Source organism: Rhinolophus sinicus, linkage group LG01 (assembly GCF_036562045.2).
Source record: "Rhinolophus sinicus isolate RSC01 linkage group LG01, ASM3656204v1, whole genome shotgun sequence".
Classification (NCBI taxonomy): Eukaryota; Metazoa; Chordata; class Mammalia; order Chiroptera; family Rhinolophidae; genus Rhinolophus; species Rhinolophus sinicus.
The window spans coordinates 62,039,187-62,280,904 of NC_133751.1; the positions used below are offsets into that span (position 1 = coordinate 62,039,187).

General features: G+C 37.2%; 5 protein-coding genes across 17 annotated transcripts; 3 read left to right on the top strand and 2 right to left on the bottom strand.

Moving 5' to 3' along the window:
* Positions 1 to 5,501: 5,501 nt before the first annotated feature.
* GOLGB1 (golgin B1) lies at positions 5,502 to 79,081 on the top strand. Of its 9 annotated transcripts, XM_019729616.2 has the most exons (23): positions 5,520 to 5,647; positions 11,433 to 11,562; positions 18,410 to 18,504; positions 19,309 to 19,461; positions 19,670 to 19,822; positions 22,046 to 22,174; positions 26,154 to 26,279; positions 28,614 to 28,736; positions 29,852 to 29,965; positions 31,395 to 31,797; positions 32,823 to 32,938; positions 42,796 to 42,913; positions 45,765 to 45,838; positions 48,763 to 53,957; positions 54,872 to 56,780; positions 63,508 to 63,686; positions 70,764 to 70,929; positions 71,114 to 71,251; positions 73,230 to 73,373; positions 74,166 to 74,263; positions 74,742 to 74,876; positions 77,272 to 77,377; positions 77,662 to 79,081. In XM_019729616.2, the coding sequence occupies exons 3-23, from the start codon at positions 18,412 to 18,414 to the stop codon at positions 77,794 to 77,796; spliced, it is 9,807 nt and encodes a 3,268-aa protein (XP_019585175.2). In that variant the 5' UTR covers positions 5,520 to 5,647; positions 11,433 to 11,562; positions 18,410 to 18,411; the 3' UTR covers positions 77,797 to 79,081. The 9 variants fall into 9 exon arrangements, 8 of the variants coding, with proteins under 8 accessions (XP_019585179.2, XP_019585176.2, XP_074187309.1 ...); XM_019729620.2 differs by lacking the exon at positions 22,046 to 22,174 and having other exon boundaries at positions 5,502 to 5,647; XM_019729617.2 differs by lacking the exon at positions 11,433 to 11,562 and having other exon boundaries at positions 5,513 to 5,647.
* A 1,876-nt stretch (positions 79,082 to 80,957) lies between these two features.
* On the top strand, positions 80,958 to 105,406 carry HCLS1 (hematopoietic cell-specific Lyn substrate 1). The gene is made up of 14 exons (XM_019729622.2): positions 80,958 to 81,106; positions 83,541 to 83,624; positions 84,148 to 84,221; positions 90,402 to 90,531; positions 92,192 to 92,302; positions 93,806 to 93,860; positions 100,895 to 101,005; positions 101,662 to 101,717; positions 102,219 to 102,288; positions 102,911 to 103,122; positions 103,549 to 103,653; positions 104,180 to 104,420; positions 104,565 to 104,633; positions 104,827 to 105,406. Exons 2-14 carry the CDS (start codon positions 83,541 to 83,543, stop codon positions 104,961 to 104,963), a joined length of 1,455 nt encoding a protein of 484 aa, XP_019585181.2. The 5' UTR covers positions 80,958 to 81,106; the 3' UTR covers positions 104,964 to 105,406.
* A 1,634-nt stretch (positions 105,407 to 107,040) lies between these two features.
* Positions 107,041 to 125,422, bottom strand: FBXO40 (F-box protein 40). 3 transcript variants are annotated; one of them, XM_074331267.1, is made up of 5 exons: positions 125,215 to 125,422; positions 124,993 to 125,087; positions 115,211 to 115,243; positions 112,398 to 114,308; positions 107,041 to 110,407 (listed from the first exon to the last, which is right to left on the bottom strand). In XM_074331267.1, the coding sequence occupies exons 3-5, from the start codon at positions 115,211 to 115,213 to the stop codon at positions 110,192 to 110,194; spliced, it is 2,130 nt and encodes a 709-aa protein (XP_074187368.1). In that variant the 5' UTR covers positions 115,214 to 115,243; positions 124,993 to 125,087; positions 125,215 to 125,422; the 3' UTR covers positions 107,041 to 110,191. The 3 variants fall into 3 exon arrangements, with proteins under 3 accessions (XP_074187368.1, XP_074187379.1, XP_074187390.1); XM_074331278.1 differs by lacking the exon at positions 125,215 to 125,422 and having other exon boundaries at positions 112,398 to 114,432; positions 124,993 to 125,202; XM_074331289.1 differs by lacking the exons at positions 115,211 to 115,243; positions 125,215 to 125,422 and having other exon boundaries at positions 124,993 to 125,202.
* On the top strand, positions 125,417 to 241,393 carry POLQ (DNA polymerase theta). Of its 3 annotated transcripts, XM_019729623.2 has the most exons (31): positions 125,417 to 125,554; positions 151,666 to 152,113; positions 152,587 to 152,766; positions 154,694 to 154,824; positions 156,411 to 156,567; positions 158,202 to 158,310; positions 161,913 to 162,132; positions 164,095 to 164,242; positions 167,200 to 167,346; positions 171,188 to 171,400; positions 174,847 to 174,989; positions 176,344 to 176,548; positions 176,888 to 177,030; positions 185,978 to 186,171; positions 187,083 to 187,207; positions 188,483 to 188,726; positions 195,498 to 198,604; positions 200,441 to 200,584; positions 201,615 to 201,811; positions 205,958 to 206,198; positions 210,767 to 210,960; positions 213,021 to 213,155; positions 214,416 to 214,590; positions 217,036 to 217,162; positions 217,764 to 217,885; positions 223,093 to 223,277; positions 225,668 to 225,779; positions 229,106 to 229,230; positions 237,975 to 238,128; positions 239,857 to 239,972; positions 240,413 to 241,393. In XM_019729623.2, the coding sequence occupies exons 2-31, from the start codon at positions 151,936 to 151,938 to the stop codon at positions 240,524 to 240,526; spliced, it is 7,785 nt and encodes a 2,594-aa protein (XP_019585182.2). In that variant the 5' UTR covers positions 125,417 to 125,554; positions 151,666 to 151,935; the 3' UTR covers positions 240,527 to 241,393. The 3 variants fall into 3 exon arrangements, with proteins under 3 accessions (XP_019585182.2, XP_019585183.2, XP_074187350.1); XM_074331249.1 differs by lacking the exons at positions 125,417 to 125,554; positions 151,666 to 152,113; positions 152,587 to 152,766; positions 154,694 to 154,824 and adding an exon at positions 155,320 to 155,741; XM_019729624.2 differs by lacking the exons at positions 210,767 to 210,960; positions 217,036 to 217,162; positions 217,764 to 217,885; ... (4 more) ...; positions 239,857 to 239,972; positions 240,413 to 241,393 and having other exon boundaries at positions 214,416 to 214,552.
* On the bottom strand, positions 130,343 to 138,828 carry ARGFX (arginine-fifty homeobox). Its single transcript, XM_074339377.1, is given in 4 exon segments — positions 130,343 to 130,897; positions 131,670 to 131,818; positions 136,878 to 137,003; positions 138,744 to 138,828. Coding segments are annotated over 4 exon segments (915 nt in total).
* Positions 241,394 to 241,718: the final 325 nt, after the last annotated feature.

Here is a 241,718-nt window from a genome sequence, read left to right on the forward strand (position 1 = left end):
AATGTAGAAAGCTATGTGAGAATCTTATTCCTACTGGTACCTTAACAAAAAAAATGCCAGGTAATCTACAAAAATAGTTTTTCCTGAGCCTATCAGATATTTGAAGCCTCAAGAGGCCCAAGTAAATTGAGATAGGCCTCAATATCTGTGAAATGAACTATTTCATCTTTAGTAGAGCATAGGACACAAAGGTAGCTGGATAAGAAATCAGCTAAAATTTTAACAAATACTTAAAGGCCAAGGGTGAGATAGCCTGTCATTTCAGCATACCTAGTAGCCTCAGACAGGAGAATTTAGACCTCTACCAAATAAAAGAAAGTTGTGGGAGCAGGGCAGGAGGCCTGAAGAGATGTACTTAGTATCAAAGGCACATATAAAGTGATAGGCCACTACTGGGTGACATGCCCAAAGCCCCACCCACTTTCCTAAACCCTTCCTTTAAAACCTTACAGCTGCCAGAGCTGTGGCAGCAAGCCTTCTGACCTCCAAGGCTCAAAATTCCAGTGTTTGTTTAAGGAAGGAATAGAAACAAAGCCTATTTGTCCCTGCGGGCATGATAGGAAACACTCCATCCAGACACAAATAGAGATCCAGTGTTGCTAAGGGAGGAATAGAAACTCCACTCCTGGGAGAGTGTCAAGAAATCATCTTGGGCCCAGAAATCCTACACCAACAGAAAGCAGAGGTCTTCTAATACTGGTCTTTCTGCTAAAGACCAACCGTAGATATGAGGCAGTTTGACTGCCCTGGGGTAGATGGTTAGGAACCCTGAGAAAGCCCCACCCCAACCCCAGGAAGAAGAGACTGGGCCCAAAATTTAGGCTGGATCAGGACAACAGACCACACAGCGCAATGACTGGCCTAGCACCAAGCAAGCAACAGCAGTTTACTGCTAGGGAAAAGTACATGGAGAGAGACCCTCTCTGTGGTAAAAGCATACAAGATGGCTAAACGTGGAAGGTAGACCAGAAACACTGAGAAAAGCTTTCTAGACTCCACTCTGAGCACAAGGTAACAGCAGATAAAAAAGGAATTGCAGCCTATGGTGCATTGAAAGTAAGAAAAACCAAACCCAGCTAAACTAACTAGTTTAACTCAACCCTCCTGCAATACTGAAACACATTTTTTTCTTTTAATTTGACTTAAATGTATCATATTTTCTGACTTATAATGCTTATATTTACTATATTAACGTAACAACAATTCTGCATTACAGAGGTAATAGTGAAAATTATCTAAGACGTGAAAAAAGTGATTTTATCAATCTATTTGTCACAATTTTATTGGATGACTTGCTCACATTATCAGCTCTTTCTATAGAGAATACATTTATATGTACTTTATAATACAAATATGAGAAATACAAGAAACATAATTATTAACATTTCATTTTTATGAACTTATATAGAGTGCCTGAAAATAGAAAATTCTATAGTTAATACAAATTCTGTAGAACAGCCACTCTGAATCATATTTTTCAGGAATATTCATATCCATTTAGGTCAATTTCAAATTATGGCAAAAGAGAATCCAAATGCATGATTGCTAGGCTGAATTTTTTTTTTATTGCAGAAAATACATTATATCTCATACATATTCCATGGCTAAAAATTCCAACCCGTTTCCATATTCTCTCATTAGAAATGTTTTCCTTTTTTCAAACCACCAATGAGAGGCATTAGATAATGCATTATTATCTGGCAGATTCCCTAGTTGTGAAGTAAATATGATTTCATCACAGTAAAAATTGTCCTAGTATGACTCAAGAGGTAAAGTTGCTAACAAGTTCAAGAAGGAACTCATGATGTCCAATGACAAAAGAAAAAGGAAACCCCATTTGGTTGTTGAACAACTACATTAGAATTCATTTCTGCTCCATAAGACTATTGAAATTGGTAAGCCTGCTACTTTGAAGACAATGGTATGTGATAAAACAAGTATATTACTTTGTTATGAAAGACCATGCTAGTAATATTTCTATCATATGTGTTTAAGAGTGTCTGGGGAGATCAATACAAACCAATATTTACCTTGGTGATCATAGAAGACTAATTCATGGCTGCATCTGCTATTTGAAGCTGAATTTGCTATTTTGCCAGGTACAATCCCAAAACAGCTTTTTCCATTATTCAGAATGGTCTTAGAATACCTCTCTTGCTAAGGAATTCCCTGAAGGTTTTAAGTAAAAACAGTAAGTAGTACAACTGTAATACATCCCCAGCAGAGTCAACCTTGATTCCTTTCCATGAAACATAGTTTATATCCCTGAATTTTCCACTGATGAAAAATTCTTCATGCTTCATCATTTTTCAGTTTTTTATAAACTTTAGGGTCAAGCTCCATTTGGTAAATTTGTTCAGACTTAAGACACTGGACAAGCTCCTGCATGTTCATTCTTGTGACAATCCAGAAGTTTCAGCAGTTCTTGTCTCCAGGTTAAAAGTTTCTCTCTTCACTGGAAAACATGTGTGCCATTTCCCCACCCTGTGCATATCACCATGACTCTCTTTGCCTGTTTTCTGGGGAACATTCACTCTGCCATTTTTTGATACTGTTTCCTGGTGCTTGTATTTCTAAGTTAGAAAGGCAGATAAGCTGCTTTCTATGTCATGTTTGTGTGTTAACCACATAGGCCAAATTCATAGGCAGCTCTTCGGGTCTGTGCTTGAACTCCATGGATCCTTGGACTCCTGGCTCTTCCCCTTGCTCTAGACAAGAGGTCACTTTAGGTTTGCAGAGCACAAATACAGTTAGAGAGATTGGCAGTCTCAGTTTTCCCGCGTCACATCATTATAGAGGGCCCTCTGACTGGGATCCAGTAACTTCCACTCTTCCTGGAAAAATACATGGCCACTTCCTCAAATGCCAACAAGCTCTGGGACTCAGGCAAGATGAGCTCAGATGCCACTGTCAAGTCTTTAGTGTTCAGGAAAGGCAAGATCTGAGCAGGCATAGCTCTCACATACACAGGCTGTTTATGAGTATTTCTGCTCAGCTGTTGTAGACCCTGGTATGTATTCCAAAATTCTTTATCCTGGAACCTGCCCACTGGATGGGACACTGCTGGCTTCAGCTTGAAGCCTAGGGCCTCTGCTGTTTCTCCCAAGAGCACTGCCTCCTTTCCCAGCTCATGGACTGCAACTGGCATCATTCTGTCTTGGAACAGTTTGCTCCTGTGTTGGACACCTCTCAGAAGCCTGGATACCTCTCAGAAGCCTGCTCATTCCACACCTACGTCCCTCCTAAGACCCACCCTGTCATCCTCCCTTCTCATCCCAAAGCTTATCCAGCAGAAGGCAAGGAGATACCACAGACAGAATAGGTCCCCAAATCTCAATCTCTTCCATCCTCAAAGGGAGTCTATATACAGAGACCTGTGGAAACCAGTGGCCTGGAGGCAGGCAGAATAATACACATCAAGAGGATGAAACAAAAGTCATCTGGTCTGGTCTGAGTTTTCCTAAAGGAAGCCCAGTCTCTTCATGGTTATAGTGCCTAATCGGGAGTACCAATGTTCCCAGGAGAAAAGTCAGGAGGACAGAAGTCCTGATTCCTGGAGGAAGCCTCCTGACATGTTTCTAGAAGTCAATTGGTATGAAGGATGACTACCAACTGTGACATGGAGACAAAGGTCTGAAAATTTACCCCATGTCATACTGGCTTCCTAGGGACACCAGAACAGAGGTCCCAAAATTCCCAGAGCAGCAATCCCTCTGTCCTCAGCATAGGTGGGACACAAGTTCCCATCTGCTACACCAATATTCTGTAGGCAGGCCCTAGTCAAGAAATGGGTACCAAAATACCTGCACTTCCAGCGGAAACACCCATGACTCACTATGAGGGCTAGGGATATCAGAGGAATGATCTTTTCTTAGGCTTTGAGTATGGGGTGTTTGGTACACTCTGGATTCTTCTGGGATTTTTGCTGATGTAGGGAAATATAACTGATAAGGACTTAGAGCTCTGCCGGGCAAGTATATAGATATTTTCATACAAAATCCAAATCTCATAATTTAGACTTTTCTTCAGCCTTAGAGATCCCTGATTAATGAGGATTTTAGTTAATGACTATTAAATATAACTGAGAGACCAGCTGCATGAGAAGTCTGCACATCATCAGGAAGCAGGTTCAGTTGTTGATGAAGTCAGCCGGATGCCTCAGTCCTAAACAGCTGCGGTTCATATTCAGCAACATTCCCTTGTTTACTGACCTCAACTAGAAGTTCTTGGAGAGCCTGCAGAAGACCTTCCAAGCCCTAACTCGGGCTTGGAAGGGCTGCCCTGTACATACCAGGTTTTAAGGAGTGCAAGAGGATGAAACGAGTCATCAGGCATAGGCTGTTTTTCTAAAATTGCAGTACCCTGCACACACTGTACCTCTTCTCTGATTGTTTTTTTCCCTAAGCATTTTGCCATCTACCATATTATTTAACTTTATTTTATCTCTCCTTACTAAATTATTATTCCAAAAAGGCAAGCATTTTTGTCTCATTTGATCTCAGCTATATCTCCAGGTCCAAGAACAGTATATTGTAATTGCAGTAATTGCAACAGTAATTGCAGGGGACTGCAATTTTAGATGTAGCCAGCAAAGGCCTTACTGAGCTTGTTTGAACCTCAAAGGGTGGTGAGGATGCATAGAGTGGCCTGACTAGCTGAGTGCCTGGCACACACTAAGACTCAATAAATTCAAACTAATACTCTTACTGTCAAGAGTGCCTGATCACGGGAGCTGGTTACTTTTACCCCCCTTTCCTTAGGGGCTTACGGAGAGCATGCATGATTTCGGTGACTTTTACTGGAGTTCCTCATTGACTCCCATTCCAGAACCCGAGCTTTCAAATCTCATCGTTTGCCTCAGGCCCAGATGAAGCGCCACTTCCTAGCAGGCACTTTTCTAGTATTCACTATTCTCTCTCTCTCACTTAGATCCTTAGACTTCTCCGATCTAGTCCGAGTTCCATTACTAAATCGCTATTTGTCTTTGGGCGAGTCACTTTAATCTGGTTCTCATTTTTTATCAGTAAAATTAAGAGGTTGGATGAGATCTACTTTCCGTCTCTAATATTCATGACTCTAAGAGCAAATCCCAAATTCCCATTCTTCTCACAGCTCATTCAACAATCCCAATGGCGGCTGGTGCCCGCTGTACGGGGGTCTCCGCAAATGCCCAAGCCTTAACCTGGGTCAGTCAAGACCAACGCTACCGAGGAACTGCAGGTAGCCGGCCGACCCACCTTACAATGGAAACACCTGACCTTTCCCAGAACGCCCGCCCTTCTAGCATTTCCGGCTCTCCCCAGATCTTCTTCCGGAACACTAGCTCCCGTTGGACTCCGCCCCTCCTCCACTCTTTAGAGTCCATTGGCTGTTTCTTTGAGGAAGCAGAGCATTTCCTGACGTTGATTGGTTTCCGTCGTTGTTGAGGGGTTAGTTACAAACAAGGCGTGTCTGGTCTCCCTGGAAACGCTCTGCCGATAGCCCTGATTGGTCCAAGTCCTAACCATCTTCCGTCCCAACTGGGAGTGGTTGAGTCCCTTCGCGGGGCGCGGCAGTGGTAGGTGTCGCGTTCGGGATTCCTGAGCTGACGTGGCTTAAATTTGGGAGGAGGGGGGCAACTGGAGCCTCTTACCGTAGCCTCTTCCAGGTGAGTGGGGGACGATCCCCAACTGCTCCCCGCTCCTTGAGTGTTTTAACGATCACCCCAGTCACAGGGCCCGCGGAGCTGCCGAAGCAGCCACACTCTGGTCCTTTTCTCCGCCGCGCCTCTCCTCTCCCTGATTCAGTCCGGGATCCGACCCTTCACCCGTCTCCCTTCATTTACCAGGCCTAGTTCTAGTCGTCCACGTATTTGCTGGCCGCGCCAAAGGGCTTCGGGGTCGCCCTGCGCGGCCTCGGGGCACATATGCGCGGTCTGCCTCCTCCATAGGACGTTTCTCCTCCGGGAGCGACAGAGAAAAGCGCTGGGGTCAGTCCTGCCCGCAAGGCCTTGTTCCCTGAGCGGCCTGCTTTGGCCGCCCTGGATACGCAGCAGCTGACCTCGGAAAGAACCTGCTGGGCCCCTGCACTCAGTCCCTAAACAAACTTACTGTCCGGAAGGGGAGGCGGGACCCAAACAAATCAAAGATCTTGAGGGCGGAGACCACAGAAACATTGGCGATATTAACATAAACTGGAGCCTGTCGAAAGATCCTGCTAAGGCGTTGCTGGGATGATACGGAGAGAGGGATGATCCTTGCGACTCCATCGGTATTAAAGTTCAGGAATCAGAGGTGGGCAGGCTGTTGGAGGAAAGGTACTCCTGAAGAGAGTTCTGGAGGGAAAAGAACTTGATTTGGTGGTATGAAGGGTGTTTATTCTGCATAACGCGAATAGTATTCAGGAGGTGAAGGGGAGGGTGAGCCTCTTGACAAAAGGAATATATTTGTCTGACTTATTTAAAGAGTTCCAGTTGGTCTGTGGGGAGAGGACAATTTAAGAGTGGGACAGAAGTACTTTCATTTTAGGAAATAGTTGGAAGCTTTCTGAGCTTTTATAGAATCTTACAGTTTCTCTCCTCACAGAGAGCCTGGAGGCCTTTCCCGAAGCATGAAGTAATTAAATTTGGATGGTCAGATGATTATGAATGGTCAAAACCAGAAAATGATCGTTTGGAAAATGGCAGGATTTGGTTATAGAATAGATATACAAAAAAGTTGAAGAGAACTCAAATTGCAGGCATTGTACACTGTGTCACAGCTTACTTTTCATCCCTTGACCATGGAATGACCATTAAATGCTTTCCTCTTTACTACATTAAATTTGACTTTTAAAGTAGTTCCAAACATTTTTAATTGCGCTCCCTATCAGTAAAACATTTTGAGTAAGCCACCTCCAAATACTGTATATTTTATGGATAATGTATAAATGGCACTGTAAACATATTACTTAGATTATAAAATATGCAAAAGCATATTTTAAAATGGATGAAAAAAAATCTTGCCCACTTTCTGGATGCTCCCAACCCAATTAGGAGTACATATAAAGGTGTTTCCTTATTTTTCAAGAAGGCTGCTTGCATCTCTGAGGACTTCCAGACTGGGTTTAAAACTTTTTTTTTTTTTGAGAACTTCCATTCTTCTGGGATGCACCCTCTCCTAAAAATAATCATCTGTAGGGGATAATTCTTTTTTCCTTCTGCTTGACTCTTAAAGATTCCCTTCTTTTTTTCCCCTTTGCATTAATGGATTATTTAAAGGAATGTTGGTTTTACTCTTGTTTGTAAAAAATAAATCATAAACTTCTCTAGGTTAACTACTGTTAGGAATATATTATTTGGGAAACATCTCACTACTAATCATTACATACCAGTCTGTTGTTAGGAACCACTATATAAGTGAAGCTTAGGTTCTATAATACTCTACTTTTAATTAAGCTATTTTAAAATAAGCAGCATGTGCTTTCAGTAGAATGAAATTTAATACAGATACAATATAAAACAAAAATATCTCCTGACCCATTTCCTCATTCCCCACATTTTGGAAGTAAGCACTATAAATAATTTCTTGGGGTTTTTTTCTTCAGAAACTTTTTTTATATGCTAAACACTATGGGAAAAAGAAATATTTTTTTAAATAATTTTTTTATTTTTCAATTACAGTTGACATACAATATTAGTTTCAGGTGTACAACATAGTGATTAGACATTTATATAACTTAGTGATTAGACAAAGTGATCACCCCAATAAATCTAGTACCCATCTGACACCATACATAGTTATTACAATATTATTGACTCTATTTCCTATGCTGTACTTTACATCGCCAAGACTACTGTGTAACCACCAATTAATCCCTTCCCCATTTTCACCCATCTCCCCAACCCCTCTCCCAGCTGGCAACCATCAAAATATTCTGTATCTCTGTGTCTGTTTGTGTTTTGTTTGTTCATTTATTTTTGTTCTTTAGATTCTACATGTAAGTGAAATCATGGCATTTGTCTTTCTCTGTCTAACTTACCCTTAGCATGTGTTTTGTGATCCCACTTAAGAGAGAGGACAAACACATGCTGTTGTGTCCCTTTCTTTTGCCTCTTAATACTATATTTATTTTTCCAAATCCTTAAGTATAAAACTACCTCATTTTTTAAAAAAGGGCTATACAGCATTCCCTTATAGAAATATCAATGTATTTAGCCTGTTCCCTCTTGGTGGGCATTTAGATCACTTCCAGTTATTGGCCATCACAAACACTGCTACAGTGAACATCTGTGTACGCATATCCTTGTGTCTTGCGTGAGCCTGGCTGTGATATATACACAATATGGAACTCTTTGGGGCCATACTGTTCTGAATCATTTCATTTTAGTGCATACAGTCCTCAAAAAAGTGCTTATGGAACTATAAATATATGTAAGTATATGAGCGCTCTCATGCATCCAGCCCTATTTTCAGCCTTAGTGACAAATGTTGGGTGATGAGGTGATTCAGAACACACATTGTCTCTTGTGTATCTCCACCAGCCAAGATGCTTTGTTGAGCTTTGTGACTGGGAAAATTACTTAACCTCAGTATGCCTTAGTTTACTCGCCTTAAAACGGGATATTGATAGTGCCTCCTCTTTCAAGACATAATAGAAAAATAATAGAAAATAATAGAAAAAGTGAAATAATGAGGGTAAATAAGTTATATGTGAAGTAATTAGAACAGTACTTATAGTACTATGTATATAAATTATAGGTATCATTTACTTCTACATTTAATGAAAATAGTAGTTTTTTGTGTCATGAAAAATAGTTTTCATTTTCTAATTGTAATTTATATCATAATATTGGATATGCTTTTTCCAGCTATATAGCACCACTTCCTATCAGCTCCTCAAACTGGTTTAGAATTACTTTGAGAGTTAAGGAATTAAGAAACACTACTGAGGCGCCACCAAATATGCATTAAATAAGTTTGAGGAGGGACCTGGAAATCGCATCATCTTCTGTGTTATTTCTTTAGGAAGTGTAATTTAAATTCCAAAGCAAATGGATGTCCACCCAGGCCCGAACTCACTATCTTCAGTTATGGTTTTCCTGTGCATTTTGTACTAAGCTCTCTGTGGTTAGGGACATGCTTTAGATTTCCTTTTATATTTTTGTGGCTCCTGGCATTATGCTCTACACCAGGTAGTTATTTTGAAAATAATTATGGCAGACAATAATTTATAGCAGTGAAGACTTTAAGAAAATAAGACTTACTGAATTTTAAGTACTACCTCAGCATTCAAGTGTCAAGATCCTGTGCAGGGTTTGTGGAAGGTAGGGCCAGCATTGACTTTGAGGGATTGTTTTATTTGCTCAGTGTTTTATTGAAGCTTTGCCTTGGCATGTAGCTCTTCTTTTTTTTATTTTCCCAAGTCGCTAGTCATAATTCTGGTGCTTTATAAAACAATAGCAAGAGCGTTGTTTGTCCAACAGTGACACATACTGCATACATGAGTTTATTACTGTGAGCATAAATATTTTCCCCTTTACTTATTTTTATATATGCATCTGCCCATTTCTGTCCTACAGTGAGCCTGACAGAGGGGGGAGATCTATCTTTCTTCATTTAGCTTTAGCATGGCAGCTTAGTGGCTCTTTTGCTCTTAAATTCCCACCCTTTGAGCAGCCTAAAGCGCTTAACTGCCTGAGATGCCCTTTCCATTCCATTTCCTTTTCCATGTTATTACTTGCATATCAATCACTATAGAAATTTCTCTTGAATCTTAGAGTCGTAATGCTGGGCATTAGAATGCTCCTTGTCAGTCTTCTTCATTTTAAGGTGAGGAAACTGTAAAGTGACTTAGCCGGTATAATACAACCTCTTGGTGTTGGAGCCAGGACTAAAAGTTCAGTTCCTGGCTGCCAATTTGGTACTCTTTCCAATATGCCGTCTGTTTTCTCATTGCTCTCTGAGATTGTTGAATCAGGCTGAGAAACTCCTCTTACTTTGACCTGAAATGGTACATCCCTGATACTGATCTTTTCTTTCTTCAAATATACATATTTTTAAATGGTTATGTAAGAAAAGTAACATATTTTCTATTTAAAGAGCTTTTTCTTCTTATTCAATAATGCTTAGTTAGCTGAGGGACTTTGAAATGTCTTAACTTCTCTGAGTGTCAGTTTTCCTCATCTATAAAATGGGGATGAAGACAATACCTACCTTGCAGATTTTGTGAGGATTAGAGAGAAATATATATAAAGTGGTACATATTGCTCAATAAGTATTACCATTAGTAGTATCGTCCTATGTTCATCTGCATGTGTCCTTTATGTACAATAATTTTTAGTAGGATGCTGATGGAGACACACTCTTTGAGGGAGGATGAATCAATGTCGTGTGGTAGTGGTGGATTGGGGTGGGGGTGGTTTTAGTTTGAAAAAAATATTGTTGGTCATTCTGGGTTGATAATCTCAGGTACATGGTGGTCTCTTTTAGTATGTAGCTTCAAGTCTTTAAATTGCAGATAAGCGCTCTTGGATTTTGGTTTTTTATATTTGTTCTGTACCTTTGCTTTGGTTTTCTTCAGGAAATTCATATTGCTCTATACCTACAATGTTTCTTATTTTGTCTTGATTCCTTTTTTTATTGCTTTTTCTTAAAAAATTTTTAAATAAACAAATTGTTAGTAGTAATTTTAGATTTACTACAGAAAATGTGCAAAGATAGTTCACAGTTCAGTATACCTCTCACCCAGTATTCCCTAATGTTAATATGTTACATTAGTAAAGTGCATTTGTCAAAACTAAGAAACCAACATTGATTCATTACTATTAACTAAACTTCATACTTTGTTCGAATTTCACTATTTCTCCATTAATTAATGCCCTTTTTCTGTTCCAGAATCAAATTGTAGAATATCACATTGCGTTTATTTCATTTCTTTTTTGCTTTTTTTTTGGTTTGAGATAATTGTAAAGTCACACTTGTAATAAATAATACTGAAAGATCCCTGTAAACTTTTTCCACTTTCCCTCAGGGTATCATTTTACAAAACTACTGTGTAATACCACAACCAGGATACTGACATTAATACATTCCTCAGTTTTATTTGTATCCTCGTGTGTGTGTGTGTGTGTGTGTGTGTGTGTGTGAATGTATAATAAGTGCTATACAATTTTATCACCTGTGTTGGTTCCATATCTACCACCATAGTTAAGATATTGTAGGGTTCCAGCACCACATTTATATTACCTTTTTTATAACTAAAACTACCTTCTACCCTCCGACTTCTGACCCCTCCCTAAGCACTGGCAACCAGTAATCTGTCCTCCATTTCTAAAATTTTGTCATTTCAAAAATATGTACATATGTAATTATGTAGAATGTAACCCTTTGGAATTTGCTTTTTTTTTTTTCATTCATAAATTCCTGAAGATTAAATTGTTGCGTGTATCAATAGTTTGTTCCCTTTAATTGCAGCACAGTATTCCACGGAATGTATATACCCTCATTTGTTTAACCATGTTGAAGGTTACTTGTTGAAGGACATCTTTTCTGAATCCAGTTTGGGACTCTTACAACTGAAGCGGCTATCAACATTCATATACAGGTTTTGTGTGAATTTAAGTTTTTATTTCTCTGTAATAAATGCTTAGGAGTAAAATTACTGGGTCATAAGGTAGTCGTATGTTTAGTTTATAGTTAATTTCCTTTTGATTTTTAAAATTATCCTTCATTTCAACTTTCTTTTTTTCTGAAGGCATGATTTGTTGTGGTTATTCATTTTCCTGTTTCTTGTAGTTTCATCTTCATTTCCAAAATGATTAAGATTATTTTCAATTATTTCGTGTGTTTCTTCTTCTGGGTTTTTCTATTTAGGGGTAAATTATAATTTTATTTCTTTTAATTCATTTGAAGTCAAAGAAAGCATCTTCTATGTATATGTTCAGCAAAGTTTGCAGTATAGAAAATGTTGAAAGTATCAGACGTAATTTTTCTTTAGTGAAAGTAAATGACACATATTTCCTTTCCCAGTGTTTGTGCTCTGCTGTTCATACATTCAGCAGTTAATACTTAACTCTTAATTTTTGTTAAGTAGGTATTAATATTGGAAGTAGATACTATTGTTTTAAGCTTTATTGAGATATAATTGACAAATAAAAATGTATTTATTTAAGTTGTATAATGTTTTGATATACATATACATTATTAAATGATTATTACAATCAAGCTAATTAATATATCCATCACTTCACATAGTTACTTTTTTATTGTGATGAGAACATTCAAGATTTACCCTCTTAGCAAATTGCAAGTACAATATATTAGGTTGGTGCAAAAGTAATTGCAGTTTAAAAGGTTAAAAATTACAATTGCAAAAACCCAATTACTTTTGTACCAACCTAATGGTATTATTAACTATAGTTACCTTGCTGTACATTAGATCCCCAGAACTTATTCATCCTATATAAGTAAAACTTTGTGCCTTTTGACAAACATCTCCCCATTTTCCTTGGCCCCTGGCAACCACTATTCCACTCTGCTTCTATAAGTTTTATTTTTCGTATATAAGTGAAATCTTGCAGTATTTGTCTTTCTGTACCTGGTTTATTTCACTTAGCATAATGCCCTTCAGGTTCATCCGCATTCTCTCAAATGACAGGATTTCCTTACATTTTTTAGGGCTGAATAATATTCCACTGTGTGTATAGACCACATTTCTTAATCCATTCATCTCTTGATGGACACTTAGGCTGATTCTATAATTTAGTCATTGTGAATGATGCTGCAATGAACATGGGAGTAGAGATATCGCTTCAAGATACAGATTTTATTTCCTTTGGCTATATACCCGGAAGTGGAATTGCTGTATCATATGGTAGTTCTATTTTTCGTTTTTTGAGGAAACTTCACACTGTTTTCCATAATAGCTATACCAATTTATATTCCCAACTACAGTGTACCAAGGATTCTCTTTTTTCCATGTCCACCACTTGTTACCATTTCTATTTTTAAGAATAGCCATTCTGATAGATATAAGGTGATATTATGATTTTGATTTGCATTTCCCTGAAGATTGGGGATGTTGAGCATTTTTCATTTACCTGTTGACCATTTGTGTATATTCTTTTAAGAAATGTCTGTCCAGATCCTTGACCATTTTTAAATTAGGTTGTTTTCTTGCTACTGAATTGTTTGAGTTCCTTATATATTTTAGATACTAATCCTTCATCAGATATATGGTTTACAGGTATTTTTTCAGTAGGTTGTCTGTTCATTCTGTTATTTCCTTTGCTGTGCCAGGAGCATTTCATTTTTTCAATTTTAAATAGGGATTAAATAGTCATGGAGATGTGAAGTACAGTGCCATAAGCACTTTAGTTGGATGCAGTCTTTGCTTTTGTTGTCTGTGCTTTTAGGATCATATCCAAGAAATGTTTGTTCAGACCAATGTCAAGAAGGTTTTTTCCTATGTTTTCTTCTACTTATTTTACAGTATTTTTCTTCTACTTAAATACAGTCAGGTCTTAACGTTTAAGTCTTTAATCCAGTTTGAGTTGATTTTTGTACATGGTGTGGAATGAAGGTCCAATTTCATTCTGCATGTGGATATCCAGTTTTCCCATCACCATTTATTGCAGGGACTGTGTTTTCCCTATTGTGTGTTCTTGGCAACTTTTTGAAGATTAATTGATGGTTATCATGTGGGTTTCTATCTATGCTTTCTATTCTGTTTCTTTGATCTATATGTCTATGTTACTGTCGCACAATTTTGATACTGCTGCCTCCAGCTTTGTTCATACTCAAGACTGCTTTGGCAATTTGGAGTCTTTTGTAGTTCCATATAGTTTTAGGATTTGTTTTCCTGTGGCAAAAGGCATTGTCCTAATAAACTTTAATTTTTAAAAAAAGGCATTGTAATTATAATTCGGACTGCACTTAATCTGTTGATTGCTTTAAGGGGAATATGAGGTAGGACAATTAAGTTCACAAACTCATCCTAGAAAAAGTGCTACATACCTCATTGCTGAATATCATTATCGTCACCCTTGAAGTACTCCCCTTGGGAAGCTATGCACTGTTGGCAGTGCCTAGTCCACCCTTCAAAGCAATTTTGAAACTCTTTCTGGAATGGCCATCAGAGCTGTTGTCGTATTACTCTTGATGCTCTGAATGTCATCAAAATGTCTTCCTTTCAATCTTTCCTTTATTTTCGGGTAAAGAAAGAAGTCATTGGGGGCCAGATCAGGTGAGTAGGGAGAGTATTGCAATACAGTTATTTGTTTACTGGCTAAAAACTCCCTCACAGACAGTGCCCTGTGAGCTGGCGCACTGTCGTGATGCAAGAGCCATGAATTGTTGGCAAAAAGTTCAGGGTGTCTTAACTTTTTCATGCAGCCTTTTCAGCACTTCCAAATAGTCAACTTGGTTAACTGTTTGTCCAGTTGGTACAAATTCGTAATGAATAATCCCTCTGATATCAAAAAAAGTTTAGCGACAACAGCAACAAGTTCTTGAACTTAATTGTCGGTCCTCATATATGTTTTAACAGTATTAATTCTTCAAATCCACGAACATGGATATATTTCTATTTATTTGTGTCTTCTTCAATTTCTTTATAATTTCAGTGTACAGGTCTTTCATCCCGGTGGTTAAATTTATTCCTATTTATTTTTTGATGCAATTATAAGTGGGATTGTTTTCTTTAAATTTTTTGATAGTTTGTTAGTATATAGAAATGCAATAGTTTTTGTGTACTGATTTTGTATCCTGCAACTTTACTGAATTTGTTTATTCTAACAGTTTTTGATAGAGGGTTTTCTCTATATAAGATCATTTCATCTAAAAACACTTCTTCCTTTCTGATTTGGATGCCTTGTTTCTTTTCCTTGCATAATTGCTCTGGCTAGGATTTCCAGTACTATATTGAATAGAAGTGCCTAGAATGAACATTATTGTCTTATTTCTGATTTTAAAGGAAAAGCTTTCAGCTTTTCACTGTTGAGTATGTTAGCTGTGGGCTTACCACATATGGGCTTTATTATTTTGAGGTACATCCCTTCTGTACCTAATTTGTTGAGAGTTTTTATCATAAGAGGATGTTGAATTTTGTCAAATGCTTTTTCTACATCTGTTGAAATGATTGTATGATATTTATCCTTCATTTTGTTGATATGGTTTATCACACTGATTGATTTCTAGATGTTGTACCATTCTTACATCCCAGGAATAAATCCTATTTGGTTATGGTGTACGATCCTTTTAATGTGCTGTTGAATTTAGTCTGCTAGTATTTTATTGAGGATTTTTGCATCTATGTTTATCAGGGATATTGGCCTAAAATTACCTTGCAGTGTTCTTGTCTGGATTCCATGTCAGGGTAATGCTGACATTGTAAAATGAATTAGAAAGTGTCCCTTCCTCTTCACTCTCTTGGACAAGTTTGAGAAGGATTAACATTAATTCTTCCTTAAATTTTGCTGGAAGTTATCACCAGTGAGGTCATCAAGTCCTGGGCATTTTTTTGTTGAGAGGTTTTTGATTACTAATTTAATCACCTTACTCATTATTGGTCTGGTCAGACTTTCTATTTCTTTATAATTCAGTCTTGGTTGTATATTCTAAGAATTTATCTGTTTCAGGTTGTACAATTTGTTGGTATATAATTGTTCAGCATAGTTTCTTACGATCCTTTGTATTTCTGTGGTATCTTTTTGAAGTCCCATCACTTGGTTATTTTATTTTATTTTTTTTGCTTGTTCTCAGTGTTATGTGAAAAATCTGAACATAAAGTGATTCCGTTTGGTAAGTTACGTTCCACTATGACTTTCTTTGATGAGTACAAATCTCTGTGCCTAATAAAGACTTTAGTTATGGTGTTCATTTCCTTCATTAATGGTTACTATAGAAAATTGACTCCAGCGTTGTAAAGAAAGTCAGTGTACTGATGAGTTCTGATTTTTACTGATTGTAGTTATGAGTCTCATAGCTTGAATGAGTGGTTATATATGGTCCCATGTACTTGTATATGACCCTTTGTTGCCCTTCCAATAGTTACATATGTAGGTATGTGTGGTCCTGTGTTACCCTCCTAGCAGTGGTTCTCTTTTTCCTTTCGTGTTTCACACATCTTTTCCAAATGCTGTGTGCTAGTTAAGTAATTATACAATATGGAGGTTCCTCAAAAAATTAAAAATAGAACTATCATGTGACCCAGTGATCCCACTTCTGGGTATTTGTGCGAAGAAATCCAAAACACTAATTTGAAAAGATGTATGTACCCCTATGTTCATTGCAGCTATTTACAATAGCCAAGATACGGAAACAACCTAGGTGTCCATCGATAGTTGAACAGGTAAAGAAGATTTCGCACATATATACAATGGAAAATTACTCAGCCATAAAGAAAGAATGAAATTTTGCCATTTGAACACCATGGCTGAACATAGAGGGTATTATGCTAAGTGAAATAAGTCAGACAGAGAATCACAAACATTTCACTTATATGTGAAATCTAAAAATATAGAACAAGTAAACAAAACAAAGCAAAAACAGACTTACAGATACAGAGGACGAATTGATGGCCACCAGTTTGGAGGGAGGTTTGAGGGATGGACGAAAGGAATTAAGAAGTACAAATTGCCAGTTATAAAAATAGTGACGGGGATTTGTAAAGTACAACATAGAGAGTATAGTCGATAATATAATAACTGTATTTATACTATATTCCAGAAGGGTACTCGCAGGGTGATCACTTCATAAGGTATATAAACGTCTAATTATTATGTTGTACATGTGAAACTAATATAATATTGTATGTCAACTGTAATGGAACAATTTAAAAACAAACAAACAAACAAACAAACAAAAAAAACCTTTATATCCTTTAGAGGGCTGACCAAAAAAAAAGAAGACAGCCTGTTATGGAAACAAAGGACTGAATACTTCTTTCTTAATTAAGGATCACAGCTGCCCTAAACACTATTACTACTCTGAGTAGAAGAAAACTAGGAGAGACTAGTTTTATTCAAATTCTTATTTTGTACAGCAGCTTTTTATAGTTCTCCCTGCTAAGGGTTTAAAAGCCAAATAAATAACTTTGTTTTCACAAAACATAAAATTTAGAATAGTCACTTATGCTAGTGCTATGCGCAGTCCAGTTCTGTTTTGATTTTTTCTATCAAAACATTAATATTCTCACTTTCGAGGAGTTTATGGAATGACAGTTGACACTGATATGAATGAATGAATGAATGAATGAATGAATGAATACATAACATACATACATACATACATACATACATATATACATACGTACGTACGTACATAAAGGATGTGTTGGTGTATGTGTCTATATTTTTAGGTTGCCTATTTCTTGAGTGATTTTTGTAGCTTGTATCTTTCAAGGAATTGGCCCATTTCATCTATCTTAATGAATTTATAGGCATAGGATTTATTTGTAGTTCCTTTTTCATGTATGTTAGAGCAATAGTTATGTCTCCTTTTTCATTTCTGATGTTGATAATTTTTGTCTTCTCTTTCTTGGTCAGCTTGACTGGAGCTTTATCAATTTTATCGATCATTTTAAAGAACCAACTTTTGGTTTTTCTGATTTTTCTCTACTTTTCTATTTTCAGTTTTATTAATTTGTTCCTCTAATCTTGATTTCTTTTTTTTCTGCTTACATTTTTTATTAAATTTATTGGGGTGACATTGGTTAATAAAATTATATAGGTTTCAAGTTGTACAGTTGTATAATACATCATCTATATATTGATTGCATTGTGTGTTCACCACCCAAAGTCAAATCTCCTTCTGTCACCATATATTTGACCTCCTTTACCCTCTTCTACTTACCCCCTCCATTTTAATTTGCTCTTCTTTTTCTAATATCCTACAAAAGCAGTATAAGTTGCTGATTTCAATCCTTCTTCCTTCTTTTCTACTATATGCATTTAATGTTATACATTTTGAACAATGGTAATAATTCAATTTTAATGAAACAACATAGTTTTTCAGGAAAGCTTCCTGAAAGATAGCACACACAAAGGAAAATTTTGGGGTTTATTTGACAAAGTAGGAGAGAATAGCAGTCTGGCAGAGAAAGGAATAGTTAGAATTTTATATTTGTGAATGAAAGTATGATGAAAGAAAAGGCATTAAAGATAACTTGTAAGGTACATTATTTCCCACTAAACAATTAGGTATTTGTGTTTTGTTTAAAAAATATTAGTGATAGTGATTAAAATCTCTGTGCCATTGCTACTGAAAAGTGTGTGACTACACTGTACATACTCAAATGCCTTTTCAAAGACATTGTCATGCTACAGTGTGTTTCTAATATATACTCATATCACCTGTACAGTTTTCTTACTTCACTTATAGATGATAGTTACTAATATAGGAAAAGCCTATATCCGGTATTTTACTGATTTTTATGTTTTCTTTTCCTGCAGAAATGCTGAGCCGATTATCAGGGTTAGCAAACGTTGTTTTGCATGAATTATCAGGAGATGATACTGATCAGAATATGAGGGCTTCCTTAGACCCTGTGAGTAGTTCTGTTCTGAATTAAACTGCTGAGACTTATGTCCCGTGTTCCTCTGAGGAAAAGAATTTAAAATAGAGGGGTGTGAGCAGCCTCCCTTGTGCTGGGTAGAAGAGAAGATTAAGAAAAATATTGAGACTTTATAAATGAACTTTCACCTCTAAGGTTGTAGCATAAGAGCCCTAGTGATAGGAATCAAGTCGTAGGTGAGATTGAAAAGATTTTTCTCATTTGTCCCCCTGAGCCTTGTGTTAACCTGTTTTAACTCCTCTTTGGGTATATATTCCGTTTCCATAGGAAAATTTCAAGGACAGATGGTGGAACTGGAGCACCTTTCCAGTTTGAGAGTATCAGTTCACTATTATAAATTCACCCACAGTTTCTCGTATAGATTGTGTTTTATGTTCTGAGGGCCACATTAAGAATCAAAAGAAGCACTTTAGTTTTCTGAAAAGGCAAACAGTACTGCCTAGTGGTTAGGAGAATTTTATTCATCTACTCTCAATTTTAAATTTTAAGTTTGGGACTTTTCCACTTAATGGTTTGTGATCTTTGCTTCCCTTTATTTTCCTCCTTGATAAAATTAGAATAATGAGACTGTAAATCAGATCATGTTTGTAAAATACTTAACATTTACAAAATACTCATTGTAATGGCTATGGTAATAATTATTATTGGATCAGAGTTGGAAAGATTTCCTGAGTAAGGATATGAGTTGGGATAAGATAAAGTTGAAATGAAGGAACTCCTGTTTGGAAGCAAATACCTTTTCTCTGGTGCATTGGCAACTTTTTATCTAAATACTAGGAATTACCTCAAGAGTCTGACATGGAATTTAATGATAAAACACAAGAGGATGTTTTGGAGCGCCTGGCTTATGCAGAGCAGTTGGTGGTGGAGCTAAAAGAAATCATTCGCCAGAAGGATATTGAACTGAAGCAGAAGGATGAAGTTCTACAGGTACCATTGTTTTCATCTTTTCTTGCCGAGTATTTGATTAAAGACAGACATAAAATTCACTTAGATTTTTTCTCTTCACTTAGATATTAAAGAATCTGATTCTTATTTCCCTGATACCGTAAGATGATGCCTGCTGAGAATAACTTGTTATGTTCCAGATTAGTGATGAGTAAACATTTATGTATTTATCGTCATTGTTCTCTGACAGGAAGAAAGACAAGCTGCCGATAACAAAATAAAAAAACTAAAACTTCATGCTAAGGCCAAATTAACTTCTCTGAATAAACACATAGAAGAAATGAAGGCACAAGGAGGGACTGCTTTGCCTGTGGAACCTCAGTCAGAGGAGCAACTCTCCAAGGTGTGGTGACTGGGTATAATGCATGTTTTCTGAGTGTGAGAGTCTTCCAATATAGATCTTCACTAATCACAAACATTTACGAAGCTGAAGTAATACAGCATTAAATGCTGTCCTTTCTTACTGAACTTGCAGTCTAGCTGGTCTGTGGGCCACAGGGAGAATAAAAGGCCAACAGGAAATGTGGAAATGAAATGCCAGTTGTGACTCAGACGTTCAGAGAATTAAAAAGGCTAATGGGAAGAAGTCAGTACTGAAACAAGGCATTTAGATAGGAGAGGCACATACCTTTCCAAGGAATTTCATCATTGGTTAGTAGATTAAACTAGATGGTCTCTAGCTTTCTTCCAGCTCTGAAATCTTAATTCAGTTACTTGATATAGAATATTCTGTGTCCTCATGTGACCACATGAGTAGTAGTGGTAGATTAAATTTTCATGCCCTGTAGGCTGAATCAGTTAGATTGCCTTGACCTCCTTGTAAGATGTGCTCTCTAGGTTTATGAGCACCACCAATAAAACGGTTGGAGGTTGGAGATAGAGAGGAGTAAGGCACGTGGTGCCTTTTGAGGAATAGAGCATTGTCCCAGTACTCATCCTTATTATCTTTCCTATGGTTCAACCCCAAATATTCACATTCAGCCAGCCATTAAGAGAACAACATTGGTGAATCTGGTATAGAATATATGGAGGCTGGTATATCACATGTGCACACTACAGCAGGCTTAGACTTCACGCTGCATAAGAAATATTTTTCTTTTTTTCTTTTTCACGTGATAATATTTATTTTTTAAATTAGTTTCAGGTGTACAAAACAATGTAATAACATTTATCATTTATATCCCTCACACAGTGACAACTCCCCTCCCTCCATCTACTGCCCCTCTAACATCGCACACAGCCATTACATTTCCACTGTCTCTATTCCTAATGCTGTACTCCACTTCTTGTAACTATATATATAAAATTATAGTTTTATTTCTTTAATTGCACCTTATTTTACCCTTGACCCACTGGTATTCTTATTCTCAATACTTTTAGTTCTTGGGAAATGAGGTTTTAATCGATTTTCTAGGGGTCACTAGTTAGCTCGCTAGTACCCTGGTTAGTCTTTCCTTTCTGGGTCTAATGCTCTGAAAACATTACTTTTCTGCATCGATAGTCTTATTTTACTTCTCAAAGGTTATTTTAGAAACTTCTCTCATTCTTCTGAAATAATTTCACCTTATGATTATTTTTTCTTACTTTTTTTGTTTCTCCTCTGGTAATTCTTCTTCACCTGGTTGTGGTAGCACCAACTTCTCTCACCCTTGTGTAGCTTTGTTTCTTCTAACTTTCCCTCTGCTATGTTGTTAGATTTTTAAATTATCCATTTTATACCCTGCCTTTTTTTTTTTTAAGTCCTGAGACTGTGAACAAATCAACATTTTATGGTGTCATTTCCTTCCTCTGTTAAATGAAAGGGTTAGATTAAATGATTTCTAAGTTCCAGCAGTCCTTTAACTATTGTGTAAACCCATTAAAGAGTTAGATAGTCTGTAGAAAATATCATTGAAGAAATGATGGCAATCTTCAGATGCTTGACCATGTGGAAGAAAGTGTGAAATTTTTCTAAAGTTCCAATAAGCAGACAAGGTTTGTTTGGGGGAGGGGTTGTGAATTCAATAGGGAGGCAGAATCTATTCAGTATGAAGAAAAGCTTTTGGGAAAAAAACAGACTGTTGAAAGATTTGGATTTCCTCTGACAGGTTCTTTTATAATGTTTTGCCCCTCAGTTAGCAGTTATGGCCTCTGGTTCTTCAAGGCAGTGAGACTATGCGTTTTCTATTAAGTTTGAGTGCTGGCGTGGTTCTGACTGGTTTTACCCTCAGACCAAAAACTATAACAATGGGAAACTTGGTGCTGTTTCTTCCAAGGATCAACTCCCCTCCAGTGTCATCCTGCTTTTGGTTGCTCTCCTCATTTTTAGATAGCTGTTTTTATTTCTTATCCAGAGTTCATAGCTGTGGTCTGAGCAAGGATGGGTGTGATAGGAGCTACTTGACCCTACTGAAACTGGAAAACCCTAAGATTTCTTCCTTGTTGTTAGGTCAGTTGTTATTTCTTGCTCCCATCACTTCGATAAAACTATAATCAAGTGGTTGTATAGGGCAAATTAGAGCAAAATATCAAATATATATTCATTGCAATTCTTCTAAATAAATGACTTTATCTCCTGCATTTTCAGCATGACAAGAGTTCTACAGAGGAAGAAGTAGAAGTAGAAAAGATAAAACATAAACTCCAGGAGAAGGAGGAACTAATTAGCAGTCTGCAAGCCCAACTTACCCAGGCACAGGCAGAGCAAGCTACACAGGTAGGGGTGTATGTCACCTCTCATGAAGTTAGCAAATCACTAAAGACCATTGGATTACTGTATGACAAATACAGTTTTTAGATGCCTCTATCAATTTCCTTCTTTCCTTCTTCCCTTTCTTACCTTCTCTTCCTTCCATTCCTTCTTTCCTAAGTCTAGTAATTTTACTAGACTATGCATTGGTGTTTGTCATTCTTGGTTGATGTTTGTAGATACCCATTATGCTCTTTCAATATATAGTTTCACATATTTTTATTTCACAAGAATTTCCTTGAATTATGTAGCTTGTAGTATTTTTGTCTGTTTTCTTTCTTAGGGACTTCTTTTATCCATATGTTCCATCTTTGATTTATCTTTAATATTTGTCACTTTAAATTCCTTTTTATCTCATTTTTTTAAAGTTTCTTCTTTTTTTAATTTCACTTAAGGTGTTCTATTTTGTGCGTTTTTTTATTTTTACTTTTGTGTTCCTTCTTGTTTTGTCTTCTTTTCCAAAATGATATTTCCTTGTACATCAAATTGTTCTTGAGTTCTGTTACCTCATTTCTGAGTTTTTCCAATTTTGATTTATATTGTTCTTTTATGTCTTGTATAATTTTCTTAATTTTTTAACACGCTTGAAGTAGATTGTAATTTTGATTTGTTTTTTGAGCATACCTCTGGTATGCTTTTATCACCTGTAAGTATAGTATTCTTATTCTATATCTTAGTTGTTGTTGTTTTTTTAATTAATTTTCCTTTCCTTTTGAAATGAGGCTTGGTTCAGGAAAGCTTTTTTGACTTAACAGACCTCTTTCTTCTGTTGGTTTTTGTGTTGTGTTCAAAGATATGGCAGCTAGATTTCTAAGATTTCCTGGCTTTCCTCCCCATACCCTTCACTTTGGTCTATGCCAGTATTGTCCAATAGTAATATAATGTAAGTCACATGTATAATTTAAAATTTTTTAATAACTACATTACAAAAGTTAAAGGAGAAACACATGAAATTAATTTAAATAGTATATTTCATTTAGCCCAATATTACACTTTCAAAATATTACCCTTTCAGTATTACTATAAAGAATAATTTTTCCCACCCCACAATGAAATTTTGGGGAAGTAGGCAAAGAATAGGGAGGGCCAGAGAGATTTGGGGAATCCTGGAGCAAGGGGGCTTATTGTTTCTCAGGGCATAGCCTGGGGAAACTGCAGCCCCTTTAGAGAAGTCAGACAGTCACTGTATTCAGTATGTAGAGCAGCCAGCTGTGGTTCATTGGAAGTGTCCGAAGGAGATGTCTCGGTAAATGAGCCTGTGCTAGCACCTCTGGTTTCCATGGCATGTGTGTGTCACCTAGGGAGTCAAGAATTTCTCATAGCAATGTGGAGGATGCACACATGCTCAGAGGACGGGAAGAGACATGGGGTCAGGACAAGGAGGCTGCAGAATATGGGGACTGTGTGACTGGAGCCCATTTCAAAAGTGGGTTCAAGTTGGAAACAGGTGGGGTCAGCCTCACTGCAGCAGGCTGCCCAGCCAGTGGGGACAAGCTAGACCAGAGCATGTAAATAGCAAAACATCTCTGCCTCAAATCTGCAAAAACTTAGAAAGCCTCAGGAGAGAGAAAAAAGATGTAAGTTATTGAGATTAGATCCTGAAGGAACTGAAATAATACCTGAGAAGCATTGGCTAAAACTGAAAGAGACTGAGTTATGTTCATTGATAAGTTGAAGACAGATGTTGTTTCTGTTGAGCGGACTCAAAAGCAAGATAAGATTCCTTGTAGAAAATAATTACCCTTTTTTGCAACTTTGAATTGCATGTGTCATCAGCCTTACTATATTTTTAATAATTTTTTCAGTCATTCAACTACTGTTTAATGATCATCTGCTATATACTAGTTATTCTGCTTATAACTCTTGCTGATGTTTTCAAAACCCTATTTGAAACACTCTCCCTGTGACCATATACTCTCTTGGAGACTCATGTAGGGCTCTTAAAGCCCAGTTTCTGAAAACCCAACTCTGTCTTTCCTTACAGCAGAGGATCCTTAGCCTTCATAATACCCACTTTAATATTTTCTGGGGATTTTTCAAGCAACTGACTTAAATAGAAGGTGTGGTAAGCCTATATATGTAAAAGTATATGATACAAGTTTGAAATTTGTATTAAGTCACATACACTTGGTTTCCCTTGCATTAGCTCTGTGGATCCCACCTCCTTTTCTGAATGTTAAGGCTAAAGCACTGGATAGAGCTTTCTTTGTAATGAAACTCAAAGATGGAAAGAAAAAAAAAATCATTGTGTATTATTTTACACTTTTTTCTGCACTAAGTCTGAAATTTGATATAGATTTTATGTTATGTCTCAATTTGGATGCTGTGTTTTCATTGCAAATAATTCATCTGTGTTTATTTCCAGTTGAGAAAATAGATTCATTTAATCATGTTGTTCCCAACATACCTAAAAACTTTCCAGTAACTGATAAGGGGTAAAACATCATTTTCCTTTAATATTTGCATCTACATTGAGAAACTGTTTCATGTTTCATTATTTTAGGAGAACAATTTGCATTTGAAAAGCGTATCAACTCCAAAGTTACATCTGTGAGAAATGAAAACATATGTTCATACAAAGACTTGTGTAAAATGTTCATAGATAGCATCTTTATTTGTCATAAGCAAAAACTTGAAACAACTCATGTCTATTGACAGATGAATACTTAAACAAACTATGGTATATCCATAGAATGGAATACTAAGAAATAAAATGGAATGAACTATGCATCAGTACTATGCCTTCATTTGCAACTTAAAAATGTGTCTAGATTTATTTTGAACTAAAAAAAAATTCAATTTTAAAGTAAGTATTTATATGTCAGTTTAATTACCAGCTATGATTTACATAGGTATTAACTGTTACTCATCCTGTCTGCATAGAGCATTAGAATAAACACATTGTTACAATGGTATTATACATAGATGTGTAGAAAGAAGGATCATTCAAACTGAATCAATCCATTGACACTGACTAGATAGGTGATGTGTTTATTATAATACTAGAAACCACATGCATACTTGTTACTTACAAGAGAATTCAACAGTATCTTACATGATGCAATAACGTGAAATGTAGCCATACCAAAACATAGTTGTATTTAGTGGGGAAAAAAATTATATTTCTTCAGTTTTTAAATACAAATTAATTAGAATTAAATAATGTTTATTAAACTCCTTATTAACATTAGGCATATTTCAAACCCTCTGTAGCCGCATGTGGATAGTTGATAATGAGTTAAATAGCACATGTATAGACATTCTTTTTCTTCTGTTTTGATTATCCCTATTCTGCTTAATTTTTATTTCATTCCTAGACATTTCTTAATGCAGGTCCATATCTAGGAAGGCAGCCCTCCTAAGTTAGTTTTGAGAGTTCAGAGGGGCTAGATTGTTTTAGCCTTTTATTCCTTCTTACTGGTGACCCTTGCATTTACCCAATATTGGGGAATGGGAAAGTCCTGCCAATTTAAGCTGCTGTTCTAAGATTGGGCAACTGTGCTTTCCGGTAAGTGCTTATTGGCTATTTTGGGGTTTTCCTGTTCTCAAGGCCAACAGACACTGCTCTGTTGTTTCCTCTGACACAGACTCTAATACCATTGCAGGTCTTGTGCCTTTTGGTGAGTTGTCCCTACCTGCTTGTATTTTTAGGGTTGGGGACTACCTTCCTAATACTGTAAATATTGTCCATGGGTTTGGTTTTGCTGTGTAGTTATACTGTCTCTATGTGAGAGACATTAAAGAACAGCTGCTATTGTTTCTGTCTTCCTCTGAAAAATACTTTGATAATTATTGTTTTAAAACTACAGTGCATGCAGTTCCCTTTTGTGTTAAGTGGAGAGTAGAAGGATATTGGTAGGTATTAGGTCAAACGAGAAAGGGAAGTGAAAGAATAGAGTGCTAATTCTTTTGATTAAATAATTTTTTTTTCCTTCTGTGTCTTCAGTTTGATAAGAGTTCAACAGAGATAGAAGAATTTTCAATGATGAAGCAACGGCTCCAAGAGAAGGAGGAACTCATTAGCTCTTTGCAAGCCCAGCTCAGCCAGACACAGGCAGAGCAAGCTGCTCAGGTAGGGTGCAAGGTACCTCATAATCATTAGAATAAAGAATCACAAAAGTCTAATGGGTTATTATTACATGACAAGTCAATTAGGAAAGTCACTTTTTAAAACCTTAGTAGATGAAAGTATGCTAGCTAGAATGTTGCAGTAGACATTAAAAGGGTTTGGTAGTAGAAGAAATTAGAAGTGTTATTTACCTTGATAAATTTGCCATATCCTAATTGATGATTGCTTCTTAGTTCTACAGGCCCAGAAATTTGATTTTACTTAGCACACAGAGATTCAGTCTCTTAGGAATGGACTCATGCTAATTCAAAAGACACTGATAGGTAAATTAAAAGAAATACAAATGATTAGGTCCATTCTTTCCCTATAATAAAATCTTTATAGGAAGTTACATTATAATCAGTAGATTACTTAGTATGTAATGAGAAAGTGGAATAGGTTATTTAATTCAATGTTAAATGGCACCAGTATGAGACATTCTTCATATTTTTTTCCTGCTACCAGGACCAGACTGTTTGGACTGGTTTAACTCTTCCTTTCTGACTATTTTTCTAGGTTTCCAGTTTGACCACCCACCCCTATGTTTTTCCTTTGGGGATGTTTTTCACTCATGAAACACTTTTTTTCCCTAAAGTGCCTTTGCACAATAGCTAATCTTACCCATCAGGTGTTTACTTTATTGATAACTTACAGTGTTACTAGTGCCTTCTGTCTGTGGATGGTCTGCGGCTAACATTACAATTAAAATTGTATGTCCTGAAATCCTTACTTTATTAGCTTTTATTGTGTTTTTTTAATGTACAAGCACTATATACAATGCAGGATAGAGAAATACAAAATACGAATTTATCCAAAAGTGGTTTAAAACATGGAAAACCAAGATATTTAAATGTTTTAACAGATCCATTATAATATAAGCCATTCAGAGTAAATGCACAGCAAACAAAGTATTTTGAGAAATGAAAGAGGTTACTGTGAATGTGACAACCAAGGAAGATTACATGGAAAAATTAGAGTTTAGGCAAAACTGTGATGGATAGATAATATTCTAGACAAGGTGAGGGAAGGTATTCTATTTGTGGAGAAGGATGTGAGCAGAGTCTCAGGAAAAAGAACATGGTACATTTATGTGAAAGGATGTATATATGTGTTTGACTAATGAAGGACTCCAGTGCCTGTATACTTGAAACAGGATTACAAGTTCTTAGTGATGTCAGAATTCAGATAACCAAAAATTTTTGAGATTTTTGTCCTACCTAGAAGGAAAGCCAAGGTTAATTCAAGGCATCATAAATTGAGAAATCAGCAATAGTTAAGGTCGGGTGTAAAAAGGGATTCCTAAGAGCTGGTAGTCATGCTTTACTAGAGATCTTAAGGAAATGAATAAACAGGCACTCACATACAAAATCTCAAAACAAAGCAACAGTGCTGATGCTGAGCAGCTCACAGTCACTCATTTTATTTCCATTTCATCCTGTTAAGAGCTGGTTACAAATGAGGGTGATCTAAAATCCTTCAAATAATGACAGCTGAACATAGCTGTCTGGGAAGGTGGTATGGGGTGGGAAGTACACCATGTTCTTTGGTAGAAGCAATTCTTTGAAAGTAAGTCTAGAAAGAAAGACTTGTATTTCCACTTGCAGAGAATGTTGAATAAGAGATCCATTAGTTTGAAGTTTGGCCTATAGGGCATGAGAAGTTCATTGAAAATTTTTAACCATGAGTATGAAATTGAAAGAAGTGTCTAGGGCTTAACGGAAATCTATCTTCACTTCATATATTTAAATATTCTAATCTCCTTAGAACTTAAAAAATATACCATGTTTCCCTGAAAATAAGACCGGGTCTTATATTAATTTTTGCTCCATGAGGGTTTATTTTCAGGGGATGTCTTATTTTTTCATGTACAACAGTCTACATTTATTCAAATATATACATTTCATCTTCTTGAGCATCGTCATAACGTACTAAATGCGTCTGTCTGGCGGAGATCTTAACTGGGGCTTATTTTCAGGGTAGGTCTTATTTTCAGGGAAACACGGTATGTACCAATTGTATATTTAAACATTTCTGTAACCGTGCAAATATAATTTTCAATCAAAATTTATATTTAGGCTGACTTCTGAATTTGATAATAGGCTTTCTGTCACATTTGGAAGTTACTGTCAGGCCTGTCTCTCTTCTAACATTCTCATCCTTGACATTCAAAATTTAATTTAAAAAGCCTATTGTCTGTCAGTTCTCAGTGTCTATCTTTTTGGAGAATAGTCTTTGAGTTTTGTTTGTGTGATATTTGGGGAGTGTAACTTGTATAGTTTCTCTGGTGTGTGTCTTTAGTTGAGTTCCATGCAGCAGGTGGTCCGAGAGAAAGATGCCCGCTTTGAAACACAGGTTCGTCTTCATGAAGATGAGCTTCTTCAGTTAGTAACCCAGGCAGATGTGGAAACAGAGATGCAACAGGTGTGTTGCTAAAACTTAGTAGAATGACTGTCATTTTGTTTAACATTTAATTAAATTGTCATAGCCACTTTTCTACCTTTACCCACTGCTCTTCACATGGTCTTAGCGTGCTCTTTAATTGGCTTCTTTTTGGTGGACTTGTTTCCTGTTGCATATTAATTTTTTATTTGTTCATGTCCTTACCTTGTCTCTTACCCCTTTAACCAGGTTGTTGGTACTCAAAAGCTGGGTTTAATTGGCAAATGTATGTATGTGGTAGTCAGAAATTGGCTTCTCTTTGGTTTGCTGATCATAGCTACTTTGTTCATTAAAAACCTGATCCAAAGCTTCAAATCAATGAAGCCAGTTTTAAACTTTCAAAAGATTAAAGATGAGGAGTGATTTTGAAGCCATAAAGTCTTTTATTAAATCAATAATTCTTTTTAAAAAAATTCGTTGAGTATATCTTGAAAATTGGCTTCACTGTTTTTGAGCTTATCATCTACGTACTAACAAAGGTATTTGTTTCTACTTAGTGTGTAGTGCAGTGTGGTACCTAAAGGCACGCCAGTGGTATTTCATGATTGATCTATCTAATTGTTTTGAGTAAAAACTTCAAAGTTCTAAGCAGTCCTTCAGAATACACCGCGAAATAAGGTTACGTTCAGAATACAGCACGTTTTAAAGTAGAATATTGATGTGCACATGTGTCATTGATTTAGTCATTCAACAAATGTTTATTGAGTGCATGTCACGTGCATGACACGAGAAGAGCAATGGTTCTTGCCTGCAGAGAATGTCCTCTGGTGAGTGAGATATACATGTACCTATGTATGTAGGTATAGGACATTGTATAACTTGCAAAATCAATGTGTCATTTCTTACTAAAAAGGCTCCCTAATTCAGAGACTTGCTGTGTCTCAGTTTGGTGGTTGTCAGTGCTCTGCAGGAGACATTTTTGGAGATGCTTTCTTGCTGCTGGATGGGGAGCATGGCATGCTGGTGTCCCACTCCTTAATCTGTCATCTTCCATATCCAGAAATCTTAAATGCACACAGCTCCATGACAGTTTGAAAGGTAAGCAGATAATGGTGCTCATTTGTTAGGACATTATATCTAAAACGTTTTCTTCTCAGAAATTGAGGGTGCTGCAGAGGAAGCTTGAAGAGCATGAAGAAGCCTTGCTGGGCCGGGCTCAGGTCGTGGACTTGCTGCAACAGGAGCTGACTGCTGCCGAACAGAGAAACCAGGTACCGCACTGTGATCTTTGCCGCCTGCCTTGGGAGTATTCATTTCTACTGTAGTTGGCCAGGCAGCAGCCAGAACATCCTACTATAAATCTTCAGATAATTGATGCCATTTATTCATTCTTTCAACACATTCCCTGTGCTTAAGTGGTAATGATACAGCGATGAGCAAAACAGATCCAAGTCTGTTATTGCTGCTCTTTTCCTTTGTTATTTTAGGCTAAGGTCCTCAAATCATCCTAGTTTCTCTAGAATTGTCATAGTTCTCTCTAGTGAGTTTCTTTTCTATTGGTTTTTCCCCTCTCTGTCTTGAATGGTCCTGTGCTTTATGTACTGTCCCTTCTTTCCTTGTTTTTGTTAGTTGACTTCCTGTTGGATTGAAATAATCCCATCATGCAATATTCCCTTGAATCTAAAGGTGATCAAGGATGCTGGTGTTCTGAAATCTTGAACTCTGTATCCCATTCCCTGACTGTAACCCATCATGTCATTCCCTTTCTTACACTGACCTTTATTCTCATTGAGTTCCTTTATCCTTTCGCTTTGTTCCTCTAGTATTTTTAGTTCCATTTTTTGGCTTCTCTCCTTTCCCGGTCTGCTACACCTGTGTTTGACCATTTGGACTACTCTTGTACCAGCCATGGATTCCCTGCCCTATCACATCCAAAAAGCCAAATCATAATATGGAATTGGTGCTACAGTTCACATTCTCTGCTTGTTCACCTGAGTGCAGCCTGCTGCTGGAGAAACTTCTTCCTAATTTTCAACTCTTCTTGAGAAACACGTTCTTTCTTGCATAGAAACATATCCCCATGTCTCCAATCCTAACAACACCCATACCCTATCTCTGAGGCCCCTCTCTGGCTCTCATTAGATCATCAGGTTCAAATCCCAGTTGTGCCACTTACTACATAGGTCCTGTATAGATAGGTACATATGTGTGACTTTTGATAAATTTCCCTTCTTCTGTGCTCTTTTTAATATCTTATAAGTATCACTTTCGTGGCCTCTATCATTTTACATTATAATGATCTGTTTAAGTGTGACTCTCCCACTGAACTCTGAGTTCCTTGGAGGCAGGAACTGGATTCATTCATTCATTCCTTCATTATTTATCAAGTGCCAGGTACTCAAGATAACCATATACTGTACTATGTGCTGGAAAGTAATGATGATAAAACAGACACAGTCCCTTTTCTTATTGAATTTATTTTGTATTGGGAAAGAGAGAAGTTCAAAGATAATGACACAAATAAATATATATGAATACAAACTGTCAAAAGTGTCAAGCAAAAATAGAGGGTCTTATGCAATTGTAGGTTTGGTCCTGAGTGTCTAACCCCATGCTTCACCTAGAAGAGGCACTTCACTATGCTTATTGAAATGAAAGAATGAATTTATAGTTTATGAGGCTTTGTCTTTTTTTTCTTAGATTCTCTCTCAACAGTTACAGCAGATGGAAGCTGAGCATAATACTTTAAGGAACACTGTGGAAACAGAAAGACAGGAGTCCAAGATTCTGATGGAAAAGATGGAACTTGAAGTGGCAGAGAGAAAATTATCCTTCCATAAACTGCAGGAAGAAATGCATCATCTACTGGGCCAGCTGGAGCAAGCAGGTCAAGCTCAGGCTGAACTACAGTCCCGGTGCAGTGCTTTGGAGCAGAAGCACAAAGCGGAAATGGAAGAGAAGACCTCTCACATTTTGAGTCTTCAAAAGACTGAGCAAGAACTGCACTCTGCCTGTGATGCTCTAAAGGATGAAAATTCAAAGCTTCTCCAAGATAAGAGCGAACAGGCCGTTCATTCAGCCCGGACGATTCAGCAGCTGGAAGGTCAGTCAGTGTTTGATTGCTTTTGAAGCCCACTTATCCAGCACCTGAGTGCTGCTTTTTCAGAATTTCAGAGCTCTATTAATGGCATCATTTGCTCAAACCAGTTGACTCAAAAGAAGGATTAAGAAAGGCATCTCTTTTGAACTCTTTGTTGCATTTCTCCTGTCTCTGACTAAAGTTATACTCTTGCTTATTACTATAATTGCCATTACAGTTCTAAAAACCATTGATAATGATGTGTCAGATATTTAAAAGAATGCTGTGTGAGACATGACTGTGGTCTGAGGGGTTCAGTAACAGAAATGAATAGGAGTTGAATTAATTGGTGGAAAACTGAGGCCAGATGTAGGTGCACAGTTAGGGAGACTGAATTGCACAGCGTCATCCTTTCTTCTAAAGATGGATCGGAATGCTTTTCTTAAAATTGAAAATTTCTTTTTAATGAAAACTTTTATCGTTTACGAAGGTTTAAAGAAACCTTATTTTTTTACAAAATGTGTTATTATTGAAGCAATACATGCTGCAAATTTAGTTTAATTCTAGTAGATTGACTTATATCTAAAGGAAAGATTTTGGAAAGATTAAGTTGAAGATCTGTACTGAACACCTGAACGTTAACCAGAAAGCCTGGAGGGGCATTCCATGGGAACAGTGTGTTACTGTCCTCTTAATAGGACCATGTTCTTAAACCGTGCTATAGAATCTCAATGGGATTCTAATACTTTATGTGAAGAGTGAAGGGGAAAAAAACGCTAAAGGTATTTTCAAGGGGGAAAGGAAAAATGACTTTTTACAAAATGCCCAAGCCTGTTTTATTTTACCTTTGAAGTAAGTAAGTGGCTTATGAGATGCCCTTTGGTCCTTGAGAGCATTTAAACGGTTAACAATATGTTGTCATTGTTTCATAGTTTTAATTAAGATTATGAAACTGGAGTAAACAGCATATGGTGTATCCCTAGAATAGCTCACTAAGTTTCGGACTTGAGGCAGAGATCATTTCTATTTACTTATTTTCTTTTCCTTAGATCAACTCCAGCAAAAATCCGAAGAAATTAACCAATTGCTAAATAAACCAACCTTGCAAAAAGATGAAACAGCATCACAGACTTCTTTCCCAGATGTTTCTAATGAAAGTGTGCAGGTAAATAAATGTACACTTCTTATGAATATGATCTGTTTGTCTTTGCTGTATTTATACTTGAGTGTTCTATTAACAATTTATTCCAGAAAGCAATGTAAGCCTTCTGTCTTTTATGCCTGATGAAGTGCTTTTTTGGAAGGAATCATGAAAGACATTAATGTAGTTTCTCAACAAGGAATCGTGAGAGAAAATTATTAATAGGTAACAAGCACCATGATCTCAAGAGCCTTTCTGATTCTAAGGTTTTATCAGTCTTTACTGGAGATGAATCTTTTTTTTTTTTAAATCTTATAATCAGTTTTCTCAGTTGAGAAGTCAGTGTTCTTTTTGGTAGACTGAGATTTGATAAGGTTTAATGTATACAACTCAGCCTAACCAAACTTGTAAGTTTATTATAGAAATCATAATGCTCCCATTGATTAATTAACGGTAAAAAATTTAGTTGCCAAGTGGCTATTGATTGGCCAGTATAGTGTCTCTTCCTTCTATAAAAATCTCCAGAAGGTTGCTGATTGAACATGAATATCAGAACAAGAGAAGTTAGTTTGATGAGCTTAATTTACCTAGTGTCAAAATGGGGTAACTGGATTCATTCATCTCCATTATAAGATAATACCTTCCCAAACTGACAAGCATATTGACCAGCAGAATCCAAAAATTCCTGGGCAGTACCGTGCACTGATAAAAATGTTTGCTTCCTGGTTTATAGCATCTCGGCTTTCCAGGCTCTTCTCCCATTCTCAACTTTATCCTCCAATGTTTTAAGACATTTTCAACAATGCAAAAAAATTGGAAGAATTTTATAGTGAACACCTGTATACACACCATTTAGATTCTGTCATTAGCATTTTACTATATTTGCTTTATCAAATATCCATTTATCCATCCATCAATTCATCTCAATTTTTTATACATTTTGTAGTAAGTTGTAGACACCAGTACTTTCGTCGCTAAGTATTTCAACAAGTGTATCATTGGCTGGGTTTTAGTATTTGTTTATAGTTCTTTTTCTTTTGAAGTAAAATTTACAAAACATGAAATGAACAAATACTAAGCGGATAATTTATTGAGTTTTATCAAATTCATTAGTTTTACCCAAATCCTCATCAAGATATGTTACTAGCATCACCCCACAAAGTATCTTCATACCCTTTTGCAGTCAACTCTATTCTTCCCCTCTAGAGATGACTAGTATTCGAGTTTTTCACTGTCGATTAATTTTGCCTGTTTTATATCATATAAATGTAATCATACATATGTGCTCTTTTGTGTAAAGCTTCTTTCACTCAGCATATTTTGAGATTCATCCATATTGTTGCATATATCATAATTCTTTTATATTACTGAGTTCCATTTTATGACTATGTTGCATTTTATTTTTGCATGATTATGCTGTAATTTCCTTTTGATAGATATCTGAGCTTTTTCATGTTCTTGCAATTATGAATTAAGGTGTTATGAACGAACATTCTTATACAAGTATTTATAAGGACATATGTTTTCATTTATCTTAAGTAAATACTAGTTGAGGAATTTCTGGGCCATTGAGTTAAGTATGTACCTATTTAGCTTTATAAGTAACGGCCCGATCTTTTCCCAAAGTGGTTGTATTATTTTATATTCCCATCTAAAATACATGAGAGTTCTAGTTGCTCCACATCTTCTCCAAGATTTGGTAGTGTGAGTTTTTAAAATTTTAGCTATTCTAATGGGTGTGTTAGTGGTATCTCCTTGTGGTTTCAATTTGCATTTTGAAACCTGACTACAAATGGTGTTGAACATTTTGTGGTGAGATTCTTGGCCACTGGTATATCTTCTTTTAGTGAAGTGTGTTCAAGTCCTTTCCCCTTTTTAAGATTGAGCTCTTTGCCTTTTTATTATCAGGTTGTAGGAATTCTTTACATGTCCTAAGTGCCAATCTATGATCAGATATGTTTGATGAATATTTTTCTCCCTCATGCTGTGGCTTGCCTCCTATTAATTTTTTTCATGATGTCTTTTAATTAACAGATATTTTAAATTTTGTTAAAGTCTATTGTTTATCATTTGTTATGGTTATAATTTTCTGTCTTTGAAAACTTTGCTTAACACCAACTTGAAGATATTCTCTTATATTTTCTTCCACAGCTTTATGATTTTAGCTTTCAAAGTTAAATCTGTGAACCTCAATGAATTTTTTACATGTAGTGTAAGATAAGGATCAACAATGAAAATTATTTATTTGTTTTTCACATATGGCTAGCCAGTTGTCTCAGCACTATTTCTTGTTAAGACTTTGCGTTCCTCATTGGATTGCTTTCGTGCCTTTGTTGAGAGTCAGATAATTAATAGGTCCATTTCTGAGCATTCTATTCTGTTGTGTTGATCTATTTGACAATCCTTCTGCCAGTATCACACTGTCTTCATTACTATAGTTTGTAGTTCGTCTTGAAATCAGGTAGTATAAGCGTTCTGACTTTGTTCTCCTTTTCCAGATTACTTTAATTATTCTAGGTCCTTTGCCTTTTCATAGAAATTATACAATCAGCTTTCTCAAATTCTATTTTTTAAAAAAAGCTGGATAGGATTTTGAATTGGCATTGTGTTGAATCTGTAGACTGATTTAAAGAGAATGGCTGTCTTAACACTACTGAACTTTTCAATCCATGAGTATAGTCTATCTCTCCACATATTTAGATCTTCTTTAATTTCATTCAGCAATGTTTTATAGTTTTCATTGAAGGAGTTATGCACGTTTTAAAATTTATTCCCAAATAGTTTATATTTTTGATGCTATTGTAGATGGAATTATTCTAATTTCACTTTCCAGCTATTTGCTACTAATATGTAAATGTACAATTGAATTTTGCTTATGAACCTTATATTATGTGAATTTGGTAAATATTCATTAGTTCTAGTCTCTTTTCGTAGATTCCTTAGGCTCTTCTATATAAATAATCATTAATCTGCAAATAAAGACAAGTTTTATTTACATCTTTCTAATCTTTATGCCTTTATTTCTTTTTTATTCAATGGCTAGGACCTTCATTATACTATTTAACAGAAATGGTGAGACGGGGCCTTCTTTTCCTATTTTGTATTATTCCCCTTGATCTTAGGGGAAAGGGTTCCATATTTACCATAAGCTGTGCCACTAGTTTTAAGTTTTCCATCAATGTTGTTTATAAGATTGAGGACATTCCCCTCTTCTATTTCTAGTTTGCTAAGGCTTAGTATTGAATTTTGTCAAATGCGTCTTCTACGTTTATTGAAATTACCATATGGGTTTTCTTCTTTATTCTGTTAATATGGTTCAGTACTTTAATTTTTGAATATTTAAACCAGCTTTGCATTGTTAGGATAAACCCCACTTGGTCATAAAGTATTATCCTTTTTATATATTACTGAATTTGATTTCCTGCTATTTTGTGAAGGATTTTTGTATCTATATTCATGAAGGATATTGGTCTATAATTTCCTATTTTGTATTATCTTTGTCAGATTTTGGTGTTAGGGTTATAAAAAGTTATTTTGATATTAGGGTCATAAAATAAGTTGGGAAGTGTTTATTTCTATTTTCTGAGTTTATATAAGATTATTATTTCTTTCTTAAGTGTTTGAAAGAATTCTGTGAAACGACTTGCGTCTGGAGTTGATAATGCATTGAATTTCTTTTTCAGATATAAAGCTAATAAGATTTCATTTTTATCTTATGTCAGTTTGGATTTTTTCTTTTGAGGTTTTGTCCATTTCATTGAAGATGTCAAATTTTTGTCATAATTTTGGTTATAAGTACTCCCTTTTTATCCTTTTAATGCTTATAAACTCGGTAGTGGTACCCACCCCTCTCCAATCCGTATTTTTAAAAAATAATTGACATAACATTGTGTAACCTTAAGGTGTACAATGATGTTGATTTTTTTTTTAAGTTTATTGGGGTGACAATTGTTAGTAAAATTACATAGATTTCAGGTGTCCAATTCTGTATTACATCATCTATAAATCCCATTGTGTGTTCACCACCCAGAATCAGTTCTCCTTCCATCACCATATATTTGATCCCCCTTACCCTCATCTCCCACCCCTCACCCCGATGTTGATTTTATACACTTATATATTACAGTATGATTATGTTAGCTAATACCTCCATCATGTGACTGAATTCTTTATTGTGCTGAGAACATTTAAAACCTAATCTCTTAGCAACTATGAATTTCCTAATACAGTATTGTTAACTATTATCACAATGTTGGGTATTAGATCTCCAGAACATGTCATCTTCTAACGATAAGTGTGTACCCTTTGACCAACATCTCCCCAATTTGTGGTTCATTTTCTTACTCAGTCTTAACTAGAAATTATTCAACTTTTTTTTTCAATCTTTTAAAAAAGCCAACTTTGGGCCTTATTGATTTTCTCTATTGCTGGTATATTTTCACTTTCATTCATTTCTGCTCTTGTAATTTCTATCATTTGGTCTTACTTTGCTCTTCTTTTTCTAGCTTCTTTATTTACTTATGTATTTTTGTTTCTTTTTAAAAAACTTTTTATTAAATTTATTGTGGTGACATTGGTTAGTAAAATTATATAGGTTTCAAGTGTGCATTTCTATAATACATCATCTGTATGTTGCATTGTATGTTCACCACCCAGAGTCAGTTCTCCTTCTATCACCATCTATTTGACCCCCTTTACCTTCTTCTACCTCCCTTACCCTCTGGTAACCACTAAACTGTTGTCTGTGTCTGTGAGTTTTTGTTTATTTGTCTTATTCGTTTGTTGCATTCCATTTTATCTCCCACATAGGAGTGAAGTCATATGGTTGTCAACTTTTTCTGTCTGACGTATTTCGCTTAGCATGATAATCTCATATCCATCCATGTTGTCGCAAATGGCAGCATTTCATCTTTTCTTGTGGCCAAGTAATATTCCATTGTATATATGTACCACATCTTTTTTATTCAATTATGGGTAGAAGGCCACTTTGTTGTTTCCATGTCTTGGCCACCATGAAATGCTGCAGTGAACATAGTGGTACATATATCTTTACGGATAAATGTTTTCAGATTTTTTGGTCAGATACCTAGAAGAGGGATTGTTGGGTCCTGTGATAATTCTGTTCTTAATTTTTTAAGGAATCTCCATACTGTTTTCCATAATGGCTGCACATTTTTTAGTTTTTTCTATCTTAAGGCTTCAGATGTTCTTTTCTCACATATACATTTGAGGTTACACAATTCCCTCTAAGCACACAGTTTGTGGTATGTTGTATTTTTTATCTTTTATTGTTTGAAGAGTTTTCTAATTTTCCTTGTGATTTTTTTCATGGTCATGTATTATTTAGAAGTGTGTTGTTTTATATGTTTCTGTGTTTTTTAAATATTTGGTTGTTTAAGTATGTGTTGTTTAAATATTTGGTTTTATTTCTGGATTTCTTACTATTATTAATTTTTAATTTAATTGCATTATGATCAGATACCATACTTTATATTCTGTCAATCCCTTGAAGACACAGCATATGGACTATCTTGGTGAACAAACACAGCTTGTGCACTTATAGGGAATGTATATGCCATAGTTATTGGTTGTAATGTTCTACAAATATCACTGAGATCATAGTGTTGTTCAGATAGTCTTTATTTTGACTGATTTTTGTGTAGTGTTGAAACAGTTACTAGAGGCGATTAAAATCTTCAACTAATTTTGAAATTGTCTGTTTTTCCTTTTAACTGTCACTTTTTGCTCTTTGTAATATGAATCTGTTATTAAGTACAAACACATTATGTCTTCTGATGAGATGTTCCTTTTTGCATTTATGAAATGTTACTCTATCTGTAGTAATATTTCTTTAACTTGAAGTTCTGTTGTATCTGATATTAATAAAAGAACTTTAGTCTTCTTATGTTTACTGTTTGCATGGTATATTCCTTTCTATCCTTTACTTTTAACTTATCTTTATTTACAATGAATGTCTGAAAGGCAGCATATAGTTAGGCTATTTTTTTTTATTTCTTCTCATAATCTCTGCTTTGTAATTGGAGTTAATCGGTTTATTGTAATTAGTGATAAGATTGGATTTAGGTCTACCATTTTTGCTTTCTCTCTGTTTTATCTTCCTTTCTTCTTCTACTTGATAATTTGTAGTTTTTTGAATTTTCTTTTCATTTATCTAGTGACTTACTTTCCTTTTAAACAGCTCAATTAGAGGTATAATTGACATACAATAATCTGCACTCTTTTAAAGTATGCAGTTCGATAAATTTTGACATATGCACGAAACCATCACCAATATAAAGTGAATATTCATCATCTTCAGTAGTTTTCTCATTCCCCCTTTTAATTTCTCCCTCACAGCTCCCCCACCCAGGCCATAATGGATCTTCTTTTTGTCATTTTAGATTAGTATGTAATTTTTAGGATTTTATGTAAATTGTATGTACTCTTTTATCCCCCCCTGGCTTTTTTCACTCAGCATCCTTACTTTGAGACTCATCCTCTTGTTGTACGTAGCAATAATTCATTCCTGTGTATGGTTGAGGCTGTTGTACATACCACAATTTGTTTATCCATTTACTTGTTGGACAAATTTGGGTTGTTCACAGTTTGGGGCTATTACAAATAAAGTTTCTATGAATATTCTTTTACAAATCTTGGTTTGGACCTATGTTGTCTTTATTCTCAGTAATACCTAGAAGTGGAATGCCTGGATCATATGGGAGGTTTTAGTACACCACCAGACTGTTTTCCAAAGTGATTGTATTAGTTTACATTCCCACCAGCAGTGCATGAGAGTTACAGGAGTAAACCTCACCTGGTTAATGATACATTATCCTTCTATTTTGTTGGATTCAATTTGGTGAAATTTTGTTTTAAAGTTTTGCATTTATGTTCATGCCTGTAGTTTTCTGTAATATCTTTTTCTGTTTTTGCTATATGAGTAATGCTAACCTTTTAGAATTAATTGGGAAGTATTCCTTTCTCTTTTAGTTTTTAAAAAGATTTTGTGTATACTTGGTATTATTTCTTCCTTAAACGTTTTGTGAAAATTTACCAGTGAAGCCTTCTAGTCCTGGAGTTTTCTTTGTGGGAACATTTTTCTGTACAATTACCATGTGTTTAGTAGCTAGATGGCGATTCATGTTATCTGTTTGAGCTTTGGTATTTTATCTTTTAGGGAATTTGTCCATTTTATCTAAAGTCTCAAATTTATAGGCATAAAGTTACTCATGATAGTACCCTATGATCCTTCTAATATCAGTAGAATATGTAGTGATGTTACGTCTCCCATTCTTGATATTGGTAATTTGTGTTTTCTCTCTTATACAGGTTAGATTGCCCAGAGATTTACTGACTACTGATCTCAGAAAACTAGCGTTGGCTTCACTGATTCTCTGCTGTTTTCTGTTTTCTATTTTATTGATTTATACTTTGATCTTTGTTATTTCCTTCCTTCTCTTTACTTTGGATTTGATTTCTTCTGAGCTTCTTAAGGTGGAATCTGAGGCCATTAGTTTGAGACCTTTCTTATTTATGGTATGTGCATTTTGTACTACACGTGTAAATTTCCCCGTAAAATCTCCTTTAGTAGCATCTCACAGATTCTGTTGTGTCTTCATTTTCACTCAGTTCAAAATACAAATTTCCCTTTTGATTTCTTCTTTGTCTCTTGGGTTATTAAATTTCCAAATATTTGGGGGTGATGATACGTCTAGAGGTATTTCTGATTGTGGTCCAGAGCACCTATTTTATATGACTTGAATCTTATAATTGATTGAGATTTTTCTTATGGCCAAGAATATTATCTATTTTGGTAAATATTCCATATGTACTTGAAAATAATTTGTAGTCTGCTGTTGTTGGCTAGAATGTTCTATAAGTGTCAGTCATGTCAGATTGGTTGATAAGGTTATTCAGGTATACTATATACTTGCTGCTTTTCTGTCTACTTGTCTAAATTATTAAGATGAGTATTCAAATCTCACGTTACCATTGTAGGTTTATCTTTTTGTCCTTATAGTTCTATCAGTTTTTGCATGATATATTTTCAAGCTATATTATTAAGGGTTTTAACATTTAGGATTTTTATGTCTTCTTGTTTAAGTGACCCACTTATCATTATGAAATGACTTTCTTTATCCATGATGACATTCTTTGGTCTGAGATGTACATTTGTCTGATACCAATATAGCTACTCTATTTTTGTTTTGACTGGTGCTAGCACGATGTATCTTTTTTACAGTATATGTTCTTAACCATTGAGCCTTCTTAGAGTTAATACTGTACCACTCCATTTAAAATGTATAAACCCTTGCACTATTATTTATGCTGTAGGTGCTGTATGTGTTATATTAACAAAAGTTGGAAGCCCCAGACCACAATTTTAACCTAAGACTTTCCTCTTTATCTGTGTTTGTGAACTACTTAGTTGTGGTTTCTTTCTCATTTTCTCACCTAGCTTTTGTTAAGTTTCTTAGGAAAATTTTGGCCATTATTTTTTGAAATAATTTTTCTACCCATTTTGCCCTTTGTCATCTATGGAAGTCTCTACTAAGACTTTCCATCTTTTCATTCATTATAAGCATATTTTTCTTTATGTCCTGAGCGTAATTATAATAGTGTCTTTAAAATCGTTGTTTGCTAATCAAGAATCTGCATCATTTTGTGCTTGGTCTCTGTTGATTATGTTTGTATTTGTTTGTTTGTTTGACAGTGGGTCATGTTTCCCTATTTCTTTGTGTGATTAGTGATTTTGCATTGAATCCTGAATATTATGAATGTTTTGTTCTCAAGACTCTGCTCAGTATTTCTAAACTCTGAAGAGTTTTGATTACTTTTTGTTAGCCAGTAATTTGGACTCAAACCACATACTCTGGCCTATGATAGGCAGCCACTCAAAACTCAGTTGAATTATTTTTCCTTAGCGGGACTGCTTCAAGTCAGCCCTGCACATGCATAGTTCATTGTTTGTAATATTATATGGAGAATTCAGGGCTCCCCCTTACTGAAATTTTTGTCTCCCTCTTTGATTTCCCCCCTCACATTCTGGTAGCTATGTTTGTCCCAGAGTCTGTCTTCCTATTCTTCAAGCCAGAAAAACCTCTGGCTTTTCTGTGTTTTACTTGCCCTGTGTAATGCAAACTAGGAACTTCCCTCAGTATAAAAGCCATAAAATCCTTAAACTTATTCCTTGCCATTTCTTTAAATATCAAAAGAAGGTTTGGGGCTGAGTGAGCTGTAAAGACCCTCAAGGCTCAAAAATTTTATAATCCTATGAAAAGTTATATAGAATAATCCCCTTGGAGAAGAAAAATATATAAAAAGACATAAAACTAAAGATGTGGTATAATTTGATTATTTGCCCATCATTAGGAAAACCAAACATTATGTATGCATAAAGGAAGCGTGAGAATTTTTACTATACCTGGAAAAAACAAAATAATTATGGCTCTTCTTCCTTTCTTAAGGAGTACATATTACTTTTGCCTTTGTTCTCCTTTGAAAGCCTCTCTTTATGTTCAGTCTCCTTTAAGAGAGTGACCTTGTTATCAGGTGACAGTAATCTAATTTTATAATGTTATTTATTTGTGGACCTGAAAATGTTCTTTCTTATACAATAGAGTTGGAATTTCTGTCTTTGTAATCTAGGCTTCAGTTTTAAATTCAAAACCTAATGAACTGAAAGTTTGTGTGAAATATTTTCTCTTTCTACAAAAAAACATTTCTTCAAAGATTATCTAGGCAGATAAGTAGATGCTATTTTTAAAGTATTTTCATGGCTGGAGAACTTTTAGAAGATGAAAGTGCTGGAGGCTATCTGGGCATTAGTATGAGAGTTTTTCACTGGAGAATCATTAATTTGTTGTCTTTCTACAATTTAGGCAGTCACTGAGGACAATATTGCGTTTTTGCAGAAGAGAGTGGTAGAGCTAGAGAATGAAAAGGGAGCCTTACTCCTTAGTTCTTCTGTAGAACTGGAAGAACTGAAAGCTGAGAATGGTATGTATAAATGAAAACCATAATTCTCTGTCTTCTTAACCTACAAGTGCCTCTACCTTTATCACTATATGTGTATAACATGTAGATTCTCTGATTGTTTGACTATAAAGATCTTACTTAGATAGCTGAGCTGCTAGTTATCGAAGATAGGATTAATGCACATTAAATAATTCAAGCACAGTACCAATGTTTGCATAAGTATAACATTTTGCAGTCTGGGCTATCAATGCTGCAGGATGTCTGTATTATATTCATTTTGGAGGAGTCAGGGAATCTTTTAGGAAGCATGGCTTGAATCGGACCTTAATAAGATGATGAATTTTTAAATAGGCAAAAAGAAAGGACATACCTGGTAATAAATTTTGAGATGAAGTAATAGAGATAGTGTAAATAAAGGTGCAAAGGTAGAAACTATTTTGGGTTTTGCTCATGCTGTACACTGCTTAGCACCTTATCCCTTTCCTTTAGCATGGCTAATTCTTAACTCATTTTTCTGGCCTCAACTAGGGCATATCTTTTTCAGAAAATCGACTCTGATTCCCCATAGTTGAGTTAAATGCATTCTTGTGCTTCTGAAACATCCTTGCATTCCCTTAACATTATATTCAAATAATCTGTTTATATGTTTTTATTTCATATAATATGCTCTTTAAAGATAAAGTATAAGCTCTTCAAGGGCAGGGGCCATTTTTTTTCATCTTTGCTTTACCTTTTACCTAGAACTAGTATAGTACCTGGCAAATAGTAGCTGTCGAATAAACATTTGTTGTGTTGAATTAAACTTAGCATTTTATTTTGTCGGACTGTGTGTGAACAGTTAGTAAAAATGAAGACATACCTCCTTCTATTTATCACCTGCTTGACAAGGACCTTGACAAGGTTTTAGTGGTATGTAGTTAATAATGCTTTACTGATCTATTTTATCCTGAATTAACTGACTACTACGCTTTACCTTCTAAGAATGAAAATGAGTGCCAAGTAAAGTTTGTGCTTTTTTTTAGACCCTAAAGCCAATATTTCCACCTTAACCATTTTATAGTTCCACTTAGCTCTAAACTAGGGATTATACCTTTATTAGATTCTTCCCACCATTACTAATACATTAAGAACACCACACGTTCAGCTCACTATTCAACTCACTCAAAGCACTTCTTTGAGACCTTTTATCCATGATGCTTATTTTGCAGTTTTGCCAACAGTGCCTGTCACTGTCACGTAGCTCATTAAGGTTTAGAGGTGTTAAAAATGTGAGTTCCGTTCTCCTTGCTCTTTCCTGCAGAGATAACTGGCCTTAAGATTTTTTGTATTAGTTTTAGTGTCTGGTCTTATAGGTTACCTTTGTTTTATGTGTCATGTTCTATTCAACTTCACCCTTTGTATTTTCATTTCTACTATTGTACCCATTCCCCAAATAATCTTGTGAGGTGTCTGAACACATTATATACTGTTCTGAATTCATTTGTTTCATGAATGTTCATTCATTCAGCAAAATTTTATGATGCCTTTCCTATGTGCCAGGCACTAATCTAGTTGCTAAGGATACTGCTCTGAACATATCAGAGGGGAAGACAGGCCATAAACATGTATATAAATAAGAAAATTTCAGAGAGTGATAAGTATTAGGATAAAAATTAAACAGGTTACTGCAGGTGTGCCTGGAGGAAGAGGAAAGGAGCATTGGAGTGGTCAGCGTAGGCCTTCTGAGAACTTGAAACCAGAATGATGAAAAAGGGGCAGCCATGAAGCGAGGCTGAGCAAAGAGCAGAGGAAAAGCAGTACAAATACCCTGAGGAATGAAAACCTTTGATTATGTTTGCAGACAGAAAGAAGGCCAGTGTTTTGAGAGTAGAGTGAACAGAAAAGGGAAGTGCAAGAAGAGGAGGTTGGAAAATAAGTAGGGTCAAATCATGAAGGCCCATGTACCATGTTTCCCCGAAAATAAGACCTAGCTGGACAGTAAGCTCTAATGTGTCTTTTGGTACAAAAATTAACGTAGGACCTGGTATTTATTATGTTATGTTATGTTATGTTATGTTATGTTATGTTATGTTATACCCGGTCTTATATTATAGTAAAATAAGACCTGAGTGTCCAGCTAGGTCTTATTTTCAGGAAAACACAGTAGATCATGTTAAGACACTGATGCAGTATAAACAATATGCTTTATTTTTTCTTTACTGTTTGACTTAGCTTCTCAGAAAGAATATAAGCTCCCTAGGGAAATATTAGTTCCTAATATTTTTATCCTCCAAGATACTACTACCCTTTTTAGATATACGCAATGTAATAAAACGTGGGCTAGAACTCAGAAGACTGGATTCTGATCCCAACTTTCTTATGAACTAGCTGTAGGTCATGTCATTCTTTGTTTCCTCATATGGTCATTGAGAAAATTTGATCGTTTCTTTCTAGTGCTAAAATTTGATGTCTTTATGCACATATGTGAAAGAACATTGAGGACATTATAAGTGCTATATTAATACAAGATGTATACTTTGAACCAAGTAGGATTATGGATAAATTTGGGCAAATTTATTGTCTTAGAAGTTCCAAATTATGTAACAAAAATAGCTGCTTCTTGTCACGTGCTCTGGTATCCTTCTACTTTACAGTCCTCCACTATTTATTTCATAATTAACTCAGGTTAATTATCATCACTTAATAGTATCATTCTATTTTATATCCTCTCGACATTTCCTTTTAATGAAAAAAAATCCTTTTATCTCCCTCAAACTCTTTTGTATTAATTCTTTCCTCATGATTATTTTATGCATCTCAACTAGCTTCATGCCTCTTTTTTTTCTAACTCTCTACATATATCTTCTAAAGATCTTTATTTTGTGACTTTCAGAAAAACTATCTTCTAAGATTACTCTCCTGGAGGCTCAGAATAGAACTGGAGAGGCAGATAGAGACATCAGTGAGGTAAGTGATATGTTCTTAAAATAACCAGAATGTGAACTAGATCAAGAGGAATTAGCCTCAAACTAAACGTTTCTGCAACTTTCTAATGTTGATACAGAATTACATTACCTAGAAGGTGATATCTATTTAAGATCCATTTATTCTCATTTGTTTCTGAATATTTGGATTCTTTAAAGATAAAATCTCTAGTTCCCCTCCGTCAGTTGGTAGAGTTTCATTTAGGATTATATTAAAAAGGGTATTTTTGAACAATGGTGCTTTTTATAACCTGAAAGTTACTATAAAAAATGTGTAGTTCCTTAATATTCTGTTGATATAAAATTATTGTTAGCTTTCTTGTGTTTAATTAGCTATGTTCTTCCAGTCAAGAAGTCAGTGATAGATAGTATCACAAATGACCTTGAGAAATAATGTAAGTTCTTAACAAAAGTATCTGCTTACTTAGAGCTCTCCAGAGAAACAGAACTAATAGGAAATGCACATATAAAGTAAGATTTTAAGGAATTGGCTCACACAATTGTAGAAGCAGGCAAATCCAAAATATACAGGGTAGGCCAGCAGGTTGGAGACCCAGGAAAGAATTGCAGATCAAGTCCGAAGGCAATCTGTTGGCAGAATTCCCTCATTTTGGAGGTCAGTCGGTCATTTGGTTAAGGCCTTCAACTGATGGGATGAGGGCACCCACATTATGGAGGACAATCTCCTTTACTCAAAGTTTATGATTTAAATGTTAATCTCATCTCAAAAATACTTTCACAGAAACATCTAGAGTAATGTTTGACCCAGTGTCTAGGTAGTATGGCCTAGCCAAGTAGACAATAAAATTAGCCACCATACTTATATTCAATAACTTTGATGGGGCCACTGATGCTCGGTTCACAAAATTGTCAAAAGCAACTAACTTTTTAAAATTGTAGCATTATAAGGACACTGACAGAGTAAAAATTAATCTTATTTGACCAAGGGAACGCTTAATGTCTTAAGATGCTTAGCAGTCGTGACTAGAGAGAACAAGATAACTTAGCTCAGAAAAGAACAGATAAGAAATATGGAAATCTGTTAAGAAAAAGAATAAAAAATAACTAGAAGGGAGAACAAGTAAACAGGGAACAATAGAAAAGAAAGGGAAAAACCAAATAGAAATTGCAAAAGGAAGGGTCAATAAGATACTCCTTTAGGGTAAGAAAGTAAGAGAGGTTCATAGAAAGTATAAGCTCAGCTGAAAGAGGCCGACTAGTATGAAGAGAAAAAAATAATGAACTAAGTTCTTCTAGAAAGAACTAAGTTCTCTGGTTCTCTGCCCTCTCCTTGTGGGATGACATTGATTTTTTTTCTTTTTTCACTCGAACCAGAAAGGTAATTAAACTCTGTAGCTATCATGGGGAGCAGCAGAGGGCATGGCTAAAGGAAGGAAGTGAGTGAAGTGCCATGACTGATAGTTAGAAAAGAGGAAATAAGAATACTTAGGGTAAGAGAGAACAAAAAAGGAGTTAGTTACATTGAAGTCATCAGGCAGAAGTGAGGCCTCGACTATATCAGGTCTTTCATGTGTATAGGGCTAGATAAATAGGCATGTGACAGGAACAAATTATAAAGGAACTTTTTCCTTGTGCTAAAAACTCTTTCGAGTTTTGGTCTCTTGAAATATATGAGTATGAATAACACAGAGAGTAAAGAATTTGAAATGAGTAGCATCACAAAAAATAAAATAATGCTTATAAAAACAGATGAAATAACGTTTCTTAAAATAATAAATAATTCTAAACTGATTCTTTTGTTTTTCTTACTTAGTAGTGCCTGGGAATGATAATAGCTGGTATACATTGAATATTTACTCTGTGCCAGCATCAGCTAGTAAATAGCAGAGCTACAAACTCAGGCAGTCAGGCTGCAGAGCTTGTACTCTTGGCCACTACATTATTTGATAATCTTATGGGGTTATTTTCTTCTGTCAAATAGAATTTTTTTCTGGGAAAAAGAAAAAGAAGATGCTGTTAGCAGAAGTGGTGATTTTATTGTATACACTGTCCTCAAACTCATTTAATAAAATACTATTTACTATGAGATTCACTGATTTTATTTCCCTAGAAAACAATTATGGAAATAATTTATATGGATTGAGCAATTTAATACAGTAATCTTTGTAATAGTAACTTGGTTAGTATTTTGTCAAACAAGTCCATAGTTTCATCCCCAAACCCCATCAGAACTCCTTTTTGATTATTTGATCCTGGTTAGTTTATCTCAGTCTACAGCAGGTCTTCCAATGTGGTTTCACTCAGTCATTTCATTATAATGTTGATGAGATGCCATAGGAATGTAACTCTTGTTCATATCAATTAGCATATGATTTCTATTCCAATTAGCATACGATTTCTATTTATGTGTCTTCTCACCCCAGTTCCAAGAACCTATCCATGACGTTGTGAGGACTTATTGTATTTGTTTGATAATCTACTTGTTTGTTAATGGCTATCTTATCTAATATTTCTCATTTCAATGGCTAGTTTAAAAGAATGAATCCCATAACTTCCTCCTTGGTATAGTATGAAACAAAAATTTAACTCATTTCCTGCTTCCCATTTCATTTTTAAGCAGTTCTTGGGAGAAACAAGTAGGTATTTTAATCTGAAGAAGTAAAGTTTCCCAAGTAAGGAATATCTAGTAAACAGTTCCAGGTTTCCTTAGGTCTTATGAATATGGCTTGACCTCAGTGCAGGACTGACAGGGTGCTCTCAGAGGTCCAATTTGGAAAATAAAAACTGATTTTAAAAGTATTTAGTAGTTTTATGATAGGAAGCAGGTTTGGACTAAAAAGTATTAGATTTTGGGAAATGCACAAAATACCATTTTTTAGTTTGGCTATTTCTTATAATATATTTGATTGAGGCCTTTTCTTTCTTTCTTTCTTATTTTAAAAACAGAGCAGCATGGTTGATACTACCAGGCTCAACAAGAGCAGCTCTTCTGCTGAGGAAAGTGGACAAGATGTTCTAGAGAACACACTTTTTAAGAAACATGAAGAACTGTCAGTTTTATTGTTGGAAATGAAAGAAGCTCAAGAGGAGATTGCATTTCTTAAGTTGCAGCTCCAGGGCAAAAGGGCTGAGGGGGACCCTGATGTCCTTGACGAGAAAGAAGTGAAACAGATAGAGAGTGAAGGAATAGCTCCAGTCAGGATGAAAAAATTGCATGAAGATATAGGGCAGCATTTCCCCCCAATGTCAAATGAAGAGAGCAGTCTTCCAATAACTGAAAAAGAAGAGCAGGTGAGCACTGAACATCCAAGTAGAACATCCGAGGAAATATCTTTAAATGACACTGGAATGGAATTGAAATCAACAAAGCAGAATGATGCTGATAAATCCCCTTCTGCTGTGTCAGCTGTTTGTCAGTGTCACCAGGAAGAATTGGAAAGGCTAAAAAGTCAAATTTCAGAGCTTGAGATTAGCTTTCATAAAGCAGAAGAAACCTATGAGAATAATTTAGATGAGAAAGCTAAGGAAATAAGCAGCCTAACCCAGTTGATTGAAGATTTTAAGAAAAATGCTGAAGACACCAACAGTGCATTCACTGCTTTGTCCGAAGAAAGAGACCAGCTTCTCTCTCAGGTGAAGGAACTTAGTGTAGTAACGGAACTAAGGGCTCAGGTACAGCAACTGGAAGTGAACCTTGCAGAAGCAGAAAGGCAAAGAAGACTTGACTATGAAAGTCAGACTACTCAACACGACTTGCTTACTGAACAGATCCACAGTCTCAGCATAGAAGCCAAATCGAAAGATGTGAAAATTGAAGTTTTACAGAACGAACTGGACGATGTACAGCTTCAGTTTTCTGAACACAGTACACTGATGAAAAGCCTGCAAAGCCAGCTGCAGAAGAAGGAAAGTGAAGTGCTTGAGGGAGCAGAACGTGTGAGGGATATCTCAAATCGGATGGAAGAACTTAAGCAGACTCTTTCACAGAAGGAACTGGAAATAGCAAAAATGGATCAACTCTTACTAGAGAAAAAGAGAGATGTGGAAACCCTTCAACAAACCATCGAGGACAAGGATCAGCAAGTGACAGAAATCAGCTTGAGTATGACTGAGAAAATGGTGCAGCTTAATGAAGAGAAGTTTTCTCTTGGGGTTGAAATTAAGACTCTTAAAGAACAGCTGAATTTATTATCCAGAGCTGCAGAGGCAAAAAAAGAGCAAGTGGAAGAAGACAAAGAAGTTGTTTCTGGCCTTAAACAGACTTACGATGAATTGAGCCCAGCAGGGCTAATAAATAAAGAACTTCAGCATGAATTAGACGTTGTAAAGAAAGAAAGTGAGCAGCGAAAGAGAAAGCTCCAGGCAGCTCTTATTAACAGAAAGGAACTTCTACAGAGAGTCAGTAGATTAGAAGAGGAATTGGCCAAAGTGAAAGATGAATCCGGAAAAGAGATCCCATTCAATGAGAATGAGAGGAGAGAAATGGAGGAAGCTAAAGAAAGTAAAGAAGACTCAGAAAAATGTATGACTTCTAAGTGCCAAGAAATAGAAATTTCTTTAAAACAGACAATATCTGAGAAAGAAGTGGAACTAGAGCATTTAAGGAAGGATTTGGAAGAAAAGGCAGCAGCTGAAGAAGAGTTACAGGCTGTGCTCAAAGAGATGAATCAGAACTTGCAAGAGAAGGCAAACCAGATAGGTTTGCTCCAAGCAGAAATCATTGAAAACCAAGCAATTATCCAACAGTTAACCACAGGTAACAGGGAAGCAGGTGGTGGAGACTCCGCAGCACCTGGAAAGGAAACAGTGGTGAGCAGTCCACCTGATGGAGGTGCAGTAGAACACTGGAAAGCAGAGCTGGAAGAAAAGATACTGGACCTTGAAAAAGAAAAGGAGCAACTTCAAAAGAAGTTACAGGAAGTGGTAACCTCTCGCAAGGGGATTCTAAAAAAGGCACAGGAAAAAGAAAGACATCTTAGGGAGGAGCTAAAGCAACAGAAAGATGACTATAATCGCTTGCAAGACCAGTTTGATGAGCAAAGCAAGGAAAATGAAAACATTGGAGACCAGCTAAGGCAACTCCAGATACAAATAAGGGAGCGTGTAGACAGAAAATTTCCAGGTACTGACCAGCAAGAACGAGGCTCTCCCACTCAAGAGTTAGAAGACCCTTTATTGAAAGCCACAGAGCAGCAACCTGCCCAACCTATTTCAGAGTCTAGCTTGTGCCCAGACTGGCCTTCGCATTCTGAAGAGGCACGTGCTCTGCAGGGTAATACTTCTATTGCCCAGATTAAGGCTCAGCTCCAAGAAATAGAGGCTGAGAAAGAGGAGTTAGAATTGAGGGTCAGTTGTACAAGAAGTGAGCTCACTAAAAAATCGGAAGAGGTATTTCAATTACAAGAGCAGATAAATAAACAGGGTTTTGAAATCCAAAGTCTAAAGACAGCATCCCATGAAGCCGAAGCCCGCGCAGAAAGCCTGAGGCAGAAATTGGAAAGCAGTCAATTAGAAATCGCTGGATTAGAACATTTAAGAAACTTCCAGCCTGAACTAGATGAACTGCAAAAACTCATAAGCCAAAAGGAAGAAGAAGTTAGATACCTTTCTGGACAGCTGAGCAAGAAAGAAGAAGCCCTTACTAAAGTACAAACAGAGATAATAGAACAAGAGGATTTAATTAAGGCCCTGCATACACAGCTGGAAATGCAAGCCAAAGAACAGGATGAGAAGGTAAAGCAGTTACAGGCGGAACTTTGTGAGGTGAAGCAAAAACCAGAAGAGATAGGAGAAGAAAGTAAAGCAAAGCAACAAATACAGAGGAAACTGCAAGCTGCCCTCATTTCCCGAAAAGAAGCACTAAAAGAAAACAAAGGTCTCCAAGAGGAGTTGTCTTTGGCCAGAGATACCATTGAGCATCTCACTAAGTCTCTGGCAGATGTGGAAAGCCAAGTTTCTGCTCAAAATAAAGAAAAAGATACATTCTTAGGAAAGTTATCTCTTCTTCAGGAAGAAAGAGACAAACTCATTACAGAAATGGACAGATCTTTAGTGGAAAATCAAAGTCTCACTGGCTCTTGTGAAAGTCTAAAATTAGCTCTGGAGGGTCTTACTGAAGACAAAGAAAAGTTAGTGAAGGAAATCGAATCTTTGAAATGTTCTAAGATTGCAGAAAGCACTGAGTGGCAGGAGAAACACAAAGAGTTACAAAAAGAGTATGAAATTCTTCTGCAGTCCTATGAGAATGTTAGTAATGAGGCAGAAAGGATTCAGCACGTGGTGGAAAATGTGAGGCAAGAGAAGCAAGAACTGTATGGCAAGCTAAGAAGCACAGAAGCAAACAAGAAAGAAGTGGAAAAGCAGTTGCAGGAAGCTCAACAGGAAATGGAGGAAATGAAAGAAAAGATGAGAAAGTTTGCTAAATCTAAACAGCAGAAAATCCTCGAGTTGGAAGAAGAGAATGACCGGCTTAGAGCAGAGATACACCCTGCAGAAGGTACATCTAAAGATTGTATGGAAGAACTTCTTTCTTCCAATTCCAACATGAAGGAGGAACTGGAAAGGGTCAAAACAGAGTATAAAACCCTTTCTAAGGCATTTGAGTCCTTAATGACTGAAAAAGACTCTCTAAGTGAAGAAGTTCAAAGTTTAAAACGTGAGATAGAAGGTGGTGTATCTAAACAAGCTAGCCTAGAGGCCACTGAGAAACATGATAACCAGAGGCATATCACTGAAGAGGCAGCACAATCTGTCCCAGATGACGCTAAGGAGCAGGATTCTTCGAGTGTGAGCACAAAGCATGAATGTTCAGAATCCATTCTGCCAGAGACCAGTGCCAAGCCTGATATAAGTGAAAATGTCAGCTCACATGATGAAATTAATAACTATCTACAGCAGATTGATCAGCTCAAAGAAAGAATTGCTGAATTAGAGGAGGAGAAACAGAAAGAAAAGGAATTGAACCAGATTTCAGAAGACGAGAGAAATGCTTTACTGAGTCAAATATCAGCAAAGGATGGTGAACTAAAAATGCTTCAGGAAGAAGTAACCAAACTAAACCTGTTAAATCAGCAAATCCAAGAAGAACTTGCCAGAGTAACCAAGCTCAAAGAGACAGCAGAGGAAGAGAAAGATGATTTGGAAGAGAGGCTTATGAATCAATTAGCAGAACTTAATGGAAGCATCGGGAATTATTATCAGGATGTTACAGATGCCCAAATGAAAAATGAGCTACTGGAATCTGAAATGCAGAACCTTAAAAAGTGTGTGAGTGAATTGGAAGAAGAAAAGCAGCAGTTGGTCAAGGAGAAAACTCAGGTGGAATCAGAAATACGAAAGGAATATTTGGAGAAAATACAAGGTGCCCAGAAGGGACCTAGTAATAAGAGCCATGCGAAAGAACTTCAGGAGCTGTTAAAAGAAAAACAACAAGAAGTAAAGCAGCTGCAGAAAGACTGCATCAGGTACCAAGAGAAAATTAGTGCACTGGAGAGAACTGTTAAGGCCCTAGAATTTGTTCAAAGTGAGTCCCAAAAAGATTTGGAAATAACCAAAGAAAATCTAGCTCAAGCCAATGAACACCGCAAGAAAGCAGAAACAGAATTAGCTAGCTTCAAAGTACTGCTGGATGACACCCAAAGTGAAGCAGCAAGGGTCCTCGCAGACAATCTCAAATTAAAAAAGGAACTTCAGTCAAATAAAGAATCCGTTAAAAGCCAAATGAAACAAAAGGATGAAGATCTTGAGCGAAGACTGGAGCAAGTAGAAGAGAAACACCTGAAAGAGAAGAAGAATATGCAGGAGAAGCTGGATGCTTTGCGTAGAGAAAAGGGCCACTTGGAAGAGACATTTGGAGAGATTCAGATTACTCTAAACAAGAAAGATAAGGAAGTTAAGCAACTTCAGGAAAACTTGGACAGTACTGTGGCCCAGCTTGCAGCTTTCACTAAGAGCATGTCTTCCCTCCAGGATGATCGGGACAGGGTGATGGATGAAGCCAAGAAATGGGAGAGAAAGTTCAGTGATGCCATTCAAACCAAAGAAGAAGAAACTAGACTCAAAGAGGAGAACTGCAGTGTTCTAAAGGATCAGCTTAGGCAGATGTCCATCCATATGGAGGAAATGAAGATCAAGATTTCCAGGTAAATGCATAATAATTGTTTTGCTCTTCCAAAGGTAATTGAAGGAAAAGAAAGTCTCTATTTAAACTGTCACTGTTACTTTTAATATTATGGGACTGATTTTGGCTTAAATTCCCCTAGAAGATATATTCTCTCTCACCTCCATCTGTCTCTCTCTCTCTCTCTCTCTCTCTCTCTCTCTCTCTCTCTCCCTCTCTGCCTGTCTGTCTTTCTCTCTCTCTCTCTGCAAATGACTTTCAGCTACAACTGCATTAACATGAAAAATTCATGTGCCTCTCTTCCCATCTTTCTGCTGAGAGATCCAGATTTTTCCCTTTCTTTTCATTTCCATTTCCACCACTCTTGTCTGAATTTGTACCACAGTGCCACCAAATCACTGCCTTAGCCTCCTAAACGATATCCTCTTTTCTCTTCCTCATGTTCCACGTCAATTCATACTGCATATGTCTGAGTTACTTTCCTCAAACTCCAATTTTATGTAACTATTCAAGGTCCCCCACACTAGTATCTTTCTGCTCTGAGGCGGGTTTCCTTATTGTCTCTCACACCAAGATTGTTCCTTTAAGGGGCAGACATTTACTTTGCTCCAGCTTGCCTGGAGCAAACTAAAGCAAAATAGGAGAAAGTAATACTTTCTAGAGTATCCAAAACCATGTCACTAAAATAAGCAATATACTTTGAAGTTTATAATTTAAATAAATAAATGATTCATTTCAATGAATCATAGGTACAATATACCTTTAATACAGAGCATTGCATAGAACTAATATTAATATCTCTTCATTAAAGAGATGAGCCCTTTCAATTATGAATATTCATCTGTAGACCTGAGTACACATTGTAGTATGTGTCTCTTAGGCAGACATCAAGTCGTTTTTTTCTTGAACTCTAATGTATGACCTCTCGTTTTCTAGACTTGAACATGATAAGCAGATTTGGGAATCCAAGGCCCAGACAGAGGTCCAGCTTCAACAGAAGGTCTGTGATACTCTGCAGGGGGAAAACAGAGAACTTCTGTCCCAGCTAGAAGAAACTCGACATCTCTACCATAATTCTCAGAATGAATTAGCTAAATTAGAATCGGAACTTAAGAATCTCAGAGACCAGTTGATTGATTTAAATAACTCTTTAGAAAAATGTAAGGAAAGTAAAGAACATTTGGAAGGGATCATAAAGCAGCAAGAGGCTGATATCCAAAATTGGAAGTTCAGTTATGAGCAGCTAGAGACTGATCTTCAGGCCGCCAGAGAACTGACCAGTAGGCTGCATGAAGAAATAAACATGAAAGAGCAGAAAATTATAAGCCTGCTCTCTGCCAAGGAACAGGCAATCCAAGTAGCTGTTGCTGAACTCCATCAGCAACATGATAAAGAAATTAAAGAACTGGAAAACTTGCTGTCCCAGGAGGAAGAGAATATTGTCTTAGAAGAGGAGAACAAAAAAGCTGTTGACAAAACCAATCGGCTCATAGAAACACTGAAATCCATCAAAAAGGAAAACATGCAGCAGAAGGCTCAGTTGAATTCCTTCGTTAAATCCATGTCTTCTCTCCAGGATGACCGAGACCGCATAGTAAGTGACTACCAACAGCTGGAAGAAAGACATCTCTCTGTAATCTTGGAAAAAGATCAACTCATCCAAGAGGCCGCTGCTGAGAATAATAGGCTTAAGGAAGAAATTCGATGCTTGAGAAGCCATATGGATGATCTTAATTCTGAGAATGCCAAGCTTGATGCAGAACTGATCCAGTATAGAGAAGACCTGAACCAAGTGATAACAAGAAAGGACTGTCAGCAAAAGCAACTCCTTGAAGTTCAACTTAAGCAGAATAAGGAGCTAAAAAGTGAATATGCAAAATTAGAAGAAAAGCTGAAGGAGTCCGAAGAAGCAAAGGAGGATCTGCAGAGGTCCTCTGCTGCCCTGCAGGAGGAGAAACAAGGTTTAGCTAAAGAGATCGAGAGCTTGAAAGGATCTGTATCTCAACTAACGAGACAATTGGCAGCCTTGCAAGAAGAAGGTACTGTAGGACTACTTCAGGCCCAATTAAAAGTAAAAGAAGAAGAGGTACAAAGATTAAGTACGACTCTTTCTTCCTCTCAGAAGAGAATTACAGAACTGGAAGAGGAATTGGCTCATGTTGAGATGGAAGCTGCCAAGAAGGTAGGTGAAATTGAAGATAAAATGAAGAAAGAATTAAAGCATCTTCATCATGATGCAGGGATAATGCGGAATGAAACGGAAACAGCAGAAGAGAGGGTGGCAGAGCTAGCAAGAGATCTGGTGGAGATGGAACAGAAATTACTCATGGTCACCAAAGAAAATAAAGATCTCACAGCACAAATCCAGTCTTTTGGAAAGTCTATGAGTTCCCTACAAAATAGTAGAGATCGTGCCAATGAGGAGCTTGATGAACTGCAAAGGAAATATGATGCCAGTCTGAAGCAGTTGTCACAGCTGAAAGAGCAGGGGCCGTTAATCACAGAGAGAGAGGTTCTTGTTTCTAAAGCTGCCTTTCCAGTGAATTCCACTGAGGATAACAGCTCGCCTCCCCTTGAGAAACTTAACCAACAGCTTCTATCCAAAGATAAGCAACTGCTTCACTTGTCTTCACAACTAGAAGATTCTTACAAACAAGTGCAGTCTTTTTCCAAGGCTATGGCCAGTCTACAGAATGAGAGAGATCACCTGTTGAATGAACTGGAAAAATTCCGCAAGTCCGAGGAAGGGAAGCAGAGGTCTGCAGCCCAGTCTGCAACCAGTCCAGCTGAAGTACAGAGTTTAAAAAAAGCTATGTCATCACTCCAAAATGACAGAGACCGACTAGTGAGTGTCTGGTTTTCTCTTTCTGATCTTCGTTTGAGAGTTTTTGAACCTTTATTTAAATTGATTTTTAGTTCTATAGAAATGGATAAACAAATTATTATATATATATATTAATATATATATATATATTATCTGGGCACTCAGGGACAGTATTATATATCCCACAGGTTCTGTTTGGTCTTAGAAAAACACAGAAGCGATACTTAAATTATTTTAAAGCTGCCATTACCATTTTTAAAAAATTACGAATTTCCTCTGCATGAAACTCCATTGGTTATAAAAAAGACTAAGAAATGAAAAGCTATTTAATAGGTTTTTACACACAACCCACATGTAAATGTTTCCAGAATTCGTCTTAGTTTAACTGAAAATATAGGGATCACTCACTGCCTTCCTATAGTGACAATTCAGCAATAGATCATCTCATAGAATTAGGGGTAGAGAGGACTCAGCTCATCTCATTCTTACGTCTCAACCCTAATTTGTCAAAAGAAGTTAAATGTAAGGATTAATTTAAGTAAGTTTAAATGACTGTTTAGTAAAGTTTTATTTGCATGCTGAATCATTTACTCACTTTCCTTTAATACCCAATTTTTTTTCATTCAGAGAGAAAGATAAGGAGGACCTCCAATGCTAAATTTTGCTGCTGTTAGTAAGATCTAGTAGTTTTATCCAGGTCTCATTCTGAAAACTTCCAGGTCATCAAGATTCAGAGGCAAAATTGGAACTATGTGAGCCAAGCCAGGTTGTCAGGGGATTCTGTTTTGTGACATTACTTTTTACTTTCTTCACAGTCTCTTAACTCTGTCAAGCCCATGTACTTAGGCCAAGTAGGAAATAAACTGAGCTTCAAAAGGCTGGATTTTTTCACTTTAAAAAGTGACCCATATCCAGAATCAGAAAATTCTGCTTTTTAAGATTAACCCTAGTGAAAAGATCGTTTCCCCCTCATTATAAAGTCTAAAGTCTTATGCGAACTTTTCTTTTCCTTTGTAGGTAATGTGTTCATTCATATTGCACTTAATATCCAATATTTGTAGACAATCTTGCCTTTTGTATTCTGTACCTCCTCCCCCTTTCAGCCATGGCTTTGAAATCAACACAATTTATATATTTCTTTATATTTTTTAAATAGTTTGAGTTCAGCTAACTTTGTTCTAGGAGCTTGACCTTTTGTCATTGCTTTCAGAATGTAAAGGCAAAAGGTTTTTATCGGGGCAGTGTATACCTCAAAACTGTAATTTAAAGCACCCAGATGTTGATTACCTTCTAAGTCAAAATCTTTTTCCTGGATAGAATCTTAATTAACAATGTTTCGATCAGTGAATTGCTCTACTATTCTTAAGTATTATAAACACTAGGGACTAAACTTTGTATCTTTCAACCCCAGTTCCACATTTTTGTCTGTTGGATATGTACAAGCCATGCCAGCTTTTTAAAAATTTCCATATTTCTATAACTCATAATAATATTCTTCTGTTTCCTAAGGCTCATAACTGTCTATGATTTTATTTCGTTTAACCATCAAGGTCTATCATTTCTTTATTCATAATGTGCCTCAAATATGTTTTTCCTTTTCATCATCAACATCTTAGGATAAGTCCTTAACACCTTACCCTTAAACTGTTCCAATATTGTTGTTCCCAGTTTGTCACCGCTCCAGTACATTTTATATACCATCGCTGAATATGTCTTTCTGAAACTACTTTCTTATTACTGCACTACTCAAAAACCTTTAAAAATTGTAATAGCTCTAAATGAGGCTTAGGATTCAAACCTTTCTGTCTGGCATGTAAGACCCTATAATTTATACTTAGCTTTCTTTTCAGCCTTCCCTATTTCTGCTCCCCCACTTGTACTCTTCATTCCAGCCAAACTGATCTACTCATTATGCAATAATCCTATCTAGTGCTTCCTACTTACCCCTATTACCATTCTATCAACCAAAATGTCCTCTCAATTTTCCTTTTTTAGGGCAAATATTTCCCACTCTTTAAAAGTCATCCCAGAAATCAAATCCTCTGGTTACATTTCCAGATCACTTAATTGTCTATTACCTTCTGTTTGTACTTCTGTAGTACTTTTCTATTGTCCCATAATGCCTTTATTGTGTGTGTGTCTATGTGTGTTTAATTTCTATACTCTTATTTTTTATTAACCCAACTAGATTGCAAGCTCTTGATAATAAGTGTCATGTCTGAATACTTGTTTGTATTTCCCATGGTCTTTTAGCATAGTGGAAATTAGTTAAGCATATGGTAGGTAATCAACAATTGGCAGTCATTTGCTGTATTTTAGGGTATTACTGAAAACACCGTTTTCTCCATTTTGTAAAATTGTCATGTAGGGGAGTCACGGAAACTTTTGAGCCTGAGGCTTTTACATCTGCCATGAAAGGATTATAAAGCCTAGGTAAGGTTATAAATCACATGAAGGCCCGACAGTATGGCTCGGTGGTACTACGTACATGATTCACTGCAATCTGCTGAGGCCCTTCTGCATACTTTCTAATGTATTGTTATCTGTCCATCAGCTCTTCCTTTCCGCATATCTTGTTCTCAGTTTGTCTCATGTGCATTGAAGTTTCTGGTCTCTCAATTATTGGCCGCATGTGTGATAAATATGGGAGATGTATTTCAACCTCTATCAGTTTAAACATTCAGCCTAGACCAGCAGTTTATCACCTTTTGCCAACAGTACTTTCCCTTCCCGTCACAACCACCCCAGAGATGATTTAGATCTGAAAGGGACTTAGGCTACTTTGGTTCTCTTCTTTACTTAGTTAGTCAAGGGGAAGTTTCCCAAAATAAGTCTGAGGGCCCAAGTGGCAGGATTTAGCCCAAGGCATGCTACGAGGCCATAACATTTTCATATCTGTCTAAACTTCCTTAGGACTTCCCCAAAAGCACATGAAGCACTTACACAATCCCTGCTTAAGGAGTGGAGAGCAAATCTCTAGTGGTGCCTGTATTTGTTTATCAATACTCATTTCACACTGAAAATGACTTGAGGTAGCATATTAAGATATGAACAGTTTTTCAAGATAATATAAAAGAACTGAGCAGGAAGAGAAAATGAGGATAGAAGAGAAAAAGATGAAGCCAGGAATAAGTTTAGTGTCTCAAGGGGATGTCACGCTATCCTGTACTCTTAGAACAATGGGCCACTAATTGCTCTGAGCTTTCTGGCAACCATCAGAAATAGGGAATTAAAAAAATTATGTGCATGAATTACAGTGACCATATTTTAGGAAAGGGGAAGAAAGATAAACTACTTGCTCAAGATGAGAATAGTTATTCTTTTAAGTATTGAGGCCTCCAAAAAATTTCTTCTGTTTCTATAGAGAAGGCACTATGAAGTTGTGAAACATCATTTACTTCTCTACAGTAAATATAGTTATATAAAGAATGTTTTACATTTTCTCATCTGGTCTATTACAAAGATAACATTTAGGGTATCTGGACTGGAGAAATGAGGGGATTACATAAAGAATATATTTTTGCGTTCAAATAAAACTAAAACATGTTTTTATTTTAGTTTCTGGGTTAAAAAAGTTATATACACATATTAATGAGTCACTAAATTCTACAGTGTTTGGTAAGAAAAACAAACAGTAGCACCCCAGTCCTGTTTCTCCTGAGGCAGTTTGCTTTTAGCGTATTATTTGGGTGTTTCCTCAGTATCTAAATATGCTTATAGTCTTGGCTTTTCATTCTTTGCATTAGCTATCAATTTTATTTTATTCTAACAGAGTTTAGTTGTCTTTACTCCCTCTGCTTACACAGTACATACACACATTTAATAAACAACCCTTTCTCCATTTTCTTGATGTAATTTAATTTTAATTTTGGTTAAATCAATATTCAGTGTTTATATTTTTATGACTACAAATGGTATTGGAGCTGAGATATGTTCGTTTTCCTCAATATCTTTGTTTTTCCTAGAGTTAATAACTTTTTTTGTTGTTGTTTTTTAGTTTTCTTTGTATTTATCAATGTAATTTAAACCGAGATTTACTGCCACTTTCCCCATCTCCTCTCAAGATGTTTATTCCTATCAATTTCATCTTCATGAAGAAAATTCTCCTGGAGTCTCTGATTTGCTCTTATATGAACCAGTTTCCCTGTAGTCCTAGGACAGTTTTCATCCTTTTATCTTTCTCCATTATTAGATCTGTTTCTTAAATTCCCTGTCTCTCTTGCCTTGGTTTTGTACCATAATTTTGATGGAATGAATCATTCATTAGCTCGCTAAGAAAAAATATGTGTGAGGAAAATTTATTGAAAATGTCTTTTCATCTCTCATACGTTATTGATAGTTTGGCTGGGTATAGAATTCTAGGCTGAAAATAATTTCTTTTCAAAATTGTGAAGACACTGGTCTATTGCTTTTTAGCTTACATTGTGGTTCAGAATTCTAAAACTACTGGTTCCTGATCCTTTGTATGTGAGTGCTCTCTCTCTCTCTCTCTCTCTCTCTCTCTCTCTCTTTCTGTCTCTCTCATTTGTCTCCGGAAATATATAGAATCTTTTAGTCTGTGTGTTCCAAAATTTCATGATAATGTACTTTGGTTTGAGTCTATTTTCATTCATAATTCTGTCTAGTCCTTTGAACCTAAGAATTCATACTCATCAAATTTGGGGAATCTTTTGATATATGTCTTACTTACCATTTCCCTTCCACTCCCATCCTTTTTCTTGATTATCTTTTTTTTTTTTTTTTTCTTCCTGATATTTAGATGTAGGACCTTCTGGATTAGCTCTGTAATTTTCTTACCTTTTCTATTCTTTTGCTATACTTTGGGAAGATTTTCTCACCTTCATCTTTTGAACCCTATACAAAGGTTTTCATTTTTGCTATCATGTTCCTAATTTCTAAGGATTTGTGTGTTTTTTCCCTTGTGTCACAGATGTATGTTCTTATCTCTCCAAGAATAGTGGTGGTAGTTTTGTTCTTTGAAGTTTTCTCATAAGGAGTTTTTCTGTATAATTTTTTATTTCTGCTCTCATGTTTCTAATTTCCAATATTCTCTCGTAAATCTTTGAGTATATTACATTTTCCCCCTGCTAATCTTCAAATTACTCTTTTAGTTTCTTTTCATCTCTGCCTTAATATTAGCCATTCTTCAGGTGAGAGTTAATCCTTGGTTTACTCTTCCTGTTTAAGGGTAGGGTCTAAAAAGCTTATGGGTGGGGCTTACCGACTCTGAGTTTCATTGCAGTGTGATCATGATGAGCGCTTTGTGGGTAGTCCCCATGTTGTTGTCTTTAGTTACTCTTGGATCAGTCAGATTTTCTAGTGGAGACTTCTCATTTAAGGCATGGAAGGTAAAGGTCTGTATGCCAGCACTCTCCAAACTGAGTAGGGGAAAGGCCTCAAGCATTCAGAAAGCATACATTCACTTGATCACCCTAGCTTTAACGCAGTACCCTTACCTTCAGCCGTGTCTGGTGTCTCATAGCCCAGAGACTTTCTTTTACCTATTCCATAGAATAAAACTCTAGTTGTCTGTTGGGGTAACAAAAAAATGTGGAACTGAAGAGAGTATCTAGGGATGCATTTGTTAAGCAGCTTTCATCTAATCCTCCTTATTTCAGCCATCACCTCTTCCCTACCCTCATCATCATCTTTTCCAGAGGTACCTGGTGCTGTTAATTCCTAAGACTTTTGAAGATTCTGCTGAGTAAGTTCTATTGGTCCTTGGCTTTCCCTATTGCCAGCTTAAAGTTTGGCTTTCCCACATCCGTTAAGTCATTTACCACTTATGCATCTGCTTTACAGCTTCCAAAATTAATTTTGTTGCTGCTGACTCCTCTCTTGTTCTTTCTGTTCTTGTGTTTCGTGCTTTAAAAAAATAACGCCTTTATTGTAGTTTTAGTGATGTTTCCAGAGTGGGTGAAAGAGAGGTGTATTCAAGGCCCCCCCGCCCCCTTTACCCAGATGACCTGACATTTTTTTACTACCAAGATTTTAATGAGTATTGAGGATAAAGAGTTAGAAGCTATACCTGGAATGTAATAAGCAGGTTTGCTAATTAAAGGCAAGTGCATCATCATCATCATCATCATCATCATCACTAACAATGTGTGTAACACATTCATTTTTTATTTCTCATACTCTTAGGAGAGGTACTGTGATTATCTTCATTTTATAGGTGAGGGAAATTAAGGCTTAGAGGGTGTGAGAAACATACAACCTGTGTAGGCAGGATAACTGACTCCAAAGCCTACGTGCTCTTCACTGCTGGGCCTGGTCATCACTGCCTTTTTCATAATCAGCATCAGCTAAGTTGCTGTTAAGGCTGACATGCATATAACAAAGTTTAGAAGCCTAACCAGGGCACATGCCTAAATAGGAAGCCAGTCTGTGTTTATACTTTTTGTTCTAGGGGGTTTCTACCCACAAAGAAGCTGTAGGTCCCTTACATCTATTCCATGTCGGTTATAGCTTGAGAGTTAACTTAAGACGTTGGGAGCAGGGGGCAGGGGTAGACATTGCAGGAATGGCCACACCCTGCAGCCTTGATGGCAGCTCCGTGGGGTGATTCCCACCAGCCTGGCTGTATGTATTTCCCCGTTTTAGAGATTCAGGCTGCAGTGATATGTCAGTAGACTGTTAGGTGCCCGTAGTCTGTTGTGCTGTCTGGCTTCTTAGGGAGCTGCTGATGACTTAGAGCTGAGTGAATAAGATGTGACGAGTCACCCTTTTACTTTCTTCTTGGTGAAAGCTGAAGGAATTGAAGAATTTGCAGCAGCAATACCTACAGATTAACCAAGAAAACACTGAGTTACGTCCACTGAAGGCTCAACTTCAGGAGTATCAAGATAAGACAAAAACATTTCAGATTATGCAAGAAGAGCTCAGGCAGGAAAACCTCTCCTGGCAGCATGAGCTGCATCAGCTCAGGTATGATAATCCCTGCTTTTCGACCCTTTTACTTTTCTCTTTTTAATTTTTTATTATGAAATAATTATAGATGTATAGAAAGATGCAAAAATACTACAAAGAGCTGTCATGCACCCTTTACCCGATTTCTTCCAGTGGTAACATCCTCCATAACTCGAGTACCGTATCAAAACCAGGAAATTGACACTGGTATGATTCAAAGACCTTATTCAGATTTCACCAATTTTACATTCACTCGAGGATGTGTGTGTGTACAGTTCTGTACAATTTTGTCATATGTACAGATTCATGTAACTACCACCAGAACCCAGATGTACAACTGCTCCATCACCACAAGTATGTCCTTTGTGCCACTGGTTTATAGTCACACTCTTCCCCTCTCCCACCCCCTCATGCCTAACCTCTGCCAACCACTAATCTGTTCTCCATCTCTATAATTTTGTTGTCTGAGGATGCTTTATAAGTGTAATCATATGGCATGTAACCTTTTGAAATTAGCTTTTTTCACTCATCATAATGCCCTTGAGATCCATCAACTTAGTTGCGTGTATCAATAGTTTATTCTTTTTATGGACAAATAGTATTCCATGGTGTGAATGTACTGTTTTTTACCATTCACCCATTGAAGGACATGCATGTTGTTTCTAATTTTTAGCTATTATAAACAAAGCTGCTATGAACATTTGTGTGTAGGTTTTTATGTGGACAATAAGTTTTCATTTCTCTGACCTAATTGCCCAAGAGTGCAAATGCTAGGTCGTATGATAAGTGTAGTATTTAGTTTTTATAAAAACTGCAAAAGTATATTCAAGGATGACTGTACTATTTTGTATTCCTACCAGCAATATATGAGTGATCCAGTTTCAATATCAAATACTACATCCTCATCAGCATTTGATATTGTAATTATGTTTTAGTTGCTTTTAATAGGTATATAATGTGTTTTTAATTTACATAATGGTTTTAATAATGTTGAACATCTTTTTATGTGTTTATTTGACATCTATGTCCTTTTTGATGAAATGTTTGTTCATGTATTTTGTCCATTTTCTAATTGGGATGTTAATTTTTTTTTACTGTTAAGTTTTGAGAGTTCTTTATATATTCTAGATTAAGTTCTTTGTCAGATATGTAGTTTGCAAATATTTTCCCTAGTCTGCATCTTTCATCCTTTCCAACAAGTTCTTTTTAATTTTGATGAAATCCAATTTATTTATTATTTTTCTCTTTATTCAGATTCAGTAATTTCTGTTGTCCTTTCTTCAAGTTTACTGATTTCTTTCCTCCATCACCTCTATTCTGCTATTCAGCCCATTGAGTTAGCTTTTATTTTGGATATTGTATTTTTCAGTTCAAAATGTCCATTCAGCTCTTCTTTATATCTTTTATTTTTTTGCTGAGGCTTTCTCAATTTTCATCAGTTTCCAGTATGTTAGTAATAGCTTGTTGAAAAATTTCTATGATGACTGCTTTAAAATTCTTGTCATACAATTCCCCCAACATTTGTGTCATCTCAGTGCTGTACTCTGTTGATTTATTTTCAATCAAGCTCTGATTTCCTTGGTTCTTAGAATGCTACGTCCTTAGTTTGTAGTATGATGAGTTCAGTTGTATCCTGAACATTTTGGAAATTATGTTATAAAACTCTCAATCAATTTTATTTAAATCTTCTGCTTTAATGAACTTCCACTGACACCACACCAGCAGGCGAAGGGGAACCCTGCCATTTTACTGCCAATGGAGGGTGAAATCCAGTGGGCACCCCACTCAGCCTCCATTGATACCCCTAGAGGGAAGGGGTGCCCTGATACTGCCAGGAACAGGTGGAAGTCCTGGATTCCCACATACTGCATTGACAGCACAGTTAGTGGGAAAGGTTGCCTCTACTGTTAGATGAGGATAGAAGTCGTGCTCCACACATGGCCTCCATTGATACCACCGAGGGTGTAGAGGGGGACCATGTTACCACTGGGTAATGCCCAAAGTCCAGACTTCCCTTTGGGCCTCTTCAGGTACTGCCTCTGTAGGGACAGGGAGGAGCCTTCATTACCTTGTTCTGGGTGGAGGTGCGTGTCAAGGTCTCACTTTTTTTCTCCACTGACACCACGTTAGGGGTGGAGACAGTCAGAGAGAGGTCCCTCTTTACCACTGGGTGGTAGTGACAGTCCGAGGTACACACTTGGCTTCTTCTGACACCACCCAGCAGGGAGTGTGAGGTGCTCCTAGTTACCGTAGGGCAAGGATGTAGCTCTAGCCAGTCCACTAGGATTTTCTTAATGGGGATGGGAAGATACTGTGGTTTTTCCATGGTGTTCACCTGGTGTAGAGTGGCCATTGTCATTATTTCTGTCTCACTAGGCTGTTCCTTCCAGGTCCTTTGACAAGAGAGAGCAAACTTTTTTTGACCCTCAGTGTTTCCAGATTGGAGGATCCTTCAGCACCCAGTTTGGGTGATATGGAATTTAAAAAGAAAAACCAGCAAATTTACCTCTATGTCATTCTTCAAGTACTGGGGTCCCTAGCTAGTCTGTCTTCTTCTCTCCATCTTTACAAATATCCTTATGTTTGTTTTTCTGTATAATTCCCAGGGTTTTAAATCTATACTTAGTGGGAGGAATAGGAAAAATGCATCTACTCTATCTCATCTGTATCAAGAAATCCAAGCCCTATTCTTTTGAAAAAATAGGTACTTTTTTTTTTAAGGAGGGCACAACTCACAATGGCCCATGCAGGAATCGATCCAGCAACCTTGGTGTTATCAGCACCACGCTCTAACCAACTGAGCTAACCAGCCACCCCTTGAAGAAACAGGTGAATAACGAGATTGTATGAAACTATCAGGGCAGAAAAAATTAAGATATGAGCAGTAACTGTAATTCTGGTTGGTTTTTTAATTCAGTGTTTCTAACAAATTCGACCCAAATAGAAAAGTTAAAGAATAAACACTTACCGGTATATAAAAATGGGTCCTGTTGTCGCAATCTCATTGTTGGGACTTTATTACTGTTTATCTTAAGACAGTGCATGCCACCTTATTAAAATCAACCCAGAGCTTTCAAGATTTACTAGTGAAAGGAGAATCTCCAATTTGGAAAGTGCTCATCAAGCAGCATCTGCTTTGGCTCACCAGCTACTACAGGAAAACCACAGGCAAGTGAATCTAGAGAATACTGAGGTGGAATACTGGATAGGTTCCTATCCAGCTTACAAAGGATGACCAGATGATAGATGTCAACACAGTAAAATGATTGTAACAACCATAAGGGAGCTCTTAATGCACACGAGATTTGTTCCTTCACAGATCCTATGTGCATATGCACTCTAATAATGTGAATTTCAAAATAAACCTTAAGCAAAGTTTATAGAGCAAATACTTTTTAGAATTTGGTGATATAAATTGTATGGAGTGAAGTTACCTCCAGAAGATTTTCATGCTTAACATCATTATGGACTTTCTTATAAGTGAACATACATCAGACTCGTTCCATGAATTTGGCAACTTCCCAGATAATACAAGAACACATTATTTCTTTACCAAATGATCGTGACTGCAGAGAAGGTAAAATCTATGAATTTCTGCTCTCTGGGAATACAAATTTCTTTCTGAAATCGAACCTCGAGAGAAAAGATAAGTTGCTCCATTTCAACCACAGCTGTACCCCCACCCCCAGGGAATAGCTGCCCCAGCTTTATTCTGTTAGAATCTCAGTTTATCATAAAGAGATCAGGCTCTCAGTGTGTGTCTTCCTTCAGATGCACATTAATGCTGACCATCGAATTTAGGTCCCTTCAAAGGTGATTGGGATCACGTTGAGGTCTCCCATATCCTATCCAGATCACCTGGAAGTACAAAAAAATAAGTGTCCAGTTACCACTGTAAACCTAAGAAGAACTTCAAACCTTTAAAGACTGATTTTCTGCAGCCACCTGTTCCTCTTTAAATTTCCTCAAAGGGCATTCCTAAAGAATGATTTCCTTATAAAATTGATCCTTAGGAAAGAGAAAAAGAGGGAGGAAAAAAATGATTTCTGGTCTGTTGATTCTTTTTGCCCCTCATTTACTCCCTTTCCATCTTGGTCTTAGCCTTTCTTTACCTTCCATCTTTGAGCAACTTTGAAGAAAAGTAAAATTATATATCAAGTAAATGTGAGTAAAATTGAAGAAGGAAAGGAAGACATTTTACTTCACTGTTAGACGGAAGAAGAAAATGAGAACACAGAGTTGATTGACTGACTTTAGGACCAACTTCTTTAGCTGAATATGTGCAAGACTCCCTGTCTTTTGTTTTTTGAAATATATGGGAGAAATGAGCTTTTCAACCATGAGAAAGTTGGAATATCTTGTTCAAGATTCTACTGGCCTTGGGGTTGGCTTATCAGGAGAGCCTAGAGTTATACCATAACCTTTCTCTTCCACTTGTGGCTACTGGTTTGCTTATTCTACTCTGGTTCCTGTGCTGTCTTAAGGAGTAAGTGAGGTTTAGCCCTTTTTTATGGCTGAGTTCTATCAGGTAATCAGGGTTGTTACTTAGTCCTCATTCTCTGTTGAGGATCTTTTCACACCATAACCACTTGTCCATATTCTAAAATAATGGCAACTTGACGCATTTTAATGGAAGACTTTGATCTTTCTCATGCATTCTCACTCTTACATTCCTTTCTTGTTTTTTCTCACTTTCCACAGGAAAATATTAGAGAAAGTATTTTAGAAATTTTTTTTTGCATATTTGTATTCCCAGAGAACAAAAATTTGTATTCGCAGAAAACAAAAATATCTTTTGCATATAGTGTCCTTATGATAAAAATGTATTTTAGTTTATAAATTTTAGTTCTGCCTTTTTGAAAAAATTTTAACTGTAATCCAAGTTACCTCTTACCCAAACAGGATTACTTCATAACAGGCATATATCAATTTAAAAATTACCTTATTTCTGGAGAGAAAGAAAAAAGTCAGGTGCAGTTCAAACAAAACTTTCTATTATTGAAAAAAAATAGAGACATTGGTGCTACAGAAGGTGAAGAGACATTGCAGAAAGTTGTTTTCAATCCTAACGGGTTTTTTACAGGCATAGTATGGGGAGAAGTAGAGCTAAAGGATATGGCAGAGCGACAGTTTTTGTTACTACTAAAAAAAATTAGCTGGGGTCAGGCATACAAAAGCCTGCCTTTTGGTCAAATTCAGGGAATAAATAAATACGTAGGAATATCAGCAACTAATATTTATTGAGTGGTTACGATTTGCCAGGCTCTGTGTTGGTTCATGACGTACAGTATCTCATTTAATCCCCGTCAGACTCCTAAGGAGTAGAGCGTTTATCCCTATTTTACCAACACGGCTCAGGGAGATTAAGTAACTGTTACTCAGAGTGTATGACAGAGGCAGTGTTTGAACCCAGGTCCTTCAGACACTACAGCTACTTTCTCATAGCCCTGCTGTTATATTGCATCATGGATGGGACTGCCTTTCTGAAGAAATTCAGTGGTTTCCCTTTGCTTACATGGTAAGCTTTATGTATTGTGCTATTCAGTACCCTACGTGATCTGACCTCCTTCCTCTCCATCCTCATTTCCTACCCTGTTCACTCTCCACACCACCTACTATAACAGTTCCAAAATTCACTGTATTTATTCATTCTTGTGCCTTTTACTCAGTTTGTTCCCTGAATCTGGAATGCTTTTCCCATTATGGAAATCTGACTCATTGTTCAGGATTCAGACCACATGCTTACTTTTATGTGAAGTCTCCCCCTGTCCTTCCAGTTAATATTTGTTTATCTTTTTTTTTTTTGCACTTTTAAAGCAAACTTTCTATTGAAGTATAACATACATATAAAACATTGTACAAATCTTAACCGTACAGCTTGATAAACTTTCATAAATTGAACACCCTATGTATATAATGAGCCTACATCAGGAACTTTATTAACATTATCTATCAATTATACTTCAGTAAAACTGAAAAAATATAAAATTAAAATTCAAAAGAAACATTATTAACACTTCAGAAATAACCCTTCATGTTCCCTCACAGTCACTATTTACCCAATAACCACTATCCTGATTTCTAACACCAAATACTTGTTTTGTTTTAAATATCATTGGTGTACAATATTGTCCTACTTTCAGGTGTATAGTATAGTGATTTGACATTTATATACCTTACAATGTGATCACCACACTGGGTCTAGTAATCATCTGTCACCATGCAAACTTATCACAATATTATTGACTATATTCCCCTTCACCTTTCTCACCTATCCCTCCACTCTTCTCCCCTTTGGCAACAGTCAGTTTGATCTCTGTTTCTATGAGTCTGTTTTGCTGTGTTTTGTTCATTTGTTTTTTTGTTTTGTTTTGTTTTTTTTAGATCCCACATATAAGTGAAACCATACAGTATTTGTCTTTTTCTGTCTGACTTATTTTGCATAGCATAATATCCTCTAGGTCCATCCATGTTGCACATGGCAATATTTCATTTTTTATGGCTGAGTAATATTCCATTGTATATATGTACCACATCTTCTTTATCCATTCATCTTTTGATGGACACTTGGCTTGCTTCCATATCTTGGCTATTGTAAATAATGCTGCAATGAAAACGGTTCATATATATTTTCAAATTAGTGTTTCTGTTTTCTTTGGGTAAATACCCAGAAGTGAAATTGCTGGGTCATATGGTAGATCTGTTTTTAGTTTTTTGAGAAATCTCCATACTGTTTTCCACAGTGGCTGCACCAATTTGCAGTCCCACCAACAGTGCAGAGGGTGGTCTTTTCGCCACATCTTTGGCAACACATGTTAGTTGTTGACATTTTGATAAAAACCATTCGGACTGGTGTGAGGTGGTGTTTCATTGTGGTTTTGATTTGCATTTCTCTGATGATTAGTGATGTTGAAATTCCTTTTTTAGTGCCACTTCATCATCAGGCTACACAATTCTGTTTGTAATACAAATTTCACTCTGTTTATGTATTTTCTTTACATCTGTACAGCCCATGATGCTGTTTTGAATATGGAATTAATTCATCTTTGTCTCACAAGTATACTTTTGCTTGTGATTATTTCACGTTTTTTCTAGGATGGAGAAGAGTTCCTGGGAAATTCATGAGAGGAGAATGAAGGAGCAGTACCTTATGGCTCTCTCAGATAAAGAACAGCAGCTCAGTCATCTGCAGAATCTTATGAGGGAATTGAGATCTTCTTCCTCCCAGACTGAGACCCTCAAAGGACAGTACCAAAGACAGGTGAGTAATTTCAATGCTAATTGCTACTCAGAGGTAATCACTACCCAGGAAGCACCAGCTTCTATAAGCTAAGCACCCATCAGTTACTATTAGGCATGCCATCTTATGACTTCCTATGAGGTGGACAGGAATTAAGTATGAACAATCCTAGTAGAGAATTTCATCAGTGTTTGTATCCCGGCAGGCGTCCCCAGAGACTTCAGCTTCCCTAGATGGGTCACAAAACCTGTCTTACGAAACAGAACTTCTTAGGACTCAGCTCAATGACAGCTTAAAGGAAATTCACCAAAAGGAATTAAGAATTCAGCAACTAAACAGCAAGGTAAGTGTTTTCCTGCTAGACTGGTATTTAATTCTTGTTTCCACCACTGGAAGCAACAGGTAGAAGCTGATTAAGCCTAGGTGCCAGCTATAGCATATCCCAGAGTGCAGACGTGTCACCTTTCTCAGAGCCTGGGATTGCTGACCCCAATCACCTAACACAGGGACATTTCTTTTTTCTCGCCCTTGGAGAGTCCGTGGAAATGATTTGGAGAAATCCATTCAGTAAGAGATCAAAATCCAACTACTTTAGGAAACCTTCCTCTCCACCATCGTCTCCCTATCTGTTTCACTGAGGTCACTCCCCACACATCCTTCAACAGGTTCTTCTATGTTACCTTCTAGTGCACAACTGGGAAGAGTCGGGAAAGAGGAGGGAGGCTTTTCAGATGTGATTGTAGCAGATGGGCTGTCAGCACAAACTGGCTCTACTCCCAGCTCTGCCCTGATTCTTTTCATGGAAGCTCAGACAATATGTATTTGTACCAGCATGGTTGGATGTTTGTATGTAATGCAAACTTGAAAACATGAGAGGAATGATTATTGGTATAATGTAGTCTGGATTGTTCCTTCCTATTCCCTTCTCACTGTGTAAATATGATGAAATACATTCGCTGATGAGCTAGAGCAGAGGTAGCACAAAAGCAGCCATAGATAATATGTAAACAAATAGGGTGGTTATATCCTAATAAAACCTCTAATTTACAAAAGGCAGTAGGCCCTGGGTCATAGTTTTCCACCCCCCACCCCCTCCAAATTACACAGGAATCTATGTCTATCCTAGGGGACAGAAATCCTTCCTCTGTCTCTCTCAAATAAAGTAATACTTTTGAATGTGCTTTGTAAACTGAAAATTGCTCTTCAGCAGTAAGATTGTATTTTTCATTCTGGCTATGCAGTTATTTTTGTTATACAATATGGATTTCCTGTTCTAATTTTCCATATGCATGAAATCTCCTTCCCATGCCGTCAGTGTAGCTCTAGAAAGTGTTCTCTTCTCTTCTCTGAAAATTGATTCAACTTTTTTACACAAGCATTAACCCAGAGTACTTACAGAAAGGAATACTCAGAAAAAGATTGAACCTACAGCCAGGTACACCAGTTTGCTTTCATATCATGTCGTAGTCTTCCAGTGGCTACTTAGTAGAGCTGTCTCTGTGGTGTATCTGGGTGTTCATCATAACTAAACTTAAAACTTGACAGCCTGCAAGTGAATTGAAGAATTAGAATTATATTCCTGAATTCAAATCAGTGGGTAAAAGCCAAAGCATAAATTTTTCATTCGATACAAAAAACTAATTTTCTGTCTCTGATATGAGAAGTGGCTTGGGCTGCTTTGTCAAGTAGTGAGTACCTCCAACACTGGCCTTGTTCGAGGAAAGACCTGTTGCTCATACAGCAGAGGAGAGTCCTGCTTTGAGCAACTGAAATGTTTCCACCTGTGAGAGTCCTATTCCCAATATAGTTTCTTACAGGTACATAAGCATAGGATTTATTGTTTCCCCCTCCTACCACATACTATCATTTATTTGTACTTTCTTGATGACTTGTAACTCTCTACAGCATTGAAGAATCTGCCCAGTGATGTTATTACCTGAATTTTTAGGTGACAGCTCTGTCTCCAGCCATCTAGAGCTCTGGGGATTGTAGTCATTTCTTAGTAACTTCAACTTGGACGCAAGCTACTGTCATTCTCTCACATACCTGGGATAGCCTATCCTATTAGGTCGCCTGTGGGCTACTGCTTCCTGGTACTAGGGCACCTTAAATAAAGTTTTCTGCTACTTCCCCCAAATTATTTTCCTCTCTTGGTCGAAAACTTCTGAGTTTTCTCACTTTGAAGGAATACACAGTGCTGCTATTGAAGTAAAGGCTTGGTGTAAAACAATTAGATCCTTCAAACTCAGGACAGTTAGCCTAAGCACTACTCAGAGTGAAACAGTCCTGTGGGATGGTGCTTATCCTGTCCTCTATTTCAGTTTTCTCAACTGCTCGAAGAGAAAAATACGCTTTCAGTTCAGCTCTGCGATACGAGTCAGAGCCTTCGGGAGAACCAGCAGCACTACAGCGAGCTTTTCAATCACTGTGCAGTCTTGGAGAAGCAGGTTCAAGAGCTGCAAGTGGTGAGTGAAAGGAAACTGAGAGGCCGGGAAAAGTGCTACGTGAAACTGAGTAGAAATGAGAAAGCATAAGGAACAGCACTGAAGGGGCTGATCTGTTCAGGCTGAAGATTAATTTGGTGTGAGGGGAGAAAGTGAGAGAGGAGAGGAGAGTTAACGTGGGAATAAGATCTGGGAAAAACTACAGAAGGGATTAGAAGAACAAAGATCGGTGAGATGGTGGGAGAGAAATGAAAAAGTGAATGGAAAACAGTGATGCTTGAGGCTTTTGGAATTCTTAAACTAGGAAACTTTTGATGTTTGCTTTCACAAAGGAAAGCTGTGGCGAGATTTGGACCCGAGAAACAAAACAGGCAGAGCTGTTGATGGCAGTAGAGAGGAGTGCATTGTTGAAGTTGGAGGAAACTGGAAATTAATATGGAGATAAATAGGACATGGAAGGAAGAGTACAGGTTTGGGGGTGGGGGATTGAGCAAAGGAAGGATCAGAGTTGCTTCCGGAAAATCCGTGAGCCTACACTAGACGACAGCAGGTTTTAATGGTAAGCCTTTAACTTTGCAGAGGAGAGATTCAAGAATGAGAATCTGGAATAAAATGTAATCAAGAGTTTTATGTAGGAGATGATTAGAGCAGAAGATTCTCACTTCTAAATCTGTACTTGAAGAGAATTATAACTGGAGGCATTCCTCTCCAAGATTTCTCATTCTCTTTGATGTTAAGCGAGTTTGCCTTTTGCCCAAATGCAGTTTCTTAAGCACTTTCATCACTGAATTGCTAAGCTTATTCTTCTTCTAGGGGCCACTGAATATAGATGTTGCTCCCGGAGCTCCCCAGGAAAAGAATGGAGCTCACAGGAAGTCTGACCCTGAAGAACTCAGGCAGCCACAGCGGAGGTAGGGGAGCAGCCCGCAACCCAGGAGCATGCATCATATACAGAAATTGGACGGTCACCTAGATTTCAGCTGGAGTCCATTGTGTAGACCTAACATGTCTTATTATCTTATTAGCCTCACAGAATTGATGAGAGGATTAAATGGTAACAATTATAACTCACAAATTGAGTGTGAAAAGTTTGCAAAGCAAAAACAGCAGCACCAGCGTACACACATACCCATGGCCCTAATCCAGTGAACAACATTCACTTGAACGGTATTCAAGTGAATGACATTCAGTGAGTCCCTAAGATCTTTTAAGGCATTTTCTACAGCTGTATTTCATCGCTGTACAGCTTAGCTTTTAAAATATTCTTTGTGTTTGTACAAGCTTCCATACATTTTCCTGCTGTATAACCTGATGAAGACTTGGAATCCCTTGCAATAGCAGTTGTGTTCTGCATCTAGTGACGCTGTTTGTTTTCCTTTTGTCCTGAAGCTTTGCACAAGCCCAGCAGCAGCTGTGCAACACTAAACAGGAGGTGAACGAGTTGAGGAAGCTGCTGGAAGAAGAACGAGACCAAAGAGTGGCTGCCGAGACTGCGCTCTCCGTGGCCGAGGAACAGATCCGGCGGTAAGCGCTGAGGGAGGCAGCCTGTGTTCACCTCGGGTCCTTTCTGATCACACTTGTGTGCATTTCAGTGGCCAAACGTGGGAATAATTAGGCTCTAATTCTCATCTTGAGATGGGTGAGTTTAGGATCATTTATAGTCACTCAAGAGAACACTGTGCTTTTGGAGTCTGGGAGAATCACAAAGCAGTTGTCCTGAGAGAATAATGACAATTCCTACCATGTGTTGACAGCTTATTTCATGTGGGATGAGATAAGCTATGTTTCATATCCCAACAATAACTATATGAGGTAGGTGTAGGATTCTTTAGAGGGCCAAATAAACGTCAACCCCATTCCCTATATGAGATCTGAACCAACGGAAATTTCTGTAAAAGATTAAAACATGGAAACATGGACGATTAAAGGACCACTTTATAAAGCTGATATAAAAGAATCTAGCTATGATTTGTTAGCAAATGCACTTCCTAATCCTGAACTTCCCTTCTCAGTCATAGGCAATGCTGGGCCAGGGTAGGCTTTCCTTGGAGAAGAACCCGCTCTTGTAAAATTACAGCATTAGAGCAAATTGTGCTTCTTATGGGAAGTTTGCTTAAAGTGTGATTTGGAAGCACAGAGCTATACAGCCCCAGTTCCTTTTTCCAACTCAAGCATAGTGAGTCAAGAGAATCATTATGCTTGAGAGAGGAGAGAGTGGCTACGTATGTTTTGCTGCTGGATGTCCTTTTCCACGGAAAGAAACATCAAAAGCAGGCACCTTTATTAGATCTGAGTGGGGGGAACCGCCTACATACATTGCCTCTTCCCTCAGAGAATGGCACGTGTGATATTAATACTTTCTTGTAAAATTTAGGTGGCAGAGGTGGCAGCCCTGCTGAGCAGATCTTATTTGAGATACCTTTCTTTCCCATCCAGTATATTCACGACTTTTTAATTTTCCTCACCCACTGGGGCCTTGGTCTGCAGCCTTGACCGTGGGCTCTGTAGGGACACCACACTGCCTTACGTCTGCTGAGCATTCTCTGGCTTGTGTGCCCGTGGCTGTTGCCCTGCCACTTGCTGTGGGCTTGCTTAGACCTATGAAAGCCCGCCCTTTGGGGGAGATCTCAGCCTCACGCGTAATTAGCCTGCCCCGAGCCAACTTGAGAAAATGTGGGTTGACTCTCGAGTGTGTGGACAAGCCACACTAATCCGAGCTTAGCCTCTCCACAGTTCGCTCTTTGACCTGGATGCGGAATGCACATTGAGGTAGCTAAGCCAGTGCTGCTCACTCAGGCCTGGCAGTGCCATTCTAGTGTTAGAACTTCACCTGCATTCATTCTGTGGTGCGTGCAGAACTCCGTGGACTGGGAGTACCTACAGACAATCTCACCCTTTCTCAGCCTAGCCTGCAGAAGTGGACAGGCTGACCTACACAGGGCCAGACCATGCTGTTCCAGATCGAGCCTGCCCCCAAAACACTTACCACATGAAGGAACAGGCACAGAAAGCGGACTCTACAGTCAGCCTGGCTCTCAAGAGGAAAACAGGCAGGATGGACCCAGGCTGTGCTTTCCAGTTTCTCTTTCTAGACTCAAATCAGATTAAAGTGTTCCTTTTCTCTCCGGGAGAAAAGGGTGTGTGACCTACAAAGAGAGGCCAGGAGTATTATGCTAATGGTATCCCTTTGTATGGAGGAAACATCCAGAGTAAAGCATTCCATTCTCCCCACCACAATTGAAAAGTGTATCCCTCTAGGCAAATGCTGGATCAGATGTATTGTGTTACCTGCAGTCCCTTTGATCCAGTTCTTGTGTTTGTGAGAAACCATTGAGTAAAGTCACCTTCTTCGTTAAATGGAGAAGTTCCATAATTAAATAAATAAGCAAATCAGCAAAAAACAAACAAACAGAAAGCAGTAGAGGCTGCCAGTTCAGTTCAATGCTTGGATGCTTTTGCCAATTAGCCTTTAATAAATGAAAAAAAGAAAATATCGAGTTTCTCTGAGTCAGGTATGGGGTAATGGAAAAAAAAAACCATGATATATAGAGACAGCATGGCTTTTTAATTCTGGCCCTACCTCTTACTGGCGGTGCCACCATGGACAAGTAATTTTACCTCTTCAAGCCTTACTTTGAAGATAGCACCAACTTCAAATCTAAAGATTAGATACATGGGAAGCACCCAGTCCCACATCTGATAGATAGTAGGCAGTCGGTCGATTCCTGGTAGTTTTGACCGCCTGTTACTGCTCCTGAAAGAAAGCTGTCTGTACCCTCCTCATATGGGGACGGATGGATGTGAGAGCAGCCTTTGCTGCAAGGCCCTGTGCTGTGTCCCATGGCAAGATGACTGGGAAGACGTCACCTGACCCACGTCTCGTGCTCTGACCAATGTCCTGCCTCTTTTTCTCACCCAGGTTGGAGCACAGTGACTGGGACGCTGCCCGGACCCCTATCATTGGCTCCTGTGGCGCGCAGGAGCAGGCGCTGCTCATAGACCTTCCAGGCAGCAGTTGTCGACGGGTAAGAAGGGAAGGCGGATAAAGAGAGGGAACTATATTATACACCCGACAGGGCCGGCTGTGTGGAAGCAAGGGGTCGAGGAGAAGGAAAGTGGAAGTCCAGGCACTGAGCAGCTGATGGGGCTAAGACGGGAAGGATTTGGAAGGTTGGAGGGAACTGGTGGAATTTGCCAAGTTGTTGACCCTCAGGGGACTTTCGGGGTACCTGTTTTCTGCAGTGGTAGGGAAGGAAAAGGGACATATCCCCACAGCATAAACCCTCTGACTTTCACATTTTTCTTTCAGTCACGGAGTGGTGCTGGATGGAAGCGGGTACTGCGTTCGCTCTGTTATTCCCGGACCCGAGTGCCACTGCTAGCAGCCATCTACTTTCTGATGGTTCATGTCCTACTCATTCTCTGTTTCACGGGCCATCTATAAACTCAGTTCTTACCTTTTGGACCACTTCTCTCGGGAACTTGGAATTCTCTCACCTCTAAAAGCAAAACCATCAAGTCCAACACAACAGTCTTCCCACTTACAGGTCCTCTCTCCAACTCTACACGGAAAGTGCCTGCAAAACAGAGTGGATGTGAGCACAGGTTAGAGCCGCAAGGACCAGCAAGTCTGCTTTCTTCTACTGCCCAGCACCTGAACACTTTCGCATAATCTGAAAAGACCCCACAGTTGGTCTTTTCAACCAACTGAGATTGAGATTGTGGAGCTCAAGATTTGTTCAGATTTTATGGGGCCCTGATCTCTTGTGGTCCTCAGAAAGATGCTGAGAAATGTTTTTCAGCCTGGACGGCAGTTCCAATAAACCTAATAATCCGAAGTCCAGTATCATTTTGATTGATACTTTGCTTCATTTACGTTATATTTTCTCCTGCTTCAGGGGGAAGGTGGACCCGCCATAAACAAAGTTCTGGGGAACATTATCTCATAAGATATCTGATTAGCTGTTCTGTGGAAAAGGGTGGGAGCTGAAGAACTCCCTGGGGTTTTTAGCCACCGGATCACAGGTGAGGACAGCATCCCTGGCTGTTCAGATCTCATTAGAGTGAGATTTGTGGTCCTGGACTGTAAGGCTAGGATCCCATTGCTTATGTCCTTGGTCACGTGTGCTAAGGTCCTGAGTGGCCGTGCCTTTTTTTTTCACTGAAAGGCAGGAAGATCTGGCTAGACAGTGGGATTCAGATTCTTACTATTGTGTGTTCCCTGGATGTGCTGGGAATGTGGGCCCTAAGGCAGCACACCAGGAGCCAGTCCTAGGGGAAGCGTTGCCTCCCTGACAGGGAGGGCTGACTGGTCTGAGGCCCACTCCTAGCCTCTTGAAGTACTGAGCTACTTCGCTGTTGGTGACAGTTATTCCGCTTTCTCAGCGCCATACTCATCTGCCCACTGTGGTAACGGAGCTGAGAAAAATGGAGGGAGAGCACAGAAAAGACACAGTGTTTAAATATAGGCCTGGGAATGATAGCAGGATAGAATTCCATGTGTGCCTATTCCCTGCCTCCCCTCCCCCTCAGTGCGTACCCGTTGGTTGTTTTCTCATTATGCACATGATGTCTTCACAGCCTGTTCTCACCATCCAAAGAAGAGAGAAAACTGGTGCACTGACTGATCTGCTCTAATCCTTTGTTCTGTGGTGACTAAATCTTGGTCACAGCAACCCGGGAACTTTCCTGAATAACTGTAAAATAATAAAATTATTTTCAGAATGAAATATTGTTGTGGTGTGTGTGCGTGTGTGTGTATACACAGGTGCTTACTTACATGTAAGCATGTTTTCATGCTGAGGGAAAGAAGGTAGATAGGGGATGTAGGGATAGGGTAGCCAGGAATAGATACAGGGGTAGAAAACTATGTATTCGGGCTTCCTTCCCACTGGCCAACACCAGTAATGGCTACATTCATCCTAGCTTAGCTGCCAGACCCAGGGTGATGAAGTGCAGTGAGGAAATTTCATCCGAATGCTGAACCAAACAAGCAGGGGCGTAGGGCAAGAAATTCACGCAAGTTTATTCCTGGGCCTGGGAGAACTCATCTGGTGCATACTGAAAACATTAGGCCCCTAAGGATCCTAAATAAGGTTTAAGGTCTGGCAGGATAGGTAGGCATTATGTTTTTATATTAAGTCATTGAGAAAAGCTAACTCACTTGCTCAAGGTACAATAAGTGAATTGAATCACGTGTATCTGGCTTCAAAGTCCACGCTATTTCTATGTGTTATATAGCTCACTGCCTCTCATCAGGAATGAACTTGGGACATTTGCTAAGGAGAGATGAGGTTTCTTGGTGTCATCTCTAAATTCTAAGGTTTCCCTAAAGGATTGTACCTGGATGCTGTGTCATGACATCTGCTCTGATCACTCCTATTTTCATCACTGAATTCGGATTTGAAATGATCTCAAAGCTTTTTTTCCCCTTACACAAATTTACTTTTCCATAAAATAATTTCGCTACTGCCACAATAAATAGGTTATGATGTGGGAGAGATCAGTAAATAAAACTCCCTCCCTCCAGGCATAGACTCCTTAGATTTGGAAGTGACCAAAGTCACTTAAAGTTCACTTATTCCTAATGCAGAAACCCCCTCCTCTGTATCTTAGACCAATTTCATCCAGTGTCTGCTTGAATCCACTGGGGAGCTCACGGCTGAGCAAATCAGGTCAAAACTCCAGGTCAATCAACTTGAGGAGAGCTAGGTCAGATACAGTGACAAACACCCCCAAGTTCTCCATAGCTAAACAACAAAGGATTATTTTTCTAGTCAAAGACTCCCAAGTCCCTCACAATAGATTACATGTCATTCTCGGTTGAGGACTCTCGTTCCCCAGCTGAAAATGGGCCCACTTTGGAGAATTGCAGATGGCACTGGGCTAACGGATGGTACAGCTCGTTCTGGTCGTCAAGTCTCCACCAGAAAGTGATGTATTTCAGTTCTCATATTTCATTGGCCAAAACAAATCACCTGGGAAGTCTGACTTTAAGAAGGAAGGGAAGGGCAGTAAATCTTGATGAACAGTAATACAGAATACCACAACGACCTTCCATCATCTGGTACCGCCTAGTTCTCTCAGACTTCTTCCTGTTATCAGGACCCAAATCTTCCACTTAGCTCACACTCACTGTCCTCTGCACTATCTCTGAACATTTTTTCCCTCCATGTCTTGCCTTTCCCCTGTGATTTGTAAATGTTTATTTGAACACTGCTATATGCAAACCCCAGTGTTAAGTGCTGTGGATAATGTAAATGTGATTTTAAATCTTAACTTGCCAGATCCACATAGAAATCATTTTCCCCATTAACCCTTTTTAGCTTATTCAACCCATACCAAACTGTCTACATTCCTTTATTATAACAGAGGCAATTGCCTACCTATTTAGGAAACAAATGCTGTTCCTAACAGAATTGTTATGTGTTTTCTTGTTGAATGTTTTGCTTTCCTGACCAGACTTTAAACTCAGAGTAAAAGTAGCATTTTGTTTTTACTTCTCCATGTCCCTCAGGGCTTTGCAAAAGACTAGGCATAGAAGCATTTAATCCTTTTTTATTTAAGTGCCTAAGCAGAAGGAACTGACTCAAACTTCAGGAAGTAACTGTGAGGACACTGTGGCAGGAAATGACAGAAAACCTGAATACGGAACTGAAGCAGAAGCTTCTTTTCTTGATGAGAAGTGGCAGCAGCTAGAGAGTGTTGACAACGTGAGGAGCAGGGAGCTCAGAGCAGACATCGCACTATTGGAGGTGGGTACCCTGAGTGGTGGGAAAGGAGGGGAGCCTACCTGGCTTAGTCCTTGCTGAAAGATGAAGTCACTGCTGGTGTGCTTTAACTTTTTATGGCCCGAAGGCTTGGGTGGGAGTGGTTGTAGGTAATGAGCATCTGGGGGTGGAAACAGACATGAGGGGCTGGAAGCCAGGGAATATGATTCAGCAGCCATCCAGGATCCCGGGTTCTGCTGACAGTCTACCACCTGTTCTAAGGTCTGTTGCTCTAAGGCACTGAGTTGGGAGGAGGACCCCAGGAGGTGAAGACAACGTCTCTGGTCTAGCAGGAGAGACAAACCACATAAAAGACATTGTCACAGATCAGGAAGTCGTTGCTAATGTGCGCCAGTGCTGAGAGCCAAGAGCTGATGGAGGCCGGATGACTCCGATGGTTCCACTAGGGCTAGCTTCTGGGTTTGTAGGACCACAGAATCCCAGATTGTCAGAAATGGGGGGGCCTTTATAGATGAGCTAAGTTAACCTCTTCATTTATTTTTCCATTGGGGAAAACTGAGTATCTGAAATGTTCAATGGTTTACCACATTAGTTAAGTTAATGTTTCTAAATTGCCTAGGCTGGTACATGGCAAATAAGTACATGCTCTGTGTCGATTCCCTTACCCATGTTCCCACAGGAGCTTAGTAACAGAGCTGACGTGATCTTCTGACTCCCAGTCTTACTTTCCTGATGCTATAAGGCAGCCTCATGAGGAGGCCCTGGTTGGTGCTGATAACCTGGGTACTGTGCCTCACCAGGTTACTCTCTGATCTCCCATCTCTAGACATTACCTCTTGGCTTCCCTATTCCTGGCCAGTAACTCAGGATACTATGTTGTCTCTATGTCAGAAACGTTTTGTTTCAAAAATATCTGAGGATGGGAGGTTTATGGGAGAGTCAGGCTGACACCAGGAGGAAGAGCAAGAAAGAGGACAGGACCATTGGTCCTCCTTGCTTCCTTATTACTCATGAATATTTCAGAAACTTCTCCCTTCCAGTTTCCTGTGTGAAGTCCTTTTGTTGCAGAGCAGCCCAGAAAGTAGGACCGTGAATCTCTTCTACCTGCCAACCCCAATCCATAATTGTTGCTCCACAAGGGAAGGCAGAGCTGGTCTTGGCAGTGACTCATCCCTCTGTGCAGCTGACTTAGTCAATACTTTAGTGTCCTCTTTGCATCTCTTTAACCAACCTTCCCCCAAACTTCCCTTGGGCTGGTTTCCAAGGGGTTTTTCAAAGAGCATGAAGGAGTTTTCAAGTGAAGAGGAAAATTAGAGAGTCTGAAGGCCTAGGTGGAAACACTGCAGAGTCCTAGGAGTGGTTGGAAGACGGACTCTCAAGAGACAGTGAAAAGCACAGGGAAAGACACCAATGGGATGGGGAGTGAGTAGGGAAGGATGGGCGGGGGAGTTGCCAGCTAGTAAGTGATGTCAGGGTCCAGAAGTCTCAGCTGCCACCAGAGCAGATGAGCCTTGGCCGTTGTTTCCTCTTCACACCAAGATCCAGGATTCCACAGATGCAGAGCAACTGCAGCTCTTCCCCACGCACGACTGGCAGGGCAAGTGGAAACACGGGGGATGTCCCAGGAGAATACTAATTTGGTAGTCCTTCAACTGGTGTTCTCTACATAGTTCTTTGTCATTTATTTAGTTAGTAAAAATCTAATCGCTCTTAACGTTCAAGATGAAGGATTTATTATACTACATGCTGTTTTTGAGTCAGTTATTTTCTTTAGAAATATAATTGAATGGTTTTTAAAAATTGAAGAATAAGTGACTTATTCCCAGCACACAATGCTTCCCCAAGCTTTCTCCAGTGAAGGCATCAGCTGACTGCCCTACTGACCTCAGGTAGCAGCAGGTCTGAGTGGAGATGAGACAGCACTTGCCCTTGGAGTTGGAAAATTTCTCAGTAGAGTTAAGCAGGTTGTAGAGAGGAGTACAGATGTTCACTTTATCAGGAACGGGACTGATATATATTTTGACAGCTACAAAAGGAGTCATACATAGAAGAGTGAATGAAATGGTGCTATAATTCTAGGGCTGTTCTAGCACCCCTCGTTGATTACCACTTCAAGCCACTGTCTGGCTGGCCTCTTGTCACGAATGATCCCAGCAGTTTTGAGACCCAGGTTTTTTAGTGTTACCTACAGCCATAATGACCGCTCTCCAGAGTCAGGTATACCCAGGCCGTGTCAGTTTGTCTCAAATAAGTCCCCATCCTCCCCTGCCCCCCCATATAACTGAGCAGAGGTACTTTCCTAAAACTCCCATCTGCTTTGCCTCAGCTTCTATTATCTTCTAAGAAAAAAATGGCAAGAAACATTGAGCTATATCATTGACTTTGGCATTCTGGTTTTCCCTCCTCTTGATTTTTTGCCCCTAATTATTCAATTGTTCCCATCTTCTGTTACTGTCAGATGTGGAAGTCGGTAGTAGGCCATGATGTATCTGTTTCCGTGGAGACGCAGGGTGACGACTGGGACACAGACCCTGACTTTGTGGTGAGTTTGGAAATAGCTTTGCTTGGACAATGAAAAGGGGGGTGGAGGCATCTAGGCCATTCTGTAACCTTTGAGGTGACTTCGAAAATGACAGTCTGGGACTGAGATAGCCCTCATGATGAAACTGATGGGACATGCATGATATCTGGTGTTGAGGACGGAAGGAGACAGGTGCAGAGTAGTTTGACATTGTGGTTGATAGGCTATGACAGGCTATGCTGAAGGAGCAAGTTAGTCTGGGTCTCCTTTGGCCTATGGGCTGGGATTTGGGCTGGACGTGTAATTTGGGGTAATTCAGGAGTTACAGGAGACCTGAAGGGGAAAGTATAGGGATGCAGTAGGAAGGGCCGTTTCAGAGCCCACCAATTATAATTTTAACGTGGGAGTGAGGGTGGTGTAAACAGAGAGGCATCTGAAGGAGGAAGCAGAGGCAGGGGACATTGGGGGCATGTGCGTCAGTTGCACCGCCTCTCTCAGTGTGATACATCTTCCATCACTTACTGCTGAGTGCTGTCTTTTGCAGAATGACATCTCTGAGAAGGAGCAACGATGGGGAGCCAAGACCATTGAGGGCTCTGGACGCCCAGAGCATATCAAGTAGGTGCCAAGGGGAATGGGAAAGGGGTGTGGGAAGAGCCCAGGGAAAACTCAGAGACTTAGGAGAAGGTGAGGGTGGAAGGAAAGAGATAAGGTAGTTCCTGTCTATATATCTTTGTATTTTTTGCTTGAGTCTCTGTCTCTGTGTGTTCCTGTATGTGTCGTTGTTTATTTGTTTCATGTCTCTCCTCTTATTCCCCCAACCTTATTATCTCTCTTTTATTTCTAACATCTATGCTGTTTCCCCAAGTGGGTCTATTATAAGGGATTCAGAGAGGAAGGAGTTCAAATGCTGAGGTTGTATCACTTTATCTATCTATCTATCTATCTATCTATCTATTATCATCTATCTATCTATCTATCTATCTATCTATCTATCTATCTATCTATCTATCTATCATCTATTTCTGTCTATCTAACTTCTCTTCCATGGATTATTCAGGATCATCTAACCAGGGCTGTGTGCTTTGGACAGTATAGAATGTCAAATATTAATAACAAGGTACACACAATAAACAGTATAACAAAAGCAGGAATAAAAAAGCAAAAATCGACAACTGCACACAAATTGGCAAAATTAATACAGCTTTAAGCTCCATTTTAACTCCCCCTCACACACACTGTAACAGCAATGTTTTTACCTCTTACACCCCTAGATTTAAAAACTGTCTGTGGATGACCACATTGCACAAACAACATACTATGAAAACTTGGCACATGTTTATATAATTTGATAATATTTAGAACTATGCATTGTTTAATCAGACATAAATATTAGGTTGGTGCAAAAGTAATTGTGATTTAAAAGGTTAAAAATAATTGCAAAAAACCACAGTTACTTTTGCACCAACCTGATAGCTTATCTTAAGTAACCATAATGAATATTATTCTTAAACAAACCAAGCAATATGGGACACATTTGTAGAGATGACAAAAATGGAACAGGGTCATGCAGGAAGCTTCTTGATACCCTCTGTAGGCTCAAAAATCACTCCCCCCCCCCCCAAATTAAGATCCCTTTTCTTTTCTGAGTAAAATTCACTCAGAACTAATATTCTGAGAACTGTTAGGATGAGGATACAAACTCTGCTTCTACCCTTGCCCTCCCAGTGCCAGTGTCATGAATAGTAAGAGTAGAACATTTTAAGGGAGACTCCTACATCCCTGCCATGATCTTATGGATATCAGAGAGATTTAGATTCAATTCACAGCTCTGCCAGTACTGGCAATGTGCATTTAGACATCTCCCCTCTCTGAATCTCAGCTTCTTTATTTATCAGACGAGCATAGTACTAGTGCCCCTGCAGAATTCATTGGACTAACATATCAATGTCTACTGTAGTACATAGCACCTCTCAGCAGCTCAGTAATGTTATTTCTCTTTTCTGATATAGTTAATCAGATTTTCTTCCTAAAAACCTAACATAAACATGAAAAGAGGTGACAATTTTCCTTATTCCTAAGGTGTGTTTATGTGGACTGGTTGTGTTGCATAATCCAGTACATACATTACTCTGACTGGTGACCAATGGAGCTGGTGACTCTGGATGTTTATTAGCCTAACTGGATCTATATATAATAGAATAAATGGTGAGGACATTTACATAAAACCCACTCCCCTCCCATTTACCCAGGCTGCCGACATGTAAAAGCCCCATCTCTGCTAGTGACTAGCCAAGTGACCTTGACAAGTCACTTTACTTCTCTGATTCTCAGTATTTTCATTGGGATCAAAAAGACCTCTAGAGGACCTTCCGGTAGTAAGTCCTCTAGGATTCTCTCTGGCTAGGGTGGGTGGGCTAAGCCGATCTTTAAGGTCAGATGGGAATCAATAAGGCCCTTGGGAAAGAGGGGAAGTTGAAGAGGAGAACAGAGCTAAGATGACTCAAAGCAGGAAAAGGAAGTGATTGTGGTTCACTCTAACCTCACTACCTTCCCCCACACCATGATCTTTTTTTGTTTAGGTCGGCCTAAAATAAATTTAGCTTGGGGAGTGGTTTGGTAATTTGGTGAATGGTTCAAATGATCTTATCCATTCCTCATCTGTTGTATAGAGGAGTCCTGGCCCAGGCAGCCTAGTGTTTCCTAGGAACTGCCTGGTTTTCAAGGGCTGCTGCCCTTTCCTCCATCTTCTTTTTGCCACTCTTGCTCACTCTTACTCGTCTGCTTCTTTACAGTCAATGTACCCCATCTCCACTCCTGGCTAGATATAGACCCTGGTCTGCTTCTTGTCACTACAGATTATTTTTGCCTGTCTTAGAATTTCTTGTAAGTGAAATAATATAGAATGTATTCTTTTGTGTCTGTCTTCTTTCGTTCAGCATAATGTTTTTGAGATCTATCCATGGTCTTGTGTGTATCAGTCTGTTGTCCCTTTTTATTGTCAAATAGTATCCCATTGTATGTATATCCCATTGTGTGGTTTCCCATTACCCTGTGGATGGACATTTTGAGTTGTTGACAATTTAGGGCTATGGCAGACAAAGCTGTCATGAACAGTTGGGTTCAAATCTTTTTGTTGACACATATTTTTATTTCCCTTGGGAAATATCTAGGAGCAGAATTGCTGAGTCATAGAATAATTGTGTGTTTAACTCTTTAAGAAACTGCCAAATTATTTTCTGATAGAAAGTTACCATTTTTCATTCCTACCAATAACGTATGGGTTTTAATTTCTCCACATACTTGTCTATACTTGGCATTGTCAGTATTTTTTATTTTAACCACTCTTGTGGGTATGTGGTGATATTAAATGGTATTTTTCTGATGACTAATTTTATTGAGTCTCTTTTCATGTGTCATTCATGTATCTTCACATATTTTTGTTTCAAGTGTCAGTTAAATTCTTTTTCTCACTTTTAAACTGGGTTGTTTGTATTTGTATATAGTTTTAAGAGTTCTTTGTATATTCTGATACAAGTCTTTTGTTAGATGTTTTACAAATATTTAATCCAGAGTGTAACTTGCCTTTTCATTTTATTAATGGCACCTTATGATCAGAAGATATTAATTCTGATGTAGTCTAATTTATCAAAATTTTTTATGGTTAGTGCTTTATGTGTCTTAAGAAATTTTTGCTTACCTCAAAATTGTGAAAATTTTCTGTTTTGTTCTAAAAGATTTATAATTTTACATTTACATTTAAGTTTATGATCAAATTAGCTTTTGTGTGCATTGTGAAACAAAAATTCAGTTTCGTTTTTTTTCCATATAAATATTTCACAATTCCAACTTCATTAAAAGACTATTCTTTCCACCTGGCATACATGAGTGTCTATTTCTAGATAATTTTATTGATCTATATGTCTGCCCTGACCCATCTCACACTGCATAGATTATTGTAGGTTAATGATAAGTCATGAAATCAAATAGTCCTCCAACTTTGTTCTCCTTTAAAAAGAACATACTTTTATTATCCCAGGACTTTACACTTCCACATACATTTTAGAATAAGCTTGCCAATTTCTACAAATATACTTGTTGGTATTTTGATTGGGATGACATTAAATCTATCAATCATTTTGAAGAGAACTGACATCTTAATGATCTTGAGTTTTCCAATTCATGAATATGGGATATATCTGCATTTATTTAGGTTTTCTTTAATTTTTTCAGAAATGTGTTCAAGTCTGTGTTCAAGTGTGGCACAACTTTTGCTAAATTTATGCTAAACTATTTCATGTTATTTCATTTGATGTGTCATTTATTTTTAACTTTCAATTTCCAATGTCTATGACTACTAGTATGTATAAATAGAAGTGAGTTTGATAGTGACCTTGCATTCTGTGACCTTGTCAAATGTACTTGATAGTTCTAGCAGTGCTTTTTTTGTAAGCTCGTTGGGATTTTCTACATATATGATCATATCACTTGTGAATAAAATTTTATAGTCTGAGTTACGTCTGTGTGTTTACTCTTGTAGTAAAAACAGCAAGATCTGTTCCTTTGCTTAGCTCATCCTTGAGGTTCTGGATTTCACTTGGGTCCCATAAACTGCACTGCTTTATCAATACCAAGGTATTTTAAAACTTAAAATAGACAACTGAGAGTTAGTGAGTCAAAATTTTCTTTGGTGTGCTGCAAAGCACATTGAAGTGTAATTTTTTGTTTCCTTCTATCTCTTCCACCTGACCACTATCTCCATATATTAATCATCTTTGTGCCCTCAGGGCCTAGCAGTACCTCACACTTAAAAGTTTAATACTTAATATTTATTGAATGAAGGAATGATATAACTAAGATCTACTTAGAGTAGCTTCAGCTGTTTTCTAAAGAATTTGATAAAAAATTGTTCTTTGGCCCCAACATTTTTATTGAAATTATGCTGGCTATTGGCGTGATCCTCTGACTAGCCTTGCTGTCATCCATTAGGTGGGTATCCCTGAATCTCATTTTCTAATCCCTTTTAAAAACTTTTTTCAACTGTAATATAGTTATGACCCATGTAGCAATTATTTAATTGACCCATGTAGGACTCACTGAAAATGTGCAGACTTTTCCCATTTAAAAGTAATGTTTAGGGGGCGGCCGGTTAGCTCAGTTGGTTAGGGCGCGAGCTCTGAACAACAAGGTTGCCAGTTTAATCCCCACATGGGCCAGTGAGCTGCGCCCTCCACAACTCAATTGAAACAACTACTTGACTTGGAGCTGGTGGGTCCTGGAAAAACACACTTAAATAAAAAATAGTTTAAAAAAAATTAAAAAGTAATGTTTAGACTCATTTTCTTCATTTGTCACCTGAGTACTTTGATTGGGAACTATCAATCATTTACATGTTCTTGGAACCAATAGTTTTTTTTGACACAGACAGCTCTAAAGTGCTGGTGTTGATGAACTAGCAACACAGGTTCTCTGCCTTCACTGCTGCCAGAGGGTTTAGAACAGGCACGGGGACAGAGGGTTCTTCCAGCACTTAGCTTAATATCATCTGGTTCCAATCCAGCTTTCTAAAATTAACTGTGACTGAAGCTGAGAAAGCTTTTTAAAAAGACCTTTGGTGGGCTTATACTACAAGGCCACCAGACAGATCTGTTCTTCCATGAAAGAGGAGAATTTCTGCTGTAAGATGGCCTTTCCACCTGTAACCAATGTATCTAGTTTTCCTGAGCCAGTGAAATTCAGTAACATCACTGTCTCAATTCCCTAAACCTCCATTTCTTGCTATAGGAAGACAAAATTTTAATTTATGGTTCTCTTGCCTACATGTTCCTAAGAAGCCCCAGGGATGCCCATATGTGTCTAAGTATCAGTCCTGATTGTCACTGATTCATGCTGTTGCTGAGCTATCACTTCATTTCCTCAGGCCAAACAGATATGCAGAGGTTCCTTCATGATAAAGATGGAAGTGAAGTAAGGAGAATGACTCCTTTTAGTGTGACATTCTCTTAGGAATAGAGGTGTCCCTAACCAAGGTTATTTGAGCCTCAAAGTGTTGCAACAATTAGTGATGAGTGAACTGTATTAGTTTTTAGTTCTTTCAGGAATTATCAGATGTGGGGTGGGGGTGAAGGGCATTCATTTTTGACAAGAAAATACTACATATGTAGATAAATTTCCCAAAGCTACATTTTTATAACCATCATTTTTAATGACATCCTAGTATCCCATTGAAAGTAATATTGCAACTTACTTAGCTATTCTCTAGTTATTAGCCATATAAATTGTTTCTTCGTTCTTGCCATTACCATATACAATGTTTCAGTGAATATCATTAGACATTAAACTTTGCCATATTTAAAATTATTTCCTTAAGGTAGACTCCCAGGACTAGAACGTGGGTAAAAGGGTATATGAATATTTGTTGTGCTTCTTGGGTAGAGTACCTAATTGCTAGAAAGCAAATCCATTCAGAGAGGAAAATAACTTCTCGGTTACTAGAATATAGGTATTGTCCTCTGATATTTAAGAACGTGACAAATGGGACTAAATACCCACAGGTTTTTTAGTAAGCAAAATAGCAGATTAGAAGAAATATTATTGGCTTATGGAAAGTTTAAATCAGGCTATGGTATGCAGGCCACACTGATCTCTTACTCCCAGACCCAGCACTGGTATAATTTGGGGGCTCAGGTTATTGCTACAAATAAATAGAACACACCTCAAAGTTTCTGTTTTTTCTGAGAAAGAGGATTTGTTGACTTCCCCATGTATGATGAGTCTCTGACATGTGGTTCCTTCCAGCATCCACCAGCTGAGGAACAAAGTGTCAGAGGAGCATGATAGTCTCAAGAAGAAGGAGATGGAATCAATGCCCAAAGCATCCCATGGCTACGGAGGTCGCTTTGGGGTGGAAAGAGACCGAATGGACAAGGTGAGTTGAAAGGGAGATATTTGCTTTAAAAAAAGATTGATTCATTTGTTGGTTTCATGGTTTAAAACTTGTTCAAAAGTACAATATTCATTTGGGCTTTAAAATCAAATGTCCATCTATTATTTGTGTATTTCCCCTCCCCCTGCTCAATATCAGCATATAAAATATAGATGGTAGAAAATGGGAGCCAAGAATTGAGAAGGGCTGGCCTATAGTAGGTCCAGCCATACTGTTAAATCCTAGACTGGGGATACAGGGAGCACCAGGCGAGAAGGGAAAAACATGTTTTAAAATCCTTTAGTGCTTTATGTGTTTGTGTATTATGTCTATGTTGTAACTTCTTTACTATATATTTTGTGTTCTTTTTGTATATATTATGCATTATTTACATGATATGCACGTACGTATGAAAAATATTGATGTGAATTTATCCATTAGAAGCCCTCAAATATGAATATTGTTGTTCTTTTTCTATTATATACTATAAAAACATAAGAAAAAAATGCTTGTATATTGAATCATATTTTCCATTGACTTTCCTAAACTCAAAGACAGAGAAATATTCCTATAAGAAAAAAACTTTTACCATCAAGGAGAAAAAAAATCCAAGGAAAGTCTTTAATTCGGCCTTAAGAAGTATTTTGTTTCATCCTTGTGTAAAGTGTATTTGTAGGCATTATATTCTTCCACAAAATTCCTAGGAAAAAAGTAAAATAGAAACAGTCATTCATTCTTAAATTCAACAAGCAGAGTTGACCTACACAGACCCCAAAATACTGCAAAACCAGTTCCCAGGAGCTCATATAGCACAGCGTTTCATATCAACCTCTGTGTTAATCTTGTTTATCCCATCATGGGATTAGAAATATAGGAGGAAGGGAAAGAAATTTCTAATTTCTTATTAGTGGAGACTCTGTAAGGCTCTGTAAGACTCTCACTATTTGGTTGGAAGTATTGTTCAGTATCTAGATTATGAAGCATCCATATCTAAATATTACAAGAGACATATATTTCAAAACAAAATAGAAAATAAAACAGTAGGTGGAGTTAAAAGTGGAGGGGAATAGAAAAGATTTAAGTTACCCTCATATGCCATCCTATAGTAGCAGACAATACTCTGAGTATTGCCTACTAAACCCCTTTGGTATAAAGAGTCAATCATTGTTAAATATCAGGACTCAGATGGCGCTTCTGAACTTTGATGGCCATATAGGAGCAAAGATCTAAAACAAAAGTACCTGGCTGTTTTTGTGAAATATTTCATTCCGGCTGTGGCATCCAGTCAGTCCCCTGTGGTCTCTCTGTAGTAACTACACTCATTTCTATTTTGATACACAAAGCCCTTGGTTTAGCTCTCTTTTTGTTCCTGGTTTAGCCACTGCTCTGTCTTCCTAATCCCTATCCTTCCGGCTCCTAGCCCATCCTGTGGAAGTTTCCTGAATGATGAGTTCTTAATTAAAAAAGAATCAGGGTGTGCAAGGCTCCAGAAAAAGTCACCTTGCTCTCTCTTCACCTATTCCTTTGCACCACTGTCAGAGGCTAGGATTCTGACCCAGAATGGAATTTCTTGTAGTCTTACATCCCATCCCATCTCTAGATCATTTTATTTTTTAATGGTGATTTTTGTCTTGTCACTCATTCCATCCTTGATTTTCCTCAGAGTGCTGTGGGCCATGAGTATGTTGCTGAGCTGGAGAAGCACTCTTCTCAGACTGATGCTGCCAGAGGATTTGGGGGCAAATACGGAGTTGAGAAGGACAGGGCAGACAAGGTACGTGGCAACTATCTCCCCGTGTCACTCAAATCGTGTGGGACTTATGAACACTCCCCTTTGAATGTGGGTTTGTGCTTCTCCTGTGGAAAGACGGGCCATGGACTCAAAGAGGGTCCATCACGAGGACAGGTCCTGTGACCTCACTCAGCAAGGTCCTTGGTGCCACTGTGAGAGGCCACACGCTGAGCTGAAAGGTATTAATTTAAATGAGGCAAAGACTCTCAAACTCTTAATAAGAAATTCCTCAAACCTTTGGTTTTTGTTATACCTGTACCGTGAAGAGAGAAGAGGGAAAGTCCAAAGTTCCTCTTTTGGTCAAACATCAAAACCTTACAAATATTTATGCCTTTCAGGAAAACAGAGATGTCAGCTTAAATGTGATTACCATGGCAGCAAATAATCAAGGAAAACAATTAATTAGGGTTACCATGTTTCTAGAAGGTAAAGGTTACCTTTCACAGGATTTAGCACCAAATCTCTGAAGTCCAGGTATTTTAAAGGCTTGTGTGTGTGTGTGTGTGTGTGTGTGTGTGTGTGTGTGTGTGTCATTTTAAAGAGAGAAAAAGAGGACAGTATGATTACAGATGACAGAGTCAGGAGAATACATGTGGTAACTCACTGGTGTTCTCAGTATCACACCTCAGGTTCTTTGATCTTGTCTCTCTTTTGTGGTACAGAAGAGTGTCTCTTGCCCCGCAGCCGCACACAGAGGACATCTCCTTCACAGCGAGCTGAGATTTCTGTTTTTAACCTTTAGTTGTTTGTTAGGGTCTGAATCCTTAAAGCTAAATATTAGATGTTATTTCATTGGGGGCAGGAAAAAAACTCAGAAAAGTTAAAAACACACTATAAGGGAAAAGGAAATATATCCAGTCCCAGAGCAGCTAGGATCCAGACTCTCCTGGGCGCCTTCCACCTCACCCAAATCCACATCTCTGGGTTTCTGCTGCTGTGTAAGGGAAGAGAAGAGGCACAGTATCATCAGTTAGGAATCGGATACTATCTCTTACATGTGCATAGTACGTTGCAGTTTAAAGGCACTTTTCTCGTTATTATCTTCTTTTAGTTTCATGAGAGTGAGGAAGAAAGGCACTAATTTATTGAATGACCCAGTGCAGACACTTTATATACCTTGCTCCTATTTAGTTCTGACAATATCCCAAATGAAGAAGGAACATTTTTCTCATTTATAATTGAGGTTAAGAAGGCAGTTATACCTATTTTCATTTTATATTGGAAGAGACTGAGGCTCAAATATTAAAGGACATGCCTAAAGTGAAACAAGTAGGGGGTGGGGTTTGAATCTAGAGCTTTCTGTGTTCATTGCTCTATAGCACATTGCCTCTACACCAGCCTGGCAAGGTACTATCATTAACCCCCCATACTCAGCCCTGAGCCCCTATAAACAAGCCTCTGGGCTGAGCTGGAGGTAAGGGTAAGTGAGAGAGGGGGAAAATTATCAGCTCACCTCTAAGCAATTGTCTCTCATTTTCGTTGTAGTCAGCAGTTGGCTTTGATTACAAAGGGGAAGTGGAGAAACACACATCTCAGAAAGGCAAGTACCCTGCACTTCAGCTTTAGTAACATGACTGCCCTGCTGTGTTGTCATCTCCCAACAGCTGTCATCAACTCCGTTTAGTTCCATGACCCATTTCCCCACTCGTTTATTTATTTTTAAATCCAAGTGTGTGCTTTCTTCTTTCTCCTTTCTCCCTTTCTATGAGCTTGATCAAGTTTTCTGTAGTCCCCCTTTTTCCTCTAATGGATTAAAAATAAGGTAGTCTACTCCCTTATATTAGGAGGTTATCCTTAAGTTTCAGTATGCATCTTTGACTTAAATTTAAAATTAATCTTTATCTCTTCCTGAATAATACAGGAAATATAGAATTATTTAATTACATTCCTTCTATAGTCTACATTCTTTATACCAACTGGACAATTATTATTGTCCGGTATATATTGGTTCTATGGGTTTATGAACCCCACAAAATTTAATAATTATTATTATCTAGTAAATTCTTATTTAAACTGACCTACCTATTTACCAACTTTCTACTTCATCAGTTGTTGTGTTTCATTGTTTCTTCAATGCTAATTCTGTTTCCTCCTTGCTTTTTCTATTTTCTTCTTGCTAAAATATATCCTTTGATAAATCTTTCAGTGAGAGTCTGTGAAAGAACTCCCTTGCTTTGTTTAAAAATTATCTTTATTTTCTTCCACTGTTCATTGTTCATTCATCACTTTGAAGATATTGTTTTATTGTCTCTGGCATCTGTCTTGTGTCATCATCATTCCTTTGTAAGTACTATGTCCTATCTATCTTGTTTTTTTTCATGAAAGGTTTTCTTTTTGTCTCTGATATTCTGAAATATCATCAGAATATGTCTGGGTGTTGGATTTATTTTTATTATTCTACATGAGACTTATCACTCCTCTTCAACCTGAGAAGTGACTTTCATTATGGAAAGTTCTCAGGCATTTTCTCTTTGGATAGTGGCTTTCCTCTCTTCTCTTTAATTCTTTCTCATGGAACTTATATTAAATGTGTGTTTCATTCTCTTCTTGATGTGTCTTTTTTTAAGACAGTTTTTTTTTTTTTTTAAGAGCAGTTTTAAGTTTACAACAAAATTGAGAGGAAGATTCAGAGATTTACCATATACTCCCATCTGCACACATGCATAGCCTTCCCATTGTCAACATCACTCACTATAATGGTATATGTATATATATATTTTTAACCAAGAATCAATCTACATTGACGCATCATAATCACCAAAAGTCCATAGTTTACCTTAGGATTCAATCTTGGTGTGCATTCTATGGATTTGAACAAATGTATAGTGACATATATCCATCAATATAATATTATACAGAGTATTTTCACTGTCCCCAAATCCTCGGTGCTCTGCCTGTTCATTCATCCCTCATCCCCAACCCCTCACAACTCCTAGAAGCCACTGACCTTTTCACTGTCTCCATAGTCTTTCCTTTTCCAGAATGTCATATAGTTGGGATCATATAGTATATAGCCTTTACAAATTAGCTTCTTTCACTTAGTAATATGCATTTAATGTTCCTTCATGTCTTTTCATAACTTGATAGCTCATTTCCTTTTAGCACTGAATAATAGTCTATTGTCTGGGTGTACCACAGTTTATCCATTCACCTACTAAAGGACATCTTGGTTGCTTTCAAGTTTTGGCAGTTATGAGTAAAGCTGCTATAAACATTCATGTGCAGGTTTTTGTGTGGACATAAGTTTTCAACTCCTTTGGGTAGGAGTGCAACTGCTGGATCCTATGCTAAGAGTATGTTTAGTTTTGTAAGCCACTACCACACTATCTTCCAAAGTGGCTGTGCCATTTCCACCAGCAATGTATGTATAAGAGTTCCTGTTGCTCCACATCCTCACCGGCATTTGGTGTTGTGAGTGTTCTGGATTTTGGCTATTGAAATAGGTGTATAATGGTATCTCATTGTTTTAATTTGCATTTCTCTGATGACATATGATGTAAAGCATCTTTTCATATGCATATTTGCCATCTGTATATCTCCTTTGGTGAGATGTCTGTTAAGGTCTTTGGCCCATTTTTTAATCAGGTTGTTTTCTTATTGTTGAGATTTGAGCTCTTTGTGTATTTTGGATAACAGTTCTTTATCACATGTGCCTTTTGCAAATATTTTCTCCCAGTCTATGGCTTGTCTTCTCATTTCCTTGACATTGTCTTTCACAGAGCAGAAGTTTTTAGTTTTAATGACACCCAGATTTTCAATTCTTTCTTTCATGGATTATGTCTTTGGTGTTGTATCTATAAAGGTATCACCATGCCTAAGGTCATTTAGTTTTTCTCCTGTGATGCCTTCTAGGAGGTTTATAGTTTTGCATTTTACATTAAGGTCTATGATCTTTGAGTTAATTTTTGTGAAGGGTATAATATTTGTATCTAGAGTCATTTTTATTTTTATTTATTTTTTTTGCATGTGGATGTCCAGTTGTTCCAGTGCCATTTGTTGAAAAGACTATCTTCTCTCCATTGCATTGCCTTTGCTTCTTTGTCAAAGATCAGTTGACTGTTTATGGGAGTCTATTTCTGGGCTCTCTATTCTGTTCCACTGATCTATTTGTTTATTCTTTCACTTACACCACACTGTCTTGATTATTGTAGCTTTATAGTAAGTTTTAAAGGTGGGTAGCATCAGTCTTTCAACTTTGTGTTGGCTATCCCTTCAATATTGTGTTGCCTATTGGGTCTTTTGCCTCTCCATATACTTTAGAATCAGATGTCAGTATCCAAAAAAAAAAAATAACTTGATGGGATTTTTGATTGGGATTGCATTGAGTCTACATATCAAGTTAGGAAGAACTGACATCTTGACAATCTTGAGTCTTCCTATTCATGAACATGGAATATCTCTCCATTTATTTAGTTGTTCTTTGATTTCATTCATCAGATTTCTTTAGTTTTCCTGTTATAGATCTCTTAAATATTGATTTTTAAATATCGATACCTAAGTAATCCTTGTTGAGGGTGCTAATGTAAATGGTATTGTATTTTTAATTTGAAATTTTACTTGTTCTTTTTTGGTATATAGGAAAGAAATTGACTTTTGTATATGAACTTTATATCCTGCAACCTTGCTGTAATTGCTTATTAGTTTCAGGAGTTTGTCAGTTCTTTTGGGTTTTCTACACAATCATGTCATCTGTGAACAGAGACAATTTCATGTCTTCCTTCCCAGTCTGTATACCTTTCATTTCTTTTCTTGCCTTATTGCATTATCAAGGACTTGCTGTACGATGTTAAAAAGGAGTGATGAGAGGGAACATCCTTATCTTGTACCAGATTTTAGTGGGAAAGTTTCAAGTTTCTTACCATTGACAGGGGTCAAGTATATGGTGATGGAAGGAGAACTGACTCTGGGTGGTGAGCACGCAATGTGATATATAGATTATGAATTATAGAATTGTACACTTGAAACCTATGTAATTTTACTAACCATTGTCACCCAATAAATTTAATTTTTTAAAAATTTATGTTACCTGTAGGGCTTTTATAGATAATCTTTTTCAAGTTAAGAAAGTTCTCCTCTACTCCTAGTATACTGAGAGTTTTTATCATGAATAGGCATTGGATTTTGTCAAATGCTTTTTCTGTACCTATTGATATGATCATGTGATTTTTCTTTTTCAACTTGTTAATGTGATGGATTACATTGATTGATTTCAACTCTTGAGCTAGCCTTGCACTTAGATAAATCCTACTTGGTCCTGCTGTATAATTCTTTTTATACATTGTTGAATTCAATTTGCTAATATTTTGTGAGGATTTTTGAATCTATGTTTATGAGAGATATTGGTCTGTAGTTTCTTTCTTATGTCTTTGTCTGGTTTTAGCATTAGAGTAATGCTGTTCTCATAGAATGAGTTAGAAAGTATTCTTCTTTTATCCTCTGAAGGATATTGTAGAGAATTGGTATATTTTCCTTAAACGTTTGGTGGAATTCACCAATGAACACATGTGGGCCTGATACTTTGTGTTTTGGAAGATTATTAATTATGGATTCAATTTCTTTAATAGATGTAGACCTATTCAAATCATACATTCTTGTGTGAATTTTGGCAGATTGTGTCTTTCATGGAATTTGCTCATTTCATCTAGGTTATCAAATGTGTTGGCCTAGAGTTATTCATAGTATTCTCTTATTATCCTTTTAATTTCCATGTGATCTGGAGTAGTGTCGCCTCTTTCATTTACGATATTGTTAATTTGTCCTCACTTAGTTTTTCTTAGCATGGCTAGAGGCTTATTGATTTTATTGATCTTTTCAAAGACAGCTTTTAGTTTCATTGATTTTTCTCTGTTGATTTGCTGATTTAAATTTCATTAATTTTGCTCTAATTCTTATTTCATTTCTTCTGCTTACTTTGGATTTAATTTACTCTTCTTTTTCTAGTTTTCTAAGGTGGAAGCTTAGATTATTATCTTACTCTTTATTTCTTTTCCAATATATTCATTTACTGCTATAAAATTTTCCCTAAGCTCTGCTTTTACTGCATCCTGAAAATTTTGATAACTTATGTTCTTCATGTCTCTTAATTTTGCTTCTCTATTTCCATCTCTTTATCTCCTTCCATGCATTATGAGTAACTCCCTTGGATCTATGTTGAGTTCACCAATTCTCCCTTCAGCTGTATTTGATTATTGTCTATTACGTTTTTAACTTTCTTGCAGATATTTTCATTTCTGGAAGTCCCCTTTGGTTCTATTGCAAATCTGCTGATTCTTTTTCTATAATGTCCTATTGCTTTCATTACGTTTTTCCCCTTTTTTAAGCTCTTGAATTATTATTTTTTTAAATTTTAAGTTGCTTTCATATTGTTATATTATTTGCTATTGTTGGGGATGCCAACTCTTCTTTTTGATTAATCTGCTTTCCCTATGGTTATTTATTTCTTTGATGGTTGTAATTTCTGTTTGTGAATTTATTTCAGTAAGGTAGATGGATATTTGTTTTATGGGAGTTTCATATGCACTGGGTTGAGTAAATTTCCCAGATAAATTTTACATTTACTTCTGACTGAGTTTCAGAGGTCTTAATAGTAATGCGCTGTTTTCTTCTTTATTTTTTCTCATTATTAATTAAATTCTTAAATAAAGATAGGTCTATTTAGTCTTTAAAATTTTTTTGAGTCAGTTATGATATGTTGTGTTTCCAAGGAATTTTACCATTTTCTCTATTTTGTCAAATTTATTGACATAAATTTATTTATAGTATTCCCTAATTTTCTTTTTAACCTCTGTAAGATCTGTAGTGATATGCTCACTTTCATTTTTGATGTTGTTAATCTGTTTTTTCTCTTTTTTATTGATTATTCTTACTAGAAGTTTACCAATTTTATTACCATTTTTAAAGAACTAATTTTTCACTTTGCTCATTTTCTTTATTGTTTACTGGCTTTTAAAATTCTATCAATTTCTACTATTATTTTTATTATTTTTCCTTCATTTTAGTGTGAACTTAGTTTTTCTTTTTCTAGTTTTTGAAGGTAGAAACTTAGATAATTGATTTTAAGCCTTTATTTCCTGTATGGGTATTTAAAACTATATATTTCCCTCTAAACACTGCTTTTGCTACATCCTACAATATCATGTGTGTTTTAACTTTTATTCAGTTTAAAATATTTTCAAATTTTCCTTATGATCTCTTCTTTCACCCATGGTTTATTTAGAAGTACATTATTTATTTTCGAAGTATTGGGGGAATTTTCTAGATAATTTTGTTATTAACATCTAACTTAATTCTATTGTGATCAGAGAATATGATGTCTAATATTTCAATCTTTTGAACTGTTTTAAAACTTATTATACAGACCAGCATATGGGCTACCTTGGTGTATGTTTTATGTCCATTAAAAAGAAAATGTGTATTCTTCAGTTTTGGGATACAGTGTTCTACAAATGTCAATTAGGTCCTGTTAGTTGATAATATTTGGACCCTCTATAATCTTAGATTCTTTTGTCTAAACTTTTTGTCAATTAATGCTCATAAATTTGTCTATGTTTTTCTGCTTCGGTCAGCTTTTGCTTCATGAATTTTAATTCTTTTAATAGGTTTATACCACCATACGTATTCCTGATGAATGATGAATTGTTGTCTTATCATTGTATTATGTCTCTCTTATCTCTCTATCCCATTTTGTCTTGAGGTCTACTTTATCTCATATTCATGCCATCTGTCTGATGCTCGCTCTTTCTGTGGTATATGTTTTCCTAGATCAGTATTTAAATTAATTTCTCAGCTTAGAATTCCTGTATAATGTAAGTAGTATAAAATTGTATATTTGTATTCTACACTCTCATGTGTAGGCCTGGCGATTCCAAGTCTCACAGCTGCCAAGTGCTGAATAAACTATAAGCCCCCCAACCATTCCCCTGGCTGAGTACAATTTTTTGAGAGCTCTTTTATAGGGGTGGACAGAGACTTATTTCCTGCTCTCTAGTCCCCTGTTCTTATATAGAAATTAGAACCCCATAACTACATCCTAACCCTAGTGCTCACTTAAAACATCCTTGTTTTTCCTGTGGTGTCAGCTTATAATTACCCTTATATATACTGATTCGATTCTATTTGTTTCGATCTATTTGTCTTTGAAGCCAGGGATTTTTCTTTTCTTTTCTTTTGATCTCCACTATTAAAAAAAAAAAGATTGTTATATTTTAGCTGACATTTCTAAGTGTTTATATGGGAGTAAGGAAAGGCATACATTTCATATGGATGTGGCTTTTCTTTTTCAGTTTTTGGAAGTCTCTCCTTACACCCTCTATACTTTTCCCTTCCTTAAAGAAAGAAAATTGAAATGATCTTCTCACCTTGGGAGAGGGGAAAAGAGAAAAAGAGTGAACAGTGTTAAATAAAAGCTAGCAAAAGCTGACTTAGAACACCATTTCTCTTTAATTCACCTATATTCAAGCTCCGCTCTCTTCCCTGGCCCCAGTCACCTTGCAGCCATTCCTCCCGACTTCTCTCTTCAACAGCACTTTCCTGTGGGCTGAAAATGGGCTCTTATGACTGCTCCTTTCATCATAGATTACTCCCGTGGCTTTGGTGGTCGTTATGGGATAGAGAAGGATAAACGGGACAAGGCAGCTCTGGGATATGACTACAAAGGAGAAACAGAGAAACACGAGTCCCAGAGAGGTAAGTTGGTGTTGGAGAGGAGGGAGATCACAGAATGGCATAGAGCCCTTCCTCTATCCTTTCTGGAAGCTGATGCTGAGGACCCAGAATACAGACGGGCAGATGTGCAGTGGAAGTGGTGGGGTAAAGAGTAAGTGTATGTGTGTGGAAGTCAGTAGGGGGAGACCAAGAGGGGTAGAGAGGAAAACAACAAGATTAGGAGCAGGACAAAAGGGAAGAGAAGGGGTCATTGAGACAGGGATGAAGGCAGACAGGCTGGTGATTTGGCTATGAGTCTTAAAGGGCCCTCTACCTCACAAAGGACAGATAGGTCTCATTCCTCCCTGGGACATGTAGTGGATGTTTGGATGGTTCTTATTTTTCCCTGTTTCTCCCTTTACATTTTTTCCTTTCCTTCTTCCTTTCCATTTTTTCTTTTTATGTTTCCCTCTTGCCACCTCTCTCCCCTTCATTCTCTCCCAAGTTTTATCGTCCCCATCGTTTTCCCTATCTTCCCATCCATGCCTCTCTCTATCCTCTGATTCTCACAGTTTCTCATCCATCTCTCTGTTTTCCACATTCCTGTCTTCTGGTTTTTTCTTCCCACTACTCCCTCTTCCCACCACTTTCCAGCAATTTAACTCCTGTTTTGACTCTCAGATCTTTCTGTCCTGCAGATTATGCCAAGGGCTTTGGTGGTCAGTATGGAATCCAGAAGGACCGAGTGGATAAGGTAAAGTACCAGAATACCAATTTCCTGAGAATAGTTTCTTAAACTGTACTGGAAGTGCATGGACAAGAGTGAGAGGCAAAAATGGAAAAAGCACAGGAAACGCTAGGTGTACTGAGCTGTCCTCCTGGTGTCCTGCATTCCCCATTAATTGCCCTCAGCATCTAATAGGCATGTTTTCTATAGCCTGAGCTTTAAGGAAACTTAAGGGAGGCAGCGACAGATGGAGAGATACAAAAACTCTAGGGAAAGGTGGTATTTAAAATTTCATTGATTGCTTGGCATTGGTTAACCCTATCTTTAATCTCTTCCCATGACACCTCACTGCCCTCCTCTAAACCAATTTCTCTTCATGCATTGCCCAGGGGCCCAATTGAAGATCAAATGGTTAGGGATACTTTCTACAGTGTCCGCAATCCCTGATATTGCTTTCTGAGTTACTACCACTCCCTTACCACCACCACCTCCCCCTCTCGCCCCCACACACCTACTGTTCTCCTGCAGAGCGCTGTTGGCTTCAATGAAATGGAGGCCCCAACCACAGCTTATAAGAAGACGACACCCGTAGAGGCTGGTGAGTCTTAATGATTTCCTCTCTCTATGCTCTTTAACTGCCTCTCTCTTCTCATTCTTTCTTCTCCCCAGACTACTTCCTCCATGCCATTAGTTACCTAGATTAGCTGAGGTAGACTTGACCTTTGTTCTCATATTCCTGGATTCTCTCTCCTAGAAATATTAGGTTAAGTGGATAAACAGACAGAGTGACATTGGGAAAGAAACTGTGAGCAGAGGACACAGGGAAGGAGAGATGGGGAGCCATTTGGGAAAAATACATAGGGATAAGGTCTTGGGGTGAAAGGCAGATGGAGGGTGGTGGTCAGAGGGCATACATATTTAAGGAATGTGTACAGGGAAGGATGCAGGTTAGAGGACCAAGACTTATGATTTAGAAAGGACAAGAGTCTGAGATTGCATGTCCTGGCTATGTGGAAATCTAGACTTCAAGACTATACAATCCTCCTATAATCCCCTTGTTCCTGCATCAATATCTCTTTATCTTCACTTTCATGAGTTCCATTTCCATCTGCTCTTCTCCTGGATATTTAACTGAGTCTTCTTCTTCCATCCTGTGCCACCCAATCTTGCCCCCTTCCTGGACCCCAGAGAAACATAATTCTTCTTGCCTGTGTCTATAGCTTCTAGTGGTGCCCGTGGGCTAAAGGCAAAATTTGAATCCATGGCTGAGGAGAAGAAGAAGCGGGAGGAAGAAGAGAAGGCACAGCAGATGGCCAGGCAGCAACAAGAGAGAAAGGCCCTGGTAAAAGTGCGCCATGAGGCTTCGCAACCAGCAGTCACTGTGGAAGAGCCAATGGTGCCGACCCCATTGCCTAAGAAAATCTCCTCAGAGGTGAGTGCTTGGAGCCTTGGAATCCACATACAACATTTCTACCCAGACAGGGGCCTAAATTGTTCAAATCATTAGTAGAAAATAAGGCACAGGCTTTCCTGTGTTAAGCAAAATCTATATGAGTGCTGTCCCTGTCTTCAGTAAGATTTCAGTTTGAGTATGTAGGTTGAGTATGGGCCTCATATATACCAGAATGTTAGGGGAAAAAAGAGATTTACACAGTACAACAAAAGACAGGTCACCAGCCCTGCAGCTGATTATTGCTGCAGGATTGACCAAGACGAAGGAGCCGTCACTTCAGGTTGGTACCCATCTTGAGGGATGAGTTTGGTTTGGATTGGCAGAGGTAGAGGGGGTGTTCCAGGTCATTATAAGAGATAAGATGGAGGCTTGCTTGCTTATAGAGTGATGCTTCATTTTCCACAGGCCTGGCCTCCAGCAGGAAGTTGTCCATCATCAGCGCCTGAGCCTGTGAGAACCAGCAGGCAACAACAAATACCCTCCCTGCCCTCGAGGCAGAACCCCCCAGAGGTAAGCAGAGCCCCCCAAATTCTGTGCCCCTTCCCCATCTCCTCATGTCCTAGGAAGTTGGGCCACACAGTGTGATCAACCATTCTGGTTTGTCTGGGACTGTCCCGGTCTTAACACTGAAAGTCCTACATTCTGGGAAACCACCCAGTCCTGGCCAGACTAGGAGAATTGGTCATCCTAGCTGTGGTATTCCCAACAACGTGCTTTTGCTTCACAAATGTGCTTTTGTTTTCTTGGTCTTCCAAGGAATCTGACTTGCCTTCCACTTCCCTTTCCTCACGCTTTTTACATTCCCTTCCTATCATCTCTTGGTAGGTATTTTGAGTGGGTAGGTGTGGGAGGAGATTGAAGAATGGAGATGGATGAAAGACTGTGTTCCCTAGGAGAGGCTGTTAGATGGAAGCAAGGATGGAGGGTAGAGTGGTAGGAGGGTGATGGATGGGGTGTTAGCAGTCCTCCATTGGGAGGTTTTGGAGAGAGAGCTCCTGGTGAGTGCAAGCCCCCCTGCTCCATACTCTCTTCCCAGGATGATGAGGAGCCCCCAGCGCTGCCCCCCAGGACTCTGGAAGGCCTCCAACTGGAGGAAGAGCCAGTGTATGAAGCAGAGCCAGAGCCAGAGCCAGAGCCTGAGCCAGAGCCTGAGCCTGAGCCTGAGCCTGAGAATGAGTATGAGGACGTTGGGGAGATGGACAGATACGGGCAGGACGATGAACCAGAGGGAGACTATGAGGATGTGCTCGAGCCTGAGAATCCCTCCACGCTGGCTGGTGAGTGGTGGGGGCCGGGGAGAAGCAGCTCCTGAATTTGGTCAGGTCTAGAGGAGGGTAAGAGGGAGAGGAATTACCCAGAAGAACCTGTTTGTTTTCCTTCTCTGTGTTGGTGAAGCCATGTTTATGTTTCCCATAATGCAGGCTCGTCAGGCTGCCCGGCTAAGACGGAGGCTGGGATCTCAGCTGTAGCCCTGTATGATTATCAAGGAGGTAGGTTGGGAGTGACCTGAGGGGTCTGGTGTCCTTGATGCAAAAGAGGGGAATGGATTCTGGGGCTCAGGGAAGGGTCCAAGCTTGGCATCAAGAAAACCAGGCCTATATCTCTTCCTGAGGTTTAGAGTGGGCACAGGGCTGGAGGGATTCCTGTCTGACCATCCTAATATCCTGTTAATTTTCTCTCCAGAGGGAAGTGACGAGCTTTCCTTTGATCCAGATGACATCATCACTGACATTGAGATGGTTGATGAGGGCTGGTGGCGGGGACGTTGCCACGACCGCTTTGGACTCTTTCCTGCAAATTATGTCAACCTTATCCAGTAAATGGCCCTCAGTGTATTCTGCACTGTGACTTCCCATGTCCAAAGAGGCTCTGTCTCCACGCCCCTCCCCATCCTGCTGCAAGTTTCCAATAGGATGTCATGAGTTGCCTGAGGTTCTAGACAGATTTCCCTCTCCCTCTCCATTAGAGCTTGGGGCAGATACATCATAAGGAAGGAGCTTTCCTTCCGTGTCCTCTCTATCCTGTAAGAGCTCATAGACATTATCTTGTGGTCCTGCCTCCTCCTCCATGAATGCTCCCTCTAACACCCCAAGTTCTGCCTTCTGTTTTTTTGAGCTCTGAGCTTCTTGATTTGCTTACCTGGAAAAGTATGTCTACATTGCCTGGTTTACCTGGTGGTACTGTTTGCCCACTTTCCTTCCCTGCAGATATATCTTTTCTCTACCCAGTCTTAAAATTGGAAATAAAGTGGGATTATTTTTCACGTCTAGACTGAGGTCTAGTGCTTTTGGTGCAGCCCCCAAGGGCCCTGCCTCTCATGGCGCCAATTCTCCTCCCCTCTTTCAGGCAAAGCCAGAAGACTCCCTCCTACCGCTACCCACCCCCCTGTGCCCTGGATCTCAAGGGCTGGACCTTGTCCTTAGGCTGTATTTCAACCCAGTCCAAAACACATCAGCCTGGGGAATGGTGGTAAGGTGGGGGAACAGGCCAGACAGTGTCAACTTCTACTGGCTTCAGCAGCTGTGAGACGCCAGCTACCTCCTGCCTCGTAATGACTATATTCTTTTAGGACATGTTGATTTTTGAGGAAGAAGCAAGGTTTAGGAAGGAGGAAAGGGAAAATTTGGCAACAGAAAAAGGTGAAAGCTAAAGGAACACAGGCTCCAATGAGGTGGTAAAAGGATTTAGTCAGAGACAGTGGTCACTACTCAGTCAAGTCCAGGCTTCTTTGTAGCTGGACGACTGAAATCAATGGCCAAGTAAGAGGGTAGATGGTAGGAGCTCATGAAGATTCTGTATGGTCCAGGACCAAGGCTGATAGGAAACATGGTGAGGACATTTGGACAGTCAGTGATGGACAAAAAGCGAATCACCAAGCAAAGTATGGGGTTGAAGGACAATGTGAGGCCAGGGTATGGTGAGTTTATCCTAGTCCATTGGGCTTCCTGAGGCCAGAGATGGGAGATCCTAGGCAAAATCAAAATAAAATCTAAATCAAAGTCAGTGATTTTTTTTGGTGTAGGGAATTTTTGGTTGGTAAGACATAGACATCTATGAGGTCTGACAATTAAGTTGGTGAACTCATCGTAGAAAATAGTGCTACATACCTAGTCACTGAATAGCACTACCATCACCTTAGAAGTGCTCCCCTTGGGAAGCTATGCACCAATGCCAGCACCTAGTCCTCCCTTTAAAGAAATTTTGGAACTCTTTTTCTGGAATGGCCATCAGAGCTGTCATCGTATTACTCTTTGATGTCCTGAATGTCATCAAAATGTCTTCCTTTTAATATTCCCTTTATCTTTGGGTAAAGAAAGAAGTCATTGGGGGCCATATCAGGTGAGTAGGGAGGGTGTTCCAATACAATTATTTGTTTACTGGCTAAAAACTCCCTCACTGACAGTGCCGTGTGAGTTGGTGCATTGTCATGTTGCAAGAGTCATGAATTGTTGGCAAAAAATTCAGGTCGTCTAACTTTTTCATGCAGCCTTTTCAGCACTTCCAAATAGTAAACGTGATTGATTGTTTGTCCAGTTGGTACAAATTCATAATGAAAAATCCCTCTGATATCAAAAAAGTTTAGCGACATCATTGCAACAAGTTCGCAAATGTGATTGTCCAACCTCGTATGCTGAAGTTGGGTCCAGCTTTCAAAGATGGAGAAGACAGAGATGGGCTCGAGGAGCTAGGATTAGTGGCTGAGATCCGTAGAAGTTCCAGGACTGCATAAAGTTGTGAGCTGCCCACCCACTTGCCTAGAGCACTGTGTCCCACAGGCCTGTTCCTTGGCTTTTCTTCAAGACTCACACTCCTTCTTTTTCCACAATGACTTCTATGCCAGTGAATCAATTACAAATCTGTCTCTGGACCTAACTTACAAGATTCACCCAGTTAGCCTTTTAGAGTGCAAAGGAGCTTTTATTTCTGCTTATAGAGACATTGGGATTTCCAGTATACAGAGGTAAGTCGTCATAGATATACACAATCTCATTCTTCAATTTTATTTGACATCACACATGGATCAGAATTTTACACTGGTTTTCCAGTTACATCTCCAAGTCCAACTTTACTTTTGACTTTTCCCTTTATTATAAGACAGAAACTTCTTTTCCAGATTCTTATGCTAGTAAGGCAACAAGATCCTTTTCTGCCTCAGTTCTGTAGACCTTACCCTCCAAGTCTGGCTGACTTCTACTCTGCACCAACTATCTTGGTGGTGATACTCATCAAGGGCTCTGCTCATAGAAAACTCTCCATCCAGGCTCCTCCTTCTGGATACAGTCCCTCTTCACTCCCCTCAGCTCCTTCTTAATCTGAAGCCCTGTCTAGCTGTCTTGCCACTGTCAGATAATGCTTGTTACTCATACTGCTCACTATAGCCTTATCTCACTAACCAAACTCTGTCTAATCCAGTCTTTATACATGTTTCACTTTTGCTCCAACTGCCCTCTCACCATAAAAATGTGCTTCTCTGTGTAGACCAGTGGGATAAGTTGCAGTACACAGCTTTTCTGCAACATATACAATTAGATATCTTATCAAATGTGTTTGATGATGTTGCTCAATTCAGTATTGCTCTGAAGGCAGCACCTGGGAAAGTAGAGTGTGACTAGAAGTGTGCAGCCCACAGAGCAGTGTGGCCCTCCCCTGACTGCTCTACTGAACGCTGGCCTGCCCCCTGCCACCCAGATTGTGAAGGGAAAGCCCTCTGCTCTCTCACTTTCTCTATAGTTCTCGCCTATCTTACAGTAGCCCCTGATTTTCATCACCCTTGGCCTATGGCTCCCCTTCTCTCTTTTTCTAGTAAAATAAGAAACCTAGTGTGGACTTGAGGAGCTTTCTTTCTCCCTACAAGAAGGGCCAGATTCAAAACACATGGAATTGATAGATACCTGGAGGACTCTCCCCTTTCTCCCACTTCAGTGTTTAGTTGTTTCCAGTCACTCATCTTCACTGAATAAAATCTTCGCTCATACTCTAGTGATAGGTTTAGAAAATGGTGCCTTATATACAAATGTGAAATATGAACCAAACAATGAGGATGCGGAAAAATAGAGTTACAGTACGAAGTGGCACATTATAATGAAAAAATGAGCATGCTTCTATTCTGGGATTTGCTCTCATGCCTTCTTCTCAGAGGTGTCATCTCCTTCATCTACACCAGCTCCAGACCAAGTTCAGAGAGAGGTCCAGGTGATAACAAGCATTCAGATCAACTACATTCTTTTTTTTTTTTTTTTGAGGGGTGGGGAGCTCAATTCTTTGTTTTCATCTACCCCACAATGCCTGTCTTCCTTTTCTCTTCTTTCTCACTTGCTTGAGGACTGCTAGGATTGCTGGGAAAATGGCACCAATTAAGGTGAGAGGGCTGCAAACACAAGATAAATAGCTCAAATTTCCATGCTTTAGCTACTCCTGGAGAAAGCTGAAGGGATATGTTTTTGCAGATGACCCAAGGGCCTGAAGGCACAACAAGCAAATCAGCTCCATCTGGTTCCCAACCTAAAATCACCATATGTCTAAAATCTATGTACTCAATAAAGAATTGCTGATGAAATCATAACCATTGTAGGTAACTATGTGAGCTAAGAGTTTGCTGCATAAAAAGCTTATCCTAACTTACTGCCACTAGTATGTCTACCTTTAGGGCAGTGGTTCTCAACCAGGGATGATTCTGCTTTCAGAGGATATTTAGCAATGTCTGGAGACATTTTTGGTTGTTGCAGCTATGGGGGTGCTACTGGCATCTATGGATAGAGGCTAAGGATGCTGCAAAATATCCTATAACACACAGGACTGTCCTTTATGACAAAAAATTATTCAGTGCACAATGTCACAGTTCTGAGAAACCCTGCTTTAGGGGAAGTAGGTTCCTATTTTGTATTTTTCTTTCACTTTTGTTCTCATGAGTATTCACTGTTACCAAAAACCAGAAGTATCACCCACTTTTGACAGTCTGGACTCACGAGCAGGAATAGATACAAGCAATTATAGGGAACCACTATGCGCATGTGTCTTTCTTCCCAAGATCACCCATGAGATACTCAAGTGGGGTCTTGGGCCTGTGACTGATGCCCCCGAGCCTGCAGTGGGCCTTGTCTGCACTTTGCCAAACGTGTGGTCTCCTGGGGCTACTCTGTGTATTCTGCACAACACTGAAGTTGTTAGTGTCCTGAGGTCATTTCAGGTAGCCCAGGTGGTGCTGGGCTGTGCCTGTGCTCTCCCCAATCTAGACCGAGAATACAATTTTCAGAAGAAAAGAACCTTGACTCTTAAGTCTTTACTAAAATGTTTAAATATAGGCTTAAGGCCTTTTGTCCTAATTTTCTCCATAAATATAGTATCTCCTTTAGACCCTTCTTCATTTGTGAAGCTTATCCTATGTGTTGCTAAGATTCTTCACAACAAACTCCATCACCTAATTTCTGTCTCTCATCCTTTGGTTTGTGGCGTCTTCAAGGGCGCTGTGCTCAGCCAAGGTCTCTACCCGGTCGGGCTGTGTTCAGACTGTCTGGACTTAGAGGCAGTGGGGCAACTGAGAACAAGCCCTGGCCTTGACTGTCAAGACAACGCCTGTTCCAGAATGCTCAGACTCTGTGCTCTTCACCCTGGGTGTCCTGGGAGGCACCTCAGGCTGCATCCCTGCATTGCCTGCCCCACAAATCTGAATGTACTTGTAAACTAAAAAGCACCCCCACAAAAGCATAGACTTATGCTGGTTATAGAATTCATTGCTCTCTCATCTCCTAAGGGTTTGGGTTCATCTTCCAGATGGCCTCAAATTACCTATTTTCTCCACAGACTGATTTATTTTAGAAAAAAAAGGAAATGAAATAAGTCATCAATATGGCACTATAGCAACTGTACAAGCAAGGGCATAGGAAATTCTTAGACCTTGTGCAACTGCTAAGGTTTTGAAGGACACTACACGTTCCAATACACCCAGATAAGCATGTATGCAGGTTACAGAGGGAAGTCCTCAAAACCACACTCTGTCCTACTTCCAGTAACTCTGAGGGGGAATCCAAGAATGCTTGCGTCTGAATCTTTAGTTGGCATGTCTTCCTCGTGGACTGGCTCTAAAGGTGGTGACTAAGCTCTCTCGGGCCTGCTCACGGGGCTGACACATGCTGGTCAAAAGAATTGGGTCAGTCTTGTGCTCTACAACATTGAAAGGACAGACCTTCAAGTGCTCAGACATGGAGGTGACTTCATTAAACTCCCAGCTCTTGATTTTGGAGAATAGGCTGCTGAATTGCCAGATCTGTTGGGAAAGAAAGAAGCTCAAAAGTGAACATTGGGGCAATATCCTCAGGCTGGCTTTATTTGAACAATATAAGAAAATACCTTTCTGTTCTTCCTGTTCTTAGCTTCCAGAGAGTGTTTAGTGGCTGCTGCAGAGATATTGTTAGTTCCTTCTCCAGCACCCAATTCCTAGTTCCCCTTCCAGTTGATAACCTTCTCAGCCAGCCATGCAGTTGGAATGACTAACACCTGTCTGCATATTGACACTAATTAGAGTCTCACTAGAACAGAAATCTTAGGAGAAATCTAGGCGTCTGTTACTCAAATACCCTTTGGCCTTTACCCTAGTTTTAAAATCTGGCTACAAGGGTAGACAAAACCTGATACCTTTCCAATATGACCACTTCACCCTGTTTCTTGTCGTTGTTCCTGTGTAAGAAAAGTGCTTCCTGGGATCTTAGAACTATTTCCCCTTTTACATTAAAAAGCCATTTTAATATGAGCACCCTTTAGCTCCAACTAAATTCACTTTCTTTCTGCAGGGAATTAGTTTGTCCCAAATGATATTCAAGAGTGGTCAGCAATCATTGAATCGGAGACAAATATGAGTCAAAAATTAATGGGATTTCTAGTATGTAAATTAAATTATTTGCATCTGAGTTTACAGAGGAAGATATCAGGCAGTGCTAAACTATATAATTGCCAAAGAACAAGGTCTTAGTCTCACACATGTTTATCCCTAACACGTGGTTGGTTGGTAGTCAGTATTTATTTAACACATGGATACAGATATGGATAAATGAGGGAGAATCTTATAATTATTTTTTGAAGACTGCTCAGGGAATAATGGAAAATATGCAGGATATTTTAGATAAAATCAATAAAAATAGATGTAAACAACTCTAACTTCCCAATGCCAGTTTGTATACAGCTACATATTGGGAAAAAACTCAACTGTGAGATTATGGAATTATTGACCTAAATGGGCACATAAATTTGTGGTTCATATTACCAACATATTTACCATGAGAAAGGATGCTAAAGCACCTTGGAACAATGAATGAGGAGCTTCACTTCTGTATGGTACAAAGTGATAGAAATTATAATGCAGTTAAGCAAGTATAAACTAACTGGGAAAAAAGAATAAGATTTTTCCAAAGGGAGAGATTCTTTGATTTATACAGCAGTTTTTTGAAAAATGTAATAGGCATTAGAACCAGGGGAAATCAACTTTAGAATTTAAAAATGCCTTCAACAAAGGCAAAAAATTAGTTGACATGGGACTGAGGGGAATTTGTTGGCATACTGTATCAATCAGTCTAGGCAGGAAACAGATGGCACACTCAAAGTGGGTAATTTGAAGAGAATTTAAAAAAGGAATGATATACAAATCGTGAGCAATTTGCATAGGAAAGTCACGAGACACAGTGCTGTAACGGCTAGTAACAATCTGGAATATTACTACCCTAGGCCTGAAAGGGAAGAAGGAGAGAGGCCATTGGAACCTGGAATGTGGAGAGAGCCACATGATATAGCCACCTTCTGTGGAGGGACATAGTCAGTGCAAAGTGTCATGGAGGGAAAATGCTTACAGGGAAGAATCCAGAAGAACAGAAATGTCAAGCCCACTCTTCTCCCTCCTGCTGATATACCCCCCTTAGGTTAGCTCAACTGGAAGCTGGAGGGCAAGGGAGATAGTCAAGGCAGTCTGTAGAGATCAACCTCTTGGGAGACAGATCTTGGAGGAGAAGGTTTGAGAATGGATCATGTGAGCAAACAGAAGATATCCAGACACGTATGTAGAGATAAACATGTGCTAACATCTGTATTCCCATTTATATGTTTATAGATCTGTCTTCCCTACTAGACTGACCTCTTTGAGCTCGGGAATTATGTCTTATTCCCAGTAACCTAGTACAAGCCCAGTGCCTAGTACAGTGCTAGGCATATAAAAGGCCCTTGATACATATCTGTTGAGGGAATGAATAAATGAATGAGTGTTTACTTGCCTCTCTGTGGACTCTCCAGGCAGTGCCTCCATGGGAATACCTCTTCTTCTTCCATTGCAGGAGGACCATCCCTCTCTCTTGTAACAAAGTGGCACAGATATTCCTCATGAGCACAGACACCTGGGAAAGCTGGGACAGGCTGATGCTGTCCAAGAAGCCAGCAATGTACTGCAGAACCTCCAAGGGCAGGCTGGTTAGAGAATTCTGGCTTTTCCCTCCACAGCCTGAGACATGGTTGTTTTTCCTTCCCTCACTGAGCTCCAGAGCAACCTCCGGCTTGATGGCAAAGGTCTTAAGCTCCTGACTATAGATCACTTTTGCCTTTTGCCCTGGGGGACGGAAATGGCTTTGAATAAATGTACATCCCAAGTAGGCAAGGGGGCATCGGTGCTGGAACCAGCCGTTAAGACATGACTGAATGTCTGTGTGGACATTCTTGAAATGCAGGGGGAATTCGTCCCTCCTGAAGAATTTGTTGCAAGTGAAAGTGAAGGCAGAGCTGCTCTTGTTGTGTCTCCTGGTCACACACTCACTGTGGAGCTCCACGTGGAGCCCCTCTGGGCTGGCGCTCGTTAGGTCAGCCAGCACCGTCCCAGGGGAAAACTGTTCTGGCTCAAAATTGTACGTCTGTGTAGCAAAATCCATGAACAGCCCATCAATGCTCCTGGATTCAGAGATGCCGTGGCCTTTGAGTTCTCTTTCCAAAGCACACAGGAGGGTGGTCTTGATGAGATCTGATTTGGGCAGGTCCTCCACAGTGATCCCCAAATCTGAAGTGTCTACTGCCTTGTGTTCGCTGGGCTTACAACTCAACATAGCATCTCCAAGGCGAGCCCGCTTCCCACAGTAGCTCACAGGAACTTTGAAGGTATAAACAGTCTTCACTTCCTGAGCTTCAAGGTTGCCATAAACAAAGTCCCTCTCCTTAGGCGTACAAGCGGGCATCTGACCAAAGTGAATAAGCATCCTCCCGTTGTGCACCAGGTACATGTTATAGTCCTTGGCATCCACGGCGGTTTTCAGTCTTTCCAGGACACCATCCTGCCAAGGGGCAAGCCCTGTTGTTTCCACAGCTGCATGAAAGTCCTGCTGCTTCTGGTTTTCTTGGGCTTCTTTCCCTTGGGCAGCACCCTCTACTACCATGTTATTGCTGTCGGAAATCTGTTCTTTGCCCGGGCCATTCCTGCTCTTGTTCTCACAGCTCGCTGATGAGTTTCTTAAAGCAGAGGCTGCATGCTCTTTGCTGAAAATATTTTCCCACTGGTCAAACTTAGCCAGGTCCATCCCTTCTTTGGTTTTGGCTAACACCTCGCGTTCTTCTTGACTCAGTTCTGCCATCTCTTCCTTGGTGGCCGATAGACAGCTATGTGGTACCAAACTGGCATCCGCTCCACCTACTGCTCCTCCCATTTCCTCCCAGCTGGCTTCTCCATTCCCAGTAGGTCCCTCCTCAGTGGGCTCTCGACTTTCCGGAAAAAGTTCTACCATTTTCAAAGATCTGAAAAGGACCTTCTGGTCCTGGAGAGCCAGCGCTGTGTCCAAACACTCCTCACTGGGATTCTCTTTCATGATGTTCTCATGTAGGGTTGTTTCAGAGTCCACGTTTGGCCAGCGGTTCCACTCCATGGAGCAGCAGACCACACTGGCAGGGCACACCTGCAGGTGTTTGGCCAGCTTGTGGCGGGACATGGAAAGCGGGCAGCCATATTCGGAGTTGAGGCACGGAACCTGCTCCAAGGGGCAGAGGAGCTCGTGCTCTGCCTCTTTGCACATGTGGAAGGTAGCACCACAGGACAGGCGGCAGTTTATCACCAGGCAGGAGACATTGGGCTCCACAGGAATGTGACAGTGACGGTTAAAACATCTCTCACAATGCCTGTGCTGCCCAGGCGGAGGCCTGCGTGCCCTGCCCTGGACACACCAAAGGCAAGGGGAAAGAGAAAACAAATGACTGCTGGGAGAGAAACTCTTAAGTGTGTCTGTGACTGTGTTTTAATGGCCTTATTTCCAGTTTATACATGCTTATCATAGGAACCTTGGAAAATATAGAAAATCATAGAGAAAAAAGGAAAAATCACTCATAATCCCACAACTCAGAAGTAACAACTATCAACACTCTCTTGTTTATTTTCCAATAGTTTATTCTATGTACTACATAGTGGATGTGTTTAGACTAGAATAAGACAAAGCTGAATGTCATGCAGTACAATGTTAACAATTGTTATTTGTGAGTTGTGGATTACGGATAATTTATATTACACAGTTAATATTATAATACACTTTTGTATCCAGCTTTTCATCTTGCTATTGTAACATGAGCTAAGCTGTTTTATTCATTATTCTCTACAAACTTTCTTCATAATGGCCAAGTAATACTCCAGAATGAGAATGCTGTCATTCGTTTAACCAACTACCACCAGGGGGTGTGCTGGGGGGGACAGGGTCCATGTCTGGTTTTGTTCATATCTGCATCCCCTAGGCACCTGTCACTGGGCCTGGACCATTGTAGGTACTCAATAATATTTGCTGAATGAAGGAATTGTTAGCCATTTAGGTTACTGCTGTATTTCTTTTCCTTTTTAACATTTTACTAAAAATCTTTGCTCCCAAATCTGTCTCAGCTCAGCTCTCTGCTTTCCCCCTACCCTGTGTCAATTGCTACTAGCATCTGCACTAACATCACTGGTTTGGCAATAAGCCAATAAATATCAACAACCATAAGGACAACTTTGCCAGCTGCTTGGGCTGCAGGCTAAATGAAGCCAGACCTGGGCCCCTGAAATGTGAAGATCCAATAAGCACCTGCTACTTACCATAACTTCCTAGTTTCTTCTTGCTTTGTAATGCTAGAAGAAATATGAAAATATGTATATGAATTATTAGTATAGGTATTTTGGTTACCTACAAGGTCAAAGAGAATTCACATACACTCTCATTTAATTCCTTCCACCACCCTGGAGGTGTCACTGACCCTATTTTATAGTCAAGGAAATGGAAACTGGAGAAGTTAGATAGCCTGTCCAAGGGTATACAGCAGCTAAGTGATGGAATCAGGTTCCAATCCAGGCCATGCTAGTCCGTGCTCTTTTTACTAACCCACACTGCCCTCTGATGGGGCATCTTACCAACCATGGGGTGTGTAACTTATGTTTCTTGTAACTTTTCTCCATTATCTACCAACAATTATCCTGACATTCCATCCCCCAACACTCCCCCCCCACACACACACAAACACACATCTGGTCCCAGTTAATCTTCTAGCCTTTTCTCCCACTGGGGCTTCAAGTCCACTTCGAGGACATGCTGATATCCAGCTCGGTCTGGGGCAGTGTACAAGTGTCTGTGAAATATCTATCATGTGTCTTTTATTCTGGTGTATTCACATGTGCTGTGGCTAAAACAGGGGTCAAACCCCCAAGATTCCAGAAGCAGGCTCAGTGGAGACTCTGGTAAGCAGAAGACATGGTGCCCTGCCTCCAGGGGAACACAGCTTCTTGGCTCTGGTCAGTTAGTCCCATGTGGGAATGTTTTGCCAGATCTTCTGATTTTTCCCTGAGAAATGGGGGGGGGGGGCGGGGAGGTGCAGAAATTTGTGAGTGGTGGTATAGTGTAGTGGTTAAGAGGCAGACAGCAAGGGATTCCACCTTAGCACTACAAGTCAGAAGTTGTGAGACTCTGGGAAAATTACTTAACCTCTTTGTTCATCAGTTTCCCCATCTGTGAGGGAGTATAATAACAGCACCTGTCTCATAGTGCTGATGTGAGGAGCAAATGAGTTAAATACAGTACCTGCAACTCTTAGAATAGCACTTGTCTTGTAGGAAGTCATCTATTCATGTTTGCTAGGTGGATTCCTGCTATACTCCAGATCACTCCTGGGGGAAGAAAGTCCATTGTGGACTTGTGGAAATTCATAAATACCGTGTTTCTCCAAAACTAAGACCTAGCCAGACAATCGGCTCTAATGTGTCTTCTGGAGCAAAAATTAATATAAGACCCGGTATTATATTATATTATATTATATTATATTATATTATATTATATTAATCATATTATATTATTATATTATATTATATTGACCCAGTCTTACATTATAGTAAAATAAGACTGGGTCTTATATTAATTTTTGCTTCAAAAGATGCATTAGAGCTGATTGTCCGGTTGGATTTTATTTTCAGGGAAACACGATATTAGGCTAAAGCATCTGGAATTATTTGGTATTCAATAAGGAGCCATTTAACATTGCAACTGGGGTGTCAACTAGTAATAGTGGAGTGGGAGGACCTAGAGTCAGAAACTGCTATGTAGAGAATGTGATGGAGGCTTGGATGGGTAAGACTGATGACAATAGAAATAAGTAAAATGAGACAGGAGATCATACAAGGGAAAATCAACTAACATTTTTGTTTCTGGCTGGAGATGGAGAAAGAAGGGGAATCAAAGTTGATGCCAAGATTTTGAACCAAGAAGATAGAATATTGGGCATAATTCTGAGAAAAAAATAGAAGTCTGAAGAGGAAATTGTTTTGGGAAGAAAGATGGCTCCAGCAAGGTTTAATACAAGTTGCTTGAGGTGATGATAGATCATTTGAATGGGAAGATGAGGGGTTAGACTGGAGCAAGGCAGATTTGAGAATTATCACTTAAAAGTGAGAGAGGAAGCCATAACTCGGGAAGTAAGAACATAGAATAGAAATCTGAGCCATGAAATTCATAGCTAAGTATGACCACTTTGGGGATGTTAGGAAGAAATAGAGCCAGAGAATGAGAGACCAGAGAGCTAAAAGAGTCAACACTATGTGATCCAGATATAAAGGAAAGGGTGAGTGATAGCTTCGAATGCTGCCATAAGGTCAATTAAGAACAATGGTGATAATACAGAGTTCTGGCCAGAGCAAATGTGGCATTTCAGCTGTGATGTGGGACACTTAGCCATTCAAAATATAGTGTTTGCTTGGAGGGAAGGGGAAAGCTATTAAGCACACACTCCAATGTTGGCAGGGCCTGTGCCCTGGCTGGGAGAATGAGACCATCTGCTTTCTATTCATAAAAGATATTTATCAGTAAAGATGGAGTCTGACCAAGTTAAAGTCCCCTGCTGGTTTTTACGTGGGAAAGAAGAGGCAGATCATAAGATGGAATAAACCTATGTGAAAAAAAGTACTGGCACCAGGAATGTCCTGTTTCATATTTGCCTGCCTAGTTCTGTCACCAAGTTGAGCCCAGTTCCTGGAAAGTAAAAAGCAGGCCTGGCTAGTCTGTGCTCCATGTGTGTAGTGAGAACTCTGCTCCAGCAGGGATGTGTCTGGCTGGAGCAACAGTGGTGATGAACTTTCAGCCCACTCATTTCTTACCCTTCAGCATTATAAAGTATGGTTCTTAGGAACAGCGTTATTGAAGCTGGAAACATTTATTGTGGAGCCTTATTGCTCTCAATCTCTTTGAATTTATTTGAAAATACCCCTTTAAGAGGAAAGAAAAATAATGAATGCAGGCAACAAAGATGCTTTTTTTTTTTTTTTTTTTTTTAATGCTGCTATTTAAAGATCTCTGTCAGGCTCTGGAGCTACACCAGATAAGTGACTTTGAGAGAGGACATGTACTGAGCAGAAAGACAGTGAGCAGAGACCACACTTTGGGAAAGTTAGACAGTAGAGGGAAGGAGAAAGATAAATACAGCATAAGCGCATAAAAAAAATCACATATGAACTTTGTGTTGTATGTCTGGGGGAAATGGTTCCCACTGAGATAAAGGACAGTCCAAAATTCTGGATAATCTGTTGCTGGGTAAGCAGGGTGACCAGTGGTCCTGGTTTGCCTGGGACTCTCCTGGGTTTAGCACTGTACATCCCAAGTCCCAGGAGACCTGCTAGTCCCAGGCATATTGGGACAACTAATTGATGTATCACCTTATTTGGAGCCAATTGATGTTGCCCCAACTTGATCAAATTAGATATATCATTGATTGTCTTGTGAGATAAGATACCATTCTCCTAATCTCTGTTCCAGGGCAGTGATTGGATTCTTATCCTCCATGGAGTTTATCTGACTTTCCTAGAGTGAGTGATTTCTCTGTATTTTGGATGTCATGGAGGAAGAGAAACAAGATTTTAGTGCCTAACATGTGCTTTTACATAACATCTCATTTAATCCTCACAGTGAACAGGTGAGGTGGGTATTACCATTTCCAGTTTACAGACAAGGATTCTGAGACACAAAAAGGCCCACATTTATCTGGCTTCAAACTCTGTCCTCTTTGCTAGATCACACTGTGCCCCTCAGAGACGCACAGAGACATGTGGTGCATGCCATGATTTGAGAAGAAAGCAAGCCCATGACTAGAGCCTATCGGGGGCAGGGGGAGTCTTTCCTCCTTCAGTTGGGGCACAGAAAGGGGTCTATATGTATAATTTTCCCCGATTGTAGAGGAGCCGGACACTCTTCATTAAGGAGCACCTCCATCTCTATGATGACTTTTTTTTTTTGGTCCTCTGTCCCATGTCCCATACTGTTCCCCAACTAAATAGAGGAATAAGAAGAGTACCCAGGTCTCATGGCTTTACATTTCAGGGAATATACATGTAAAACTTTTCAGGGTTAAAAATCTACACTACAATATGGATTCTGAGATTTAAAATGAAACACCTACTAAATCAAAACACATAGATTAACTCTTCAGTGTAAGAAAGTTGATAAAATTCTATGCCTGACACAATATATGGTTATCCAGGTGCCATTTCACCCTTTAGTTTCTATGCTTCTCTGTTCCCCCTTTAAATTCTTGCTTCCAATCTGAAAAGTCAATACATTCCCTCCTCTTAAAAATAAACTTCAATGAAGTCTACGGGCAAAACACTGTCTCCGAGATATGTTTTAAAGTTCCCATGTCTAGAGGAGATAGCAGTCAAAATAATATAATTTAGACTTAAGCAGTTCAAAGATCTACACAGAACTAGATTTTACTCGTTGTACCGGATGCATTTTAAGTGGAATATGAGTAGGTGGAAGGGCTAGGTTCATGCGTTTTGAGGGATGGATATTTCTTTAAAGAAATAGGGGCAAAATAAGTCAGAAAAAGTCAAGAATCATATGATTTAACTGATATAAAACTGAAAACAACAAAAGAACGAGACAAGCAAATGAAGAAACTAAAACTCATAGACACAGACAGTAGTTTAGTGGTTACCAGAGGGTAAGGGGATGGGGGGTGGGAGATGAGGATAAACGGGGTCAAATATATGGTGATGGAAAGAGAACTGATTCCGGATGGTGAACACACAATGTGATATATAGATGATGTATTACAGAATTGTGCACTTGAAATCTATGTAACTTTACTAACCATTGTCCCCCCAATAAACTTTAAGAAATAAATAAAGGTATATTTCCAACCTGGTGGGGGAGCAGGAACTTTGATGCAGGTTGTGGTGCTGTGTGGACCGTTCAGAAAGCAGTACGTTAATAAGCAGCAAGAGCAAGTCAGTTAGAATCGCGGTCCTTTAAGTGTGGGACCCAGACCAGTGGCATCAGCATTCACGTGGCCACTGGTTAGAAATGTAAATTCCTGGGCCATACCGAATCAGATATACAGAATTAGACTGACTCAATCCAGCTGATTCTGTTGTAAGCTCCATCTAAGAACCACTGAGCTAGAAAAAGCTTGATACTGTGCGCCCAATCACAAAGGAACTACTGCCCTTTTAGGTAGGAAGGCCTTGGAGAATGATTGGGCCATTCTACCCATTTCTTTCCATCTCCACCTTTTAGATGCCCAGTCCAAGAATCATCATGTCTCCTCTACTTTTAACATTAGGTCATTACTCCCCACTTAAAGTCTCCAGTGTGTCTCCATCACAAGGAATAAACTCTGACAGCCTTATCTTGGCCCGCAAAACCCTGCACAAGTGTCCCCTGCTTGCCTTTTTATCTCTTCTCTCTCCCTGAGCATGAAGCTCCAGCCTTGTCGCTTATTCCTGTGAAGGGCCTTTCTACATGTTCTTTCTATGCAAACTCTCCCCTTGCTCTTTATTTGTACTATGGCCTTATGGGCTCCTTCTTGCCATTTAGATTTCAGTTTAAATGTTACCTCCATAAAGAGGCCTTGTCTGAAAACCCCCACTATAATTAGTGAGCACTCTAATGTATTAGCTAAGTCGTTTTGACAAGCAATTTTATCTCCCTAAAGCTAATTTATTCATCCATAAAATGGGACTTATACTAACCCATAGGATTGTGTGAGGATCAAATGTGATAAAGTAGGGAAAGTGGCTAATATATAAGATTCACTCAACTGTTAGTCATTCCTCTATTAGGAAGGTCATTCTCATGGTCATCTCCCTGTCCAGGCCCCTATTTCTTCCCGCTGTATCACTCCCACAGCTCTTGGCTGGCCTTTCAATGTTCAGTTCTTCCTTTCTCCAATGTATATACCATTTCCAGCTCAATAATCTTCAAAGCACGTTTAAAAAAAGAATGTAAGATTCCCCTAAGTTCCTCCCACTTTTGGCCCATTGTAATCACCACAAAGCCTTTACTTCATAAGTACTTAGGAATTCAAATAGTAAGGCATCAGGCCTGGAAGACCTGTTAGATGCCTGGGGGGCCAGAGCCCCAGAGAACAGTTTCCAGGCTCTCGGCCTCACGTGGAAAGGTGCTGGCTCAGGTAGTAAATGGCTATCAACTGTGATTGGATGGCCATCAGCTGTGGCTAGTTGGCTGTCAGCTGTTACCAGTGAGCCATTGGCCACTAATACAACTGCTGTGGCTACACTAGCAGGAAAATGGGGGCTAGCAAGAAGATGGTGGCTGAGCCTGCAAGCGGCGCAGTGAGGGTTGAGAATTGTGTGGCTCCTGCTTCCTGTGTCTCCAACCCAGCTGCCAGCGAGACTATAGTGGTATGACTCCCCTATCTATGGCTCCGTGGCTGTTCCTTTTTGGCCTCACCATATCCTGCGTTCTTGTGCAGGGAGCGGGAGCAGAGACCCCACATGACACCCTGCACGACAATGCCACAAAGGCAACTTGCAGGCATGTGTTTTTTTTCTAGGCTGGAGTTTGTAATTTAATTGTTTACCTACATTATTCTGCTCATTAAGAAAAAAGAAGGAAGGTGCCAATTGAGAGTCAGCTTCTCTCTTGCGATTGGCTGCGGGAGTCTAAACAACCTGAGAGAAGTTAACAGTGATGGTGTGAGTGGGGAAGAGATTCTGATAAAGGCCACAAATGGAGCAGAAGTGCTGTGACCGGGAGAGCAGTTTTTGGGTAGCAAAAGGAGCTCTGGCTGGAATGTCAACTAAGATCTAAGAGAAGCGCCGGCAGAACAATTGCCAATGTCCTCAAGGAACGTAGGAGGTGGTTTTTGAGGGCCTGAGCAAAGTAAGTTCGGCTAACACTGCTCCCAGCACTCAAACAACATTTACTGAATAGGGTTGAATTGCATGAAATTGAGTAGAACCCTAAAGAAGGCAGCATTTTGAAGAGCTACCTCTTTCAATGGTAGTAATTTGAAATGAATTTAGGAGGAAAGTGTAATGATGTCAGAGGTATGCTAATTTAGAGCTTTTTTTTTTAAGTAAGAAATTTTTTCTACTTTCTTTGGTTTAATGTAGCCTTCACTGAATGGAAAACACTTACTTCCTTGGGCTTGAGTTATAACAGAAACTCTGGAATGCTGCCAGAACTGTTTTCAGGGGTTGTGGTACTTGTTCTAAATCCTTGCAGGCATAAATCAGAAATCTGGATCAGGCCATAACCAGAAAGCATCTGTATGTGTAGGAATCACGTGGGAAATGTTTTTAAAATGCAGATTCTGATATGATAGGACTGGGATGAGGCCTGAGAGTCTTCCCCGTGTAATAAGCTACCGACAGTGCTGATGGTCCAAGAACCTCACTTTGAAAGAAGAGGGTTGCTGGGAAAGGGCCAGGAAAGCAGTTTCCAGGCTGTCAGCCTCACGTGGAAAGGTGTTGGCTCAGTTATTAGTTGGTCACCAGCTGTAACCAGTTGGCCATTAGCCACTGTTGTCTTGTATATAACTGCCATGGCTACATTAGCAGCGTGGATGGTGCGGATCGTGTGGATCCTACTTTCTGTGTCTCACCCGGCCACCAGCAAGACTGGGGTGCAGGAAGACCCCTTGTTGGGGTACTGGCGGATGTTGGCTTCCTGTGTCTTGACCAGCAGCCACTGAGAACATAGTGGTATGACCCCCCTATCCATGGCTCTGTGGATGTTCCTTTTGGGCCTCAACATCTCCTGCGTTCACCTGCTGGGAGCTGAGACCCAGCATTACAAGGGTCTAGTTTAACCTCTTCATTTCCCACAAGAGAAACTGAGGCCCAGAGAAGTGTGCCCACCCACCCTCCTCATCTTGATGTTTTGTTGAGAGATTCTGTAGAAACCACAGTACCACAGAGCTTCCTGTGTGGTGGTGGCCAGCGGTGCGTGGGCAACGTAGATGGCACCAGGGGCAAAATAGAACAGAACTTGGAAGAATGAGTAAGAGGTGGTGACCAAGCTTCGCTGGCCAAGAAAGTCATGAGAAGGCATATGATAGGTATATTTAAATCATTGACTCAAGCAAAAGAGAATGGAATTAACAGATAATAGTTTTAACATTCTTTACTATAATTTTAAAGTTAGTTGGCAAACAGGGCTGATGTCAGGGAGATATTTTTAGGCAAGGGGCCATCTCAGCACCCCTCACATGATGTCAGTGCCTAACTATTTTGCTGCCTCATGTGGCAATAATTATTTATTCCTGAGCTTTAACTTAAGTGGAAGTGACAAGGGCAAAGTTAAAGGTCAAAGATACTCTTTAACTCTTAACCAATTAACCGGCCAGTTAATGAATTATACATTGTTAACCTGTTTCCCTGCTATGGAGATATTTAATTTTAGGGGGGGAAATGTATAAAGTTAAATATTAAAGTAATCCCTTTGCCTCTTGAGATTTTAACACAACCCTTTGGCTGAGGATAATTCCCACATCTGGTTCCATGATCCTGGGCTTCTGGGCTATGATTCCAGCATTTTCACTATACCTTAAAAATATAACCATCCTCCTCCAAATCTATTCAACTTCACCATCTGCAGTTGTCTACTTACTCTAGAAGTCTCTCTATTTTTAAACTTTCTGGTTATTTAATTAGCTAGTTCATTTTCATATCTAGTGCTTACATTACTACTATTAGTACTTTAAATTACTGTTTGTTTTGTATTGGCCAAGAAAGTGCTAAATAGCTGGACTATTTAGGGGCAACTGGAAGTCAGCCTGTCTGCTTGATGACTCCTGAACTAACACTCTCCAGTCTTGCGAGGACAGCACCTCAGCACACACCTTAAAGACCTTGGTGCCATGGAAGCCCTGACAAAATTAAATGAAGTTAGAGAGTTATACATCGTGCATTTAATTGTGCCTAGCAAGCAGGCATAATTATAACCCAAACATCTATAGCAGAGTTACGGGATGTGCCTGGAGGTTATGGAGGCAGACAGGAAGGAATCGGGATTTAGGGTATCTGGGCAGATTAGATCTCCTTTTATTTGGCATTGGTGGCGCTAGCCCTTACACTGCAAAGTTCAGGGTGTACAGAATCCCTTTTGCTACATAAGCCACTTCCCACAATGTCCTTAGCTGAACTCTGAACTATATAACACCAAAGCAAAGCTTAGAGGAAAACAAGAAAATAAACACGGCTCCCTTATCCCTGCCAATTTCTATGCAGTTATTCCAAAAGCTAGGAATAATCTATCTGTGTTTTAAAGCTTTCGATACATCAATTATCATTAATCCTTTTACATTGGCCCCTCTGGATGTGCAAGTTACATGCCTGTAATAATTTTTGGGTTGTGTGCAAAAGCCTGTATAAGATTTTCAACTTGTGAAATACTTCTAGTCCAAGGATGCATTTTGGATTCAAGAGCCCAGGGGTGGAGAGAGCCATATCTATTATTAGGGAATATTGTTAGGGAAAACAGGTTCTAAACTCTGCAGGCAGAGTTTAAATAGTGCATGCAGTAAATACAATTGTGCTGCATTAACTGGTAGTGTGACACAGAGGATGCATTTTTCATTAGTTTCAGGTGTACAAAACAATGTAATAATTAGACATTTACACCCCTTTCGGGGGGATGGAATTTAAACCACATGAGAATGACTTGCAATTAAAGCAAATACTGATTGGTGAAAAGATCGCAGCATTTGGACTTTAAAAAAATAGAAATTTTGGGTCCTGGGCCTTCCACCTATTTCCTCCCCACTTCCTCCCCCCAAGCTTGTGACACCCCTATCACCACTGTGTAACTTTAGAGGTACCTCATAACCACTCTGGTTGAGTGTAGAAGAAAGACCCTAAGCTGACAGAAAGCAGGTAATCTCTCCTTTCCAAAATTTTCAGATTCAAAACAGAAGTTTACACATGGCTGGGTCTCATTCCGAGCACCAACCTTCTCCCCAGTCCCTACCATGGGTAACTAATTTGCATAACAACCCTCTTACTCAGAGCAAAAAGGTGATGTGCAGCTCAGCCTCAGTCCCCATGTTCACCATTCCAACTGGCCCCTTGATGTACCTGCTCACCTCTGAAAAGCTCACCTGAATGGCCCTGGCTGACTCAGCATCCACGGCGCCCGCCTCCCCTGATTGCGAGCAAGCAATGGATGGCAGGAGGCGGCTTGAAGGCACTTCAGCTGCACAGAAGACAGAATTTTGTTGAGGCAGGGAAAGAAGAGAAAACTTCAGCAGAGATAGTTCAAGTGTCTCGAAGTTAAAAATAAAATGATATCACAAGGGGCAATGTGACCAGGCTCAGCTTACGATTTTTTCTTTCCCCTGTATTTATCAACAGTCGGTCTCTACGGCAGTGGCATTTATCAGGGGAAGCCGGAAGGGAAGTGAGGTTTTATATCAATGGGTTTTCTTTCCCTCGAGGAAGGTAGAAAATCCTTTTAAGAAGGATCATTTTCAAGGCCTCTCAGACTCCTGCGCGCGGTCGGCTGATCCAGCTGTGCTCGCCGTGGCTGGTGGAGCATTTGGGACGGGCTGCTGCGCTAATTATAACTATGCTTTTCACCTAAACCCTTCGCTGGCTGAAGCCCCAACTTGTGCAAGTGGCATGCAGTCCTGTTTCAGTTTCTCCTATTTCTTGTCTTGACAAGTAAGTGGCTGTCCTCTCCTGGCCCTCTTCTTTCCCGGGTGGTTGGAAAAGGGAGAGTTTGTAACTCATAAATCAGGCATAGAGTAAGTCCAATGTGAGAGAATTAGAGGTGGTAGGAGGCCTAGCTATGGCTTAGTCCAACTCCCCCTTTTTACAGATGAGAAGACTGAGGTTTAGAGAAAGTAAATTGTTTATCCAAGGTCACACAGCTTGCCATTCGGAGAGCCAGAGGAAAGACTCAGTTGTTCTCACTCTCTGTCTGGTGCTGTTCTGTATCTCATCCTCTTCAAAGGAACTCATTCAGCTATCTTCTGGGGAAAGGAAATATAAAATCCTGGCTTTGCTAATTTCTAGGTACAGTAGACCCCCTTATCCATGGTTTCTCTTTCCGCAGTTTCAGTTCCCTGTGGTCAACTGTAGTCCAAAATAGTAAATGGAAAATTCCAGAAATAAACATTTTACACATTTTAAATGACTGCCATTCTGAGTACCATGTTGAAATCTTGTGCTATCTCGATCCACCCTCCAACCTGGAATGTGACTCATCCTTGTCCAGCATATGGATGCTGCATATACCACCCACCAGTCACTTTGTAACCATCTAAATTATCAGGTCCACCCTTATTTTACTTAATAATGGCCCCAAAGTGCAACAGCAGTGATGCTGGCAATTTGGAGATGCCAAAGAGAAGCTGTAAAGTGCTTCCTTTAGTGAAAAGTGCTTCCTTTAGTGAGTACAGTACAATAAAATATTTTGAGAGAGACCACATTCACATAACTTTTATTGTAACATATTCTTATAATTGTTCTATTTTATTATTATTGTTGCTAATCTCTCACTGTGCCTTATATATAAACCAAACTTTACCATAGGTATGTATATGAACACACGTAGTATATAGAGGTTTGTATTGTTATAGTAGATATTGGTACTATCTGCCATATCAGGCATCCACTGGGGTTCTTAGAACATATTCCCCGAGGAGAAGAGAGGACTTTGACCAAGTATATAACCACTCTTTCCCTCAATTTTCCCAAATGTGAAATGGGGCTGATTATACTCAACGTGACCCTGTGTTGAAAACCTAACACATTAATACATCAATATATGTAAAGCACATGAATGGTGTCTAGCACATACCAAGTTCTCAACAATGCTGTTATTTGAATGTATGGACTAACAATATATGTGCGAAATTCTACTGCAATTAACAGACACAGAATTTCACTTTCCCTTGGATTCTTCCATGCAGATGTGACTGTGCAAGTAAAATTACTTGGGGTGAGTAACTAGCAGCTGGAAATTATAAAAATTTTGTGCATTGATCTTGCATCCTGAAATTTTGCTGAACTTATTAGTTCTAATAGTTTTCTTACGGATTCTTCAGGATTTTCTCTTATAAGATTATGTCATATGTGAACAGAGATATTTTTACTTCTTCCTTTTCAATTTAGACATCTATTACCTTTTCTTGCCTTATTTCCTTTACTGCCTAGAGTAGAGCTTCCAGCACTATGTTGGACAAGAGTGGTGAGAATGACCATCCTTAATTTGTATTCCTGCTATTGGAAGGAAAGCATTCGGTCTTTCACCATTAAGTATGATTTTACCTGTGCATGTTTTGTAGATGTCTTTTATCAAGTTGAAGGACTTTGACAGTTTATCCTTGTTTGTTGAGTGCCTTTATCATGAAAGGGTGTGGGATTGTGTCAAATGCTGTTTCTGTGCCTATTGAGATGATCATGTGGTTTCTGTCCTTTATTAATATGGTTTTTGGTTTTGTATGTTGAACTAACCTTGCATTCCTGGATAAACCCCTCTTGGTCTGGTATATAATGTTTTTTATATGTTTCTGGATTCAGTATTTTAGCATTTTGCTGAGGATTTTTGCATCTATACTCATAAGAGATACTAGTCTGTAATTTTCCTGATGTCTGTTCAGTTTTGGTATCAGGGTAATATTGGTCTTATGGAATGAGGCAGTAAATGTTCTCTTCTGTTTTATGGAAGAGTTTGTGAAGGATTGATGTTAATTCTTTAAATATTTGGTAAACTTTAGTAGTGATGCCATCTGGCCCTGGGCTTTTCTTTGTGTGATGTTTTTTATTACTAACTCAATCTCTTTACTTATTAAAGCTCTGTTCACAACTTCTATTTCTTGTTGAGTAAGATTTGATATTTTGAGTCTTCCTAAGATTTTTTTCCATTTCACCTAAGTCATCTAATTTGTTAAATAAATTATAAATGTTATGCAATCTTTCAGTATTCCTTTACAATGCTTTTTTATTTCTGTAAGGTTGGTATTTATATCCCATCTTTCATTTCTGATTTTAGTAATTTTTGTCTTTTTTATTGTCAGTCTAGCAAAAGATTTATCATTTTGTTGATCTTTTCAAAGAAGTAGCTTTTGGTTTCATTGATATTCCCTATTGTTCTTCTATTCTCTCTTTTTTTCTGCTGCTCGTCTTTCCTTCTGCTTGCTTTGGACTTAGTTTGTCTTCTTTTTCTAATTTCTTAAGGTGAAAGGTTATTGATTTAAAGGCAAACCAATGGAAACAGTAAAAGGATCAGTGGTTTCCTGGGGCTAGGGGGCATGAAGGGAAAAATAGGTGGAGCACAGAGGATTTTTATGGCAGTGAAACTATTCTGTAGGGTACTATGATAGTCATAGTGACAATACATGTCATTATACATTTATAAAAATTCATAATGACCTGAATTATCATTATATATTTATAAAAATTCATGTAATGTACAACATCAAGAGTGAAGCTTAATGTAAACTATGGGCTTTAGGTGACATTGATATATCAATGTAGGTTCATCTATTGTAACAATGTACCACTCTTGTGTGTATCACTGCTAATGAGAGAGGCTGTGTGGATGTAGGAGCAGAGAATATATGGGAAATTTCTGTACCTCTGCTCAGTTTTGCTGTGGACCTAAAACTGCTCTAAAAAATAAAGACTATTTAAAAATCAAAAGTGAAAAATAAAAACAATAAACAAAAACCTCACAACCTAAGGGCCAGTGTCTGTCTCCGAGGTTTGCAGTCATGTCCTGCTGGATCCCTCTGCATTGACCCAGAATGTGATAGGTTCTAGAGACCTGCACATTTGTGACTGCTACTGTTTCTGTTAGTAAACTGCTACTGTCAGTAAATACTGATTCAGTTATTATTATTCACATTATCATTTCTTCCATGATCGATTAATTACTTAGAAATACACTTTTAAATTTCTCTGTGGAAGGAGAGGTTGGGGCTTCTTCTCATTAAATTTCCTTGTGATCAAAGAATGATGTCTGTTATTGATTCATCTGAGTTTGAGATTTGCTTTGTGGTCTAGTATGTGAATATTGTGTGCTTGAAAAGAATGTGTATTATTTTCCAGTTGGATGCAGAAATCTACATACATCTATTAGATCAAGCTTATTAACTGTATAGTTAAAATCTTTTCTACCCATGCTAAATTTTTATCCATTTGACCTATCAATTACTGAGTGTTATATTAAAATCTTCCATTATAATTATATATTTAAGTTTCCCCAAGAATTTTGTTAATTTTTACTTTATATATTTTTGGAATATGCTGTTAAATGTATATAAATTCAGAATTATTGTATCTTTCAGGTAAATTGTTCCTTGTGTCCTTGTCTAATATACGTTTACTTCCAAAAGAGTGTTTTGCCTTAAAGTTTAATTTGATAGATATTAATATAACTATGCCAGCTTCTTTTCTATTTAAAAAAAGTTATTGATTTGAGATCTTATTTTTGAAATACAGTGATTTCAAAGATCTTTTGCAGCGATAAATTTCCTTCTAAGCACTGATTTAGCTTCATCCCTTAAGTTTGGTATGTTATAGTTTTGTTTTCATTCATATCTGGGTATTTCCTAATTTTCCTGATTTCTTTTTTACCCATTGGTTATTTAGTAGTGTGCTTTTAAATATCCATATATTTGTGAATTTCATGAATTTTCTTCTGATATTGACTTCTAATTTCACTCCATTATGCTTGAAACATACTTTATATGATTTCAGCCCTTTAAAATTTATTATTTTATGGCCTTAAATGCCTTTTATCCAAAACATTTTTATGTCCTCTAAGTTTTAAAGTTTTCTCCACGGAGGTCTTTTCTTAGTTAATTCCTAGACACTTTATCGAGAGGTACTTATTCTGTGTTTATTATTGGTTTTGAGAAATGGTATTAATTTTGTAGATTGACTATGTAGCTGGAAAATTTGCTTAATGGTCAATCTAAAAGTTTGGCTGTTGATTTTGCTGGTTTTCCTAGATGATCATCTCCTCTTCAAAAATCTGTTTTGTCTCTTCCTATACTAGTTCTTACATTTCTTACTACGTATAGACTCCTACTATATTAAAATTAATGATGGTGATTTCCCCTTAAATTTTGGCTGAAACTACCCTAGAGAAAACCTAGACCTAAATATTGGAAATAAAAAAATATGAGTTTATAACCTGCTCCCATAAAAAGACTGCTGACCCCTCTTTAAAAAGTCTAAGATAGTTTGCGTAAGAGGAGTTTTTGGAGTCTAATTGGCCATCTTAGGGATTAGTCAGGCCTCTTCCCAGGCAGAGTTGTGGAGTTGATTGTGTAGTATTGAGCTATACTTGGAAAAAACTAGTTTCTACAACATTTCCATGGAAATGAAAGTGACACCAACCCAGATATTTGGGTTAAGAAACAAAGAAAAGAAGAGAGGCATGTACAAGATACAAGAAGATCCTTTTTCTGTACAGTCTGGTATTTATTAGTATTTTGATCAGAAGAATCCAAACTCCATCATACTGGAGGGGTTCTGGAATTCCAGGCTGTCTCTTCGACTGTAGGCTGAAAAGCCTCACCTTGTCATACTAGACGAGATTTGCCATGAGATGGACCTACAGCTGGACGAGTAAAGTTTCTAGCTGGGACCTGTAGGTGAGAGATACTGATATAGACAGTGGAAAGAAGAGTCAGATAGCTCATCCTCACCAGGAAAACTGTACAGTTCCATGATTTGGGCTATGTCATAGGCATCAGCATACAAAGCAGGAACTGAGGCCACTAGCCTCTCCAACTGAGGACCTTGCATTTGGACGTCACTTATGGGATTCTCAGTGATGATAGAGTCCCATGCCCAATTGGAAAGGCCTAAGGGCTGAGGTGGAAGGGAGCTGTAGAAATCTGAAAGTACAGGAAAAGAAGAAAAAGGACTGGTGGATGTTGTGAGTGAGGTGGGTCCGTTCTGGACTGGACGAACCCGGCTTGGTTGCTTTAGTGATAGCTGTTGCTGCTGCTGCTTCCTCAGTTTGACTCGCCGGTTCCTGAACCAAGTCTAGGAGTTGAGAAAGAGGGGAGATTATGGTCTTTAGTGGATGAGTTTGAGGCATCTCCTGGGTGAAAAAAGCCAGGTTATAACCCTTATATCCTTTTCAAGTCACAATAACACTGAGTTCTGAGACAGCAGAGGTGGGCATGAGTGGAGCCAACAGGGGGAATAGTGAGGAGTCAGGACTGGGACCCCAGAGAGGGAAGAAGGAAAGAAAGAGGATTGTGTTAGGGATTCAGAGAAAGGGTCTTGAACTCTAGAGAAAGTAGTTCAGGGACCTATGGGGAGGTAGAGAATTTGAACTGAAGGATTTTTAAGGATAATTTAGAAGGCCTCTACAGTAAGAATACTCCAAAAAACTTTGGGGCCTCAGCAGACTCAGAGGTTGAGGGAGTTATTTGTTTGTTGGTAGGGTTGTGAACAGATTATAGGGTTTTGCTTGAGAAGATCCAGAGTGAGGAGTGTGTCAGGATGAGAGTCCTTCCTCTATTTGAGCTCTATAGTATAATACCTCTGGGGCTCTAATTCCAGTTATACTACTTATTAACTCTGTGACTTGTTGACTCAGTCGCTTTGCCCCTGAACCTCAATTTTCTTCTTTTAAACTGGATGATAGTGAGGCCAACATATCTGATGTGCCTCATTCAGTACTAGCACATAGTAGGCACTCAATAAATGAAATACAATCATTACTGTGTTATAGAGGGAATTTCCAGGATGAATAATAGAGTGTGGTTTGGATGGGGGTATTAAGCACACTTCAGAGGATCAGACAGACCTTTATGGTTGACTCTGGTAGGTTGAGTTTCAAAGCAAGTTCCTTCTGGAGAGTTTTATCTGGAAACATGGTGTGGCTAAACAGAGCCTCCAACTCTTCATACTGTGTGTGCATGAATGAGGTGCGTTTTTGGTGCTTCTTCCATTTTGCTGTAGAGAAAAGATGGAGAGGGCATGGTTACACTAACACAACCCCCTCTCCCCAAAACTCCCCCAAACCATAGCGGTGAATTTCCCATTACTTTCCTCCAATCAAGCTTGAAATCCAAGAGATATAGATCCCAGGTCTTGACTCTGGGAGCCTGAGCCTGATGTGACAGTGCTCTGCTCTCTGTTGTCTGAGATTAGTTTGTCCCGGAAATGTAACCTCTTCAATTTTCTCTGTATCCAGTCTGTTTGCTCAGGAAACTGCCTCCCTTGACTTTCAGTTTTCCATGGCCTCCTTTTTCATAGGTACTCAGTCTGTCTATCCTACCTTAACCTCCAGACTGCGGACGGTGGCTTCACTATTCTTCTTTTTCACACTTTGTTTCTTTTAGAAACTGGGAAGAAACCTCATGTCCCTGCACCTAAATATAACATACTCTTAAAAATTCAGGAAACCAGTCTATCTCTTCTGGTGATTTTTTTTTCTTTCCAGGCTTTCTGATGTTCTGTGGGAAAATGTTCATAAGAAATGAGACATAACTGAACAAGTGGAGATGATTAAATTATAAACTTTTTAAAAAAATGGCAATGGAGAGAAAACAGAAAATTCCTAGGAAAATACAATTACCAAAATTTGCTAAAAGGACTCCAGACCCTGACTAAAAAAAAAACCACAGAAAAACATAGGTTAAATTATAGAATTCAAGTCAATACTATATTCTCTTGTTATATGCCCATTTAATAAAAGGAGGAAGGATCTTCACTAGGTCCCCACTTTTTATATTTGAAGTCTATAACATCAATACTAAAATCAGGCAAAAATAAACACTATAAACAAAACCATAAAGTAATGCCACTTATGAACATGTGAGCTGTGATCAAAGAATACGGTGAATGTTTAAATAAAAAAATTTATTACAATAAAAGACATATTGCTATTAATCGCTCTCAACATACTCCTCTTCACTTTGAACACACTTATCCCATGATTCTTGCCACTTTATGAAGTAGTTCTGGAACTCCTCTTTCATGAATGTCTTTAGTTGCACTGTTGTTGCTGCCTCGATGTCCTGAATTGATTCAAAACGTTTACCTTTCATAGTCGTTTTGACTTTGGGGAAGAGCCAGAAGTCTCACGATGCCAGACCTAGTGAATAAGGTGGTTGAGGACACACTGTAATGTTTTTATTTGACAGTAATTGCTGTCAGAAGTGATGTGTGACATGGAACCCTTCCAATGTGATCACAAAATATGGTGAATGCTGCTGCCAAGTGCCATCCAATGGAAAGGCAGGGATCTTCTATATGGGAAGCAGTGCATCAAACCTTAGTAACAGTGTTTGACAAATTTCAACTTGTTCACTGCAGACTGGGTGTGAGCAATGGTTGAGAGAAAGTATGTTTTATACTGTTCTGTAAATCATCCTCCATCACGACAACACGGTGTCACACATCGCTTCTGGTATATGGCCATTTCTGTCAAATAAAAACATTATGGTATGTCCTCATTCACCTTATTCACCAGATCTGGCTCTTCTCCAGAGTCAAAATGACCATGAAAGGTAAAGATTTTGAATCGATTCAGGACATCGAGGCAGCCACAACTACGCAATTAAAGGCACTCACAAAAGAGGACTTCCAGAACTGCTCCAGAAAGTGGCAAGAACAATGGGATAAGTCTGTTTGAAGCAAGGGGGAGTATTTTGAGGGGGATTAATGGCAATGTGTCCTTTACTGTAATAAAATTTTTAAATTTAAACGTTCACTGTATTGTTAGATCACACCTTGTATATGAAAATAACCTATATAAAATATACGAGGTATGACAATTAAGTTTGTGAACTCATCCTAGAAAAAGTGCTACATACCTCATTGTTAAATATCACTTCCATCACCTTCGAAGTACTCCCCTTGGGAAACTATGCCCTGACGCCTGTGCCTACTTCACCCCTCAGAGCAATTTTGGAACTCTTTTCTGGAATGGCCATCAGAGCTGTCATCGTATTACACTTGATGTCCTGAATGTCATCAAACTGTCTTCCTTTCAATATTTCCTTTATCTTTGGGTAAAGAAAGAAGTCATTGGGGGCCAGATCAGATGAGTAGGGAGGGTGTTCCAATACAGTTATTTGTTCACTGGCTAAAAACTCCCTCACAGGTGGTGCTGTGTGAGCTGGTGCATTGTCGTAATGCAAGAGCCATGAATTGTTGGTGAAAAGTTCAGGTCATTTTCGTCTTTTTCACGCAGCCTTTTCAGCACTTCCAAATAGTAAACTTGGTTAACTATTTGTGCAGTTGATACAAATTCATATGAATAATCACTCTGATAATCAAAAAAGGTTACCAACACTGTTTTGACTCTTGATTTGGACTGACAGAACACTTTTGGTCGTGGAGAGTTGGCTGACTTCCATTGTGCACTTTGACGCTTTGTTTCAAGGTTGTATTAGTACATCCATGTTTCATCACCAGTGACAACATGACCCAAAACATCATCTTGCCTCTCCAAAAGGGCTTGGCAAACTTCGAATTTTCTTTGCTTTTGTTCATTGGTGAGCTCCTTTGGGACCGTTTTTGCACACATCTTTCTCATGCCAAGATTGTCAGTTAAAATTTTCCAAACTATTTCTCTATTGATGTTTACTTGGTCTGCTATGCTTCTCACAGTCAGTCAATGATTTTGATGCACAATTTGACAAATTTTTGCAATGTTTTCATCAGTTCTGCTTGCTACTGGCTGCCCTGACTTCTCTTCATCAGTGACTGTTCTCTTCCCTCAGAAAAATGTTTAATCCATTTGTACAGTGCTGTTTTCTTCATGGCATTATCCCCATAAACTTGGAATAACATGTCCCTGATTTCACTTCCACTCTTGCCAGGTATAACAAGAAATTTAATGTTTGTTCGTTGCTTTAATTCAAGCTCAAACATTCTTGTGAGGGCACACAAAAACTCAAAACAATAATGAACGCCTCTCAGCAAGACACCGCCACATGTCGACACAAACACAGCTGTGAGACACTGATATACCAAGGTGATAAAACCTTACCGAGCTGTTTGTACAGTGCTGCCAATGTAAGCACATTGGTGTATTTAATATAATCACATATATAAATATACATAGCCTATACTTATAGTTTCCAATTTTTTGAAATTCACATATATATGTGTTTAAAATCAAATATATAAAATATTAATTTATAATTATTTTTTTATTCACATTTTATAAAGTCATTCTATTCAAACTGTTTACATTTACCTTAGGTAGCCACATCTTTATCAACAGTTTGAGCCTAATTCATGCTAATTAGATGAACCAGAGGACTAAATTAGCAGTTTGGAAGACAAGGTATCAGAAAACACCAAATCATAACAGCAAAAAGAAAAAAATAATCCCCCCCAAAATGAGAGTTTAAGGAGCCTCTGAAACAACATTAAGCACAACAACATTCACATTATAGGGGTACCAGAAAAAGAAGAGAGAGAGCAAGGCATTGAAAACTTATTTGAAGAAATAGTGATAGAAAACTTCCATATACAATAGACACACAAGTCTGGGAAGTGCAGAGAGTACCAAACAAAGTGAACCCAAATAGGCCCACACCAAGACGCATCATAACGTGTTTCCCCGAAAATAAGACCTAGCCGGACAATCAGCTCTAATGCGTGTCTTATATTGATTTTTGCTCCAAAAGACGCATTACAGCTGATTGTCCAGCTAGGTCTTATTTTCCAGGAAACACGGTAATTAAAATGCCAACAGTTAAAGACAAAGAGAATTTTTATTTTTAATTAAAATGTATTGGGGTCACAATGATTAGTAAAATTACATAGGTTTCAGGTGTACAATTCTGTATTACATCATCTATATATCGCATTGAGTGTTCATCACCCAAAGTCAGTTCTCCTTCCATCACCATATAGTTGACCCCATTTACCCTCATCTATCACCTCCCTCCCCCCTTACCCTCTGGTAACCACTAAACGATTGTCTGTGTCTATGAGTTTTTGTATCTTTATTTGTTTGTCTTTTTCCTTTGTTTTCAGTTTTACATCCCACATATCAGTGGAATCATATGGTTCTTGACTTTTTCTGTCTGACTTATTTTTCTTAGCATGATAATCTCAAGATCCACACATGTTGTCACAAATGGCAGGATTTCATCTTTTTTTTATGGCTGAGTAATATGCCATTGTATATACAGAGGGTGCCAAATATATATATAAAAACTGTTAAAATTTTAATACTCAATATATTTAATACCCAATAACAAAAGATGAATACAAATTTTGCAATTACAAGAGGTACTCAAAGTGGTTACCATCAACGTCCAGACACTTCTGATTATGGCGAAGTTCTGCTTGAGCAACGTTGACCAAAGTGTCCATATATATATTATATATATATATATATATATGTGTGTGTGTGTGTATTTTGGTACCTACAGTATATATAAATATATTTATAGCCAGTTGGTCAGAAGCACAGGTAATAACCAGGACTTGTTATTGGCATCAGAAATGGTGGCAGTCTTATGGCACTGAGCCCTTAACCTGTGGGATCTGACACTGTCTCTTGGTAGATAGTGTCAGAATTGGGCTGCTTTGTAGGACATCCAGCTAGTGTCAAGAGTATTGCTTGGTATAGGGAAAAAACACACACACATCGGAATTGGTGTCAGAATCATATCCTGCCTTGAATAAGGGGTTTTCTGTATTTCTATCTATGCTTCCGTCCTTCTCTCCTAGAAAAACATTCTCACTTGCTCTGTATCTTGTATTCTCAAGTTATCTATCATAATTTGGTCAAGCATGGGCCAAATTTACTTGACCTTGATATGAAATTTATAACTTCCCCTTTAACAACAGGAACATTTTTTTGAATTTATTTTTGAAAAGATAATAACTTTACTAACAATTGTAACCCCAACAAACTTTAATTTAAAAAAGAGAAGAAATAACAATAAATAGCAGTTTTAAAATAGATGCAAAATACAATTATAGAGTCCCATGTGAGGAGGGCAACAGTGGAGGAAGGAGGACGAAGGACAGTTGTACTCACTGGGACCAGTTGGATTTTGTGGTATCAAATTCATGCTGGAATTATCCATGTGGATAAGAGGGTCTGGCTGAGGATTCTCTGGGGCCATTCTGTTCATCAGGGATGCTGACATATGGGATGAAAAGCCTATATGAGAAAGGAGACAATGATTAAATCAATCATTCATTGGAAAGCAATGTTTTCAAGGGGCCTGGAATTGCTGTAATAATCTCAGACAAATGAGTTTAATCCCCACGACCTCCACTTCACCTCAAAAATGATTTTCATTTTAAACCATAGAAAAATAATATAGATGTATCAGTCAAAAATGAAACTTTGGAAATACTAAAAGAAATTGCATATCAATATCTTTGTGACTTAGAATAGAGGGATATTTTCTTTAATGAGATTATTCAAACACAGACTGTATATAAAAAGATGGATAAATTAGACAATTAGACTAGGTCAAATGACCAAAGATTTCTCATCAGAAACCAAGAAAGATAGACAGTGGAACAAAATCTTTAAAGTGCTAAAAGTGAAAAACTGGCAACTCAGAATTCTATATCCAGGGAAAATATTCTTCAAGAAGAAAGGTGAAGTGATGATATTCTCAGACTAAGGGAAAGTATGAGAATCTGTGACCAGTAGTCCTAGTCTATAGAAATGTCAAAGGCAGTTCCTCAGGCTGAAGGGAATGATATAAGAGGGGAAACTGAGACTTCTGGAATGCAGAGCCACAAAAAATGGCAAATAATTGGTTAAATATAACAGACTTTCTCTTCTTACATTATTTGATATATATGAGTACTGAAACCAAAAATTATCACATTTTCTAGTGTTTTTTTATTTTTAATTTTGAAATAATTACAGATTCACAGAAATTGAAAATAAAATATACAGGGAGGTCCTATGCACCCTTCATCCAGCTTCTCCCAATGGTGACATCTTGCGTAACTATATTATCTATCAAAACCAGGAAAATGACATTGGTACAATCCATAAAGCTTAGACTGCATGGTGGGTGGTCTAAGATGCTTCTACCCAACCTCTCTTTTCCTTCATCAGGGGTCAAATTTGTATTGTGGCCTAATAGCTCTCCCAACCTCCCCTGACTCCTTTCCCGTTTTCTCCACAAGCGTTTCCCCTAATAAAATCTTTGCGGGTTTAATCCTATCTTGACATCTGATACTTAAAGCACTCAGACTAACCCATCCAATCTTTTGTTCCCAGTTATTAATAATTTATCTTGGAAAAAGGGATTCAGCCTGTCCCAGAGGCACTTGGGATTCATTTGACTGTTGAAACTGTCCCTCCTTTGTGGAAGTCTCTGGGCCCCTAGGAGATTGGGGTGAGACTGGAGGGAAGGTAGAGGGTTGTTGTCCTCACTGTGATCAACTTTGTATTGACGTATCATGTCAATGCTGTGATCACTCATATAGATAAAAGAGTAGATCTGGGGAGTCCCAGGAACTCCTCTGTTCATCTGGGCACCAGAGGGCTGCATTGGTAGGTCTGTGGAATGGAGTAGGGGGGGTGGAGAGTGACGAGCTCTTTCATTTCTTGGAATGCAATGTACTCAAGACCACTGGGTTTGAGTCCCAGGTCACTCACATAGTACCTCTGTGAATTAAAAAAAAAAAAAAAATGACTTCACCTTCCCAAGACTGTTACCTAAGTTGAGAAAATAATTATAACCCCTATCTTACAAAGCTATGGTATTTACTGAGTGCCTAACTGTAAGTCACAAAGCTTGTTCCAATATAATGTGCAAGGGGTGGGGCCTGCTGTTATTTGACAAAGTGATTCAGACCATGTAACTCTCCTGCCTAGAGCCTTTCCATGACTCCCCAGTGCAGGTGGGGCAAATCCCACATCCTCACTGACCCTGGCCGAGGGAGCCTTCCAGGAACAGGCAGTACTGCTGCCCATATACCTGGGCAAAAGCAGCCCTTGTCTTGAATCCCTTCATTGAGTTCCACAACTCTCAAAGTTTACTAGGTATACAGATCACCTAGGGATCTTGTTGAAATACAGATTCTGATTCAATAGGTCTGGGGTAGGACTGGAGATCCTATATTTCTAAGAAGTTCCCAGATATGCCAATATTACTGGTCTGCAAATAAGACTTAGAGCAGCAAAGATTTCAAAGGGTTCTCTCCAGCTCTTTCTGTATGTGCCCTCCCTACTGGTCATGGAGTCTGTAAGTAAAAGTGTCATGGCCACCTGGGATACTTGTTCACTTCTAATTCATACTCCATGTACCAGGGACCTGTGGGGACAGAGCCAGGAGTGCAGTTTCCAGGCTCTCGCCCTCACATGGAAAGGTACTGGCTCAAGTAGTAAATGGTCATCAACTGTGATTGTATGGCCATCAGCTGTGGCTAGTTGGCCATCAGCTGTAACCAGTGAGCCATTGGCCACTAATATTACTGTCGTGGCTACGCTGGCAGGAAATTGGGGCTAGCAAGAAGATGGTGGCTGAGCTAGCAAGAGTGGATTGCAGTTAGCATGGCGGACTGCAGCTAGCAAGTGAGGTTGGCTGGCAGAGAGAAGCGGACAGCAGGTTGTGGATAGTGTGGCTCCTGCTTCCTGTGTCTCCAACCCATCCGCCAGTGAGACTATAGCGGTATGACTCCCCTATCTATGGCTCCGTGGGTGTTCCTTGTTGGCCTCACCATGTCCTGCGTTCTTTTTTGGGGAGCAGGAGCTGAGACCCCGCATGACACCCTGCATGACAGACTACAGGATTTTTTGCCAAATGGCCCCAAGCCTACACAGCCTCTTCCCTGAATGCATGCCCCTGAGGCGAGACCATGCTGTCAATGTGTACCCCCACCCTGGCCTGAGGGAGCCTGTTGGTCAAGGGGTGTCAACAGAGACTGAACCTTGGGCATGCAGGCAGGGGTTGAGAATGACAGCCCAGGAGCTGGGACTAGCTCTCCCTCCATTGCCATGTTCTGATAGGGAACTTCAAAGAACCCAAGAATTCAAAGTTTGAATCTCAACTTCCAGGAACATATATTTGCCAAGGTGAGCTGGTAGAATATATTTTACTTAACAGTTTGATAGCTGGATTTACAATTTGTAAATACTTATGATATATAGTATGTGAGCCTTCATTTGTATTCTTGTCTTGGCCTCAGAAAATGGTACCTGTTGAACTCTCCCCTCTTGGCTTTCGGTGTTCTGGCCACACTGAATTTCCTTCAGTTTGAACAAGTTATGAGCTGCCTCTTTCCAGGCGTTTGTTCCCATTATTCTCTCCTAGTTAACACCTACTGAATACCCACTCACCTGGCTTTTCTCAGTTTAAACATCAACTTATAGAAGCTATCCTCTCTTCCCAAACTGCTTCACATGGTTCTCTTAGCTCTTTCCTAGCACCACGTGCTTTTCTTTCTAAAAGCAATTATACAATTTTATTTACCCATTTATTTTTCTGCTCTTTATTGTCCCTTTCTTTCACCTTTGGAAACAATTTTCTATGTGAAGGTGATTTGTCAGTGGGATAATATAGATTTGTTTTGCTTTTGCTTGAAAATAATTTACAAAAGAGAGGAGGAGAGGGAGGGAGGAAAATAGAGACACAGAGAGAGGCAATTACAATGAAAGGTTGGATAACCTTGAGCAGCAGTTCTCAAAATGTGCTCTGAAGGCCCGTGTGGGGTCCCTAAGGCCTTTTCAAGGGGTTCCTGAGGTTAAAGTTGTTTTCATAAAATTGAGATGCTTGCTTTTTAACTCTCATTCTGTCATGGACGGACAGTGGAATACATTTAGAATAACTCATTAAACCAACATTTTGCAAGTAACCAACGTGTGATGTTACAAAATCATGCATAGGTAAAAGAGCCACTCAAAATGCAATGTAGACCAGTAGATTTTAATGTGATAGATTATGAAAAGTTCATTGATATAATTTCAAATTTCACATAGCAACTAATCTTTAAGACGTTACCACTTGTTGAGATTGTTTTGTAGTTTTGAAGAATACGTGTAATTATCACAAAGGCCATTAGAATACTCTTTTCTTTTCTAAAACCATATCTGCATAAAGCCAGATTTCAACAAAAAATGTATCACAAAAAATGAATGCAAAAGCAGAAGAGAATTCTGTCTTCTATTAAGCAAAAGTTACCATAATGTAAACCAATGACATTCTTCTATTTGTGTGTGTGTGTGTAAAACATAGTTAATATGTAATGCATTTATTATTTTATTTTGAAATGAATAAGTATTTTTTTAATTTCTCAATTTTAATTTGTAATGTGGTAAATGACTTTAGATATAACATATAGGAACAAAAGTTCTTTGGAGTTGTCAATAATTTTCAAGAATGTAAAGAGGTTGAGAACAAAAAGTTTGAAAAGCAATAATGGAGGATAGGCCAGGGCCTGGCATTTAATTGAAGAGAAAAGAAACTCAGCTAAGCATCTGTTCTTCAATATAATTCTCAGAGTAAATGCAGTAATGCAATGATGCAGTAACATACAAAACATTAGAATGCTATACGATATAATAATAATAACAACATTTGGAGATGTTTTCCATATGTCAGACATCTAAGTGTTTTGTGTACATAGGGTAAAGTAAAATTGTTATCATCCTCTTATAGATGAAGGAAGTAAAGTCTTAGAATAGCATAACTGGGAATGAATTTGGTCTTACTGACACCTATATACACTAAACCCCTACCCACTTTCCCAGGAAGAGCAGTGAGAGTCTACAGCTTAAACTAGCATATTAAACAAACAAAGCACATGTTTCAAATGGACTCCGGTGTTTTCCTGGATTGGGATTATGGAGAGCGCAAGACAGAATTGCTAGTAGGGGCACTGCATTTACTCAGGGAGTGTGTATTGCCTGCCTCCAACAAGTGGGCATTTATCTAGGTCTGGTGATTCTGCAGTGAATAAAACACATTGCTGCTACAATGGAGCTTCTCATGATGGATATTCTTTTTTTTTCAATTAAAGTTTATTGGGGTGACAATGGTTAGTAAAGTTACATAGGTTTCAAGTGTACAATACATCATCTATATATCACATTGTGTGATGAGGATATTGCAAGGCCAGGCTAGCCCAGATTGGGAAGTATGGGAGCCCTACAAAGCGGATACTGACCCTCAGTAACAGAAGTCTCACATTCACCTCCTGACTTTCATGAGGCAATCAGTCTTTCCTCCCCCAGTTCACAACTCTCTGTCATCTCCCTCCAATGGGAATCGAGCTGAGTAATTTGCATCCTTTAATCTAGTTTCTTTTAGTTTTGGAATCCTTTTTGACCACTAAAATCTCATATTCTGAACCCTTATTCTTCCTCCCTCCCTTCCTCCTGCTTACCTGTCATGAATCCCCCTGGAATGCCCATTTTCAAGTCTGCTGGATGTGTCTCTTTGAAAATGCAGATTCTTTAGTGTCTCCTCTGCTGAAACATTGTGTATTTAAGTGTGATTTTTGATATCATCAGACCCTTGCACCACCCAGACCCACCTCTTATGTCCCACCCTTCATTCATCCATTTAATAGCTTATTCATTCAATAAAAGTATGCTTAGAGACTAATATAACTGTTGCTGGAAATACAGTCATTATTCTTTCTATACTCAAACTCCCTACTTTTGACTAACCCTTTAAGCTGGCTCCTGCATCCTTTTGATACCACAACTTCTTTATTTTATTTTTACATTTACCAGTTGTTTAAGGTTATAGGTGTGTCTCTTTAAAACAGAAATCCAATTTGAGAATTTTAAATGTGGATTATGTCTTTATGTTTGATAGGATAATGATTAGTAATATATTTAGACTGATTTCTACTTATCTTTGTGAGTTTTTCTTTCACTTTTCCAGCATTCTATTGGAATGGTTGTACTTTATTCCCTTCTCCTCTCCCACAATGGTATGTTATAGTCAAGATTTAAAGTTACCATTAAGTTTTTCACATACATACTCAATTTCAAAAATCCAAAAATTAATCAGTTTCTCTATACTTCTCTATAATCATTCTCACTGATGCTTTTCGTTGGCCTCTAATTTTGTTTTCACTGTGGTGCTTTGCCCCCCCCCCACCATTTTCCTCAAACCAACTGAAGTCTTACTTATTCATGTTCATTCATTTATTCATCCATCACTTATTTTTTTCCTCCAAATAAATTTATTTGTTGTATAATTGACATATAACATTATATTAGCTTTAGGTGCACAACATAATGATTTGATGTTTGTATTTTCAGTATTGTGAAATGATCACCACAATACGTCTAGTTAACATTCATCACTGTACATAATTACAAAAAATTATGTTTTTCTGTGATGAGATCTTTGAAGATTTACTCTGTTAGGAACTTCCAAATAGCAATATAATATTATTAACTATAGTCACCATGCTGCACATTATTCATCATTTATTTATTGAGTGCCTACTGGGTGACAAGCACTATTCTGGCATTGAAGAGAGGGGAGTCAGTTATGACTAGAATAGACTTGTCTCGTCCTTCAAACTATAGTAGCAACCATCGTCTTGTTGGACTAGCTTCTGTGGATTGGGAAGGGGACTCTGACCCTGGCTCTTCCCGCTCCTCTTGTCAGCTAGCACAGAGGGTGTGTGAGTCTTAGAATAAGCCATTGATCTAGAAACAAAAGACTAGGCTCACACTCTGCAGCCTACCAAAGAAAGCAAAGCAAAAATGTAAAGCAATAGACAATAGAAAAGAAAAATTTTAAGGATTAAAGAATCAACCTAGGGAATGGGAAAATACTGGCTAGTGTTCCAGAAAGAGAGAACACAGTACAGAGAAATCTTACAATTTATCCCAACATCTCTCTCAAACTCTCTCTTATTCCCTCTCAGTATCTTACTCTCTTTTGTAATGGCTCTCAGTTACCTATGTCTAACCAATTCCTGTCATTCCTGTCAATCTCCTGCACTCCTCCTTACCTATCAGCCTCTTCCTTTTTCCTTCCCTTCTCCTCTACTCCTCTTACCTCCTTTCTCTCTCTGAATCGTTCAAAACTCAGTTTCTCGCTCTCGTACTACTCAATATTTTCTGAATTTTTCTCTCTTACTCAGACTGTCTCTCTCAATCTCTGACAAAATCTCAGTCTCTGAAATCTCTACTTCTCAACATTTTTCTTGAAATCAACTCAATTTCTGTTCATAACTATCAGTCTTTCTTAATCTGTCTTTTTCATCTGTCCATCCAATTTCTTGTTATACACATGCTCTTTTTCTTTGTTGGCATTTCTGTATTTCTTTTGGTACTTTTAATGCCTCAATTTTGTCAGTTCCTCAATTTTTCCCAATTTTTCTCTGAAAACTTTTTTTTCAAAATATTTCCCTCAAACCCATATTCAAGCTTTCTCTTTCACAAAAGATATAAAGCATTTAAAAAGCATGATGGTAAAATGTTCATGTATATAACACAGAATCTCAAAGTCAAAGCTTCTATAGTACAAAAGTTCAAAGCAAACAACAGATTGATTCAAGACATCATCTTCATAATTATGAAGAGGGCGTTAAGGTTGTCTGTCCTGTAGTACTGAGAAGAAAATGTGCTGGGTGATGAGGCAAAGATTCCCAGTTACAGAAGTGAACAAAGAGAAAGTTATTGGCAGGGGTGTGAGCACATGTCATGTGTTGAGAGGGAGGGAAATGGTCTGGAAGGAAAAGTAGGGGGCGTTCTCCACTCCCATCCTGGGGGAAGATTCTGTGCAAGTTTTGTGGCATAAACGATGGTTTGGGGGCAATATTATGCCTACATTTCAGTTAATCTATTTATTAATTCTAGGCTGTTGGTGCCCCAGGACTCAATCCTTATACCCTGAATAAATCCTGTTTTGGAGTCTGATTGGCTCATTCTTCCTCCCTAAGCCCACAAGCTGCTGGCTCTCCTTCAGGAGATCTCTTCTTGGACAGAACAGGGATCAAACTAAGACTCCTCCCTAACTCTTGCCTGACAGAGTCCATATTCAAACATTATTCAAATAGTAGGAGAAGGCAAAGATGTAAAAGAATAATTTTGGCATTTCCTCCATGAATCAAAATTATCCACAAAGTGATGGGGGAGAGCAGAAAAAGAAGGAAAAGGAAAGTGAGAATATATGAAAGGGGTGAGAATGGACTGGAGCCAGACTGGATGCATGTGTGTGACCTTGGGCAAGTTACTTAACTTCTCAGGGTTGTTACGAGGTTAAAGCAATTAACATCACATATAACAATCAAACAATTATTGAATTGTTAACTAAAACAATTAGAACAGTGGCTACCTCATAGAGAGCACTGTCCAGCATGGGAAGACCATAGATCTGGAAGGAACCAGACATAAAATAAATAAACATCTTTTATTAGTTTGTTTCTTGACTGATTGCGCTATTCTCCTCGATGGGTAAAATCTTCTTTCTTCAAAGTCTTCATAGCTGTTTCCTCCCTTATCCCAGGAGGAAGAAAAAATCAGAATGAGATCACGGTCCAAATATTAAACTCCAGAAGATTCAAAGTTCAGGAATGCTTCTCAAATGGTCACAGTTGAAGTCCCTGGTGTGAGCAGTTAATATTTACATCTCAGAGAACATGACAAACTCAATAAAGGCTTCTTCAGACTAAACTTCCAATTTCCAAATAAAATAACAAAACTGAAAAAATTTCAGAAAAGGGAACAGATGGTTTGAAATTAAAAATCCACAAGAGAAGAGACTATGTTTCCTTTATCACTGTTCCAGAGCCCAGGAAAATGACTGACACAGTTGTCATTCATCCATTCCACAAATGTTTTGAGTGTCTACTATGTGTCACACATTGGGCTAAGTGCTGGAGATAAAACAGAGAAGACAAACTTCCTGCCCTCATGAAGCTTACATGCTGGTGAGCAAGTCAATCTATAAATAAACAAATAATGCATTTTAGAGAGTTATATGTGATATGAAGGAAATAAAGCGCAGGAAGGGAAAAGAGAGTGTAAAGCCAGTGAATGATATTTAGAAATAGGGGTAAGGAAGGCCTCTCAGAGAAGGTAATTTTTAAAACAGAAGATTTGTTGAATAATTACACAGATTAAGGTAATCTTCATACCCCCCCCCATTTAATGAAAGACATGCATGGGTCTCCATCAACCAAAATTTTCATGACAAAACATTTGAGGAAAATGTTTAAAGATGATCCTGCATAAGTGAATGACTGAAAAATCTTCAAGTCCAAATAGTTCCCTGAAAACATTTCTTGAAGGACACAAGACAGTATATGGGAAGAGAAAATTCCAAGATCCTATTGTGCCATCTGCTGGAAGTATCCTTTCCAAGGGAGGGAGGGGTTAAGAGACTGGGAAGAATAGAAGAACATACTTCTAATTGGAGATCTGCAGGAGACAGAAGCAGAATATAGTTGAGCAATATTTTAAATATATCTAAGAATTTTCCAGAATGGGCTAATCCAGTACTTAGATTCTGGAAGACTATTCAATCCCAAGAGAAGTTTAAAAAATATCCTTTTCTAGACACATCATGAACACCAAAGTGCTTATTGTCTATTAGTCACACACCATACTTCAAGGAAGGAAAAGAAATATTGTCTGTATAGTAGATTAAAGATGGCTACAAATTTTTTGTTACTTTTCTCATTGAGAGGAAGAGGCAGTGAGAGACAAATGAGGTTTCTCGTTTTTGCTTACAGACTCCAGTTTGTCCTGGCAGGTTCCAGGTTATTCTTACGCTTCGCTGCTTCACATCTGGCCTTCCTTCCCAACTGTCAGCCCTGTTGACCTGCAACGACTTCAGACTCATTGCCAGAAGTGGTGGTTAATAGCAGTCTTCACCATCTTCCACTGTTTCATAAGGTCTAATACCTTTAACAAATCTCTTATTTTATATCATTCATACAGTTCAGCCTTCCTCACCAAAGCCTAACTTATAGTCTGTGATTTCGATGGCCATGAGCCTAAGTAAAATTTTGGAATTTTGTTACTATGCAAGAGGAGGTGAATAACTACTAGGGGACAGCTATTGTTGGTCTTTGCCACATGTGATTTCCAAGGAAGAAAACTAGTTTTTCACAGTCTCCACTCATTCCACTTTACTGATTTATGTTAATTTTTTGACCCTTGTAGGTATAGAGATGTTTAAATGTGAATAAATGAATGTAAAATGTAACAGTTAGGCAGACATAGCAAAATTAAAATGCTATGATCAACTGAATTATGCCAAAGAGCTTCCAGTTTTAAAAATAATCATCCCTGACTTCTCTCTTTCCCTTGCACCCTACGTTGAATCCATAAGCAATCTACTTTCAGCATAGACGAGCAATCTGATAATTTCCATGGCTACCAAAAAGCTATCAATGTTTATTTAATGGAAGATAACAATAGTCTTATTAACTCATTTCCTTCATTCTGCTTTTGCTCCTTTATATTCCTTCCCATGCTCCCCCACCACCAACCCCACAAGACCTAGCGTCATCTTTTAACATAAATTGCTACTTATTTTTTCATTGTTCTTCAGTGGTTTTCCAATGTCCAAAGAATAAAGCCAAATTCCATAGCTTGTAATGCAGGTGATGAGATACTTATGACATTATTGAACCCAGATAAACACTCTTGCTTTGTCCTTGAAGATGAGGTGATATAGGAGAGGAGGATCTGTATGACCTTGTCCTTCACAGTTGTCACTGACATAACCGAGAATGTGCAATGCCACCATGGGCATTGAAGATGTGATCTTTGTAAATTGGTCCCACTTTAAGAAGGAATGAGGTGGAATTCTGAAATGTATTTATTTACCAATTCATACTCAAAAGATTGTCTAATACATAATAAAAATTACACTTAAGGATACCTATGAGTCACTTTAAGGGCCATGTTATTAACATGAAAACTACAGATAAGTGTAAGGTTTCCCTTACCATAAAAGGATTCTTTCCATGGAGGACTCTGAGTTTATTAAAGATACAATTTTGCATTGCATTATGCAGAAGAGTATCCTATCTTAATAGTGACTAAATGTGAACAGAAAGGGAAGGGAAGAAAAGTGAATAAGTGAAACTATAGATAGAGAATTTATCCCTGACTAAGCCCTCCACCCAAACAGCTAGTTATAAGCAACCCCCCTACCCAGTTTTCCTGTTTGTTGTTGATTTGGGGAAGATTTGTCTAAATAAGAAAAGGGGTAGGATTGAGAGTATTGAAGAAAAAAAAAGTAACATTTGGAGAAATTCTCTGAATCTATAAGGGCTGATCTAAAAACTGTACACTCCCACAGGGAATATAGTCAATAATGTTGTAATAACTATGTAGGGTGTCAGATGGGTACTAGACTTATCAGGGTGATCACTTCATAAGTTATATAAATGTCTAATCACTAGACCTGAAACGACTATAATATTGTATGTCAACTGCAACTGAAAAATAAAATAAAATATTAAAAATATAATAAAAAAATAAAAACTCTACATTCAAAGACCCAAATGGAAGTCCTGGAGTGCTTGCTTAGGTGTGATCTGACCCAAACCAAGCAGAAAGTTGTTTCACCAGGGCTCCTTTTGATAACTTTTCCCCAGGCAGAATACTCATCCCTCTCCCCATCTAATCAAAGACGACTTCTACTCTAAAACCACACCCTTAGGATTCCCAGGCTTATTGCTCATCCTTCTTCCTCAGTGTCTGCGTGGTGTTTACTGCACAGGCAGTCAGCACTGTTACCACGTGAGATGTGGGAGAACGGCCTATATATGCATTTAGAAGTTACAGGTTTGTGATTACATATTCAATGAATTTAGTCTCTTTCAGGCATTAACTGTTTAGTTTTACCACCGTTAAGATGGCTTTCTGATGTTTTAACCTAGACCTTTGAAGTTATTTCAGTTTTGCTTCCATCCCCATCTGTAAATAAGCTATTTCGACGAGTTCTTTGGCTCATTATGGAGAAATAAGTCCCTTTCAGAGTTCCATGTTAATTTAACCCTCTTAATAAAATTTTCTCAGCGAAGCCACCTGAATTCAAGTCTGCCTCATCCCTCGGATTACCCAGTGGTTTCAATTCCAGCAGTATATTAGGAACACCTAGGGAGCTTTTAAGACCAGTGCCTAGAGTCTGTCCTAGACCAATTATGTCAGAATCTCCAGGCATAGGATGGCAAATTTAAAGCTCCCCACAGGATCGTAATGTACAGCCACTGGTGTTATTTCGGTTGAGAACCAGTGATCTCAAACACAAAATCCTCTTACTCAGCATCTTCTTTAGTCTGAGCACATTAGACCCAGTCAGCATCACTAGAATCCCATATTTCTGATCTTGTAGATTTTCCAGCTTTCCTTTTTTTGCAAAATTCCACTCATGTGAGAAGCACAGAATTTATTCAGTCTGGGTAGATGATGCTGTTTTAATCAATTCACAAATGTAGTTTGTGTAAATCTTATTTCCCATATAACCTCTGCAATTTGAATGGAAAAAAATCAGTCTTCATTATTTATGCAAACTTACTAAAATAAGAAGATGATATCTTTGAATGTACATCAATTGTTATTTGAGTTTCCTTTGCTTCTGTTTTCAGCAATATTAGACTGAGCAAGGAACCACTTCTAGCACAGCACGCTTTTCCTTAAAATTCTGGATGTTACGTAAAAAAATATATTAAAATAATTCATGACTAAACTGATAAAACCAGAAGTTTCCTTGTAGGACAGAAATGTCAAATAATCAAACAATCTAAAGAAGTGAAGCATTAGAACCCAAGTTTTCCATAGTGATGTTTACTGATCCCTGGGGGTCTAGAATGTGGGTTTTAATGGATGTGTTCTGGGAGATAGGAGTCTGGGGTTCCTAGTAGGGAAAGAGGTACGATCTGAAATCTCCTGTATAATGCCAAAACCCAAGATGTGTATCCCCGTTAGTAAGTAAAACAGAAATATCCCTTCTATAGATTGAGGTGATAAGGCTGGAAGCCTGTCCAAATCTGGCTTTTGGTCTCTAATATCATTCTACTACTTTTATATTAGAAAAAAGAAAAAGATGCCAACCCAGAGATTAAGTTTAAAGTGGTCCAGAATTGGTATATCTCCCAGGTCACTGGCAGAAAATATGTGCATATTATTTTTCTGGAGGGTTTTAACTCAGGCCTTGAATAATTACCACAGATAAAAATGCCAAGGAAAACAAGCTCAGACACAGACACAATTAAAAGACAGATGGGAAATATTTCTGCTATATTAGTATTATCACAGTAACTGTCAGCATAAAAAATTCTTTAATATTTTTGAGAAGTAGCCTTCTCTTTATTTTGTAAGAATTTTTTAAATTAGAAATAGATGTTGAATGTTTGAAATAAATTGTAAATTTAAAAATATTCTCTAGGTTTTTTACTAGGATGACATAAACCATTCTTTGCAATTCCTTCCTAATTATTTTCCTCATTTGATCACAGTTCACCTAATAAAAATAGAATACCTTTGTGAGAGATTTTCTTTGGTTTATTGTTTTCCTATCAAAATTCTGGATTTACATTGAGAGCAATAGAACATTTAAATATCATTTTCTTTGAATAGTACTTACTATGTGATGGGCCCAGTTCTAAGCACTTTACACTTACTGACTTATTTAGTGCTCATAATAATCAAGTAGGTTGTTACTATTATTATTCCTATCACATAGATTAAAAAAAAGAGGATTAAGCAAGTAGCCCAGGATCACACAGCTGTTAAATCTTCAAACCTAGACTGATTGGCTACAGAGTTGCACGGACCCCAAGCTATACTGAATCTCACAAAGTTCTTCCATGATTACAATCTAAATTAGGCTCCCTTTTATTTCTTTGATAGCACTCTGTTCACTTCTTCCTGAGCATTAGTATAGTTTAAAATAATTAATTAACTAATTAGTTTAATGTCTGTTCCCTTCTCTAGACCCTTTCTCTTTGAGATTTGGAGCTATTTCATGCCATTTCCTTGTGGTATACCCAGGGCCCAGCACACAGTAGATGGTCAATAATTAAGTGAATGAATACATAAAAGGTATCAATAACTAGGAAGAATGTTTCCTTTATGGAGTAATGTCTCCATCTTGTGGAATTTTAGAATATTGCTTGAAAAAAAAGTTTTTTTTTAATAAGCTAGGATTTCACAGGAGAATTGACACTCAAAGGCTATTTCCCAGACTTCTATAAGTCTTTTTTTTTTTTTTTTTTCATTGGACTGGCCCTTTTGAGATTTTTCAGTGTTATAGAATATAGCACAGTCTCTTCAGAGCAGGGCTTTCGCCTACTAGATTTGCTTGGCGAAATGGGTTGTGCAACTAGGTAATTAACCGGCAGCAATTTACTGTCCAGAAATCATTTGATTCTACCTTGCCATAAGGTGAAGCACACGTCCATTCATAAGCTCTCGGCACAGAATGATGACTTAGGTACATCCAGAGTCTCTTCCTTGCAGCGTTCATACAACATCTAAGGGGTCTACTCACCAGCAGTCCCTAACTCCCCACCACATGGTACCCAGAGCGTACGATGGCTAGAGTGGAAATTGTGTAAAAAAAATATAGTTCTGCCCCTACCATCATACTCTAGGAGAGAGGAGTCTATTATGCTCCATTATAAATCTTGGGTTTTACTTGTATAATATGTTACACACAAAATCTGCAATAATTTTTTTAAAATACCAATGTGTTAAGGAAGACTTACTTCCCTTGATCTACCTATCACGGGCAGCTCATTTAAGAAGTTAGCAAACCTTGCTATTCAAACCAGAAATGGACACAAAGAAAATGTTTAGGCCAGAGAGATTATAAATGCAGATCATATACGCAGACTCATTTCCCCCGCCTGGTTTATTATAGGTCCAACTCTGGTTCTCTCTCACCAATCAACCACCGAGACGAAAGGCCGGAGGTCTAAGACTCCGCGAGAGCCGCTCCTTCCCCACGATTCTATGGTTCTCAGGTTACTCTCATGCCTGAGAACTCTATGGTTCCGGGGCGGGCTCGGAGGCCTGAATTTGAAGGCCGTGGCGGGAAGATGACAGATACACCTGTCACCAGGTCCGGTTTCTCCCGAAGGGGAGGACGCTGGAACTGTGGCTGTCCCTGAACAGCCGAGAAGAGTTCGCGATGAATCATCCGCGCCGGAGTGGGAAACGGCGGCGTTCAACATTAGGCTCAGACTCCTGGGGAAGCGGCGATGACAGCAGTGACAGTCCCCTACTCCCCTCGGGGCGGGTGCTGAGCCCGCCCCCCGGCCTGGGACGCAGTTTGATGGACAGAGGCCGCCCGCCGGCCGCAGCTGCAGGTACTCTTAGGCACTCGGTGGGCAACGGGCGAGATGGGCGGTTTAGCCGGACTATGTGAAGAGAGGTGTTCTCACCGCGAGAAGCTTGCTTGTTTGCACAACCTACTCAGCTTCTAGTCTCCTTCTCAGTTTGTGATTCGACTTCGGTGCGGCAGATCACTTTCTGTTTAGACACGGACGTGCTTTCAGTTTATATTCAGCGACTGCCTCGTAGTAACACTCAAGTGGTTTCTGGATCTTTCGATCTTTACAGAAACAACTTCCGAGGTGGCTAAAGCTCATAACCTGGAGAGGGCTTGCTTCTAATAGTGCCCAGTACTCCTTACAGATCTTACACTGGATGTGTTTTATGTCAGGTGTGGTTCATATAGACAGCCTCCTTCCAACACACAGGAATTCCAAAATACAGTGGAGGGCTGAAGGCATGTTAAATTAAATTCAACTATTAATTATTTTTTCTTTTTTCCTGAAAGAGGAATGCAAGCAAACAGTTCCTGACGATCAAATAGACAAGCTGCTATTGGCAAATTGGGGACTTCCTACAGCGGTTTTGGAGAAATATCACAGTTTTGGTGTAAAACAGATGTTTAAATGGCAGGCAGAGTGCCTTTTGCTTGGACAAGTCCTGGAAGGAAAGAATTTAGTCTATTCAGGTATTCAAATTTGTGAAAATTAAGTTCTCTGTTTTAAAAACATTATGAATGTAAAGGATACTATATTGAGGTAGTTATGATTTTCTTAAAGGTGGTTGAGACAGTGCTTTATAACTAGAGAAAGCCTTAAAATATATATGAAAAATGGAGTCTCATTATATTTATATTTAAATTATGCAAAATCCATTATATGGCTGAGTGGAGGGAAGGAAAGGAAAGACAGCTTAAAGAGAACTATTCTGCTTGCCATTCCGCTCAACACGCCTATGTCCAAAGTGAGTGTACAATGAGAGGTACAAATCTGCTCTTCCTTCAGTCTATCTCAGTTGCTTTTCCGTGTGTGAACATTATAAATTATATGTTTATAAATTGACCTGTTTGTACAGGTTTCAATACACAAAACCGTATGTAATATACTTTATATATGGGCTTTCAAGGACAACTCTGACATGTATACTTTTAAACTTTTCTACTATACTGACTTTAGAAACTGGTTATTTGGTAAGATGCACTTCCTTTGTATCAGTTTTCTCTGAAATTATGAGTCATCCAGATTTTTCATTATGGTTGCAAAAAATAATTAGACAATTTATCAGTAGATATAAGTTCAGGCAATGGAGTCAGACTTGTTGCGTTCGAAAACTGTGCCACTTATTGGCTGTGTAACCTTGCAAATTACTAGAGAGAGAGCAAGTAAGCATGAGAGAGCACTTAGAACAGTTTGGGATACATAGAAAGTACACAGTAAGTGCTAACTAGTGGCAATTAGTGGCAGTGGTAGAATGGCCTGACCATTTCAATTGCTTAAACCAAAAGGTGGGTGTCATTCATAACTCTGGTACCAACTCACATCAACTAATCACCAAGTCCAGTGTCTATAACCTCAGATATGTTGATTCTGACTACTTTTCTCTGTTCTTAGGTCCATTACCTAGATTACTATCATACATAGGGTGCCAAAAAAATGTATACACATTTTAAGAAAGGAAAAAACTGTATTAAAATTGTAATATTCAATATATACTGATAGCAAAAGATGAATACGTGTACAAGTCATGTGTGTACATTTTTTGGCACCCCTATCATCTCTCTTTTAGATTATACTCGCTATCATCCTTCTTCTAGATTATGCAACATAGCCTTATAACTAGTTTGTCTTTTCTCTCTGGCCTTGCTCTGCTCCTGCAGCCAAAGTGATCTTTATAAAGTACAAATATGATCTTGTCACTCCTTTTCATAAAACGTACTAGTTACTCTGCATTGCTTTCAGGATAAATTCTAAATTCCTTACATGGTGGGATTATAAAACTCTTTTTCATGTGGCACATTCATATCTCTTTTTTCACTCCCCTACTTGTGCTACATTTCAGTCTTACTAAATTACTTACTGGCATTTAAACATTCCAGGCTTTCCTCCAGGTGTTTGCACTGTTTTTTCTGCTTGGCATTCCTTGTCTCTTTCCTGCTACCCTTCCTTCTCATAAGGTCTGTTTCCTTTCCATAAACTTCCTAACAACTCCTCTCCCTCAACTTCTATAAAACTCCTATCACAATATGTTAAAGTTCATCTCCTTCCTCAAAGCAGGGCTTTTAGCCATTCAGTTGTTAAAGGAAATGATCTTCAGGTACAGCCTAGGTACTCAATAATACTCATCATTTATTCTTTTTTTTCTTTTCATTTTTTCCCATCATTTATTCTTGATATAAAGATATGTTTACTAATTCCCTGTTTTCATTGTGAGACTTCAGAGAGTTAATTTGAAATTAGGGGCATTTAAAGGTATAAAGGTTTCAAACGTTAGTTGGGCCTTAATGATAGGTTAGTCTTAGGTGCTGTAGTTACTGGATATGGTTTAAAACATTTTTTAATGCAGTACATCAAATATTATTTCTTTTTATGATAACCTTGTGGAATAACATGTTTTAGCTCCTACAAGTGCTGGGAAGACTCTTGTTGCTGAATTACTTATTTTGAAGCGGGTTTTGGAAATGAGGAAGAAAGCTTTGTTTATTCTGCCCTTTGTCTCTGTGGCTAAAGAGAAGAAATACTATCTCCAGGTAATGTTCTTGTACTAAGTTTGAAATTGTGATAAGGCCTGTTATTGGCAGCCATGGCTTTATTCATTTGAAAAAGAATTATAAAAGCAAGTGGAAAATAAAGTTTCTTTTATTGCATCCCAATGTAGCTTTAAGTGTTGACCATTTATGAAGGGAAATTTTTGTATTATTGCATGAAGGAGAAAGACCATCAAATTAAAAGAGTAATTAGTGAAAATTGTGGTGAAATTGACAAACCTTTCCTTAGGAAGAGACTATTCAATTCGTATATAAATATGCAAGCTAAGAATCAACATTTTAACTGAAGAGTAGGAATAGACTGAAGCATGGAAAGAGTGTTTAAGGAAGCATATGCCATCCTAATTGAGGGCCATTTGGTAACATTTAAGGGATGAAGAACAGGATCCATTGGTACTTAGGTGAAGCTCCAGGCCTGTGGTCTGTTCCTCTGTTCTGCAAAAATGAACAATAACATTTTTCATTTGTATGATGCTCACTGGTTTTTAACGCATTTTTACAAATACAGTGTTCCATTACATAGAATAAATTTATTACTGTGATTTCTGCAATGAAAAAAAATGTGCTATCGGAATGGTAAGATTATTATATTGGTAGTCCAAAAAATTTGGGTTCTACTCCCAGTTTTGCTGCTATGTCTTTAGGCCTGGCACATAATCTGCTGGGCCTCAGTTTTTTCTTCGGTAAAATAAGGATGTTAACCCCAGTACTATGGGTTAACTCAGTAAACACTCAGAAATATCTTACTGAATGAACAGCTCTAAAGTTCTATGGTTCTATAAATCTTTTAACGGTTATTTCAGAGGCCAAATAGCCAACAAAGCTGGTCCTACATGGTAACATCTTCTCAACTTAGACCAAAGTAACAAAATGATGAAAGGATCCTTTTTATTGAGAAGGTATGTTAGTTAAAAGTTAAACTAAGAAAAAAAATTAACATCGAAGTCCCATAGCATTTGACTTTTGAAAACTCTTCTTTAATTATATAAAAATTAGTGAGATAATGAGAATAATTTCCTCATGAAGTATAAATTTGTTTCTGTTTTTCTTTTTTCTTTTTTTTTTTGAAGGAGGGTGCAGCTCAAAGTGGTGCACGTGGGGATCGAACCAGCAACCTTGGTGTTATGAGCACCACGCTCTAACCAACTGAGCTAACTGGCCGCCCTAAATTTGTTTCTTAAAGTGTTATATTAGCATTAAAGAAAGAGCTAGTTTCTCATTTGTTAATTAGATTAAAAATGTTTAGTGCTTAAGGTAGATTTTCTTCGATTTTAATTTCTATAAAAAGCTCTTTGAACTGCTCTGATTAAAATATATTGTCATTAAAATGGCATACTTAATTTGATTTTGCCTTAACAGAAATTCTCTGTACTGAGTTTTGTCGATTCTAAATTTCATAATTTTAGTATATGATTCTAGAAAGAACCAGTGTGTCCTGGCCAAGAACAACTAACAGTAATCTGATAAATGTCTTTAGATACTTATGTCTATGTTCTGGTATAGAACCAATTTATAATTCATGAATATAAAATATTTTCACCTGTATTGTTCCTTTTTACTCAATTCAGAGTCTGTTTCAGGAAGTAGGAATAAAAGTAGATGGTTACATGGGCAGTACTTCTCCAAAACGGCATTTCTCCTCCTTGGATATTGCTGTTTGCACAATTGAGAGAGCCAATGGTCTGATCAATCGCCTTATAGAAGAAAATAAGATGGATCTATTAGGTAAGAAAATTAGGAAGTAAGCAAATACTTTCTATTGCCATTTTTTTTTAATGGAATGGAGTGGAGATGTTGTGACTATGTGTCCTATGTTTTCTTCTATTGTTTGTCATCTACTTCTGGACATTAGCATCTGTAATGTTAGGAACTCTGTGTGGAAAAAAAATATTTGTGTACTTCTCCTGTTATTAACTCAACTTTCTTGTATTTTTGCACTTTACGAAACATAGAGGATATCCTTGAGCCATCAAGTCGTTTCTCATTGCTTCTTTCCTTTCTAAACTTTACCAGAAATAGAGGGAAGCATGCTGGGGCTGGATTTTCCATCTTTGCAATTAGTGTATATGTGTATTCGTTATTATATTCTGGTGCTGTGATATCTGGATTAGGCCTGTACCCAAGGGCTACCAGTTAACAGGGAAATGGTAGGGAACTACAGAAACTGACACTGTATTTGAGCTTCGGACTCTAGTAGGAAGATTTTCCACCTTAATGCTGTTTTCTTTTTTTAACCACTTAGGAAAGTCCCCTTTGTAGAACTAGCAGCAGGAAGAGAATGTTTGTAGCAGCAAACAAAGCAACAAGAATATCAGTAGGCTACTTATTGAGATCCTGGTGAACTTAAATGATATAATTATGGTAGGGTAGGAGTAGGGAGTGAAATCAAAGAGTCATAAGACATGAGCTCTATTCTACAAAGCTTGGAGAGAGAAATAACATCAATTTGTATCAGAATTGTTGTATTACTTGTGGCCCCATTTGATCTTAAATATCCTGAGAATTGCGATAGAATCTTATTAAGTGTTACATCTAATATACCCAGCACAGTGCCTGGAACACTAGGTAGAATAAATAGTTTTTGGATGAATGTATGAACAAATGCTAAAATAACTCATCATACAGTGTAATTTGGAGATAGCTTACTGATGGGAAAAAGAAGCACCATGTGTCATTAGGAAATAGTGTGAAAAGATTTTGATTTTGGTGGGGAAGATATGTGGCGGGGACACCAGTGCATGTGGAAACTATGATGGCATGAAAACATTTAACTGAAGAAGGTATTGAGTGATACTAAGTTTTCAGTAATTCTTCAGCATTATTCCAAGTGCATAGACTGGTTTGATTATCCTAGTAGTAGAGAAGAGGATTATGGTCATATTTATGTTTTGTCATAGGTTGACTCACTAACCTACTATTATAAAATGAAAACATCCCTTAAAATCATCTCTTTCTTTTTGATCTGATTCTGTTTTTCTTTCTAACATGAGTATGGTTGCCCTGGTTGTTTTCCTCATAGGAAAGTCAACACAGGGAATAACTGTCATAGATGTCTTTGATATCTCTTTGTATATATATTTCTATAAGGTTACCAATTAAAAAGTGAGTAATGAGGAGCAGTTTCCCCTGAGTTTAGCTAATCATTGATTTTCAGATCCAGAATACATTGTAATAGGATCACTTATACCTGAAATATCTTGGAAAAGAATTATATATCATGTGGATTCTGATTTTTGTTTTATGGTTTGAAATTTGCATCCCCTGCAATCTATTATAATGACAGCTACTTACTGTATAAGATATCAGATTCTTAGAATTGTGAAATTCTGTAAAACCTAGTATCTGGAAAATCTCTTTAGGAACGGTGGTTGTGGATGAATTACATATGCTGGGAGACTCTCACCGAGGATATCTGCTGGAACTTTTGCTGACTAAGATTTGCTATATTACTCAGAAATCAGCGTCTTGGTGAGTCCCTGAAATAACTGCATTCCTGAGATTCTAAACACTGTTGAGACAGTATCTATGAAAGTGCATAATGAGTTACATAAATTAAAGAAGGAAAGTAGTAATTATTTAGGACAAACTCATGTACAGCAGTTCATATTTGTTCTAAAACAAGTATCTAAGATGGAGAGTGATTTTAGATTATTTTGTAAACATTCTGAAGCTTCTGGTTGTTGACAGAAGAATTTTATGATAGAATTTTAAAAATCCAGTTTTTGTATTTGTTAGTTATACACAGATTTTATGTAAATAGGCAGGGCTAATTTTGAAAAATAACATTTCTTTATTTCCCACATCCCAGAAACAACTACTTTCAACTCATAGCTTTATAAAAATTTATTTACAGTGGCGTCTCTAAATGCAGCTACTTGAGTTTTTAGTTTTACACATTATATGTTGACTTCTTACTATGGAAAATGGAGATCTGCCTCTTTTTAATGTTCTTTTCTTACCCTACCCTGTCTCTTTCCCCATCCGCCATCTCTCTTTATTTTCTCATCATCTTCCTGTTTTCCAAATATAGTTATAATTTTGCTTACATCAGTATTTGGTTACACTGTTATGGCTATATAAATACCACTGTTAACTACGCCATGTAGTATATTACGATTACTTTTACTTTCCAGGTAACTTTTTTTCTCTGAAGTTAATAAATGTCTTATTTTTTTTTAAACTTTCATTTATTTTAAGTGTGTTTTTCCAGGGCCCATCAGCTCCAAGTCAAGTAGTTGTTTCAATCTAGTCGTGGAGAGCGCAGCTCACAGTGGCCCATGTGGGGATCAAACCGGCAGCCTTGTTAAGAGCACCAGGCTCTAACCAACTGAGCTAACCGACTGCCCTAGTAAAAATTTTTTTTGATTAATGGCTTGGTTTTCTATGTACTTATCACTAATTTATCCCCAGCCTCTTCCACACTTGTGTAAATCTTCACCTAACATGTTCCAATACATTTGCTATTCTATCTACCAAATTCATCTTTTTGAAGTTTCTCCTAAATTCTTCTGAGTTGTTCCAATCTGGACAGGTGGTTAATCTATATATATGCTGCATAACAGTTATCTTGTGATCTCTTTTTATCATTATCATTCATTCCAATAGCTTTTTGCTTGAGTCAAGGCCCCCTTTTTTGGAATCACATGCCTTTCTATTGATTTACTTCTTCATTTTGGTAGGGATATCATCCAGGATGTTCCACTTGATTTCAGTATACAGGCTGTTATCGGTATAGTTTTTTTTTGAAGATTTGCATTTCTGGAAATGCCTTACAATTAATTCATAGGTTGTCCTGGTGTAAAAGACAAGATTTGAATTTTTTTTCCTTTAGAGTTTTCAAGACATTACTTCATTACTGTTGGGAAATCCAATGCCATGCTGCTCCTTTACCCTTTGTATAATTTTTAAAAAATTCTTTCTGAGAGTTTTTAGGTGCTCCTTTTCTTCCTCAGTGTTGTGAAATTTCACAATGATGTGTCTTGGTGATGGTTTATTTTCATTCATTGTGCTGGAAACTCAAAAGGTTCTTTCAGTCTGGGAGCTCTGTCAGTTTAGGAAGATTTTAACACATTTCTTGCAGTATGTGAGAAAAGATGTAGATAATCATCTATATCCTAACTCAATAGGGATATAGAAGATATAACTAACACAATTAGCAAATTTGACCTAGTGGATGTATGTAGAACAATTATCAAATAAAAGCAGAATATATGTTCTTTTCAGTTTTACATGGAACATTTACAAAAAACATTTACCATGTTCGAGGCATAAAACAATATATTTTAAAGGATTTAAGTCATTTAAAATATATTCTCTAATAACAGTTGAATTAAACTAGAAATAAATATAAGAAAATCATATAACTAGAAAATGCCCCCATGTTTGGAAATTAAGAAATACATTTTGGATCAAAAAAATCACAATAGAAATTAGAAAATAGTTTGAACTGAAAGTATAATAAAAAATATGTCCTAACAGAACTTGTGAAATGCATCTAAAATTTTTTTTTTATTAGTTTCAGGTGTACAAAACAATGTAATAGACATTTATCATTTATATCCCTCACACGGTGATAACCCCCCTCCCCCCATCTGCTACCCCTCTGACATCACATACAGCCATTACATTTCCACTGTGTCTATTCCTAATGCTGTACTCCACTTCTCGTAACTATGTATGTATATGTGTGTATGTGTGTGTGTGTATATATATATATTTAATATATATATATTAATATATATATATATATATATTATATATATATATATTATATATATATAATTGTAGTTGACATTCATTATTGTTCAGTTTCAGCTTCAGGTGTACAGTGCAGTGATCAGGCATCTACATCATCCCTGAGCTGGTCTCCCTAATGGGACAAGTGTCCATTGGATACCCTACAAAATCTTTACAACATTATTGATTACATTCCCCAAACTGTCTTTCATATCCCCATGACAATCTTGTGGTTACCGACTGTGCTTTCTAATCCCCTCACCTTCTCCCTTATCCCCAAGCCCCTCCCATCTAGCAACTCTCAGTTTTTCCTCTATGTCTCTGAGACTGTTTCTGATTAGTTCATTCATTCTTTTCTTTAGATTCCACATACAAGTGAGATCATATGGTATTTGCCTTTCTCTGTCTGACTTCTTTCACTTAGCATAATGTTCTCTAGGTCCATCCATATTGTTGCAAATGGTAAGATTTCATTGTTCTTTATGGCTGCCTAATACTCCATTGTATAAATGTACCACAGTTTCTTAATCCAGTCGTCTACTGATGGGCATTTTGGTTATTTCCACTCCTAGGTATCTAACCAGAGAAATACAAAATTCTAATTCAAAAAAATTTATGCACCCCGATGTTTATTGCAGCACTATACGTAATAGCCAAGACATGGCAACAACCTAAAATTGATTTTAAAGGGAAATTAATAGTATAAAATGTACATATGTATTATTAAAGATGAGAGACTGAAAAATTAGTGAATTATTCATCTCAAGAACTTGGAAAAAAATTGTAAAATAATGCCACAGAAAATAGAAGGAAAGATGTAAAGATGAGTAAAAACTGATGAAAGAGGAAAGTCATTATCCTGAACATTCTACAAATCAATAAGAAAAACAACAAGCCAATATATCAGTGGACAAGGAACTTGAACAGGACTTTAAAACGGGGTATGCAAATGGTCCGTGAATATGAAATGGCGCTTAATCTAATTAGTAATCAAGGGAATGTAAATTGCTTTTTCGGAGAGATATCACCTCAGACTCCCCAAAATGGCTGACATTAGGAAGATTGACAATACTAAATGGTGACAAGGATGTAGAGCAATAAAGCACACATGGATTGTAGGGTGTTACTGTGATACAGTCGCTTTGGAAAACAGTTTGACATTATCTGATAAAATTGAAGATCATCTGTGACCCAGTAATTTTACTCCTAGGTTTATACCCTAAAGAAATGTATGCATGTATGTACCAAAGGACATGACCAAGAATATTGCTAGCAGCCCTGTTTGCAATTAATACTATGCATCTTTTAACATCATTGTCATTTGTTTTCCATAGCCAGGCAGATTTAGCCAGTCCTCTGTCTTATGCTGTGCAGATTGTTGGCATGAGTGCTACTCTTCCTAATTTGGAGCTTGTGGCTTCCTGGTTGAATGCTGAACTCTACCGCACTGACTTCCGTCCTGTACCACTGTTGGAGTCAGTAAAAATTGGAAATTCCATATATGACTCTTCAATGAAGCTTGTGAGGGAATTTCAACCCATGCTACAAGTGAAGGTTAAGTCAATATTTTTACCTCAGTATCACCAGTATTTTGTGTTTGATTGCATTTTCTAGCAAGTTGTTAACAGCTTTTGAGTTATGTAAATTAGGGGTTGCAAAGTAATTGAATATGCATTATGTATCTATTAGAAGGATTATTAATGTTAAGCTAATTGGTTTTATCTTAAAAATTGGTGGTGATGGTAAGAGAGGAAATGTAGTTGTGTCTTCAATTTAAATGACTATCATTTCCTATAAGTAATACAAAATAATACCTAATTTTGTAGATTTTTCTTTTTAATTGGGAAAATATTTTCTTATGGCCTAGTTTACACTAAACATTAATGTGGAAAATTAAACTTTTGTTAGATGGTAGGTATAATATTTAGTAGAGTGGAAAAAGCATCATTTTTGGAGTCAGACCTATGTCTCAATAGAGATACTTGATATGGCTGTGATTAAATTGGTGTGTTTCAGTACCCTCATAGGTATGCATTTGTAGCTTCCATATGCCTGGTATGGAATCTTATTCAGTTGTTTTGCTCTGTACCCCAAATTTCACTTGACTATGCCTTAATTACCTCAATGAATATATATGTAAGCACATTAATTTATTCTCTTTTTTTCTTCTATTACCATGTTCATGCCTCTATTTGACTCACTTTCAGCTCTTACCTGGACTATTGAAATAGCCTCCTAAGTGATCTCTCTGCTTCCCACCTGGTCCCCTTCAGTCTATGCTTAAGTCAGGAGGAGCTTGTGATCCATTTAAATTGAACATCAGGTCATGTAACCATTCTGCTCAAAAATTTACGACGGTTCCCCGTTCCATTTAGAATGAGAGCCATGGTCGTTATAGTAGCCTTCGAGGCCCACATGATCTGCCCCCACCCTCTTAGTGCTCTGACCTCACTATATTCCTTCTGACACCCTCCACAGCCTCTTTGCTATTCCGTAATATGCCAGGAATCTCCCTCCTCAAGTTCTCTTAGTCTGGAATGCTTTCGACCCCCAGGCATCAGTATGGTTTACTCTTCACCTTTGGACCTTTATTCAAATATCACTTTCTTAGACCTTCTCTGGCCACCTTTTCTAAATTACCTTCCCTTCCTGGTCCCTATTTTGCCTGTTTTATTTCTCTCCTTAGCATTTTTCAAAATTGAACATACTATGTACTTTACTTATCTTGGTTTCGTTATTATCTATCTGTTTTTACTGGAGTAGAAACTCTGAGGATAGAGCTATTTTTCTGCTTTGTTCTCCATCCCCAGTGCCTAGAACAATACTCTCCATTCCCATTGCCTAAAACAATATCTGGCACATAGTAAATACTTGTTTAGTGAGTGAATGGATGGATGAATTAATTAACCCATTTACACACACTGACCTTCCAGTTTTGAAAACTCACTTGGCCACCACTGGGTTTTCACATATACTCTTCATTCTGCCTGACATAGTTCGTCTGTCCCTCATTGAGATAATACCTCCCTTCCTTCATTTCTCAGCTAAATCATCATTATCTCGGGGAAATATTTATTTCAGATCTTTCTGTCAAGTATATGTCAAATATGAGGCCTCAAAACACTGTAAAACTCTCTTTTATAGTACAGCTTATGATTACATTTTACATTTGTTTAGTACTTTAATGTTTTCCCAGTGAGACATAAATCCCTTGAAGATGGGATCTTGACTTTCTTTTGCTCACCATTATATCCCCATTGCTTAAAGGTTGGAGGTCAATACGTATTAATTGAATGAATACAAAATTTTTTCTTCTTACCTTATATCATAAGGAGGTTTCTTTCTTTTTTTTCTTTTTGTTTTGTTTTTTTCTTTGTTTTGTTACTGACTTTGTAACTGATTTTTATTATGTCTTTGAGTAGAAAAAACTTTCCCCATGAAGCAAAATGAATGACTTTAAACTGATGTGAAATGTCTTGAAAGTTCTACTAGAGTGGCTATTTTTTTCCTTTTTAGGGAGATGAAGACCATGTTGTTAGTTTATGCTATGAGACCATTCGTGATAACCATTCGGTATTACTTTTCTGTCCATCAAAGAAATGGTGTGAGAAGCTGGCAGACATTATTGCCCATGAATTTTACAATCTGCACCATCAAGCTGAGGGTAAGTTACTGATTGAAACAAAATCCTCCATACTTAATACATTTTCTTGAAAGTAATGTTAACGATTATATTAGCAAAGCATGGCTTTTTCTTCATTACCACCACCTGCCCCATGGGCACTCCTTACAAAACTATGCATTTGTAACTAATCCTCTTCTTATACTCATTATAGACAATGTGTACATACACTCAGGCTAATCTTCAGATTTTGGTGTACTGGAGTTAGACAAGTATGTATCAGGTTCTCCATCTCGGATCTATGAGCTTTGAAGCCACTAAATTGTATATAAAACTTCATATACAATATACGCATTTTTCTGGGGTGAACAGCCATATCTTTCTTTATATTTACAAACTCCAACTCCAAAAACAATTACACATACATATACATAATACACATATGTATATACACATATATGTATTTATACACATATGTATTTTATTTTATTTTTTTCACTTGAAATGCCTTTATTTTAGTTAAAAATGAGGTCAATTAAAAAAACAATATGCAAAAAAATCATACAGGTGTTATATGAATATGGTAATAATCATGAGGGTGATTTGCCAGTCACTAGAGTTTGATAAACACTGGTATGGTGTATTTGGGAAACAGAAGAATCATAAGATGAAATGAAGGTGAGAATAGGAGACAAGCTAGAAGAGTTTGGCAGAAGTCAGCCTGTGAAAAGCATCCTATATCAGGATATGGAGGAAAACTTCATGAGGAAGCATGGAAGGATTATAACCAGAAGAATGACACAATAAGTTTTGCAAATTAGAACCTTCTAGCAGAACATAAGAAGGACTTGGAGAAAGCACACCAATTAGGAGGCCAATAGGGCCCCGCAAGGGAGGGTGAGGTTATAACCACGGGTTCAAGCAGTGGGGCTCTGAAGGATGGAGGGATTTGTTTGACATACCAGTGGTACAATCACCATTGTCACCAATTAGATGTGAAGGGAGAAATCTATAATATTGCTCCAGCTCTGACATGATCAGTGGGTGACATGTGGTTGGTTCTCTTAACCAGGTGAGGGGATATTTTCCCTTACTTACTCCTCTGCTTGATAATTGACATGATTTTTGGCATGAATGGAGCTCAAAATCTCAATAGCTCTGTGTTAACAGTTTAATAGGCAGCACCCAAGGTCCTTCCCTCACACTCCTGGTTAGAGATCTAATTTCTCTGAGAAGAGAAGCAGAACTCAAAATGTGTGGTGGACTTAGCATCTTTTTGTGCTGTGAAACACATATGTATTTTAAAATCAGCTTTATTGAGGTGTAATTTATGTACAATAAAATGTTCCCATTTGAAACGTATAATTTAATCAATTATAACAAATGTATACAGCTGTTTAATTCCCACTATGGGAACATTTCTATCACCCTAAAATCTTCTCTCTTGCTTTTTTGATATTTCCCTTTATCCCCAGCCCTAGGTAACCACTGATTTGCTTTCTCTCATTTTAGATTAGTCATGCCTTTTCTAAGATTTCATGTAATATAGTATGTATGTGTCTTTTGTGTCTGTGTTCTTTCACTCTGCATGATATTTTTAAGATTCATCCAGGTTGTTACATTTATCAATTTGTTCCTTTTTTTATGGCTGAGTAGTGATCTAGTGTATGGCTATAACCATTAGTATATATTTCTATTGATTTTAGGATGAGCACTGTTCCCTCACCACTTTTACTAGCCTATGATCCCTTGGGGTCCAAGGTAAGTATAGGGAAGACAGAGACCAGTTCTTGTCACAGTATATTAGGGTATATTATGACTTTATTTATTATGCCAGTGGCATCATGAGGGTGGGTGATGGAGATCTCATACCAAGCTCCAATAAGCAAATGTTGCCTGAAGTTTATACTGGGTAGCTCTGGTCCAACATTATAATATCTTTTCTACTTCTCTCTTAATCAATACTTTCTGTACTTTGCCAACTTATATTCCTTATGCTGTACCATGGTACCATATTCCTTAATAACCAGAATCTTGTATTATTTTCTTTGCTTGAGTTTCTTTTATTTTTATTTATAGCAGTGGTTCCCAAATCCTAATGATTGGACTGGAGCCTGAGCTATGATGAAATTTTCACCAGAAAAGTAAAGTCAAGGCTGTACATTTTTCATAAAGCTGAAGTATAAATTCTGAAATTATCCCTAGTAATATTTGTTTTTGTTAATGTGACTTTTCTTTTGAAATAAAGGTATTTATCGATGTTAATTAAAAAAAAAATTAATGTCCTTAGCATAATAAAACATTGGCAACTCTCTGTGGGTCCTCAAAATTTTAAGTTAACCTGAAAAATAAAAATGTATTTTATGAGAAGTTTTACTTGTTCAGAAATCCAAAACGGGGAAATTCTTTAAGAAGACATAATTCCTGCATATAAGAAAGTTAAGGCCTTACTGCGGGAGAAGGTTACACAGAGAGACAAAAACAGAAGGTAATGTGTGTTTAATTACCACATGGGTGCCAATGAGGCTAGAAAAATTGTCCCGTAGAATTAGGCTCCTAGGTGATTCTGACACTGCTGATTGATGAGACACACTTTGAGCAAGGATTTTAGTTTTCAGCCTCTGCATGGTAGTCAATATCCATAACCCTCTCCTTCCTTCAGCCGGCTCCTTTGGTCCCCTTCTATGGGCTTGATCTCACTCTGCTACAATGTTTCCTGAACTTCAGTGCACATTAGAATTACCTGGGGAGATTATGATTCCTTATGTCCAGGTTGTACCTGACTGTATCACAATGTCCAGGGGCGAGAGCCGTACATCAATACTTTTAAAAGATGTTCAGGTGAATATTATATGTAGTAGTTTCAGAATATTATATGTAGTAGTTTCAGAACCATTGTCCTAGTGGTTAGGTCTGTGATGACTTAGGCAGATAACATTTAAGGAATTCCAGACAGAGGTGAACAGTGTTGATAATTTTTTTTTTTTTTTTGGTATCAGGATTGGTAAGATCATCTGAACTTTCACCAGTGATACTAGAACAAAAGGGCCTCCTAGAAGTGATTGATCAGCTAAAACGTTCACCTGCAGGACTGGACTCTGTATTACAAAAAACTGTACCATGGGGAGTAGCATTTCATCATGCAGGTATGCATATTTATAACCTGTTATTAAGAAGCCCCCTTCAAAAATCCTCACAATGTCTTCATTTTTGTATTTACGTTCATTTGACTTCTTGTTAACCACACTTAATACTCTTAGATTTCATTTTAAGAAATTGAGTGATTAATATTAAATAAGAGTAAAACAAACATGTTTAGGTTTACTTATCTGTATAGTATATAAATACTAGAAGGGAGTAGATAGAAGAGGCTGAAGCGGGTCAAATACCTGGTGACAGAAGGAGACTTGACTTTGGATGGTGAGCACACAATATACAGATAATGTGCTATAGAATTGTACACTTGAAACCTAGATAATCTTATTAGCCAACGTCACCCCAATACATTTAATAAAATTAACAAATAAAGAATATATAGTTTCTAAAATTAGGAATTTAACCTTTTCAACTTAACATTTTTATTATGCTATATATAAAGAAAATTTTAAATACACACACACACACACACACACACACACACACACCCAGTTGACCCTTGAACAACATGGGTTTGAGCTGCATGTGTTCACTTATAAGCAGATTTTTTTCCATAAGTACATTGGAAAATTTTTTAGAGATTTGCTACAATTTGAAAAAAAAATCACAGATGAACCATGTAGCTTAGAAATATCAAAAAAATTAAGAAAAAATTAGGTATGTCATGAATACATAAGGTATTAGTCTATTTTATCATTTGATATCATAAAATATACACAAACATAAAAAAATAAAATTTATCTAAACTTATGCATGCAAACACAGACCATACATGGCACCTTTCGCTGTCGAGAGAAATGTAAACAAATGTAAAGATGCAGCATTAAGCCGTAACTGCATAAAATTGACTGTAGTACATACTGTACTACTGTAACTGTTTTGTAGTTACCTTCTGTTGCCGTTGCAATGAGCTCAAGTGTTGTGAGTACCCACTTAAAATGCCCTGTGACGCTCATCATCTCCTGTGAGCAGCTTGTTTCTCCAGTAAATTGGGTATCACAGTGAAAAATGATCTCTCGTGGTTCTCATGTATTTTCATTGTATTTAATACAATACTGTAAACCTGATTAAGACCATGGGACCCTTGTGAAGTGCCAGTAGTAATGCTGGAAGTGCTACTGAGAAGCAGAGAAAAGTCATGACATTACAAGGTAAAGCTGAATACTTGCTACGTGCTGTCGACTGAGATCTACAGCTGCGTTGCCTACCATTTCAAGATAACTAGAGCCAGCATAAGGACCATTGTAAAGAAAGAAAAGGAAATTTGTGAAGCCTCTGCTGCAGCTATGCCAGCAGGCGTGAAAACCCAGCACGTTTTATGTAATACCTTTTATCATCTATTGAAAATTCAGCTCTTATGTGGGTGCAGGATTGCTATAAGAAAGGCATACCTGTAGATTCTAATATGATTTGAGAAAAAGTGAAGTCATTATATGCCAACTTAAAACAGCATGAAGGTGAAGGAGCTAAAGCTGGAGAATTTAATGGCAGAAAAAGATAGTCTGGTAATTTTAGAAAGAGGTTTATCTTAAAAAATGTCAAGATAACAGGAAAAGCAGCTTCTGCCGACCCAGATGCCTTGAAGAAAGTCATTGAGGAGAAAGGATATCTGTCTGAACAGGTTTTTAATGCCGATTAAGGTACCCTATTCTGGGAAAAAATGCCACAAAGGATATTTATTAATAAGAAAGAGATGAGCACCAGGATTTAAGGCCGGAAGGGGCAGGCTAACTCTATTGTTTTGCGCAAATGCAGTCAGGTTTATGATCAGGACTGCCCTTATCTATAAAGCTACTGGCTGCTGAGCCTTGAAGGAGAAAGATAAACACCAGCTGCCCGTCTTTTGGTTGTACAAGAAGGCCTGGGTAGTGAGAACCCTTTTTCTGGATTGGTTTTATCGATGCTTTGTCCCTGAAGTCAGAAAGTACCTTGTCAGTAAGGCACTGCCTTTGAAAGTTCTTTCAATATTGGATAATATCTCTGGTTAACACCAAAGCCATCAAGGTCTACTTGCCTCCAAACACAACATCTCTAATTCAACCTCTAGATCAGAGGGTCATAAGGAGCTTTAAGGCTCATTACACCGGGTATCCTATAGAAAAGATCACCAGTGCTATGGAAGAGAACTCTGATACGCAGAACATGATGAAAAGTCTGGAAGAATCACAGCATTGAAAATGCCATTGTTGTTATATTAATAGAAAAAGCTGTGAAAGCCATCAAGCCCGAAACAATAAATTCCTGTTGGAGAAAAATGTGTCCAGATATGCATGTCTTCCCAGGATTGCTGACCGAGCCAATGAAGGAAATCACGATAGAGACTGTGCATATGACAAAAAGGGTAGGGAGTGAAGGGTTTCAAGATACAGATCTTGACGTTGACTTGATGGAGATGAGTGCTTCAGAACCAGTGCCAGACAATGAGGAAGAAGACGTAGAAGAAGCAGTGCGAGGAAACAAATTGACATTAGACAGTCTGACAGAAGGATCCCAATTATTCAAGATTGCTTTTCACTTCTTTTACAACATGGACCCTTCTATGACATGGGCACTGGACCTAAAACAAACAGTAGGAGGAGTACTGTATAGAAACATTTTCAGAGAAGTGAAAAAGCAAAAAAAGTCAGACAAATTACAGTATATTTCTGTAAAGTTACATTGAGTGTGCCTGCATTTCCTGCCTCCCCTTCCACCTCCTCTTCCTTCTCCTCAGCCTACCCAACGTGAAGATGACGAGGATGAAGACCTTTATGATGACCCACTTCCATTTAATGAATAGTAAATAATCTTCATGCCATACGGTTAATAAACTTATCTTGTGTATAACATAAACTTATATTGTGTGTGTGTGTGTCTTCATGGGAAAATCTAATGACTGTATGGCAAGAACTGTCTTAGACATTCGTGTGTCATCATCACCATCACCATCATCATCACCTAAGGGTTCATCGTGTAGAATATCATGTGCAAGACGTGTATTAAAATGGGTGGCCTATCCTTAGATAGGCATAAGGTGAGTGATATTTAATATACAATTGATAATGTGTTAGTTTTCTTACTGTTTTGTAACTGCTTTCAAAGAATTACATTACTGTACTCGTACAGTATGCCTCTCATAATTGGAGAAACTGTATCAGCTTATCATTACAGGTAAGTGGTTTTTAAAAAACTGTAACAGTGTTTCCAAATACTGTATTATGATTACAATACTGTATGCCATAAAAATTTTATAACAATTCGTTCTTTGGTGAGTAGACTAGACTACCATGAAGCAACATACTGATTACACTAGACTGCCATAAAGCAATCTTTGCTGCTGCTTTGTTCTCATTGCATGAATCCTGATACTTGTAATTAAGTATGAATTTCTTTTTCGCATTATCTTCATTATTGATGTCTAGTGTAAGCAATACATATAATATCTACATGTTTTGTATCATATAAGACAATATTGAAGTAGGTACTGAGACAATTCATCTTGTAAACAGATAGCATAAACTTATGGTAAATGATAAATTGATAAATACAGTACAGTACTAGAAATGTATTTTTTCTTCCTTATGATTTCCTTACTATTATTTTCTTTTCTCTAGCTTACTTTATTGTAAGAACACAGTACATAGTACATTTAACATACAAAATATGCGTTAATTGACTGTTTATATTATTGGTAAGGCTTCTGGTCAACAGTGAGCTATTAGTATTAATAGTAAAGTTTTGGGGGAGTCAAAAGTTATACACAGATTTTCCATTGCATGTGGGTTCTGTGCCCATAACCCCCATGTTGTTCAAGGGCCAACTGTACATGTTATTGTAACTTCCTTTTTTTAGGTCTTACTTTTGAGGAGAGGGATATCATTGAAGGAGCTTTCCGTCAAGGTCAGATTCGGATCTTGGCAGCAACTTCTACTCTGTCATCTGGGGTGAATTTACCTGCACGTCGTGTGATTATTCGGACTCCTATTTTCAGTGGTCGAACTTTAGATATTCTTACTTATAAGCAGATGGTTGGTCGTGCTGGCAGGAAAGGAGTAGACACAGCAGGTGAGTTTGAACTTAATTGTAATAGCGTTGCTAAGCACAGTGTCGTTATAGTTGAAATTTGGCTAATACCTGGCGACCCATTTCTCACGATGTGGTGTTTGTTATCCAAAGCACTAATGTCATATTTTTCGATTTACTTAATATTTATAATGAGTATAACTTATAATTTTCATGTTGTCAACCATTGATTTTCTGCTAATGTAGAATTAAGATTTTCTTTTGTATTATATACAACGAAACGATTCAGTATTATGTTAAGATAATTTATCACAACTGGAATATGATTTTTAATGATAGTCTACTATTTAGTGCTAATGAAAGGAGTAATTTTCATGGGTATTAGTTCTGCTTAAGCAACAGGTCTAAGAGAGCTGAGAGCTGGGAAACACTCTCACACTTTGGGAATAGGGACTTTATATGCCATCTTTTTCTCACTAAATTGGTGCTGTCTGTGAAAACAACCTTCTCAGTTTTTTATCTTGCCTCAGCAGTCCAAACAAAAAAGTTTTGTCTTAAACAATGAGGAGGAGGCTTGTTTGAATTAAATATCAAGATAGCAGCAAATATTATTTCTAACCTCTTACATTATTCTGGGTGTGGCTAAATTGTTATGAGTCTTCTAACATTAAGAACTTTGGGAGGAACATTCTCTGTCACTTTATCTTCTCTAGGATGTTGTTTATTGACTCCAGTATTATACTATGTGTAAAATAAATAGACAAACAGTTCTGTGACTACTGAAGAGATACTAGGATATCCAGGAGAAAAGAGAAAGTCTTAATGGGAAAATAGGTGGGATATTCTGGGCACAAAAAGCTGGGTAGTATACTGAGAAAAGTAACTTTTAGAGTAACTTGTCATGTGAAGTCCCTAAATACAGTTAATACTCGTTAAGCATGGATTTTGTATTTGTGAATTTGCTCACTTAACTAAAATTTATTCATAACCCCCAAATCAATACTTGTGGGACTTTTGTGGACATGTGCAGAGCGATGAAAAGTTGGAATCTCTGGAAGCACACATTCCCTGCAGAGGTTCAACAAGGTGACACGCTACCTTCTTGTTTTAACTCCCATACTATGGTATAAACAAGCATCCTTTTCAAGGTCTTTAGTGCCGCATTTTTCATATTTAGGGGTGTTTCGGTGATTTAGCTGTTTAAAGTGACCTCCCCAAGTATAGTGCTGAAGTGCGATTACCTAGTGTTCTGAAGTGCAAGAAGGCTGTGATGTGCCCTATGCAGAAAAAACTGTGTTAATAAGCCTTGCTCAGCCATGAGATATAGTGCTGTTGGCTGTGAGTTTAATGTTCATAAACCAACAATATACGAGTATATTAAATAAGGTCTCTTTAAACAGGAACACACATACAACAACATTTTTGTATTGATTGACTAATGAAAATGTTGAGTCTAGGGGCTTGCAGGAAGCTAACCCTGTACTTCCCCTAGGAGCAATGGTTCAGTACTCCCTAGTAATTCAGTGTTTGTGGTGACTTTATGGAATGTAACTACCAGACGTAATAAGAATCTACTATAACTTATTGGTAGCTGAATTACTTAGAATATAAGTTCACTGCTGTAACAAAAGCCAACGTAATAGGTGCTTAAACAAGGTAGAGTTACTTTCTTATCATATAACACTACAATTGTAAGTAATCCGGGGCTGATACAGTGACTCCAATATCAGGGACCTACTTTTCTAGTTTGTTTTTCCATGTTCAGCAATATCATTTCTATTCTGTGGTATAAGATGACTATTCCAGTCTCTGTCATCACATCCACATTTCAGCCATCAGGAAGGGGAAATGGGGAAGTAAAGGGCACACTTCCTGCCCTTTAAGAAGTTGCATATAGTATTTCTCCTCACATACAAATGGCCAAAACTTAGTCATATGGTTATGTTCCCCACCTGCAAAGGAGGCTGAGGAATATAATCTTTAGTTGAGTGGCATTGTGCCCAGTTGACACTTAGGAGTTTTATTAAAGGAAGAATGAGAGAATGGCTATTAGGGGACATCCATCAATCTCAGCCCCAAATGACCCATCTACTTATAATCCCTGAAGGGCCATTGATCTGCCTCTCTTTTAAGCCCTAAAATTTTGATGGTTATAAAAACCTTCCAACTCATTGGATTTCCCCTACTATAGGCATTAATGATCTTTATCCTGATTCTGTTTCTTACTTTACCTACAAAATGTGCAGATTACAAGTATGTGTTTAAAAAGGGTGGTGGGACGAGGCTAAGACAATCCCTTCCCATTCCTGTCTGCCTCTCTCTGCTCCTCCCCCAACTCTCATTTCTCAGTAGACTCACAACTTTGGAGAGTGCAGTGTAAGTTCATTTTACACAGATACTCTTCTTTCAGGGCTAGAGAGTCTTAAGGTAATGTAGAAGATAAGAAGGTTTTATTTGCCTTGCTACATTCTTAGCTTGTGCTTATCTTTCTATGGGGAAGAATAATTGAAAGCTTGGTGCCCTGGACTAATAATGATCAAGACTTAAATCAGATAACATTCAAACAAAAGGAAAATATACTGCAATAACTTTATTTCTAAGGTCTTAGAAACTTCTGAGATTTTTGACCTTACATGATGTTCCATTTCAGGGGGCACATGGCTTAGCTCAGAACTTCCATCAAGTGGGGAATGTGTGAATATAGTGTTTTATATTAACTGTTAAGATTTAACGACTTAGTCATGCTTTTTGGCCTGTGTAGTATCTTTGTCACTTCTATGGATTTTCGAAGTGATGTTAACATTTCCTGGACAGTTCATAGTGTTTTATTTTGATGATACTTTAATCTTTCTGGGGATTTCCTGGATCCCCAGATCCACGATGATGGTGCTTTGTGCCAAAATAGTGATTTGCAATTCAAATTGTCAGTAATAAATGGTTTGATTCTAATTGACTTCTCTACTGTGATATGATTACAGTACCTTCCAAGAAAGGTAGGAGCAGGAACCTGGACATATCTATATATTCGGATTAATTTGGGCATTTTCATAAATCTTGCTCATTCTGGAAAATGTTTGTCCATTTTGTTGAATAATCAAAGCCCAAAGTGGGTTGTTCTCCTGCTATGAGAGACAGGAAGGGGGAGACCTTCACAAAGAGAAATTTATGTCCTGTATCTAGGCAAGTTGGGAGAGGGTGATGAGCTTTTTCAGTGTTTGCTGTTTCCCAGTTGCCTTCAGGTCAAAATAATCATTAATTAAAAAAAAAAAAGTAGCATATTTTGGTGTAGCATACATATTCTGATCCCCTTCAATCCAAAGTTCAGAAAAACAAAATATTAGCAAAAATTCTATGACCATAATAATTACTATAATCTATTATTTCTTTTGAAACTATTAAGCCAACTAAATTCTCTTTAGCTGGTATCTTATGGAATTGTGTTGTGATTGTGCAAATGTCTGATTTTCTTTTTCTTTTTTTGGTTATAGGTGAGAGTATCTTAATTTGTAAGAACTCTGAGAAATCAAAAGGTATAGCTCTACTTCAGGGATCTCTAAAACCTGTTCGCAGCTGTCTGCAAAGACAAGAAGGAGAAGAAGTAACTGCGAGCATGATAAGAGCTATTCTGGAGGTAAGAGAGCATTCACTAAATTACCACTTGTTCTTATGCACCTGTAATACAATGGTTGAAGTTTAGTATGTGAAAAACACTAGCTTTGTGTTTCTTTATAAGATTATTTATAGTCTTCCTAAGTGTGAATCTCTTCTATTTTATATAGTTATTTCCTGGAATTTAATACAGCTACTGCTATATCAATCTTTTAATTTTTTAAATATATTTTTAAAAATTATTTTCTGAATTAAAAAAAGGTGACAAATGGACTCTAATTCCTCCATCCAGATAATACCTGTTGACATTAGAATGAAATCAAATTACAAATCCACATGATTAGAAGTTTCAAACAATATAGAAAGATTTAAAGTGAAAAATAACACTTTCTGCTCAGAGTCCTCAAAGGTAACCCTTTTAAAGTGTTTCATGTATCCATCCAGAAAAGTGTTCTATTCATATACCAGCACGTCTTGCAATTGGCTTCAGTACTGGTACTAGGGATACTGGTGCCTATACTCAGACTTTTTTTATTTTTCCTCTTTAGCTCTCAGTTTGAAAAAGAAAAGTTATCGATTACATAGAGTTAGTAAAGATGAAGAAAGCAGGCATTCTCATATACTGCTGAAACTCTTGGAGGGCAGCTTGTTCCTACCAACTAAGACAAAAAAAAAAAAAGCTCATAGCCATTTATCCAGCAAATCCACATTTAGGAATTATGTCTAGGAATGTATTTGTGAAATTACATCAAATTAAATGTACACAAATGTTTATTATGGCACTACTGGTAATAAGAAAAAAACTGGAAACAACCAAAGTATTATTAATACTAAATAAGTCTTGGAAAAACTAAGGTGACTCTGTTTAGGATGATTTGGTATTTTTCCAATATATATTAAATGAAAGAAGGCAAGGGGCGAATTAGTACATAGAATAGAATAATTGTGGGAAAATGATATCCACAAGACACACTGACTTCATATTTTTCTGTTCCCAACCGCTTCAATACTAGCATTCATGTATGCCCACATATTTCAGATGGGGGGATCAGAAGAATTAATTTGGTTCATGGCTGTGAGCCATCAGTACCTCCTTTATATATGTTGTTAGTTTCCACATTTCAGATAGATGATGATTCACTTATTTTCATTTATGAGAAAATGTTGTATCTACTTTTAAGGAAAACTTTTCATGTTAAAAGTAGGTGTTATTTATATTTATAATGAATGATGATGGAAGAGTTAATAAAGAGTCTCTACATTAAGATACTGAGAATGTTTTAAGAGAACAAAATCACTTCATTTTTTTTTTCATATCTTGAGAGCCTGTATGTCTTATTAAAAAGTTACAGAAAATTTCAAACCTCTTATATCAGATAATAGTTGGTGGTGTGGCAAGTACATCACAAGATATGCAGACGTATGCTTCTTGCACATTTTTGGCTGCAAGTATGAAAGAAGGGAAGCAGGGAATTCAGAAAAATCAAGATCCTGTTCAACTTGGAGCAATTGAGGCCTGTGTATTGTGGCTGCTAGAAAATGAATTCATCCAGGCTACCGACGCTAGTGATGGAACAGAAGGTAACTATGATTTCTTAGTTTCAATTTACTCACTTTTTCATCTTCCGTGACTTAGAATGTGTACAACTGCTTAGTAAAATGAAATTGGCTTTTCAAGAAATATGAAAGGAAACTGACTTTTCAAGAAGTGTATCAACTCATACTTAGTAAGTCAGGGTTGTGTTCAGCAACACAGACAATTAGCATAATGCCTGCTCAGAAATATCCATGCACTGGGCAAGATTCTGTCTGTAAAATTTATCAAGGCCTAAAAGGTTAATTACATGATATAGGAAAACTCTGTGTTGTTTTATTTTTAACATCTGATCCTTTATTTTCCCACCCCCACACCCAAATCAGGAAAAGTGTATCATCCAACACATCTTGGTTCGGCAACTCTTTCTTCTTCACTTTCTCCAATTGATACTTTAGATATTTTTGCTGACCTCCAAAGAGCAATGAAGAGCTTTGTTTTAGAGAATGATCTACATATTGTCTATCTGGTAAGTTCTGTTTTCTTCACTATTGTTTTGGTGAAAATGGGGAGAAAATACATATATAGAGTTTTGAACATCAAAAATACCCTAAGGGAACATCTTGTCTGTTTTCCTTGACTGGGGTAGTTGTGGTGGGAATAGAAAAGAAGAGGCAAGAAGAGCGTTATTTTAAAGTATTAAGCTAAATTTTCTAGTGACCTTTTAATCTATTTGCCTACTTATCTATTTTCTCTAACCTTCTTTCAGAACGGATTTGAGTGATTTATAAAAACATGTATTTTACAATATATAAGAGAATAGCAAAGGACAATGAGATATCAAGAAATTAGAGATAAGATCATAATGTAAAATTCAAGCAAAGGTTGGTACATAAACTTGAATGCCATGAAGTTATATACAGTTGCTGTGGCCAACTTTGGTTCTGGGCTTTCTAGCAACTATAGCAAAGAGGAAAGCTTGATTAGTCTCAATATTCAAAAGATAAAAAAAAATTAGGAAAAGCATTGCATTTTATTGCATAAGAAAAATTAAGTCCCAAAAAGACACCAAGGGAGTTAAACACTTTTAATACAATCTCTATGATAAATACAATAAAGAATTTTAAAGTTTACATTAGACAATTAAAAACAATATTTTTAATAACAAATATTTTGATAAGAACTGAGTAAAACAGAGTTTGAGATCATATTCTCTGGCAAGAACTTGGCCAGAAGTACTTAATTTTTGTCAATTAAAAGCAGATGTGGGGAATGATATCAGCAAGATGGTGGAACTGGAAGTCCCGAGCTCTTGTCTCCATCACAGAAATATGGGTTAGCAATTATTCACAGACAAGAATGCCTTTCTAAAAATCCTAGGTCTGGTGGTGAGGTTGAAACTTTATTTGGCCCTGACGCAAGAACTGAATATGAGTTAATTTTGTGAAAACCACTGGCCCACCCCATAACTCCATGGGACCCCGCTCCACTAACTTAGGAGACATCACTGGGGGCGCTGTAAACACTGGGTCAACCAGTCCAGCCTGTGCATCTAAGGAGGCTCTTTTAGCGGCTGAGCCTTACAGGTAGCGGCAGTTGGCAACAGGCCTAGGGGTTGACAGCTGGTTTCCATTCACAGTGAGGCCATGCCCAAATGCCTGCAGTTCCAGCACAGGAGGCAACCAACTGCATATAGCTTTGTAACTCCTACCAGGTAGTCCTGGGCTGGTCACAAACAGTGAGTGAAATTGGTTTGCACAGGAACCCCTCCCAAGAGGCACCAGAAACAACATAGCAAGAGGCCGGCCTCAGACCAGACCAGAGCACTACCCGATTAGCCCCACACCCAAAGGATGGTCTCAACAGGCACAAGAGGCCACAGGGGCAGATCCCGCTTTGAGGGGTCACCCCCCACACAGCAGCTTATACATTGTGGCATAGCCAATTCTCACAGCCAGTCAGCCTGAGAGTGAATTCCACCCACTGATGTATCAAAAGCAATCAAGGCTCAACTACAACAGGAGAATACACATAACACATACGTGGGACACTCCTGAAACACAGATACAGGTGATCAGGGAGACTGCCACTGGACCACATGGGATACCTACTCCATAAGGCTACCTACCTGGCAAAGACTGAGAGACATAGGAGATCTACCTAATACATAGAAACAAACACAGAGAGGCAGCCAGAATGAGGAAACAAACAAACATATCCCAGAAAAAGAACTGAATGAAACAGAGTCAACCAACCTACCAGGGATAGAGTTTAAAACATAAAGAATGCTTAGGGAACTTAGTGAGAATTTCAACACAGAGATAGCAAGCATAAAGAAAGACATAGAAACCATAAAAAAGAACCAGTCAGAAATGAAGAATACAATAACTGAAATGAAGAATGCACTAGAAAGAATCAAAAGCAGATTAGATGAAACAAAGGATCAAATCAGCGATTTAGAAGACAAGGTAACAGAAAACACCCTGTTGGAAGAACAAAAAGAAAACAATTAAAAAATAATGAAGATAGTTTTAGGGACCTTGGGACAACATCAGGCATAACAAGATAGGAGTACCAAAAGGAGAAGAGAGAAAGCCATGTGGAAAAAGAAAGAAACTAGACTGCTCTCTGTCGCCATATACCAAAACTAACTCAAAGTGGATCAAAGGCCTAAACATCAGACCTGAAACAGTAAATTGCATAGAAGAAAGCATAGGTACTAAATTTATGGACCTTGGGTTCAAAGAGGATTTTATGAATTTGACCTCAAAAGCAACGGAAGTAAAAACAAAAATTAATGAATGGGACTATAGCAAAAACTAAAAAGCTTCTGCACAGCAAAATAAACTGTCAACAAAATAAAGAGGCAACCAACTGAATGGGACAAGATATTTGCAAACAACACCTCTGATAAGGGGCTAATATCCAAAATATGTACAGAACTCATACAATTCAACAACAACAACAAAAAAACACACACAATACAATGTAAAAATGGGCAGAGGACCTGAACAGACACTTCTCCCAAGAAGACATACAAATGGCCAACAGATCTATGAAAAGATGCTTAGCTTCACACTAGCTATAGGTTTTGATAATGTAAATCAAAACCACAATGAGATACCACCCCACAACTATTAGAATGGCTATTATCAACAAGACAAGTAATAACAAGTGCTGGACAGGCTGTGGAAAAAAAGGAACCCTCATACACTGCTGGTGGGAATGTAAATTGATACAGCCACTATAGAAAACAGTATGGAGATTCCTTAAAAATTAAGAATAGAATTACAATACACCCAGCAATCTCTCTCCTCGGGATCTACCAAGAAAATCTGAAAATATTTATCTGTAAAGACATATGTATCTTTATACTCATTGCTGCATTATTCGAGGTGGCCAAGACTTGGAAACAATCAAAGTGTTCTTGGATAGATGATTGGATAAAGAAGATGTGGTACATATATACAATGGAATATTACTCAGCCATAGAAAAGATGAATTAATCTGTCTTTTTAAACATACCCTTATGAATGTGAAGTACTACCTCATTATGGTTTGGATTTTCATTTCTCTAATGGTTAATGATGTTGAGCATATTTTCATGTGCTTATTGACCATTTGAATATCTTCCTTAGAAAAATATCTGTTCAGATCATTTGCCCATTTTTAAACTGGGTTATTTTTAAATTATTGAGTTGTAAGAGTTCTTTCTATATTCTGGATACAAATCACTGATCAGATATATGATTTGCAAATATTTCCTCCCATTCTTGTCTTTTTTACAGTTTTGATGATATCTTTTGAAGCACAAAAGTTTTTAATTTTTATGATGTTGATTTTTTTTTCTTTTGGTGTCATGTCTAAGAATCCATTCTGTAACCCAATGTCACAAAGATTTACTCCTATGTTTTCTTCTAAGAGTTTTATAGTTTTAGGTCTTATATTTAGAGGTATGATCCACTTTGATTTTTGTGATTGATATAAGGTAGGAACCTAACTTCATTCCTTGCATATGCATATCCAGATGTCCCAGTACCATTTGTTGAAAATCCATTCAATTGATTTGTCATCCTTGACGAAATCAATTGATCATAAACGTGAGGGTTTATTTTTGGACTTTACTATTTCATTATCCGTATGTTTATCCTTATGCCAATACCATACTGTTTTGATTAGTGTAGCTTGGTAGTAAGTTTTGAAATCAAGATATGTGAGCCTTTTAACTTTATTCTTCTTTTTGAAAAATGTTTTGACTATTCTCGGTCCCTTGTATTTTCTTATGAATTTTAGGATCAGTTTCTGCAAAGAAGCCGGCTAGATTTTGATAGGGGTTGTGTTGAATCTAAAAGTCAGTTAGAGGAATATTGTCATCTTAACAATATTAAGTCTTCCAGTTCATGGGCTGTCTTTCTATTTAATAAGGTCTTATTCAGTTTTTTTCAGCAATTTTTATAGTTTTCAGAGTAAAAGTTTAGTGTTTCTTTTTTAAAGCTTATTCCTAAGCATTTTATTCTTTTTGATACTACTGTAAATGGAATTGCTTTCTTAATTTCATTTTCAGATTGTTTATTAAAGTGTATAGAAAAACAAATTTTTGTATATTTATCTTGTATCCTGCAACCTATTAAACTTGTTTATTAACTTTAATAGTATTTTGGTGAATTCCTTAAGATTTTCTATAGATAAGAGCTTCCCATCTGCAAATAGAGATAGTTTTGTTTCTTCCTCGCCAATCTGGATGTCTTTTATTTCTGTTTCTTGCCTAATTGACCTTACTAGAATCTGCAATAAAATGTGGACTAGAGGTAGTGAAAGCAGACATCTTTGTCTTGTTCCTGATCTTAGGGGGAAAGCATTCAGTCTTTCACCATCAAGTTAGCTGTGTTTTTGTTGTTGTTGTTGTTGTTGTTGTTGTTGTTTTGGCAGATGGCTTTTATCAGGTTGAGGAAGTTACCTTCTATTCTTAGTTTGTTGAATGTTTTTATCATGAGAGAGTTAAATTTTGTCAAGTGCTTTTTCTGTTTCTATTGAGATCATCATACAGTTTTTGTTCACTCTATTGATATAGTGTATTTCATTAATTGATTTTCAGATATTATATTAATCTTGAATTTTCCAGGTAAATACCGCTTGGTCATGTATAATACTATTTATACATTGCTAGATTTAGTTTACTGGTATTTTGTTAAGGAGAGTTGAATCTATATGCGTAAGATATATTGGTCTGTAGTTCTCTTTCCTCACTCTGTGTGGTTTTGAGGTAATATTAGTTTCATTGCATTAGTTAAGAAGTGTTCCCTCTTCTGGTTTTCCAGAAGAATTTGTAAAGGATTCCTATTAATTCTTATTTAAACATCTGGGAGATTTCACCAGTCAAGGTATTTGTGCTTGGGCTTTTTTTTGGGGGAGTAAATTTTTGATTACTAATTCAGTGTCTATACTGGTTACAGGTCTATTCAGATTTTCTATTTTTTCTTGAATCAATTTTGGTAGTTTCTGTGTTTCCAAGAATTTGTCCATTTTAGCTAGGTTATCCAATCTGTTGGTATTTAATTGTTTCTAGTATTTCCCTATAATCCTTTTTATTTCTGTAAGGTCAGTCAGTAGTGGTGTGCTCTCTTCCATTCCTGATTTTAGTAATTTGAGTCTTTTCATTTCTTGATCAGACTAGCTAAAAGTATTTCAATTTTGTTGATCTTTTCAAAGAACTGTTAAAAGTTTTTAAACAAGGAGGCCATTAGAGTGAGGTAGCTCTAATGTCTTGGTATCTTATCTAAGCAAAGATTCAGTGTGCTTAAGTCTAAGAAAATGAAACTTAAGAACAACCAATCGCAGCCAGCCAACTAGGCTTTCCCAAGTAAGGCAACTGCTTAAGCTATAACCAATCAAATAATTTATTTGCTTTGCTTCAGCACCTTCCCTATAAAAACTTTGCCACTAGTCCTTTCAGTGGAGGGCTCATAACCACCTTTCATTTGGCACTGCACAGTTTGAATCAGTGTATGCTCAAATGAACTCTTGAAAAAATTTGATGTTCCTCAGTTTACCTTTTAGCAATTTATTTTGGTTTAGTTGATTTCTCTCTTTACTCTCTTTTATTAATTTCTGCACTTTATTATTTTTCTTCTTCTTCCTTTGGGTTTACTTAGGCCTTCCATTTGTAGTGTCTTAAGGTAGAGCATTAGGATGTTGATTTTAGATCATTTTTAATGTAAACATTTATAGATATAAATTTCCCTCAAGGCACTTCTTTCACTACATTCTGTAAGTTTGGTATGTTATGTTTTCATTTTCATTCACTCAAGGTACTTTGTAATTTTTATTGTTTCTTCTCTGATGCACTGTGATTTAATAGTGTCTTATTTAATTTCTACATTGTGAATCTCCAAAAATTTTTGTCATTTATTTCTAATTTCATCCCATTGCTATAAAACATACTTTGTAGGATTTCAATCCTTTCACATTAATTGATGCTTGTTTTATTGCTGAGTATGTGATCTATCCTGGAGAATGTTCAATGTGAGCTTGAGAAGAATATGCATTTTGCTGTTGTTGGGTGGAGTTCAACATATGTCTATTAGGTGTAGTTGATTTAGTGTATTGTTTTAATCTTATGTTTCCTGTTGATCTTCTGCTTACCGTGTTTCCCCGAAAATAAGACCTACCCCGAAAATAAGCCCCAATTAAGATCGTCAGCCAGATGGACGCATTTATTATGCTATGACAATGTTCTAGAAGAAGATGACATGACTGTATTTAAATAAATGTAGATTGTTGTACATGAAAAAATAAGACATCCCCTGAAAATAAGCCCTAATGGAGCAAAAATTAATATAAGACCTGGTCTTATTTTTGGGGAAACACGGTAGTTTTCTATCCATTGTTGAATGTGATATGTAGATGATGTATTACAGAATTGTACACTTGAAACCTGTGTAATTTTACTAACCATTGTCACCTCAATAAATTTTAATTAAATTTTTTAAAAAAGAAAGTGAGGATACTTAAGTCTTCAACTATTATTTTTGAATGGTTTATTTCTCTCTTCATATCTGTCAAGTTTTGTTCACATATTTCAAGGCCCAGAGGTATTTACAATTGTTATATCTATTACACTTGTTAGATTTATCTTTTTAACATTATAAAATATTCCTCTTTTCTCTGTTAACAGGTTTTTTAAAAGTCTGTTTGTTCTGGTATTAATATAGCCACTCTGGATTTGGTATGGTTGTGGTTTATGTGATATTTTCCCTTCCTTTTACTTTTGACCTATTTGCATTTTTAAATCTATATTGTGTCCCCTATAGACCGCATATAGTTGGATTCTGTTTTTTTATCCAGCCTGTCAATTTCTGCCTTTGATTAGATTATTTAACCCATTCACATTAAATGTTATTATTGAAATAGTTGGATTTACATCTTTCATATTTTTTGTGTCTTTTTATTTTCTATATAGCTCATGGCTTTACCCTCTATATTTCTTTTTTGATTTATTTTGAATTAAGTGAATATTTTCTGTATAACATATTAATTTCTTTAATTAATTTTTCTCTATATTTTTGGAGTTACTTTACCAGTGGTTACTCAAGGGGTTACTATATACAGCTCAAAATGTACACTAACTTAATTTCAGTGATATATGAAACATTATTCTTGTATACCTCTATTCCTGTTACTTTTTTGTGCTATTACTATTATACATGTGGCATCTGTATGTGTTACAAATGTAACAATCCATTGTTATAATTTGTTTTATATAATTTTATATCTTTAAAGAAGCTGAGAGAAGAAAGAAAAGCAAATGTATATTTACAGAGTTTGTTATATCAACATTCTCATTTAAGATTTGTGTTTTTCTTTATTTGTTCCTATGGATTTTAGTTACTATCTTTTGTCATTTCCAATACAGCTTTGCTCACACTTGCCTTCTTCGGGCTTGTATTTTTTTTTTTTTTAATGTTATATTACACTTTTTTGTACAGTTGCTTTTTAAAACAGTCAAGAAAAGAAAGGGGAACTATGCAATAATACTATCTTTATATGTCCCCATAGAATTACCTTTATTGGCACTCTTTGTTATTTTGGTGTGGAGTTAAAATATTGTTTTGGGTCACTTTCTTTCAATCTGAAGAGTTTTCTTTAGTATTTCTTTTAAGGCAAATCTTCTAGCAACAAATTTTCTCAGTTTTTGTTTATCTGGGAATGTCTTTATTATGCCTTTATTTTAGAAATATAATTTTCTTTTATATGATATTCTTGGTTGACAGTTTTTCTTTCTTCCAGCAGTTTGAATATGTCATTTCACTGCATTCTGGCCTCCATTGTTTTTGAAGAGAAGTCAGTTCTTAATCTTATTGGGTTTCCCTTCTGTATGATGAGTTGTTTTCTTTTGCTGCATTCAAGATTTTTTCTTTTCTTGGTTTCTTACATTTTGACTATGATGCATCTGGGTGTGGATCTTTTTGCATTTATCCTGCTTGGATTCACTTAGTCTCTTGATATGTAGATTAACGTTTCTCATCGAATTTGGGAAGTTTTTAGCCATAATTTTTTTCCATTTTTATTTATTTTTTTGTATTTTCTCCTGGTACTCAATTATGCATATGTTGGTGTACTTAATGCTTCCCACATTTCTCTGAGGCTCTGTTCATTTTCCCCTCCTTTTTCTCCCCTCTCAGATCGTGTAATCTCTATTGTTCTAGCTTCGTTTTTGCCGTTTCTTCTTCTGCCAGCTTGCAACTACTGTTAAGCTCTATAGTGAATTGTTCATTTCAGTTATTGTACTTTCCAACTCCAGAATTGCCATTTGGCTTTTTTCTTTTTTTAAATATCAGTTCTTTCTCTTTTCTTATATTCTCTACTTGATGAGACATTGTCAGTAGACCTTTCTTTACTTCATTAAACATGGTTTCCCTTTGTCCTTTGACCATAATCATAATGTTTGCTTTGAAGTCTTTGTCCAATATTTCCAACATCGGTAATCTCTCAAAAGTGTTTCTTTTGCCTGCTTTTCCCCTGTGTTTGGGACACAATTTTCTTTTTTCCATTGGATGTCTTATAGTTTTTTTGTTTTGCATTGTTTTGTTATTGAATCCAGGACATTGTAGGTAATATATTGTAGCAAATATGGATATTGATTCTTCTTCTCTTCACTCCTCTTTCTATTTTCCTGATTCTTTCTTAGAAATCATATAAAATACTTAAGGTACTCCACATCAGAATACAGAGATTAAAAGTGTCTGTGATTAAACTTCTTGGAGTCTATGAAATCCAGTTTGTATGTTAGTGGTCTCTTCTTTTTCTCTTGTCTGTGAATTGTTTGTGAATAAATGAAGTTTCCATATAAATGAAGTATTATCACATTTAGAAATTTTTCCAACTACTGAGGCCTTTGTTTTTAATATGACATTTACATTTACTTGTTCCTTTTGTAATTCAAGTTTTACCTAATGAATTATGCTTCTTCCCTTTAGGTTACACCTATGTTTGAGGATTGGACTACAATAGATTGGTATCGATATTTCTGTTTGTGGGAGAAGTTGCCAACTTCTATGAAACGGGTAGCAGAGCTAGTGGGAGTTGAAGAAGGGTTCTTGGCTCGCTCTGTGAAAGGAAAAGTAGTAGCCAGAACTGAAAGACAGTACCGACAAATGGCCATCCATAAAAGGTAAATATCAAGGAGCCTGGACTACCCAGTATTTAGCACAGTGTTGGATATACAGTAGATGTCCACTTTATTGAAATCACTTTCATTGTCCTTAAAATCAAAGTTTTGGCTGAATACAGTAAAAATTTTCAATTTACTATATTTATTGATATATTAGTTTCATCCTTGATACTTGTAGTTTAGAAGCCGTTATATATGAAGACCTTTTAAAATAGAACATTTAATTAGTTCCTTTCCTTAAAGAAGATGTGAATCAGTGTGCTTTAAGGAAAGGAAGGATGCTTCTATCATCCTTTCAAGTGATTCATTACCAGTAGGGAAGAGCCAATTAAAAGATTCAGATGGGGAAATTGCATAAGCTTTTAGCTTTTTTGAAATAAATAAAATTATTTTTCTTAAAGCATTAGTCTCTATATATTATTTACAACATAGTCAAGTGTAAATTTTGTAAGGATTTATAAACTTGGAGGATTTGTGGCACTATTGCCATTCAAAGTAAAATTGATTTTTATAATTAAATCCTGTCAATTTATTGAAATATGATTAGATGATCATATAATTGTATCAAGTGTTCTTTTAAATTTTTGTGCCATCACGTTTCTTGAACCAAGTCTTATTTCTTCAAATTAATTAGCATTATTGAAATATGTTTGTTATACAGATATTAGTTATTTGCTATAGTAACTAATATATGTCAGAACTTACTTTATAAACATTGAATGCATTGGACAAACATTGAGCTCAGTGGACAAACACTGAGTCTTTGTCCACTGAGCCTATATCTTATTAGGAATCTTCCCAGAGTGTGTAAACCCTCTCTTGCCTTTTTGATTCTTCCTTGTTTCACAGCATATATGTTCATAGTAGACATAAGTGATCTCTTACCATATTTTTGGTGATTTACTTTCCAGGTTTTTTACTAGTCTTGTGTTATTAGATTTAATCAGTGAAGTTCCCTTAAAGGAAATTAATAAGAAATATGGATGCAATCGTGGACAGATTCAGTCTTTACAACAGTCAGCTGCTGTTTATGCAGGTCAGTTAAACAAGAGTTTCCACATTTACTTAAGACTCTGGTTTGTGGTCAAGTTAAGATTACTTTTCTTTCCCAAATTCCATTTTATTGTATGCTTCACTAAAAGTGAGGGGATCATGTCAAGCCATAATTATGTGTTATCCCTGTCATCAGAAAACTACAGCTCCCCTGGCCTCAGGTTCCCTGCCATAGAAGACCGGCAGCCAGCTGAGTGTCTGGACCTTAGTGTCCCCTTCATTCTTTAGCGACCTGCTGACCAGGCCTTTGTTTTCTGGGTTTTCTTCTTCTTTTTTATTTTTCCTGTTGCCTAATGCAAGAAGAAAAAGAAACAAAGTTCTCCCTTTTCTTATTTAGTTACTGATTAACACTTGCTGTTGAGGAAGAGAGTGGCAAGTGGAAAAGGATTTCTGGATTTCTGTCTATGTGTTCTAAATTATTGTCTCTTCTCTAAGGAAACAGTAGTCTCCCTTAATAAAATTAAATCCATATTCTCTAAGCTATGCAAACAGGAAAAGTTAAGGGTCCGATTTTGTCAAGGAATACTTATAAGCCATTTAGCAGGAAACCCTGGGCTGCTGGAGAGTGTGTATATTGTGAAGGTGTGTGCATCTATAAGAGAGTACTAAGGGAAAGATGGGGGGTGCGGTAAGAAGGGAGAGACTCCCCCTTCAATTCACTGGCAACAAAGATCTCAGATTGCCTCTGGGGTTAGTGTTCTCATAGGGAAGTGATTTTCTTAATGACTTGGCACTTGGCTGCTCCAGCTTCTTTATTTCAAGTGTCTAGCTATTGAGCTGGGCAAACTTTCTTTGAAGAAGATGTCGGTGGGAGCTTCACTTTTTATAGTCTTCTCAGCACTTGGATATTTGAATCAGTTCTCTTGCTTTCCTCTAGGTGGAAAGAGTCCCTTACCTGTTTTTAAGAGTTCTCTCTTCCTTTAAAAAAGAAAGGAATGAAGAGAGAGTGAGAGGAATGAACCAGGGGGAGGGCTTTTTGTTTTGTGTTTACATGCTCTGCCTCAGTTTTTTAAATGTCAAGTGCATGGTTAAGAATAAAGGAGATGACATTTAATGTGCTTAGAACATTTGTTTGCCAATTAGTTAGGCCCTTAATGTATGTCTACTCTCCTGTTAACTTACACCTTGGCCCTGTTAAACTCTACAATTCTCCAGGGAAAAAAGTACAAAAAACAATGAAATGAAAGTATATCTAAAGAAAGAGAGAATTGATCTATAAAGAATTTTTAATTCAATAAATATTCTGTGAACATTCTAGGGATGATTACAGTATTTTCCAACCGCCTGGGCTGGCACAACATGGAACTACTACTTTCCCAATTTCAGAAGCGTCTTACATTTGGCATCCAGAGGGAGCTGTGTGACCTGGTCCGGGTGTCCTTACTTAATGCACAGAGAGCCAGGATTCTCTACACTTATGGCTTTCTTACTGTGGCAGATCTCGCCAGAGCAAATATTGCTGAGGTGGAGACTGTGCTGAAAAATGCTGTGCCTTTTAAAAGGTAAGAGAATCCCCCTGTCCACATAGGGTTATTAAATGAAAAAGCATGTTAATTTCTAAATAATAGATACTGCATTAAAATATTTTTCTCTTTGATAATGTCATGATAAACATGGTGTAAGTGGAAGAAAATACGGCTACTTTGTCCCCCTTTAGGATTACTTTTTATACCTTTAAAATATTTCATGACTTAAAAGACATTTCTAAAAGTATCGTAATTCTCCCCTAGAAAGATTGAGTAGTTTCCAAGGCTTTCTGCTTATACTGATTTTCAGTATATATCCTGGGCTCATCTTAGACTTTCTTTAGACAAGAGCACTTTAAAATGTACTCCTCTTTTGTTTGTCTTGTTCTTTTGTTGTTTTTGGTTCAAACAAATGAGAAACAAAAACTCATAGACACAGACAATAGTTTGGTGGTTACCAGAAGGTAAGGGGGCAGGGGGATGGTAGATGAGGGTAAAGGGGATCAAATGTATGGTGATGGAAGGAGAACTAACTGACTCTGGGTGGTAAACACACAATGGGATTTATAGATGATGTAATACAGAATTGTACACCTGAAATCTATGTAACTTTACTAACAATTGTCACCCCAATAAACTTTAATTAAAAAAAATGTACTCCTCTTGATTGTTCTTTGGAACACTAATCTCTCAAACAGCTTGTGAGAAGAGGAATCTCACTGCTGTGCTCATGTGTGTAACCGAGTCATTGAATGGGCTGGACTTGGCATACAATCAAGGAGTAGCTTATTTTCTTAACCACTGTTCTTTGAACTCACTCTTATATAAAACCTCAGCCAGATGCTATTGCTATTTAGGCACTTGCAGGTACTAACAGTTTTATTTTCAGATGTTAAAATTTTGTTCAAATTAAAGAAAGCATCAGTCTCATTTCCAGCTCAATGTTTCTTCTCTCTCACTCAGTTTAGGCCTGACACAGGCTCAGAAACTTGTCATAGGTGTGGGAAGGGATGGGGGATAGTCACAGGAGCAGCCTTGCTGTCCCCCAGTTCCCGCTCACAGTGTGGCCTCCGCTCTTTGCATGGCGTCGCCACCCCAGGTATGGCTCTGGTGGGATCAGCATACTGTAGGGGCATAGCAACGTCTACCTAGATTTTGAAGGATGGAATCCCCAGGAACCTTAGGAACACAACCATGCAGAGAACTGCCACAGTGGGAGGCTGCTGTAGAGTCCCCACTAGGGCAATGCCCAGTGGAGCTGGGGGCTCAGGGCCACTCCTGTGACCCCGGACCAGAAGAGCGAGCAACTGGTGTGCGATTTTGTCACTTTGGGGTGTGCCTTTAGCTGAAGTCTCCCTGGAGTATGCTTTAGAACCTTATGAATGTGTTGCTCTCCTCTGGAGCTTCTGATTTTCACAGAATCTTTGGATATAGTCATACTCGTTTAGAAATATGTGCTGATAGTGCCCGAGGTGAAAAACTTCAGGTGTGGGAGTATCTCTGTGGTAACAACATACTTGACCCTTCCAGGGAGTCTACTGAAGGCAGTATATATTTACAAATTTTTAATTGGAATAAAGTTTTTTGTTAAGACATTTTGGAGTCATTTCTGTATTATGCTAAGGCTGTTATTGCTATGACTATGTCTCAGAACTTTATTGATCAAATTTAGTGGCATCAGTAATAGGACAAGTCAACATCATGTGCCTTCTCATGTGACACCCTGAGAAAGTCACATTACTCCTGATCCTGAAGTATTTTTATCAAAAATGTCTAACATGAATTTATCATAAGGAAACGTTAGACAAACCTAAATTGGGAGACATTCTACAAAATAATTGGCTAGTACTTTTCAAAAATATCAAGACCATGAAAAAACAACTGAGGAGCTGTTTCAAATTAAAAGAGGATAAAGAAGCATGACAACTAAATGCACTACTTTATTCTAGATTGAACTAGAAAAAGGATGTAAGTGGAACAATTGGTGAAATTTGAACAAGGTGTGTAGATTAGATATTGTATTAATGTTAATTTTCTGAATAGAAACTGGTGTATTTGGCACTTGCCCACCCTTTTAGTACTTAGAGCATTGGGCTAGATAACCCAGCTAGTATTTAGATGGTATCAAACCATTTGCCGGTATCAACAATCTGCAAAGAATTATCTAGTGCGTATGTATTTTTGTATTATTGGTGATGTTTCTTCAGAGTAAATTTCTAGACATGGGATTGCCAAATGTAAGTGCATCTGTAGCTTTATTGAATTTCAAATTTCCCCACAGAAGGGTCTAGCAAGTCACACTATCACTAGCCTATTAACCCACAGCCTCGCCAACAGAATCTATTGTTAAGAGGTTTTCATTTTGCCGGTCTGATAGATCAGAAATTGTATCTCAGTATGGTTTTAATGTGCATTTCTCTAATCGTGAGTGATGGTGGATATCTTTTCATGTTTCAGGATCATTTATTTTATATCTTTGTAAATTATCTGGTTATGTGTTTTCCTTATATTTCTTATAGGTTTTGGTCTTTTTCCTCTCCTTTTTAAAGAGTGTTTTCTTTTCTAAATTGATTAGGGTTCCTAGTCCTTTATTTGATATGTATATTGCAAATATTTTCTCAAAATGTATCAATTATCTTTTGACTTATTTTACATTGTTTTCCCATGCAGAATTGTTATTTTTCTATTGATTTATTTTATCGATCTTTTCATTTTTGCTTCTGCATTGTGATAGTTAGGAAATCCCTACACTGAGAGTAAAGAGGAATTTGCACATTTTCTTCTAGTATTTGAAGTTTGCATTTAGATTCCTGATGCATTTAGAATTTGATTTTGCATAAAGTGTGGTCTGGATTAATTTTATCTTTTTACCATTTATAAAAATGTTTATCTTACTTCTAGTAATATGAGATACCACCTTCATCATATACTAAATATCCAGATGTAATTAAGTCTATTTCTGGAATTTCTATGCTATTTGTTACTCTTTTTGCCAATTCATGAGCCAGTACCATCCTCTTAATAAAAAGGCTATATAGTATATTTTAAAGGCTGGTAGGCCAAATACCTCCTCCTAGTTTTTCATATTTTCCAGGCTATTTTTGTCTGTTTACCCATATTAAATTTAAAGTGCCTATTGATATATTGTTGGGATTGGATTGAAATTTAACTTAGAACTGACATCTTTATAATGTTGAGTCAATCTGTTTAAGGATAGGTGATATCTTTGCATTTGATCTAGTCTTTGTGATTTCAAGGAGTTTTAACAATTGTCCTTGTATAGCTTTGCAGGAGTTCAAAAGTTTTCCTCATACAGGTTTTGTACATTTCTTATTACATTAAATTTATTCCTATTTAATCTTTATTGTAGTTTTAATTGGTGGCTTGCTTCTACGATATCTTCTACAAGGTTATTATTTGAGTATATGAAAGCTATTGATTTTTGTATATTTTTTATCCTGCTAGTTTCTGAATTCTTTTTTAAAATTACTTTTATCATTGTTTCTCTTCGATTTCCAGGTGTATAGTTATATCAACTGCAGATAGAGATGTTTTAGTTCTTTCTTAACAATTCTTATGATGCTTCTAATTGATTCCCTTATCTAATTGAATTAGCTAATACCTCTAATAGGTAGTGGTAATAGGGATAGTAGTAATAGAGATAGTCAGCATTTTTTGCGTTGTTTGTGATCTTAGTGGAAATACCTCTGATGTTACCCTCATAGATGCTGGCTTCAGGTCTATCATATATATGATATATGTATGTAGTATGTATTTTTAACATTTTAAAGAAAATGTCCATTAATTATAATTTTCTTGAATATTTTTATCTGGAATGGGTATTGCATTTTGTCAAAGCCTTCTTCAGTATTTTTGGAGATAGTTATAAAGTTCTTTTTTTCCCTTACATCTATTAGCATGGTGTATTATATCAACAGATTTACTAATATTGAATCAATTTTATGATCCAGTATGCATTTTACTTGGTCACGGTATTTTATTTTTTATGTGATGTTGGATTGTTTTCTAATATTTAATATAGTATATTTTTGCATTATTCATAAATAATATTGGTGTATATTTTCTTGTGTGTATTTTGGACTGTATTCAAGTTTTGCTATCAGTGTTTAGTATGAGACTTGCCTCATGAAAAAGAATTAGGAAGTTGTTCTTCCTTTTCAGTACTTTGCAATAATTTATAGTGTATTGGGACTGGTTGAAGGTTTGATATGATTACTCTATAAAACCATCTTGGATGATGCCTTTTTATGAGGTTAGTTCCTTGATCATCTTCTCTATTTTATTTTTCAAAAAATTAGTCTCTCTAAGTTTTCTATCTCTAATGGGGTCAGTTTTGGTAATCTGTATTTCTCTAAGAAATTGTCCATTTCATCTGGATTTTCAAATATATTTTCATAGAGATCTATACATTAGTCTCTTAGGAATTAAAATTTTTTTTTTCTATTTCAATGGCTATTCCTTGTCATTTTTTATTTTGTAAAATTTCTAACTTCTATTTTTTTCTCAATCAAGTTAGCTAATGGTTTGTCTATTTTGTTAATTAAAAAAAAGACTAGGATTTTGTTTTATTAGTTAGGTCTACTTTAAAAAAAATTTACCTCATTAATTCCTTCTTTTAATTTTATTATTTTCTTCCTGTTGCTTTCTTTTGTTTTAAGTTGTTGTGCTTTTTCTAGTTGTGTGTGTGTGTGTGTGTGTGTGTGTGTGTGTGTGTGTTGAATTGGGAATTTAATTTGTGGACTTTTGTATTTTTTTCTATTGATAAATAAAATACTGTGTTTTCAGTTTAGTACTATGAATTTTCCTATAGTCTCTATTTTAAATATAACCCATCGATTATGATATGTAGGGGTTTTGTTATTATTTCTTAGAAATTATTAGTTTACTTTTTTTTCTTTTTTGCTATTTATTTATTTATTTTGTGACTAGTTTCTAGTTTTGTTGCATTGCAATCCAGTAGTGTTGTTTGTCACATTTCTACTTTTTGGAACTCACTAATGTTTTCTTTATGACCTACATATATGATCAATACAAACTAGGTGTAGTCTCTATTACCGTATTTCCCCAAAAATAAGACATAGCCGGACAATCAGCTCTAATGCATCTTTTGGAGCAAAAATTAATATAAGACCTGGTATTATATTGTATTGTATTGTATTATATTATATTATATTATATTATATTATATTATATTATATTAAGACCTGGTCTTATATTATAGTAAAATAAGACTGGGTCTTATATTAATTTTTGCTCCAAAAGATGCATTAGAGCTGATAGTCCAGCTAGTTCTTATTTTTGGGGAAACACGATATAAGGGTAAAGTGTTTGAAATGTAAACGGGGTCAAATATGTGGTGATAGAAGGAGAACTAACTCTGGGTGGTGAACACACAATGTGATATGTAGATGATGTATTACAGAATTGTACACTTGAAGCCTATATAATATTACTAACCATTGTCACCCCAATAAACTTTAATTACAAAAAATGTTTGAAATGTATTCATAAATTCTCCCTTACTGATGATGTTCATTAAATCTTCTTTATTCTTATTTATACCCCCCTCTCCCCCGTCAACCCTTCATCTGTCTTATAATGAGAGTGGTTTATTAAAATTCACTAATTATTTGTATACTTCTTTCTTAGGAGGCCATATACAGTATAGAGTTCCCTAAGTTCTTATATGTTTAAAACTGTTTTTCTATAATTTAATATTTGAAGCACATCTTAGCTGGATATAGATCCTTGGTCAACACTTTTTTTATTGAGGTTTTTGAAAATTCTGTTTCTTTGCACTGTGCTGTTTTTGAAAATTTTGATGGGAGTATGATTCTTTTGCCCCTCTAAATATGTAGGCCTTGAGATTTCTTTTCCATATTTTGAAGTTTGATAGTTTTACTAGGCATATTGGTTAGTTATTGTTATGAAACAAGTTACTTAAGAACTGAGTGGCTTAAAAGCAACAGTGAATACATATTCAGTCCGAGTTTCTGTGAATCATGACTTTGGGAGCACCATTGCTGGTGGTTCTGGTTTGAGTTCTTTCATGAGGTAGTAAGTAGTACAGTTGTTGGCCAGGACTGTAGTCATCTGAAGAGTTGACTTGGATCTCCTTTTAAGGGGACTCGCATACACGTTGGCAAGTTGGTGCTGAGTTCTCCACCTGAGTTTCTCCATAGAGCTGCTTGACGCCTTCATGCTGTGATGGTTGGTCTCCCCCAGTGTGAATGATCCAAGAGAGAAAAATGGAAGGTGCAGTGTCTTTTATGACCTAGCCTTGGTTTTTTAGGTGTTTTGAGTGAGAGGCTAAAACAGTCCCTATTACTCCACCTTGGTAACTCCCTTCCAATTTCTGCTTTCTTTTGAAAACTCTCCAGTTCCTTCAAAGTCTGGGGTTCATATTATAAAGGAGGATTTGTTTTCAATGAAAGTTTTTGACTCACTTACTTTAGCTTTCCATTTAAAACTCTGCCTTAGGCCTTCCCTTATTATGCTATTTAAAAATTGCAGAACCACCCATCCCTTCCTGGTGGTACATTTGTTGTACACATCTGTTGTCACCAGTTGACATAGAATGTTCTTTAATATTTGTTTGTTTTCAGATTTCCCCAACTAGAATGTAAGCAGATATGTTTAACATATCTAAGACAGCAGATATGTTTCCCTCTTGTTCAGTGCTATTTCTTCCATTCTCAGAACAACTCAGATTGATACTTAATTTATTTGTTGGATGATGAATGAATCAATGCATTAGTTTATTTCTTTTTTTATCCCCTTGTATAGTGCCCGAAAGGCAGTGGATGAGGAAGAGGAAGCAGTTGAAGAACGTCGGAATATGCACTCTATTTGGGTGACTGGTAGAAAAGGTTTAACTGAAAGGGAAGCAGCAGCCCTAATAGTGGAAGAAGCCAAAATAATTCTACAGCAGGACTTAGATGAAATGGGAGTGCAATGGAATCCACATTCCCTTTTTAATTCTGATACACATTCATTGACCAGCAGTGAGTCAGAAGTAAAGGAACACAAAGTTATATCCCAAACTAAGAGTTCTTGTAAAAGATTAACATCAGAGAAAAAAAGTAACACAATATTTAGTGATTCTTCTGTTAAACATTCACCAAATACAGGGCAAGATTTAGATAAAAACGGAGAGTATACAAATTCTTTTTATTATCAGGATGGGAATCAACAACGTCAGGTACATTCGATTTCCACAGCAAGAAAATGGACGTCCTTGAATATAAGTAAAGAGAAGCTAGGAACCTCTCCAAATGAGGAAAAAACAAGTACTAAGAAAATTGTTCAGACTCTCTCATCTGAGAAAACAAAAAAGGAAGCTTTGAATTGCAGTTCGGAAAAGCTGGGTACCACCTCTCGATCTTGGAACCATAGTAAGCATCTAAAACGATCCAGATGCAGTAGCCCTGTGAAAGACTGTGGAAAGCGTAGAACTGATTTACAAAAACAGACTGTACCTAATCCTGTTCCTTGTGAAGGCTCATTTACCTTAGATGAAAAGAATATGGAATTTGGAAGTCCTGGGCCATTTGCTAAAAATGTATCTTTCAGTGCTGAGGGAAGATATAATAAAACATCATTCCCATCACAAACAGAACAAAGTTGTTCAAGGAAGAAAACAATAAATAGTGGTATTCTTGTTGAGCATTTTATCACAGGATCCCAGAGTGAAAAACAGCCTTGTCAAGCCACTAGTGTGGTTAGTGAAAGTGGAAGAGGATTAACTGTTGTGGAGTCAGAAAAAATAGATGAAGTGCTGATACAAAATGATTCAAAAAAACATAATATTTATGTGAGACACCATGATATGCATCCGATTAACCAATGTACTGAGAAGCAGTCTGATAAACAGACAAACACTTATACTAAACAGAAAAAAATAATAGTGACGCAGATGCCCTGTGAAATAGTCAGTGGTTATATGACTAGAGACTCAAAGGCTAGTATTAGCGAATGTAAAAGTGTAAAGTTTAATGCTAAGGAAAATAAATTAAATAATCTTCAGGTATCCGGAGATAACATAAGCAGCACTGATATACCCAGTGGATTACATCTACCAACTGAAGCATTTGGTAAATCTGGAGGCCAGCATAAGAATTTTGTAAACCCTTCTAGAATTCAAGAAAAAACAGATGCTTATGCAGCAAACAAAAATAATTGTGTTTCTGGCTTAGGGTTAGTTCCTTGTGATTTTGAAGATAGTTTCTACCTAGATACTCAGTCAGAGAAAATAATACAACAGATGGTAACTGAAAATGCCAAACAAGAAGCAGCAAAGGACACCAACCTGGCAGCGGAGATGATGCAGAAGAGCCTGGGCACCCAGGGCTCAGTGAGCTCTTCTCAGAATGACATTTACTTTACCTTTCCTGGTGACCAGCGTTCTCCAAGAGGGACAAATATAGACCGTTTGGAACCTATGACTGTAGGCACTGTGAAACGAAGCACTGATTCACATGGGGTTGATATCCTGACTCCAGAAAGCCCACTTTTTCATTCTCCAGTATTATTGAGGCAAAATGGCCCTTGTTTTAAAGGGAATGAACTTTCTGTTACTGACTCCCAATTAAATAGTTTTCTTGAAGGTTATCAAACACAGGAAGCTATGAAACCAGTTATATCTCTAGTTCCTCAAGAGAGAACCCCCACTGGCGTAGAAGTAGAATGTCTGCCAGTTCCTGAAACAAGTTTAAATTTGAGTGATAGTTTACTGTTTGACAGTTTCAGTGAAGACTACCTCATTAAAGAGCAACCACCTGGTGTCCAAGCAAAAGAACCCCTTCCTTCTGAAATGTCAGACCATTTCAGTGATTCTTTGTGTCTGAAACCAGAGGACCCAATTAAATCAAATATGGATGTGAATCAAGATAATCAGCAGCAGTTGACTTGTTTCAGTGATGAGTCTATTGTATTTTCAGAAATAGATTCTGTTCAGATGGTTGAAGCTTTGGATAATGTAGATATATTTCCTGTCCAGAATAAACATAATACTGCAGTATCTTTTAGAACATTAGAACCATGTAAACCAGTGGGTAATGATTATCCCCAAAGAGAAGTAATTGAAGGAGATGAAGATGAAAAGTCTCAAGGATCCAAATTAACTGGCACAAAACAAAATAATTCATTAATATGGTCAGGAGAATCATTTGATTTAAGTCCAGGACTGCAAAGGATTTTAGATAAAGTGTCCAGTCCTCTAGAAAATGAACAGCAAAAATTAACCACTACAGACTTGTCTAGTTTGAAAGAAAAAAACAGAGAGTTAAATGACAGACAAGAAGTAGTTTCAAATTTGGAGTTAAATCAAGTACAGCGAATTTCATATTCCCCTAATATGGACATGAAAAGCAAGATTGAGGCATTTGCAAACAATGCTATTCATGGTGAAACCCCATCCCTCTTGCCTTGTAAAGAAAGCTATACAGTTGATGATAATGGACTCATTCCTCCTACACCCATTCCAGCATCTGCTTCTAAGCTGGCATTTCCAGTTATTTGTGAAACATCTTCTGTAAAACTTTGGAAAACTAGTAGTGTTTTACAACCTGGTGAAAATTATTCATTTGGCTCACCTTCAGCTATTAAAAGCCATGACTTAAGTCCAGAGAATAGAAATAATGTAAAAGACAACAGTCCTGTTGGAGACACAAGTTTTTCACTGCAGTTATCACAGGATGGATCACAGTTAACTCCAGCTTCATGCAGTTCAGAAAGCTTGGCCATTATTGATGTAGCAAGTGACCAAATTCTCTTTCAAACATTTATAAAGGAGTGGCAGTGCAAAAAGCGATTTTCCATCTCACTGGCTTGTGAAAAGATCAGTAATTTGGCATCTTGTAAAAGTGCTACTATTGGTGGGAGGTTTAAGCAAGGTAAGAAATTTTATTTTTAATTTTTTCACATTTAAATGTAAAATAGTAAACTGAGAGGGGACAGACTTTTCAGTATTGGATATTAAACGTAATACATTTATTCAAAGCTTAATAAGTTTCTCTGATGTGGGTTTACATGTAGAAGAACCTTATTGTCCAGCACAACTAGGTTAGTAATTGTTGCCTTCTGGTATGAGAGATGGGCAGCCCCAGGACCCCTGGGTGGGAGAGCTGAGCAGTGAGACCAAGGGTGCAAGTTGGGAGACTGAAAAATGCAGACCACCAAGGCACAACTCATTCCCCTGGCTCTGACAGACTGTTATACCTGGGTAATCAGGCCTGTGTCTCTCTCCTTCTAAGTAGGCCCATCTAAACAGCCTTCCTACAGCAGCTCCCCTATGTAGGTGGCTTGTCAGGAGTTCCAGACCCTTGCTGTCTCCTGGGACATTGACACAGTGGTCAAGCTTATTGCTGCTGGGGCCACCACAATTGGTGCGACTGGTTCAGGGGCATGTATTGGAACATGTCTGGAAACTAAAACAGCAGCTCTTTCTCCTATGTCATTGTGGTCTGTGCCCTTTCTGAGGCCACGGGGTGCTTCCGTTTGATGGGTGCCGTCCTCATCCTCTTCACTTTGTGAGGCTCTGTGGAGGTCACCTACCTGACCCTGTTACTTCAACTCCAGGCCACACCTGGTGCTAGCATGTGCTAAGCTTTACCATTAAACAACATTTCTCTAAAAAGATCACACACACACATATATATATAATACATAATATGTTATTATATAACATATAAATATTAAAATATAAGCTTGTAAAAATTAAGATGTATTTTCAATATGGATCATTTTATCATATATTAATAGTAGTAACGTGATGGCTTTTATTAATCATCAGTACTCATGAATTATTTTCTATTAAGTGGAAATATTCATTTATATAATCACAAAAGTACATAGCAAACGGTCACTATATTTTTCACAATGTACATTAGCTACATTTTCCCATATTTATTTCATGTAGAACTTGTAACTCCACTGAAAGGCATGAATCCTATGCTGAAATGTTGATCCCAAAGCGTCACTGACCTCTTCTAGGTTTTGAGAATTGAAACTTTTGGTCAAATAATGCTACTATGTATATGTCTGTCTTCATGAAAGTAAGAATTTTGTATCATGGGGAATAGCTGTATTCAGCTTGACAGCCTGTTGTGGAAATCAAACATTTGATCAGATTTCTTAAATCTCAGTATTTATTAATGAATTTGTTCGTAAAGTTTCTGGAGCACATGACAAGTTTTATGTCCTTTCAGTGTTGACCGGTATGTTCCATTTTTCATTCAACAGACAAAATTAAGCACATTTTCTGTGCTAAAGTTTAGAAGGATCAAAACGTTCACTTAAATTTAACAAATATGCACTAGTTATTTTCCAGGTATTGGGGGTATAATTATAAATAAAATAAATTGGTTCTTGGCCTATGTCTTTATAAAATTGGGGATGCATTATTTTAGAAAAAATGTTAATTCCAAATATAAAATCAGACCTAATTCTTCTCTAAGAAGTAGGGCTCTTGATTTTTCTGGAGTTTCTTAGTGTTCAGAATTGCTGAGTTCACTAAAGAATTTTTGTAGTGCACAAGTGGATTTTATTTCTATTTGAGTTATAGTAAGCCTAGAAAAAATTTACGTACACCTAAAAATGACTATTTAAAGAATGCATATTTTAGGAATTTGGAAATTTGCCTGTCAAATAGTTATTATCATTATTTTGATGTTCAGTTTAATGGCTTTATTTTTAGATATTTTTAACTATTTCACTTTTGATTTATTTAGTTAGCTCACCTCTGGAAACCCCCATTAGAGATGATGGATTTCCTGTTAAGGATTGTGATGACATCTTGGTGGTTGGACTGGCAGTATGCTGGGGTGGAAGAGATGCCTATTACATTTCATTGCAGAAGGAACAACAGCATTCTGGTAAGTAACCACTATTTGGGAAAGTCACCATATAATTTTAATGTAGCCTCTATTATGATAGTATTTGTTGAGAATAATTTTCTGATATTTATCTAGAATTTATTATTAGGATTAAAATTTTTGTCTTTTGGACAGTGGGTAGTGTGTATATTATTTCATAAGTTAAGTAGAATAAATGTTTTAAGAAACACCACTCTTACTCCCCTCAGCTTGTCACATGGGGCTATTAATACTATGTTTTCTTCTTGGGGGTAGTGGAGCATCAGGGATGCCTTGGCCACCTTGAGGGTTTGCTTTTGAAGACTGGATGATAGCAGTGTCTCTTCAGGTTTCTTTCCTCCTTATGACTGGGTCTGGAGCTAATCAACAGGCAGTGATGACCTAGCCATCTATAGTAGTCGAATTACACAGCCTTGGAGAAGTCTTTGAAATTGAAAGGATATGATCTGGAAATACCTTATGATTATAGTTGTTGGATACCTAGCTGATTGAGTGGTTTTAGACAGGAGAAAAATTAATAAGGGAACATTTTAAAGGATGCTATATAATGTCTTTTCCTGAGTAAGCATGAAATATTTTCCATTGTTTTGTAGGAAATTATGTTAGGGTGAGTAGTTACTTGAATTGCTTTTTTTAGATATAACATTTTACATTCCTACTAACTCTATCTTCAAAAAGAGTTCCTTTGAAATTCATTTGAAAATATCTTTTCTGTCTTTAACTCTTCATTCTGAGGAATGTAAATTTATTTTTAGAAATCTTGATATTTAGAATTTTCTCCCACCTAATTAAATAGAGTGTTGTAAATCATCTAGTCCAAGCTGCAATTTTTAGACTACAAAGTACTTCATCTACATAAGTATCCCACATGACCTGGATAAGGTCACATTGAATTATTGGTTACATGGAACTAGTCCTTTTCAGTCTTATTGAGTCTTTTTCAGCCTTTGCATTATCGATTCTGCTTCATATGAATGCTTGTGATTTTTGCCTTAAGACTATGTGTGTTTTTTTTGTGTTTTTTTTAAAGAAATTAGTGCAAGTTTGGCTCCACCATCTCTGGATCCAAACCTGACTGTGAAAGACAGAATGTGGCACCTTCAATCCTGCTTTCCAAAAGAATCTGATAAAGAACGTTCTGTTATCATCTACGACTTCATCCAGAGCTATAAAATTCTTCTTCTGTCTTGTGGCATCTCCCTGGAACAAAGTTTTGAAGATCCTAAGGTTCTACATCTTATTTAATTTTCACATACTTAATTTTTAAAAATTTAATGTTTAGGGTTAATTCTTAAATGACTTGCTATTTATTTCGCTCCAATAATGCAGCTTCAGTTTTTTAGAGTAGTTACTCCTTATGCAGTGATCTCATCCACCCAGAAGAGAATATTATGCACCAAATGCCTCAGTGTAGATAAAAACAGATGTCACAGATTCCAAGCACTGAAGTTTATACCTTTCCTCAGAGGTATTTGAAATTTTCATTTTGGTAGTAAGTTCTAAGTTTTCTATCGTATAGTAAATTAGAAGTGAAAGGAGAACCGTCAGATTTAGATATATTAAATATCCATGAGGATAGAGGTAGAAAACAGAAGTGTGTTGATATAACAAGTCAAAAAGAATAGTAGTTAGGAGCCATTTAGCATAGGCACAAAGCACCTTTCTGGCCCCTTGATAACTTTCCTATATAATAGCAAAGTATGATACACTCTTCATAATGATGACTCTGAGTTTTTAAGGAAAGGGTAATGTGTGTTATTGTAATATACACTTAACAGTGTAATGCATTTTCGGAAGACATTTATTTACAATACCATAGTCCTCAAAAGGATATATTTTCCCACTGTTGATAGGGAATACATGAGGCGTGTGGAATATTAATTTTAAGTTGAGATATGATAGTAAAGCATGTCTTCAAATGTCATTTCATTCATCGTTGTTTTGTTATAACATCGATGAGATGACATAGAAACTTAACTCTTGTTTACATCAATTAGCCTATGGTGAAATTGGTTTTATTATGCATCATTTTGCCTAAGTTGCAGAACTGATAGACAATGTTAAGTGAGGACTTACTATACTTGGTTGTTATTATCATATAATCAATAATAATATGATAATTTTAGTTTCGTAGTTTCTTTAGCTTTTTTGGCAAAGATTTTCAAAGGCAGATTAGATAAGCTAAATATACTATTCTTTTTTATACTTCAAGCCAGGCTTAGTTTATATGTGATAAATCCCATGTAGTTTCTAAACTAGCTTTTACTGGATATAAAAGGTTGTCACTTAATTTTGATGTTCCAGAATCTAAAATAAGAATATGGGTAATATGAGCTTCTCATTAAAACTACAGTAGCATCTCAGATTTATATACCTTTTTCACAAACTATTTGAAATATTTCATAATCGGTTTTGTTAATTTTGATGTAATAAGATCAACTATTAATTTATAAAATCTCACCTTTATAAGTTTGGCAACTTTTACATTAGACTCTTTTATTCAATACCCCCCAAAGGGTTCTGATCACCAATTTCTAATGTGGTGGGGGAACTTTCCCCACCCCTCCAACAATTCTGCAGGTATCAGCTGGGTATCCTGCAATGCAACTCAATTCTGACTCTATCTACTTGGAGATAGTGTCAGATCCCACAGCTTAAGGGCTCAGTCCCGCAAGATTCCCAGTACCCCACTTCAGACACCAGCCACAAGCCCAGGTTGTTATCTGTGCTTCTGGCCATTTATAAATGTGAGATTCCCATGACCTCCCTTCCCCCTCTTTGGTTTTGATTAATTTGCTAGAGCAGCTCACAGAATTCAGGAAACCAGTTTACTCACCTGATTACCAGTTTATTACAAAGGATATTAAAGGCTACCTACAAATCAATAGGTAGATGAAGAGATACACAGAGGTGGGTATATGGGAAGGGGCCCGGAGCTGACAGTCCCTTTCCCAGAACCTCCATGTGTTCACCAACTCTGAAGCTCTCCTAACCCAGTCCTTTTGGGTTTTTATAGAGACCTCATGACTTAGGCATGATTGATTTATGTCATTGGCTATTAGAGATCAATTCAATCTCCAGCCCCTATTCCCCTCCCAGAAGGTCAAGGGTTGGACTGAAAGTTCCAACCCTCCAATCATAGAGTTGGTTCCTTGACAACCAGCCCCCATTTTTAGGTAATTTAGGGGCATTACAAAAGTCACCTCATTAACATAACAAAAGACACTTGTATATTCCTCACCACCTAGGAAATTCCTAGGGTATTGGAAGCTCTGTGCTAGAAATGGGGACTGGGGAATGAAGGCCATATATATGTTTCTTATTATAATTCAGAATATTACGCCCTCCTTTAAAACTGCATTCTTAACCTACAAAAGAAGTAACTGAACCATTTAGTAATTGTCAGAATTATAGACAGGGCTTAGATTTCCTCATTCTAAATCCAGTTTTGATCTGCTAGATCCAGTGTTAGAAACTACAGATCTTCTAGTGTCATTGGGAAGTTAAAAATAGCAATCACATCACCAGTTGGATGGTCATTGTAATAGGCCCTCATCTTGAGGGGAAAGCCTAGAGGCTTTCTAAAACTCTGGATATGAACTTTTAATGATAAAACATTTATGTCCCACTGCTTCCTATGTTGCAAGAATTAAACCTAAAACTACATAGGCCCATCTTTGTTATAGTAGCCTAGCCAAAGTCAACCTTAGTGGAGAAGAGTCCATCTGCATTTTCAGAAACATGGCTTCATTTAGCTGAGAGGCATTTGATTTTAAGCCTACTTCAGAAAGAAGGTCAGCAGGAGCATTGCAGTAATGGAAAAATTTGAAGGCCATTGGTCTTATTAGAACCAAAAATGAGTCCTGGTAAAATTATCTTTTTTTCTTCTCCTGGGAACACCACTGAGCGAGTATTAAGTGAAAATCAGTGAGATTAGAAATGAATTTTCATTTTTTTCTCCTTTTTTTTCTAATTTTATTTTAAAAAATTTTTTTTAGACTTTTTTTTTTATTTCATGTGCACAAAACAAAGTAATACGTAGACTTTTATCATTTATATCCCTCACACTGTGTCAACCCCCCATCCACTATCCCTCTGACATCGCACACAGCCATTACATTTCCACTGTCTCTATTCCTAATGCTGTACTCTGCTTCTTGTGTGTGTGTGTGTGTATATGTATATATATATATATATATATATATATATAACTATATATATATGTGTGTGTGTATATATATATATATAACTATATATATGTAGTTGACATTCATTATTGTTCAGCTTCAGCTTCAGGTGTACAGTGCAGTGATCAGGCATCTACATCATCCCTGAGCTGGTCTCCCTAATGAGACAAGTGTCCATTGGATACCCTACAAAATCTTTACAACATTATTGATTACATTCCCCAAACTAACTTTCGTAACCCCGTGGCCATCTTGTGGTTACTGATTGCTTTCTAATCCCCTCTCCTTCCCCCTTATCCCCACCCCCCGTCCCATCTAGCAACCCTCAGTTTTTCCTCTATGTCTCCAAAACTGTTTCTGATTAGTTCATTCACTTATTCTTTTGTTTAGATTCCACATATAAGTGAGATCATATGGTATTTGTCTTTCTCTGTCTGACTTATTTCACTTAACATAATGTTCTCTAGGTCCATCCATGTTGTGGCAAATGGTAAGATTTCTTTCTTTTATGGCTGCGTAATACTCCATTGTATAAATGTACCACAGTTTCCTAATCCAGTCGTCTACCGATGGGCATTTTGGTTGTTTCCATGTCTTGGCTATTGTGTATAGTGCTGCAATAAACATAGGAGTGCATAAATTTTTTTGAATTAGAGTTTTGGATTTCTCTGGATAGATACCTTTAATTGAAGGGTGAAACCGAGAGCAACCGAGTCCTGGGCTCGTGCTGCCTGCGCTGCTCAGCCAATAGACCGACACAGGAGTTGGGTCATAGGATAAGTGTTTATTGTCAGAGCACCGGTGATCTGAGAAGGCAGTGGGTTAACACCTTCAAAAACTGCCTTAACATTCTCAGACCAGCTTAAGGTATTTAAAGGAAAATCTGGGCGTTCCTCTAGAGGCTACAGGACAGTTCCGGGGGTCTGCATGGAGCCTTCCCTCTGGCAATGTGGTCCTCCCTTGGCATCGGCAACCCAGGAACAATGATGGGAGTAGCCTGGAAAGAATGCTAGGCCATAGAGATTGTGATCAATAAGCAGAAGGGTATTAATCATGTTTCAGGGTAATTTTCTAAAGCAGGGAACTGGGACAGGGGCCATTCCAAGCTCAAGCCACAGGGGGACAATCTATTACAAAGCTAAAGCCTTTGTAATCAAGAAAATATTCTCTTTGCTGTCGCATTCAGGTGGCGTGCTGGTTATTAGATCCAGATTCTAAGGAGCCGACTCTTCACAGCATAGTGACCAGTTTTCTTCCTCATGAGCTTCTACTCCTAGATGGGATAGAGTCTGGCCAAGGAATTCAAAGCCTGGGACTGAATGTCAGCACTGAGCATTCTGGGCGATACAGAGCATCTGTAGAGTCCATTCTCATCTTCAACGCTATGAATCAACTCAATTCATTGTTAAAGAAGGAAAACCTGCAAGGTAAAAAAGTTCCTGGCATTTTTATGTGGTTATTGACTGGGGACAGTTATGGATTTAGCCACTCTTTATCACAGATGGATACATTTTTTATACTTTTTATGCAAACCCTAGCTTTGGATTGTCCAATACAGAGGTCAACAAACTTTTCTGTAAAAGATCCTACATATTTTTGGCTTCGCAGCCCAGATGGTCTTAATCACAAATATTTAACTGCTGTTGTAGCACAGAAGCAGCCATAGACATTATGAAAATGAGTGTTCCAATAAAACTTTACAAAAACAGGCATCTGGTCCTAGTTTGGCCATAGTTTGCTAACCTTAGGCTCTACTATGATGAAGAGAATTAGTGATGCTTTATTCATTTTTTGCTTATTTTATATTTGAACTTCATCAAATGATTTTTATTCACACTTAGAACATATCTTTCATGGATTTAAAAAAGTGACTGTTTTCTTTTTAGAACTTTTAACAGTTATTTTTTCAGCAAAGGATATTCACGTGAATTTTTTTTCCCTTCTGACAAATAGCATGGATTTATTGTGCAGTCAGCTGGCCTAGACTGAGTACACTGACTTCACAGAAGATAACATATGCCTGTGGTAGAAATTATAAAGTGGAACAAAATTGGCTTTGTTCCATTGTGAGAAGACAGAAACCATGAATTTATCGCCTGATTAATACTAGAAACAGCAGACTGATGAATTCACACAGGGTTTGAATCTGGGCTGCATCACTTTCTAGTGAAGGACCTTGGGCGACGATTGAAATTCTCTAAGTCTGGTTCTTATAATGTTGTTATGTGTATTAAATGAGAGAAAATTTTGTAGTGTTTGCCACAGAGGAGACACTCATTGTTGTGTTGGTTGATTACCATTATTATTTTTACTGATAACACAAGCCCTCTGTGCTGATAGTAATGTTCTCCCCAGCATCACTGGGTAGAATTATACAAAGACCAGATGGATTTGTTTGTTCATAGGAGACTTGCTTAAGTGATGTTAATTAGCAGCTCTTGAACAGGCAGTGAACTGTTTCAGACTCAGCTTCGCTAAGGAAATGTAGGCAGGCCAAGGTTGGGAGTGTGTGGCCCACTTGCCATAGGACTTCGTCTCTGTTTATGGACAATAATGCTGAATGAACACAGCTCTCTTTCCTTCCCAGTCTGCCCCCAATAGGTGTCCTGAATAGTCTTGTAGTTCCCAGACACCAACATTTGGTGATAGTGATATGGATTAGTCTGTAACTTTTTATGGACATTTGTTGCCCATTGTCAGATTTATAAGCTTTCTGTATCTTTGGGAAGGGACTGTGCCACTACTTAAAGCCGGTTTTTCACCTATTAAAAAAAAAAGAGACTATGGTTTTCCTTTCCAGAAAAGCACAAGAAACCCTCAGGTTTGTTATTTTATAACTTCCACAATTTCAGTGTGCCTTAAAAGCTCTTTTTTTCCCCTGTAAATTTTCCATTGTCAGTGACAAGAAGGTGTTAAGTGCATTCTTGTACAGTGTTAGTCTTTTTTATTCAAGTACTCCATAGAATTGAAGTGCATTGAGATAAGGGACGTTTTGGAGAGAATGTGGACAGTTGTCAAATTATGTTCGGAAATAATTATTTCAGGATGTGCTTGTTTATTTTAATGGACCTCCAGAATCTTCATCTTTTTCTTTTCTCATCTTCTTGCCTACTGGGTGGGCGTTTTCTGGCAGCTGATTTTCTCCCAATAGAGAACTGATTTTTGTTAGGGTGTGAATAAATGTGTCTTTGCTCAGTGTGACCCAAGACAATGTATCCTGTCCTCTTTACATGGATCAGTTTGGTCCTCTCTAGAGAGGTCTGAATATATATGAGATGATTTTCTAGGTATGGAGTGAGTTGGTTCACTCTCTTTTAAAAGACCGCATCTGCATAGATTTGTATTAACCATAATCTTTTTTTCATGTACAGTATCATCATTGATCCATGTATGGTTTTATTGTTATTTATTTATTCTTTTAATAATATATTTTAATATTTAATAACTGTTAACTCACACTATCAATAAGTTAGACATACTCGTATGTGTCTACCTGTGTGCTTCCCCTTTCTTGCATATCCCAAGTTTTATGTTTATTATTCCCTTATTTTTTACTTAAATTTTGCTTTTTAATTAAAAAATTTTTGGCATATATATATGTATATATATAAGTCAAAACAATATATTATTTAGATTTGCTTGTTTTTTACTTTATAAAATATTCGTCACACTGGGACTTGCTTTCTTGCTCAGCATCATGTTAATAAGATACATGCATATTACCTGTATCTATGACTAATTCACTCTCACTGCTGTGTAACATATCACTGTGAAAGTGTGCCAAAATTTATTTATCCATTTTTTTCTATTGATTTGGGTTGTTTCTAGTTTTGTATTGTTTTGCGATAACAAGTAGTTCTGTATACATATTCTAACACATATAAGTGTCTCCTGGTACATGTGGGCAAGAATTTCTTTTAGTTTAGAATTGCTGTGTCATAGGAATGGGAATATTTAACTTTGTAAGATTATGCTAAATTGTTTTCCAGGTTGGTTGTAAAAGTTTACTTTCTAAACAGCAGTGTGAAAGAAATCGTGCTAATTCATACTGTCTCAATTTTGCCAATTCAGTGGTTGTAAAACAACTATAATTTTCCTTTCTCATACTTTGATTTTGGTAAAAAAGTTATTCTAGTTTCATTGAACGAGTGAGTTGATGAAAATAACCTCTTTTTCTTTTAGAAGAGTTTATGTATTACAGAAATAATGTGTTCCTCGAAATTTTGGTGGAATTTACCTATAAAATATTTCTTTGTGGAAACGTTCTTTACTACTTTATTTCTTTAATAACTAAGATTATTCCTATATCTTTTTGATTATGTTATGATATGCTATATTTTTTAAGAATTTATTTCTTTCATCTAAATTTTCAAATTTATTGTCATAAAGCTATTGCTTATGTTTTCTTTTTTTACATTTCTGATTTATCTGTTATCTTGTTTTTCTTTCATAATATTTGTTTAATCTCACTAGAAGGATATCAAATTTTCCATCTTTTCAAAGAACTAGCTTTTGATCTTTCCTATTGTTTTTGTTTTCTAGTTCCTTGATTTTTGTCAAATTTACAATCTCTCTTTTCTTCTAGTTTCCCTGACTTTATTTTGCCGTCCTTTTCTAAATTCATGTTTGACACTAAATTTATTACTTTTCAAATCATTTTTACTTTTCTAATTTAAGTACTTAAGGCTATACATTTCCCTTAAAGCTCTACTTTCATTTTATCTCACAAGTTTTGACATGTAATGTTTCATCATTTTATCCTAAATATTTAAGAATTTCTATTATGGTACATTTTGACTCATAAATTACTAAATTTATGATTAGTTTTTTTTTTTAATTCCCATATATTTGGAAACTTTTTATTTTGTATTTCTATTGTTACCTTCAAACTTAATTGTATTGTGGTTAAAGAATATGGTTGTATGATACCCATTCTTTAAAATTTTTTGAGTTGCTTTGTGACCTAAAACCTGAATTATGGTATAAATATTCTATGTATATATAAGAGAATGTATATTCCAATTCTGGATGCAGAATTTCATAAATGTCTTTTAAGTCAAGACATTTATAAAATTCTGTTGTTTAAATCTTCTATATCTAATTTTCCCTGTAGTTCAGTCAACTTTGTATATTTTGAGACCATTTTATTAGGTGCATACATGTTTAAAATTTATTTATCTTCCTAGTGAATTAAACTTTCTATCATTATGTTGTAACCAGCTCTACCACTAATATGATTTTTATTCTTAGTCTATTTTCTGGGACGAACATGGCAGCATCAACTTTCTTTTTATTAATACTTGCCTCATGCATATATTAAGAGGCATCATGAATATCCAAGAGCAGTATATAAATGCTGGAACTCAGTATACGGTATCTCTCAATTCTAATCTTTATATATTGTATCTTTGAGACTAAAATTCCAATGAGCATACTGGGAAAACTGATATAGAATGACAACTCTGTAGATAAATGTCAGCAGACAGAAAAATACTCCAATTCTTATTTCTGAAATGTCCTTTACTCCTTGGTAAGAGCATTGGAAAATATGAAACCTCCATCTTTAGTTCTTTGTGCAAGCATGCATACCATGGGAGCATGAATATTGGAAATAATGTCAGGGAATTAATACTTTGTAGCAGCTTAGCATGTAAGATGGGCTATCTTGCTCTTGCTAAGAGTAGAAACATTATTTTGGGAGAAATGCAGTCTCTGGTAATCCAGACTGTTCGTAAGATTGCCAATTCTACTCTGCATAGACAAAGATAGTGGTCTGGTGCTTAAGTGGAAAGTGCTTAAGTGGGGTAAAAAGGTATCTTTTATGCCTTTCATTGTTGGTTTGAGAACACTGCTCAGGAGACCGAATCTTGAAGCATAGTTTGGGTAGCAGCATCTCTGGATTTTGCTAGAAAAATTCTATGTGTGTTTAGATAATAATACTAATCTAGTCACTTAGCTGGTGAATTAATGTTTTAGTTTTCTTTTTCTTTTCCAGATGTTTTCTGTAAAGTGGAAATGCCCTGTCAGTACTGCTTGGCCTTGCTAGAGCTAAATGGAATCGGCTTTAGTACTGCAGAATGTGAAAGTCAGAAACACGTAATGCAAGCCAAGCTGGAGGCAATTGAGACTCAGGCCTATGAACTAGCCGGCCACAGTTTTTCCTTCACCAGTTCAGATGACATCGCTGAGGTTGTGTCATGGGAATAGGGAATTTAGAAAAAAAATTTTTAGAGTTAAAAATGGTTTGTGTGCATGTATTTCTTAAATGTGTTTACCTAAACATCAAAGAATAGTTAAAAATGCAATTCAGTTAACCAGAATACTTTGGAGGTAGAGTATTCTAACATCTAATTTATAAGTTATATCTGATATTTATGAAACAGGAAGGTAGTAAAGAATGGTCCTAGAGTGTATGTTCCAAGAGAAGGAGATTTGCCTGGATCAGAGGAGGCACTCAGTAAATATTTGTTGAATGAAAGACAGTTGCATAACAGTGTAGCTGTTTCTCCATGAAATTAGCCATTTTATGGACTCCCACCCCTTCCTCACCCCCAAATCCTTTTTTGGATTACAAAATTAAATATTTTTCTCAGTTGTTAATGAAAAGGGGATTTTGGTGACGATTTGCTTTTTAAACCCAATTAAGATTTTTATGATCTTATATGAATTTTAACATAGTTTACTCTTATTTTTATTTTCAAAGGTTAGTGTTCTATTATTTCCTCTCCCCACACTCCACAAAGAGTGGCTGGGTTATTTTAGAGAGGTTACAAATGTAAACTGGGTGCTTACACTTGCTTTATGGCATTGAAGTTGTAGGGTCTTCTAGATGTGATTCAAGAATATAGGTAAAGATCATAGGCTTTAGAGCCAGATTTATGGGTTTGAATCCTACCTCCTCCATTTATTAACATGACCTTGGGCCAATACACCATCTCTTTATATCTCAATTTCTTCACCAATAAAATGGGTTATGCTAGAAAAACCTCATAGATTTGGTGTGAGGAATAAAGGATAAATGTAAAACACTTAGAATAGGGCCTATCTCATAGTAAGTGCTCAATAGATGTTATGTGTACTCATAAAAATGCTCTTGATTAAGCCTTAGAATTCTATGTTTAAAAAAAATGAGGAACTTTTTTTCTCTTACTCACGTGGTATATTTGTATTGAATTCAGTGTTGCCTTTTTAGTATTTTTATATTTTCTTTTGAGTTCATTAGCCAAGAACTCCGCAAGCCAGTACCTAGCAGAAAGCACATAAAATTACACAGGGAGCTTATCAAAAATATAGAATCTCTGGATTTCAGCACAAGTAGGCTTGGTGCAAAGGCAGAATCTGGGCTCTTTTCACTCAGATGGGTACTAAATTATGAGAGCCATCGGCCTAGGTCAAACTCTGAGCTAGAATAATAGGCCTTTATTGTTATTGGCTTGTTCCTAGGTCTTCATGTTAAAACAGAGGTTTAAGGTAATCTCACAGTTTTACACATGACTATCTAATCCTTGGTGATTTTAAGTTGAATCTTTAGATCAGACAAGATATTATTGCTCATCTAGAGGTGCACTATCTAACAGAGGAGCTAACAGCCACTTGTGACTATTTAAAATTAAATTAATTAAAATGAAATAAAAGATTTCAGTTTAGCTCCTTATTTGTGCTGGCCACATTTCAAATGTTCACTAGCCATATTGTGGCTAGTGGCTGCCATATTGGACAGTGCAAATACAGATCATGTCCATTATTGCGAAAGCTCTTTTGGTTGGCACTGGTCTAGAGCAGGGATCAGCAAAGTACAGCTTGTGGGCCAGATGCGACCCTGTTTTTGTCATTGACCCTCTGAGGGGCTTAAGCGATTGAGCAGCCAAGTTGGTTACCACATCAAGTGGTATTCAGGAGTGCTCACAATCCTCAGAGCCACCCAAAGTCTCTGTATCAATAGCTTGTCAGTTCTTCAGTGCAAAGTATACATTCCTGCGTTCTTGACTGTTTAAAAGCGTGATGTTGTATTAATCTGCTAGTGCCTAAATTAGGGTATGGACAGCCTACTTCATATATAAATTGTCATTGCCATTATTTATTAAATGCATTAATTCCAAATTGTCCCCCCTCCCCCCAAAAAAACCCAAGATTCTTCCAACCCATATTAAACACTATAGGTTGTTTCCCCAAGTAACTTTTAAAAATATTTTCTGCATGACAGTATTTGAGATATGATTCTTGACTAAAGAAGCATTAATTTCTTGCAGGTTTTATTTTTGGAATTGAAGTTGCCACCGAATGGAGAGATAAACCAAGGCGGCAAGAAAACTTTGGGTTCCACCAGAAGAGGGAATGACAATGGACGCAAACTGAGGCTAGGAAAACGGTTCAGCACTAGAAAGGTGCTCTTTGGGGCAGTCACAGGGCAGAATCTGAACTACTCTTAGCACTTTGATGTCTTCAAAGAATGCTGGTGAAATCAAGATCCAACATAGCCCACCATTTGAACTTACCTACAGAAAAACAAATTGGTTTGTGGTTTGGCTGCCCACAATAAATGTGGAGATATTCCAGCATGGAAAATCTGGACCATAATCTGAATTAGCAGTTGTGTCCTTCCTATCATTAAAATGGTGTAAAGTTTTGCAAACTCAGGCATATAGACATCATTTAATTATCGGCATCCACTACTCTTGGACTTCCAGTACAATATAGTTTGTATAGGTATTTGAACATGAACAAAGGTATGGAAGATATTCTTTTTAATATAAAAAGAAAAAATAACAGCCATTATAAATAAAACAGTTTTTTTTTTTTTCCAATTCCAGGGCAAAAATAGTAAACTTTCCATGAGTGTGTTTTAAGACTCTACTCTGCTGATTTCAAAGTAAAATGCTAATCACAGTCCATGGAAACTGTATGCATGGGAGAGAAGAGAGAAAGGACTTAATTTCACATTTTTACTGAATGAATTTTCAATGGAAAAATAAGGGTAGAAAGTATAGCCACAGCAGCAGTGGAAAAAGCAGTCTAAGTTGCAGTCCATCCTGTCGAATATTGACCCTAATATCATTAACTATGACTGGCCTGACCTGGGGATGCTTCCACAGCTTCATTCTGTAGCAAAACTTTTTATTTGATCTCACTGTGTCTTTTAACTCACACTTTTCTATTCTTTAATGGTTCATCAAAAGTCTGTAGCATAGAAAATTCGAAGTTTTAAAGATAAATGTCTTTCAATTTCCTTAATACAGAAACCATGAAAGTATTAGGGCAATAAAGGAAAAAAAAACAACAACCTGGGAAACTTTCAATCATCTGAGGAATGGAGGAGGGAAATATACAGAACAAAGACAGACGCTATAAACTCGTGGGTGGGGTGTGGGGGGACAGTTACTTGCTAAGTTGACATGTCATTGATTTTTTTTTAAAGGTAGATCTAAATTGGTATTATTCAGTATTGACATGTTTGCTTTCAGTAATCTATAGTTATCGTAGTTTTATCGTGGTGGTTTTCAAAAAACCCAAACAGTAATTTTGAGTTGTAGATACAGAAGTTAATAACTTTAATTTGAGAGTGTGTTATTTACCTAAAAGAGATTCTAGTTTGCTATGGAATTTGGATTAGAATCGGATCTTACCTCATTATGTTTCTTTGGCAGGATGTTTTAAATAAATTAAAGGCATTACATCCTTTACCAGGCTTGATATTAGAGTGGAGAAGAATCACCAATGCTATTACCAAGGTAATCTTTCCCCTGCAGCGGGAAAAGCGTCTGAATCCTTTTCTTGGAATGGAAAGAATCTATCCTGTATCACAGTCACACACTGCTACAGGTAATGAGAAATCTTAACTATGGATAATACCCAGTTTTTAAAGAAAAAAACTTTCATATATATTTCTGTGATCACCAAGGAATTCAAATGTTGATCACTGGGTTCAATGAAGTTCTGTAATCATTTGTGAAACACATATTATACTACATTCAAAGCATAGATGGATACAGAGATGAAATTTAGGAAGATACAGTTCATGCTTTCAAGTACTGTATAGAGTAACTGTGATGTCTGAGATGTGCTTTTGATGAGAGTATATCCAGGAATTAAATATCTATTTGAGTCGGTGATCTTATTTTGGTCCCAGCCTTCTCTGAACATCTTAAGATTTTGTCTGAGTTGAATCTCAGTAGGCGTGCGGGTCATCTTTATAATAAGTGAGAATCTTATTTCATTCAATCAGAAAAGAAAGCTATAGAGTCCTCTGCATGTGTCACAGTCCTCTTGGAATAGGTATGAGTATAACCTGGTGAGGAAAAAAGCATTCTTTCTCTGGTCAGTGCAAAACTCTAAATATTTGCCAAATGTGGTGTGTGGTGGAAGAAAAGGTAGCTTCAAGTGCTTCATAGAGGAGGCAGTTTAGATTGATGGTAGAGAATCTGGGCTTTGATGTCACGGTTTGAATGCTGGTGCTGCGAATCTTTAGACAAAGTCTTGAACCTCTCAGTGCCTAGTTTCCTCATGATAAAACAGGGGAATAGTCCTACCTCCCTGGATCATTCTGATGATTACATAGGTTAATACATGTGAAGTGGTTAGGAGGGTGCATGCCCTTAGTGTGTGTCTCATTATCAGTTGTTGCTGTTATTAAGGATGGAGTCACCATGAGAAGCTGCATTGCTCTTTGCTTGCTTAGTCTTTGTTCTAAACAACTTCCCTTTTCCTTCTCTATTTAGCTAACCTCTTGGTCCTTCCTAGCCATTTCTTGCCTTGTTGGTTTTTCACTTTCATTTTGAAAGGTATGCTGACATCTGGTATTAGTGCTGACATCTGGTATAGTGCTGACATCTGTAAATTTATGTAAAATAAATCCTTGTTGGTGAAAAAATAAAATCAACCTAGAGTTTCAGAGGTGTTGCACATTTATTTGTTGCTATTAAAGCTGAAAGTATTCGTTTTCTTTCTTTTCCTAATTGGTTTTTATCATATTGTGCCTACATTTAAAGAATATGTTGGAAATACAAGTTTACCTAAGCATAGCAAGGCTGTTTCATTATTAGAATTCATCTCTATGAAGCTACATTTGTGTTTTATAATTTGTGTCTGCCAATGTTGCCTCGTTAATTTAAACAATAAACCTATTAAGTATTATTATAAAAGACAGTGTCCTAAGGCAGAAAGAAACTTAGATTCCTTCCTCTGCTGTTTGTTAGCTTTATCACATTCAAAAGGCCATTTAATGGTAATAAGTATATTAATATCTATCATTAATTAAGCACTAATTTTTGTTAAAAGCTAAATAACAAAGACATAATAGCAGGAGTTAATTCAGAAAAACAATACTCTAGGTACTTAAAATGTCTGATTCATCAATAGAAGATGAAATTATATGTGGTAGCTAGTAGAGAGTTTGTTAAAATGAAGGGTATAGCATTTAACACAGGATTTTGTGTCACTATATGTGTATTATAAAAACTGCAAAAAAACAAAATCCATTACAACTTTTTTGGATAATGCTTGTTTTCTAGAAAAATTCAACCAATAAATAAACAAAATGTAAAACATTTTGGGAGAAATAAAGGCTATAAGCATTTAAACAAAGTTTTTTGTTTCCTAGAAAATTCATTAACCACCTGATTCTATTCTCTAGCTATGCCAGTGTTAGCATTGATTTTCTTGATGAGTGATGATGATGATGATGATGATGATGATGAAGAAAATTGGCCAGGCGATGTCTAGAAAGTGATGTTTCAGTCCCACCTCTCACTGCTACTCCATCTCCTGCATTAGCTGTCTCCTCTGGCCTGGTGTCCCCTTTTCAGCACTCAGCTGCTCCTTTCCAGATCTTCTTCATTGTATCTTGTGCATTCCTGGCATTTTAAAGGCTTATCTGACAGTCGTGTCTCCTAGGATCCATTTGATTAGTCTTTACTCATTAATATGACCACTAATATTTATAGTGCTGACATCTGGTATTCATTTTAACATAGGAATAGTTCAGTTTATCAAATTACTTCTTATTATGGGCTTGTTTTCTAGAGGGCTAGGTAATGTAAAACATTGTAGCTGATTCATTCATTCACTTACATTGCGATTGCTCTTGTACTTATTTTATCATTGTTAAACACATGAACACAATGAAAAATATTTCATTTAAATATGTTTATTTTATTTTAACAATAATAGAGTATATATTTTTAAAGACAATTCAGAAATGCAATTACTGTTAAAATACATGTCAGGTTTCTCCCCCTGATTTTATGTTTTCATTCTGTTTGATTTTAGGACGAATAACCTTTACAGAACCAAATATTCAGAATGTGCCAAGAGATTTTGAGATCAAAATGCCAACACTAGTAGGAGAAAGCCCACCTTCCCAAGCCATAGGCAGGGGCCTACTTCCCACGGGCAGGTAGACTGTTTCTTTCTATTTGTGTTAATATCCTTTTGTGTGAATGGCTCAAAAATAGCCTATTGGACAAAATAATGAAATTAGTTTAATTTTCTGTTTCAGGAATAGACATTTCTATTCTAGGCATTATCCATGTGAAACCCTGAGTCTGTCTATAAAGAAGCTAGTTGATGAAAGCCTGGAAACCCGGGCCACTAATTAAATCAACCAGCACGATGTACTTATTTAAGTCAAATTAACTAAAGGGAAGAGTTTAGCAATGTCAGGAACATTCCTCCTCTTGCCCTCCCCACATACACAAAAAGGGAAGAAAAACCACAGATAATTTATATTAGGTCAAAGAGATTTGCTGAGTTGAGCTAAATGTCAGTGAATTATCCCAAGTAGTTTGTAGGAAAGGCTATTACAGAAATGTCTTACTTCCTATTTAATTGAATTGTTTGCTAAAATGTAAACCTAGTATCTTTGTTAAGCTTTAAGGTGAGTTTCAGATAATAGCGTGTTTAAGTTTCTTAGATGAAAATATTTACTGAAAAATCAGACCTTTTTCACATATTTGAGACTGCTTCGTATGCAGCTGATGATGTTGTTTGCATGACAGAGGAAGAAATAAAAAGGGTTGTGGCCTGAACCCTGGGCACCAGGCACAGATGGAGGAGAGAGCCTCAGACAGAGGAATGCCATTTTCAATCAGCATGCGACATGCCTTTGTGCCTTTTCCAGGTAAGGTTGCTGATGGTTTTTGAGCTTCTCATTGTTATGGAAATGTTTTTCAAAGCACTGGTAAAGCCTTCATTAAAAGACTCAGAAGTACAGTCTGCATTGGTCCCTTCATCTTTTCTCTCTTCTGTGTAGCCTGTTTTCCCATTTATGTTGCTAGGTTTATAAAAAGTCAGTCATCACTGTCTTCATGATCTGCTCTTTGAGAAACTTCTGTGGTGTATGCTCATTGGTAGCAGCCTGCTGAAACCATGTTATCCAAGGTTATTGCAAACCTTTTTAGAAAATCAAATAGATTTTTCAGTCCTCATTCTGTTTGACTTTTGTACAGCATTTGTCACTGTTAATCAACGCTCTCTTTCCTTAGTTTCTCTCCCCCCATGACTTCTAAGGGCACAGTTTTTTTTTTTTCCCTCTTCCTGACTTGTTTTGCATTTTGTTTCTTTTCCTCTTCTCCAGATGGCCGCTTTCTCTTACATGGGGAACCCCAGGCCTATCCTTCTGCCTTACCTGTGCTCAGTACTCTACCCATAAACCTTTTGTCATCAAAAGTCATGATCTAACTCCTAAATCATCCCTACTATTAGTATCATGTTTGCTCTTTTATGTTTTGCCTATTGGTAGGTCTGCATCAGAGCAGTTAACTATGTGAATTTGAATTCTGTCAAAAATGTATATTCCGAGAGTGAATTCAGGTCTATGATAGTATAACCTGCTTGGCAAATTTCAGTTTTGCTTTTTAAGTATGAACTATTAGCTTATTACTGCTGTAACCATTTTTAAGTATTCAGTTCTGTGGCATTAAATACATTTGCGTTGTTGTGCAACCATCATCAATATCCATCTCCAGAACTTTTTCATCTTCCACAACTGAAACTCTACCCATTAAACACTAACTTTCCCTCCCCTACTCCCCAGCCCCTGGCAACCATCATCTACTTTCTGTCTCTATGAACTTGACTAATCTAGTACCTAATATAAGTGGAATCATACAATATTTGTCGTTGTGTGCCTGGTTTATTTCACTTAGCATAATGTCTTCAAGTTTCATCCATGTTATAGGTCTTGTGTCAGAATTTCTTTTCTTTTTGAGGCTGAGTTATTTATTCCATTGTATGTATAATCTATACTTCATTTTTGTTTATCTGTTCACCCATCAATTCCTATCTGAGCAATAAAATTGTATTTAATGCAATAATATTTTATACTGCCTTTGTTTAAAGTTTTTTTAAAAATTAATTTAAATTAAATCTATATGGGTTCAATCTGAAAATTTCTGCCATTTAAATGTAGTGTTTAGTCCATTTACATCAACGTAATTATTGATATATGGTTGGATTTAAGTCTGCTATCTTGTTTTAGGATTTTATTTGTTCTATGTGTTCTTTATTTGTTTTTAAAAATTTAAATGACTATTTTTATTCAATTTTATTTCTCTATTATTTATTAACTATACGTCTTAAATATTTTAGAATTTACAATATGCATCACATCATAGTCTATCTTCAAATAATTTTACACCACTTCATCCACAATGTAAGGAGTTTTTTTCCATTTCCCTTTTCTTTTAATAAATTTAAACTTTATGACTACTATAAATTCTGCTATATACTTATTGTTTTTGCATTAAACTGTCTATTATCTTACAAGGAAACCAAAAACAAAAAGTGTCTTTTCTGTCTGTCCACTTCTTACCATTTCTAGTACTCTTCGTTTCTTGGAGTCTCCATCTATCGCCATTTTTCTTCACCTAAAATACTTCAAGATTTCTTATAGTGCAGTTCTACTGACAGTGATTTCTCTGAGTATTTCCATATCTCTAAATTTCTTTATTTTTATCTCACTTTTGAAAGATATTTTTATTTGACATAGATTTCTAGGTTTGCAGTCCTTTTCTTTCAGCACTTTAAATATATTTTTCCATTCGCTTCTGGTTTGTATTATTTTTGAGAAGTATGTCACCATTTTTTATTGCTATTCCTCCAAGCACAATGTATCTTTTTCCTGGATGCTTTTCTGATTTTTTAATTTGTTATTCAGTTTTAGCAATTTGATTTGAGCGTGAGTCTCTGGGTAATTTTTTATGCTTTGCTTCTGGGATTTTTGAATTTGCTGAATTTCCTGAATTTACTTAGCTTTGTTTTTCAATCTATGTACTTATAGTTTTCATTTCAAATTTGGAACATTTCAACTATTATTTCTTTTAATGTTTTTGTTCATATCCTTTCTTCCTTTCTAAATATATGTATGTATAATAATACCACTAGGTATTGTGCCACAGATCACTGAAGCTTTTCTTTTTTCTTTTTTATTCTCCTCTCCCTGTTTTTTCCACTCTGTGCTGCAATAGATATTTTCTATTGACTGTGTTAATGTTCACAGATCTTTTCCTCTTTAGTGTGTAATTGCTTTCACAGCCTCCTAGTGAATTTTACATTTCAGATATTGAATTTTCAATTTTAGAATTTTCATTTGATTTTTTTGTGTCATTTTCATTACAAATTCACTATTTGTTACATTACTATCTTCATGTTTCTTTACGTTCCTGAACATATTTAAAATTCCATTACCTCTAATTTCTGGGTCATTTTCTATTGATTAAATAGTCTCCCATTCAAGTTACATTTTCTTGGTTCTTCATATGTCTAGTATTTTCTTATTGTATGCTGGATATTATGGTTGCTACACTGTTGACTCTTTGGATTTTGTAGCCTTCGTTAAATAGCCTTTTCTTTTGACAGAAAATTTATTTTCACATCAGCTTGATAATTCTGAGACTTCTAGAGCTTTGTTAGCAAAGGTTTAGAAGAACCTTTACTCTAGGGCCAGATTAGCCAGAATATAAGACAAGGCCCTGCTGGGGTCTCGGTGTGCAAGTTATTCAACAAGGTCTCTCCACTCAGTCTGATCAGAGCTTGAACATCTCTCAACATTCAAGAGTATGTGTTCAAGTAGTTGGTCAGCTGGCAGCTATGCAATGCTGATTCTTTCTTTGGTAACAATTATTGCTTTAGTGTTTGTTCTTTACCTGTTCCCTACACAGCTTAGTATTTGGTCAGAAATCCAAAAGGATTGCTGCATATTTCTGGTGCTCCTTTTATGCACATCTTTCCCTCCCAATTTTAACAAATTCTAGCTGCCTCAGTAAACCCAAACTCCAGTCTCTGCTTCCTCAGCTCAGAATGACCATACTGCTTTGTTTCATTGCTCCTTCCCTGCAATGCTTTCTGCAAAATGCCTCCATTCAGAAACCTGAGACAGTTGTATGACTCACCCCATCTTCCCTCTCTGCCTGCCTTTCTCATGGATTATAGTTCTGCATTGCCTATTGTTCAACAGCTAAAAACAGTTATTTCATATATTTTGTCCAGTTTTATCTTGTTTATGGCAATAAGGCCATAAACGTTATGGTCATTTGTTTTAAATCAGTATTCACTTTTTTTTTTTTAAATTTTTTTATTGGGGAATATTGCGGAGCAGTGTGTTTCTCCAGGGCCCATCAGCTCCAAGTCGTTGTCCCTTAATCTAGTTGTGGAGGGTGCAGCTTAGCTGCAAGTCCAGTTGCCGTTTTCAATCTTTAGTTGCAGGTGGCGCAGCCCACCACCCCATGCAGGTATTGCACCAGCAATTTTGTTGTTGAGAGCTCGCGCTCTAACCAACTGAGCCATCTGGCCGCCCCTCCGGCAGCTCAGCGACAGCTCTTTGTCTTCAATCTAGTTGTGGAGAGCACAGTTCACTGACCCATGTGGGAATCGAACTAGCAACCCTGTTGTTCAGAGCTCGCGCTCTAACCAACTGAGGTATCTGGCCACCCCAGTATTTGCATATTTTTGGATCGGTTATTCATTCAAATAGCTCAGAAATCAAAATATATAAAAGGTATATAGTGATAAGCTTTGCTTTTTTGCCCCTGTCCTAGCTACACTATTATCTGCAACTCTTATAGATAACTGCATATGAGTTTCTTATATATGCTTTCAGCATTTTTATGCTGATATAAGCAGATACAAATATGTAATATTTTCTTCCCCTATTCTTACACAAAGAGAAGCATTCCATATACACTGTATGTGCCTTGCTTTTTTCATTTAATGTTTTTATACTGGAGATTTGTGGTTATCAGTAAAGAAATTTGTGTATAAGCCAGTTTAACCTGTGTGCAGGTAATCTGTGGGTTGTTTGTTGAGTTGCAGAGTAAAAACGTATTTAATTTTGATAGGTATTGTCAAATTGCTATCTATTGGGGGACAGTTACCATTTACTTCCTAATAACAATATATGAGTGTTTCTTTCTCAGCCTTGCCACTGCATGTGCTGTCCAACTTCTGGATTTTTGCAACATAAGTAGAGAAAAATCATTTCTTGCTATAGATTTAATTTTCATTTCTTTTGTAAATGAAGTTAAGCATTCTTTAATATGTTTAAGGTTCTTTTGTTTTTATTATTTTCATGAACTGCTTGTTTATGTTTTGTTCTTGATTTGTAGTACTTGATTTATAGTTCTTGATTTATAATATAGCAATGAGTTCTCTGTAATATTAGTTGCAAATAGTTTTCCTATTTTGTTCTGTAGCCCTGCTTTTATTTATTTATTTATTTATTTATTTATTTTTTGCCATGCATATCTAATCCAGTCATTTCTAATTCTTAGGTAAATTATCTGAATCCTCTTAATAACTCTTCTTTACATATCAAACGTTGAATGCCTTTGTTGTTATTGAAGAACACAGGTTTCTCTTCAGTCCACTTAAAATGTGCACACATCAGAAACCAGTTTCTTCATTCATTCATTCACTCATTCATTCAACAACCATTTAAGAGCCTATTATGTGCCAGAAACTATGTAAGGTTTTGTATAGAATGCAAAGGAATAAGTCTCACGTCCGTAATGGCTCAGTGCTATGTGGGAGAGGCATGAAAGAACAATTTCAGATTATATGTCAGGTGCTGTGGGAACACTGAGGAAATCACTACCACAATGGCTAAGGAGCAGAGGTCAGGGGTGACTTTACACATATTACATATACTTGAAAAGTATATGAAAAAAAGTTATCTAGGTTACAGAATTGAATTGCATATTACAAGCAAAGTTTTAACTTTTGGACACATGCGCTCATGCCTCTATGTTAGAACTAATTTCTGTCATCTGCTCAACTGTATAAAACGGATTTGTCTTTGTACCAACTTTTCTAAAATTATTTCTACTTCAGATGGTTTAATATTAGCCGCTGATTACTCTCAACTTGAACTGAGGATCTTGGCTCATTTATCTCATGATCATCGTCTCATTCAAGTATTAAACACCGGAGCTGATGTTTTCAGGAGTATTGCAGCTGAATGGAAGATGATTGAGCCAGAGTCTGTTGGGGATAATCTGAGGCAACAAGCAAAGCAGGTAATCTTAGTGAACATGCTTAACATAGATGAGGAGAATTTTAATGATTCAAAAAAATTGAAAAATTGTTTCAATCACTTGCAGTTGAGGAATTATTATTATTATTTTTTTTTCAGTCTTTGGATCTTTCAAACCACATTCACCTGAGACTGTCTCATGGTATTCATTATACTTTCCTTTGCAGAGTTAGCAGAAAGAATCAAATAGACTTAGTCCGAGGCAATTTAGTGTCCAAAGAGCCATATGTGTTAGTGGTAGATATCGTGGCAGTGGTAGTTGTTATTTGTTATTTGTGTGTGTGTGTGTGTGTGTGTGTGTGTGTGTGTGTGTGTATTTTAAATCTCTAGTCTGTTAGCATCCATATTTTCATCTTTCTGTTTTCACACAGAATTGAGCCACAGTGCTTTTTATAAAAAGGTGCTCTCTAAATGTTTGTTGAAAAATAAATATAGCTGAGCTGTGGATTATAATTAATAATTGATAACTTTTTAGTTTGAGGCCTTTTGTTAACTAATCCATCTGTGAAACTTCATACTACCCTTGGACCTTTCAAGTGGATCCATATTAGTGTCTACTCCTGGATGATTGTCTGGCACAGAGAATGTCAAAGGCCACAGTTACACCATTTCATGGCCTGGATTAACACTGATACTTCCTTACCACGTGACCTGTGGGAAATGTGATGCCATTTTCAAGAAAGTAGGATTGTTGGCTGAGGTAAAGGCACACCACTCCCACCTCTAAGAGCCTACTTTACTAGTTTCACATTTACTTCTAGTTACTCACAGCTATAATCCTTGATTGGTTTATTAGGCAGGAAACACTCCCTTTCACCACTGTCTGTTTGGTACCAACCCTTGTTTCTTCCATGACTTAGAAAGACAGCTTTATCTTCTCTATCTATTTAATCTCCTCTGGGATCCTGCATTTAGCAAGAATCAAATCCTAGGTAAAGTAGGTAACATTCCAATATTTAATCCTCATAATACACCCATGAAATAGGTATTATTATCATCCTCATTTTATATAGAAGAAAACTGAGGCACAGAAGTTAGTGATTTGCTTAAGATCATATAGATATAAGTGGTGAAGCCAGGATAAGTTCAAAATGCCAGAACCTAGACATTCTGACTTTGTAACCTAAACATTTGTCCACTGATGATAGTGGCCTCTATTTAATATAAGTTCTTGCATGATTTAATAGTGTTTATGCTATACCATTTCCCCCTCTAAATCACCATGCAGTGAACCATCTAATTTTTAAGTCTTACCGGGATCCCAGCTAGCACTAAGTAATGTCTAAGTTTAAAAAAAAAAAAGTAGACATCACAACAAAATAAAGCATTAAAAGACCAGAAAGGAAAAGAAAAAAGGAGGAAAAAAATCCCTCTCAATGTATTTTAAAAAAGGAAAAAACAAAATACCTCTAGCTGTCTTATCACATTAAAAGTATTTTAGAATTCTCATAATCAGTTTTAGCAAGTTATCTGTTTAAATTTTATTTAACAACATTTATATAGAGCTTGCTTTATGTCATGCAGTTTCCTAAGCACTTGTAACTAGTAACTCATTTAATCTTAACACTTCCATGATATAGTATTACTATCTTCATGTAATGAATGAAGAAATCAAGATGCCAAGAATTTAGGTAGCTTTTGCAAGATAATACAGCTTGTAAATGCTGGAATTAGGATTTGAACACAAACAATACTTATTAAATCAGAGGGTGGTTTTTTTTCTTTTTTTTTTACCTGTTTAAGCTATTCCCCTTCATTACATCCAAAATTTCCTCATGGGTTTGTGTTTAACTCAAATGTATTGTGAGATTCACGAAATTATGAATTCTGCAAGTGTGAAATTTCCAGTGGCTATGAGGTGAAGAGGGTATTTCCAATAAGTCTTTCCTATTATCAACGCATGAAGCCTATTCTTCCAGCTCTTTTAGTGCTATCTAAGAGTAACGAGAGAGATGTTTGTAATGTTTCTTTCCTGACTCCTAGGCACTTCTTTAACCAGAAGTTAATGAGGTATTATGAGGAGTAGAAAGCTGCTATGAAGACTGCTGGATAAATGACAAAGAGTCAGAAATAAATCTTCCCTTTTAAATCATTAGGATTATTTTCTTAAACAGACATTAATATTCATTCCTATTCTGCCTCTCCCTCCCTTCCTCTCCTCCCCCCAAAAAAGTATTGCTAAAAGGCATAAAGGATGTTCAGTGGATATCAGCTTTAATGGATCTAACCCACCAAAAGCAAATCTGATCATTTCTTTCAATCACTATGAAATAAAAAACTTACCAAATTTCAATCCTAAGGAACTTTTTATATTTGCATTTTATGTAGCTACAACCTTTAATTTACTTACTGAGTGTGATGACTCCCTTTCAGATTTGCTATGGAATCATTTATGGAATGGGAGCTAAATCTTTGGGAGAGCAGATGGGTATTAAAGAAAATGATGCTGCTTGTTACATTGACTCCTTCAAATCCAGATACACAGGTAAGAAGCCTTGCGTGGTAATTATCTTCTAGATGCTATTCTTCTCAATTGTCTTTTCATAGTATTATTAATTTTAAAAAATTGTATTTCCATTATCAGAACTTTTCATCAGGCATTGTTAATTTAATAATATTAACCTTATTATGATCATTTACTAAGATGCGTTTTTTTCATAAAAGTAGGGACAGAAATGGAGTAGCAAAACGTAGTTGATGTATATGGTACTGTGTCATTGTGAATATCTCATAAAATCTTGAAATTGTCTTGTACTTTAGGTTTAGATAGCTTTAATTTGAAACAGTAAACCATTGATTAAATGTACCAGAAATTGTGAGTGAACAATTGCTGTTATAAAGCAGTTTGAGTATCATGGTTATAAATTGTCTTTTCTTTTGGCAGTTTATTGAGGTATAATTTACATAGAATAAAATTAACCCTTTTTATATGTATAATTCTATGAATTTTGACAAATGCATACAGTTGTATAAGTTATACCACAACCAAGGTATGGAACCATCACCCCATAACCCCAGAAAGTTCTTTTATGCCCCTTATAATCAACCCTGTCCACAACCCTCAAACAGAAAATTTTATTGACACATGACATGATCTTGTACATCAAAAATCATATGAATTTTACTAAAACAGGATCATTTGTAAAAATCAGTAGTTGTAGTTCTATATCTTAGCAACAAATAATTAGTGTATGAAGTAAAACCATTTACAATAACATCAAAATACATGAAATTCTTAGGCTAAATTTAACAGCATATGTGCAAAACTTTATTGAAAACTCCAAAGGCAGAAATTGAAGAATGCTTACATAAGTGGGAGGTTTACCATGTTAATTTGTTAGAAGGCACAAGTTATGATGACAGTTTTTTGTAAATTGTTCTATCGATTCAACGCAAAATTCTGTTAGACTCTTGTTTAGAATTAGACAAGCTGACTCTAAATTTATATGGACATTCAAAGGGACTGGAACAATTAGAATAATTTTTTGGGAAAAGTATAATGTTGAGTACTTACACTCTCTGGTTTCAAAACTTATAAAACTACAATAATCAAGATAGGCATAAGAGTAGACATAGAGAACAATGGGTCGTAATAAATGGTCCAGAAATAGACTTACACAGTGAATTAATTTTCAACAAAGTTGCCATGGTAATTCAATGGAAGAAAAATGGTCTTGTCAACAATCGGTGTTAGAAGAACTAGATACCAGTATGGAAAAAAAGTGAACTTCAACTTTTATCTCACACTGTATTCAAAAATTAACTTGATATAATTCATAGATTTAAAAGTAAAAGCTAAAACGATAAATCTTCCAGAAGAAACACGGGAGAAAAGCTTTGTGACAATGAGATAGGCAAAGATTTCGTAAGTGATAGTAACACTGAATCACAAAAGATAAACACTGATGAAAGACACCATCAAGAAAATGTAAAGGCAAGCCACAGACAGAGAAAAGAGAGAAAATAGTTGCAGTTCCTATTAATCTAACAAAGGACTTGCATCCAGAATATTAAAGAACTTTTATACATCTCAATGCTAAGAAGGCAAACATGCCAATAAAATAAAGGTCAAATATTTTCAACAGACATTTCACAAAAAATAAATGAATGACCACATCAAATGTTATCATCATTGGTCATCAGGGAAGAGCAAATTAAAACCACAGAGAGATACCATTACAAAAACACTAGAATGGCTAAAATTAAAAACATTGTATCTCATTTACATTGCTTGTAGAGTTGTAAAATGGTACCACCACTTTGGAAAATAGTATGGCTTTTTCACATAAAGTTAAACACACTTAACCAATTCTACTGTTGGGTATTTGCTCAAGAAAAATGAAAACATATGTCCAAAGAAAGACTTGTACATGAATGTTATAGTAGTTTTATTCGTAACAGCCCAAGATTTGGAACAGTTCAAATGTCTAACAACAGGATTCTGAATAAACAGATTTTGGTCTATATCTGACATGTAATACTACTTAGCAAAAGAAGGAAGACACAAATGAGAACGTAGTATAATTCAATTTTTATAAATATCAAGAACATAAAAACCTAAGATATAGTGTCATAAAGCACATCAGTGAGTGAGGATAATAATAGGGTTCTGCCTGTAAAGGTCATGAAAATGTTTGTGTCTTTTAGTGACTGTCACAGGGGTGTATACATTTGTTAAAATGCATCAAACTGTTCACTTGAAGGAGTGCCTTTTATTATATATAAATTATATCTCAGAATTGATTGTTTTTAAAAGTAGTTCTTGCAGTATCTGATTATTGGAAAGCCTCCTACAGATACAGGTAAGATAATTTATAGAGCTCTCTTAAATCTCATCATTTTCTTTGCTCTTCCCTCAACAATATCACAGTAATTCTTAAAGAGAAAAACATGAGAGAGCGTGATTGCTTCCGATTTTTTATGCTAGTGGTCAAATATCTCCAACAGCTTCACTTGGCAGGATAGTCTCCTTTCCTTTCACCCACAGTCTCCTCAAATGTCTTTTTTGTGTGTGTGCCAGCCACACAACAGAAATCCTCAAATGAGGACTTTCAATTGGGAGACATTAGTGTTCATTACCTAGGATGAGCAGAGCTATGAGAAAGCAGAGATTACAAATATGAATAAAGATAGATCAGCACAGTCTCTACACTTGATTGTGTTTTAAAGAATACAGAGAAAGAGACAGGAATGAGGAGTGAAGAGATTGGACCACCTGAAGCAAAGAATTCATCCTGGAGATCCGTAAGACATAATAATGGACTTATATTGCAAAGGATGAATGCTGGTGTAGGGAATATGAATGTGTTTGAATTGTATACTATCCACATAGTATACTATTGAATTTTGAATTCTAAGAAGGGGGTTGTATATGTTCCTAATGAAATATTATAACTCATGCATTAATTTCAGTTAGTTCCTATTTGGATCACAGCTTAGGTGGTAGCAAGGAGCTGTTAGAATGTTTTAAGCCTGGAAATGCTAAGATCAAAGAATAAAAGAGGATTAACATGATCAAAGAATAGAAACCTGTGAAAAGTAGCATGGAAGATCCTGGAATAAAGCCACCTAGGTTACTCTGGAATTTAATTTCATACTTTTTTTAAGTTGTTGGTTAAAAAACAAAGAGTTAGATCATGTCATTTCTAAAGTACCTTTTATTTCCAGCTTTCTGAGTGTACAAAAAGTGGATGAAAGTTTATGTGTAAAGTTTTGGTGTTGTGCTATTAGTAGGATTTTGGTATATTCCACTGTATTGAAACTATTGAATGAGATTAAGAATGGACTTTGGGTATAATTGTTTCTTTTTAGGTATTAATCATTTCATGAAAGAGACGGTGAAGAATTGTAAAAGAGATGGGTTTGTTCAGACCATTTTGGGACGGCGTAGATATTTACCAGGAATCAAAGACAACGACCCTTATCATAAAGCTCACGTATGTTGAAATTTCTCTGGATTTTTAACTTAAAATTTCAATGATATATACTTTTCAACAAAGACTAAATGCTGCTATTGTCCCTTATAGGGATCTCTAGCATATTAATTGGATCTTGTGTTTTATTAAGGACTTCTGAAGTGTTGGCACATGCCCGTATTTGCTGAACACAGTCTTTGGGAGACTAATGTGAATATGGGTTCACTTAATAATACTTCAATTAAAGATGTTCTGTTTCAGTAAGCCAATTATTTATTAGCTTTGGTAATAAGTTATAGATAAACCTAATTCTTACATTTGCTAATTGTTCTTTGTTTCAGATACCATAGACTAATTTGTCATATCACATCAGATTGCCAGTGTCTTTAGGGATTAACTAGTCATTAAACTGTGATTTTTTTTTTACTAATTCTACTTATTTATTTATTTTAAAAGCACTAACTCATCAGAGGTTTTTAGGATACCCAAAATATTGAAGAAGGCTATTTTTAACATCAGTTTAAAGATTTATTGATGGTATTTGTTCAAATTATGATTAAAATCTTTTTCTGATATAAATGGGATTCATAAAGATATTCTATGTATCTGAGCATTTAAGCTTCTATGATAGTTCACATCTTCCTAACTGGTTGTATTTTGCCCTTCCCCCATACTTTTGCATGTCAGTGTCCATAGTGCATGTAATGAAAATTTCTAAACTTTTATGTGGAGTTAGAATGCTCTTAGGGACCATGGAGGAATAGTGGGCTTTTGTTACGCTTCACTGTCTAGCCTCCCATATATCCACATGCAGACATCAGATGTTTACTAGGCTTTTACTATCTCTTGAGTGAACTAGGCACTTAGTAAAATAAGTCTTAAAATGTATTAGAAGAGATAAAGCAAAATATTAATAGAACTATATAAAAATAACACATATACTACATTATTTAGGCTTCAGAGAGGAGGTAGAACTCAAAAAAATTCTTTTTAAAAAAATTTATTGGGGTGATATTGGTTAGTAAAATTACGTAGATTTCAAGTGTACATTTCTATAATACATCATCTCTATATTGCATTGTGTGTTCACCACCCAGAATCTGTTGATTTAAAATAAATGAATGGGACTATATCAAACTAAAAAGCTTCTACACAGCAAAAGAAACCATCAGCAAGACAAAGAGGCAACCAACTGAATGGGAGATGGTATTTGCAAACAACACCTCTGATAAGGGGCTAATATCCAAAATATATAAAGAACTCATACAATTCAACAACAAAAAAACAAACAATCCAATTAAAAAAATGGACAAAGCAACTGAACAGACAGTTCTCCCAAGAAGACATACAAATGGCCAACAGATATTTGAAAAAATGCTCAACTTCACTGGCTATTAGGGAAATGCGAATCAAAACCACAATGAGATACCATATAACACCTGTTAGAATGGCTATTATCAACAAGACAAGTAATAACAAGTGTTGGAGAGGTTGCGGAAAAAGAGGAACTCATACACTGCTGGTGGGAATATAAATTGGTACAGCTACCATGGAAAACGGTAAGGTGGTTCCTCAAAAAATTAAGAGTAGAATTATTATATGACCCAGCAATCCCTCTTCTGTGTATCTACTCAAAAAATCGGAAAACATTTATCCGTAAAGATATATGCACCCCTGTGTTCATTGCAACATTATTCACGGTGGCCAAGACATGGAAACAACCAAAGTATCCTTCAATAAGTGGTTGGATAATGAAGATGTGGTACATATATACAATGGAATATTACTTGGCCATAAGAAAATATGAAATATTGCCACTTGTGACAACATGGATGGATCTTGAGATTATCATGCTGTCTACGGCCATACCACCCTGAATGTACCCGATCTTGCCAGATTTCGGAAGCTAAGCAGGGTTGGGCCTGGTTAATACTTGGATGGGAGATTATCATGCTAAGCGGAAATAAGTCAGACAGAAAAAGTCAAGAACCATATGATTTCATTCATATGTGGGATATTAAACTGAAAGCAAAAAATGAACAAGACAAACAAAAACTTATAGATACAGACAACAGTTTAGTGTTTACCAGAGGGTAAGGGGAGGGAGGGAGGGTGGTAGGGAGGGTAAAGGGGTCAAATATATGGTGATGGAAAAAGAACTGAATCTGGGTGGTGAACACACAATGCAATATATAGATGATGTATTATAGAATTGTACACTTGAAACATAATTTTACTAACCAATGTCAATCTAATAAATTTAATAAAATTATTAAAATAATGAAATTTAGATTATTGGGCATGAGAAAAAACAATCACATGTGGATAAGAATTTGAGGATTGGCTAGAAGGCCAATCTGGTAGGAATGGAGAGTTTGAGTTGTCACTTAGTGGTAGATAATTTTCTACTTGTTAAAAGCTAGTAGAAGGCTTTTAATGTCAAGCTGAGAAATCTGGATTTGATCTAACAGGAATTGATTTTGTTTCTTGGGATTTCCATGATGAAAAATGGAGGATAGAGTTATTTATGTAAGTAAGTGATATAATTTTTTTGAAAACTAATATTTATGTAGCTAAAGATGTAAGAATAAGACTTTTGATGCCCAAACATTAGGTGTCAAAGATCTAACTAATTCATTATGCTGTTGATGAGAAAAACAAAAATTCAAACCTTCTGAATTAGGAATAAATGTAGCCAGATACATGTTTTGGTTTTGGTTTGGTTTTACTTTCTGTTTAACTTTTATTGTATGAAAAATTTACATATAAAAAGCACAGAAAACAAATGTTGATTTCAGTAAATTATCACAGAGCTACACCTGTGTAACCATCACCCAAGTCAAGAAACAGAATATTGCCAGTACCCCAGAAGCCCTCTCATGCCTCCTTCTAGTCACCACCCACTGTCTTCCCAGAAATAACCACTATCATAACTTCTAACCCTGTAGTTTTGTTTTGTGTATTATCGACTTCTATATACATCATATATGTGTATTCTTTTGTGTCTAATTTTACATAGGCAAATCATTCTTGTTGTTTCATGTAAGGGTAGCTGTATAGTACTCTATTATATGGGTATACCACAATGTATCCTTTTGTTGGTGAACATTGGAATTTCAATTTGAAGCTACTATGGATATTGATAATTTAAACATTCTTGTCCAAGGTTCTTAACGCACATGTGTTTCCATTCATGTTTGGTAAAGACCTAGTCATAGAATCACTGCTTATCTTTGGCTTTAGTAGCTAAGGCCAAATTGTTTTCCATCATGATTGTAGCATTCTGCCCTTCCATCAGAAGTATACTCAAATTCTTATTGTTCTGCATCCTTGCCAGCATTTGCTACTAAGTAAGTATAAATCTGGCTATTCTGGTGGGTGTAAAGTAATATCTTGTAGTTTTAATTTGCATTTTCTTGGATACTAATGAGGTAAAGTAATTTAACAAATTTTGTTTAGCCATTTAGTTATTTTTTTATTGGGATAGTGCCTATTCAAGGTTTCACATTCATTTTTATGTTGGGCTGTCTGTCTTTTTCTTACTGATTTATATGAGCCTATTACTGGTTACATATGTGGGAAATATTCTCTCCCATATTGTATCAGGCCTTTACATTCTCTTATTGGTAATTTTAGATGCAGAGATGGTATTCATTTTGTTTATTCTTAAAATTTGTATTGAGAAACAACATACATGCAGTAAAGGGCACAAATCTTAAGTGTAAATCTTGAAGTTTCACATATGTATATACCCATGTAACTAACATGACAATCATGGTATAGAGCTTTCCCAGCATCCCAGCTTCTTTATGCTCCTTCCAAGTCAATACTGTCCCCCTGTGCACACACATACAACTATAGGTTAGTTTTGTGTGAACTTGAATTTTATTTAAATATTTTCATACTGTATATAATCTTGGGCTGAATTTTTTCATTCAACTATAAGTGAGAATAATCAGTATCATGTACAGCTGTAGTTTATGTCTTCATTTAGTTGAGTGGTATTCCATGATAGGAACATACCAACAATGTATTTACCCATTCTAATGTTGGCAGACAGTTTGGTTGTTCCTGTGTTGTGGCTATCATTAAACGAAGCTGCTATGAACATTCTTGTATATGTCTTTTGGTGAACATATGTACCCAATTCCATTAGCTTAGAGTGGAATTGCTGAGTTATAGAGCAAGCATGTTGTTATCTTTAGTGCATACTACATAGTTTTGCCGAGTAGTTATCCCAATTTACGTTGCCATCAGCTATGTATATTGTATCTGCGTTCTTGATATCATTGGTCTTTTTAATTTTAGTTATTCTGGTAGCTGTGTAGTGGTGCCTCATTGTGCTTTTGATTATTTGTTGATGACTAGTACTGTTAAGCTCCTTTTAAACAATGCTTATTGAATATTTGGGTATTTTCTTTTGTGAAGGGTCTGTTTAAGTCTTACGTCTTTTGTTTCTTTTTTTTTTTTTTTGAGTTGTCTGTCCTTTAACTGATTTATGAGAGTCCTTTATATATTCCAGGTATAAGCCCTTTGCTTACATGGATTTAGCAGACTTTTATATTATTGTAGTGCTTTCCTTGAGCTGTTTAAGAAAGCTTTCTCTACCCTAACATCAAGAAAATATTCTCTAGAAATTTTTTGTTTTGACTTTTACATTTATATCTATAATCAACCAGGAATTGATTTTCATGTATTATGAGAAAATGAGGGTCAAAGTCCCCCACCCCGATGGATATATGATTGTCCCAAATTATTTATTGAAAAGACTGAGCTTTCCCCACACTGCTCGGCAGTGCCACCTTTGCCATAAATTCAATAATGTAGATGTGTCTGTTTTTGGACACATTATTTTGATCTGTTGTATGTGCTCATCCTTTAGACAGCACCACATGGCCTTAGTTCCACAGCTTTGTAAGACGTCTTCATAAATGACAATGTTTTCTTACCTTGTTCTTTTTTTTTTTCCAAAAATATTTGCCTATTCTTGGTTCTTTGTATTTCCATATAAATTGTAGAAGCAGCTTGTGAATTTCCACATAAACACAAAATCCTGTTGGGATTTTTTATTGCGATTGCCTTGAGTAAATAGATGAAGATGGGATTAATGGACATATTTATAAATTTGAGTTTCTAGTCTACATGATATATTTGTCCATTTATTTAGGTATTTACGTCTTGTTAAATTCTCTCAAAAATACTGCATAGTTTTGAAGAACAGATCTTATACATTTATTATTAGATTTATAGCTTTTCAAAATTTGAAAAGTTTTGATGCTGTTGCAAATGGTACTCTTTTTAAATTCTTTTTCTTCTTTACATTTTCGAACCCTTTGCTGCTGTTACATAGAAATATAACTTTTTGTTGTTCTTTTGTCTAGAAACCTTATAAATATTACTTACTAATTCCAATAATTTGTCAATACTTTTAGATATCACAGTTATCATCTGCAAAAAAAAATAATTTTATAACTACCTTTCCAAACCTTATTCCTTTTATTTTGTTTGCCTTACTAGCTAGGACAGTGTTGAATAGAAGTAGTGATAGTGAACATCTTTGCCTCTTTTCAGATTTCAGAGAGAAATTTTAAACATTTTACTAATGAGTAGAACTTTCCTTTAAGTTTTTAAGTGACTATTAGATAAATTTCACTCCCCTATATATTTACTTGTAGGCCATAGAGTCTCTGTCACAACTACTTAACTCTGCTGTTGTAGTGCAAACACAGTCATAGACAATACATAAATGAATGAGTGTGATTATGTTCCAATAAAACTTTATTTATAGAAACAGGAGTTGGGCCAGATTTGGCCTACTAGGTGTAGTTTGCCCATCCCTTGTCTATTTCTTCTTTGAAGGTAATCTGCCATTTTTCTCTAAGTTGCTTTCCATACAGTATTTTTCTTTCTGTCTGGTTTCCAGCAGATTTTCTGTGATGTGCCTAACTTTGTGTGTGTGTGTGTGTGTGTGTGTGTGTGTGTGTGTTTAATTCATGTCCTCTGTGTGGGTGTGTATTGATCTTTCTTTGAGGATGTTAGGATTTCTTAAATCTAGAGCTTGATATCTTTTGTTGACTTTGGAAAATTCTTAGCCTTTTCTACTTAAATTATTGCTTCATCGCATTCTCTCCTTTCTATCTGGGACTCCTACTATAAAATTTTAAAACTTTTTAAAATTCCTCATGTTTCATATCCTCTCTTTGGTATTTTCAATGTTTATATTTCTTCATGCTTAATTCTGGATATTTTCTCCTAACTTCTCTTTCAATTTATGGATTTTCTCTTTAATTTGCTGTTGAACCCAACTATTGAGCTTTTAAGTTCTAAATGATATAGAACTTTTCCAGCCCTCCAGAAGACATCTTTATACTCCTTCCAATTCAATATTATCCCCTTACATACACACACACACACACCAAACTATGGAGAATATTCTGTTTAAGTGGTTTAAGTTCTGTTGTTTTCATTTTTCAGTTCTAGAGTTTCCATTTTGTTATTTTATGGGTATTTTGTTCTCTGCTGAAATACTCAATTTTCTCTTTTATTTTCTTGAATATATTAAACATGGTTATTTTATAGTCTAATAAGTCCCATATTTGTATCTCTGTAGTTTATTCCGGGTACTTTTTTTCCTTTTAGTTTTCTACCAAAACGGTTATGTTGTCTCAACTTCTTGTTGTCTTGATAATTTTTTATTGTGTCAAACACTGTATATAAAAGCTTATGGATATAATTTGAAGCCTGTATGATGATGTTACTTTTATTCAGAGGATTTACATTCGCTTTTGGCAGGAGACTGGAATGACCAACAACATAGGGTTACTGTGATCCAACTTCAGGGGTAGAGATGATTTGAAGCAATGGTGTTAGGACCAGACTATTTTTGGTTTATCGTTTTTCCTAGAGTGTTACTTTTAGGGTTGCAACTTGATGATTTACCAGGCCTCTTTCTACTTGTTGGACCCTGAACTTATTTATTCCTCAAACCCTTCAAGGTTATCAAGTTCTGCTCAGCTTCTTAGCCTCTCATCTGCCTCTTCTGGAATCTTTCGATTTCCCTGGGAGACATGGTGGCCTCCAATGCCAGGATCACCTCCTTGGTTTCCTTTTTCTCCTAGGCCTCCGGGGCCTATCATTCTTCACTTCCTTAACTCTGATTTATTCAGAGGCATTTTCTTTTCAGCTTTTCTCGTTGTTATCAATGGGAAGCTTGTTCCTAATGGCCTAATCTCCCATTACCAGAAACCTATATTTTTATGTACATGAAAAAAGTCCTGGTTATGAATGACTATGATTGTAAAACACAAAGCTGAGACTACCAAATTTTCTTATTTTGGAAGCGAATCAGGGACGTACAATATCATGAGAGTAAAGTATTTATTTTAGTCATATTTTTACTTGCTTTTGTCAGTAAAAACAACCCCAAAATTTCAGTGACTTTAAAATAAGGAGCTTTATTTTTAATTCATGTTACTCAATTATTTTTAATTCAGTTTGATTCTGTTGAATGTGGCCCTGTTCTATATTTTCTTCATTCTGGAATTCAGAATGAATGAAAAGTCCCTATCTTGGATAGGCCTTTTTTATGACAATGTTGGATAGTTTTTAAAACTTCTTAGATATGCTGAATTTCAGTTTTACTCACATTTTATTGGTGAAAACAAGTCAAGGCCATCCTTTTAGAGTGAAAAAATACTTCACATCACATGGCAATGGGTAGGGCTATGAAACTTCTCAGAGAAAGGCAACAAGTAATAGCAACAATAACATAATCCACTACACAAAGTTTCCAGAAGGAGAGGAGTCAGAAGAATTCTGAAATTCAGTCACTCTTTAAACAGTGACAACTGCTGAGTGTCATCAGCATCTGACAAAACAACAGTTAATTTTTAAAAAATGTCTCTCTTTAACAGGCATTTAATATACTAGGAATTAGAGAACACCTTCCAAGTTACATAGATCTCTACAGTGAGTAGGCACTTCCCATTTTTCTGAGACCTTTTGGGACAATGGGAACTATATTCTTGGATAGGTTACACCTTGGATGTTAACCCAGACCCCACCCCTACTGCCCCAGGATGGTCACTTTTGGCTGCTATGTTTGCCTGCCAAGATGCTCATGGCAGCAATAATTTCAGGAACTTTTTAATTTAATACTAGGTATCCAGGATCTACATTTTCACTAGCAGCTAATGATTAGCCCCGGCAGCCCATAAAAAGCTCTGATTTATACCAAAGGGCTCCAGGCGTGCTAGGGCCAAACTCCACGTAGGACCAAGAGGCCACGGATATGGGGGATGTGCTTAGAACATTCCAGCGCATGTCGCAATGAATGATGTTCTACTTGTATCTAGTTAGGATTAAGGGGAGTCGTATTTTGAGAAATAGATCCTTTAGAGTGAAGTTTATAACAGCTAGAACATTGATGATATATGTTTATAAAATAAAATAATTTTGAGCTACTAAATACATCTTAAGTGTAATGCAGTTTTTGATTCCTGAGTGTTGAAGATTTCTATACCAAAGCAACCTGACCTTCTTCTATTTTGTTTATCTTCATGTGGATGATAGCCCGGAATCTAAAGCCCTGGATCATTCTAGTTGTTATTAGAATTCAGCTTAATAGTTGATGTCCTGGGTCACATCTCGGTCCAGATTTCCAATCTGGTTGCAGATGTGAGCTCTGATCTGTGGATGCTAAAAGCAGGTGTGAAACCATGTTGTGTCTCTGATGGAGCACCTGTTATTTTTACCTTCTTTCGTAGGCGGAACGTCAGGCTATCAACACAACAGTCCAAGGTTCAGCGGCTGATATTGTCAAAATAGCCACAGTTAACATTCAGAAGCAACTAGAGACCTTCCACTCAACCTTCAAATCCCATGGTCATCGGGAGGTTATGCTCCAAAGTGACAAAACAGGTTTGTTCATAAATGAGGCCCCAACTATAGCATGATGAGATTAATTGCATCAGAAAAGGGGAAGTATTTTTATATATTATTCCTCCGCAGCTCTCCAACATTTTGGCCTCATGATGTGTTTATACTGTTAGAATTATCAAGATCCCAAAGAGCTTTTGTTTATGTGGATTTTATCTACGAATATTTACCATATTAGAAATTTAAAAACAGGGAATTTAAAAATGTTTATAAACATTTAAAAATAATAAACTTGCCATATGTTGACATAAATAATATTTTTATAAAAATAACTACATTTTTTAGAACAAAAGAAAAATGGTGATGAGTGACTCTATTTTACATTCTACAAATCTCTTTAATGTCTGGCTTAAGAAAAGACAGCTTGATTCTGATATCTATTTCTGCATTGAATTTATTACAATATCACCTGTCCTGTAACCTCTGGAAAACCCTTTATAGCCACAGTCTAGGGTGATAAATGGCCCAGTTCGTGGGAGACTGGTGGGTTTCCCAGGATGTGAACTTTCAGTGCTAAAACCAAGAGTTGGTCACCTTGCTATACACTTAGGAGAGAATGAGACTAAAAAAGGAATATAACCTCAGTGTGTTATTATGAAAATAATTTGATTTTGCCAGTGCTTTGAAAGGGTCTCAGGGATTCCCGATGGTACTCAAATCACAATTTAAGAACATGTTGATTTTCCTATTCGTGACCTTCCTTGTTCTCTGAGGTCTGGGACTAATACACTGAGTTGACCTCCTTATCAGGTACATTTCTTTGCCAATATTGGCATCTTTTCTCGTTCTTTTAAAAATATTTTTCCTACGTTCTCTCCTTGTTGCTTGGATAATTTCTTGTTCTAACAAGTACATAGAACTTGCCCTTCTATTTATCCCGTGTCCATACTTCGGCTTTAAATACCATTTCACTATCACTAAGATTGTCAAACCATGACTGCCAGCCATATTTTCAATTTTCCTGGGAAGAAGTTAAGAAGGTTTGGAGCATAAAGGGGAAGAATAAACTGCTGGAGATGAGGCAGTAAAGGTAGTGATCAGCTATCGAGGATGGAATTTGCTAGAAGAGACATACACATACATTAAGAGAATAATACAGCCAGTTACATAGATATAAAGTTATTCACTTATATACAAAAATACATAGATACAAAAACCTATTTGCCCATCAAGTGAAGATTGTTAATTTTATTGTCGTCAATCCCCCCAAAATAAAATTAGGATTGCTTGTCTAAAGTGTGAGGTCCAACTGGGGAAGCAGCAGTTCTACCATAGTGACACTTCTGGCCATAAAAAGACATCAGGAATTGTCCCTTTTATAAAACACTGCAGATGTTTTATAATGACAATACCAGTTCACTTTCCTGGAGTAGGAATCAGGCCCCTTACTACACTGGTGCTGATACTGGGGACTCCACGGAAAGAGATGGGTATTTATTAGAAGTAAATTAGACTAGAGTTTGGAGCCGAGTTCTTCAAACCCCGTTTACTGACTTCTTTGTTAGACTCCTTCTTTCTGGGAGGAAGTTGATGGAGATTTAGATTACCTGATGGGGAGCTAGCAAGTAGTTATTTTCCTGATAGTTCTAAATCTTACATGTTTTAATCTCTTAATTAAAATTTCCCAGAGTTTCTCAAGATCTCTAAAAAAGTATTTTCCTATGGCAGAGTGACATGCTTATCAGTTTTGCTACTTTTTTCATGGGGTAGGATTGTTACCAAAGAGAAAACTTCGAGGGATGTTCTGCCCAATCAGAGGAGGCTTCTTCATCCTCCAACTCCATGATGAACTCTTATATGAAGTAGCAGAAGAAGATGTTGTTCAGGTATTTTTCCAGTGTTTGGGTCCATTCTATAGAAAGTTGACATACTGTAGGTCAGGCTAAGGTGCATGAGATTTCTGGAACCTTTCCCTAGCTCCAGGATGACTATATAAATGTTGGGTCCTTGAAGGTAGAGAAAGAGCTAAGAGGGCTCACTGTCATGCTCATTGTTAAAGACATTCCTGGTGCGGGATGTTTTTGTCTGAAAGAAGTTAGATGAGAATTTGGAGTCTTGCCCCTGAGGGTTTCAAATCCCCAAGCGTTATAGCCGAAGCTGGCGGAGCTCCATCAGTGCTGACGGGATGCCTGGCTCTTTCTGGAAGTCAAATTTGAAGCATCAGGTGCAGAGCTCCAGTATGGCGTATCACCTCAGTGGGTGGATTGGGAAATGTTCTTTGATTGCACAGCATTTGTTAATTTCTTTTTCTTTTTCTTTTTGTTAGGTAGCTCAGATTGTCAAGAATGAAATGGAAAATGCCATACAACTTTCTGTGAAACTGAAAGTGAAAGTGAAAATAGGTGCCAGCTGGGGAGAGCTGAAGAACTTTGATGTGTAATTATACTGTTGATTAAATTCCCTTAGGGAAGACTTGTGTAGGTACAATCACATGGGAAGAATAGAAACTACCCTTTTGCCTACTTCACGAAAAAACAGAAACCCTCAGGTCTTGATGGACTCAGGATAGTAATTTTATAATGAGAGTTTCAAAATGTGTATGAGAATTTGTTCTCTGTAATGTAAAAATCTTTTTTGAGACAAAATACCAAGTTTAATGATTATGTTCACTCTCAAAGAGTATAAAATTGCCTGTTATAGTTTACTGTGGCTCTAAGCAGCTTCAGAACACATGCCTAAAATATGCACTTAGCACTTGGGTCCTCACCTGCCTGGGTTGAGCATAAGGAAAATGGAACTAAGTATTTCCAGCTCTGTCCAGGATTCAGACTTGTGATGTAGACCTAACACGAGACATGGGAAGGTAAAGATTTGATTTCACATACACCACCAGGGTTAGGCCTTGTGTGTGATTTTTCTCCAATATCAATCTAAGCCTACTGCAGTAGTATTTTTAAATAGCACTGGCTAATAAATTACAAATTCTATGAAGTGGTAAGACTTGATATGGATGTAATCTAGGAATGGATTTTCATGAAATGCTGTTTCTTTTTCCTTTTCCCTCCCCAGTCCAATACGTAGGTATTGTAAAACAAGCTATACCTCTTCAAGAGGTGTCCTGTTCTGTAAGATCAGATGTTTATATTGCAGTTTAGAATAGTACTGCCAGAGAAGTACTTTAGTGCCCCTTTCTGTTTGTGACATGGTGTGAATGCCCCCTCCCCCCGAAAAGATTGTACTTGAATAATTCCAGTCAGAGGTGTATAACTGACCTTTTTGTTGTTAAAATAAAATGTATTTATGAGAAGCTTTCTATGAGCAATTCAGTTTTTTAATTGTTTTTGGTTTAAGAATATCAGAAACCCGTGTCCTATATTTACATATTCTGTAGTTTGCTCATCCTCTGTGCACAAGAAAAGTATTTATTATATCCTTTAATCAGTTATCAGAACTTAAAATCTTTTAAGTTTATAAATCAGATTTTTTTTAAGGACAGTTGCTTCATAAACAAAATGTAATACACTGTCATCAGTTGTATATTAGTGTACAAGGTAGTAAGATACGTTTTTGGGGGGAGAGAAGAAGGGGCAGAAGATGGCAGAGGTAAGAGGGAAGTTCTATCATTGTTTCTC

Coding starts and splice junctions, on each gene's coding strand:
- GOLGB1 (XM_019729617.2), top strand. CDS start 18,412: ATGCTGAGCCGATTATCAGGGTTAGCAAACGTTGTTTTGCATGAATTA. Junction 28,737..29,851: donor TGGAAACAGAGATGCAACAG/GTGTGTTGCTAA, acceptor TTTTCTTCTCAG/AAATTGAGGGTGCTGCAGAG. Junction 53,958..54,871: donor ATGAAGATCAAGATTTCCAG/GTAAATGCATAA, acceptor CTCGTTTTCTAG/ACTTGAACATGATAAGCAGA.
- HCLS1 (XM_019729622.2), top strand. CDS start 83,541: ATGTGGAAGTCGGTAGTAGGCCATGATGTATCTGTTTCCGTGGAGACG. Junction 83,625..84,147: donor ACACAGACCCTGACTTTGTG/GTGAGTTTGGAA, acceptor TGTCTTTTGCAG/AATGACATCTCTGAGAAGGA. Junction 104,421..104,564: donor GAATCCCTCCACGCTGGCTG/GTGAGTGGTGGG, acceptor CCCATAATGCAG/GCTCGTCAGGCTGCCCGGCT.
- FBXO40 (XM_074331267.1), bottom strand. Junction 110,408..112,397: donor CCTGGAGAGTCCACAGAGAG/GCAAGTAAACAC, acceptor CTTTCCCAACAG/ATCTGGCAATTCAGCAGCCT.
- POLQ (XM_019729623.2), top strand. CDS start 151,936: ATGAATCATCCGCGCCGGAGTGGGAAACGGCGGCGTTCAACATTAGGC. Junction 164,243..167,199: donor TCTGCACCATCAAGCTGAGG/GTAAGTTACTGA, acceptor TTTTGGTATCAG/GATTGGTAAGATCATCTGAA. Junction 167,347..171,187: donor AGTAGCATTTCATCATGCAG/GTATGCATATTT, acceptor TCCTTTTTTTAG/GTCTTACTTTTGAGGAGAGG.